The 288358-nt window shown below is 41.0% G+C and overlaps 15 protein-coding genes, 2 long non-coding RNA genes and 1 pseudogene across 36 annotated transcripts in view; 10 read left to right on the forward strand and 8 right to left on the reverse strand.

Annotated features, from left to right (window-relative positions):
- Positions 1–10728: 10728 nt before the first annotated feature.
- LOC135490686 (uncharacterized) lies at positions 10729–19460 on the forward strand. 2 transcript variants are annotated; one of them, XR_010447762.1, is made up of 2 exons: positions 10729–11399; positions 15396–16196. XR_010447762.1 is itself a non-coding variant. In XM_064776071.1 (2 exons), the coding sequence occupies exons 1-2, from the start codon at positions 11148–11150 to the stop codon at positions 16467–16469; spliced, it is 1284 nt and encodes a 427-aa protein (XP_064632141.1). In that variant the 5' UTR covers positions 10729–11147; the 3' UTR covers positions 16470–19460. The 2 variants fall into 2 exon arrangements, 1 of the variants encoding a protein (XP_064632141.1); XM_064776071.1 differs by having other exon boundaries at positions 15438–19460.
- LOC135496629 (uncharacterized) lies at positions 13379–14621 on the forward strand (annotated as a pseudogene).
- A 6050-nt stretch (positions 19461–25510) lies between the features above and the next one.
- LOC135485485 (uncharacterized) lies at positions 25511–36123 on the reverse strand. The gene is made up of 4 exons (XM_064767601.1): positions 36008–36123; positions 35009–35561; positions 28172–28216; positions 25511–25615 (listed from the first exon to the last, which is right to left on the reverse strand). The coding sequence occupies exons 1-4, from the start codon at positions 36121–36123 to the stop codon at positions 25511–25513; spliced, it is 819 nt and encodes a 272-aa protein (XP_064623671.1).
- An 8124-nt stretch (positions 36124–44247) lies between these two features.
- On the reverse strand, positions 44248–84615 carry LOC135488934 (tuberin-like). 6 transcript variants are annotated; one of them, XM_064773910.1, is made up of 34 exons: positions 84533–84615; positions 82790–83033; positions 81177–81287; positions 80683–80827; positions 80019–80151; positions 79181–79355; positions 78905–78978; positions 78540–78666; positions 78163–78309; positions 77572–77904; positions 76937–77236; positions 68471–68700; positions 67698–67730; positions 66302–66566; positions 65960–66094; positions 65268–65457; positions 62893–62986; positions 62525–62627; positions 61575–61696; positions 58056–58226; positions 57404–57610; positions 56871–57012; positions 56493–56619; positions 55491–55826; positions 55200–55235; positions 53346–53447; positions 51636–51682; positions 50461–51207; positions 50051–50110; positions 48147–48233; positions 47615–47801; positions 46050–46189; positions 45320–45490; positions 44248–45042 (listed from the first exon to the last, which is right to left on the reverse strand). In XM_064773910.1, the coding sequence occupies exons 2-34, from the start codon at positions 83015–83017 to the stop codon at positions 44851–44853; spliced, it is 5697 nt and encodes a 1898-aa protein (XP_064629980.1). In that variant the 5' UTR covers positions 83018–83033; positions 84533–84615; the 3' UTR covers positions 44248–44850. The 6 variants fall into 6 exon arrangements, with proteins under 6 accessions (XP_064629980.1, XP_064629989.1, XP_064629998.1 ...); XM_064773919.1 differs by lacking the exon at positions 67698–67730; XM_064773928.1 differs by lacking the exon at positions 55200–55235.
- Positions 84616–85533: 918 nt separating this feature from the next.
- On the reverse strand, positions 85534–118287 carry LOC135488960 (2-oxoglutarate dehydrogenase complex component E1-like). Of its 6 annotated transcripts, XM_064773967.1 has the most exons (20): positions 118224–118287; positions 115993–116416; positions 114607–114816; positions 112138–112231; positions 106280–106321; positions 100988–101088; positions 99841–99995; positions 99444–99590; positions 98882–99152; positions 98209–98517; positions 97122–97274; positions 96132–96351; positions 95701–95979; positions 94587–94765; positions 94262–94333; positions 93740–93757; positions 89316–89441; positions 88489–88725; positions 88106–88269; positions 85534–87815 (listed from the first exon to the last, which is right to left on the reverse strand). In XM_064773967.1, the coding sequence occupies exons 2-20, from the start codon at positions 116212–116214 to the stop codon at positions 87707–87709; spliced, it is 3108 nt and encodes a 1035-aa protein (XP_064630037.1). In that variant the 5' UTR covers positions 116215–116416; positions 118224–118287; the 3' UTR covers positions 85534–87706. The 6 variants fall into 6 exon arrangements, with proteins under 6 accessions (XP_064630037.1, XP_064630066.1, XP_064630047.1 ...); XM_064773996.1 differs by lacking the exon at positions 106280–106321; XM_064773977.1 differs by lacking the exon at positions 93740–93757.
- Positions 118288–121360: 3073 nt separating this feature from the next.
- On the forward strand, positions 121361–160923 carry LOC135488984 (polycystin-1-like). The gene is made up of 37 exons (XM_064774026.1): positions 121361–122184; positions 128912–128983; positions 133317–133391; positions 133654–133823; positions 136283–136954; positions 137283–137460; positions 137602–137828; positions 138448–138576; positions 138847–138981; positions 139236–143857; positions 144359–144505; positions 144963–145597; positions 145997–146288; positions 146626–147536; positions 147793–148042; positions 148426–148621; positions 148937–149245; positions 149402–149736; positions 149981–150082; positions 150555–150710; positions 151074–151273; positions 151530–151682; positions 151861–152061; positions 152362–152534; positions 152766–152992; positions 153254–153361; positions 153603–153847; positions 153977–154101; positions 154399–154552; positions 154770–154895; positions 155532–155623; positions 155887–155972; positions 156100–156384; positions 156586–156720; positions 157667–157993; positions 158154–158360; positions 158541–160923. Exons 1-37 carry the CDS (start codon positions 121934–121936, stop codon positions 159273–159275), a joined length of 13443 nt encoding a protein of 4480 aa, XP_064630096.1. The 5' UTR covers positions 121361–121933; the 3' UTR covers positions 159276–160923.
- A 485-nt stretch (positions 160924–161408) lies between these two features.
- On the reverse strand, positions 161409–163370 carry LOC135485555 (FMRFamide-activated amiloride-sensitive sodium channel-like). Its single transcript, XM_064767730.1, has one exon. The coding sequence runs from the start codon at positions 163368–163370 to the stop codon at positions 161409–161411; it is 1962 nt and encodes a 653-aa protein (XP_064623800.1).
- Positions 163371–168331: 4961 nt separating this feature from the next.
- LOC135490755 (uncharacterized) lies at positions 168332–169974 on the forward strand. The gene is made up of 3 exons (XR_010447764.1): positions 168332–169021; positions 169322–169387; positions 169793–169974. It is a non-coding gene; the product is annotated as an uncharacterized LOC135490755 (long non-coding RNA).
- Positions 169975–182832: 12858 nt separating this feature from the next.
- LOC135490796 (uncharacterized) lies at positions 182833–196381 on the forward strand. Its single transcript, XM_064776343.1, has 21 exons — positions 182833–183041; positions 183653–183898; positions 184377–184595; positions 184833–185072; positions 185959–186195; positions 187085–187205; positions 187602–187687; positions 187878–187969; positions 188516–188666; positions 188909–189154; positions 190566–190781; positions 191212–191448; positions 191697–191918; positions 192200–192436; positions 192656–192880; positions 193415–193660; positions 193886–194104; positions 194404–194505; positions 194720–194968; positions 195404–195577; positions 195977–196381. Exons 1-21 carry the CDS (start codon positions 182912–182914, stop codon positions 196177–196179), a joined length of 4098 nt encoding a protein of 1365 aa, XP_064632413.1. The 5' UTR covers positions 182833–182911; the 3' UTR covers positions 196180–196381.
- Positions 196382–197519: 1138 nt separating this feature from the next.
- LOC135488992 (UPAR/Ly6 domain-containing protein crok-like) lies at positions 197520–203471 on the reverse strand. Its single transcript, XM_064774040.1, has 3 exons — positions 203376–203471; positions 202486–202689; positions 197520–201642 (listed from the first exon to the last, which is right to left on the reverse strand). The coding sequence occupies exons 1-3, from the start codon at positions 203434–203436 to the stop codon at positions 201398–201400; spliced, it is 510 nt and encodes a 169-aa protein (XP_064630110.1). The 5' UTR covers positions 203437–203471; the 3' UTR covers positions 197520–201397.
- A 13533-nt stretch (positions 203472–217004) lies between these two features.
- On the reverse strand, positions 217005–218508 carry LOC135490868 (uncharacterized). Its single transcript, XM_064776470.1, has 2 exons — positions 218218–218508; positions 217005–217416 (listed from the first exon to the last, which is right to left on the reverse strand). The coding sequence occupies exons 1-2, from the start codon at positions 218467–218469 to the stop codon at positions 217312–217314; spliced, it is 357 nt and encodes a 118-aa protein (XP_064632540.1). The 5' UTR covers positions 218470–218508; the 3' UTR covers positions 217005–217311.
- Positions 218509–220426: 1918 nt separating this feature from the next.
- Positions 220427–221456, forward strand: LOC135490956 (uncharacterized). Its single transcript, XM_064776586.1, has 2 exons — positions 220427–220673; positions 220904–221456. Exons 1-2 carry the CDS (start codon positions 220434–220436, stop codon positions 221090–221092), a joined length of 429 nt encoding a protein of 142 aa, XP_064632656.1. The 5' UTR covers positions 220427–220433; the 3' UTR covers positions 221093–221456.
- Positions 221457–227308: 5852 nt separating this feature from the next.
- LOC135491030 (bone morphogenetic protein 1-like) lies at positions 227309–235402 on the forward strand. The gene is made up of 11 exons (XM_064776697.1): positions 227309–227431; positions 229855–229957; positions 230591–230679; positions 231124–231244; positions 231515–231693; positions 232034–232255; positions 232652–232876; positions 233053–233163; positions 233623–233768; positions 234086–234281; positions 234874–235402. The coding sequence occupies exons 1-11, from the start codon at positions 227329–227331 to the stop codon at positions 234879–234881; spliced, it is 1503 nt and encodes a 500-aa protein (XP_064632767.1). The 5' UTR covers positions 227309–227328; the 3' UTR covers positions 234882–235402.
- Positions 235403–235646: 244 nt separating this feature from the next.
- LOC135485609 (uncharacterized) lies at positions 235647–236558 on the reverse strand. Its single transcript, XM_064767866.1, has one exon. It carries the CDS (start codon positions 236556–236558, stop codon positions 235647–235649), a length of 912 nt encoding a protein of 303 aa, XP_064623936.1.
- Positions 236559–239825: 3267 nt separating this feature from the next.
- LOC135488997 (uncharacterized) lies at positions 239826–276969 on the forward strand. Of its 6 annotated transcripts, none has more exons than XM_064774070.1 (14): positions 239826–239892; positions 244742–244955; positions 255498–255638; positions 265024–267192; positions 267424–267516; positions 267675–267788; positions 268109–269120; positions 269550–269683; positions 269842–270015; positions 270254–270327; positions 270570–270776; positions 270915–271071; positions 271207–273124; positions 274275–276969. In XM_064774070.1, exons 4-14 carry the CDS (start codon positions 265053–265055, stop codon positions 274279–274281), a joined length of 6030 nt encoding a protein of 2009 aa, XP_064630140.1. In that variant the 5' UTR covers positions 239826–239892; positions 244742–244955; positions 255498–255638; positions 265024–265052; the 3' UTR covers positions 274282–276969. The 6 variants fall into 6 exon arrangements, with proteins under 6 accessions (XP_064630140.1, XP_064630134.1, XP_064630147.1 ...); XM_064774064.1 differs by lacking the exon at positions 239826–239892 and adding an exon at positions 241440–241495; XM_064774077.1 differs by lacking the exons at positions 239826–239892; positions 244742–244955 and adding exons at positions 253328–253498; positions 260221–260242.
- On the reverse strand, positions 276968–281470 carry LOC135489031 (uncharacterized). 2 transcript variants are annotated; one of them, XM_064774104.1, is made up of 3 exons: positions 281392–281470; positions 279885–280262; positions 276968–278992 (listed from the first exon to the last, which is right to left on the reverse strand). In XM_064774104.1, exon 3 carries the CDS (start codon positions 278282–278284, stop codon positions 277187–277189), a length of 1098 nt encoding a protein of 365 aa, XP_064630174.1. In that variant the 5' UTR covers positions 278285–278992; positions 279885–280262; positions 281392–281470; the 3' UTR covers positions 276968–277186. The 2 variants fall into 2 exon arrangements, with proteins under 2 accessions (XP_064630174.1, XP_064630183.1); XM_064774113.1 differs by lacking the exon at positions 279885–280262 and having other exon boundaries at positions 281392–281459.
- Positions 281442–283070, forward strand: LOC135489039 (uncharacterized). Its single transcript, XR_010447090.1, has 2 exons — positions 281442–281696; positions 282263–283070. It is a non-coding gene; the product is annotated as an uncharacterized LOC135489039 (long non-coding RNA).
- A 1392-nt stretch (positions 283071–284462) lies between these two features.
- LOC135489046 (uncharacterized) overlaps positions 284463–288358 on the forward strand; it is an 8884-nt gene continuing 4988 nt past the window's right edge. The window contains exons 1-2 of one of the 3 annotated variants that reach the window (XM_064774143.1): positions 284463–284809; positions 288163–288358. The exon at positions 288163–288358 is cut by the window's right edge and continues 82 nt beyond it. In XM_064774143.1, the coding sequence (XP_064630213.1) occupies positions 288204–288358 (155 nt within the window). In that variant the 5' untranslated portion in view covers positions 284463–284809; positions 288163–288203. Of the gene's footprint in view, positions 284810–284880; positions 285505–288162 lie in introns of those variants that run through there. The other 2 variants (XM_064774134.1, XM_064774152.1) reach the window with 2 other exon arrangements.

The raw sequence follows: 288358 nt of genomic DNA on the forward strand, positions 1-288358 counted from the left end.
AAGAAAGCGTTGAATGTTGTTTTTTTGGAGGGGGAATGCCTAAGAACTAAGGTTTTCCATATAATATCAGGTGGCCCAAAGAGTCTCTTATTTCAAGATTTAAAAACTTTGCTATATCTAATAATATCATGTTAAAGATCTGCACACATTTGTCGCTCACTTTGACTAAGCTTGCTGAAAATAACAAGGTTTTGTATTTTCAAGTTTTGCCACAGTGAAAACATGAAATGTAGGTTGCGTCATAAAATGGCGTGCCGGATTGAAGGTGTCACAATCTTTATCACGACAAGGATTCTTTATTTCAACAAGACGGCGCACCCTATCTTGAACTGCTGAGCATTTTGAGTCATTTTTGGAGGACGAAATATCAAACTTATATCTTAAACTATTTCTGGTGGTCGTTATTAAGTGTATTCAATCATGTCAAAACTTCGTTTTACCTTGAGGAGTATCTTTCCTGAATTAAGAAACAACTGTCGATGTTTAGGATTGTTAACTATTAACAATCCTAAACATAGACAGTTATTTACAAAACTTACTTAGAATTGGGTCCCACCAGCATGCAGTAGAGCCTGGAAGATATAAAAACATTCCAAGGAGCCAGAGGAAAGTATTTTCCGGAAACTTGGAAAGACGGAATCACCATCCTGCTCCCAAAGCTAAAAAAACCACTCCAACCCCAAGTACTATCGTCCAATAACCTTGCTACTAACGCTTGGCAAAACCCTCGAGAGGATTGTCAATTTAAGACTAGTCCAACACCTAGAGGACAACGGAAAGATCAACCCATAGCAGTCAGGACACCGGAAAAACATAAGCACCGCAGACACCATCTCATTTAAGAAGCGTCTCACTGGATCAACACGGGGCACTGCACCTTTGCTGCTTCTTATGACTTTAAAAAACACGTTGGATAAAGTATGGCACAAAGGACACCTGTACAAACTGAAGACAGAATCCAACCTGTCTGACGCCATCATCAAGCTGATTCAGAGCTTCCTCACAAATCGCAGCACTCGCTTCAGAATCGGAACCACCTTCAGCGACAAACTGATATTCCCAGCGGGTACCCCCAAGGCAGTGTGTTATCTCCCACCCTCTTCACATTATGGGTAAACGACATCCCAGCACCCAGAAACGGCACAGAGGCCGGCCCAGCTCATGGGTCAGCCACCCATGCTACGTCACAGTCAAGGACAGGCCAAAAATAGAGGATTGGAGCAACATTTAGAGAACAACCTACAACTCCACCTAAACCCAATGTCCTCTTCTTCAGGAAGCCCCCCCCCCCCCCTCCAACCCTAACGCAGCTTATCAAATGGTCCGAAAAGAACGCGCAAATGCCTCAAATTCTACCGAAAGTCCTCGGAGTCACCCTGGATCAGAAACTAACATTCAGCCAACACTTTCAAGATGTCCACCAAGGAGTCAAAGGCAGAATCCTACTCCTCAAACTACTAGCCGGGAACTACAACTTTCGAGGAGCCCAAACAAACGTCACACTTGCTGTCTACAAAACAATGTTCCGACCCCTGATGGAATACGCCCCCACTTCCCTCAGAATGTTCACTGATAACCAGTATCAACTCCCAAATCCCAAATCCTTCCACTAACTCTTGGTCGGTTGCATTAAATACTGTCTCCATTAATGTTTCATTTAGAATATCTCCGTCTAACCTTTGATCATCACCAATAATTACATCTTCTACCTTTCTTGTGAAACTGGTTTCCGCAGTGACTGTTTCTCGTGGAGTTTGGTGATCGAAAGGATAGTTTGCTGATGTTGATGCTTCAACCTGTTGGGGCTGCATTTCTACTTCTTCATCTCGGGTACTTAGGAGATCTTTTAGATCAGTCAATGTTGCAGATTTATAATAATTTCCGATAACAGAAGGAGCACCTAATTTTTCATCTCTCTTGGTGAGGACGATAAGTTTTCCATCGTGTATGACAAACATTTGATTTGGAATTTGACTGTATTTTGGTTCCAATTTTAAAAGTTCACGTATACCAGTGTCTGTGTAAACCCATTATGTTCCTTCTAAAGCATCCCTCCGTCATAACTTGCATCATCACTGTGAATTACAACTTCGAATTGACTTACTATTTTTGATTTCTGTTCTGTTGGTTTGCTGATTCGGGTTCGTGTCGGGGATGGCTGTAGTAATTCATGAACATTCTCATGCATCTGAATTTGTTCTGGCGGTTCTCCTTCTTTTCTCTCTTGTTTGGTCCTGTTGCCAGAAATGTAAATACTTGGGTCTATGTAATGACTCATTTCATCTATTATATCCACTACTGACTTCCCAGCGGGGAACTTCTTAATTTCATCTAGCCTAACCTCCCCAGTGAATCCGTTATCTTAACCCAAACTAATCCTCCTTTAATATCCCTCCCAAGCATGCATAGCGTTACATCTTTAAAATCAGGCTTTCCCAAACGATAAGTAAAATATATTTTGAAATCTTTATATTTCCTAATATCTTCAGCGTCTCTTATCATAAAAACGAGGTCAGACAGTTCCTCTAATTTTCCTTTTGTAAACTTAAGGGGGTTGTTATTTATAAAACCAGGGTCATTTAGAATTCCCCTTATTTCCATGTCTTGTACATCTGGTTGATCAGTACGTAATATTGAAACGCATTCGAATTTCAATTCTTTAGCTATACTTCTAATTTCATTTAATCGAATGGGATTCAAACCCAATTTGAACAAGTTGTCATCAGTTAAACTACTCCAAGAACTAGATGATGAGTTGTAAGATACATCCACATCACTTAAGTCACCGTCAGAGTCTGTAGGGGAATCATAATTCACAGGGGAATCAGAATTCACAGGGGCATCATCACTTATATCATCTTCCGGTATGTCTTTACCTCCTGGAGGGTCACCTCCAACATCAGCCATTTAGATTAGTTAAAATACCAAATTAAACTTACAACTCCACCGGCAACAGCAGCTGAAATAAATTTCATGTTTTCATAGGTGGTGTAATCATTTCCCGAAGGCTTTGCATCATCATCTCAAAAACTATCTTTTTTAATTTCACCACTTAATGTTTTTACAGCTGAAGTTTCCGAAGTTTTTTCGGGAGGAACGCCAGCCTCCGGTATCCTTTTATCCACTGCTTTCAATTTGTAAGTCTTTACAGATGGACTTTTCATTAAAGGAGGCGCAATGTAATGACGGGAAGGAGGCACAATGTAATGACGGGAGGTGTTTTCTGTGGAGTTTAATAGCAGCACATTATGAACCTACTAATCACGATTGTAATTCTAGCTCCTACAAGAAGTATGAAGGTGAAATCGAAATAGATAATTTGTAATAATAGATGTGCCAAAAATAGAACGAGAAAATAATTTGTTGATCAATATTTTTGGATTGAAAAACTAGTATGGTAGGTTCCAGCGGAAGCTGTTGCTCCAAAAACATTCTGGATTCCACTTTGGAACCACTCTATCTATTCAAATGTTTTAAAAATGAAAACGTACATCGCCATTCTCTATTACCAAGGGCATTACATGCTACTGAAAAATATATCTGTGTTTTTTTCGGAATAATAGTAGTTATAAAAAAATATTTGTGTAGATGATGGATGAATGCTTTTGATAGGGAAATTACTCTAGTTAATCACAAAAATAAATGTGGGGTTCATGATTAATTTGAAATCAAAATACCGCAGAAGGGAAGCGCAGCAGCTGATCTAAAATGTGAAAACTACGCGTTTGAAAATAGGGTTCCTTTCATAGTGTATGCCGATTTTGAACCAACCAGGACGCACGTAAGTGATGCTGATGGCACAAACGTAAGTGATGCCAATGATGCCGGGATCAGAAAAAACTAAGAGATAAAAAACCCAAATAGCCTCTGTGGTTGGATGTAATACATTCATTCAGATTATCCAGAACTTTTTGAAAGCACTTTTTTTTCATACTGCGAGGAGGACGTGATTGATTGGGTTTGTGAATGGTTAATGTGTAAGGAAGATGAATTTGGGAAATTCTAAATACAGAATTAAAAATGGAATTGACTAGCGAAGATAAAGCAATGTTCGAGTTGGATAAACAAAATGGAAACTGTTATTATTGTGGTAAAACAGCTAATAAGAACATTGAAACAATGGGGCGCCAGCTCCGGGGAAAAAGACAGCGCCCGATGGTTCGGGATCATGATAATCACGGCGGTAAGCTCAGAGGTGCAGCCCACAACTTCTGTAACCTCATGGCAAAATACGCTACCTTTGTCCCGATTTTCTTCCACAATCTTAGTCACTGTGACTCTCATCTTTTCATCAAAACACTGGTTAAAAAAATAACATTGATTAGGAAGAGAAAAGGTAACAGACTTAAACCACTCCCAAAATCAGCAGAGGAATATATTTCTTTTTAGTTTAGTTGTTTGCAGTTTTTAGATTCATTCAGATTTCTACAATCCGGTTTGGACAATATCACAAAATCAATGGTTGATGATGACTTCAAAATCACCAGGAAGTTTTATCCAGACAACGAAGATTTCAAATTACTTAGAAAGAAAGGTTCTGTGCCATATTCTTTTTACACCTCACAAGAAAGTCACAATGAAGAAACACTAAGAGAAGATATGTTTTTTAACGATTTGAAAAATAAAATGGATCCCCTGAGGTGTATCAAAAAGCAAAAGAGATTTGGGATCACTTCAAAGCAAAACAAAACCCTAGTTCCTGGGACCATTGAAAGTTAATCGATCTGTACCTAAAATCTGATGTGTTACTTTTAGCAGACCTTTTTGAAAAAATTCAGAGATGTCAACTTAAACTATTTTCAAATCGATCCTTGTCATTGTTATTCGGCTCCTTGATTCACTTGGCAAGCAGGGTTGAAATATACAGATATCAATCTGGAATTACTGACTGAAGTTGACTCTGCTCTGTTATTCGAAAAAGCAATCATGGGTGGAATTTCTGGGGTGATGGGAACTATGTATTTCAAAGCAGATGATCAACACAAACTTCTGTATGTCGATGTAAATAATCTTTATGGTTGGGCTATGATGCAAATGTTGCCTGAGTCTGATTTCAGAGTTTCTGAAGAAATACCCGAAATAACAGAAGAGAATATATTGAGCATTTCTGAAAATTCTCAGACAGGTTTTTATTTTGAATTCGACCTTGAATACCCAGAAAAAATAAAGTTTAAGTCGGTGAATTTTCCGTATTTCCCGGAATCGTTATTTATACCCTACGAGGAATTGAGTGATTATCAAAAGGAATTGTTGGGGGGATGAGAAGAGACCTACCGTTGAGAAACTCGATCTTGACCCAGAACCACAAGGAAAACTACATCGTACATTACAGGATTCTACAATTTTACCTCAAACAAGGAATGGTGTTGAAAAAAATCACAACATAATTTAAGTTTTAAACAGAGAAAGTGGTTGGGGAAATATATAGATTTCAACACGAAACAGAGGATGGTGGCCAAAACAGACTTTGAGAAAGACTTAATGAACAACGCTTTCCACGGAAACACCTGTGAAAACATAAGGAGCAGGAAGGATGTTGAGTTGGTGACAGATCCTGACATTGCTCTAAGGAAACACCAATCCTAAGTTCAGCCAATCCTAAGTTCGATTTGGAAGTTATATTCGACGAGGATTTGGTTGCAATTCTGATGAGAAAAACAAGTATGGTGTTCTAGAACTATCTAAATTACTAATGTACAAATTCTACTACGAAACTTTACAACCACATTTTGGTGAGAAAAACATAGAGTTGCTCTATCTTGACACTGATAGATTTGTCTTAAAGTTAAAGATGATGATTTGACAAAGGACCTTACAACTCTTAAGGAACATTTCGACTTCAGTAGTTACCCAAAAGATTATCCATTGTATGACAAAAGTAAAGTAAAGATAAGTTGGCTGGGGATGAAATAAAGGAATGTATTGCTTTGAAAAGTAAAATGTATGCCAATAAAACTAAGACCTCTGATTGAGTTAAACAAATTTAAAGGAATAAGTAAACATGTGGTAAAAACTGACAATTCATTTGACGATTACTATACAGTTCGTAGAAAAACATGGCACCATGATATGAGGGTGTTAAGATCTGACCAGCACAATATGTTTGTTGAGGAAGTTAATAAGCGCAGTTTAAATCCATTCGACGATAAGATATATATTTTAGACGATGGAATTTCAACGGTTCTATATGGGGTGCCAACTGCTGTATGTTGTTGAGAAGTGAATAGAACGTCTATTTAACAAAAAAATATTTTAAATGCAGCAACAAACAATAAAACTACCAGCGGAGCTGGCACTACAAACAATAAACCACAAAAATCGAAACAGCAAAAACTGAAATCAAAAATGGGAAAAATAAGAATTATAATTGAGGGAATTATTTCCGCCGGCAAATCAAAGTCATCTGGGGGTGTGGCAGAGGTATCAAACATGATCACAGTACCAGAGCCGATAAACGAAAGGAGAAATTATAATGGGAAAAAATATGTACAAGAATCCGAAAAAAATATTCCGAAGATTTTCAGTTGATGGCGCTAGAAACATCTTTTAGAAATAATGATGCCGAATATTCTGAAAAAACAATAATTTCGGAGAGAAGTATTTTCTCGACATATCATGTCTTTTCACTTTTGAACTGTTGGGAGGGGAATTTAAGACCTAGGCAGTTTAGGTAGTTGGGGAGGATGTATTCAGAGTACTATCATAAAATGTGTGATACATGTAAACCCTCAAAGTTTATAATTTTTATCTTAGAAGAGATCAGAAAGTTTATTATGGAAGACTGCTAGAAAGAAACCATGGGGAGGGAACGAGTTTAGAATCCCCGATCACACCCCAAAAAAAGGTCATCGGTTGACTAACCAAGCACCACTGTCCAATGGATTTATAGTTGAATGCGATCAAACTACGTCATTTCCGATCGGGGATTCTAAAGTTTAGCCCATTAAAAATCAGGAATATTTGGCTATCCCTGATATTGTTATTGTTTTAGATGGGAATGATAGAATAGAAAATGTTTAGCATTGCACTGCATCATCATTTTGCATGACCGAATCGAAAGGAGCCACAGTTTGATCAAATTCATCCTCATCTGACCCATCTTCTTCACTCAAATCATTCTCAATACTTTATTGTCATCTTCCCATGATTCTCCAAAGAAATCATTCACTAATTCAGACAAATTAGTGGAATCATTGGTGTTTAAATTAAGTAAAGTTGCAATTTCTCTGTCCATGTTGAAAAACGGAAGTGGATGAAAATTTCGAGCTGGGCATGCGCGAAGTGATTTTGACCAATTAGAAGCGGCCTTTCAGCCTGATCCTAGCAACAAAGCCTTTTTGTTTACTAAAGTGGAGGTTGTATTACGGCCTCTCATTGGTTTATGTGGGTAATGACGTATATCATAATTAAATACGCACCTCAAGGGAATCTCAAGCTTTCTATTGATATCAAACATGGTGGGGGGGAGGTATCCCTGTCTGCCGTGTGGCAGCAGATGGTTTTATAGGTTGTTTTTTCAACATTTCAAGACCCTTTTCTTGTGGATTTAGCAGCACCCTCTCAATAAAAGCATGTTTTGAAGCATTTTAGGTAGGAATTTCACAAAAAAATTACTGGGAAGTGATCTTTAGAGATTTTTCTTGTGTTTGAATCAAAAATCTAAAAATAGATGATTTTCATATGAAGAATGCATTTGGGCCTATTGCTTAAAATACGGCCGTGCGACTTCCGATCGGTTTTGTGCTGGAGGGTCACAGTTTTGGTCTGTGTTGTTGTTAATAAATACCAGTGTACCAGACCATGAAGACTTTACAGTTTGTAGTAAAGTATGTAAAGTATAAGGATAATGCATGCTAGGTTATTTCGGTTTTGTATTGGAAATATGGCAACTTTAATTGGGAAAAACACTTGTGTTTTTCCCTAATTGATAGATTTTGGCCTTTTTGCTACAATAGTCGTAGATATCGTAGATTGCATTATCCTTATACTGCTATAGGTCTAACTCAAAATTTGCAAAAGTGGAGTTAGACCAGTATTGCCCTGAGGGGCTCAATTACCCTCACTTGCTGGCTAAATCTGAACGCTGAGAACCCTACATGTAAGCTCAAGCTACAAAAAAACCTTTTATCCTTAGTTAATTAAGACTGATTAGCCCCTGATCTCACGGTGTGAAACCGTTTTCCCGATTCGTCTTTGTGTCGATATTTCATTGAAAGGCTCCTACAACACTGTTTTTCCAACTTAATTGAATAACTTTTTCGTTTGCAAGCACAGGCCAGCTCGGCGAACTGCATGGAAGGCCTGTCGGATTCTCAGCAATCCTTGGAATTCATTCGCCAGGGTGATTCAGGGGTTATTCACCGTGACAAGGGACTATCGATAATTTAGCTTTTGACAAATGTTTAAAGACAATACAGTTTTTTATGATGCTCTACACTACACATAGAGTCACAAAGCGCACATAACCCCAAAGCCCATTGACATTATACCTAAAGACAATTAAGACCTCATGCCATATCAGCTCAGCGTCTAGTATATCATATTACATGTACCCCTGAAATAAAATTGCATAAGGTAATTAGATTTTAAATGAAACGGCGAGGGGCCATTGTGCTCAACGTATAGATATTTGGTGGTTAGGAATTCATTCTGGTTAAGAAACATTCTACATGTATAGTATATAGGTCAAGCCAAAGTCGGTATGACATGTGGTGTATCGTTGCTTGGAGTACCTACCGCAAAAATATCATCGAAAACAAGTCACTAATAAGCGAGATATTGCACTTTTTCCCTTTTTTAGTTTTGGCCTCCTCGGGGCCAAGTCGAGAATCAGATCAGATCGAAATTCGGTGTCCGAGGTTATATGACGTAGGGAGTCATGTGTACCAAATTTTAAGTTCATAGCTTTTGCGGTTAAGAAACGTGCCATAGTCACACTCAAGCGACCAATTTACGCAATTTGACCTCTGTGACCTTGAAAAGTAGGTCAAAACGAAAACCCGTAAGCTATGTGATGTTTCCTTCCTGGGAAAACCTACCATAAAACTTTTATCGAAACCGAGTCACTTATAAGAGAGATATCATACTTTTTAGGTTTCCACTTCTGGCCCCCTGAAGGCCAAGTTAAGAATCAGATCGGACCGAAATTCGGTGTCAGAGGTTAAATGAAATAGGCAGTCATGTGTACTAAATTTCAAGTTCATAGCTTTAGCGGTTAAGAAACGTGCCATATGTACAGTCAAACGGCCAATTCACACCGTTCGACCTCTGCGGCCCTGAAAATTGGATCAAATCAAAAACCCGTAGGATGTTTGAACATTGTTTCCCCTCCCTTGTAGTTGTGTTAGGAGTTACAAAATACAATTATTTTCACAATCTGGTGACTTTATTGGTTAAAAACAGTCTTCGACAACTTTCGCGAACATTCAGATTACACAATTACAGGAAATTTGGACAAAACATACAGTGACATTGAAGGATATATAGACTGATTATACATCAACAGAAAGAGCTTGGATAGCTGATTACAATGGTGTAAAGTTTTATTGGATAAGGAGAGCAGAATTTTTTTAAAGATTTGTTGAATGTCAGCACTTTTTCAGAAAATCGCCCGGGAATAACTGACTGCGCAGGAAAAAGGCACCCGGGCCTGAAAGAGTTACAATGGTACAGATGGCACAAAAAACGCCAATCTGTCAACCTTTAACGTGATATGAAAAACTGAAAAATATGTTCGATTAACACAACTGCTTCATGGCATAGTGGGTTAGACGGCAAGGAACAAGTAGCGAAGATTCCGAGTTCGAACCCGCTCGAGAATATTTTTCATTTTTTCTTTACGCGAGAGCGTCTCTGTGACCTGTCACGTCAATGAACTTGTTGTTTGTGCAGTCAAGTGAGACAAGTCGCTGTGTGTTTATCATGTTTCAAGGGCAGTTTTTCGTTTGGTGGTCGGGCGTTTGTGTTTTCTTTTTTGGCCGTTAGGGTTTTTATGCATGCATGTCAGCTTTCATGTTTGCTTCTCTGGCAATGCACACGATACAAGACCAACATTGAATATGCATATGTTGGAGGATCCAGACCTATCAATAGACGCGAGTATGTTTTAACTTTCAAGTACGAAAGGCCCAGATGCCCAGAAGGCTCATCTGAAATTCGAAATCTGGAATCCGAAATCCAAAGTTCCCAATCCAAAATTCGAAATCTGCAATCCAATATCAACCAATCGGAGGAAAGCTTACAAAAGAGGTGTAGCGGACATAGCTCAGTGTTCATATTGGACCAGTGGCACTTCACCAGTGAGCAGCTGTATTGACAATGTTGTATCGAAGCACTGTACTAGCGAATCTACCATGCGCAGCAAAAAATCTCCCTTTTTGTTCTATCCTGTAAATACTTCGTGCCGAATCGATCCATGGTCTTCTTTTATACATTGTACTTATACAATCGATACAGCGTCACTTTTTACACTTTATTGTGGCAATACATGTATGTTTCATCGTTTCTGACGAATCAATATCAATAGCAGGACACAAACGCTGCATCGGGAAAAACGGAATACAAAGAGCTTCGAATGACAAAATACAGAGTAGATGTCTTTATCGAGGTTGGTTTTTCAAAAGTTCTCTGATTGCTTGGTATTTGCTTTTTTTTGGGGGGGGGGGGGGGTTCATGGATGTATCCCAAGGAAAGATGTTCCGGGACTTCACAACACGCTATAAAATGTGATCTATGCTTGCAAGACTGTTTTCTTTTACCAGTGCCGAAGGACTCGCGAAATCATATGATCGAGGCCGTGTACGAATTTCAGCGTTTGCAAACAAATATAATGGACACCTAGTACTAGGATTCTCGGTTTACATTAGCCAGGAATGTCAGTTTCTTGAAAGCCACGCCGTTTCAAAGTAATGAGATTCAGGATTCGCTTCTAGTGTTTCCGTGCCTTTCCTTTTCAACTACTAAGTACTAGCATGTGTTCTGCTCATTTGGAAGTCGCACCTGGGTCTGGTATACTCTTCTTTCAGTTATTGCCAAAACGTTTGTAACGTATTAGATTTCACACGATATGTTCATATAAGAAATCCTTAGACTAATCATAGACTGGAATTTTGCCAGAAATTCGACTCCGAATTTACCAATGAAAGAAAATGGCTGCAACTGCGCTTGTACGAGTAATTATGTTCGTGCTGACATACAGCGGATACGTTGATGAACCTCAATCCGGAATCCGGAGGGCTGATTCTGTCCTCAAGTGTGGGCTAACATGCACGATTGCTCAGGAGTGCAAGGCCTTCTCCATGATAGGTCATGTCTGCCACTTGGTTTTCCCATCAAACAAAGCAACATGGAATTGTCGCCGGAGGAAAACTGGTGTAAAATACCCGTATTGGGTGATACAGGTAATACCGCTTTTTCATTTCAGAAGTTTGTATTTCCAAATTTGCCTACTAGATTTCAGAACCCAAATATAAAACATGACTGTATAGCAATATGTTTTCATTCGGGTTATGATCAATATGATTTCATTCGGGCCATTGTTGGGGTAGTTCCTGAAAGATGACTTGATAAAGAAGACTAAGAATTGGGAACTTCAGGAAGGCCGAAAGCCGAATTTCCAAACTCATGCTGTTATCAAAATATAACAGTGCTGATAGTAGCAGCATGAGTTTAAAGTATCAAATTATGTAATCAAAATCACTGAACTGACTATTAAAAGGAAGTCCTCATTTGGTCCTAAGCACCTTAAAGGACCATTGGTATTATTTTGCTATTTTGCGTAGATATAATTGTGGTTTACACGAGAAACACCAAAAGGAAGATCAGTCACTTCTCCGGGGGCTCCAGTCTGGGTGAGTCATGCATATTGCATAACACTACGTGGACAGGGCTGTCCTTTCATTCGGCCATTTGCTGCTCATTCTATCATTAAGCAACATTTCCAGGTCGTGTTCGACAACTTTTCCCTTAATTTAAACTTCGACATTTCGACTTAACGAAGCTGCCTCGTCACTGAGGAAGAGGACGAGGTCAAGGGTAGCCGAGGCCGCACATCCCAGAAGGCCTAGTCAACAAAAACGCCGTCGTGAAGGGGACTACAGCTCCTGGACTATAGCCAACCTCCGAACGGAGTTATCCAAGGCTGGAGTCAAGGTTCCAGCGTCACTAAAGCTAAAGAAGGCTGACCTGGTTGGCCTTTATTTAGAAAATAGACAAGAGTCGGATTTACCAGACACGGCCAAGGATATTTTCACCAACAGTGACAATCATACTGCAGTGGCTGGATATACACAGTCTGGACTCACTGCAAATTCGGGACCAGGCTTCCCCTCTTCAAGGCTTCGTTCTAGTGCGAACTCGGGCACTGTGCCCTTGTTGAATCAGCATACTGACATGACTGAACGGATCGAAAGTAGTGGCATGACTGAGAGAAATTCGGACGTTTCGATGCTCAAATCGTAGATCGAAATCCTGCAGCAGTCTGTGGCGGCGTTGGCCAATGGACTAGCTTCCCAGCAACAGGGACATAGATCGGTAGCTGCTCCAACTGGAATGAACATTAGTTCGACCTCTACAGCAGCAGATACACTCAGGAGACAGCAACGCCGCGAGGAAACATCATACTTGTAAGGCCAACGACTCAACACCAGCAGCCGACGACATCCTTTAGAGTTGCCACCGATTTACTGCCGCATATCGTCGTCATCTCGCCCAGTCTCCGCCACACCATAGTAACTATTCTTCACTTGTTAGATGATATCCTCACTCTCAACCACCCCACGCGTGTCCCAGAGAGAAGCATGGCACTTCTGTCTCAAATGATATATAAACTCAAGATTCCGGTCGCACATCACAAAACCATTGGGCCCGTGGAGCTCCTCGATTTCCTTGATATAATCTTAGACACAATAAACATGCTGTCAAGATTGCCAAGGGACAAGTTTCTTTGGATATCAGATATGATCTCTAGAACGCTCCATAAGCGGTCATTATACCAGGTCGGTAATTCGTGTCATATCTTATCAAACTTTCCACGAAGGTCAAGAAACTGCGTCATCACGTCACCCTAGATTCAGAGTCCAGAAAGGGTTTGGTAGCAACGGCGGATTGTCTTCAATCATGGAATGGAGTTGCTATCTTCATGGATTCACATTTGACTCAAACAGCCGATTTTGAGTTGTTCACAGATAGCTCTAGTACAATTGGTTTTGGTGGATATTTTCAAGGGTGTTGGTTCTGAGGATCCTGGCCGCATGACTGTCTGCTCCAACTCAATCCTGAGTTATCCATGGCGTATCTTGAACTCTTTCCGATTATTGTCGCTGCCATGTTATTGGGTAGTGAATAGCGAGATCGAAAAATCATGTTCCACTACGACAAAATGGCAACAGTCCACATTCTAAAGAAAGGTCGCTCAAAAAGACTCAAGATCATGGAGATCATGCAAACACTTACAATGACCGCCGCAAAAATGGGCTTCGCTTTTTCTCTCAACACTATCCCAGAGCAAAGAATTAAGTTACTGACGCCCTCTCACGCTTTCAAATTTCAGCGGTTTCGCAGACTAGCACCAAAGGCAGAGTCACACCCATGATTGATCCAACAGGAGATGCTTCAGCCGAGGGCTTGACAAGACACTCCACGAGCTATGGAGTTCTGTTCCTGCTTCTAACACGAAGGCTGTTTATAATAGCGGCTTCAAATCTTATAAACGCTTCATCACGATGTTTGGCTCGGATATTCTGCACTCCAATTCCCATTCGCTGCAAACTCTCGTTCCTACCGAACAGGTTCTCTTTTATTATTTGTCCCATTGCAATTGACAGCTCTAATTGAAACTATATTGCTGGTATCAGGCACGGTTTCATGACACTCGGCTACGATAACCCTCCCACCGATCTGTCGACCGGAAACTTGTTGATACGGCTAGAATCATAGCTACATTTTGAAAGCCGTCAAACGTACTCATGGTAAGGCTAAGGCCCCCTGATTGCCAATTACTATCAATAAACTGGCCAAGCTATTTTCTTTGTTCACAGTAGGCTGTGTTGATATCAGTACACCGATTCTCTCATGAGGGCCGCCTTTGTCTCAGGCTTTCTACGGTTTTTTGCGATGCGGTCAATTCATGGTCATTGGAAAGAAATTTGACTCGTCCATAAATCTTTGCTAGGAAGATGTTCAGTGGTCAAACCCCGAGGATTGCTTTTGCATTAACACCAAAGCTTCATTTCGTCAGGGTGTCACCGTTAGGATCTTTAGGACCAATGGCGAAACTTGTCGAGTCAGGGGCATCCAGCATTTCAGACAGTTTCGGGGTGGTCTCAGGACAGACAGTTGATCTCCATTCTTCCTCATCTCCCCATGAGGACAAGCTTGAAACAGGAATTACTCCTTAAATAAGCTCAGAACGGCAGTGGAACGGATAAGCATAAACTCCATCCAATTAAGCGGACACTCCTTCCGCATTGGTGCAGCGACATCTGCGGCTAACGCGGACACTGATGATCACATGATACGCCTTCGGAAGATGGTCTTCAGATTGTAATATCAGATACATTAGAACACCCCTCGCAAACTTCAGACACGCACAGCAAACGATGGCTAAAGCAAGCACAAAGTAACCTCATAATCCACCTAGTAATTTCATTCTTCAAGCGTTTTATATGTCTGCCTGTACAATTAATACTGCAACAAGCCGTCCCATTCTGTGTGAGCAAGTTATTTTCTCATCAGCTTAAGCGAGTTAACTATACTCGATTTCCCTCCTATGCACTTGCGTCAACAAAATTTAGAACCCCTTTTATGGTTCCAGTTCTTCCAGGCAAATTCCGACTCAAAGGGTGGACCAAGGATTTAATCATGTAACGAACTATGAACATTGTGTGTCTGTGAACTGACAATTATAAAAGACTTAACGCAAGTTTGCAGTTATGTTGATGCCTGAAATTTGAGGCACACCGATTGCATAGTGCAATGCCATCGGTTTGAACCCCATAAATATGGTGTGTACGTGCCCATGATTTCCCGGACGTGGCACCAATCTCCCTAGCTGGCCTCACCTTCCAGCACCACAACGATGGTCACCACGGAACGGCTGGGTGCGCCACGCAGGGTCTGATTCGGCGTCCCGCGGTAGGGAATTACTCCCAAAATATGCATGTTTAGGTAATAAATCATTTCATTCATACATACATGTATATCCGTTGTCGTTGTTGCTGGTGTAAACAGCCATTTTAGGCATTATATTCTGTGACAAAAACCAAGCAACACCCAGCAAATAGGATCGATAGTCATTGGGTCAAAATATCCTTATTTTCAGAATTCGGTACCTGGTGCTAGATAATGGGCAGTTGCTATTGCTTATCATTCATTCATCACTCTTTACTTTATTGCAGATGGACAACGAACTATATATTTACAGTATTTCTTAACTTCAGAAATACCAGCACAGCTACGGTCCAAGTATCAGAGGACAATTTCCAGTCTGGGACTGCAAGTGGCACTACCACTTGAAGCTGAAGTGTATTGTGGGTATAGCTGCTCTCAGACACGTAGTGACGTCAACTTTCAATGTTTATGTATTTTCACAAGAAAATGATAAGTCGACATATACATTAAAGCATAATTTCTTCATAAATGATCTCGTAGCTATTGCTGGCGAATATGAGGACGGGGTTATCGGTATACGCCAGGATGGCGGAGCGTGGTGGCAGGCTCATGACCTACAAGCATTTGCATTTAGTTTAGATGGACGCAACCGCCAACAATTGTTGCTACCGTATAACAACTTCAGGAGTAGCCGTGGCCCCGGTAATTCAACATTTCGATATCTTCGGTTTATAGTTAATAGCAATATAGTCGTCTTTGCACTAACCTATCTCCTTGGTTTCAAGAAATTAGTCACTTCTTTGAAATTGTTCAGAATCAGAAATCTTGGTATTGCCCTGAAACTGAATTTTTTTAAATCTCTCGGAGAAGCTAAGTATTCAACAGGTTTTTTATCAACGTTTCCCGTCTCGCTTAGTAATCCTCAGTTTGACTCGGAAGGAAACATATTCGAGTTTACATTCAAACCTTTCAAAATAACCATAACGGAAAGAAAATACATGTACAATACTATGCGAACGATTCAACTTGAGGAGAATAGATTAAGAACAATTACTTTTGCCTGGATATTTGGAACTAGTATTATTGGCGTTACTTGGCAGCACACTCAGTGCGGCGATTGCTTTCGAGAAGCAGGCGAAAAACACAGAATTCGAAAGTTGTATCTGTTCCAAGAGGACTCGTGCAGGGACAAGTCATCAGCTTTAGCATTTCCCATCATAGCTAAAATTCGGTTCATCCCCACCGTCGTTTACCTAAATGAATTTTCCTGCTTTGTCGACGTAAAGAATCGGCTGATACTTTGGCCGAAGCAATACAAATTCAGGAAAGGTCATACATTGAAAGCGAAAATTTACATCTAACACAAAGAGAAAGTTTTACCGAATCAGTAATAGGCACAGTGGCAGTGGCTGTTACAATTAGTATCCGTGACCATAACTGCAACATGCATCTACCAAATTCGAAAATCTATATATTACCTGTAATACTAGAACTGGTGAAAGTCTCCTTATGTCTACCACCGCCTTAACCGCTGAAAGGAATCTCCTAATTTTTCGCATTTGCATGTAGACTTTACCCGTGAAGCCATTCAGCAACGTCTCTAATTCATATTGTCAGTGCAAAATATGTTTTTGTGTGTTTTATCATATGAACATCCTGAGATCGTGTGTTTATCGGATGAACAGCTGGCTAATAGACGGTGCTCTCATATAAGCTCGGCACCTGGGTCGCCCAGCAGTGCATACTGGCCTAACACCCCAGCGACCCGAGTTCGAAACGGGATCGATAAAAAAATTGCCTTATTTTTTCGTGATTCTTATCATTTTTAAGTGAAAATATACATCATTAGTAAATCGCACTTCTGTAATAAGCAAAAACTTGCAAAATATGGCTGTTCTGATCGCGCATATTTTTACTTATACGTACTGTTACATTAAATTTTAGGATGAAATTCGACCACGTTTAAAATGCATGCATAAGTACCCATAAAACCAGATAAATGTTACTTTTAAAACGACGAAAACGACAAAGCCAGGCCGACATAACACGCGCTCGCCGCCCGTTGTTAATTTAATAAACGAATGTAATATACATGTACATTCCAAGCCTCGACCGACGCCAATGTATACGCCATATATACAACTCCAAATCCCATCGGAATGTCACATCATACTGTACAAAACACGAAGATTGTCGATTACAAATTTGTCGCAGGGATTTGATGGGACAGGCCGAACCCAAAACAATCACCAACACAAGACTTGATCCTCAAAATCAACGACATGCTCATGAGCAAGTTGCACGTCTCCTCCAAAACATATTCGAGTACAGACAGGCCGGTTTCTGATGATGAAATGTAACAGGACAACTATCCCATTTGATTTCTCACATGCATTTTTATGACTCCGACGGCATGGCAGCCGTTCGTCTCATCGTAAAACTGGGTACAGTTGTTATGCTATCCGAACCATGACACCCCAAAAGGACTTTATATGGAACACGCTTTTAAACCTTCGGTTAAATTTTCGGGGAAAAGTTTAAGTTTAAAGTATCTAATCAGCATATTTATAAATAGCCAGTATATATTGTTGTTTTGAAGGGGCAAATAAAGGCCAAATTATAATCAATATTAAATACAAATGTTTCTCTTCGGTTGTCCGATCCTTCCACCAAATCCGGCACGCCCCCCACACATATCAAGCAGCTTTACCAAACACTCCATGTGTCCATACCCCAAACTCCATGCGGAGCACGGGTAGTTGCTAGTAAGTGTTATTTTGCAAAAAAGGGAAACGTTTCTTCACCTGGTAATCTTGTTTTTGGTCAGACCCTTGTAGTGTTTTCAGTGCTTTCATAACAGAAAATTGGCGAGGGAGCGGGTTGGCAAAACAATTAAGAGTCGGCCCTGCGTCGGGGAAGTCCCGGGTTAGATACTCGGCCAGGGCCGCTTTGTAACTCTCAACTGGCCTGAAATGTCCGTGTGTGCGCAAGATTGGCCATTCCCCTTTGTTCTCCAGAAAGGTTTCTGGATAGGCTGGGTAACAATGGTTGCGATTGTAAAGCGCTTTGAGACAGTAGATAACACAGTGAAAAGCGCTATATATATCTTATTATAATCATCATTAAAGGACCATTGGCATTATTAAGGGCAATATCGCTCAGCTGTCGGCTGCCCGGTGGCCTCCTATTATACACATTAAGTAGTTTCCATCAACAGATTGCACCAAAAAAGGATAAATTCATAATCTGACTGAATTATCACGCCTTTCCGTTGTCGACTCCGATTTGACCCGAGTTAGCTCTCCATGCATCGACCCTTTCCACGTGGAACGATACACTAGTAAATGCGTTTCCTGGAGTAAGGATCTACCCTGTGACGTCTTGGTGCTGATATCGATTTTCCTACGTCCTGCTGATGGCGCTTGATTACCCCACAATTGCGACAATAAATTGAACTGACGTTGCGTCTAAATAGCGGGGAACGTGAACTCGGATCGGCGTGCACTCATTTAACGGGAAAGGTATTTCGTGCCAGGACTTGCGCGTACTGAAAATAACGAATAACGCGTTTTTCTACTATCAAAGAGCTGAAACAAAATTGTAAAAGCATCAAACACCTTCCGGAAAATATTTTTTCTAATGAACCAGAAGACGAACAAGCATACTGCAATAGAAAGCCGACCATTCCTTTAATACTTTCAATATGGAGAACCAGAGAAAAACATGTCTGTGCGCGCAAAAGCAACCAATGCCCGTTCAAAACAACCGCTAAGCTGAACTTGGCGGCAACTAAGCGGTGGCATTGAAAGCCAAGCCAAACGGAGCAAACTTGGCGGTTCGCTATATAAATAACCGGTAGTTCAGCGCCCGCCAAACCAGATAGTGGAGCTTTGACAAACCCGGCCCTGGTTTCGTGAAAGCAGAGTTGTAAGGCATGTAAGAAAGTGAGGAGTCTTTTTCTAATACCAGTGAACAACATTGCACAAACGATTTTTGAAGATGCTTTTCGGGGGTTTCGGCTGCAGATCATAGTGATGTTTCTATGTCAATGTAATTATTGAAATTGGTACTATACCTTTACATTGAGATTGGATTCATTACAGTAGTTTTGTTGACATCAGTTGATTGCCTTAGATTCTCTAGAGTTGACAGTATATATATATATATATGTTTATTCGTACTGAGGAAATCTAGTACAATTTGAAACAGTAAGCAAGTTAAGAAAATACAGAAAAGAACATTACACTGAATACAGACAAAGCAATGTACAATATACTTAATTGGACATTCTACTAATGTCCCTGCATCTTTGAGTAATTAACATGACAGACTTTCTCAGTTCACACACAGCATTTCTATCATGTCACTGATTTCATAAAAATTGATTTGGTCATCTCCCGAGTCCCTCATCTCAAGTAAATCCTTAATAAAAGCCCCCCTTTGTTGAACTATAACATCATCATTGATTTCCATATCGTCTACATTTAGAGCGGGTAAATGAAACCTACTAACGTTATATTTGTGACTGCCGCTGAACGAGGATCTACTCCCGTGTACTGCCAGCCCTAAGCACATTCTAACCACAACACTGCTAGACCTTTCCATCATTTGATAAAAGTTCACGACCCTGCGTTCTAACAAACTCTGGATTGTACAGTCACCTATAATATGAGGCAGTAGGCAGAACTAATAAAGCGTGTTTTTCTTTTGTTTAACTTGGACCTGTTTAAGCCTAAACATTTACAAAACACTGGTGTTCATCGGAAATTTGAACCACAGAAGGACGTCTGTCCAGCTAGACTAGTTCAGCTGGTGATGCAATGTGAAGCATAGATCGCATTTCCTTTGTTCAGACGATCATGTAATACTTGGTGAATGGGGTTGATTTTAACTGAACTCCTTTGCACAGCATTCAGCCCATAGGCCGTAAAGTGACGTACATCGCTCGGCAATGTCGGGAAGAAAGAGAAGTGAGAATTTCACTCCGGACCAGCGGAGACCTCTAATTGAGCTGGAAGATATCGTTGAAGACAAGCGAACGGATGTCCAGGCAAACAAGAGAAAACAGGCAGCATGGGAGAAGATAGCAGGGGAAATGAATGCCTTATTTCCCGAACGTCCACCGTGCGCATCGAAGGACCTGAAAGACCTTTGGAGACGAATGAAGATCAAGGCCAAGACCGTAGCCCGTGAGAAAAAGATCGACCTTGGTAAAACTGGAGGGGGGACGGCCACTGTAGGGGAGGTAGAAGACGAAATCCTTGCCATTCTGAATATCATACCTGGGGATCTGCAACAACTACATAATCCTGTGGATGACGATGCCCCTTCCGTTCCTGTAGTTGCTGATGACGTCATTGACGAACCCTTACCATCAACAAGCGCTGACGATCTGGGAAGGTAAATATTGGTCATCTGTTTGAATTAACTTTCATAAAAAACAGGCAAAGGTATATGCAGCAAAAACGAAGTGAGATTTACTTATACTGAAATACTATCCAAATGACATCAACTCATCCCTTGAAAAATAAACTACTTTCCGAAATAGAAAAGAAATAAAATAACAATGCGAAAAGTGATTAGTTATCATGATACTTTATTATATATATATATATATATGTTTATTCGTACTACTTTCCGTTGTACAGATAACAAAAAATAAGGTGCAATAGGACAATACAGAGTTGGGTGCAAATACAAGTTTACGATAAGGCAAACAAAGTAAAAGGTAAGACTGAGAGTCGAACCCGAAAACCTCTCATTCTTGGAGATGATCCTGAATAAGTTACATTAGTATCTTGAACTATCACAATAAAACTAACACCAAAAACAATACTCCATCAAATCAACCTGTACACAAAAAGTTAATTATCATGTCTATTTCCTCTTTTGTGAGAATATGATTCCCTGCCTCCCGCATTTCAAGCAATTCCCTAACTTGGATGGCAACCCTATTATGCCCCAATCCCCAAAATTCCCTATTGATGTCCCTTAGCATTATACATTCATCAGGCAGCTGATCCCTATTCCAGTTGTACTTTTGTAACACCATAGTTAGACTTTTCCCCACTGATGAGACGCTCCCGGCAAATAATAATCCAACTGTAACCTTTACGAGTGTATTTCCTGATTTCCGCAGTCCTTTGATGAATTTTACGAACCTTTTCTCCAATTGAGTTTGAACGCTACAGTCCTTTATAATGGCTGGTAACAGGTCATTATGAGTGCGATATGGCAAACACAAAATCTGACGAATACATTTACGCCATGCAATATACAATTCTTCCATGTATGGTTTTGAACAATCTAGCAACTGGTAACCATACAGCGGCATACAAAAACTTTTGAATAACTTATATCTGATTTCAAAGTTGGCGTACCTAAACTGAGCCATAAGCATGTTGGTCCGTTTGTACAGATCATTAACTAAAACCTGAACCCTACTCCGACGAACATCAGGACCAAGAAGAATGCCCAAATGAATTTCTTCATTAGAAATTTGAACCCTTGTACCCTCAAATACAATCTCCCCTGGCGGGTCATGTGACCCGAAGACTAAATATCTACTCTTAGATGCGTTGAAGGATATTCTGAATTCAATAGAAAATTGACGAGCCGTGTTTAGCATCTTATTTAACCCATAGAACGATGGTGCTAAGAGAATAACATCATCGGCATATGTAAATACACCGCAAAAAATGTTGCCAACATGGCAGCCGAAACCGTCAGTTTTTATACTCGTAATAAGTTCATCCAGATAAATTCCAAAAAGAACGAGGGAGAGCACCCCACCCTGCTTAACTCCATTGGATACAGTAAATTCACCAGACATATGCTTCCCCCACTGAACCTGTACACGTTGTTGTGTGTAGATGTTGGCTAACAGCCTAGCCGCTAATGGACATAGCCCTTTTTTGATCAAAATTCGAAAAAGCTTCACAAAATGAACACAATCAAACGCTTTGCTTGCATCAAGCATTACGCAATACACTGCGGTGTTGCAACCGTTATGATAATTAATTACTTCATTTATAGCCGTGCTACACGTAGCTGTGGAGAGACCTGTCTTGAACCCAAACTGGGCATCAGATGTACTTAGCTCATTCTCGTACTTTTTTAGGAATATATTATCCATTATTTTGCCAATAACGCTACTTAGCGAAATACCTCTATAATTATCGGACGTATTCAAAGGCTTTCTACTGTTTTTTGGAATTGGAACTACTTTAGTTCGAACAAACCCCATCGGGCAATATCCGTGACTCATCATGGAGCTCACTAAAAAAGACACGTAAACATGTAATAAATGATCCCCATTTATAAAGTGATCCGACATAATTTTGGGGTTACTGTCTTTTTTACCTCGCTTCAGACACTGTACTCCCTTCATAACTTCGTGCACACTCAATACATGATCATGATTATTGTCAATACAATGTCTGGTAATACCCGTATCAATATCTCTCTTCACATCATTCATCTCATTTATATCATACGATACAGAATTATACAAACGTTTAAACTTCTCACCAAAAAGTTCACAAGTTGCGTCCGTACCCTTCACATTATCCATACTAGAAGGGAATACAGTGCCTTTTCCTTTCACCTTTTTTATTTCTTTCCAGAAGTCGTCATTCTTGTTATTACCTAGGGACTCAGCTAATTTATTTGCAGCAGTCCTTTCCTGATTTTTCTTATTTCGTCTCACAGCCAGATGGTAGAGGGCTCTGGTGTGGCGGCGTATGTCGGCTATTACCCCAAGCCGCGGCCTACCATTTACTTTCCATAAATCGTGCCATAAAGTGGCCCTTCTTTTGAACTCCCTCACCTCGTCATTCCACCCAGCTCTACCAGGCACTCTACCATTAATTCTAATTATGACATTCTATTGGGTTGTTATTAGGCCCGCCATTCTCCACAGTCGTTATAAAAATAAAAGGTATCCTTCATTATTTTTCAGCTGCACTCCAGCCGCGGAAACATTCCTGAAAGATGTGGATAGGGAAGTTGAATATACTCGAGGTAACTACGATCTTCACAACAGCTCTGCCGCAACCCCCAGGAAACCACGTTCTAGTAAAAGGTAAGCAGTGAATGGAATACAACGATGTATCAGTCAAATCTAATCACTTTACACTATGGACCTCCAACACTTTGGAGTTCCTGACCACACGCGTTGCTAAATGACTTTGCATTCTTCTTTCCAGCCTTGAGAAGAGGGCTACCATGTCCGATGAATCTCCTGTCTTAAAGAAGACCGACCCTGAAAGATGAACATGAACAAAAAATGAGTTTGCTTAATTTGCAGCAGGAGGCAGCAAAATTTAAGAAGCGTGCCTACGAGGCGAAGATGGACTACTACAAGGAAAAAATTCGAAAACTCCGCATTGACCTGTAGCCTATGGATGTATCCTATGACATGATGAATGAAATAAAGGTTATAAAAACTTACTGGAAGTGTTGTCTTATGAATTTTTGGCGAAATAAGTTGCCTCGTAGGTTAGCTTCATGATGATGCGCTTCCTCTGCTGGCTCTCGGCGCATATTGGCATCATCATGATAATCATCTGGAAGTGGATCGTTTCTGCGAATGGCCAAGTTGTGGAGACATGCTGTAGCCATGATTATGGCCATATTGTGCTGCAACTAAAAAAATCATGCCAGTTAGTATAACCGATCGCGAACTGGTATCCAAGCAGATAAAAATTCAGGGTTCACCATTCTGTTGGAAGCCATTACACTGTAAAAAAACGGTATTAGCCCGGCACCGAAAAATTGTATTGACCAGGTCTGAATATCGTAATTGGTACCGGAAATTCTGAATACCATTTATTGGTATTCACTCAAATGTCAATACCAGTTTTTGGTACTGACAGATTCAATACCATTTAATGGTACCAGCTCAGTACCAAATTATGGTGTTGAGGAAGTCAACACCAAAAAACGGTATAGTTCCTTAATGAATACAAAATTTTGGTGTTGAACCCAGCACCATTTTTTAGTATTCAGACGGTACCGTTTTTTCAACAATGTAGGCAACCGGAGTCCTACGGTATGGTTCAGGTTAGGTGAGGCTTGTAAGCATGAGGTCAATGTCAAATATAGGTGAGTGGTGGGGTGAAATTTGTTAAATCTCCTGGATTTACTTACTGAACATCGAAGGGTATTTCCCCTACCAACAGCGTGGAATCGTCTTTTCCAAACCCCAAACGCTCTCTCGATGACCCCTCTTGTCCTCCTTTGGGCTTGATTGTTATTCCGCTCTGCAACGTTTCTTGGTTCACGAACCGGAGTCAACATATATCTGGTGCACGTGTATGCTGGGTCACCCAGCAAAATACCCTGGAGCTCTCCTGCTCTGAATCTTTGGCAAAGTCGTGATTCCTCAAAGATTCTGGAATCGTGCAGAGCCGTACCATCTGGAGACGACATTGGTGAAGCATAACTCATGGTCACAAACAAGTTGGCAGTTCAGGCTATAGTAACCCTTTCGAGTCATGAAACGCTGGGCATTAATTCCTCCTGGGTTTGCGATGGGAACGTGCGAACCATCGAGAGCACCAATTACACCTGGGAATTGCGCAATATCGCGGAATCCTTGCTGCACCCTTAGTCGTTCCGCCTGGGTTTCGGGAAAAGTTATAAAATTTCCCTTTCTATCACATATTTCCCTTGTGACTCGATGGATAGCTTCGCCGCAGGCCCATATAGACCCCTAAAATACTCTTTATTTCGTGTTTAAGCTATCTCTTCAATAAGACTGCATTCGATTTGTATTGCCACCTTTGAAACTCACTCCCTCAAGCCAAGTTCTTTGAAAACCCATTTAAGAGATGCTTTCGACCAGTCGTTTCAAAATTGTCTATGGCTATGACTACAAGGTATCTTGAAACAATATATGATGGATTCGGTGAAACTCTAAGATTCCTTGAATCGTTGGGGAGAAACTGATCTTTCACCACCATGAAATGTATAATTCATTAAAGGACAATCTCATGACATTTTTCTGAGGGCAATATTTATGGGGGGCTATTTCACGGGGGGGGGGGCAATTTGGCTATGTCGAACACATGGCGAAACAATCTACTGGGTATGTTAAAATCTCCCTGATAGCAACTCACAAACAAATGGTTTGAAGAACTGGCATAGGTCTATTAGACCTCCGGGTATTACTTTCATCGGAGCTTTGAGAAAAAGTTATGAGCCGCTAGATGTCGCCAAATTAACCGGTTAATGCATTAGCATTTTATTACAAGTGTGTGCCCTCCAGTGATTGCTTATTATGACATCATTACGTCATTAGTTTAAAAAAAAAATCAAACTGCAGTGCTCGAGCAACCTGGGTTTACCCAGGGGTCATTGCGCGCTCCAATGGTCACTTGCCCTGAGGCCATTTTGAATGCTAATTAAGTAGACCTCGGATGTAGAGGTTGTGGTGCTCGAGCATCTCGACGTTCCCGGAAAGTGTTGAGCGGGTAACTTCGGGAGTGTCAACACGAACTTTTCTCTACAATTATGGATCAATCATAGATGAGAGTTGTCCAAAAGATAGATGACGGCGCAGAGCACAATGCGCACATTTAGCTTGTTCCATCCTTTAGCCTACCACGCTGGCGTTCGCGAATTGATATGATCAATTCCACTCTTGTTCCCGTTTGAATGCTAATGAGGACATCAGCATTGCGTGAGGTTGAAACTGGTTAACCAGAGACCCGGTGAAATAATTTGCTAATAGAGAGATTTCACGACGGGGGCTTAAGGGGGTCATCATTTTCCAGGTTACACATAGTAATTCAGTGCCTAAGGCTAGGTTGTACAAAAAACTGAATTTGAATTCTGATACATGGTTTCAGTCACCAGTATGGATGTGTTGTCCATTATAAATACTTTTTTTTATGAATGAATATCTTCTCTATCAATGATGAAGTTTTAGTCCTGTAGCCTAAATAGCTGTAGCTTTCAATTCAGGGTGATGCTATAAGATAAGTTATATACTTGTGTATGGATTGAGGAATATCCTGCACCCATTTTAAGAACACTTGATGATTGTACTGACCCGTTGAAAAAAGAAGAAATGCTAAAATATATTATATAAATATTAGGTAAAGGAATAAGTTACCTGGATCACAATTAAACAGCAAACACGAGGAGGTTTCAATTCCAAACAACACTTATTTTCTGATCACACCGATTAATTGTTCACTCGGGGCTTTTTTCGAGATAAGAAACTTTGAAGATATTTTTATCGCGAAATAAGCGTCAAGTGACCCTGAATTTCACTGAACGGTTAGGCTTTCTGGCTTTCCGCATCCCATTTCTGACCACCTTTATCCATCTTCTCAGTCCAATCTCAACATTAAACAGCAGTCCACGAGCTTGTGACTCTGTGATGCCAGCAGGGTCTTATGTGTCAAGACGCCTGAATAGTATCCAGGGGGCTTATTCATGAAGCATTCGTAACTTTGCGAGGACGCTAACCTTTTGTTTGACAGACAGTACACAATAGGGCAACCGCAAGTTAACAATGAACTGCGCACTGCGTAAAGTTGCGAGGGCTTTGTGAATACGGTCCCAGGTACTTACAAAAGTAACAACACTAGTCGTGGTAATAGACGGTTCAAGTTTATTCAAATACGAGTTTTACAATTATGGCTACGTCTCATAATTCAATGCACGACAAAATTGATGCCAGAACACTGGCTTATTTATGCCATCTCACACCTGCCCTCGCATTCTGTTTTACTTTCGAAACGGTTTCCATTTCCTTGGCATCCTCCGTATGTAAATTGCTCACACTGGCCCTGTTTACTGTTGAAGCCCCACATACGAAAGCTTGCAAAGCACGGACCAGTCACCAGAGGCAGCTTACATGTATTTGCGGCAGCTGAAAAGTAAGGAAGTATTCCAAAATAATTTGATCGCTTCTTTTAACGGCAAAAGAGAGGTTTCAAGAGGAGAACCTGCTCGAAGCACTTCACCAAGATTGTCAATGATGTCCCCAGATACGAACATGATATTTTGCGTTCAATTCGGCCAGGAGCCATCCTAAACTGCGTGGACTGGAATGTAAACATGTATGGACCCTCTCAACGGCTCCTGACCATTCGCAGTCGTGAAAATACATTGGCCAAATCATTGATTAGCTGATGACGTGCTCAATAGATCCAATATTATTCCAGTAATAAATTGGAATCAAAGAACACACCGATCCGCCAACAACAAAATTAATGCTTTGGGCCGGGAAAAACTTACTGTGGTCGGGGACACACCCACCAATCCAGGTCCCTTGGTCACCACATCTTTCTTTTGGCTGACAGGACCATCTTGCTACATTTCAAAGCCTTGTTCTCTGAATCACATTTACCGGCGGGCTGCAAGTAAGAAAGGATAGCCTTAGGGATGAAGCATCCTTGCATTCGTGGGTCAGTTGCATGCTCCTACCTCGCCTACAATTAAGTACCACGCCCTTCCACGTAAAATGTCGTGAAGCTCGCGGTGGAGTTGAGATGTCGCAGTTAAAACAGCTTCTATTTGACTATCCTGGTAATTGATGTGACCCTGTTCGTCATGATCCAATCATATTGCATTATCAGGAATTAATAACAGGGGGACTGACATTTCTGTCGCACTGGTGTAAGTTTATTTTGGGGCTTTAAATTACTTTTGTACAGCATATCCGTGGAATCGACACTCGCGCATTGATATGGCCCAATCAAAATACAATATCTGAACCTCTTTGAAAAGCATTTGTAATTAAAAGGGTTTTAACTAGCAATAACTTATTTTGGTTACTCTTTCTATACTTTACTTAGCACGACGTTTCTACCAGTGTTCCCTGGTCGTTGTCACGTGTACAAGTGATTGGCACGGGTTTGGTGTTATATAGCAGACCAGTTACTTATAGTATTTAACAGTATTGTGTTTTCATTGTGATGATAACAAGTATAAGTATAATTCTTGCTTATAAAAACAATTCATAAAAGTTCATTCTTGATTAAATGTTTGGTACATAAAATGGGTCTCGTATGTGGTATATGGTTTTAGACGCTGCCGCTATACTTACACAAGCCTCTTCCTCAGTTCTAGCGAATATCACCAAAACACAAGCCTGAAAAGTAAAATTATATTTTTGAGAAAACTTCTAGACCATAATAATCTCAAACCTGCTTTATTCTGGCTGGTATACCCTTTTTGCAACTCTCTCTGAACCCCTAACCCCGAAACACCTGTAATACAACTGGGATTAACATTCTAAATTCTGCATTTTCGTAGTCGTCAGAAAAATGATTATCAATGTTTTATGCGATGCCAAAAGTTTTTAAAAAAAAAGTTTTGGAGGCAAAATTAAAATGGCTCAGATGAACAATATTCGACTCATGGGATCAACTAAATTTAGATGACCACGAACAGTTTCATCACAGACAAAGCCAGTCGTACGTTGCATATCGCTGCGAATCTTGACCGTCAAGTGTTTAACTCAATTCATACACCAAGCTGTGGCACCCCGAAGATGATGATAAAAAGTTTGTAATAATCGCAACACTGACGGATGATTTGCAACTTACCAAGGCCAAGATGAACGCAAAAAGAAATTTCATGGTTCCGTCTGTACAGTCCAATAACGTCGGGATGAATGATGGTCTCTTATCTCCACTCTGTATTTATACATGAACTTCTCTTCTGATCTCAGACGGCTGGTTCGATCACACATGTCGTGGACGTGGTCGGATTACAAAAAACAACAATAGCACTTGTCAGATATATAATATCATGTCCTGTACGTTAGTTGGGTCTCCTAACTGCAGACTAAACAGCGCCCCGCAAACCGGCGATTTAAATTGCTATGGTCTGAGATCATGATAGCATGCGTCAAAAATATTTCGTTTACGATGGTCATTGCAGGTGCATAAGAAAAGAATCTGTCGTAATCACCGCGACCAGCGATCAGTATCCAACCCAGTGATGACCAGTTTCACCCGTTTTGTCGTATTATCATAGGTCGCAGCGATAGAAATTCCAGCTAAGCGCGCGCGGCTCTTTCAGAATCTCCGCTGTCATATATGTTATCTTTAGGGATGATATACATGTGGTATAATGCGTCGGACGTCTGGATTGGTCGCACACCCTTATTCCAGGATATCTGACAAGGTGATAAGCAGGTGGAGCTGGGAGGTAAAGCTGGCCATCTTCGTGTAATACGGACATAGGGCTTTATGATCTCGCGAGGTTATGATGTACAACATCCTAAAAACTCGTTTTACGAAGGAACTCATCAGGATGATGTCTACACTCCAGACGCAGTGGACAGGTCTCGTTCCTCACCACAAAGAAATCAAATTAGGATGACGCAACGGATTGCCCCGGGAGTCTATGCTCTTCTGTTATTTCGGGTATTTCTTCATAAACTCTAAAATCAGACTCAGGCAACATTTGCATCATAGCCCAACCATAAAGATTATTTGCATCGATATACAGAAGTTTGTGTTGATCATCTGCTTTAAAATGCACAGTTCCCATCACCCCAGAAATTCCACCTCTGCTTTTTCGAATAACAGAACAGAGTCAACTTCAGTCAGTAATTCCACATTGATATCTATATATTTTAACCCTGCTTGCCAAGTGAGTCCAGGAGCGGAATATAAACAATGACAAGGATCGGTTTGAAAATAGTTTAAATTGACATCTCTGAAATTTTCAAAAAGGTCTGCTAAAAGTAACACATCAGATTTTAGGTACAGATCGATAAACTTTCCATGGTCCCAGGAACTTAGTATACGTGAACTTTTAAAATTGGAACCAAAATACAGTCAAATTCCAAATCAAATGTTTGTCGTACACGATGGAAAACTTATCGTCCTCACCAAGAGAGATGAAAAATTAGGTGCTCCTTCTGTTCTCGGAAATTATTATAAATCGGCAACATTGACTGATCTAAAAGATCTCCTAAGTACCCCAGATGAAGAAGTAGAAATGCAGCCCCAACAGGTTGAAGCATCAACATCAGCAAACTATCCTTTGGATCACCAAACTCCACGAGAAACAGTCACTGCGGAAACCAGTTTCACAAGAAAGGTAGAAGATGTAATTAATGGTGATGATCAAAGGTTAGACGGAGATATTCTAAATGAAACATTAATGGAGACGGTATTTAATGCAACCGACCAAGAGTTAGTGGAAGGATTTTGGATTTGGGAGTTGATACTGGTTATCAGTGAACATTGTGAGGGAAGTGGGGGCGTATTCCATCAGGGGTCGGATCATTGTTTTGTAGACAGCAAGTGTGACGTTTGTTTGGGCTCGTCGAAAGTTGTAGTTCCCGGCTAGTAGTTTGAGGAGTGGGATTCTGCCTTTGACTCCTTGGTGGACATCTTGAAAATGTTGGCTGAAGGTTAGTTTCTTATCCAGGGTGACTCCGGGGACTTTCGGTGGAATTTGAGGCATTTGCGCGTTCTTTTCGGACCATTTGATAAGCTGCGTTAGGGTTGGAGGGGGGGGACCATCCTGAAGAAGAGGACATTGGGTTTAGGTGGAGTTGTAGGTTGTTCTCCAAATATTGCTCCAATCTTCTTTTTTTGGCCTGTCCTTGACTGTGACGTAGCATGGGTGGCTGACCCAAGAGCTTGGCCTGCCTCTGTGCCGTTTCTGGGTGCTGGGATGTCGTTTACCCATAATGTGAAGAGGGTGGGAGATAACACACTGCCTTGGGGGTACCCGCTGGGAATATCAGTTTGTCGCTGAAGGTGGTTCCGATTCTGAAGCGAGTGGTGCGATTTGTGAGGAAGCTCTGAATCAGCTTGATGATGGCGTTAGACAGGTTGGATTCTGTCTTCAGTTTGTACGGGTGTCCTTTGTGCCATACTTTATCCAACGTGTTTTTTAAAGTCATAAGAAGCAGCAAAGGTGCAGTGCCCCGTGTTGATCCAGTGAGACGCTTCTTAGATGAGATGGTGTCTGCGGTGCTTATGTTTTTCCTTAGTCCTGACTGCTATGGGTTGATCTTTCCGTTGTCCTCTAGGTGTTGGACTAGTCTTAAATTGACAATCCTCTCGAGGGTTTTGCCAAGCGTTAGTAGCAAGGTTATTGGACGATAGTACTTGGGGTTGGAGTGGTCTTTTTTAGCTTTGGGAACAGGATGGCGATTCCGTCTTTCCAAGTTTCCGGAAAATACTTTCCTCTGGCTCCTTGGAATGTTTTTATATCTTCCAGGCTCTACTGCATGCTGGTGGGACCCAATTCTAAGTAAGTTTTGTAAATAACTGTCTATGTTTAGGATTGTTAATAGTTGACAATCCTAAACATCGACAGTTGTTTATTAATTCAGGAAAGATACTCCTCAAGGTAAAACGAAGTTTTGACATGATTGAAAACACTTAATAACGACCACCAGAAATAGTTTAAGATATAAGTTTGATATTTCGTCCTCCAAAAATGACTCAAAATGCTCAGCAGTTCAAGATAGGGTGCGCCGTCTTGTTGAAATAAAGAATCCTTGTCGTGATAAAGATTGTGACACCTTCAATCCGGCACGCCATTTTATGACGCAACATACATTTCATTTTTTCACTGTGGCAAAGCTTGAAAATTCAAAACCTTGTTATTTTCAGCAAGCTTAGTCAAAATGAGCGACAAATGTGTGTAGATCTTTAATATGATATTATTTGATATAGCAAAGTTTTTAAATCTTGAAATAAGAGACTCTTTGGGTCACCTGATATTATATGGAAAATCTTCATTCTTAGGCATTCCCCCTCCAAAAAACAACATTCAACGCTTTCTTTTTTCACAAGTTCCTGCGCCGCGTGAAACTTCATTAGTTATAAGTGGTCGAGGTCCTTTTGCACATGGCGTGCCTAATGATTGTTTCGCTTTTTGGAAATGTTTGGAAATACCCGAAGACGATGCAAAATGCCACCAATTGACCGGAGTCATTGCAGCGCGAGCAGGAACATTATAAAGGTGATAAGGCAAGCATGCACTGAACGGTTGCGTGCAGATTTTCGCTAGGCATATGGGACAAAATCCGGTCCACTCTTTTAAAGAGTGTAAATTACACCTGTTGTGGTATTAAGATAGAACATGTACGTAGAAGGGCGTATATTGAAGTATTATTGACCAACATCTCTTAACGGGCCAATTACTCTTCTAAAACTGAGATCAAGACCTCTCTCTATCCCGCCCAAAATAACCGCTGATGGGAGCACTTTGGCCAGAATAATTTGTTTAGCTTGTCTACAAATTAGGTCTACACATCAACCAGAGTCATTACATGTAGCTGCTTATTTTGTAATGAAATCGTTTTTATTTCGAAAAGATCGAGTGACCCATTTACGCGCAGGAGTACCACGATAGTTGCGCATCATTTAACTATACTCCATTCCGTAAAATCATGTTTTAGACTGTACCAGCAGCTTTCATCATTGATTATCCGATGAAAATGGAAAAAAATCAGATTTGTAGCAACTCTTCCGAAGTCGTTACAATACGGTCGGTGGAGAGTGATGACCCTTGGCTTCACCGTGAACCCAAGACTCACACAGATTTCTTTCGTTCGGATTGGAAGAAAACAAAACTTTCTGGCTGACAAGCAATCAAACCTCGACACTTGGGAGGCATATAAACTACCACAGTGTTGTACAGAAATATCAGACAAGAATGACAACGACTTTTTCTTCTTCTTCTTATAAACTACTCTATTTCTTTACAAGATTCATATTCTTAAAAATCGATACAATGTCAAATGATAAATTATTCGTAAAGTATACATACTTTCCTTCAAATGATGTGCTATTGGAGCCATTAGTTGTAGAATAAATATTTCCCGGGACCTTAAAGTTGAGAAGTCTGGTTCTGGCCTATCACTCTCATGACTCCCTTTCTGTGGTATCAAATTATTACGAACGGTGTATCCCTGACCCTCTTGGTAAATCTCTGCAATCTGCTCAGCGATGTATTGAGGAGACTGACGATATGATGTTGAACTCTGACTGGACTAAAGCGCATGGTCATCATCATAACGGGAGCTTGCCAAAAGCCAACAGGAGTTCTCATTAGAATATGGAGGCATTTCATGAGTCATCAGCGCGGAAATATACCGAAATAAAGACAAATTGCAAGACAAAATCAGTGTAAATTGTTGAGGTACCTGCTAATGCTATTTATTCTCCCACTTTCTTTTCAATTTCAGCTGCTTTATTCACTTTTAACTGAGAGAAACAACCCCTTTGATCTGTTGATGGCTTTGTATGTGATCATGTGATCCACCGCCTTCACCACATGCAAATATTTCTAAACACCCACCAATACTCAACTCCATACTAGCCTCTTTGTACACAACAAGATAAGGGATCTATATGTTTCGTGGCTTTGGCGCTTTAAGCATACATGTATAGCCTATAGACTAATCTATTTGTGCGCGATAAGTACAGCAGGTATCCCGGGGGCGACGCATCCCGGGGGCTTGATGTGGTGCAAGGAGGATACCGCGGTGACGTCACATCACGTGATCCCGACCCATATTAGTGATCGCTATGGCCAATCAGATTCAGTCTACTGACAGCACCAGCACTGAACACATCTCCACTTCTCACTGTCTGGTGCGCTCCTGTACACAAAAACACCAATAGACATGAAATATTGCAATACCTAGTATGGATTCTTCCTGTGTAAAATAAAATTTACAGAGCAGATTAACTTCCACGAATAAAAAAGACGTTTGGCGTGGCCAAAGTGCGGAAATAATGTCTCCGCTAAAATACACTACGAAATGCACTAGGCAATGCACTACGCAATATGCAGTAGAGATGCAGTTGAGTTTGTTATTGTTTTGACTTAGAAGCCCGCCCATATCATAATATATTCATGTATTCATGAAGTATGAACTCATTTCTGTCCCATACAACTCTAAGAACAGTCAATTTCTCCTTAAATCATCACCGAAACCGCGATATCCGCAGGAAGATTTCGTTCTAGTGTCCGAAAATGCATGATCTTACAGGGGCGCTAACTCGACAAATAGAGGGGATCTATGGGGATCTATGCGAGTTTTAGGTATTACAGGTCTCGAACTTGTAAAATCTGTAAACATGCCTCCAAATCCTATTATGATAATGAAGAGATTGCCCCATATCTGGGAGACTGTTTTGAAACCATCGCTAATTTGGAAGATCGGTGCCCGGCTATTTGGTTTAAAAAACCCTATTTTTCCCCATCAAAACAGCACTTTTCATTATTCAAATGATAGCTTATTGTCTGAAGACTTATTTCATAGCAGAAAAGTACTAATAACTCTGATTTGATGCGAAAAATCTAACTTTTTTGATGACTTGATTTTCCCTTGGCCGTGGATCGAGTTTGTTTACAATATGCAGCGCCATCTTGGAAAAGCCGTGACGTCACCGCGGTATCCTCCTTGGATGTGGTGCAAACTTTCTGGTTGAGGGGATTTTCCGAGTTGTGTCTTGGTCTTCCTTTGTTGGCCCCGAAGTTGACTTATGTCACCTTCGCCCCACGCAATACACAACTCCATACTAACCTCTTTGCACACAACAAGATAAGGGATCTATTTGTCTCTTCGATATGGGCCCTTTGATATTGCAGTAGATTTTCATTGCAATTTAATCTTTCCGCCCATGCAATTCAAGATATACATGTTGCCCATTTCAACATGCCTGCGCCACGGGTATAGGCTAACGCTAGTAAGCTTAATAATTAGATGAGAAAATCGGACTGGACCAGCAAGTGCAATCGAAACAGAGTATAGAGTCCGACTGGACTATTTCTTTGCACGAGGACAACATCTCATCAAAACTTCCTTGGCATCTCGACGAAATTTCGACCCACCTCCCAAAAAGTATAAATAAAAATTAATCCCAAAGTTGACAGTCCATAACTCGGTACAAACAAAATACTGCAACCAGTACCGGGCCTTCCAGTAGGGGATGCTCAAGTCGTATTCAACCGACGATTCGTAAATTCTCTTCGGGCATGAGCAGAGAAGATATGCAAATGACGTCATCAATAACATGGCGGTCAGATTCGAATCCCGGATTCTCCCTTTTTCTGCCGTGTCAGATTTCATTTTCCTGCGACGGACGCTGGCGCGATTAATTGCGACGAGGATGGTGATATTGCAGATTGCGATCGTAGAGAATGGGAGGATAGTGCCAAGGATGAGGAGATAGGTGTTGTAGAACGTCTCGAACCATCTCGCTTCAGGAAAGTTCCGGATGAGGGCACCATTCGGTGGGTCAGGTACATCGAGTACGAAGAACGTTTGAAGGTGGAGACCCACCTCTATGAGGCAGGTCGACACGGTGATCTTAACGGCTCGCGACGCGGTGCAGATGGTCACGGCCTTCATCGGGTAGAGTATGGCGATGGTTCGGTCTATACTCATTTCAGCAAGGAATAGACCCGAGGAGACCGCCATGCTCTCGGCTCCGTACCATAGTGAACTGAATACGACAAGATCAGATTTGGAGGAACCTGCATGAAATATCATTGCAACATCGTGTCGAGTTACTAGCGCTAGGTTTTACCGGCTTTCTACTCATTGATCCGTTGATTGCTCTGGGCCTGATCGAGTCCTGACCGTTGGACGCATAATGAGTCTGGCCGTCTCCAAAATTAAAATGTCTTATGACATCATTGAGGCAAGAGAAAATCAAAAAACATAACCTAAGCGTTATCAGTAAACCTCTTTGGCAATTTCCAGGCACGAATTCGATATTACTACAATACTGACATGCTGAAAATCTTACCAAAAAGGCTAGAATTCGCAATGGCATCCATCAGAATCGCAAAGTATGACCATGGGTTACCAAATGGATTGTGCCTATAAAAAGGTAAATCATCGATTAATTTCACAACTTGTGTGTATGCTCCATGTACATGTGCTTACCTCAATAAAGCAAAGCTTCCTTCCATTCCCGGGACTAGACGATGGGCGACAATCAGCTTCCATAGGATCTCGGAGAAGATCAATACACCCGTGTCAACAATAGCTAGCCCAGCCATATAGATACAGGTGCTGATTTGTCTGTTGTCCTTCCTTAAGGTGATCATCAGGGACATCATGTTTCCCGGAATGCCGAAAACGAATGCAAAAATGGTCCACCATTTGTATAGCATCTCGGTGACCAATTCTATGAAAGCCACGAAAGGTGAGAGCGTTGTTTCTTCTGTCATTGTGTCGAGGAGATCCGCGATCGTGGCATTCTCCATTTTCCATCAACAAAGCTGGTGCTGGTGTATTGATGCTAATCTCAGGCTAAGGCGTCGAAATTAACTGAAAGAATCTGACTTAATCAAGCGCCTGAAAACGGGCGACGTGTAATCTCCCGTTTGCTTTGGTCAGTACAGGTGCCCGCAACAGGAATCGATGATCGCAGACTGTTTGCGATTATCGATATCAAGCCCTGGGCTTACCGGTTTCACCTGCAAGCGAGAGATCATTTTGTCGCACATACCTACCTTATCACAGGTCGCAGCGTCAAAAATCTCTCGTTTGCGTCAGCTAGTGTTCCTATGCGCTTCAGACTTGCTCCCAAATAAAGAAGAGAGACGGGAAATTAGGCCCAAAGGAAGAACCCTCACAACCAGGAATACTCCAGGACAGCCGACTTCGTTACCGAAAACGCATTACAAGTAGCGTACATGTCAAATAGGACGATGGAAGAAGAAATTTCTCACGAAAGCCGTCCTCCGTGCAGCAGTAGTAGTGTGATGAGGCGGTAGAAAACGATTGTATATTATATCTGTTTTGGAGAATGTGGCTTGATTATTTGATATGCAAACGGATAAGTCACCATGCCTGTTATAAAAAAAATCAGCGCTGTCATAATATACTGACGGGGACTAGTCTCTGAAACTCAATCCTTCTGCTTCAAAAAGTCAGACAGAACAATTATGTACCGGTAATCATTGATGGTTGGATCTGACGATGACTTCAGGGCATCAATATGTACTGCGTTGCAGAGGCATGGCGATTTAGCGGAAACTGCAGAATCGTGGCAACACAGCTTATAAACAGTATGAGAATATTGATATTCATGATTATATACAAGTATATATCAAATATTTGTAATATTTCATGTCAAATTGTTTAAATTGTAAAAGTTCACTCGCAACTTTGACTCGATTGGTCGATTTCTTCAAGGTTCCCCATGCAGCCAACAAGCTTGGGAAGGCAACTGTAAAAAATGGTGGGAAGACCACTGTAAAAAATGTCATCATCTTCATCTTCTAATTCATCTACTTGTTATCGCTATAGAGCCCAAATGGTTAGGACATTTTCAATTGTGAAATTTGGCAAAAATACAAGTTGAGGATATGAACGAAAATGGCTGTGTCCTTTTTATCATTGTCTTTTTATCATTTGCATCAAATCTTTTGTTATATGGCTGATTTTGGCAAAAGGCGTTTCCAATCAACTCTTCCGTGCTAGGTGATATGTTGAAGTTGTGCATGTTATGAAACTAATTTGCATAGTTTTTTTCTTCTTTCGCTCACTTTTTATTGATGCTATCGTCATGCAATTTTCAGGAAAGGTGAATGAGATGATTTGCAACAATTTGTTCAAGGCAAAATATTGGTACTCCTCCGTAAACGCTTGGCGGAGAGCAGTTGTGCATGTGGGTTAATTTTTTCAGTCACGCAACTAATTTGCATAAAAATGAGCTCCATTATTTTTTTTAATGAGCTCCCTGTCCTTGTCTTTTACCTCGTTTATAGCTCACAGCTGACCTAGTATCAGAGCTATCGCCATGCAATTTTCAGGAAAGGTGGATGAGATGATTTGCAACAATTTGTTCAAGGAAAAATTTTGGTACTCCTCCGTAAACGCTTGGCGGAGAGCAGTTCTGCATGTGGGTTTATTTTTTCAGTTACGCAACTAATTTGCATAAAAATGAGCTCCATTATCTTTTTTAATGAGCTCCCGGCCCTTGTCTTTTACCTCGTTTATAGCTCGCAGCGGACTTAGTATCAGAGCTATCGCCATGCAATTTTCAGGGAAGGTGGATGAGATGATTTGCAACAATTTGTTCAAGGCAAAATATTGGTACTCCTCCGTAAACGCTTGGCGGAGAGCAGTTGTGCATGTGGGTTTATTTTTCAGTTACGCAACTAATTTGCATAAAAATGAGCTCCATTATTTTTTTTAATGAGCTCCCGGCCATTGTCTTTTACCTCGTTTATAGCTCGCAGCGGACTTAGTATCAGAGCTATCGCCATGCAATTTTCAGGAAAGGTGGATCAGATGATTTGCAACAACTTTTATTCATGGTAGAATTTCATATTTTGCCTTGTTCATGAGACATATGAACTCTTCTGTTTTAGGTAATTATCAAATGACAAAAACATCGTGTCCGCGGACAGTTCCTCCGAAGCACTTGGCGGAGAGCACTGCCTCTTTCATACTGAACTTCCACCAGTCTACCAACACACCAACTACATTAACCGGCCATTAAGAAATCCACCTTCAGAAAGACAATGGTATCATACATCGATAGTGGCAAGCTGACTTGGTTGACATGCAAACATATGAGAGTAAGAATAAAGGATTCAGATTCATTTTTACGGTCATAGATCTATTTAGTCGTTACTCTTGGGCTGTGGCAGTGAAGAGTAAGAGGGGAGAAGAAATCAGAGATGCATTTAAAGTGATTTTTAAAGAATTGAAACCAGTTGCGGCGATACCGAATAAGATCCAGTATGATGATAGTACAGAATTCTACTGCGGAGTGTATGATTGGTATTTAGAGACATAATTCATTAACCGTGCTATTGGTAATAAACACTTAACTGATGAGAATTTTAATGATCTAAGGTTAGATTTCTTTGCTTTCCTGAGATACCTACATTACTGTGGGATTAAGGTCTCAATTACAAGCTGTTCTTACATCAAGCCTTTGAAAAGATGGATATTGATTATGTTGTACTTAACCCTTATTTAACATTCAAGGAAAGAATGAATGATTTGAATGATTTATGGTATGATTTCATTAAAAGTATTTTCTTCCAGAATTACAGGTCAGATATTAAGGAAGATAACGATAACTTAACTCTATCTAGTGAATCCATACTTGCTGCAATGGCAGACAAAAAGTTACCAATCATGGATAGAACTAATACTATTCCACGTAAAATAGAATGCCAGAAACGTCTTAGAACTTTACTGTTAACATAATACTAAAAAGTGTTGTTGTTTTTTTTAAAGTTAAAAGAATAAGTAACATTTTTTTTCTCTACAAATAAATGGAGTCAACTGTTATCGAGCAACAGATGAAACAGATCGGTCTTCTTAGTCAACCCCCTAGTTACCAACTAGGACAAACCAGTGCTCAACTAGGGCAACAAAAAACAACTAACTTTCAACTAAATTCTAACAAGAATTTAACTACTCAAGGTCTAGTTAACACTGGTAGTAACGTAGCTAACACTGGTAGTCAAGGTGTAGTTAATTCTAGTCAAGGTCTAGTTAATTCCAGTCGCCAACTAGGTTCAACTAGCCATCAACTAGGTTCAACTGGAGCTACGCTCTCAGGACAAACTCTGACTAACTCTCAACTAAATTCCAACTATTTGACTGATAATGGCCTTAAAGCCAAACAAGACCTTAAGGTTTTAGTTGCAACAGGTAAAAGTAAGGATTTCCTCAACAAACAACTAACATTTAATGACTTAGATGTTATGCCAGAGAAGGAAATCATTAAATATCATAGACTCTACCAGACAAAGATGGCTGCTAGACTTAACGATTCTTTAGGTAAGACAGTACTTAAGGCTAACACTAAATTAACAAAGTTATTCTTACCTGTTGATGGTGAGAAAGAACTTTACAATGATCTCAGAAACGATTACTTGGTAACTAATGAGTTGGACAAATGGTTAGGATGGGTAAGTCTGAAGATGGGAGCACTAACTGCCCTTGCTTCAACTTCCCTCATTACATTAAGTCACTGTCATGGGGAATCATCAATAAAGATTGATGATGATGACATTGACACAAATAGTGACTCTAAAAGTGACATAATTAATTCCAGTAACATAAATGGAGAGTGATAACATAACTCAAGTTACAAGTAATACAGATGATACTAAACCAATATTTACTAAGAAGGTTAGAACTGATAGACAATTAGCATGGTCTAGAGAGTTGGGTAAAAGGTCTCAGGAATTTAAGAGAAATAAAAAAGAAAAGACAACATTCAAAGAACCTAAAACTAAACCAGAACCTGAACCTGAAGAAGAGGTAAGTACTATTACTAGTAATGAAGAAAAATATACTAGAAGTTCAATATCTAGTGCAACCTACCTCTATGTAGGTGTAGGTGTAGTTATTTTGGTCAGTTTAATTTACTTCAGTCCTTTTGTTAAGAAAACTAATAAGAAACCTGTAGTTAAGGAACCTACTATGAATGAAACAAATAAACAATATACTACTACTTCCAATAAACAAGCTAAAAGTTCTAGTAACAGTACTTTTATTAAACCTTCTGTCTTAAAAAGTAACACTTCTATTCCTTTAATGGAGTGATTTCCTCATCAGTTATGACCTCATTATCACTTACGTTAATACAAGGGTTTAATTCAAGAATTGTGTTCCTCTGAAATTAGTGATTTGACCATCACCAGTAGTTATTTCAAATTTGATATGATTAGTACATTTGTTAACTTCTTTAGTACAGTTAAGTTCATATCTCTGATTCTTTATCTGATCGGTATCATCTACAGGCATGATACAAAAAATATCTGAAGGTCTATTATTTAAGACTGTTTTACTAGTATCAACCAGATTTGATCTTAAAACAAGTTTTGTCAGATAAAATTGAAGTGGTCTTGTAGAGTAGTATTTACCTTTCTTTTTAAATTTCTCTTGTCTAAAACCAAACCACTTATTAACCACTTTTATTATGGTTTTTCAAACCTCGATTTTAGTCTTTTCTTCAACTTCAATTTTACCAACCATTTCTTTTACAATCTTGGGTTTTGGTTTTTTTTCAGGTTCTTCTTTATCAAATATTTCTTCTAGTGAGAAATCTTTATCTTCTGTAAGTTCAATTATTATGTAATTGTTGTTATCACAGTTAATTTTAACATGGTCAATTCCAGCCTCTTCTATTTTATCTTGCCATTCCGCACAAAACTCACTTAAACTAAAATGACGTGTGTATGGAAATCTAGATTCACTAATATTTTCTTTTGAGGTTGAGGTCGAGGTTGAGATTGTGGGTGTGTAATGTTTAATCAATTCACTAATAATCCCACATCGTCTTGGGAGAGCCGGAAAAACAATGGAATCAACTTCTTCAGTGTATACAACATCTTAACTTTTGGTTTCAGTTTTTATCTTTTTAAATAAATCGGTTAGGAATGTGAAAATTGTGACACTAGATGGTAGAAAATCCATTGTCCACCAAGTGTTGTATAAAATGTTATCGATTTCAAAGTAATAGATTTTATGTTTAATTCCCTTGGTAATTAGTACTCAAAAGATGCTTCCTCACATTCCTTCTCACTAATAATGTAATCCATTGTATTTAATTAACAAGTGTATTCATAGGTACATTACATACCAAAAGGTAACGCCGTTATCCCGTCCTCTAGTATGAATCTCTTGTCATCAAAAGGACTAAGAATTTTCTTATTTACTTCTTCTAAATAAATCTGGTGGTTATCTAAAATCAAATGTCTCATCTTATGATTAAATGACTTACTATTCTCTTGACAGTCAACATAATCATTGAATGAAATATCTCTTATTACTACATTCTTTCCAATACCCTTTAATTTCTTAGTATCCGATTCTAGCTTTGCTCTGGAAGATTCTGTTTCTTTGATCGAGTCTTCTAGCTTTGCTCCCGACACTTTTTAATGTTCTCTGGACAAAGTCATAGTCTTGGTTCTGTAAGCATACATCTTACTTCTAAGTGCAATAAATTCAGTCATCTCTTCTCCTCCTAGCTCATCCTTGAAATAACCTGGCACCTTCTTCTTGTTAGTGCCATAGAGAGGATGATCATTAGGATAGTTACTGAAGTCAAAGTGGTCCTTTAACCCTTTGAGGTCTTCAGTTAAGTCATCAGGATTTATCTTAAGTACAAAGGAATCTGTATCAAGATACAGTAGTTCCAGGTTCTTCTCACCAAAGTAAGGTTGAAGCACCTCATAGTAAAATTCATACATCAATAACTTAGACAATGCAAGTATTGTAGCTCCTGTGTAAATTGGTTTGTTAAATTTCATTGATGTTTTCCTCATACTAATAGCAGCATTATGTTCGTCAAATATGCATATTGATGAAAACCTGGGATTGACCATTACACTCCTGGCTCTTTCACCTTCTGTTACCAACTCAATCTCCATCCTGTTCCCTATGTTCTCACAGGTCTTACCGTAGAAAGCATTATTCATCAGTTTAAAATAATCTTTCTCAAAATCAGTCTTAGAGTCCATCCTCCTTTTAGTGTTAAAGTCAATATATGTCGCCAACCACTTAAGACTGTTTAAAGCTGATCACAGAATGAACTTTCTTAAGTACCATTCCGTGCTTGAGGTAAAACTATAGCATCCTGTAATGCACTATGTAGTTGGTCTTATCCTTTTGTGTAAGTATCAGTTTCTCTACATTTGATCTTTTATCATCACCAAGTAACTCTTTCTGGTAAGGGCTGAGTTCATCATCTTAGATGATGAGAGACTTGGGGCAGAATGGGAAGTTCTTAGACTCCATGTTCCTGTGACATTACATTGATTACAGCATAAGTGTTAAAAGGTAATCTAATGTAATGACCACCTTTGCACCTCTTGTAAGAACATATTGTTATGTCACAGGACCCTATCATGTTAAGAGACAAGCCAGACCCTTGAAAGTACCTCTTCTCAATCTGTGTATTAATGTAGTTAAGCTGGTTGGTTACTGCATAGATTGTCTGATTCCTTGAAATTATGCTGTCCATTGGAGATTGAATTGGATGGGTAACTGTATCACCTTGCCGATCCAAGCTATGATTTGCGATCTTAGGTCTATTCAAGTTCTGCTCTGTGACAAAAGGTCGATTGAACTGGACGAAAAACTGATATGCTTATTTTATGGTGGTAATCATTCAGCTTAAAAAGTATTTCCTCTAATTTTTCCCTGTATTCAAAAACCTGTTTCGATTCTCTATGAAATATTCACTCTAATGGTAAACAACAGGCTTGCCAAACTCCGCTGCTACTTCAATTCCTTCAACTTTATTTATGTCAACAAGCTCCTCAGTCTCAAAGGAAAGCTTCTTATTTACACCTTTAGGGATCAGTGTTGGAATAGAAGGTACTCGTACCATTAATTTATTTAAATGCCCCTTCGTCTTCCTGTGAGCTGCCATATTGCTGTATGCAATGGATTTATTACACGTTGGGCAGTTAACTTTTTGGTTCCTAATTTACCAAAATGTATCCTTTTTTTTTTAAATTGACGTGGCGGCCAAAAGGTTAATGCTGTAATGAGCAAAGTTGGTGGAAAACGAGGCGGATGGTCAATGTAGCGGGAATTCCCCCATGTGCAAGATCGGATGGGCAGTCGCCAATGGGTAACCAGAAAAACGCCGAACGATCGACGGGCTGACCACCTGACCAATGGACGGCGAGGTTAGGGGATGAACGTAGTCCCTCGAATGCCATTCGACGTCGCCATAATGAAAAATCAATAATCCTAGTCTTCACCCAACCTTGTTTACCCAGGGGTCATTGCTCGCTCCTATGGCCGCTCGCAATACCCCTGGTATCATGTTGAGCTGAAACATATTTGATTGGTCAAAGAATAAATAAATAAGATGTAAATAATGCTTACACACAATGCAAATTCATGGCATATTGAATCGGGGCTACCTTTCGTCCAAACAGCATTGAGAAATATGACCAAGTATGCCATTTCATAAAAGAGTAAAGTTGTTTCAAAAGATCGTGACTAGCCGGAAATACAAACATGTCGTTTAAGATTCCTTTCCTGCCTGGAGATAAATTAGAAACACTTTCTCTCCAACGTTCAATGATGTCTTGAATTGAATCTGGTAAAGAAAAATCCTGAGGAAAAACAATACTGACCTCGCTACTGTTAAGTGGTGGCGTGGTCATAATAAATACTTACGCAAATGATTACACACTTATGATTTTTAATCGTGAAATGTTCAAACAATGAATAGATTTATACAATAATCCCTAGGTTGACAATAGTGTGAACTGATGAATACAAATTGCATTTTATGCAACATCTCCTTTACATTTACACATACAAATTTCATTTCATGATAAGAAATAATTACCTCCTTCAAGGTTCTTGTCCAGCTTCTCTGCATGGGCATAAAGGACACAAACAGTGACAGATAGCACCCTTAACCCCTTCCAAGCGGCTTTGGGCTCTGTCTGACTGTCTACCTCCATGACGAACCAGTGTGATAAAGGTTACTTAATTCATAACACAAAATATCTCTGTGAAAGCACCTTTACAGTCCTCACAATCCCGTGAATCACAGTCTGAATTTTCAAGGCCTAGTCTTCGTGAAATTGTTTGTTACACTGCTGACTGGAAGAAAATGTAAAGGTATACACCTCTCCACAAATGTGTGCTGCCAGTTTTGCCCAGTATATGAATATATCACTGTGGCCACATGTTAAAAGAAGTTTATACTAGCATTTCAACATGCCACTATGTCACAAAATTCACCAACCGAAGTGGCCTTTTTGGGTACAAAGTCTCATTCAAACAAAGTCCGTGAAATCCTCTGGGTAGTTATGGTGACTTTTCTGATTAGAATCCTCGTCTCTCAAATGACTAGTTTCCTCCTGAACTTTTTGACGGATCCGTTTTATCTGGCGGAGTCTTTCTAGCCAGTTGGATGCATATGGGTCCTTCTGCTCCGTCTTCTGACGCTGGAGAATCATGGACGCAAGCTGGAAGAGAAATCACAGGTTAAGTGGCATTACCTTTTTACGGTTAGGTCTAACTACATGTATACATCAACTTCAAGGCTGAAGGTCCAATCCTAGGCCATAATGCTGCTCTGATGATGATGATGGACTCAATCAAATCGCTCACTTAACTGTGGCGCCCCGGCCTGCCTCGCAACCTGTCCCAAGACTGTGCCTGTTAAATGCTTCTCCTTAGCAACCTGCCCCTGGAACCAGGAAATAGCCAAAAATGGCAAGAATGATCCACGACACGACTCACATTTGAATGCAGAGCCATTTGCCTGGTAAGGATAGGGAGCCTTGCATCAGAAATGATCTTTGTCTCTGACTGGCCGATGAGCTCGAGGATGTCCTCCCTGGCTGAGACCGACACTGCATTACTACCGTAGTCCAGAGGTGTGATAATGATGTTCACATAGTTGAATTGACCCTGGAATTATGAACAGATCCTTTTTTCATTATCACGACAAGTGCCTTCATTATCTTATATATCTCCTCGCTCGGTGTGACGAAACATTCTAATGGAAGATATTCAGTCGCAAAACAGACATTTTGTTTGAGAGGCATTTTGAGTTGTAGCCCCTTTTAACATGTTTACACAGTGAAAAGGTGCCTTAAATCTGTATGTTAAGCAATATTATTCACATACACGTAGTTGAATTGTCCATGGGATACATGGAAACATCCTCACTTGGCACAACCTGAACAAAAAAGGAACATTGTAAAGAACCAAATGAGGATGAATTCATTCTTCGTCACTCATTCATTACGAGACGTGCTAGTATGAGTGCTACTATAAACCGAGTGGTGATGGTTGGCAGCAAGGACGCAAGTGGTTTTCAGTCAGATCAGATTTCACAATCTGACATCTCTATTATACTGGCCATGTTCATTTTGTGACAATCTGAACTTTTGGGATCATTTTTGTGCCCACACTTGGCAATGCAATTTCCATCACTTAATCAAGTGTTGATATTAAAAATCTGTACCTTAATTGTGCCAATTTTGTAATCCTCATTGCTGTTGTTGTATACAATGGTCACATAATCATTACCGATATGGAGTTTCTTTGCATTGCAGTTGGGGTCTGACTCCTTGGCAGGCATGAGGGTAGCCACATGGAAGATCACTAAAAAGGGGAGGACAACATCACTGTCATGCATGCAACTCTTTAGAAGTGAGGCAGATAATTGGTCCATATTTATAAGCAAATAACTTCTTAAGCTTATTTTGTTATTTCCTCCAAAGACCAGGAATACACATTACTTTTATATCATATTTTGGTAGAGAATAGGGTGACAGTGACAATTTCTAGTTGATATGAAGTGGGTGTCAACAACTACTTTTTCTATGCATGTAAGTGACAGATGTATGACACCTACATGTAACGTTAGAGAAGCTCTCGGATACAAATATGGTAGAAGAAAAGGTTAATAGGGTGGTTTCGTAGGCGCACGGATAGCGCGACGTGAACGTTTAGCTAGACGTAACCGTTTTATTTACTGCTGCGTCATTTCTGCGGTTTCGCTGAGCACGAGAAAACGGTTACATTTAAGTCTAGGTGGCAACCCGACTTCATTATCCGTTTTTGCCTGCATGGATAGGCGATATCGACTACAAAAGCCAGTTATTTACAGCACAATATTCCTAATAACTATTACAGGTGCTGCTCGGGATGTACGACTTCTGTGTCAGTGAAAACTCGTCAAATTTGCTGTCCGTTTGCGTTTACGTGTATCGAGCCCGCTATCCGTCTTTTCCCTCCGTTTACGCGTAGGGACGTTGCGTACGACGTCACGACACCGCAAGTAGTGATGACGTCACCGCTGCTAAGTGTTCACGTTACTCTATCCGTGCGCCTGCGAAACCAACCTATTATCAAATGCCTTTCACAACAATTTTGAGAGTCATATTCTTATTTTCATCTTTGTGATCCCTGTCATGGCATGTGGTAGCATAACACGCCATAGGAAATATTGGTGGATCAGTTGCATGTACACCACCACATTGCTGCGACAAATTTGTTCGGCAATCCATTGCCGGTACAAATTGCCGGGTGAATTTGTCCCATCAAGCTTGATGGTCCAAATTCGCCCGGCTTGTTAAAAGCTCGGCTTTTTCGTGGTGTACGCGCCAATGGATCGGCAATTAGCTAGTTAGATGGTTCGGCTCAATGCGGCGCTTTCGGAATGGCGCTTTCTGCTTACTGTTTGCGCGCCATCTGTTGCCGGATTTTATAACTAGCTGCAGCGGCGGTGCACGCGCTTGGTGGATTTTCGATTGTGCGGCATTGATTCGCGAACCAAGATTGGTGGTCCATTTTCAGGTGGTGTACGCGCGGCTATTGAGATGTTTTGCCTTTAGTCCTGAGTGCTGATTTAGTCCGGAGCACTATATAGCTGCAGCTTGGACCTGCGATACTCCAAGAGAGTAGAGCTTGAATCACGAATGTACAGGCCAATAGCTAGGGGTAATAATGTGAAGCCCTTTGAGCGACTGAAACTAGTTGGAGTTAGCGCTATATAAGTCTCATGATTATTATCATTATCATTACCTTGCATGACATCATCTTGCCAACAATACGTGAACTTGCCATCATCACCGTCAAGATCGAGTCCACCTACATACGTCTGTTCGACACTACAATCCTTCAATCTCAACAGCTCTCCAAGACCGTTCAAAAACTCAGCGTATCGCGACGAACCATACGCATTCGATAGAATGGCTGTCTCATCACTGGCCTGCAAAAAACGAATTTAGTAAATGGTGACAGCCCACTGTAGATTTTTGTTCTACTGACCACTGGGTGCACTCTTTTAATGCTTCAGAAATGGGTTGTGAGGTCCAGTCCCACATTTGACACCCAAGTCCTGATTACTGCCGACTTGACAACCAATATTCTCCGAAAACGCTGTCAAGGCTGTATTTCTTTGTTTGCATACCTCAAAATGGTTCCAGGTGAACAATCTTGGACATGATAGTATGACCTTGCAACAAAAAGATAGTGTACAATTTGTTGTTATTTTGCAAGGTCAAGCCCTTTCATCGGCAGGATCTCTATCTCAAGATGAATAATTTGAGCGTACCTGGCCTGTACCAACATAAAGGACCCCGATCTTGTGAGTTTCATATGGAGGAATATGGTCAAGGACTTTCACAGCACGATCAATCACCTGCAATAAACAAAAGATTTCAAGAATGAGTTCAAAAACAAAATTGCAGCTTCAGCATTTTGAAGGGGTACACCGTTGGTGATTAATTGTGGTCCAGTTTAAATAGAAATCCACTAATACACAATGCTGTAGTGCAGTTATTATGAATACAAATTTGTTTAAACCTGGTATTCATAGTATTTGTATATCAGTCCACACAACAGCAATGTTGAAATTTATAGTTAGTATGTATTTCCGCAATTGAACATTTCTAATTTTGATTACAAATTCAAAAAAAAATTTTATGAACAGCGTAGGCCTTTAAGCTTTAAAATCTGGTAGTCTGAAAGGTCTCTGATTGGCTCAACATTGTGGCCTCTAGCAATATACATGTATTGTGCCGTCACGACAGCTGCCGAATCATGCCCATTGCTCTAAAGTGTGTCAAACATCTCATGAAATCATTTTTTCCATGACTGCCAAAGTTCAAAGAGAATACTCCCAGTTTTTCGTTCTTGGATGGGAGTCTGAACAAAAAGATCTTTGCAAATGCCTTGAAAGGGAGCAGCCACCCACATCTACTCCTCTACTGGGAAAGGTAAAAGGTATAAAAAGATACTAGGGACTACATCAACACCACTGTTTATCAAAAATGAAATTATTAAACATGTCATTCACTCAAAGGACAGAGGAAAAGGCTACATAACAGAAGTGTGTGAGGGGGGGGGCGCCTTAGATTCTAGAATTAGAAATAAACATGATCAGAGAAAACATCACTAAATGTATGAAGATATAGTCTCAGCACAGCACAGCCCACCACATGCATTGGGATCATCAAAAAATTTATGAAATGTAACAAATCAAATTTTGATTGGAAGTTCTTTGTGTTCGAGATGGACCAGTCACCATATTATAAAACCTGGACCTTTAAGCCAGCCATTATAATGCAAACACCCTATCTGTACAAGATAAAAGCCCTGCTATGCTCTTTTAATTACATTGAGGTCAATATAAGACAAACTGCCAAAAAGCCATCTTTGATTTTTTTTTAAAGAAAACACAACACCCAAGTGAAGACATTTTGAAAATGTTGTCATCAGGATGGGTTTGTCATGACTTATATCAATCCACTTTTTAGGAATTGTGGAGATCTTTGGAAAAGTAGTATGGCAGATGTTCTTGTCATACATGTACATTGGAGTAAATTAATTGTTACAATGTAGAATTTAAGAAATCCAACCCCCTTTTTTATTTCTTTTAAAGACACAGTTAGTAAATTATCAAGAAATCACCAAGAAAACACCTTCGATACTAGTATCAGAACTAAACATAATCAGTGAAAACATCACATCATGTATGAAGATATAGTCTCACTAAGATACTAAACCCAGCTTGCAAGAAAGAAATCAAAGTATCTACAAAGTGGCAACCTGAAATTTTGTCCAAAAAAGCCAATTACATTTATGTGCTGGTAATACAGCCCACCACATGCATTGGGATCATTAAAAAATTTATGAAAATGTAACAAATCAAATTTTGATTGGAAGTTCTTTGTGTTCGAGATGGACCAGTCACCATATTATAAAACCCGGACCTTTAAGCCAGCCATTATAATGCAAACACCCTATCTGTACAAGATAAAAGCCCTGCTATGCTCTTTTAATTACATTGAGGTCAATATAAGACAAAGTGTCAAAAAAGCCATCTTTGATTTTTTTCTAAGAAAACACAACACACCACCAATGAAGAAGACAGGTTGTATAAGTTTCAGGTCTACAGTCAGTGCCAAAAGTGCAAAGATCAAAGAATGAAAGTGCTCAAAGCGCTTGTGAACTTACCGGCGACCCCGGCAAAAGGAGAGGTCGCATGAAGTCATGATCTTCCCCATCCCAACACGACTGGAGCAGAAAGTTAGTAACTTGGGTACTTTGCAAGCAGATTATTGAAAAGCAGAGGGACACAAGAAACATCCACTGCCTAAAAAAGCATGAATCTACGGACAGTGTTGCTTTAATACTGGCCATGCACTAAAAGTTGCAAATCAATCATAAACAAACGTGGTGAGATTCACTTTCAGGAAAACAGCCACTTCCCAAACAGGAAAAAGGGTTATCATTGTACGAGATACATCCGATTTTCAAATGACCGGACAAGGGTTTTAAAACTGTGTGTGGAGATCAAGTTGGCTTGGAGAGTCCTGAAGGCTTTTAAAGTTGAGAACAATGAAGCAATGCTATCAAGTACTTACAGGAGTTTGAGGCAGGACCAGAGGGCGCTCCTCTCCCAAGCCACATCCCGGGCTATGATACAACATCAGGAAGACGAAACTTGGAGTCAGGCCCGTTCGATACATCTCCTTCATGTGCATAGACATGCGTTTATTCTCTTCCGAGTCGGACCGCGTCCTCTCCATGGCGGAGGGCACGACTGCGATTGTATGTCCACGGGGTTTATTCCTCCGCATGACGACTGATTGAAGATCAGTCACCTCATCGGCGAGCTCTCGAGTATGCACATCACTCAGCTCCGTGCCAGAATCAGAATCCTTCTTCTCTGGCACTTCCTCTGCTGTGACTTCCTGTTTGGTTTCCACGTCGACAAATGGACTATGTCGGACTCTACGCTCCTCATTCGGATGCAACACAGCAATATCCTCGTCATTCTCGTCTTCTGGACCAAGTGGTCGAGACCCGAGTCGACTTCCTTCAGACTTATGACGAGATTTCTTTCTTTCGAACAACTTCTCTTCAGATTTCTCAAACGCTTCCAAGGTTTGTGCGACGACTGCCCCCTCCGATTTGGCCACTTCCGTTTTTGGACCGTCAGCATCATCAGCTTTCCCCCTGTTACCATGGTCACCCGATAGTGACAATTCGTCAGCTTTGAGTTCATCCTTCATGAACTGTGCATAGTCGTTTCCGATATCTGGTGAGGAGTGAGTCTTACGCAATGATGGGAAGCTACCTCTTTTTCCTACAGAACTTGCCTTCATGTCCTGTATAATATAAGTCAATTAAAAACGAGCTGAAAAACTAAAACTGCTCTATCATTCGACCCAAAGTACATCCGATATCTCTATATGATGATGTCACTATGGTGACTCTGATTACCTAATGTACTACATTGGTTGACAATTTTACTTGTAATTTGACCAGATAGTACTTAATGTTGTCATGGATCAGAGAATGAGCATCTCATTATTATTATACCTTGGATCCAGATTCAAAAGACAAATTCAATCATGTAATACACATAGATTGTGTGCTAGACTAAAAACGCACCTGCTCTTATTGTCCATTATGTGGCAGAGTTTTTACATTTGTCTGGTGCCAATTTCATGTTTCTTTATTTATTCAGAAGCTGCATACACTCAAATGCTGCATGTACCAATTTTTAAAATTTGATAAAAAATTCACAGCTTACCTGCTGCACATCTTCCCTCTGTGATCGCTGGTGATCTTCAGATTCCACTAAAGATAGAGAGCATTTTAATAATCAAATTCTTGTCAACATGATAACCAAATGAAGCGTTTGGTTCCAAAACCAGAAAAACACAATTTCTGAAATATCTCAGTTAGCTACATGTATGTTGTTCTCAGAATGAATGATAGGCCAAATTTGATGGTACTGCTCAAATTATCTCAATTGATGAGCCAAATGCTCTAAACTTCAATATTCTTTAAATTTGGAATAGGCTAAAATGTACCTCTCTTGTCTTGGAACCAAACTGTTCAAATTCTTACATATATACACTTACACTTTATTTCATGCGAATCAAGGTACATGTACAGATTCTCCAAAAATAACATCATCCAGCATGCATTATCACAGTACACACTGGTCAGTCAGGTTTTGCAAGTTCTGGTGGGTTTTATTTAAAACACAAAGCAAAATACACAATGCATGCACAATCATATGTGCTTTGGACATGTTGGACACACACAAATGGCCAACAGTCGGTATGGAGTGAAAACTACATGGTTTATCTGGTGAGACTGATGGATTTAAGTCCTTCTTACTGAGCAGATGCCTGCCCTTTACTAGAGAACGAATCTTGAAAAATGACATGAAGATGATGGGTGAAATATTGCAAAGCTTTATACCAGACAAGCAGCAAAATGTCGAGAGAACAGAATCTACCTACATTAGCTGCTCGAGTTCCAGGCCCAGTTGTTGAATTATGTGGAGATATATGCTCAGTTAAGCATAACTACCTTCAGTAAATTTCATTTGTAGTAGTGGGACATGCATACCCCAAAGTTTATACCACTATCGCCAATTGAGTAACATTAGTTTCATTTTTAACTTCAGAAGGTTCGGACAAAAAAGTCCACTACAACATAGATGTCAGGCAGTTTAATTCATAATCCTAGTCTTTCTTCAGTATACTTTTGTTTCAGCTTAATGCTACACTCCTCCCAGCGTTTATTTCATAACAATATCTCCCAATAATGCAGGCAAATCCTCATATTCTAGTACAGTGGAACCTCCCTTTGCGGACACCTCTCTATTTAAAGGACAACCACTCTATAATTAAGGACACTAGTTTTGGTCCCAAATTGGTTGTTTCCATTCAATTTGACCTCTCTAATTAGGACACCTCTCTATTAAGGACAGCATTTGTCAGTCCCGAGGGTGTCCTTAACTCTTTCAGTGCCAAAGATCGTACATGTACGACCTAAATTTTAAAGGTATTCTATATCCTCTGGATGACACCAGATATCCCCAGCTCCTAAAACGTGTTTTATATGGTTTCTCTGGGCTGGGGCCATTGAATAATTTTTTCGACTGAGAGGGTGGGATTGGGTCTGCCACCCCTCATTTTTAAAATGTGAAAAATGCTGAAAATCGTCCAAAAATACCACTCCCTTAAAAAATTTACAAAAAAATAATCCCAATATGCCCTAATTTATTACTGCTGTTTTATTGAAACTAGGGGTAAAGACGAAGGTTTTGAAGAATTTTGATGACTGTATCTCAATTATTTTTGTGAAATTTTGGTTGGTGAAAATGCCCAAAAATGCCCAAATCCTGGGCACTGAAAGAGTTAATAGAGAGGTTCTATTCTAACATGAAAATCAAGGGGTCTACAGGTATTTTGTTATCTTTCTAAGTCCAAGTGGCGACACCTACCAGTGGTGGACAACGCGTCCATACAGAAAGAAGACTTCGGACCATACGTGTAGACATCGTCATGCAGGTCCATATCCAGCTGGCCAGGATCAAAAGGATCATCTACATAGTCACAAGCAAACAAACTATGGTGAACAAAACACTACAAGCTTCAAATGAAAGAGACTCTGGTATTTTCAACAAAACTGTGCACTGTGACATCATATATGTGACCCACCATGGCAAAATGAGTCGCATGTCGCACAGAAGATGACCTAAAATGACACCAGGACATAATAGAAGAAATTGATATACTCAGATTTCACAAAAGGCAGACAATAGTGAAATGAACAACATTTCAAGCTCGGAGCGACATGCGACTCATTTTGCCATGGCGGGTCACATATGCGACCGTCACAGCAAAACCAGGCGCATGTCGCTCTGAGCTTGGCAGGTTGAAACGGACTGTTTTGTTCATTTCTCTGTTGTCTGCCTTTTGTGAAATATGAGCACATCAATTTCTTCCATTATCTCCTGGTGTCGTTTAGGCTCATCTTCTGTACGACATACGCCTGGTTTTACTGTGACGGGTCACATATACCAAATTACACTGCAAAATTTATATATGCTTTTAATAGGCGCAGGACTAAAGTGCATAGTACTACATTTTGTTTACTGACCAGAGTTTCTTTTTAATGCAAACACAATCAGGTCAAAGCAATGAGTGATAGCAAGAATTCATAAAGACTAAGACTACAGCATCTCAACTAGCACTAGGTTCCAAATTTTGACAATAGGGGGCTTTCGCAAGATAATTCGTCTTCTATTCAATGGCTATCACTACTATTGGCTGGGTGTTGCTTGATTTTTGTCACAAAATACATGCCTCAAATAGTGTAAGTCGATTAGTAGCATTGATTAGGCTAATAAGGAAATGGTATTTTTAACGAGGTTCTATTAAAAACCCCTCTAAGACAAAGAATGCCCACCATCACGGTATTGCATAGGAAATTAAATAATCCATTTTGTCTCTTGTCTCTGTATCTTCCTTATTGTTAAGAGTTGAGAGCTGAATAAGGTATCATTTTGTTCATCTTGGTAATATATTTACAATGAATCAACAACATTTAGTATCCGAGTTCAGGAAACTTTTATCCACAATGTTGAAGAAAAAAATTTAGTTTTTTTAATTTCTGAAGTTCCAAATTCTTAGTCTTCATGAATTCTTGGTGATAGTAATTACAATAATCCTACACCCAAACAAATGCACTCAATGCAGGTTCCTAATAGATATGACATCCATGGAGAAAAAAAAACAAAAACACACATTTGCCACTTTCCTCCAGCAAGAATTTGGAATTTCCAATCAGGTAAGGTAGTGACCAATCAAATGACTACTCTCATGCTTATTCAGCTCATACAGCATGGACCATTGCGCTTACAAGGCCTCTGATTGGCCAATATCTGAGCCTTGCATGACGAAAGTGGCGCATGATCTACAAATGTTAGCAATTATATTAAATGATACAATGAAATGCTTTTTACTTCACAGTACCACTATATCTAAAGAACTGAAATTTGGGGGATGAATTTTATGCACCGACAGCCATTTTACTTTCATGAGCATATTGTGCATTAAATAGTTGTAGACTATAAAAATAGTTGTAGACTATGAAAGTTAATGAATAAGACTTCTATTATCAGACTCGGTCAACATATATATTGCAAATGTTTAAACATGAAATTTGTTTATTTCTAACAGAAGGTCAATCAAACCACCATTCAAATTCCGAAAACAATGCACAGTGCAACCGGCCTCAACCATGAAAGATGAATTTCAACCAAAACCTATGAAAATGCTGCCAGATGCATTACCTTTTTTCAAAACAGACCTCTTAAAAGCTAGCGATTCTGGAGATGAAATTTAGCAATTTTTACTGACGACATAAAACAGATGATGCATTTTTGTCATTCCAAAAGGAAACTATAGGTTAAGTGACAAGGGTGGTTAGGCAAGCACACTTGTTATTTATAAAAAGAAATCTAAAATGTAAAAAACTCGCAAAAATAAAACAATGCAAAAATTAGGAAGATTATAATATACAGTATACCTCTCAGTCCATGATACAAATATACAAAAATTGTAAAAGTGGTCTCAAAACTTACTTGCAGTGAACTGACGTCTGAGTGCCCTTTGACTCTTGGTCTCAATGACTTGGAAGTGCTCATCAAACAACGACTCATATTCATTCTCCCCTAAACTCTCGCTGTCTATCCTCTTGTGCCCATCAACAAACTCATCGGAGTTCCCACCACGGAACAGCGTCGAGATATCATCGAGTGGAAAATCCTGCATCATCATCGGTATGAACTGATCATTCTGAATCCTCATCATCCAGGAGATGTTACCCGTCGGGCGCCGGATGTACACCTCAGCCCATCCCTGGCACCAGCAGTTGCAGTGGTGAGTGTTGATGCGTTCACTCTCTTTCTTTTTCCAACCTTGAAGGCGGAGACAAAAAACACATCAAAGTGAATACGTTACTCCTTTTGAAAACCGATTCTGATATTGAAGGGAACTGGAACCGCCGAGCGATTTATTCAACTTTTCGACTTTCACCGCCCGAGAAAGTCAAACTTCCAACTTCCTATTCGAGTTCAGATTTGTAGCTCCGCCCCCAGTGCCCGAGCATGCGCAGTTCAATTTGTTATTATTGAGAATCATGTGAGAATCACGTGAGTCATGCGATCTTTCATTCATGAGTTTTCGTAGTAAATTCCATAGTAGTGACGTCACTCAATGATTGACAGCTAGGCGCCTTTTTTCATTCATGCCTCGTTCTGATCACCCGATACGCGGGAAATGAAAACGAGGTCATACGAACTGGCTTGGCGGTTCCAGTTCCCTTTAAGTGAAGGAAAGATTCACTCCAGGGACTAGAGTGATGATTGATGATGATGATGATGATGACAATGATGATGATGATGATGATGATGATGATGTAAATGAATGCATCAGCCCTAGGAAAACTGTTAAATGGGGATCAGTCACAAAACGATGCTAGGATGTCATACAATTCAGTTGTAGGTTTGACTCTCGGAGGGCCACCAATGGCCTAACCTACATGTATGTGTCCTCGAGCAAGGCACCATCATGGACCAACTTACCCAAAAGCATATCATTGACATCTTCCTCCTTGTCAACACTCAGTGCGACTGTTGACTGGTACGGACTCCTACTTTTGACACTGGAAGGTGAACTCGTGGCAGAAACGGCCTCAGCTTCATCTGGCAACTGGAAATCAAAGATGTTGTGAAATTTATTCAATGAAAGGCAGGGCTTGCAATAACGATCGTGTTACTACTTTAGAGAGGATAGGTGTGAGATTTATTGCATGATTTTTCAATAAAAGTCACTTGTGACCGCACTAAAAACCACTCTAGAGACTGCAGTGAAACCGCCGCATCGCTGCTGTATAAATGTATTCCCTTGTTTTCATCATATCGACTCCAGCTGAATTCCAAGTTGACCAATATTCTGCTTACCCCACGGCAAAGTTGAATGTCGTCTTTGCTGGTTTGTTTTTGAAGTCCGATATCTGAGACCGTCACACTCTTCACTGCTGCTGACTTGTGCCTCCTTCTCTTGGATGCTAGACATTGCTTCTGGCTATCTTCACAGCTGACACTGGAACCAGAAAAGGAATCGACGTAAAACAAACTGCAACCACCAAGAATTTTCAACGGCATTTTGATTTTACGGATTTTGTGAATAATCTCAATTTGTGAAATAGAATGCTTTTTGATTGGATTGAATTGAAATCCTAAAGAAATTATGTTATTCTCCAAAATAAAACTCATGAACTTTTTGAATCATTGGATCTCCATCTCTTTATAACATACAGTAGAACCTCTCTTAGCGGACACCTCTCTATTAAGGACACTAGTTTTTGGTTCCAACCAAGGTGTTTCCATCCAATCTGACCTCTCTAATCAGGACACCTCTCTATTAAGGACGACATCACTTGTCAGTCCCAAGGGTGTCCTTAATAGAGAGGGTCTACTGTACATGTACATACCCCACTTTATGAGCATCCTCCCTCTCCTTCTCTTTACTCTCCTTCTCGTCTTGAGATGATCCTTTATAAAGCGAGACGCACTTCTCGCACAGGCCTCCCTTACCCACACGGCTACCACCCCCACTGGTGGTGACAGTCACCACCTTATTGCCGACCAACCAACTCTGACTTTGGCCTCCTTTCAACAAGAACTCTGTCACTGGGCTCCTGAAATGAACCAGCAACCAAAAGTAAGCTCAAACATTTAACATTTCATCATCGAATCTCCTCACAATTACAAAAGCTTAGTTGTTAATTACTGGTTATTTATATTTTTCTGAGTTGGCTCATGTTGTCACATGATAGGACACAGCAACGTGATGTTAAAGGGAAAATATAGGCAGCAGCTATTCAGGCAAGATAAAGTTACACAAAGTCGCCAATAGGGGTCTCTCACATCTCACAGTACGTCGAAATGATTCATGCTTGTAAGAGGAATGTATTTAGTGCGGAGTCTGACATGATCTAGGGCCCTTACTGTGTATATTAGTCACTTGAAGATGGCCAGATTAGCCCCTCTGCTCCTGCCTACAGTCCCCCTTTAAAGAGCAAAAGTCACCATCCTCTATATTTTCAGGGGGAGATTGAGGATTAAAAAACGGTCATTACTCACCGCTTAGGCATAGATGAACAAGACGAGAATGTGTATCGTGCCATCATATCTAAACAAGTCTCAGTAAGCTCTTTATGGAAAGTTGACATCTCCTCGTTAGGAAACTGAGGCTCGGAATCTTGACGCTGTCCAGCCATGTGCCCGGCGACACTCACAGGACGCATAGGTTTTCTTAAAGGTAAATTAAACAAATGAAACAGGGCCTTAGCAGAAGGCTGATTAAAGCTATGCTGACAGAAGAGGCACAGTGGAAAAACCGATATTCAAAATTATCAACAGCACCTGTCAATTAGTGCCCAGGAACAGATCAGTCAATATAGCTTAAAATCTAACAGTTGACACGGCCACTTGACAGACAATGTTATGGCCCAATAGAAAAAACTTGATTTTCTTTAAATTTTTGGATAAATACAGAAGTTTAAATGATGAGTTACAACAGTCGGACAATTTCAATGTTGAGAAGAAAACAAATCTTTATTAGAAACAAAATACTGCAACAATGAAATTAACTTGTTAACCACCCCAAACCCCAAGATAGATGCCGTCTTTTTACATCTCAGCACACTCAGTTGAAACTTTTTTCAGAGAAAGGGCTAGATATTTGTACATGTAAAATGTCCAAGAACGTAATTTGACAGCAAGCTCTACCAGCAATTCACTTTATATACATGAAGGCATCTATCTTTGTAAAATGCAAATTGATTCAACAGGTTAATGCTAAAGTTCATTACAACACTCTACTTACCCGCCACTGGTTGGAAAGATTGAAAAGAACGAAACATTAATCAGGTTTAAAAGACAAATCCGTTGTCATCAATTGGTCAGAGTCTCACTGACGTAATAGCAAACTCCTTATGGCCATATCTATTGAACCAGTATCTTCGATTACTCTTAAAGTGATACTATGATGTGATTTACAACTTTGCAGAAATACGTCCGTTTTTAATTGTTGATCACAAATGTAAAGCTCAAATTTTCCATTTTTGAATAGATTTATTATAAAATCGCTGAATGTAAACCACCGCGACCGTGAAAATGTTCATGCTGTGACGTCATCAACGAAAACGGCATCGAAGTGAGCCGTCCGGGTGGGATTAAACCATCAATTTCTAGAAAATGTGCATTTCGATTCGAAAAACCTTACCGATTTATGAGAAAGTGACGAAGTCATTTGTCAAAAACAGCTAAAACATTATATGGTGAAATTTGACACGAGTTACCCTTTTAACAGTAAACTTTTACTTTACAATGGGATTTTTAAGCAGCAGTCCCCGGCACGCGACATTAATGTTGCACTCCTAGCCGATTTTGTAGCCTGGCGCGATTGTACTGTCGGCACCCTTTTATACTCTGTGTCCCGTCTTGTGTCAACTATTATGCTTGCTTTTTCTGCCCGGCCCCGCTCACTTTGCCAGGGGGGTGGCGTCTCTTTCGGTGAGAATGGCGAGGCCTCTCCTCCTCGACGACAGAACCGGCAACCCCGGCTCGGCTGAGAAGGGTCTGGTCAGATTACCGGTGCGCGCTTTTTAAGCTATGTATTTGTTTGTATTTTCATGTTGTTCTTGTACCTGTACTTTTTGTATGTTCGGAGGTTTTAAAGTGATACTATGATGTGATTTACAACTTTGCGGAAATACGTCCGTTTTTAATTGTTGATCACAAATGTAAAGCTCAAATTTTCCATTTTTGATTAGATTTATTATAAAATCGTTGAATGTAAACCACCGCGACCACGAAAATGTTCATGTTGTGACGTCATCAACTAAAACGGCGTCGAAGTGAGCCGTCCGGGTGGGATTAAACCATAAATTTCTAGAAAATGTGCATTTCGATTCGAAAACCTCACCGATTTATGAGAAAGTGACAAAGTCATTTGTCAATGAAATGGCCAGGGCCATTGTGCTCACCTCATGTGGAGGAAAGATGGATAAAGAGCATGGTATTGTGTCATGTAGTGTTAGGTTTGATGTAGGTCCAAGCAATTACAATTTCCCCAAAATGGCCAATTTACAGTACCTTCGACCTCTGTGACCTTGAAAAGTAGGTCAAATCAAAGAAGACCCGGGTGACACATTGAATGGTTGTTAGAATTAGATGTACCTATGATATAAAATTGGTGCCAATCGGGCAAGTCATTACTAGGAATAATGGCATTTTGAAGAATTTAGGATTTGGCCCCCTCCCTGGAGGCCAAACGGCAAATCAGATCGCACCAAACTTCGGTACCTGAGATCACCTGACCAAGGGGTACATGTGTACTTAATTTGTGATCAATAGTCATTGCAGTTAAGAAACGTGCCATAGTTACGGCCTGACAGCGAATTTACGCCATTTGACCTCTGTGACCTTGACAAGAAGGTCAAATTAAAAACCTGTGTGACATATACTGTATGGTGGTTAGATGTACCCATGATATCAAATTGGTGGCAATCGGGCAAGAAGTTAAGGAATAATCACATTTTTAAGGTTTTTAGATTTTGCCCCCTGGTGGTCAAGTGGTGAATCATAATGGACCAAACTTCAGTCCCTGAGATCACCTGACTAAGGGGTAAATGTGTACCAAATTTGGTATCAATAGTCATTGCAGTTTAGAAACGTGCCATCGTTACATCCTAACGGCCAATTTACACCATTTGACCTCTGTGACCTTGAAAAGGAGGTCAAATCAAAAACCCGGAGGATATATGATGCACCTATGCTAGAAGTACCTACCATATTTTTTTCAAAAATTCCCGACTACTATTAAGGGAGATATTACATATTTTCACTTTTAACGTTTGGCCCCCTGGTGGCCAAACCATGAAACGAATCGGACCGAAACTTGGTCTCCAAGGTGTCATTACATCAAGGTTACATGTGTACCAAGTTTCAACTCAATAGCTCTAACAGTTACGAAACGTGCCCTGCTAACGGACGACGGACGACGGCGACGACGACGGACGACGGACGCCACGGTATGGGATAAGCTCACCTCTGCTAAGAGGTGAGCTAAAAACAGCTAAAACATTATATGGTGAAATTTGACACGAGTTACCCTTTAATAATAATAATAGATATTGAAGCAGGATAGTACAAGGGTGAAAGAACAATTTGGTTGGTGTGTACTACTCATCACTTCCGGTATTGATAATAATAATAATAATAATAATAATAATGTTTTAATTCTCTGACATAAGACGGGAACACTTTACAACAAACAAGTTCAAAGAGTTTCATAAGTTTTCTTATCCATTGTTTGAGTATGTTTGCTTGCACATTAAGTAAGGTGGTTGACCAAGCTCTTCATCTTGCCAGAAGCCCCTGTCATTCCTCAACGTAAACCAAGCAGTATGGCTGCATCATATATTATTCTTTTATCAAGAAAAAGAAAACAAGTCCAATCTTATATAGTGTAAGTAAGGAGGATCGTTGAAAGCTGCCTTGTACTATTGTATTGATCAACTGGGGCCGAGTGCACTGCAGTATTCAGCTCTCCTCGACCAGCTTGAACCTGGAGATGAGTTAAACATAATGTCGTACCTTTTATATGATGACTCGCCAACACTTCTAAGCCTCCTCCTATCACTGGAGTCTTGGTTCATCATGGCAAGGTTCAGCTTAGCGGTCTCCTCGAACTGGTTCAGGACATTGGCACGAAGATTCTGAAAATTGAAATGATTCCAGGATGTGACAAGAGTACCTAAGTTTCAGTTGGAATCTGCAGCAGGCTTTCTGGCCAACTGCAAGACCTTTTTAGGGCAAAATTTAGGGCATTTTAGTTCACATTTTATAGGGAGTTGTAGGGGAGGTAGTTGTATACCCTAAATCACCTTACAATTGGCTACAAATATTGTAGCCAATTTGAAGGTGATTTAGGGTAAATGATTGATTATCTAATGGACTACCTCATAATTTCCAGGATTTCATGCACACACTCACAAAATACTTGTCAAGATGGGTCAAGCATACCTTCTCTGCCAATGTGTTGGAGACCGGCAATCAAATCTGGCATCATCGTCACTTACATAATTATAAGCAGGATCCTATGATTCCAAAAGGAACCAGATTCGATGACTGTCGGATAACCAACACCAGGATATGAGAAGATATTCCAGTCACATCAGACATTGAGCAGCGCGTGATCACAGGAAAAAGAGAAAATCTGGGATTTTTTGGGAAAATGAACTCAATTTGATTGAAATTAGGGTTTTTTAGTCAAAGTGAAAAAAATAAGGGATTTTTAGGATTTTTAGGGCTGCCAGAAAGCCTGCTACAGTCTGATCAGGAATGCTGATGTTGATTTCCTCTTCTCCTTTGAGGTTTTCTCCTCGAGACAGCACACATCAGTCATCAGTCAAGTACTGCACACCATGAAATGTTCGCAAAGCTGGAAATTGGCAAATTCGTTCATTTTCAATTTAATAGTGGTATTACAAATACATGTACATGAAATAGTGCATTCGCTGCTATAGAAACATGAGGTCACATACCCTATTGATGTAAGTCACAAATGTTTTTCTGAAGGGCAGACGGCACTTGAGAAACCACATTGCAATGAGGTGATGTGCCAGTGACACGGTGTAGTGGCCAAACCTAAAAGATAATGTAGCATTTATTACAGGAAAGGAGACTAAAATTCGTCATGTCTTGGTCGTGAGAACATCGCACCATATCACATAACTATCTTTAGATAAAGCTAAGAAAAAACTGGTCATGCAATCGAAAGCAGCAAGGCTGATAGCATAATATATAAAAATGTTCTGTCCGCTTCAGTTGAACTGGTGATCTCAACGTGTCAGCCACACTATGATCAAACTTATGGCCCAGCAAGAAAATGTTCTTAAAAATGCATACTTACTTGAAAGGATTCGTGTACGGCAAAGCTATTGCAAATATACTCATGTATTGCTCCTCAACAAAGTTGGTGTAAAGCTTGGGCAACCTAATAAGACCTGAAGAAAAAAAAGATAGATGTGTCTACCAAAGATAATCTTTGTTATTCTAAAAGCCTTTTGTTTGGGTAGTTGATAAAGCTTGGAATCAGTGAAACCATGTAACCAGTGATAAACCTTGGAATAGTCAGTACTAAACCGTGGAATCACTGTGCAAGTTCCGCGTGAAATCGGGCGCGTTCCTTCCTGGGTTGTTCTAAAATATAGATTATTGAATCGGAAATGCGACTGATTCCTAAACTACTGTCAAATTCCGATCTGATCATGTAAAAATAAGCTTCAAATATTGATTAGGTTCCAATGGCATTATTTCATGTTTTTATGCATTTTTAGGACTGATTCCATGGTTTAGCACAGGTTACATGGTTTCACTGATTCCAAGTTTTATCAACTACCTTTTGTTTGTTGCAGGTGCTTGAAAGGAGATATTAGGACATTTCAATCAACAACTATAGTCCATTCCTAAATATTATGTCCGCATCGTTTGGTGCTCTGAAGGACAAACTACTGGTCGGATTACTTTGAAGGTTGTTTTTTATTGATCCTTGCCTCAAAACCAAACAGGATTTATGGGTTCAGCAATCCCGATGCAGAAATAAAAAAATTTGTTCAGCTATAAAGTTCTTTTGGAGTCCCCTAGATAGACCATATTTTGTTTCGGAATATTTCTCATTCATTCATTCTTGGCACATGAATAGATTGACACAAAAAAATAATAACCTGAACATTTCATCCAGATTGGTCAAGAAATAAACCGTACAGAGCAGAAAATGTCCGAATTCAATGCACTACGTCAATGTACAGTAATGCACACAAAATAATTTTTTCAGTACCATGGTTACTATAATGAAATGGCCAGGGCCATTGTGCTCACCTCAAGTGGAGGAAAGATGGATAAAGAGCATGGTCTTGTGTCATGTAGTGTTAGGTTTGATGTAGGTCCAAGCAATTACAATTTCCCCAAAATGGCCAATTTACAGTACATTCGACCTCTGTGACCTTGAAAAGGAGGTCAAATCAAAGAAGACCCGGGTGACACATTGAATGGTTGTTAGAATTAGATGTACCTATGATATAAAATTGGTGCCAATCGGGCAAGTCATTACTAGGAATAATGGCATTTTGAAGAATTTAGGATTTGGCCCTCTCCCTGGAGGCCAAACGGCAAATCAGATTGCAACAAACTTCGGTACCTGAGATCACCTGACCAAGGGGTACATGTGTACTTAATTTGTGATCAATAGTCATTGCAGTTAAGAAACGTGCCATAGTTACGGCCTGACGGCGAATTTAGGCCATTTGACCTCTGTGACCTTGACAAGAAGGTCAAATTAAAAACCTGTGTGACATATACTGTATGGTGGTTAGATGTACCCATGGTATCAAATTGGTGGCAATCGGGCAAGAAGTTAAGGAATAATCACATTTTTAAGGTTTTTGGATTTTGCCCCCTGGTGGTCAAGTGGTGAATCATATTGGACCAAACTTCGTTCCCTGAGATCACCTGACTAAGGGGTAAATGTGTACCAAATTTGGTATCAATAGTCATTGCAGTTTAGAAACGTGCCATCGTTACATCCTAACGGCCAATTTACACCATTTGACCTCTGTGACCTTGAAAAGGAGGTCAAATCAAAAACCCGGAGGATATATGATGCACCTTTGCTAGAAGTACCTACCATATTTTTTTCAAAATTTCCCGACTACTATTAAGGGAGATATTGCATATTTTCACTTTTAACGTTTGGCCCCCTGGTGGCCAAACCATGAAACGAATCGGACCGAAACTTGGTCTCCCAGGTGTCATTACATAAGGGTACATGTGTACCAAGTTTCAACTCAATAGCTCTAACAGTTACGAAACGTGCCCTGCTAACGGACGACGGACGACGACGACGACGACGACGACGACGACGACGACGACGACGACGACGACGACGACGACGGACGACGGACGCCACGGTATGGGATAAGCTCACCTCTGCTAAGAGGTGAGCTAAAAATGAGAAAATCTTGTTTGGTTTTGAGGTGAAGACCAATAAAAACCAAACTTCAAAGAATTCCAACCAATAGTTCGCCCTCCAGAGCCCAAAACGATGTGGACATAACATTTACGAATGGACTATAGAAGACCTAGAGTTATTATAAAATGACAAGGGCAGAGCATGACTCGAAGCAAGCATAACAGGATGTGGCATCACCTATATTCCACAAGTACCGTTGTGCCAAAAACCAACTTCATCAATCGAAAAGATACACGCAGCCATGGAAAACTACCTACTTGACAAAAATTCTAATTTAGGACTCGCAACAGACACGGTCGATGACGTCTTGGAGAGTTTGAGCAATACAGATGGAATCTGCCGCATCATCGTGTCCTGCATCTCCAGCATGCATACAGTCATGGCCGAGATGGAGACCTTCGCGCATCGGGATATCAGACCAAACTCCAGGCAACGGATCAACTGCATCTAAAAAACAAATGCAGCCATGTCTTACATGTAACATTTTCTGTCAATGAGGAACCTGCAGAAATAAAAATCCAGATGGCAGCACCAGAACTAAAAGGTACACTTCCAGTGCATTTTCCATTAAAATTAAGTTTTGTTGATTTTCTCCCTAAAACTAGTCAAAATAGAATTAAGGACCAATAAAACAACATTTTTGGTGCTATTTCCCCCTGTAGAGTAATTAAGGGAGGAAATATTCAATAATCATTGACCCGGGAAATGGCTTCCTCATGGGCCACTTGCCTGCAGGGCCCCCTATTGGCAGGTTTTGTTGTACAGGTTCCTCATTGTGATGAAACCTGAAATGGGAGTCTGTTTGTGCGAGTCTGAATTTTGCATTTATCTTCTCGGTTTCTTGAACATAGTAAGAATAACTGCTCCAAAGAGACTCATACTCTCGAGCTTTTGGTTAAAAGTTTTTCTCACTCTAATGACTCTGCCATTATGCCGCATTTAATCTTACCTTATGCTTTTTATCGAGAGCCATGTGATACAAGGAGAGGCCTGTGAGTGGTGGAAAGAAGTAGGTGTGGAAATCGAGCATGATGAAACCAGTTGGAGTGTTCTGAAGTCGCCGCAGCATGCCTTTATCACTGACCTTAGTGAGAAAACAAATTAACAATTAGAAAGAATGATTGATAGTTTTAGGGCAACTTCGGATTCTGAAAAGGCAGGGGCAATTTTCAGCCAAAAAGAGGGCATTTTTCATCACGGCATTAAAGAAAACGACAATTGTTATAGTTTACTGGCTTTGTTAGTCAAATGAAGTTTAAGGGAAATAGTGGTGTTAAAAAAGTTATCCTACCATATCACAGAGCCTTGTGCATAATCTCTGTATACTTGACTGGGAGGAGAGAATCAGACTCTTGTTCCGCAGCACCAGGGGTAACTGTTCTAGCACCAGCATGAGCACTGGCCAGTCCAACTCCTGCTCCAATGAAGTCAGGATGACTAGAAATGCCTCCGAGTAGGGAATCACGGCCTGCTTGAGTTGGGAGACGGGACTAGGTGTCGGTGTGACCTGCTGGGGAGGACTTGTCACACTGATTCTTTTCTCAACGTGGTCATTTCTGAAAAAATTTGTGGGGGTTATTTTTCTTTAGAAACATCAGTAATATACATGCAGAATCAGTTGTCTTAAAGGCCGTAGCCAGCAGGCTCCAAAAGAGGACATTTTAGCCTTAAGGACTACTTCTTTGGTGGGAAAAGGCCTGCAGGGCACCAGGCATAACATTGGACTGATTTTCAAAAGAGGTCATTTCTAGGGACAGCAGAAAAGGATGACCATTGCCCCTTTTTAAGCCTTATGCATTTTGAAAGATGTTACTTACAAACAAATAGCCGGCCCACAACCACAGAAGCAGAAAATTCTCAAAGCAAAGCCACTGGTGCTGACCAACACCATGCAGTATTGCCATTGCCAAACAAACACACAAGCTACAACTTGGTTCAATATACATGTACTGCTTTTTTTTTCCTCAGTTGAAGAATATCCGACATCCAATTTAATGTAGCAAGTATCAAAAAATGCAATTTCTTTGGCCAACAGCTGTAAGACTAAACCAAAAGGAGCCAAGGTGACTAAAACAGATTCTAGGCAATCAGATGTGAAAAAGACATGAACTGACTGCGAGTCAGAATACTGAACGGGACAAGATGCAGTCCTCTGTAGGATGTTAGAACAAACTATAAGCACGCTAGAGATATCTATCACATGATACATTCATTAAGCTCACACTGACAACAGAATTGTGTTATTCTTCATTCCACAATGAATATTGGTGAGTATTCAAATTATACATTGTCAGTGGAATGAATAATAAATCTGTTCTGTCAACAGAAGTAGACTGTTAGATATTAATAGTGCAAGGCAAGCAGAAAAGTGATCAACCCATTTACTCAGCACTCTACTCACTCAAAATCAGTGGGTATATTTTAAACTGACAGCATTATTCTCTAAGGACAAAGTGCTGTCCTAGGCAAATATACCTTGATAAATTTTGCCCGCAGTGACTATTTTTTGAGGCCATGGGTAGATCACTTACATGTTTTAAGGCGAAGACATGTCATTTTATTTTGGCACTGAAATGCCTCCTGAGAGAACATATTAAGCACAATGATCATTATGACCAAACAACTGCATACACTCAGTGTTACTTCACAAAAGCTGAGGGGGGGGGGTGTGGGGGAAAAGCACCTACCTTATTGGTTCAGTGAGCAGAGCCATGAACAGACTATATCAAATGTAAGGGGTATGCTAATGAGTGTTCAATTTTGAAGTTTTTCTCCACAACTGGCAATACAAAAATTTCAAACCTGTCACCTGGTGGTATTTTGAATATTAACGTCTAAATTTCGAACTATGAAGCCTTGACAAGTGCTATGAAGACACCCAGTCAAAGCATCCTAGAATTGCAAAACCATCAATTTCAATTTCGCTGCAGTGAAAGCATTCTATATCCAGTCCTAGGAAAACCGCGACCTTCAAGCAGTCCATTGCAACCAAACTTGACCTAGAAACATGTGCATAGCTTCATCTTGATAGTGCTGATTCCGGGCTACTGGAATTCAGTAGGTTGATCTAGTTTCCGTTGACTAGACCACCTGTGCGTGCTCCACTGCCTTATGCTCACAGTGGTGTGATCAAGTTAGCATGCAACATGGACAGACTGCTGTCTAACTTCCTATGACTGTATCTCCGAGAGACAAACTTTGGGTCCTAAACTGCGAGCTATTTATGATATCTGCAGACTTTACTCTCATTATTCCCCCTGATGGGATACATGTGCAGTAGAACCTCTCTATCAAGGACACCCCCGGGACTGATTAGTGCTGTCCTTAATTGAGAGGTGTCCTGATCAGAGAGGTCAAATTGAATGGAAACAACAAAGTTGGTACCAAAACTAGCGTCCGTATTAGAGAGGTTGTCCTTAATAGAGAGGTGTCTGCTTAGGGAGGTTCCACTGTAGCTTACCTTGAGTCACACAAGATGTACGAGCTGTAGCAGTACTCCCCATCCTTGCGTCGAATGCCGAGGCGGTGCATGGTGTCGGCCCGGAGCTCGAGCAAGCACCTGAATACCGCCTCACGGATGCTACATGCGGTCTTTGACATGTATTTCTCCCTGTAATGTGTCCTCAAAATATTGAGTAACAACTCGTAGATTTTGCTAGCGTGCGTCGAAGGCAACTGGAAGAGTTTTGTCTGTAATGTAAATTTCAGAATATCATTTTAAAAACTTTCCCTAATGAATACCAACAATTTGGAAGAGTTTTGCCTGTAATGTAAAGGGGATGTTCGGCTAAGGGACCTGATTACCAAAATTTTTTTAGGGTATTTATAGTAGGAATTAAAAGATGAAATTTGCATGGATGGTACAAAAGACCGAACTCTAGATGATGAAAAAAGAAAATCTCGGCATATCTGTAATTAAGGATGGAAAACAATGAGGTTTCTAAAAAGTGGCAAAAAAGGTAGAAAACAGTAAGAAATTAAAAATATTAATATGAATATCTTTAGAATTCATTATAATCTGTACCCTGACAAAAAATTATTTTGATCCGAGATTGCCTTCATGCAGAAAATCGAGAAAAATCAAGAAAAAACGTCATATTGCTGGGTGTGTGTATTGCATGGAATAGCCATTTAAAATGACCAGCACAAAAGAATAAATGAACCAGTAATAACTTTGATAACACAGTCCTGTGGCCCTGTGTCTGTTTCATTAATTGACTAGTTTGGTTGAAGATTGATTTGGCTCTGTATGCATGCATTCCATAACCTCTTGATGACCAGGCGGTTAACCCTTTTTGCTCATGTGTGTCTCCAGCGCTGGTCAGAATTTATTCACCCCAATTTGAGTATATACTGTATGTTCAGCGAAGAAAAACTACATGCATATAGCGTTTGTGCAAGAATTGGATTGGCAAGGGTGTTTCCCATTCATATCGACTTTATGTGCAGGCAATTGGTACTTATATTATTAACTTGTGTTTTTTTTAAACATGTCAAAATGTACATCAGTTATCAGTACTCAATATTTGGTTCTTTTTTATGTTGGTGTTCTTGCTTTTTTAGTGGTATTGTCTTATTATTGAGTATAGAATAGGCCATCTACAATGTGATTTTTATGTGTGTGACAAGATCAAAGTAATTACATCATCAAGCCATACTCTGAACATGATGCCCAGTGGCAAAACCAAATTATATAAATCCCTCAACTTGATCATGATGTCATCACAATACCTCCCCCCACCCACCCCTTTTGTGTTGGTCATGGTTCATAAGCAATTTCTATAGTTGTTTTCCACTCTAATGACATTGGCTGTCCATGACTAAATGCAGTTTTTAGGCAGTGGGTTCATTTCTTGTTATGTAATAGTCCTTGTAATAGTGTTGGGGAATTTTACCTGTGTATTTCAGTAGTGCACAGTTGTTCTTCAAAGATGCCTGAAAACCAATGTGAACACTGTACCCATGTATTCACCCGATGGAGTCATTTGTTGACACATTCGTGTCCATTTAGAGTGAGTGCAGTGGATGCAGCTACCTTTCAAACTCTTGAAAGACCAAGCAACGTAAATAGTGTTAAGGATGCTTTGGGAGCCAATTCAATTTGTGAGCGACTTATTATTTGTCAGGCCGGCAAACTTGCCGTACCAGGAGTGTGGCCATTTGTGTTTATACCCGGCAGAATAAATGCAACAGCTTATCTGAAGCTAAAGGAGCTAGCAGCTATCAATCCCCATCAGGAGTTGCACACAATTCTCAAAAACAATGGCACCATAACTTATAATGCATACCTGAAAATTCATGACATTTCCTCTAATACTGATTATACTATATGTCCGCCATGGACTCTACCACCAGGAGGATGTCAATATTCGTCTAGTATTAGTGGAAATATGGTAACAATTGTGCAAAGCTCGGTGAGTATGCAGGTTTTGCGAAAACTAGGTTACTTTGCCACAGCAGTTTTACTGCATGATCTATTACAAATACTCATCCTAGTCTTCACTCCGACATTGTGTGATGTTTACTGGGTAGATACTTAAACCCATAGCTTATAGGACCAGGTTCGCGTCATCATGGTTCTCACCACCTGGGATGATGTTGCATTGTGCCTTTTGGCGGTTTCAGTCATTTTTGACATGCTCAGCCGGATAGGTGGCGCTTTGTGAAAAATGTACTTTTGGCTTTTGGATATAGACGAAGTGATTTGCAATTTGAATGAGAAATACCATTTCTATTTCATTTGACCTACTTTACAAGGTCACAGAGGTCAAATAGCGTTAATTGGCCATTTTTACTAAAAATCTGCCCTGTGACATTTGAACCTTTCACTGCGTTTGGAAATAAGGTCGATTTCTTGGCCAATTTCTTGTATTGAAGGAGGGTAAACATCTGATTTTGGCGGGAATGCAAGGGAAAGAGCAAATGTCCCAGGGCAGATTTTTAGTAAATTCAGCACTGTCTACCATGAACAGAAAGAGAAATCACTAATCCTTCACACGTCCCCCCAATAATGATTGGAAATATTTACCCCTAGAGTTGTTGAATATGACAACCCTGTCTATAGCATTTCCATTACTATGAGACCAAGGGTTGTCATATTTGACAGCGCTGTTGAATATTCACTTTTGCCGAACTGATATTGTTTGAAGACAATAACTCATTATACAATTATTTAGCCAAAAATAATTATCCTGGATGTATTAACCTTTTATTTACCCACCCTGTAGTATGCTTCTTTCTATTTTAAACAAGATACAGCCACACTCACAACCCGGACATCTTGGAGCATCACAGCATAGCCAGGATATTTCAGCTGAGGATAGTACAAGTTCACATGGAGACTCAAGCGATGAGGAATATGGTTATCTGGATTTTTCAGATGAAGAAGATGATATTCAGGGGTGTTCTGAATCGAATGTTCAGAGCAGTGCAGGACAAAATGGACAGAGTGGATATACATATAAACAAACTGATAGTCATTATGATGAAGTGTATGAGAGGCATCAGTGGCCAAAAGAAAGACGGGAAAGTAAAAACTGTTTCCGTCATCCATGGATGTTGCAGGAAGGCCAACTTCAGAACTGTTCAGGACTAAGGGTCAGAGATTTCTGGAATCTTGTATGGCTACAGAGAGATACCGTTCACAGAGACTCGGGATTAGATATTTCTGCACGTGTGTTGCTGTATAGGTATAGAATGAGGTCAAACGTTGACTTCATTGACATTTCGGCCACCTTCCAAGTCGCTGCATCAACTGCGCACGACATCTTCTGGTCACAATTGACCTATCATCTTTTCCAAAATAGTCATATACCAAATCTCTTCTGGTCTCCATCAACCACAACAACCGAAAAAGATAAGTTTTTTCAAAGTGTTCAACAAGCAGAGTCGCCATACCACAGGGAGTTGCTATCGTATATGGATGACCCAACAGGACGACACCGTAGCCCAGTAGGAATTTCCCTTGATTCCAAGAAGGTGCGGGTGCCAAATTCCATGGATTACGATAATCAGAAAGCTTCTTATTACCCAAAGAAGGGTGGTCATTGTGTCACATTTACCTCATTAGTCAGCACAACAGGGCATGTTTTGTTGACAACGCCAATAGCTGCAGCAGCAACTCCAAGATGTGGTGACAGCCAATTGGCAGGCCTCGAAATTGCCCGTGAGTCACACCAGAATACAGGGGATCATGGGATGACGTCCCTCTTGAAAGGCACAGATCGTTACTTTGTTGTCCTTGCTGTAGATAAAGGGTACATCTTCGTTCCTCATAATGTCAACCTGAACAACATTCAGAACTTCCAAGAGTGGTGTAAGACAAATGGATGCTTTGTAATATGGCCCAGTGATGGAGATGAACAAATCCTGCAAGTACGAAATAATAACATTCAATTCGTGGACTGTCCTGGGGATCCCATTCTGACAAAGAATAGTTGAGCCATTGTTGGAAAGCTGCGTGCAGGTGTTGAGCAATTTCATGGGGCCATGAGGCAGGAGAAGATCTTTACCACAGTGCCATATCAGTTTCTGCTACCCCTTGGAGAATCATTTTGCCAGAAGTATCACATTCCCTTGGCTTATGCGAACAGCCCTCGCTTGTCTTTAATATGGCTAGCCAGTGTGAACGTGTACAACCAATTCCATAGGAAATTCAGCTTGAAATTCGTCAGCAACCAGGAACAGATACGACTAGCGCAATTGGTGAAACTTCGGCTGAATCAAACAAGTTTCTTGCACGATCTTGACATTCAGTGGCCAGTAAATATCACTGACATTCCGAGGTCAAATGCTGCTTCCAGCGGCTGGAGTACGATAACAATGAGTGGAACTGGGACTCTCAGAAATCAGCTGAATCTCCCCACAGTCGATGCGCAGGAACGGGATAGCTTTTATGAATTGCCATTGGGTCCATTCCTGTTCAAAAGAGCTCTGTCCTATATCACACACCTGCGGCAGCTGGAGCTAGACATCCCTCCGATTCTTGACAGTTTTGAAGACATCAGTGACCTCTGGGATGCAATGCGCGAGCCTCCTTCTACAACTGTTGTTTACTACAGAACACTGGCAAATGAACCCCAGGGATGGGATGAACAGCGCTATTTCCAATGGCCAGTCTCTGGTGGAATTAAAATCATTACAGCAAAGATGCCATCAGCAAATCGATCAAACCGTAACACTACAAATCTCAAACGCCCACTGTTGGTCTTCGCTGATGTTCCAAACAATTACCTGGGTTTCACAGGACCTCTAATGAAACTTGTGGGCTGGAATTGCAGCTCGGCAGCTGGAAGCGATCTAGGATCACGCATCCTTGTATCTGACGCCCATGTACTAGCCTTACTGATCATAATATGTGGAAATCTACCACACAGGCCAGTGATCAGACTATGTCACATGAGTGATCCGAAGTTGCCTCTCTCACTACAGCCAAGTTATGCTGGGCCACAGATTTGTAGACAAGTGAGCGTAAATTCTGCAAATAGTCAACATCAGTCCACAGTGCAACTTGGGGCGAGCACTTCAGTAGCAGACAGTCGATCTTGCAGTGCACAGACCCAATCACCACCAATCACAACCAGGATACCAACAGTGTCACCTGGTACTTCCTCAGCTGCATCTACTTCTGGATTTCTTGGCCTAACAAATGACGGTAACATATGCTACAGCATTGCTGTTAGTCAATGTTTAAAGCATGTGGGCTTACATGACAACATTCGAGGAACAAGTGCACTTGATAATATTTTTATGAACACCTGCCAGAGAATTGGGGGTGAGGAGTTCTCGCTCATTCCTCTAATCCGTGCAGTCAATGCAACAATGCAAGGAGCAGGATTCAGAATCCCACTGTATAATGACGCCGGAGAATTTCTAATGGAACTTCTGCAGAAACTGCACATAAACGAGGGTTTCCTCACCTCTTGGCCTGCAGAACTGGTGTGTCCTTCCGGGCATGTGTCACAGAAAATGGTCGGTGCAGATAATTTCAGCATCCGACTTAATGTTCCACAAGGAAATCGTGCTTCGCTGCAACATATGTATGAACATTATTTTGAAGAGGCAGCACCAGTTCCACTGATATGTGAGACACCAGTTAGAAATAGATTATGCGCTCAAAGTGGCATCGGATTACAAGTATGCAGGCAAGGACAGGTGTCAATTATAGAACTAAACAGACGCCTCGATCTGTTATCCAACACAAAGTGTACTACTAGTATCTCTGCTCCAACTTCAGAAGTTTTCACTAACCAAACAGCAATGGCAGTGCTATGCCATTCAGGAAAGTCCTGTGACATCGGTCACTGGTTATGTTTCCTAAAAGACACGAGACAGGATTGGTGGAAGCTAGATGATAGCCAGCGGCCAGTTAAAGTTTCACCCTGGGAGACCCAGGGCAATCTACTTACAATAAATGCGATATTCTTTCGCTAGAATAGGCAGCATTAGAACCAAGCTTAAATTTGTACATACTTTGAAATGTTTCAAACAATTTAGCCTAGAACAACTCTGGTCTCAGGACAATAGGCTAACATTTTGTAAATACGTAAATGCTCAGAGATGAAGTGACTTCCCCGTGAAGAGAAACAGTTAAAGCATGGATGTCATGAAATGGCAAACGCCGGTATCAACCAGTTGACGAGATTACCCGAGAAGGGAAAGAGTTGAAGGACAATCGTAATATGTATTGTTCACCTGTGTCATGAACGAGTTAGTCGTGAAATGGCGATTGCTGGTATCAACAAGTTGACGAGATTACCGGAGAAGAAAAAGAGTTGAAGGACAATCGTAATATGTATTGTTCACTTGAGTCATCGAGCGGCCAGCGGGAAAGAGTTTGTCGTGAAATGGCAATTGCTGGTATCATCCAGTTGACGAGATTACCCGAGAAGAGAAAGAGTTGAAGAGAGACATTTGAAGGACAGTACTAATATTGTTCACTTGGTCATTGAGCTTATCAAATGGGGGAGCAGATGACGAGGTGAAGTGACTTGGCTAAGGATAGAAACAGCTGTGTTGTGTTGCCAACACAGTTAGAACATGCTACTAGATAATATGTGTTACCCTCCCAACAACTAGTTGGAATATCAAATGGATAATGCTCTGTTACCTTTACAACGACTAGTTGGAATATTGAATGGATAATCCTCTGTTACCTTGACAACAGCTAGTTGGAATATAGAATGGATAATCCTAACAGAATAAGATATGATCCACCATGTGCATGTCGCACAGAAGATGAGCGTCAAGGACACTTGGAGATGGAAGAAATTGATGTATGGTAGGCCTACTCAGATTTCACAGAAGTCTGCCTCAACCTGGGTCGTTTACTTCTTTTTGGAGGGGGGGTCGGGTAACCGGAAACAGCATTTATTCTGTTAGGTCTTAGAACAGTTGAGGACAGACCTCATCCTTAAACACAGTCTTCTACCTAAAAAATCATGCCTAATGCCTGCCACACACGGTACATTTTCATCGTATAGGAATTGGATAGGAAAAACTGGCAACGTGTCTGTCAGGAAACATTGTTCAATTTTTATCGTAAAGGAAAAAAAACTCCACAAATAGGTTCTGTCCTATTCATTTCGTTCAAAAAATGCTATGCGAAATAATTAATTTGACCGTTTAAGCTGGGGCTACATTTTTATGTCAAATTGACCTTTCGGGCCGGCGATCATCGACTACAATGCTTTATAGGTACCCAGTATCTGGTTTGTAAAGGGTTAACAATACTAAAAAAAATTATGACCCCACCATACACGATACATTACTTGATTGTTCAAAATATTTCCTAAAAAAATATTGATATATATTTTACATCCAACCGATTCTCATGGAAAATCATAGGAAATATTTTAAAGGAAAATAGTATATCGTGTATGGCGGTCACAGGGTTAAATACGATTTCAACTTCTTTATAAGCTTTAAGAAATATTTCCACAGCGGCCAAGGCCATCATATTTATGACCCCTTGTATATGGGACAAAAAAAGGCATTCTTTTAACACAAAAACATACTCATGGTTAGAATGGGTTTAAAATGCCCAATTATTCATTGTTGGGGCAAAGAAAGGTGAGATTAACATGTTATATTATAGTATGTTATTTCATTACAAAGAAGATAAATATTGGGAGCAGGATCAAAATATCACCATTTATTAAGGAATTTCTCTGTACTTCAATTACAAATTACATGTAGATCGTAAAAATCAAATGATTTTAACAAATGTCTAATATTATTATCTTGCTGGGACAGAATGGGTTAACTTCTTCCAGTTGGTAAAGTTGACAGTCACTTAACAATTGAACTACTCAATTACAGCATTTATAAAGCTTATTGAAATAGATTCATGTCTGGCAAATAATGCCTCACGGTGTTGTGGTTTTCTATTGTTAGTTAAGTTCAATATGGCTATTCCATGCAATACACACACCCAGCAATATGACGTTTTTTCTTGATTTTTCTCGATTTTCTGCATGAAGGCAATCTCGGATCAAAATAATTTTTTGTCAGGGTACAGATTATAATGAATTCTAAAGATATTCATATTAATATTTTTAATTTCTTACTGTTTTCTACCTTTTTTGCCACTTTTTAGAAACCTCATTGTTTTCCATCCTTAATTACAGATATGCCGAGATTTTCTTTTTTCATCATCTAGAGTTCGGTCTTTTGTACCATCCATGCAAATTTCATCTTTTAATTCCTACTATAAATACCCTAAAAAAATTTTGGTAATCAGGTCCCTTAGCCGAACATCCCCTTTCAAAATATCATTTGGAAAATTTCTCTTATATATAGTTATAAATACCAACATTTGTTGAGAGCTTCCTGATTGTTCAATGTTTTGCATAGGCAATGGGTGACTTTAAAGTTTCGAGTTGGTGTTAGTGTTAGGTGTTGGTGTTGGTGTCAGTGTTAATCTTACCTTAAACATGTCGACGAGTCCCAAAGCTGCAGTCTTGATATCACAAAAGTCCTCATCCACAGCAATATGAGTGTAGTCCTGGTTCTGCTCCTGGGGGCCAGTGTGAGGGATCGACACCGTGTCAGACAGTGATCGGTTGACGACCCTCTCCAGGATATCCAGGATGTCTGCGCAACGCTGCGATTGGCAACCTTGGGCAAGATCGAGAAGGAGCTGGACTGCATTGTTCCTGATGTCGACGTCCGGATCGTTGTCGATGAAAGCCAAGTGTGGAAGCACGACAATGTGGATCAATTCGTCCTGGGGGAAAAAAACAGAAGAAGTCAACGTCAAGGAACAACTGCCTCAGTAATGCAGGGGCAAGATCGGTACGTGACACCCATGAGAAGTTTGTTCAAAACCTGTCTGGATCTGAAGCAAAGAGCTATAAAGGCAGAACAAGGTTTCTTTCCAAGCATTTTGGGTTTTCTTTCATACCAACATTTAAAATATTCCCCAAAAAACCACACTCTGCATTTGTAATTAAATACCTGCATTGTTAATTGAAAAGTTTAATAAGGACACACACATATATTCTTTGGCCTGAAGCCATCAGGCTTTATGCAGATATTGCACGCTCCAGCTGTAATACTTACCTCATAGAGATGTCTATTGGCACTCAACACACAAGAAAGCACAGCTAAAGCTTTGGCTCTAATCTTCGTACGCATCTCATCTTTGAAGTATTTTTCCACCAAATGATTCAAGTTCTGAATCCAGTTAGCCTTGGCCGGGTGGATGGCCTGAGCCTTGTAGCTAATCAAGACAAGCACGCTACTCTCTGGTCTTCTGTTGGCACACTTTTCTACGACTGTGAACAAGCGCTCATGGTCTCCATTGAATACACCATTTTCATAAAGTTGTTCTAACGTTGTGAGAATCTCGTGGAAAATCTGCTGTACTGTTGCTGTTTGCTCCGTGGGGCATGCCTGAAATTGTTTAAAGACCTCACAATCCTTATACATTGTGTGGAGGGGTGTAACCGGTGTGTTAGGATTTTCTTTCAGATTAAGCATTGAACAATTATCAAAACAGCAAGAACAGGGGAGGAGGTCAGAATCAAACCTAAAATTTTTTTAAATTGTAAAACACATTTGTGTTTATGGATGATTGAGGGATGCTCACTGGCAGTGCAACCATTACGAGAGACACTACATATTACATGTAGATATCAGCTCGATCCTTACCTCAAAATGAGAAAGTAGAGTCTCGATAATATCCAAAATAATCTGCCATTGTATAAACTGGATATCTGTCCCATACTTTTTGACCAAACGCTGAATGGATAGTACCACTTCATAGACAACGGTAACATGGGTACAGTTATGCAGTGCCTGAAAGGGGACAATTCGGAGTTATTGAATACACGGAAACCAGTCGGAAAGTCTTTAGAAAATGTCCATCAGAATATTTGACGATAAAACTATTCCGCAAAGCTTTTCGTGCAAGCACAGATGTGGAGTATGCAAATTTACTGAAAATTATCTACATGTAAATAGTCATCAGAACATGAAATTTAAAACAGTCAGCTGAAGTTTATTTGACAGTCCACACTGTGTCTTACCTGTAAAAAGCATGGAAGCACAGTTGAATGAGGATGTTTGAGTGTGGACACCCTTTTGGAACCCCACATTGCCATACCAATGAAGAAGACAGCACCTCGAAGGAGCCTGTAGTCAGAGGCATTTTCCCTGGAAAAGAATCGGTACATTAAAGGTTTCAATTCTAATGACGTTTTTGGATTACGTAAAATCTTTCTTGATTGATGCTACCGATGGCGATGAGCTTGTCCTTTCTTTTTCTCTTGTCTGCGCATTTTTGTGAGAGTGCGGTCTACAATACATGTTATTTGACCATAAAAGCAAAGTGTCTTGCCCAAGGTCAGGAGCCAAGGCGTAATTTGCAGCCCAAAACGGTTAAAGATCTTACCTATTTTGCAGTATCCTACACATTGTGTATATCCCACTATGCCCGAGGTGGGTCCCAAGGAGATTTTTCATCAGCTACAAAAAAGTAATAACGACCCATCATGGAGTGTCATCAAAGTCTAGTGAGATTTTAAGCATGATTGCCTGGTAACTGATTTATATCTTAGAAATACTGAAGGCAAGGTTGGGGGGCTCTACATCCAAACAATTGGATCCCTACACATTTCATGTCAATGAACTTCTACAGATATCGTTTCTCAATTCATGATCTACTCACCTTCCAGCTTGCTTGACAGAACCTATCCAAGTTGACAAGTCGACACAACGAAGTAATAAAGTTATGCAATGCCTCTGACGGCAGGTAGCTATAGCAGACGACAGCATTAAACACTTGGATGCACATCTGGAGGTCTTCCTCAACTTTAGTTCTGTTTGAGACTGTACAGGTATATCTGAAAATGGATATGGAAGTGAAATTCTTTTGCTGGGACGTGAAGTCCTGGTTTTTCGGATCAGATTGATTGCCAGTTCATCCTGATATACATGTACAATTCTAGGTTCTCACCGGAGTCAAACCTAGGCCCTATTGTGTTAACCACTAGGCTATGAGGCTCCTCAATACTGTCACATAGTAGATGCAGACATTTGGCATAGGCACCAAATACAAGGAATTTATAGTTGCGCGTACACCACGAAATATTGGTGGACCAATTGCACGTACACCACCACATTGCTGCGACAAATTTGTTCGGCAATCCATTGCCGGTACAAATTGCCGGGCGAATTGATGGGACAAATTCGCCCGGCTTGTTAAAAGCTCGGCTTTGTCATGGTGTATGCGCTAATGGATCGGCAATTAGCTAGTTAGATGGTTCGGCGACAGGCGGCGCTTTCGAAATGGCGCTTTCTGCGCATGCAAGTTATTGTTTGCGCGCCATCTGTTGCCGGATTTCATAACTAGCTGCAGCGGTGGATTTTCGATGGTGCGGCATTGGTCCATTTTCAGGTGGTGTACGCGCGGCTACAGTCTCACTACTGACTACCGCCAGTAGAAGGCAGATAACGCCATCAGCTAATATCAAAGTTATGCAATATTTAAAGCTATATTTACTTACTGAACTAGCCCAGCCACAGTCTCTGGCTCCAAATATGCAGCATTGTACTTGATGACATTGACAAGAAGGCCCAAAAAGTCTGCCACCTTCCCAGAGTTGATCACATCACTCATCCAATGAAGAAGAAACTGACCTAAATTCAAAAACCAAAAGTCATTGGAATAGAAAAGAGATGTGTACGTTCACAACAGAATCTGTCGTAAATATGTTTATAGAACGATACATGCTGAGATCTATCAAAGCATTGCAAGTCCTGGTTGAATGGTCACATATCTATCTCTTAAAGGGACAATATAGGCAGCAGCTAGGCAGGCAAGATAAAGTTACACAAAATCGCCAATAGGGGTCTCTCATATCTCACAGTACGTCGAAATGATTCATGCTTGTACGAGGAATATATTTAGTGCTGAATCTGACATGACCCAGGGCCCTTACTGCGTTTATTAGTCTCTTGAAGATGGCCAAATTAGCCCCACTGCTCCTGCCTATAGTCCCCCGTTAAATGGGTCGACATGAGATTTATCTGATGCTGTGATGGCTACGTCTTCCAGAAAACAAAAGCGATAATATGGTGAAGACTAAAAGAATGATTCTTGGCAAAACATGCCACTTCAATTCAAAGGACAGGTGTCCATCAAGCCAGGTACCACCACCATACATGTACCTGTCTCTTCCTCAATGTAGGTGAGGTCTTTTCCATTCTCTGTCAAAGTGATAAACACTTCCAGCCTCAGGGGAAGATCTTCATATAAATTGTGTTGACGAATTACTCGAAAGAAATGTGCCCGAATAGTTCCAAGTTTGACATACTGCAAAGAGAAGATTGAGAGGAATGTTAAAGTTGGCCATTCAAAAATACAAAATATTACACAGTGGAACCTCCCTTAGCGGACACCTCACTATTAAGGACAACCTCTCTAATAAGGACACTACATTTGGTCCCAAATTGGTTGTTTCCATTCAATTTGACCTCTCTTATCCAGACACCTCTCTATTAAGGACAACACTTGTCAGCCCCAGGATGTCCTTAATAGAGAGGTTCCACTGTAATTTATAATTGTACGCGGAATCGCCACTTTACATTTCATCAGTGTTAAGTTACTTGCCCACGCTTGCAAACAAAGTTATGTATCGAACCAGTAAATGTTGCAAACTTACCTGTCCCTTGATCAAGCACTGAAGAAACCTCAGAGCCACATGGCGACTTTCTACTGGCACTTGTGGATGAAGTAAATCACACACCGACTGCCATAGCGTTTCTGTAGCATTCTGAAAAGGAATCAGGGACAGGGATGGTATTGAAGTGTTAGATGTCCAAGTGAGGTCAAGTTCACAACTAGATGGACAATAATAAATTTCTTATTATGATTTTGGTCCAAAATGAAACTGGTCACTTCTCTTCTATTTCACCGCTGTAATTGGCATCCCTTTCACATAAAACTGACCACTACTCTTCTATTTCATCTCTGTAATTGGCACACCTCCCACATAAAACTGACCACTACTCTTCTATTTCATCTCTGTAATTGGCACACCTCTCACGTAAAACTGACCACTACTCTTCTATTTCATCTCTGTAATTGGCACACCTCTCACATAAAACTGACCACTACTCTTCTATTTCATCTTTGTAATTGGCACACCTCCCACATAAAACTGGTCACTACTCTTCTATTTCATCTCTGTAATTGGCACACCTCTCACATAAAACTGGTCACTTCTCTTCTATTTCACCTCTGTAATTGACACACCTCAAATAAAACTGGTCACAACTCTTCTATTTCACCGCTGTAATTGGCACACCTCTCACATAAAACTGGTCACTTCTCTTCTATTTCATCTTTGTAATTGGCACACCTCACATAAAACTGGTCACTTCTCTTCTATTTCACCTCTGTAATTGACACACCTCACATAAAACTGGTCACAATTCTTCTATTTCACCGCTGTAATTGGCACACCTCCCACATAAAACTGGTCACTTCTCTTCTATTTCATCTCTGTAATTGGCACACCTCTCACATCATTTCGCAGCTGTCTCATGGGTGTTCATAGTAGAGAGGTTCTACTGTATTTTTGATAGGACTTCCAATCGAAATTGCTTTCATCATGATCAGCATTAACTATGTTGTTTCCAGGACTATCTGCCCACTGTAGGCCTTTATAAAAAGAAGCTCTGGAAAGTGATGGTGAATACCTTTGCCAAGAATTAATTTTACATCATCTTGGTCATGCCGGTCGTTTAGAGATGGGAAATTTCTTTCAAAGGGTAGAGAGATTAAGAAGAGATTAATTGAGGTCGTGGACAGCAAATACAAAATCCGCGAAGGATCCAAGCAAGATCCAAAGATGAAATGGTTGGCCCGGGATTTACTGATTTGCAATGGGGCGGGAAATTGCCAGCGGCGGTGTGGAGGCATCAATTCATGCATTGCTGGTGAGTATTCTGTCAAATTTTATCATTAGATTCAAATCATGGAAATCACCAAAGAGTTTTCACGGTGAAGCATCTCCTTTTGGGCCTGGTCTAGCTACAGTCACTTCTTAATTAGCAAAACGCTAAAGTACCGTTTTCAAGAACCTCGTCGGCAGGTTTCAAAAGTGCGCGAATTTCAAACTGGGTAACTTTTAGTGTCCTAAAAGGTACCCAGGATCGTCCTGGGTAACTTTTGGGGGTACCCAGGTTGGTTCTGGGTACCTTTTAGGGGTACCCAGGACGACATCTACCGATTCGGCATAAATAGGCCTACATGTAATAACTGAAGAATTACCTCTTCTAGCCTCCTCGTCGCTACAATGTCACAAAGTTCCCTTATCGTCTTCAGCCTGTGATTTGCCGGGCTTTCTGGCCGTATTTCTCTCAAAAGTTCTGAAGTGAATATGATTTCCTTGGTCTGTGGCCTGACAGAAACATTATGGACAGTACTCTGCTTGAAACCAAGGATGCTTTTGATTTTGTTTTTGAAAGTTTCCTCTGATTTTCCAGGAGGTTTCGCCATGATACCAATCAGAACCCTGAAAAATATTGCACACATATATTAAATAATTGTATAGTCACATTTGACTTTGAGACACAGCTCAAGACGGTATCAGGCTGTTTCGCTACATTGCCAGTTCGCTACAAGTCGTTTCGCTACATGTGGCGGTCGTTTCGCTACATGGTAGGTCGTTTCGCTACATGGGTGGAGTCGTTTCGCTACATGATGGGTATGGTCGTTTCGCTACATGGAGGACGTTTCGCTACATGGGTGGAGACGTTTCGCTACATGGATGTAGTCATTATTTTTACTCTATTTTACCCTACTATAATTCCCGGTGGTGACTACAAATTTATTATAGCACAGTTTGCCGGTAAAAAAACTTATACGGTTTGATGGCGCGCAAGGGGTTCTTGCCGTCCTGGCCTGGGTTAGGCCACATAAAAAAAAGAGTTGGTGATCGTCCCCGCCCGCCCCTACGAAAAACGCCCGGCCCCATTTTTTGTTAAAATCCTAAAAAAGTTGGTGTAATGTTCTCTGCTATAGGGTCAGAATTGCATGATTGGAATCTCTATGAAATTTCCTTTCCTGTATCCGTGTATACGTACTTATTATTGATTGACAGGGGTCATTCAAACGCACTTCAACGCAGATTTGGAGGCCTTTGCAAGGCCTTCGCGTTGGCTCGCTCAACCGTCTGTATCCGTGTATACGTACTTATAATTGATTGACAGGGGTCATTCAAACGCACTCCAACGCAGATTTGGAGGCCTTTGCAAGGCCTTCGCGTTGGCTCGCTCGTCTCCACCCATGTAGCGAAACGTCCTCCATGTAGCGAAACGACCATACCTACCCATCATGTAGCGAACGACTCCACCCATGTAGCGAAACGACCTACCAATACCATGTAGCGAAACGACCCCCACATGTAGCGAAACGACTTGTAGCGAACTGGCAATGTAGCGAAACGACAGTAATTCGCTCAAGACAACCACATCACATCATCATGGCAGATCACAGGGATTTGAGCCATGCCGCATGGCGAGTTATGTAAGTCAAGCTATAAAGTGAAGTGGAGATCACCCGCATCGGCGCATCACAACTGATCTTCAGCTCATATTGAAATCAGTCATCAGTGAGTGTCAGACTCAGAGTGTGATGAGCCTCAGCTCAGGCTGAGGTTGTGAGGACCTCAGTTCAGGCTCAGCACACTCTCTAGCCTAATGTCTAATGACACGACTCTCACTCTCTCTCACTGTAACTGCAGACAGTACGTCAGTCGTCAGTAGGCCTACTACTATAGACAATCAGTGACAGTGAATTGCATGATGACGAGACTTCCGAGTGCCTTGGCTTTCGCCCTTTTGCATTGGCTTTTAGTTTTGGAGTGGAGTGAATAGTCATTTATAAGTAATCAGTGACTGAAGGCGCACTGAAAGATAGCTGTTATTTGTTTCTCTCACAGCAATACATAAGACACAGGTCAGGATATTCTGTTTACAAAACTTGTAACATGTAAGTGACGAAAAATCTTACCTGGACTAGCAGACAGAACATGGGAAATTACGACTTTTGTGACCTAGTTTCAGAATTTCATTTCCCGTCCTATGCACCGCTTATACCAATGACAAAAAGATCGGCGAAACGATAAAATTAAAATTTTATTGATATAAGCGGCATTCCTTTTATACTCTTTTTCAAATATATTTGCTCAAATTTTTAGGCTGAGTGGCCTAATGACGATACAGTAGATTTTATAACCTCTATATTAAGGACTCCGTACACTCGGGACTGACAAATGCTGTGCTTACTAGACAGGTGTCCTGATTAGAGAGGTCAAATTGAATGGAAACAACCAATTTGGGACCAAAACTAGTGTCCTTAATGGAGAGGTTGTCCTTAATGGAGATGTGTCCGCTAAGGGAGGTTCCACTGTATTATTGTCATTCTCGAAACACTGTGATTACAACAGGTTGTCACAACATGGCCCAAGTCGTGCCTCTTACAGGAAAGCAAAGACACACTCCAGCAGGCAGACAGAAGCAGCCAAGAGAGAAAAGGGGACAGGATGTGGACAGAATTAGCGAGGCAACAACCATTCATTTTGGGACAGGCCACTCCAGATTATCAAGAGGAAGAACATGACGGAGACTACAGGGTGGCCCAGAATAATTTTCCCTATGTCACATGATTTGGTAACAGAGTATTGTAGATTTTACTTGTCAGTTGTACAATAACCTGCTTCCAAATCATGGAACACATAAAATAATTCTGGGCCACCCTGTAGAGGGTACCAGTGCAACGCATCCGGCCCTAAACTTGAGCAGAACTCCAGAACTGCCCTGTCTGGGACACCAAGACTGGCCACATCGCCCAACGCAGTGGTCAATGGTGACCAAGATCTGGAGATGAAGGGAGGAACAGTAGACGACAACCAGGATTTCCAGGCCAGTACATGTAACAAAACTGTGACAGTCCTCTATGTAGACATGGCTAACAAAACACACAACCAGAAAGAAAAGAACAAGATCACCATGTTGTCAGTAAATGTCTCTTTTATCTTTTATTGTCATTAAAACTAGTAAAGACTTTCTACTTCACAATCCAGGGCTCAATCATTGCAGGTCATTTTTATATACATCCCGATACAACCACAAAAGTTCCATCCTAAAATATGAGCTGCAATCATAAACTACCATCACACCCGAATGAATAAAACTAAGATATGGCGGTGGAAAAGCATGACTAATTCTGTTACCAGTAACTACTGATTCAATGTTACGGAATATTACACACTTTCCATAAGGCATAACAACACATTTCCTTTTATTAAAATATATATGTTCCAATTCATCCACTGAAGTTCACCAGGAAAAAACTGTAGGCTACTTGGCTGCTGAGTTTTCTTTCTCAACTAGGGGTGAAACAGAATTTTACGCAGCCCGAAAAAACACCTTTTTCTTCAGGACAAGACACCAATTTGATACATTTTTACAAGAAGCAGACATTCTCAATCATCAGTTTATTTGACATGTAGTTGAAGGGCTTTTCACACTTGGGCCATTTTTGCTCTCAATTTCTGTTTTTCTGATTAACACCAAAGGGCCAGCATTGGAATTAGGCCACTGTTCAGTCAGACATCAAATGAGGATCATAATTGGTATCGCACACAAATGATGTGTGTGGAATTCATGCAACAAACCAAATAAAACCAGTCAAAGTGTGCGAAGCCCTCAAGAATCACTAAAAAATTATCACGAAAAGTCTGATTAATTAACAGTGACCCACATTTTCACACAAACAGCAGTTGCACAAAAGCATTTCACTGGCGACACAATATCACAAAGTTGATCCTACACAATAATCAGAGGTAATTTTAAATTGAGAGGTTAACACTAAGAAGTTAATGAATTCTAACAGGAAGAAATTGAGATTTTATATTCTAATGCCTCAATGATAATGTCACTTGCCTCTGAGCAAAATCTTAACAATAAAAGTCAAAGACGATACACACCACTGAGATTTAACAGAAAACAGAATTTGAAACACAAGTAGTTTATGTAATCTTCAAGCAGAAAAGGACAAAAATTGCTTTGAATAATACTAGTCAGGCCTGCTGCACTGCAGCCAAAACAACAGATGTCATTGGAATGGGTGATGATATCAAACTGCAGAACTGGATATTAGTTAATCAAAGGCACTACACGTATGTTGTGATATTAACATGATGCACACCATGGATTCATTATGCAGTGTAGCTACAATGGATCATAAATTAACACGAACATTTGTATTTACAGGAAAAAAGTTAGAAGAAAGCACACTCAACATGCACAGTTTGCTGATGGAGATCACTGGTAGAATCTAATAGTTAAAATGGACCGACTGGTCGAAAGTCACACCGAAAATCAATAATCATCAAAGGAAAACATCTACATGTATAGCCATATACTATCTAATCAAATAATTTATTGGCTATAATGATATTAAATGTACTATACTAACATGCTATTTAATACAACAGGAGCTGAGCAAGGTTTGAATTGTTTAAGGACCTATATGACTTAGTGGCACAGTTGAAATACAAACGTCAAGTTCCAGGAATGAGCGAGTGAGGACTTAGTTAAGCTCAGAAAGTGGGTACTGTTCTTGACAGATTATCTGTCTATGGTACCACATGTACGACAGTATTCACAACTCAGTTCCATCAACAAACTGGATTTAAAAACTTCAATACCACCATAAACTATATGTAGACCTCAAATTCTTTGCCAAAAATGCTTTCCAACAGAGTGGCTATACCTTTGTTTCAAAACAACTATCTCAATGACATCAGTTTTTATACCATTAAACTTAGCAAACTGCATTTAAAGCTCATGGTACCTTATTAGGTAACAACTTTATACATATGCGACCCGTCATAGCATAACCAGGCGAATGTCACTCTCAGCTTGGCAGGTTGAGACGGACTGTTTGTTCAATTCTCTATTGTCTGCCTTTTGTGAAATATGAGCACATCAATTTCTTCCATTATCTTCTGGTGTCATTTAGGCTCATCTTCTGTGCGACATGCGCCTGGTTTTGCTGTGACGGGTCACATATTTGGTTTTAAGTCCAGAATAATCAACAGTAGTTTTGACACAACAAATGTGAAATCTGGCACGCTTAATCGCCAAAGTCTGTGTGTAATAAAGTAGTGGTGCTCGTTGATTAACCAGTAATCAGAGACAAGGCTTGCTTCAGGAACTGTCCATGCTCCATTGTGTGCATCTGCTTGTTGCCGGTGGCAGTTGCTGCAGAGGTGTGACGGCCAGCGTACCTGAAAAAATATGTACACACGTATCAGAATATCAGTACAAATTCTAAGCTTAACATTGGAATACATGTATCAATTAACTAACTATAATCTTTTTTCAGTAAACAAACAGATTTTTTTTAAACTCATCCAATAAACTGCTCTACAAACGCTTGCTCAATAGTTTTGTTGAACCCCAATTTTTTCAAGAACAGTCTGGATCTTTGGCTTAGAAATAGCATAGGAGTTACCACCTAGGATCTTGTTGTGTCTGCTGAAATTGAGAAGTCAAATTGATCTATAATGACACTCACTCAATAGTCTTGTTGAGCCCCAACTTTCTGAGGACAGTGTGGATCCTTGGCTGGGCATAGGAGTAGCCACCCATGTTCTTGTGTTCCTCCTGACACCATGCGATTTGAGCACGGGGATACTTCTTAATTTCTTCCATCACAGAATCAAATGGAAAGGGTGTTAGCTGAAGAAAAAATACCATCAAATAAAGGAATTAGTATTGACCAACACTTTGTTTCCCATTATACTTTGTTTACTCCTTGTAAATTGACAGGACTTCGGTGTCACTGTCCTACTTTTCTTTTTGGCTACTTGGCAATAAAAGCAGGCTTCAAATAACTTCGTATTAAATTCATTTCCTGTGTCGTTGCTTATGAGTGTCGAAGTTAGCTCTCCAACTCACCTGTTCAATTCTGGCGATGGCCACCTTATCAGTAAGATGCTTCTTTTCCCTTTCCTTGACAATCTCGTAATAAACTTTTCCAGAGCAGAAGATCAACTTCTGAACCTTGATGGGCATCTCAGCTGCAACGCCCTCTTCTTGAATCATGCGTCGAAAGCGCGTTCCTTCCAACATATCGTCGAAACTTGATCGAGCCTCCGGCAGACGTAACAAGCTCTTTGGCGTCATGATAATAAGCTGTAGTAAGAAGAGTGATAATGATATCACATGGTATACCTGAGGATCTAATAAAATATGTAGATTTGTTGTCTAAATGCACACATCGTATTCTTCAAAAGAATCCACTGTTTGTTTTTTCTCATGTCATCAGACTAATTCTTTCTGATCCCCAAAATATTTGGATTTGAACTGCTCCCACATTTTGACAAAGTGAGCTTGCGGGGGTTACTTGCGCTGGCTCATCGTAACCAAACTTATTAGGTAATGTGAGGTTTCTTCTGTTCTTCTGCCTCTGACAGACAACATGCATTGCAAACTTCCCTTTCCAAACTGGTCCCACGCTATTACATGGAGATCCGAGACTGGCACAAGTTGTGTTTTAACCAATTGTAGCATATGTGACCCGTCACAGCAAAACCAGGTGCATGTCGCACAGAAGATGAGCCAAAGTGACACCAGGAGATAATGGAAGAAATTGATGTGCTCATATTTCACAAAAGGCAGACAATAGAGAATTGAACAAACAGTCCGTCTCAAGCTGCCAAGCTCAGAGCGACATGCGCCTAGTTTTGCTGTGACGGGTCACATATGATGACTGACACACTCACAGGCTTCCTGACTGGTAGAGCAATCTGTCTCCTGAGAACATGGAAATAGTTCGCTGGTGTTGTGATGTTACAGACGAACCAATTCGTCTCGTGAATCTGCTGCATCACAAAATCTTCATCAACAGGCTGAAATCAAGCAAGATTTGAAATTTCAAAATTCAATAGGTACATAGATTGAAAAAAGTAATGTATGCGGCAGAGGCACTCCGACAAGTATCTGGCATCGCAGTGCAAACACCTCCTGCAGTTGCACCAACGGATTCTATTCTTCAACATAGAGGCTATCACTTGGCCAATTTTCAACACTATTGCTACTCAAATATGAAAGAAAATTCCATGGAGAACACTACTGCACCATTTTTGTGTCGCTACAAGTAACACTCTATAAATATTGCCCGCCACGGAGGGTAACATGCCGAATGTCGCCCCGCCGGGATGTCTTCCGAAGGGGCAATATTCGGCATGTTATCTGACGTATAGGGCAATACTAATTATCTCGTACCAAAAGTCATTGGTAAAAAAGACTTGGCTATTTACATAGAGATCCAGACGTCGGAGAAAACACTGGTCGCGGCACAAGTAAACTACAGTACAACCTCGCTATTGCGGACACCCATGGGACTGGGCCAAGGTGTCCGCAATAGAGAGGTGTCCGCCCTAGAGAGGTTATGCAAAATCGTACGAGAGGTGGATTTGAAGTTCCCGCCTTGCAGGTCTTGGTTTTCTCTGTGTCGACATCTAGCGTAGAAACTTTAAACCTGTTGGCTGATCGGTATTTGCTTGTGATGTTGCGTTGAATGACGTGAGCTACTTTGGAACTCAGAGCCTGAATAATCTCTCCAGTAAAAGGTGCCCCTTGTATTGCAAAATCTCCTCGAAATGTCATAATGTGTGAAAAAACACCATAATTTCTGTCCATCAGCACCTTTGATTAATAATTAATTTTTTCTTATTTCTCTACTAACGCATATTCGCCGCAACACTGACAAAACCGCGTGGATTTATGAGTGTCCGTTGACACAATACATGCAATAAGCCTATGTGATTAGTTGAAAAGATGAGTAAACAAATGCCGCGGCTTAATTAGGATACAAAAACACCATGTCATGGGGTAATTACGTTGATAAATTACGCAAATATCACACCTGTCGGGCCTACTTGACTCTCCAAGCGCACGCGGGAAACCATTGTTTTTGCCTACTGTCCGTAATTGGGAGGGAATTGGACCAAAAATTGGCTATCGCCCTGTCCGCAATTCGGAATAGAGAGGTGTCCGCCGTACAGAGGTTTTTGTTATTGGAAATGACTTAGAAAAAATCGGGACTGGCCGGACGTGTCCGTAATGTAGAGGTGTCCGCCTGGCAGAGGTGTCCGCTGAGGGAGGTTCTACTGTATATCAACTCATATGCGATCAAAACTAGACAGAAAAGCTTGTGATGTCAGTGTATATTTGGCAGTAACGTATGATTGTCAATTTTGCCACAAGTAACGACACACTCTTGGCATATTATATAAATATTGCCCGCCAGAGAGGGTAACATGCTGATGTCATCACGCCGGGAGACATGGCAAAATGTCGACCGGCTGGAGCGGGCAACATTGCGAATACCACACGGTCACGTGACATGTATCAGCCAATCATATTCAAGGAATCTCACTTGAGGTATGAGATTATCTATTATTGTAAGATGTAGTGCGACCATGTAGAAACGGATTAGGTACCAGCAGAACATGGAAGATCCTCCTTCTTTAGCATCTGGAGCACCACTCCTTAAATTGTCACATTAGTTTCAACTTTCAACAATAAAAATTATTGTGTTGACATGATAGCGCACAGAACTAAATCAAAGATTGCTGAACATAAATGAACACATTACAAAAACACATAAAGTGTGGATTACTTTTTTAGTGCCATGCAATCTCAGTGAGTCAAATGAAACTGGTCGGGGGGGGGGGGGGGATCCGAGGATTGGATCACAACAGTCCTGTAGCCAGATGCAAACTCTTTCGTCGAAGGATGTTCTCAAATGTTATGATGAATGTCTGAATGACTCAATTAACTAAATTGACAGGCATCACCTGTCATAACAATCATTAAAGGTGACCTGAAACACTTTTATCAACATTTTACCTTGGGGTATAAATTATAGGGCATAACATAAGAAACACAAGTGTGAAAACCGCTTTAAAATCAAACTGCCATGACTTGAAGATGGGTAGTTCGATATTTATGCGGTTTTCACCACTGTGTTTTTTATCTTATGCCCTATTGTTTTTTCCCTAAGTTAAAAAGTGTTGCAGGTGACCTTTAACTGAATTGACAGACAGCAACCTGTCATAACAATCATTAAGCTTTTATATACATGTACTTCCTATGAAAGGCTTTAGGTATGATGAGCATGAGATAAGAAGCTTGAGCTATTAATCGAACCCAAGAAATAATGAACAAGTAAATAGTTGAACGCAGTTATAAAACTAATTAATAAGCAATTTGCAACATAGGAAGCATTTATGTACCGTATTTTTGCGTATTTAGGTGGACTGCGCTTATATTCAGGGTGCGCCTCCCGAATATTAGTGCATGCGCTTAACAATGAGAAAAAATAAAGCAAAGATAACTAAGAAAACCTGTGTTGTTAATTGTTCCAAGTACACGAATGCTGGTTATATTTAATCTATTACTGTTTATAATCCAAATTGAACATATGTATAATCCAATAATAATCCCACAATCTGGTGGGAACCGCACAGTGTGCGAGGTAAAGTACTGTTGCATCGGCCATACAAGAATCCCATAGTTCCGAGTCACTGCACAGTCACATGCGCACCACACAGTATAAGAAACAGTATAGAATTGACCCCACCAAATTTATAGCCGCATGCGCTAAGAATGGCATATTTCTCCAGGTATAAACATGGGTGAAAGCAGCTTTCGTTTACCAATACGCATAAATACGATAGCTCTGGCAATTTGAACGGCTTTAACTCAAAAGAAAAGGTTTTGCTCCAGACAGGCTTACCAATTCACTTGACTAATAAAACAATGTAATAGAAGAAAAAAATAACTGACGATTGTAAATATTGACATAGAATATAGTAGTGTTTCAGCTAGAAATCTGAAGAGGCAGAACAGAGAGGTCACAGCCAGAACAAGGCAAGGTGCAGTGCCCTGTTTTAAATGAAAATGCATTGGTCACTTGTGAAAAAAGGAGGGCAAAAAGAGAAAAAGCAGGGTGCTGCGCCCTGCATTAAATGAAAATGCGTTGGTCACTTGTAAAAGGAGGGAGGGCAAAAAGAGAAAAAGCAGGGTGCTGCGCCCTGCTATTACAATGTATTAACTGTTCTGCTGAAACACTAAGGAGGAAAGTACCTCATGTTTCCAATTTTTTAACTTTACTTTAAAGGGGATTTCACACACTAACGATTCAGCCGAGTTTTTACTTTTTTCTCGGGCGGTGAAAATAAACCATCTCATTTCCTATTTATAAGTCTGGTGCGGATCTAGCTAGATTAAGCCTGCTGAACATGTGGATAATAGGGTCTGCAATAGTTCTATTCAGTAACTTGCATATGTCTTGATGATGCTTTGATATCTACTGAGGCGAGGGAAGGGCGTTGTACTTGTCATAGGAAATATGCTTTAAAACATTCAAACAATCTTGATCAAACAAGACAACTGCCACAAACATGCAATGTGGCGCTGTAACTGTAAACACTAAATGTAATACTCTGCTAAAAGTACAGGCTGCAGGAATTGTGATCAGAGTGCAATTTTAATTCACACGATAAATGTTACTCTGCTCAAAGTGCAGGCTGCAGGGATTGTGATCAGAGTGCAATTTTAATTCACACGATAACTTGATTTAAAAAGATTTCTAATAGCGAGTTTGCTACCAACGCACTGCTCGTTACTGTACTACATGTTCCAGAAAACATTTGCTACTTTTGATTACTCATATTCCTTTAGTTCAAAGTGTTTCGGGTCCGAATTAATCATCTGCGAAACATTCCATTTCTAAAATTGGTGCAAAATCATAGTTTATTTACCCCGGTAGTTCAACAACGTTTTATCTGAGTTTTTTCGGTCATTCTCACAGAGAGTGAGATATCAGAAATCAAAACCTTTACCGATTTTTTTGTAGCACTTAGTTCAAAATGATATAGACAGTGTACTTTCAGAGGGTCACATTGTGCGTCCTACTCACTATACCCTACCTCTTCACTTTCCCAAATCTGCATAAAATACATTGATCAACCAAATCAAATGAGGCTTTTAATAGCGAAATTTATTTTCACACTACGACTGTCAAAAACATTCTAAAACACCCAATAAAATACATGTACATGTACATGTATGCAGTGCGTTGTCAGGAGTGTCTAGTCATTCTCGTCACATTGAGTGTGCGCAACTCACTACTACCTACCTCTTCACTGTCCAGGATCTGAATAAAATACATTCATCAGTCAAATCAAAGGAGGGGCTTGTCATGCTACATGTAGTGAAATTTAGACTCAAACTTGAACTTCTCTTGAAGGAACCAAATTTTGAGGAGTGTTTTTAAACCAAAACAAAGACCTTTGTACATGTAGGCAAGGAGAGACAAAGCATAGATTGATAGAAAGCGAAAAATATTCAGTCAGTCTGCTTCTCCATTGACAAGGCATAAAGGCAACCTTTCTACTGAAACATGAAGAATTTTACAATTCGATCATACATGTAACACTGACAGCAAGAATGACCAAATATTTCTCTTTATAAGACAAGACATGCAAAAGCCACAAACTTTCACTTTCAGACTAAATAATATCTTGAGGATACTTTTTTCCCAAATGAGAAAGAGAGATAACACAAGCACAAATAATAATTTTGGACACTTTGACTTTTAGAATTGGGTTCGAGTCAAGCATCTTGTCAACTCACCCAAATCCAACTGTTAAATACTTACAGGGAAATAATCCTGGTCATCATTGCTCATCTGCAGGAATCGCTCTAGCCTGGCACTTGAATGTTCAGGGCCCTGTAACGATGAAGTGATATCGGTCACATCCTGATCAACTCAAGAGACATATTAAAGGGTCAGATACGGTCGCACGATATAATTTGTGGTTTCAGAATCCAAGTTCAATGCCAGACGCAGCCAAATACAGGCGCGAGTAGTTTCGATGTACTGTGGGATTGAAGGGCCGAATATTTCCGACTTCATGTACATGTAACTCAATCTGACATACACGGCACCTGGCTAAAGTCACTTTGATAAGTGACCCCCTTACCATTCCTTCCATCCCATGAGGCAATTTGAGGACGATGCCACTCTGTCTGACCCACTTTGACTGGCCACTGCTGATGAACTGATCGATGATAGATTGTGCTGTGTTGGAGAAGTCGCCAAACTGTGCCTCCCAGCAAACTAGTGCATTCGGGTTGGTCAGCGAATATCCAACTTCAAAACCTGTAGACAACGACAAAAAATTTACATCTCAATTCTGGATGTCTTTTTTACCCACTAAAAATGGATGACGATGGAATCAAAGTTTTGAAAGTGGCTAATCAACCATAAGACCCACAAAAATCACTGAAAACGAAATTTTTTTTGTTGCCACAGAGGTCGACTTTTATACAAGACAGCTGGGAATTGTGAGATCTGTCTTCTTCCTCTTCTCGTTCGTTCGACAATCAACTTCAATCTGATGATAAACTCAGCGGTTCTCTGGAGCTGTTCTTTGTCTCCATAAAGCTGGTTTTGCAGGCAAGTTTCTTCAGGCCAGATGTCGTTCCTAAAGCCCGCAGCACACCAGCCACCAACTTCGGCGTTTTATGCCGCAAGAGTCCTGAACGCCTGAAAAATCCCTAGTCTGCTACGAACGGCGTCGGCGAACGCGACTTGACGCCACTTGCCGCAACTAAACGCCAAATATCTAACATGTTGGATTTTTGACGCGTGTCGCCGCGTTTGAACGCAAGAATAAGCCAGGTGTGCTACGGATGGCCGCCTGATTTGGCGTCGGCGGCGAGGTTATGGCCAATCAGCTTGTGTCTTGATGTCACATGATTTCAAAATGGCAGCCTAAAGTGGCGGAAAAGATGCTACTGGATGCCAATTCTGGGCAGGTGTGCTCTGACCGGGATCCACTGGATGCCAAGCCGAACGCTTCTTGTCGCCAAAGTTGGCGGCTAGTGTGCTGCAGGCTGAGGGTTGCCGAGATTGTGAGATCTGTCATATTGATTCTATGACTCCATACCCAGTCAAAATGATTGCTAAATCTTTTTTTACGAAACATACATGCATATTACATTTACTCAGTTAAATACTAAGCACCAATGTCTAGCAATAATCAAGATTGTAACACCACTGGAGGTTTTAAGCTACCGGTACATGTAATTTACCTAGAACTCCATACTCCGACAAAGAGCTGTTGCAGACCGAATAAGGTGCCTGGTCTGGGTAAAGATTGTTCAGGGGGATGTACACCTTCTTATCAATGTCCTGGTGATGCAAGACATGATGACGATGACTGAATGTTCCTCGCTCGACATCCTGGCCACTGAGCCTAACATGGGTACTGTCCTTGAGTAGGGACCCAAAGGCCAGCGCTTCACCCATGGCCCAGTCAGCCATACGTTTTTCAGCCATCTGGGCACGTCCTTTCAGAGTACGCTTTAGACCTGAAAAGAAAACAAAAAGGGGAACAGCATGAAAACTGGCATTTGTATTTCATACAAGCATGCAACCATGCTTTGCTTCATACATGCACAACTGATGACTTTTGAAGTGACACTATCTGAAAATGCCCAATTATGCTGTGTCCTTTACTTACCATTGTGAATGGCGAAATCATCCGGGCATGACGAGAACATATGGCTAATGTGTTGGAGGGTCTCCTCAGGTATGCCTGTGTTGGGCTTCTTCATGGCCTCTTGTGTTTCAAAGAACCCATGCCAGGGCGAGTCCAGCCAGTCTGTGTTCCTAACTGTAGTCATTGTCTTGGCAGCATCGAATGCTGCCTCACAGACATTGTCATAACGTTCTCGTTCCTCCTATTGTTAATACAAAAGAGGGTAAACGCCATTAGACTGGAGTAAAGGCCGATGTCAATATCATCTGTGTGGCGGTCCAACATAACCATTCACATGGCCAAAATTTTACAATTGCTTTTTATGGTTTTATGTGAAACTACAATCTCTTCAAAGCTCAGAACTCTTGAAATCTTTCAATTATCTTGATTATTACCGGAGTTCCAGCTTTTTTATTAAAGATTGGTGATTACAATGGCTGCGAAAAAGTAGAAAATGTGACCCGTCACAGCAAAATCAGGGCTCTGAGCTTGGCAGGTTGAGACGGACTGTTTGTTCATTTCTCTATTGTCTGCCTTTAGTGAAATATGAGCACATCAATTTCTTCCATTATCTCCTGGTGCCATTATTTTAGGCTCATCTTCTGTGCGACATGCGCCTGGTTTTGCTGTGACGGGTCACAAATGAGAAAAACGCATTCAAAGTTTGAAGATTATAACTCACCAAGTACTATCTCATAATTTCATAATTCACAGCAAGCTTGAGCTTGTACCAACATCTAGACATTGCATCATAATAACAAGTCATATTCTTCTCACAACATCACATCATGATTTGGATTTTGCCAGAATTTGCGAGTCCATACACATAGCACTTTTTATAGCCAACGCATGATTTTTTACTTGCACTGGCACAGACCTCAGCTTTTAGTCTCTTCTGACAGACTCGTTTAATATTCATACATAAAAACTCTAGTGAAGAAGAAATTTAGATGAAGAAAAAAAGATCATTACCTCGTATTCCTCTTTACTGACGGTGCTATCGGAAATCAATTTTTCAGCGTACTGGGTCAAGGTTGTAGGGTGTTTGGCAATAGTCTTGTACATCAATGGCTGTGTGAACATCGGCTCATCAATTTCGTTGTGTCCATTTTTTCTATAACAGACCTGAAATGCAGGTAGAATACATGAGTCTTGGGCAGCTTGGCTTGTGTATGTGTTCACTACTTTGTGTTCTTAATTACATTCTTTATTGTCGTTGTTAATAAGCTAGGGCTATTAATGCATTGCTTCAGCCCTAGTGTAACTCTTCATTGTATAATTCTATTTTTGAACAAATCACATTACATTACTACGAAGAGCGATACAGAGTGACATGGCAACTATCTCGCACAATCTGATTTATGTCGGTACTTTGATGTCTTTTTAATGGTGGAAATGGAAATTTTAAATGATAGAGCCAAACCTTGAACTTGAGTTGAAATAGAACTTGTTTACACATGTCAGCTTGGAATGCCATACCCAGGGTGGACACAGGGCTCAGGATTTAAAAGACAGCAAACATCTCTCATTTTTCTGTTATAATTTTCAAACAATTTTCTACGGTTGTACTCATATGTGACCAGCCACGCAAAAAGGCCGGTAGGGACCAAATTCATGAAATTGAGTTATTAGAGGATTGTAGTACCTTATAACATGTAATTTCAAAATAACTTGGAATATTTTGAAATTCTTCATTGATTAGCATGCTATGACATCATATCCAAGATATCTCCGCTCGCTATTGTTCAACTTCAAAAACTCGGTCAAATTTCACACTTTTTTCATGAAATAAAATATAATTTTGTGGACAATTCATATGTTTAAAACCACTCGAGTCAATAGGGGATTCCCCATGACGTCAGCACGCGAATTGGCTGGTGTTAAAAACCCACTGAACCAGGAAGTAAACATGCTACACGTGGGTTTTACGCGCGAGATTTAAATGCGGATGGCCTATTTCTCGACAACAGCGTCACCGCGCGGAGGTACCTTTTGGCGTGGCTGGTCACATATTTTCTCCTTGAGGGGGTTATTTCCAATTCGTACTCAAAAAGCTTACCAAATCAATGACAACATCCTTCTGCCACTCTGACCTCCATTCAGCAGCCACCTTACTGATGTAGTGTACAGCTTCGGGATCGTCAGCATTCACGTGGAATATGGGAGCGTTGACCACACGCGCCACGTCAGTGCAGTATGGCGACGATCGCGATGACCGCGGATCAGTCGTGAAACCAATCTGATTATTGACGACAATATGTATGGTGCCGTGAGTGGTGTATGCTGGGAGATCGCTAAGATGAAAAGTCTCGTACACAACGCCTTGTCCGGCAAATGCAGCGTCTCCATGGAGAAGGATACTCATTGACTGCAAACAGCGAAAAAATATGATAAGACTCACTTTGTTTGCCTGCGGCACATATGACTGTGTTAAATTAGGATCAAAATTTTCCACATGACTGTGTTAATTTGGATCAAAATTTTTCACATGACTTTGTTAAATTTGGATCAAAATTTTCCACATACGACTGTGTTAAATTAGGATCAAAATTTTCCACATATGACTGTGTAAAATTTGGATCAAAATTTTCAAACACCCCTTGTCACTATCAGTCGTTACAAATCAAAGTTCAAATTCATTTCAGACAAATTAAGATGATTTTATGGACTACAGGTAAAGATTGATACGTCTGCGGATTGCTAAACAAAAGTCTCTTATCAAGTGTTCTCACCTTCTTTCCTTCAGTGTCGCCACTGTAGAACTGCTCAGCCTTAGTCTTTCCCTGAACGACAGGATCAACCGCCTCGAGATGAGAAGGATTGGCAACGACGGCAACTTTGATGTTCTTGTTTGTGACGCGGTTCAACCGCTCGTGCGACATGCCAAGATGGTATTTCACATCACCAGAACCTTCGTCAGCAGCTTCGAGTTTCGAATCGAACTGACAAAAAATCTGCTCCAGCGGCTTGCGGCAGACGTTGGCAAGGACATTCAAGCGCCCTCTGGAGACAAGAAATGATAACGATACAGTTCATCGTACACAATATGTAATAATTTCTAAATTTGCATCTGGCGTTGCAAGATGTCATTATGACAGACACCAGTGACTGATCAGAGCTAGGGTCTCGAGCGATTCATTCCACAGTCAAATGAATTTTCACCTTTTAGTTCAAAGAGACAAGAAGTTACATAAAACTTTGTCTAGTAGGCCATTGGCAGATCTGGTTCTCTTATAATGACACTATCTGTGGTCTACGCAGCCACACTGCCCTTCGATTGGAACGGATGCATACCTATGTGGCATTCCGATGACAAAGCTGTCGACACCTAGCTCACTGGACTTGTCAATCACAGCCTTCATGGATGGGATCAACACCTCACAGCCTTCTAAACCAAACCGCTTCTCTGAGGACCACTTCTTTGCTAAATACTCCTCAAACCTGCAAGAGAGATTGAAATAAAAGTATGAGTCAACCATATCTTTTTTCATACCTTGATTCGATGGGAGGATATTTCGTTGTATTTATCTGTTCCTTCACTGCAACTGCAGATTTGATCTCTTCTTCTTCCCTTTGTTCTTCTTTCTTCAACATGTTCCACAACGGTTGGGTACCAATTTCATTTACCCCAAGACTTCCTTAGGAGGAATCCACAATATTAACATAACTGTCTCACAATTTGACCACTCACCTTTGAGATCTAATCAACCTGGCCATAGTGAGCCTCTTCTCTTCCTGACTGCACTGCATGATGCCTGGCGGTTCAAACTTGCGTCTGATCCAGTCGCACTGGTCCAGATTGTTGATAAACATGTACTCAATGCCAATATGGTTGCAGTAGACATTCTGGAACAAGAGCGCAAACGGTGCTTTGAATTTGAACAATCCAATACCATCCCTTTGGCAATGGAATAGACTAAAACTTATGAAAAATTTGAAGAAGAGAAATGATCAACGAAGAACAAGAGTGTGAACTTGAAACCAACAACTATTCATGACATCTTTAGACACAACTGATATGAACTGATTGAGAATGGAGATAGAGCGGTTTAAGAAATCGACTTGGCCCCTATCGATATCTTCCTCAAAATCAGATAGAAACTGAATGAAAATAAAACTGAAGGTGCTCTGACATCAATGGTACATTGTCGGCAAGCCACGTAGCTCATCATGATCATTTTAAGTAATCTGGAGAACTGTACTGCTTTGAAAGGATAATTTCAAAACATTAAGCTGAGAGAGAGAGAGCAAGCCACAAGTATAATTTCTAGCTGAGTGTGACAGACAGCCTTTACCTGCATCCTGAAGAAAACCAGCATATAAAATAGCTACAGCAGCCTGGAAATGCATAGAAGGTAAAACATGCAAGCTTGACCATTATGCTTGCCCAAAATTGTGGCCGGCAGTTTGAAGTCACTCTTGACAAAGGGCCAATTTCAGATTGTAGGAGACAGGGAGACTCTACTTGGCAGTAAAAGTTGACAAAGGCATGCATATTTATGCACAAATGTTTGCCATAGCAGCTGCACACTTCAGATCAGGTGCCAAGGTGCTCTTCACCATCCCCGAGGTTATCCCTGCTCACATACTTGTACACATACCATATGAATGGTGAAAGTCCACTTCTCCACCAAACATCTCAACCTAATTTACGATCTACGTGTATGTCCCAGGATTTTATTCCATATACATAATTCATCAACAATCGCATTGATTTCAAAAAATGTAAGCAATGTGTATGATAATAAGGGGCAACAGACAAGAAATCCTATCCAAGTCATGGTGCAGTGAAAAAGTTTCATTTATTCAAGGCGCCCTATTTAATACTGCAACGTTACCTCTAAACGCGTCAGGATCTCTCGCAGTGGTAGAGTGCTTTGGTCTCCTCCGATGTACGTTGTTTTTGGCAGACGGAATTCACGGTCCAAATCAATATCCCCTGAAATACAAAAGTGGAGAAATAAGTTCGTTTTCGGAGTATATTTCTGGATAGATGCCTACATGCGGCCTAAACCAGAGCAGAGTAGGCCAAGTGTTCACACTAGCTTTTAAAGGGGGACTATAGGCAGAAGCAGCGGGGTCAAATTGGCCATCTGCGGGCGACTTAATATGCCTAGTATTAGTAAGGGCACTGAGTCATGTTAGATCCAGCACTACATGTACATATATTCATTGTACAAGTCTGAATGGTTTTGACGCACTGTGAAATGTGAGAGACCCCTATTGGCGACATTGTGTAACTTTATCTTGCTTAAAATACCTAGCTGCTGCCTATAGTGTCCCCTTAATCATGTTAATACAACTTTCTGGCCATCAGGGCCCAGATGTTCAAAAGTACAAAAGTCACGTTATCCCTAACGGTTATGTAAGTATCCTCAAGGACGTTATCTCTTTCAGTTAAACCCATTAAAATTTTCACGTTAAGATTTATCGTCTCCATTAAAGCTTACGTTGCCCTGGTCAATATCATTGAGTGCATCGTTGAAGAGATTCATGGAGGTTAGTTCTCCAACACTCCAATACTTCGTCAATGATTGAAGAATCTCTATTCTGACTTCATTGGGTGCATGTATTGTATAAGCCAGCGCTCACAAGGCTTAAGAATTGCACAGGCTGATGTCAGTACTTTGCCTCCTCTGCTTCATAGCCAAATTCATCACCATGTTATCTTACCTTGCCTTTCCATAAAAACAATACCCAGTAACTAGCACCACGCAAGAGTTATATTCTGCTACAATGCAGAACCCACTTGGTTAGTTGCTTTCGTATAGAAATCTGGATACAACCCATCTCCTATTCAGTTCATGATACTGTGCTCTACTCACGTGACGTTTTTGAGAAGTGTTTACACACTCCCTTTTTTAAACACCCTGTATAGTAAAAGTCATAGTCATATGATCTTATGATTTATTACTTTATACTTTTAATAGCGTACTTGGAGATGTTTCTTCCTCCATGAATCGATAGCAAGCAAGATAATTAGGGTCCAACGGAATCAATATCACATTATGGTACCAATCAACTCGTTCATCAAAATTAATTTCCGCACAGGGATTGATTCATTACAACATTTAATGCATCATAGCTTCTTATGCATGACCCCCCCCTGAACACAAAGCGGCGCTGCGTTCCAAAAATAACCCAAACTATCGATACCCGGGCGATTGCTATTCAAATTGACAGCCCACAATGTTTGACATTGAAGTGTCATTGACAGTCCCCAATGTCAAACCTAAGACATTTCAACAGCTACTGTGTGTTCCAATTCACTATGCATGGAACATATACCCTCAGTCTATATACATGGACTACTTTGCCAAAATGGAAAAGTGTGCTTTTATTTAAACAGGGTGGTCCAAAAAAACGCTACCGGATACTTCCTAGGGTTAAACCATTCATATCCGTAGATGGGGAATCTTTCTAGAAAAAGAATGATACCAAGATCCACCGATTTGGTTCAGTAATTTTTTTGAAGCACAGACATGCTTTATTCGCGCATTTAGGAAAAATCGAACTCTGCCAGTAAATTTACTTAGTAAGTAGGTGGATTAAATGTTAGGTAATGATACTGATATGTGAAAATGTCCACAAGGTTCCTAATGACCATTTGCAACTGCGTAAAAGTCGTGCAAGCATGGCCAGGCCTCATCCAACATTGCTTTACAAAAAGATCTCTACAACAAAAACAACTAAACAGAATCGGTCGATCTTGGTATCATTCTTCTTCTAGAAGGATTCCCCATTCACTGGTATCAATGATTTTAATCCCCTGGTACTGGAAGTATCCGGTTACATTTTTTCTGGACCAACCTGTATAGCAGCATTTACTTTCATGGTTGATTATTTTTGAAAGGTTAACCTTCCGTTATTGCAATGACAAGATTTTTTTTGAGTTAAAGAATGTTGACACGAATCAAATACGTCAGACACAGATTTTGGTATTTTGAATGAGGGCAAGGTTCAACCAGGAAATAACTTGCCCCAACAAATACAAAACAGGCTTAAATACAGGTTAATGCAAGTAGAAGTACATACGTCTAAAAATAGGTCTGATAAATATTCAAAATCGGTTATTATCATGGGAAAGGAACAACTGGAATTCAAATCCTGATAATGCTGAGTGAATAGTTAAAAGCCAACAACATACATGATTATTATAAAACCACTGACTGGTCGATCGTTCATGTCAGGTATCAAATTTTCAGCTTCTCAACCTCAACAAACAAACACCAGCATCCAAAAAGAGAGTACCGGGCCGTTCCACACCGGGGCCTTTTTGGTATCATTGTGCAGCCGAGTGCATCTGGCAAAACCTCAATCTTTGCTGCCACCGCGGCGCCATCTATATGCCTTTGTTCAAGTAGCAGATGACATGTCTGTGTCACTATACACCCGCAGAGCCGAGCCAGGTCGTACCAAACAATACACACAAAGGGCTATCATTCGGCGGTGGACACGTGTATTTGATTGCGACCACTTAGCGGTACGTTGTAGTCAAGAGGTTAAGGCTTAATCCTGCCTGGGCTGACTGGAGAAAAACTTCAAAACCCCTCAAGTCAGATCTCTCCACACATTGACATCAATGATGAACTGACTTCAAGATCTAAAGCTGCTTCACATAATCTTAGATGGGAAGGCAAACAATAACTACATTAGAACTGAGAATTCACAGGCTGTGAATTAATGACTCCAGGCAGACTGGTGTCGGCAGACTGGTATGGTGATGATAGTGGTAACTGAAAGCTAAAGATGTCAACTACGCCACGGCCGGGGAATTGGAGGTGGCACATGATAGAGTGAGGAATTTGAGCTGCTGGTCACAATGGAAACTCTATAAAATATTCATCAAATTTTACTGTTGTGATTTCGGTTTTCTTCTGTTCTAGATTATTCTCTAGGTCTAGCCTCGCTATATTAAGTTGTCTGCAGAGTCACATACAGTCAATCAGGTTGTTATTTATATACAAATTACAACCAATGGAAATTTTTTTATGAAGTCTCATAAAATGTCTTGTACTGCAAGAAACCATTGTACCTCGTGATTTAAATGCTTGCAATCGGATATAGGGAAGATTAGAATGCATTCATTACTTATTCAGCCCATTTGATAAGATAGTTTGTTAATTCAGAGTCATTCAAAAGCTCGAGAGAGAGCTAGAGTCAAAATAATCAGGACACATGCCGACTTATCGACGGTGAATATCAGTCCTAAAGTCTCCTCCTTCCATCGTCGACATCAAGGGCCAGGAAATCCGTCAGACGCACCATCATAAACGGGTGGACAATCAAATTGCTCGACACAAAGCAATTGAATGACGGCCTGAATTGATAGTGCCAACCTCAGGATTCGGTTACCCTTCTTCTATACAACATGCACTGTGCATTTGGGTCAGGTCAGCATCCATGGAACCGTTACTCATTGAACACCTGGTCTTCCAATATGATGGCTTTCAGTGCATGTCTCATGCGACAACCACGAGTGAGTGTAATGTGAGTGTTGTCGCGACATGGATGCATGGGAAAGGAAGGGAATGCAGAGAGACTACCAATAAAGTAACAGCCCTTCTGACGGCCGATCAGGGGGGAAGCTATTGGCGGTGAGGGATGGATATTACGCACAACGACAGTGGATCAGCATGATCAGGACAAGGACGGTGACAACACTTTAGACAAAAGAATGTATAGCCATAATCTTGCCAATACTCTTATCATTTCATCTGAAAAGGCTTCTAACAATGCTACAATTTGAAATATGCAACAGCTTCGAAATGACTGCGCAATAAGGATCCCATATATCAACAAATCCATCCTGTTGCCAAGTAAGAAACATCGTTTTCATCAGATTGCCTCCAACAATAACACCATCTGGAATATGCGATGAATTGTTGAATCATTTGGAGCTCAACTGCAAGATGAATGCTTTTAATAGTGACGCCAACCATGGACTGGCCTAGAACTGAGTCTTCAGTGCAGAAAAACAACAAACGAGAGGTGAAAGGACCACGGCAAAACCAATCATGTGGGGTGTCTTTGGAGATCCAGTGATCCCTGCAATGTAATATGTGACCCACCACGACAAAATGAGTCCCATGTCGCACAGAAGATGAGCCCAAAATGACACAACATAATAGAAGAAATTGATTTACTCAGATGTCACAAAAGGCAGACAACAGTGAAATGAAAAACCAGTCCGTCTCAACCTGTCAAGCTTGGAGCGACATGCGACTTGTTTCGTCATGGCGGGTCACATATGCTTGCTGTGTATAAAACTGGCAACATAGCTCTTTCAGGTGACGTCAACAGCATTAATTTTGGCAATGTATATACAACTTGTACATGTATACTGTTCGCAGAAGCCGAAAAAAGATACATGCCTTGCTGTGCGCCATGTATCTACAAGGGATTTATCAACAGTCCACCACCCCACCCAAGGTTGAGAAAAGCAAGCATACCACTTTGTTTCGCATTTGCCTTGCTCAACTTGAGCCATTTAGGTCAGACTGATAGCTCATCTGTTGCCCTAAAAATGTTTATAATGGGATCTCGGGAAAGCTTGGCTGTGCAACACCATAGCCAGGAATGTGACGAAGACAAACAATTTAATTAGCTGGTGATAAAACGAGCCCTTGATCAGCTACTGAACTCAGCCCAGGTGAGGACAACTGTCAGGTTGGTGAAAAACGGCATCAATCACTTTCTCTGTCACTGCGAATCCAAGTGGTCTGCATTGGCACAAGCGTACATGTCACAGCCAGTGGGCATTTCTGCTGTAACCATATACACCACCTGATTAGAAGCAAGTGCATGCCATGCTTTTTTTAAAAGCTTTCAACCCCATCTGAAAATACCCAAACCATCAAAAGTCAGCCTGGGTAAAAAGAGGAAGGTTCCTATATGTATAAGTTATACAATCTTGGTGTCATCTGCAGATCAAGTTTACATGGAAGTCAAGCTGCAACGTGTCATGATTCATGGATCACAATCCACGGGTGAACTTCAGAATGAACGCCTAAGTTTTTACACATGTATCCACATTCGGTGTCATTTCTATGTTAATTCAGCCTTTGGAGTAAAGCATTTCCTTACAGCCAGGGATCAAACAGATCTCAAGTATCAAACAAGATATTTACTTGCAAATTTCATAATCATATTTATATCTTCATCAGTTGCGGCTAGAATGAGAGAAAGAAGGAAAGCATGCCACATGGGGAGGGAATTCACATCAAGTAAATGCTAGTTAAGAAATCTTATTTACAATTTTACTGTTCAGTTTTTAAAATGCAGTCCTACTTTCAAATTATTAAAATTATACAAATGTATTCCAAATTATTGGTTCTCTGGTTGGAAAGCATTGACACACCGCTAATGCTAGACATAACGAAAGAAGCTTCTAAGACAACTGATGGAAATTGGCTTAAATTTCTTTTACATTGTAATCTAAACAGATCAACAAAGAATCATCACATGTAAAATTCAGAATTTAGTGAAGGTTTTTAAGTTTGAAGTGGTTATGATAAGGTAAAAGGGGGTATTTGTAGCCCCGGTTTAATTGTAGCCCCTGCCTATGATATTGATTGATATCCCCATGCATCAAACAACGCAGGGGCTACATATAAACCGGGGCTACAAATACCCCATTCTACCTTACAAGTACATGTATTTGCAAAGATCAATATGAACTGGACCATGAAGGACAGGATAAAGCTTACTTCAAAACAGCTGTTGATATGGAAGGAAAACAAAGAATTGTTGCTGAGCAACGCATTTGCATATAAGCAATATGGGCAAGAGAGCAACTGAACGGAAGAAGGTGAGCTTATTTACATGCAAAATGATCATGTATCAAAGAACGGTCAAATTTCGCTGTCGTTTGGGTGAAGTGTCATCATGAGTTGACACAAACTCCAGTTCTTTGCATTTTATACTTCTTTGTAACACAAAACCAAATCCTAATTTAGTGCCTGTGGATATATTTGGTAAGCAATTGCAGAAATGTTCAAGTGCTTTCCATTTCTGGCAAAAACAACATCTGTTGTGATGACATTTAGAAATATATCCATGTTGTATAGCAGATAGATTCTGTTGCTGAATTCTACATATAGCATGAGTTAAATGGTAATCTGCTTATTTCCTGTTTTTAAACTGGAGACCGGCAATAAGTTCCATTCATGTTCTGGTACATGCCTGTCATCATCCATGATTATTCATACTAAATTCTGCACATAAATAACAAATTACTGCATAGGCCTCTATCAGTAAAATCTTCCAAAAAATTAATTTATTGATGATTATTTACCACTAGTGCATCAATGAATAATTCATGAAACAGAAGCGTGGAAATTTCCAACCCTACTATAGACATGTCATCTAGAGCTTCATGAGCAACTCAATGCAATGGTAATGAGAGCCATTATCAGCAGCCAACTTCATCAAGGAATCAATCTGGGATGGAAAGCACTCCAGGGCAAGTCGATCCATTTCATTAGGGGACTTGTTCTGCCATGTAGACATGGTAGTGGTAGACGTGGAGAGATGTACAGCGAGCCTACATGTACCATGATACACATTCAAAGATACAAAACATGTCTTGGCTTTCTGACTGTCTGACTGCCTGAAAGCAAACATCATCACTGTTTGATCGAAGAGAAAATGTTGCTGATTGGCAGCTGGTTGCCCATGGAGGCTGAGAAGCCAGGATTTTTAAGGCAATACTGCAACCAGATTCTCGGTTTTTTTCTTCAGCCTGTAAAATGCATTCCATCTCATTGTTTCCAAGCTTTTCCTGCATGTATGACTGAACTGCTTATGAAATCTAAGGACTGAATACCAGCATTGCAGCAATCGTTTTTAACATGTGTGCAAATACACAATGTATTCTGCAACATACAAATTTCGCTGCTTGAAGATTGTACATTTGGTAACATACATGTATACCGTTGGTACTTTGCCAAAAACGGATTCAGGTGTGCAGTACTTTACTTTAACAGTAGGTAGGAAGGTCAACAAGCTCATATTTTATCAGGTTATCAACCATCAAACATAAGTGGTAATAAAAGAAAAGCAAATAATTTAAAACGACAAATTACAGACATCATGTTAGAGGTCTGAGCTATCACACCAACTACTGCAAGGGTTCTCTAGAGTTCAATGATCTCTTGAGAAAACATCATGTCATCAGAAGGATAGAAGGTCGTGGAAAGTACAGCACTACATGTAATTGGCTGGCCTACATTTTAAATGGAGCGTGGATTAGGGATACATCACAAAACTACTTCAAAATGTAGGCCTACATGTACAGTAAACTATTTTTTGGGTCATTATCTGTGAGTGTGATGGGCTGTTTGTTGGCAAATCAAGCTATTCCACTGACTGTATTTTGACCAAATCCAAGGTACATTGGCCTGAATCATTTCGGTCCACGGTACTCCACCTGCTGCTGCATGATCCATGCAAAACTCCTTGATCAACCTGCGCTGCATTTAAAAGTAGTTTTGCCCCGAGAAGCACACATTTTACAAGGGCAGGGATTCCCAATTCGGTCGACGCGCTGGTGCAAAACAGCAACGCTTTTACGCTTGGATCAAGCTGCGGTGGACCTTCAAGGAGGCTTGACCCGGCCATGTAGAATTAGCGGAATGAGCAGATTCTGGGCTTCAATCACCTGGAAAAGCCAGTATTTGTCGCGATGATCGTCACCATGCCTGAACTCTGAAGACAAAAGGAGCTATGGTAATACAGCGCTGCACACAGCTACCGACTGAACTCAACTGTCCCTACAGACCAGTTTTCATACCTTCATTGTTGTTTTTAATCTCATGCCCTGGCTTAACCACTGTAAAAAGCGATTCTCAAATAATCTTTGTGGCGTATCGAACAAATTAAACCTTAATGAATTCATTAAGTTCCATTTTGTATGAAATTATATCATATTTTGTACAGAATCCGCTCATCCGCTAAATCTACACGGCCGCTTGACCTGCCTCCAATCAGACCATCGAGGTCAGAGGATCCATGCCTGTTGGTTATGCCTGCAGCAGTAAGCTAAAAGGGATAGTAGCCAAAGCATAAACACTGTGAAACGAAAAGCACAAAGAAGTGTCAGGGCGAGAAGCAAGATTTTAGTGATGGAAGGTTACATGATCAAGCAAAGACAGAGAAGATAAAATCGAAGTGAATGCAGTGTTTTGGGGTAGTAGGTTAATGTTGAAACGAGCCAAATCAAACAAGCCAAATAAATGATTGAAACCTTAACTGAAAGATCAAGTTTACATGTAATATATTCATTGCAGGATTCAGTCAAGTATGTTTATGGCATAAAATATAATATCATTCACATAGTCCCATTGGATTTGGTTCATTTTAAGTTTTGCATGGTGAACCATGGAACGTTTCATTCACTCCTTTATTTCGGCTTGTTTAAAACTTAAACAAGCCAAATAAAGCGAGCCTGAGTGAATAAAGGGCTTTTTCATTTCATTTTCATGCAAATATAAACCTAATGCTTATTGTATCTAAACGTGACCTTAAATTTCAAGTTTGGAATGTTTATTTGGTTCGTTTAGTTTGGCTTGTTTCATTTGGCTCGTTTCGACATTTACACACTACCGTGTTTTGGACTTGTTTTGCCTGAACTAACCATGCTAACAACAAAATCAGACAACTAGCGAACATGTGATCAGGGAAATGTCTCAATATGGCAGTACAAGTCAACTTCAGGCAGAGATAGACTTGGTGACTATCATTATGATCAAAAAGAATCAGGGATAAATGTTTTTGTGCAGGATCCTACTTGTGTTTAGTTTATCTCTCAGTCATACCTGTCATCATAGGGCAGAAAAGGTTATCTGATACACAACCCTACATGTAGATACACACTGAAGTTCACGCTGGGTGGTAGTAATAAATCAGGTTGACAATGACAACATATTTCGATGACGACAAACAGGAATAAAATACATTTATTAGTTTATGATGAGACTGATATAAATATGATTATGAAAGAGGAACTGTTGAGGGAATGATTGTGCATGGCTCCTGTTAACTTTAAAACATTGATGTCTGTTACGATGATTTACGATGATCTACACGTACTACGCATTGATGTCACTTAACGAATTGTGCACTGCACTTGCCATCCTGACAGCGTGACTGAAATGTCAGGCTCTTGCAGCGTCCCCTGCAATAGCAATAAGCAAGCAGTTCGCACTAACAGTTCTTTACAGCTACATGGTCCCTTGCCCACACCCCACGTACAGTGCAACCCACCTAACTAGCGGGAACTAAAGCAGGAATTGTGTTCAGCAGAAAGCACATGACAGTTGACTCAATCACAATAATACCGTCCACCTTCTCTCGAGTGAAAATCTTGAAACCTCAACCCAAAACAAACCACCACAGACAAACAAGGAAAGGGCTGACACTAGTATAAAACAACAGCAGTGCCCACCACGAAACCATGTGATATTGAAAACACACTGGACCTAGAGCTGACGTGACCCGACAGACAGCAAAACAGACAGAAATCACGGTCATTAGAAACTTTTCAAACAGCCAATTAATCCAGTCAAATTCTCCAGCAAACTGTAATTTATTTGCCACAGCCATACATTTGTACACAATGTAGGTCATCATATCCACAGTACATGTCTACATGTATTATGTACCATCCAAAAGATTTTGTCATCAACACACAGTAACCTGCAACAGATACTGTCAAATTACTGCCTTTCATTTTAAAGATATTATAATTGGGATTAATACTTTTTGGGGATGTCAAAATGTTAATTTCAAAGAAGGAAAAAGTTGTACTCCCACAAAACTGCAAATGAAATGGCCGTGAATATATATCCAGGTTTAAAGAATGTTTGTAAGAGCACATGTAACATATTACTACTATACTAGACGGCACACAAAAACTTCTTCGCCATTTTCACGCTGAAGATAACCTTACGATAGAATCTCCAGTTGACATAATGGTAAGACTAAGAAGCAGAAACATACAATGCTATTTCTAGGACTTTTTTTAGGTGTTGTCCAAAAGTTGCTTGTTTGTATTTTTGCATAATGTGGGCTAAATTCAAATGTAAACCGACGGTATTGTATTTTTGTGAAGGACATGTTGTCATTGACCAGACGCTGCAGAATGATGGCAGACATTTTATCACACGCAAGTTATGATGTAACTTAAACACGTTCGCTGCCGAGCCACGAATATTCTCGAAAGCTGGTTCCTGCTCCAAGGCACGAGTATATTCGGAGCAGTCTATGAACTATTCCATGTATTTCAAATGACTGGCAAGGTGGAATACGTTTCCGTTCTGTAAAGCATTATCGGATATACGTTTATTTTAGTGAGTTTATTATGCACTAGGTGTGCTCTAGGCTCACGGCCTACACTCATGGTGTGGCAATGGAGCAAAACGCAAAACCTGGCGAAGGGCGGTGCGCTCAAAAACATGGGGCGGCGGTGAACGTGTTTAGAGGCAATGTAACTTCATCCCTAGAATGCAAACGAGATTACAATCAAACTTCAAAGGCTGGCATGATTTGATGACAACGATGTGGGAAGAGCTATTATATTATGGATAGTCTATTCCAGCTCATGATGACAATTGGTGATAATGAACTGATGTGATTCGTTTGCGACATCACAGACATTGTCCTGATGACGCCATTGGCATTGAGACCATCGCAAACATCTTTCTCAAGAGTTTTCATGAGACACTGTCATTGACATTGACATAAATTCTTCGAAAGATGATTTCAGCGAGGGATATTTTTAAAATCAAAACACCAGCTTGGTGTCACTGCTGCTAATCATCAAATGGATGCATCACATCTTTGGATAAATTTGCGACAAAAGACAGCTACCGCCCATTGAGACATTAACCTGAATTGAAATACTGAAATATATAATTAGCTATAATTTCATAGTGCACAGCAAGTCGTAAATAAGCACTGCATGTTTCAGCGTTGAAATATTTCTTACCCAAGCGGTAATTTTGTAACGTCAGCTGAGCCGGACTATCAGATCGTTCCTTTATTCCTAGCGGATCAAGATCTGCTATTGTGTGACCGACAATCTACAAACAAAATGGCGAAAGAGAACAAGGTCACAACTCTACGATAAGCAGCAAGTTCTCCAGGGAGAAGAAAAACACAACAAGACTCTGCACGCGCGAATACCCAACAGCAATACAGCAGCAATCGACTGGTCAACAGATAGTAATTTGAAAATGCCAATCGTCTTTGAAATGGACTATATCTGAAATATTTGGCGACTTGATATAATAATCATTTCTGTGCTGGTCAACTTCATGAGCGCTTTCACAAGCAGTCATGGCAGTCGCACGGAGGTATAGCTGTTGTGTAACAAACCTACATGTTTTACCCTGCAATCAAATAGACCAATCCAATGAAGAGAAAGATTCATATTGGAATGGAATATCTTACTCTGCCAGCAGGGGTAAAACAAGCGAGTGCGGCGTGCAAAATCTTGGCATCCTTGCTCACGCCTGGTCTGAGTCCAACAGGAACACCTACCTAATCCATAATTTTGTAAACTTAACTCTGGCGGTGTACAAGTTTCTAAATCTGCCGAATTAATTCCAAGCGGGTCTAAAGAACCAATGTTGTGGCCTCTCACCTGGTATTGGTTGAAACAAAAAACAACAATTAACACTATCACTGAAAGTGAAACAAAACGACAGTCATCTACACTGGTGATGTTGGTGAGAAAGCTAAAAAAGAGCTATGGTTCCCTTTTAAAAACAGAAATTCCTATTTTCTGGTGCCAAGAACAGTCCCAACTTCTTCATCTTGGCCTGGGAGCACTTTTTTTATCACCAAAACTGAAAAATGTACATTGTTTCACCACGGTAGATGTATGTAGCTAATTTTTCGCCATGAACAGTAGAATGAAAACTTGTTTGAATGAATCTGCCTGGAGATAATGCCAATGTAATACATGTACCGTAATGTCCAGGATGAAGAATGAGATTACTGTCGACAGATGATTGTGGTATGGCAGCAAGTCATAAAACTTTTCATGACTTCACTGCAGACGTCACTTCATGTACATCGTTTTGGAAAAATGTCGTCTGCACGAATGGACAGGAAAGGAAAAGAAGCTGTACATTGTTTTAAATTTTATGATAAGAGACACATGGCTGGTGATCATTTTGAACTAGTATGCCAACTCATGGTCCATTTTGTCTCTGAAACAGCCTGTCCAAGTCACCTGGATGACATTTTAAGGTTTTAGGAATGTTATTTCAAAATGAATGTTCACTTCAGGTGAGTAAAATAAAATAGTGGTACTACCCATGTTTTCTTCCTTTTTTATTTCAATACTGGGGAACCATAATTTTTGGCTCTGGCAGTCAAAGATTTGGAAAACAACTGTTCTGTTCAAGACACCAGTAAAAGGAGGGATTGAAGGTAAAATAAATATGAGAATGACATACTAATAACTAAAAAATGAAGTGAAAAAAATTTGTAGGAGGATTTCCTTTAAAAATACTCCGGAAGTCGTACATTAAGCAATGTTAAGTGATGAACAGAAAATGAAGGTTCTTTTATTAAAGTATGTTCATTGTTTATTTTTTATTGACAATCAAACCTGCATTGCCATGGTGATCAAAAGAATTGATGACACGATGACTCACAACATCATATCAAGTAGACAGATGCCAATATCATATAACGTCTTTGGTGACATGACTTTCAAAGTGCTCGACAACTCACTCGTGAGACGGTTTAGAAATTTATTTTAGAAAAAACTGAAATTCAGGTGAGTGATTTGCTAAGCACTGAAAAAGAAATCCAGGGCGAGGAATAGAGATGGAGATGTCTAGCAGTTTAGGGAGTCTACATTCTATATAGTAGATTCAAGAAAAGCTGGGAAAAAATGGATCTGAAAATCAAGACACCTTTAAAAATTACCGCTCCCGGGAACATGAAAAATTAACTTTTAAAACTTTTCATAAGGAAGCAATTTCATCCACTCTTTTTTAAAGGGGTACACTGTTCGTAATTACTTGTGGTCCAATTAAATAGAAATCCTCTAATACACAATGCGGTAGTGCAGTTATTGTGAATACAAATTTGTTTAAACTTTGTATTTATAGTATTTGTATATCTGTCTACAAAACGGCAATGTTGAAATTTATGTTTAGTACGTATTTTCGCAAATGGACATTTTTAAATTCAATTACAAATTCCAAATATTCATCGAACGGCGTAGGCCTTTAATAAACTCACCGACATACCAGGACACTATTTACTATGTAGAGTAATACTAAAACTGTGCCTGAACATGATGTGAATAGGTGGCGAGATTGAATGATATTGTTAGCCGACAGCTTCCACTTCACAAAGATGATGACCTGTGTGGCTGATAGCACTTCATGTTGAGCGTTTCGCCATCAGACACCACAAGGACACCATTATGACGTACCTGATATGACCTTATTATCGCCTGCACAGACAAATGATCAGAAATAGATTTGACGCTGCCCATGTCGGGCGTAACAGACACAGGCATTTGGGCTGGAACTGGCATTGTCATCGGCAATGGTGATGCCCCCATGGCATAAACAGGCGGACTCTGGTACGCTTGTCCGGGGGCCATTCCATTCGCAGCATTTTTGAAGAAGGTGTCCCAGGACTGAAAATTAAGATAAAATACTTTTCAAATCAAATTTCTGATGTATCTGGAATTCAGTAAATCAGCTGGATCGTGCAAAAGTTCATGTAAATACACATGATGTAGAAGAAGAAGGCACAGTCTCGAGTCTGCTCCGCTGACCGTATTATTCTTTAATTGCCACTTGAGACTATGATTGATTGAGGCACGCTGTGGGACCGAGATCATGATCTTTTAAAAATCTTTATGTTTTTTACTGCACTGGTGAGTCGTCTGTTGCATGAAGGAACAAATACAGTAGAACCGCTCTATTGAGGACACCCTCGGGACTGACAAGTGCTGTCCTTAATAGAGAGGTGTCCTGATTAGAGAGGTTAAATTGAATGAAAACAGCCAATTTGGGACCAGAACTAGTGTCCTTAATAGAGAGGTTGTCCTTAGTAGAGGTGTCCGCTAAGGGAGGTTCCATAATGTAATGTCAACATAATCTTTTTTGTAGAAAGGACTAAGTTGAAAAATGCCAACCCCCACAGCCACGGCAATTTCACCTATACAGGACGTTTCCAACGATCAAACTGATCAGCCGTAATAGAACGCAGCAAAATGTTGCGAATCATCATGATGCATGACAATCTAGTCCAATATCCCCATGGATCAATAACATACACGCTAAGATTAGAAACGATAGCAAACATCATCTATTGTGAAATGGACAAGGCATCAGAATGCTATAATAATATCGATGAATACCAATCAACCGCAGGATATCAGCCGATTGTGATCAATCAAATTTTCATGCTCATAAATTGGGACTGAGGTTCTTTCAGTGGCTGTCAATTGTAGCATACACAGGGGAACTTCACTCGCTTGAAAATGACTTTTTGGCTTCACATCAAGTGGAAGCAGAAAAGACTGAAGACTGGAGGCGTTTTTTCCAATATTTTTCCATCATCTCTGTCACGTCTGTCTGACAATGACAATATTCAGCATGTTTATCCTCCTTGAGAACGATTTACCTAAAAGGACAATTTGTTCTTCCACATGAAATTTGAACCACCTTAGGATGATTAGTCCCAAAAACAATTCGTGCTGAGGGACACTTTGTTATCAAGGACTATCCATCTCAGAGGACAATTCTAATTCAGGATTACATTCGGTCTCCAATTTCATGGATTACCTTAGTTATACCATACCCACCTTGTGCACACTCTTTGGATCCTCCAACCATGAATTGTACATTTCTTCCATGTATGTTGATGAACTGCCATTAAGGAAAGGCTCAGCTGTGACAGGGGATCCATAGTTCCTTTGTGGTTTATATCCCCCACTTGCACTTGCAACAACTGACCGATCCAGTAAAGTTCGTAATGTACAGGCAAGAGGCCCTGAAGTCCTAAAAAACGTCTTTACTCGAAACATTATCTAAACGTCCGTAAATTGAATAAATGTCTTATTAAATATCTTAGAGACGGATTAGGCCTGGGAGCCACACTTGCAGCTTTTCAGGCCACTTTCTAGAACAGCTGTTCTGCAACAATCGAACTCTTCCAAAACAAATGCATTAAAGTGTCACCGCACTTTAACTTTGGTCTGGTACTACAGAAGGTAGCAGCAACTTGATCTGGAATGACAAAAAGAAAGAAATCCCTTACATTTTTTAAATATCATTTCACAGCCAAGGCCATATATTAATATTGTTCTTTTGATATCAATAAATACGTGCAAAATAGTCCAACGATGTGGTTCTCAATTTTGAGATTTTTCATTTGAGGTAAGGTAGGTTAATAAAATTCACGGACAGAGAAACTCTTGAAATTATAGTTTTGTGACAGTCCAAGATGTTGAGAAATCTTGAAAATCGCTCTCAAATTCATAATTTCTGATACTTTTAAATGAAACCTACCTCAAATGAATCTTTCTAGCTTAGTCCCAGCGTTCTATTCTATTCCAAAGTTTGTATTAACCACAACCACTCCAAAATAAGGTCAAATGTTACAGCATAGCCATAGGACATTTTTGCTACACAAAATTTGTACAGGCTTTGAGAGCCAGAGCCAAATGATGTATTAGTGAGATTTGCATTGTTGATGACGTTGCATCATTCATGACACAACTTGTCTGCCAGTGCATTTCATTGCATTGAATATCACAGGAAACGTATCTTGCTGCAAAGTCAACATTTCTTGTGGTTGTAGTCAGAGCAAAGTTTTGAATGGATTAAAACGGTGGGACAAGCTCGGAAGATTTATTTGAGGTAGGTTTTATTGATATAAATACGCAATTGTTACTTTATAGATTCATTCACTTGATTGGGAACAACGTAGTGTCGGCCGTCGTTACGCCACGATGCATTGCAGCTCTGACGGTTTTACATCACTGTGAAGTGACGTGACGCAATGTCTTCATAAACGTTATTCCCAATCAAGTGCATGAATCTATAGAGAGCTATTTTCAAGATTTCTCAACATCTTGGACAACACTACAGAGAAATATGAAAAAATTCTCGCCATCAAGAAGCACACCATCGGCAAATCCCAAGGCGAAGCATAAATAAGACGGAATGTTTGGTCCAAAATATTCCAGGACGTCCTGTGGACGTCTAACCTTGACAGCATTGTCATTGACCTTGACTCTGCTGACAATGATGATGAAAAGTGCCACAAGTGGACAAGCCGACAGTTCGACAACGTTTGATTCGGCACGGACAACCTCTGGAACGAAGGGTCAGGGTAGCTTATGGCATTGTCTGAAATAAATCTGTCTCTGCTTTGGTCTTCCGACCTGTTCTTACTCGGAGTCTGAGTGTGCGCAGCCCCCATTTTTTTGTGTTGTTTTTTGATTGCGCTCTTGTTTGTTGGTCTTCGAACTCGAATCTGTCAATATTGACAAGTCACCATCCAATCCATGACTTTGACATAATGATAACATCTGCACAGCCTGTTTTCAAAGATGAACAAACTTGATGACCTAGCAAAACACTGAAGACAAGAAAATTAATATGAATATGATATTTCAAAACAGAGTGTAAATTTCACCTTCCAGGTCTCAACCTCGGCCCATTGCAGAATTGTCGCAACAGAGCAACAGCGAGTCTTCAACGACAGCCAAACCATTCAAAATGTTGACCTGTAATTATGACCTTTGACAACAAAAGGTATATCTTAAACATTGGAAAACATTCGTGACTGTTGACACTTTAATCAGCCGAAGAACAACTTTTACGAACTGGAACGAACATCACTGTTGACGAGAATGTTGGGAGAAATGGCCGTCGAGAATTTCTGAAGCGTCAACCACCTCCTACAGTATCGAATAACACTGCATCTGCAGCAGTGAGCAACAACATATGTTTATCGTTAGATTGAAAATACTATTCGTCTTCAAACACATCAATCCCAATCTCATGTAACGCCGAATAAGTCACTTACAAAGATAATAATTCCAGTGTTCGAAGTTCACCAGCTTGGAAGTTCGTTGATGTCCACCTCTGACGTCATCCTTTTCCCTTCCACGGAAGAAAGGGGATTCCCGATTCGTGAACTGCGGAAAATCTCGACTCGATCAACCAATCGGAGCCGATTTTAGAAACACGCACTTGCCCACCTTTTCTGTTACACTCTGTTCACACTCTGTTTTGACCCAATAATCATTAGAGAGGTTGAGCACTCCGACTTGAACGTTGATAATGACGGCTGGCTTATCTTGGCTCATCCGGGTTTTTACCAATTCTTAATCATAATGATCCATGAGTCAGGATGCGACAGGTTCTGACGAAAACAAATTTAAGTAAAATGTCCCCCGATGAAAGGTCATGACCACCAGCTCAGAGAATTTTAAGCGCATCTATAGGGGCCTATCTACTTTGTTCCCCGGACATTCCATCCTGGGACATTTCAAACTTCTACACTCGGATGGTTGAGGCATTGATTGTTGAGTTGAGGCATTAATCAGCAATCATCTTCTCCAGGTTAATTTCTATTTTTGTCCATCCCGCTTCCAAGTGAAGTTGACACTTTCAGATCTATCTTGACCCTTAGAGCAGGTCCACTCCGTCGATCCGGACTCCGTTACACCAACTGTAGGCCTATGAGGGGAGGTCCGTTGCCAGAGGAAGGACTGACGACCAGGATGACAAAATGGACTGCATCAGAGTCTATCTTAGGCCTATACTGGCGTGGAGTAGGCCTACCTATATAGAATGGGATTACACTTTTCGACACCTTTCCTTAGCCACGACATTACACGACTAGATATCAAAGAGCAAAAGATGATCTGGATCTGGATTGTTGATCTGCAATGTCCCTTGTGGGATATGACTGCAATGTGATGTCTGCCGGCCATTTGGTTATAAAAAGGAACCTTCAAATGATGATTTCCCTAGGCGCGGGAAGTATGAATGGCGTCTTCCGCGCCCAAGCAAGTTTCTAACCACTGAACACCTTTTGAGACCCCCAGAAAAAAATCAGAGAGAAAAAAATTAGAGATAGCTCAATAAAGTGTTTTGCTCTTGATGGAATCAGCAGAGAAAATGTTCCTATATGCCCCCTAGCTGTATTTTATTTTTCCGGTTGAAAAGTGACCAAAATGACTACCTTTTCAGCACCCCGACGAAGTCGGAATCACTTTACAACATTCCCTGATTCTTACACCAGCCTGAAGTTGGCTTCTTATTCCTTATTCCTTATTCCCCATTCTCAAGTAATTACTTATTCCTTGTTCCTATAGTGAGCGCTAAGTCAGTAATTCATTAGTGAGGGCTAAATACAGTTATTATTGGCAATAAAGGCCCATGCTAACCCCAACCATAACCGTCCGAGGATCGGGAATAAATAGAATAAGAAATAAGGAACCAACTTCAGCCAGGTGATTCTTACGCGTTGAATGAGTCAGTTCCTTCATCACCCTGAAGATGGCGTTCGTGTTGTTTTAACATTGAAGCATTTATGCAGCGGTCAACGTAAACCCTGCAACCCCTGGTCAGGCATTCAACTTTTTATCAAAACTTCAGAGATTTTAATGTGCTCAGGGATCGACATTTTTCCATGCAAGGTGGTGCATTCGTTCACCAGGATTTCACCACTCTATAGGTCGGTTGCACTGGTCAGACTTCGATTGTTTTTCACCATATGAAAAAAGTGGAAAAATTAAACAGGCTGAGGATCACAACAGTCACCTGACCTGGTCCCAACTATAAATTTGTGGTAAAATCACTCTTGGAATATTTGGCAAGGGCAAAAAATGGAAAACTCATGCAAAAGATATAAAATTGTTTCCATCTAAAACTTTTGGCAATGTTTACAAGCACATTTATTTCTGTCTTTGTTCAAACTATTTCTTGCCTTTTTGTTTACTGAATAACCCCAATTTTTTACGACACTTTTGGGACAAGTCGTTCCAATCAAACATTATCTCCATCCCAGGAGAACCTAACAAGTTTGGCAACGTGGCCAAAACGATCCGGATTCCATACAGTCCCATCATATCAGACGTCGATTCAAAAAAATACGTTGCTCAGTCATCGTCGCTCAATCGACGTCGATATAGCGTCGATCCCTGACCATGGGGGTGCAGGGTTTACATTGACCGCTGCTTTAGAGAACCAATAAGCTACGACATGACGTAGATCTACGTCGGATGGAGTTGAAAGTGGCCCTGTACCACTTTGCTTCCAAGGGTGGTGGGTTTCTTCTCTGCGTCATAAAACGGCATCTATCTAAAAGATACTGGCCGGGAAGGTGACACTGATGAGCTATGGAGAAGGTATTAGCAACGGGCCTAGCCCAAAAAGGAGCTCAGTCTTTGAATTCGGCACAGCATTTCGGAGTCAAAGTAAAAATGCGCCTATCGAGATAAGTAAATAAGGGGGCATGTTTTCTTCACACAAAACTCCCCGAAAAAAAGGAGTTGCTCCTTAACAATGAGGTATATACTGTTGACGTAACATATGATGATAACCAGAAATCCTATCAACAAACAAGCGTATCAACAACATTGTTGACATTTATATCAAGAGGATACACAGTCAGAAATGTTCAAATTCGAGTTCAATCATCAAATTTTTGATCAAACGGAGGAGGCGCCTTTAAGATGCCCTTTGGTGTTGTCACAGATTATTACTATAATACTTCTAAATGTACTAAAAGGTGCCCTGTGCCACTAATGATTTCATCCACTCATGCGGTATTCACTCAGCTTGATTGCGTTCAATATGATATCATGAGATAAGCTCGAGATTTTTTAAATTCATGCAGCACTAGTCCGCCAGCAGATGGCGTCACAAGGTTACCATAGAGACCCTGCACGCTTTCGATACGCTATTCATTCCCCAGAAGCCATGAAAGAAACCTTCGCATGGATATTCAATCTCGATATATCATGCACATGAAATATATGTATTCAAACGTATAGTTTTATAACTATAAATTTTTCTATTCGATATCTAGTGATTGAAAAGAGTCATTCAAGCGCTGCGACAACGCGCGGTGAATTTGGGACGCGACGTTCAGAGAAAGTTGACATGTTCGGATCATGTGACTTCGTGATCGGCAATCGCTCGGAATGTCCGAATAAATACATCGGAATACCTTGAAGCGAATCCAAACGACGATACGATATACCAATGAGGCGTGATAAGCGAACGATTCACATTTTCAATCATCGCCGTAGTGTTCATGAGTGTTCAATTCCGTGTTAAGGACATATCGTTTTAGTTCCAGTTTTATTGAGAGAGACGGATCGATTTCTCAGACTAGGATTGTTTTTGAATGTGCCTTCTTCCTGGGGACATTGGCCTTACTGTCAAGTTGTATAAACGTGTAATATGCTTTTGTGTGGTTATATCATGATTTGATGTAGCGATGGGTAATTGCAACACTCGCCTTATACATTTTTGGTAATCGTTAAATTGGATATAGTATGATATTCCCGCCTAATTGATGCTCTACTGTATGATGACATCTTTATACTTTCGGTTGAACATCGCTACACAGTTCTTCCGGCGACACTGAAAACCAGAACGAACACTGTCCGTATTTTTAGTCAATTTTCTTTAAATATCGTAAGCGACGAATGTGACTTGACTTTATGATCATGATCACAACCCCAGCGGTATGTCCTGGGGTTAGTTAGAGTCTTTGGAATGTACCATACTCGCGAAGAGACACGACGAAATGGCATCCAGCTCTGGTCTTCGTGGATTTGTTCGACATGGATAATCTTCTGCGCCATCCTTGTGACATTGGACGTGTCGTGGGCTTGTACCCCTTGTCACAGTAGCTGCTCCTGCACGAGGAGGACAGACCAGACATGCACTGTGGACTGCTCCTCTCGGGACCTATCAATCCCGCCCGCAAGCAACCAACTCCCGAATTCAAGCACAATTTCGGAGCTGTAAGTCTTATTTTCTAGTCAGATGTTGTCACATTTTAGCTCTACGATTTCAGCCAAACTTAAATTTGCCAATCCGTAGTCTGCGATATGGGGTATCACAGATGCACTTCCTGCATGCATAAGTTCAGTGTCTTGACATCGATTTTGTTCAACTCGGTGGCTGCATGGAGGGGGATGATGATTCGTGCTCTTGGTTATCATTCTAAGACCCTCGCCACGTGCCATCCATGCAAATGATGGCAAAAATTGTTACTTCCTGTTTGACGTCCAAATCATGGATGATAACAGCCGAAAGAAAATGGCGGGCGAGGACTGCAATACGAACAACGTGCACGCTGTCACACTTCAATGGAAAATGTTCTGTCCAGTCTCGAATTCGGCGACATCCCTGTAGGCTTACATGTAATCATCATAGTTAGTTTATGTATTTATCGACGACGAAAATTTTTCAAACTGACAAATCGTGTACATGTATTCTATAAGGTTTGTCGAGGAAGCATATAGGAATCATGCATTCGCTTGAAAATTGCTTCCTGCATTTATACATAGATGCATGGGTAAGTGTGATATAGCCTATGCACGACACAGACAGAAAAGATGCAATCATGTAAAAGGCGACGAACAAGATAAATACATGTAGCAACGGAAATGTCCAAAATAAATTTTTCACGGGTACGTATAATTACGTACTTTATACGGTTTTTAGCTAGTTCCGACGAATATATACCTTCTATTTTTTCAAAAAACCAACTTGGTATTATAATTATGTATCCTAATATTACATGCACCAAGCATTGATTTATCTATGCTTGCATGCACATGTACTCGCCTTTCCCCATCAAAATAAAAAATCTTGAGTGATTTTCTACTTGAATACCTTCTTCGGCCATATTTCTTTGTCCAACATGTCCACGCCAGATGAAAAATTTGCCATAATTGAGAGGGCCATCAGCTCACTTTGACCTAGACCTGATGGATATCAGCAGAATATTTTTCATGATCAGACTCCATGCGCACGTATCACGTTGATTTTTAAGCAAAACATCACAATTCCGTCATTTTTTAGAAGTGGCTGTATCCGTTTTCGTGGCCAGCCCACTCACTTTTCGCGACACTAAGAATTGGAAGTGTCTAACGTTAGACATTATCCAATAGTTATCTTACCAGCGAAATGTATTCTGATATATCACGAAGACTAGTCGTATAAACTAATGAACATTAAATGTTTTGCCGTTCCCAGGCCTTTATATAGGAATCCAACCCACAACCTTCCGGCCCAGCAGATACTTTAATCAAAAGGCAAATATCAGCTGCGAAGTTCAGCCAGATGTTCGTTAAAAAAATGCAATTTGTAATTAAATTGGAAATTTCGAATCGAGTAGTTTGATATAATACAGGTTCATGTTATGAACCAGAAGCTTATTCAAATGAAATCTTCAAAGGCATTGCCAAAAGTGTTGACTTAACTAAGGCACTATAACTATGGCATATGAAAAATTGGGTAGATGCATAAAGCAGACATAAACCAGTATGTGTTTTCTTTTATTGAGCTCTATCCGTCCTATACAATTCTTTCTAATGATATCTTAACCTAAATAAGGTGACTTGGCTTCGCATGGCCAACTTACTTATATAAGTTTTGTTCAATGATAAAGTGTATGCCACCGTATGGTTATCTCATTCTTATAGCTCAGTCAAGCAATATTGGAGGTAGCGTTCCCACTGACATGAACGCAAACTAATCAATCATCTTTTTATCACATAAATAATTTTAGAATGTTTTGCACGGATTAATAATAACTCCAATGACTTTTTAAGATTTCTCCGTTTCACAGCAGAACGTTTACTTTGTTTAGCTGGGCATTGTGGGCTCTATCGCATGAGACTCATATCAGAAAAACTAAAAGTTTACACAAACAAGTAATTTAACCATAACCGCTGGAACACCCTTCCCCAAGAACAATTGCAAACATAGAGAATATCATCCTCTCGCATGGACAATCAGTTTAACTTGGGATGTCTGGGTTTCCATCAAAATCAAAATAGTCATTTTGATAAAATCTCTTTTAGTCAGAGTTTGGAAAAGACGACGCAGTCTTTTTATTACTTATATACCGTTTTCGTCCACGAAAAAAAAACACGAAAACCAATGATGTGCTTTTTTTACGTTTGGCTATATCATAATAATCAAATAAAATAAGTTACCCGCTCGCATCACACCACAAACCTCTCTTGTCAAGGAGGATGTTGTGCATCAGTCGGCATTGAGTCCATTGTCTGTTGATAACACGATCATTGGTGAATAGGAATCCTTGGAAAAAACCTGTTTGAAGACAGGTTGCTGGTCAATTGGCAACATCACCGGTGTGAGTATACATTGATCTCTATACAAAAGGATGAGTTGCCATCTGACTTTGGGAATCATGCTTCAGATAGTTTTGTTGTCAAACTTCTTTTTAAAGCATTGGTTTTCAAGATTCGTTCTATGGAGTTAAACAGTCTGATTTAAGAGGCGTCTGCATGCATTGGTCGCTTCGCATCATAATGACCCTGCATGCCGGCGCTTTTTATCGCAAATCTCGAGATTTTAAATATTGGTGAGAAAACAACCTAACGGTCTCTATACTAGTTACCATGGTCCTTAAACGGACAATAATTGCGTTTCCTTCATAGATAATGTTATGAATCACTGAAGGAAAAAAATCAGAGAAAGTCTTTAGTTCATCACCCTCCTCCCACCCTCCGAAATCGGATCTCGCATTTGGAGATTTTCAAAGGATGAGATTGGTCGGAATGGAGCGATATACATTGCTGTCGGTTGCTGAGTGGGTGCTTTAGAAAGAAATTGATACCTCGCTGTTGGTTTTGGCTATCTCACCAAACGCCGCTCGGGTGAAACTGGCATTTTGCTCGAAATCGCGGCGAGGCTTTTTGCCTACATGTACATTTTAACTCCACCTTCCTGGTGTTAGGTGAGAACACAATACCTCTGCAGTTCGATATCAGTTCTTTAATGTTTAGTAAAGATGATGTGATACTAACTCCAATACTCCTTTAAAATTGTCCCTCATGGAATGTAATTAGGTGAATTTTGAAATCAAGCCTGTTACCAGCCATACATTCTTTCTAGAGCGACTGCATGAAAGATGAGAGAACCAATGGGGCGGATGCTTTGTCCCGTTATGATAATCAGACGGTTAACGTTTACAATTCCATCATCCATCATTTGAATAATATGGCATCATGGCACGAGATAGGTCTATCCTTTTCCAGCTTTGTGAAGCAGCGTTGCTATCATGACACGATAACAAGCGACTACTTTTATAGCTGGGACGATAGACGGACGCGGGCCACTTGATACGGCGGAATCAATGCAAGTTCTTTCAACCGTGTCAGTATACCATCTCGTGACAGTGCAGATTCAGGGCACCTGAAGCAGGATAAAGTCTTTTTGTCTGATTCCTGACATGATTAGGATCAGTTTAATGCATCTTCTTTGCAAGATGAGTGTCATAAGTCAAGATGTCACCATCTCACAGGTATCTGGTGACTTTCCCATAAAAAATAAAAAACGTTACCATTTAAACCGTTTATACTGACAGATTAATTTTACTGCATACAAACAGTGATTATGAAACGTGCGCTGCTCAATACCGTGATATTTTCCCATTTTCAAAAATGTGGTTATACAAAAGCCAAATATTCAAGCGGATGTTGTTTCGCCATGCTTGCTCTGTAAAACATTGTCGACCATCTTGTTACATCATTTAATTCTAAGATTGACAACGTTGCGAAATGTACACTTCTGCGCTGGCTCTTATTCTTCTGATACGTTCCCTGCTATATCTCTGTCGATAATCACGTCAAATTTAGGACGGGCGGGCGAGACTGCGTGCATCTTCAGACGATGAAAGCATTATATACTGCCCACTGATTCAGCCATGCGCATCACGAGGCGGAGCGTGAGACTGTTGTCACGTGCACTGATTCAATCTGCTGCGTTCTTCCACGCTTTCACCCCACATATGTCAAGCCACTGGCCATACCACTGCCATGACGAATGATGTCCGCTACATTTTTGACTTCTATTGAGGAATTGGGTTTGATATATCATAAAGTTTCCACTGTAACTATACTCGCGCGAACATAAAATCTCACGGTTTCGTTACTATCCAATCAACATCAACGGTTATATGTTTGCCTTACCATTACCACTGCAACGAAAACGAGGCACAGCTAGTGATTTATGCACTGTTGACAGTTCCGTTTGTAGAATTCATGTTTATTTGACCATACGCGTATAGAGCAAAATAATATTTACTGGGAAACCGCATGTTAAAGAACACAAAATAAACTTTGCGAAATAATTTTGCGTAAATCCGGAGCATGGCACTTTCAGTTTATAGGCCTACAATGTCATACGTTTACTTATGGCATTAAGTGCAAGAATGTGTGAGATAGAGAGGACTGTTGTGCCATATTTACTCTGCCCGCGGCAAACGCCTGAGCATCGCTTTATAAAATCATGTCACTGGACACACTTTTCGATATACTTGCTGGAGTGATATCCAATTCTGTCAGACACTAAAAAATCAATTGTCATTTTGGGTTATCAATAAAAGACGTAATTTGCTATAGAATTGTTTCGTGATCCGAATCTCAATGTTCTTTTTGTGCACATGGTCATGTCATTTTGTCACATCATTAAGCATGTGTAAGTACATGTATTTGCCAAAATCACGCTTTGAGGAAAATTGATTTTTTTTTTCATGATTCATCAAACCATGTGGATGCTCACCAACTCTCCTAAAGTTGTTTACCTAATTATTTTTTTATGAGATCGGGCTGTTTCTACCCATGCAGTCAAATACAAGTACATGTACATGTACATGTAAGCCATTTACATCATATATTGTATTGGGTTCAGTTATCCGTTATTTAAAAAAACATTACTTAGCGGACCTAAGGGCTGAAATTCGTTATCATGTATTTTTAAAAATCTGAATACCTGTGTCGGCAACTTATTCCAATGTCTATAGTACTAGCATGTTACTGTCGTCAAATTGACGCCTTGGGCATTCACGATTAAAGATTCCAAACCATTAGTAAATTGAGACTGATAGATCCATAAAAGTCATTTGAGTTTGTATCAATCAGTTATCCAATATCGTTCCATTAGGAAAAATGTTAACGGTTAAAAAAGTAGATAAAAAGCAAATAGTGAAGTTTAGATTATACTCCGTAGTACATTGCACCTTCCGGATTCGGCCATGTTCATCCTCTTGACGCAAGCCTCATCATGCTTTAATACGTCTGCACTTGGACCCTATCTCCTGAATATGGAGAAACTATGGCAATGCATTTCATGTTTTGACTGCTCTGAATTATTTTAGGGGATAATGTGTTACTTTGTTGCAGCCATGGCTATAACAGTCATAACAGTATTTTAAAGCCTACCCGATGCTTAATCCCGGGGCTTGATTTTTCTGGTCAAAACCCTCGGTAGGAAAAACAAAGCCCCGAGAGGTTTGCCCTAACATATCAACTGCATTGCATGGGAGATTAACACATGTATTCTGCTGTGCTGATGGTATAAGGAATTGATGCAGAACTGGGGATATCGGTCGTCTCACCGAACACCGCGACGGGGTAGTGGTAAATTGTGCTGCCCAAAAACTGAGAAGCGCCTCGCCGAGATTTTGGTCAATGACAGCTCCACATAGGCAGTGTTTCGTGAGATATTCGATACCGACCGTGAGGTATCAATCTCAAGAACGTATTTGTTTACATTGCAACAAATCGTTTACTACATGTACATGTATAATACATGTACCAACAAGCGTATGGAAGCAATCCAAGCGAATCTTTCCGCATCATTTTCTTGAGGAAAGACGCATCGATTGCGCTCTCTCTTCCGAACGAAAGCGGGAGCTTTTCGAGCAGTTCAAATATTCATGGTGGGAAGACACCCAATAAAAAAATGAGACACATTTATCAGCTCAAATTGTTATATTTGCTAAGTGAGCACAACAATTCAGAAACTTTTGTCATGTGGGAGTAGAATAGAAATTGAAAATCGATAAAGGAAATGCAAATGGGATAAAAATACCATTATTGTTTGAAACGGTACAATTGACATGTTTGATTTTACAGCAGACTCTTCCAAATCGCATTTGACTATCACCTACCCGTGGATGGTTATTAACCTTAAATACATGTATTACAACTCCTGCACAGATTACCGGTAATTAAAACACCGATACTGTAATCACGCTGAAGGGACAACGAATTAACATGAGCCAAGATGAAAACATTTCGTGCTTGTCGCACCTGATACCCCATGGACCTGAGATGAAGTTAAGGAACCAGACTGAAAGATACTCTAATATTAGCCCAGGCAACATCGACCTATATTCGCCGCGCAGCGGAGGGTCGAGGAAGCCTCGTTGATTTACCCGAGGCGAGCAATACATTTTCAGTGCATGCAGTGGATGCACTGTCATACCGAGCGCTATGGTATTGCAGATTATTCACTTGGATACTGGTTACCCATCCTACAGAAAAACACGTGGCTTACGCCCCCAAATTAAGTTAATGACGAGTGAATTGCCGTCAAGTACCAGTCTCTGTAATGAGTGAATGAAGGAGACTGGTGAAAGAGTCTAGATAGTTATCCACCCGTGCCAATTTTCAATTGACTATATAGCATCTAATTTGGCTTTTTCAGACTCCTCCAGCAGAACCGTATATCCACTTTGGCCTCGGATGCATTCGACGCCTTTACCAATCTCGAAAAACTGTAAGTAAAAATGAAAACATAAGTTTCAATAGTTATGCCAGAATTTGGTACCTTTTGATTGCAGTTGTGTACATGTATTCTTACAACATCTTTTTTTCCCACCGCGTCTGTAACAATTTTTAATCTAAAGTTGTTGATAACTATGATCCCCATATTGATGAATCAACACCACGACAACAACGTGTTCCCTTGCGCAAGTCTTGCAGTTACCATGCCAACAGACATATGCCTAGTGGTCTTATTGATATAGCGATATTTTCAAATTGAAAAGAGTTGGCATTTCGAGTCGTATCGATTTGTCATCAGTTTGGAGCCAAGTTGCCTTGTCTCTAGGCGAATGTTATACCTTAGGGAGGCGTGAAATCTATCGGGGGCCCATAGCATATATGTGTACTTTTTCTAAAACTGAAAAAGTCCTATTAGTTTCCATTGATTTTATTCTCGTTGTCAATTAGCGTCCTTGATTATTTGTTAGGCACAACTTATTTTCACATTGCGGACGCCTACAATTTAGGATTATTGGAACCGACATTGATAAAATTAGAACCGCGACAAATTTCAATCAGCGACTCGTGCTCGCAGGTGTCCATGTAATGGAAAAAATCTGGGACTGGAAAGTGCTCCCTGTTACTGGTTCTTGCCGTATTACGCGCATTGACATAGAAAATCAATGCAGGAACAAAAGAGAATCTTTTAAAAGCAGGGTCAAGATATAAGCATGACTTTTTTTCTTCAAAATTTGCCATCTAGTCCATATCTTTTATATCAAACCAGTCCAACTATAAATAATTGTCCAATACGTCCATGCAATATGTCCCCATAAGGACACAACTGACAATGTCCTGATCTGGTGTGCAAAATCCCGCTGATGTATTTGCGGTTGTTTTGAAACATTATTCTTACTATTCCTTTAATGAAATCAGTAGGCCTGCGCCTTCCCTATATATTTGAAATTATTAGTCTAGAACGCTTATAGTGACCCGCGACGACCTACTTTCCTATTCAGTTTCTGCCCTCATCAAACTTGATATGAATTCGAATTTGAGAGTTTCACAAAGAAATGAAGAGGGGGGCATTTGCAGACTTAAGTTTATGCAGCTAGAACTCAAGCAGTGGTTAAGGCATGTTAAAAAGACTGATTAAAAAAGGCCTATATTTTCGAGATAAACAAAATGCTGCTACCGCTATTTCTTTTTATGTAAAATCTGATGAACTATATCGACGACTTAAAAAAAATGATAATGATGGCAAATTGCTCTTCAGTTTTCTTAGCCCAAATTGAAACGTATCCCGTTATGATTAAGTTTTGGCACGATGCGTTATTTCATTTCAATCATTGCGACACATTTCAAGGTGACAATGTGACAAAGTGCGAGTTGATGTCGACACAGTTTACTGAGAAATTAAGAATTCTTCTATCGTCCGCGTGGGCGCCTTCGCTTTCAAAAAATATCCTTACCATTGATTAATGAATATTATGATCAATCAATTGGTGACACTATAGGCCCTGGTGTTAAATTGAATAGGCCTATTCATTTTACATATAGAGACTATTCGTGATTCATTCATCGTCCTGATTTATAGGCCCACATCATTTCATTCAAATTTGATGAATGCGGATCTCACATGTATATAATGAAGTACATGTATATTCAATTATAGACCAAATCTTACCATGAGGTCACCAGTAAGAAAGATGGTCTGTTTGAAGTCTGAGCCGAAGAAGTAAACGGGAATTAGATAAAAAGAAAAATACTAGTATAAATAAAGCAAAGGCAATATGATAAAGATGATATATTGGTGATTCTTAAAGGGGGACTATAGGCAGGAGGAGAGGGGCTGATTTGGCCATCTTCAAGTGACTAGTATACACAGTAAGGGCCCTTGGTCATGTCAGACTCAGCACTAAATAATATATACCTCGTACAAGCGTGAATGATTTCGACGTACTGTGAGATGTGACAGACCGCTATTGGCGGCTTTGTGAAACTTTATCTTGCCTGCCTAGCTGCTGCCCATATTGTCCCTTTAAGAAGGTGCATGTATAGGCAGCACAGTGAGTTTGTGATTGTTCGCCGGAGTGTGTCTTGCATATAATTCGAAATGTCCTACCGACATGTATAATATTCTCACTTTAAGACTGCATTTTCTTTACAAGTTGAACTATCCTCGCAGTACTCTTGCTGCATACATATACATACATTGTGAAGGCTTACAATATAATCATTACGTTATACATGTACGTAGCGGGTATCGGCTTTAAACAACTTACTCCCTCAGCAGAGAGAAACGCATTCCATGATTCTCTCATCAGAAAGTCAAGAAAGGTCTTATTAACCTAACCGTAAAAGAAGCATTTCCACTCCCCTCACATTTTATTTCAATGCATTTCCATTGATAAACATTTGAAATAGGTCATGATTGATTCTAATTTTCTAGGCACTCCTTGTATAATGCATGAGACCTATGCTTCGCTTGCATTCCTGAAAGTCGCTTTTAAGAGTGATGACAATCACATTTATCTCAAATTCTACAACCAATACCAAACTGTCCCAGTGCTAACTGTGTTTTGTTAAATTTTCTGCACCTAGATAAGTGTGAAATTGATAATAAGGCAGGATGTAGACTCAATGAGATGAGTATCAATGAAATCACGTGAAATCTGCCACCACATCCTGAGTAAGCCCACATAACAATTAAATGCATTTCTTACTTTGAACACGACAATATCGAGCTAGGCCCTATATTTAGCCTTGATACTATTCACTTAGAAATCTCACTAAGATCATGGAGTTTTGATCTTGTACCCATTTTAGTCATTTAAGTAAACTGCTAATCAATCTGATATCTGAAAATGCTAAACTTAGTATTTGGTGCCGAAATCCTGGTATTACATAATCGTTTATCCTACATCTGTACCATTTGTGTATACCGATCTCGTAATTTCAAAAAATCCTGTTCTCATATTTTTTTTTCAAAGATCATGATGTCCATCACGGGTCGGTTCAAAACCTGTCACTGGCACTGGCACTTGCCCCAAGGTGATTTCTGGTCTGCAGACTAGTTTTGCTATCAACACAGTAGAGCTAGAGATCCATGCACACTCCTTTGTAAAATGTCAGGCTACATGCACATGGCATAAGTGATTGTCTACAGCCAGCAGCCACTTTTGCACAGGGGGGCTTGAGAAAGGAATTTGGTTATGTTTTAAAAATCAATGCCTTTTACGGACACAATATCTACAATCCTCATCAGTTTTCACCAATTGCATTTTATGGTACGTAAAACCTATATTTTGTTGTACTTTCTTGCAAAAACGCTGCCAGTGCCAGTGCCAGTGCCAGAATGCCAGTGCCAGGTTATGAACCGACCAGTCCATCACCGAGACGCTTCTACACCACGGATTGGTTCCACATATGGTACTGGCACGCTGGCATTGGTACTGGCACTAGCTCTAACATGTTTTTTGCTATAAAATGCAAATACATTGTTTCAGGGACTCAAATAAATGTTTCAAAAGTAAGTCTGATGGACAGCATGAAGTTGAATCAAAACATAAAAATGATACATAATACAGCCACACCACAGCCGGTGGGCTGCAGCCTACACCTATGCTGATCAGACCTAGTGTGTGACACTAAGTTATATTCTATCATGTCAATTACATTGCCATATATAGGAAACAGTATGCAGTAGGTAGGTCAAGGTATAGGCAAGACTACAAGCCTACAAACAGTCTGAATAGCATTCCGCGAAGTTACTATTTGTAGCTCACAAGGTCATTTGCATAAGATATTGATGACGTTTTAGTCACGTGACAGTCGGGCATCGACACTTATTTCTGCGCATGATTTCAAAGTCAATTATCTTTGACCCTGCATTGTTTTTAGCATGAATGATACCATAGAGTCAGAGAGAGAAATATTCAGAACAATTATGTAGTATTTCCAACACTCGGACATGTGCCAGATTGAATCTAACTGCCCTAGTTAGAAAGCCTTAAGAAACCGCATGTTTGTCCGACATTGCCTGTAATTCAGCGATGGGGAAATAGAGGGCAGCAGCTGCAGTGACGTCATCTTCGCGGAATGCTATTCATGTGAATTTCAGAGTACTGCAGACCATTTTGGGCCAGTTCCAGTGCCAGTGCCAGTGCCCGTGCCAGTGCCAGCGTGCCAGAGCCAGCTATTGAAACAACCCCTACACCACTGCACTATATATCATGGCGTTCTTCATTTGAGTTTTTCTGAGTGTGAAATAAAAAAGGAACAAGATGCTCCATAAAGTGCTTTTTAACATGTTCAACATCGAGTGTTCATTAAAATTTTTTCAGAGACCTCAGCAACAATTCTCTCACTACACTTTCTGATGGTATTTTCAACTCTCTGACGACACCACCAATGTACTTGTAAGTATTGTCACAATGCACGCTCTCATCGAGTAGAGGAGTGCACAAACTATTCAGACGAGTGCAAATGTATTTTCTCCCTGCAGATATCGTTTGCAGACGTACATATCAAGTGTACGTATACATTCAAAGCAGTGTACGTATACATTCATAGGGGAGCAGACTAAATCATCACGATCTTTCAGGTTGCACGATATTGACATTATGTTAATACACGTCAGTCCAGAAAATTCCATCTGTTCATTATGTTTTAACCTTTCAGGGATATCTCCAATAACAACTGGACGTGTGACTCTGACATCCTTTGGCTTCACACATGGATCACAACCAAGATCATCCACTTCGATAGCTTGGAAGAAACGATTTGCAGCAAACCCACCAAACTTCATGGTAGGAAAATTAGTAGTCTGGCAGAATGGGAGTTGTTTTCTGGTAAGTAGTCTTACCAATATCCAGTCTTTGAGAATGTGATCATCATCAAACAGTGCTTCATGATATAACATTTATAAGATGTAGCCCTTAATAGTAGAGGCAATATGGATTTTTCTTGCTGCCCAAAGAATATGATATCGCCCGAGGCCAATTGTTTGCCCGGTGACATCACGTCCGCGGGCAACATCATTATTTACGGCCTCTCATTGGTTGAAGGGGCGTGTTGCACTTGCACTCGTAACTCGTATCTGTAGTGGCGTTACGGATATTCGTAGTCATGTGATGAAGAAAGCTCATTTTTCGGGCAAATGATTTTTTCTGTTCCTTAGCCGTAAGATGTGAAATAACGGCCGGGGTATAATGATGAAATTTTGTGCGTTTTCAAATTCATATTTTTCAAGTTTGGGTTTTTTCTTTTCACTTCGTTTTGCTCGTGCTTGTTTTAGATATACCTCCATCGCACCTACCCCCTCGATCAGAATTATTGTTTTCACCAAAAGCAGATATTCATGTATAGATACAGAGGACGCTCTCTTAGTGGTGGATTCCACCTTTATTCATAAAGGTTTTTTTAATGTAATTAGCGCTTCATTACAGTCTCCAAGCGCTTTCAATTATCCCTCAACCCGATTCAGAACATTACACACTCATTAATGAGGTTTTGCACACCGCAAATTTGGAATAATAGCAGCAGAAAATTTGAAATAATAGCAGCACCGACTGCTCAGGATTGGTCAGTGCCATTTGCTAGAAAAATATATTTTGGTACCAACTACTTACTTAGTCCTCTTCGTCCCTGGTGCTGGGGCATAAGGCCTTCACCATTTCTCGCCATCTTCCCTTGTCTTTGGCCACTCTTATTGCTGTGTCCCAAGACAGGCCTAAGGTTTCCAGCTCTTTCACCATCGTGCGGCGCCAGGTGTTGTTTGGCCGTCCACGTTATCGTCTTCCTTGGTACCACTAATAGAAAGTTAATGTATCTTGTCTGCTTTTTATCTTTTTATTCAACTGAGTTCAGTTTCGTTCTTTTGTATTCGATTCGTAGCTTCTTCACGCCATCAAGTATTGCTTCGTAACAAACTGAAACGGCAAATACGATTGTTGAATCATCAGTTGTATTTGCCCGCGCCTAACATCGGAAGAGATGATGATAGATATCGTAGAAACCCTAACGATGGTGACAGGCGGGTTAATAAACAATCATCTGCTTATAAGGCTAACTTCATGCGGCGTAGATTGCTTGGTATCATGGCCCCGAAAAGAGGACCAGGAGGTAAAGCACCAAAAAAAGAAAGTGAGAGTGCCACTGGAACACGTAAGAGTAGGCCTACCACTGTGGCAGCTCATGATTTTTCCGAAGAAGAGTACCATGGCCAGACGGCAAGAGACATGCTATCGGGATATACGGACAGGGATAGAGAGCCATCATGGCAAACAAGGCCAGCCCCGATACGCCCAAGTCCATCATTACCAAACCCAGGCTTACCCGATACTACAAGTACAACAAGTGTTAACGGGAAAGGATACCGTATAGACATCAGCAGTCCCGTGACACCACGCACCGGAATAGGACGTATCCGATCAACATTCCCACCACCAACCACTTCTAGTTCGAGCTCGCCAGATACTACTACTATTGGAAAGAAACATGAAAAGGGCCGTAGGTGTAGATTTATTGGTCGGGGTAAAAAACTACAGGATTGTTGTGAGTATTTCCGTTAGTGACTAGTGACAGTTAGAGAAATTTACTTTTATTAATTGGTGTTAAACTGCACTCTGTGTGTTGCGTAGCTTTTTAACACATTTTTGTAGTTAAGTAGAAATCTAAATTATAACTTTGATATTTTGCCACATAAATTGTGGCATAAAAAGACGATTATCAGTCATAAACAATCATTTGATTTAAAGTTGGTAGCTGCAACTGACATTAAGTGACACAAGAGTTGACACCGTCAACGAACCTGAATTAGGTATTGATATGGGAAATCAATCATTTTCCGGCGAGTGGAAGTCAGCCTCACAAATTAAAAAGACAGTAATGATATAATCTCCACTCTCCAAAGATCGGAGACAAAATGCATCATACCTCCATCACAAAAGGGATGAGTTGCCGTCATGTATCTCCATCCCCGTATTTTTGTCATTTATTTCACTTTATTTGGAGCATCATTAGTTGTATCAGGAATGCCCAATTGTTTGATTTTTACCACTGCCTTTTATCGAAAATGCCCAGTCTAAGGCTGAGGGGTGTCTTGGCATCACCAGAAAGGCTAGCACGTGTACGCTTTTTATCCCGGAGATTTGTCAATGAGTCTGCCAGAAGCTTTGTTATTTCACGCTACACTTGCCCATGACCAGAGTTCAACGTATACGAGGACAAAACAGATACTATCACGTGCATAACGCAACTACGTGTATTCCCAGTGATATATCTTTAAGATTTATTTCATTGCCTGCAGATCTCGTCTCCTGTTATCTCGAAAAAGATACTGCGACAACAACAACAGTGCTCTTTGTGGACAATGACGCACCCACGAACACAACAAAAAAGATATGCAACGACTTCTGCTTCCGAGAGAACAACTCATACGGCATTATCTACAACAACAGCTGCGCTTGTGGCGTCAATGCCAAGACAGTTCTACCATCATGCTCCTGTCCTGATCTATTAACTTCCACGGAGCCAAATACTGGCACTGACTTCTGCAACAAGACATATTCAAAAGGCGCTTTTGAAGTCGCTGCAGAAATTCGGTTTGGCACCATACCCGTGATTTCCACACCGTCTTCATTTACTTTTACTGTAACGAGTTCCCTAACAGATCGGTTAAGTTATACCTGGGCTGTAGAGGGAACGTACCTGTCATCCACACTCTACACGACCTCAAACCCTAGTTTCACTTATAATTTCCTGCATACTGGTGCTCACATCCTCCGCGTGAGCGTTGCTGCTGGTGCTAGAAAGGAAACTGCCTCCCTGCCGATATCGGTAGCTTCTCCTGAAAGGAGTTTCCTCCGATGCCCGAAATATTGGAACATTGACAACAGTATTAACGCAACACTGGGAAGTTTCTCTGCCTCCACGTCCCGAGCTGTTTGGGAGCGACTGCACGATGGAGCAAAGATTAATCGTAAGTATAAGAAATAATCAATTTTGCCATTGGTTATATCTGGTGGCCTGTCACCCACAAATTCCAAAGCAGCATTGAAACCATTCGGAGAGTACGTGGCACATATATCTGTGAGATTCGAGTTCAATAGAACCCCGAAATTCAAAGTCCCATTAAGGTTATTGTAAGATCGTGTAAGCATCTGGCTCAGAGTCTTGTTGAACCAAACTGTGCAAGTCTCCTCTAAGAAATGTTTACATAATCAAGTTGACATATGAAAGTCGTAAAAGTGGAAATTCTCCCTGGTTGTAATCTTACCACATTGTAACGCTAAACACCATTCTTGCAGACCCTTCCTGCCCGACTGGTTCACTTCATCAAGATGGCTACTGCATCACCCTCAACACCTCGCGCCTGTCATGGCAAGCTGCCGAGGACAGTTGCATCGCAAAAGGAGGACACCTTGTCGCTTTGAAGTCTTCAGATCTCCACTCGAGTCTTAAAGCAAAAGTACTCGATACGGCGAGGTAAGGTTACATGAGAATACAGTTGACTGGTTTTGAAATTGAAATCAAGAAATCAGGAATTTCAAAATCTTATGTGCAGTGATTCTGATATCAAGACAAAAGAACAAATACTTAACTGGACTTTTTTATCTCCTGTTTTAGCGGCTCCGAGTATTGGACAGGTCTCAACGACAGAAGCTACAATGGGGTCTTCATGTGGAGCGACGGCTGGTCCCTCGGTTCGTATAAGAATTGGGGGACTGATCAACCAGATGAGGGAAATCCTCCTGAGGACTGTGTGGTGCTAAAGAAGAGTGACGGGGGTTGGCAATGGCACGATAGGAGCTGTGATGCAACCTTACCATTTATGTGCCAAGTTAGATTAGGAAGTAAGTCAATTGATTTCGAGACTTTTTAAGCAAAAGCCGGACATGCTTATTCTAATTTTGGTGCCGCAGGGTATCACTACTCCATACCTGTCCCTTGAATTGACCATTATCGTAAAAGTCCGCTTTTACATTTCGAAGAACTTGCTTTTAGAAGACCATAAAGCGAGATACTTGAATACGATGGAGGTCTCTGAAGTGAGAACATCTGCTTCGCTGATGGCATTCGAAGAACTGTCCATGCGTTATCGGTACGAACGTTGGGATTTACAGTCCGATATCAACTACGGTGGTGGTTGTCTGCCCACTACACATTTCATAACCGGTTTATTCTGGAATTCAGATGGGTTATTCAGCACTTCCACCTAAGTATTTCTTTTCGGTACTCATCTTACACTTTGGTGGAGTCGGGCAAGTTAGACTAAGAGACCTGCTTAAAGCCTCACGCCGACTGTCGAGTTTATACCTAGGACTACTTGCTGCTATAGCTGAGAGTCCAAGCCACTAGTCCACAGCGCTGTTCTCGCCTTTAAAAAGGCTTTTGAGCAAAAAAGAAGTGCTTTCATGAAAAGTTTAAAAACCACTAGTTCTACATCTCTTTGATATATTTTATTGTTTTCAGCAAAAACGAGAAGTGCAAGTGTTCGTATCGTAGGTGCTGGTAATTTTGGATGGAACGAAATGTTCACTGAAGTTACCGAAGTGGCAAAATCTGCTGATAGTAACAACAAGACTGTGATAATTTTCCCAGGTACGTTTTCCGGCTATAATGGGGAAAGAGTTACGTATCCCAATATTTGGAGCTCCATTTATGTCTATACTTTGATTGAAATTACAGCCAGCCAGGCTACTAGAGATTTTATAATTGTTGTAATGAAAATCTGTCCAAAACAAGTACCAAGGCAACTAATGAAAAAAAAACGTGGGTAGTGAGTAGTATGATAATACCAAATGCCTGGGACGTATTGATTCAGACGTTGGATAGAGAACCTCGAAATAATACATTTTTTTCCTTTTTCAGGCCTATGGTTTACCAGAACTACGGAAATTCGTGCTTGGGAGTTCATGACGACGGTGCTTGAAGAGACGACTGTGATTCGCCTCCAAGTCTATTCTCCTTCATGCGATTCCCAAGACGAAAGATTGGTGCCTCCTGGTAGCTATTTCCTTTAACATTATATCAGCATCACCCCTGTAAATAATATTCACTCGCAAGTGCAGCCAACGTTCGACTGGTGATCAGAAAAAGGACATTTGCTAAGCCTATCACAACCTCGTTGCTGGACAAATTGCAATATGATGGATTACAGCATAATGCCTATTTGTTATTGCATTGTTGCTAAGACCTTCTAAGTTTTGATAATTAGGAAAGATAGATTCTCAAACAGTTGTTTTGCTCGTTTGTTCCAGGTTGCAAACATATTGCATCACCCTACAGTATCTGTGATAGTGCCTCTCCCAACTGTCCTGCAAGACCAAATTGCCTGAGCTACCAGCAAATTTGCTTGCTTGACAACACCTGCAAGAACCTGACACAGCCTTGCAACTGCCAAGAAGCAAAGGGCTATCAAGGATGCTCCACCAACCCAAAGAGACACGTTGGAAGCGTGCCAACCTACCAACTATGGCGTGAATTCACTATTGCTCTTGCCAAAGGAAATTCGACCTTGATAAGATTGCCGAGTAGCAGTTTTATATACAGAAACTATGTTATTGGAATATCATACAACTCGACTGCTAACCCTATCAAATGTGTTACGGATAAAACGTCATCTTTGAGACAGAACTACCTGTCAAACAAACAGTCAGAGTGGGTGAACCTGAAAGACAACCCTGATGCATTTAGTAAGGCAACGTGGACGGACGACCAAGTCTGTTCCCTGCGCGTTATCGGAAACACCTACACAACCAGTGACTTTCCCATTGAGATCGCAGCAAAGGATACATTTGCTGGAGCGCCTGGGGTATACACATTTAAGGCGTCGGTTGGTAATGCACTTGGGTCCACTCCCGATGCGTGCAACACAACTGTTATGGAACCCGTTGACGGCATCGAACTTCTTTCGCCAGTTCGAGTGGCCGCGGGCACGGACACATCAAAGCTTGCACCACAGATTCTTCAGTTGGGCATACCACAGCATTTCCTCATCAAAATCAGCCGTGGGACTCATATCTCTGCCTCACTGAAAGATGCCGGAACGACGCCGATGACCTTCTCGGCGACTTGTCCGGATACCTTCGCGCCAGCTCTATGCATGAAGAGTAGCACAGATATCGAGAAGCCATTCTCTGCTGTTGAGCGCACCTACAACAATCTTTTGACGGCGCCAACTTCAATTAGGTTTACAGTTCAAAACCAAGTCAGTTCAAAGCAATTAGTGTTAAATGTGAAGCTGTGTGAGATGATAAGTGAATTAGCTATCATAAACAATAATAGTGTTGTACAAACAAACAAACAAGCAACATTCTATGGCAGAATTAGCAAAGGGTCTTGTGTGTCCTATCTATGGGAACTGGATGGGGTTGTCATACAAGGATCAAGTAGCTCAAATCAGCTGAATAAAATATTTGGGAATGCTGGAAACTTCACACTCAAGCTAACAGCTTCAAATGATATTAATACGGCAACAAAAACATTGACCTTCAGTGTTGTGACGTACGCTGATCCAAAAGATGCTAAGTTTGTCTCGCCTCCAACGGAAGGATTTGTTGGAAAACCTGTGACATTCAAAGTTTCTGTTGGGGTCAATATCAACAAACACTTTTCAATTCTGATGGATTATGGTGCTACGACGGTTTTAAATACTTTTCAAGCTAGTCAGTCTCCTTACGAAACCACTCATCAGCACACTTTTGACACAGCGGGATCATACACTGTGAAAGCGAATGCATCCGATGCAGGAAGCTGGGTGGTTGTAGAACTAACCTTACTTGTGCGCTACCCTGATCTAACTGTGAAAATCACTACGGAAAATCCGAACGTAGCGACTGGGAAGCCTATTGCGTTTGTTGCAGATGCAGAAGTTGAGACTTTAGGTTATAACCTAGAGTATACATGGCACGTCGGTACAGGAATAGTATCTGTGAAGTCTACATCTAAAGAGTACTCCCAAACATTCAATACTACTGGGACCTACAATGTGTCTGTAACGGTTTCAACTGGATTTAATGACGCATCGGATTCCCTTTCTATCGTAGTCATTGGAACTATTACAGGCCTTTCACTCCAGGTACCTCATAGCATATTCGAGAAAACGGCAGCAAAGTTTACTGCTTCTGTTGCTACGGGGACGGATATAAGATATTATTTCAACACTAGCGTTGATGCACTTCCTGTGTCGACTTCGCCCGAACTAAAGTACACGTATCCAAATCAGGGGACGTACACCATGATTGTTACAGCAAACAATAGCGTCAGTCACAAGGTTTTTTCGAAGTCCGTTACCGTATTTAATATAACATATCTGGAATTGACGGAGGTGACAGGTCCCGCAACTTGTAGCCGAGTCAATTTCGATCTTAGCTTTATTGCCAATTTTGTACATGTGTCACCTAAAGATCTTGAGTTTACGTGGGAATTCGGCGACGGGAGACGAAATGTCACTAAAAAAGGTGATCCCAACGTTAAGCATGCATACAGATCAGCCTCGAACTTTACCCTTAAGGTGACTATCAAGAGCGCACAGAAGTCAGTGCAAGGCACGAAGATAGTTTGTGTTCAGGAGCGAATCACCAAAGTAACTCTAGCGCCGAATGTCACTGTAGTTGGTGTTGGTAGTGACCAGCCAGGAACCATAGCAGTTGGAGTCGTCGTAAAGCCAGCTTCAAACACTCAAACGTTTACATGGATCTTCAAAGGTGTTTCAGAGACAGGGTCGCCGGTTAAAGAAAAAGTTTTCAGCTTGACTACTGCTGGAAAGTACACCCTGTCTTTAACGGTTGAAAATAATTTAAATTCGCAAACCCAGACATTGGTTTTGGAAGCACGAACAATTATCACGGGTTTCAAACTTCAGAATGATCTCGTTGACAATAAGTATGTGGAAACATTCAAGAATGTTGCATTTAGTGTTACTGCTGTTAGCGGATCAGATATTGTGTATTCTTGGATATTTGGGGATGGAAATACCCTAGATAAAGTTAAGGAGGCTTCTGTGACACATGCATATAAAACACGTGGGGGTTACAAAGCAACTGTGAAAGCATCTAATCTAGTCAGCCAGGGAGAAGTATCATTGGATATAAGTGTACAGGACGCAGTGTCAGGGGCTAAGCTAGCTGTTGATATGTCGGCTGTGGACGTTAATCAACAGGTCCGATTCACGGCTTCAGCTACTGCTGGTACTGATCTCTCGTACGAGTGGAAACTGTGCGCAACCTGCTCAACTGTTACCAGTCAAGCTTCAACCATTGACCATAAATATGCGAGCACAGGGAAGCACACAGCAAGCGTGGAAATCTTGAACAAGGTTAGCCAAGAGACTGCAACCGTTGACATCATGGTTTTGCAAAGGATTTCGGAACTGAAAATTGTCATGAATGTTGGTACTCATGTTGCGAAAGGCTCCACAGTTGATATGGAAGCAGTGTGCAGTCGCGGATCCGATCTGACATATGAATGGAGTATCCAGCATACTGGCTCGAGGAACACTGTCGAGTACACAACTAAGACGGTTAAGTTCACATACAATGAAATTGGCAACTATAACGTCAAGGTTACCGTCACAAATGCGCTCGGCAAAGATGATGCTACCACGTCTGTCATTGTGCAGGAAAAGGTCACTGGTCTTGAAATACAGACAACGAAGGCGTATGCTGAGCGCGCCGAATTGATAACATTCACTGCTCTAACATCATCAGGGTCGGACTTGACTTACGAATGGGATTTTGGCGATAGCGAAAAGACGACAGTTGCTAAAAATAAGATTGACCACAAATATACTAGTCTTGGAACCTTTACGGTTGCTCTCACTGCCAAAAACTTAGTTAGTACTTTGACGAAGATCGTGACTGTAGGAATAGAAGAAAAAATAAACAGTATAAGGATAACAGGCTGCTGTAACATGGTGCTAGCTTCGGGTGCTCCGGTTACCATGTCGGCAACAGCAGCTGCAGGAAGTAACCTCGTGTACACTTGGACCATCACGGGTGACACTGGTAAACCAATGACATTCAATGGTAATACGTCTAGTCCAACTTTCCAAACAAATGGAAGCTATAAGATAAATCTTGAAGTGCATAATCACATTAGTACATTAGCTGTAGATAAGACTGTCAGTGTTCAGACAAAAGTCGACAAAGTACAACTTGTACTGCAACAGGACAAAGACAAACTATTTGTAGACCAAATGGTAAATCTATACGTGACGACGGGCCAAGGCTCCGATATGAAATACAAATGGACTTTAAATGGTGTTGAAGATAGTCGTACAGACAGCTCACTGAATCGGAAGTTCACTTACCAAGGTGTACACCGGATCAAGGTCGATGTGCATAACGATGTCAGTAGCGGCGCTGCGCAGATAGAACTCACAATAAACAAACTCCTTTGCAATGTACCAAAATTATCACCCATTCCGACATCGAAAATCAAAGTGTCAAGATCACAAGAATTTGATTTGGAAGTGGAAGTGGATACCATGGGTTGTACCGTTTATACTGTGAAATTTCTTTGGACAGTCTATGACTCGGATTCGTGTAGCAATCTCAATAGCAAGCCAACTGTCAAGCTGCCCACAGGGGATACTACATCGGACAGCGCCTTGCACATCTCGAGCGGAACTCTCAGTGTTGGTCTGTACTGCATGTCGGTAAACGTGGGGTACTCTGACACACCCGTTGGCCTGACCGACACATTCGAAGTCGAGGTGACAGCGAGTCCATTGCGAGCTGTGATAGAGGGAGGGTCAGAACGATCGCATGGAAATACTGCAACCCTTTTGCTTGAAAGCGGATCGTATGACCCTGATGTCTTGCCACCTCAAACCACTGAGTTAAAGTATAAGTGGACCTGTAAAGCCGTTCATCCTGCTGTAAGTGTTGTTACACCTAATTTCCTTATGTAGCCAAAATTACTGCTTCTTTTTTCAAAATAAATCATGTTCTGGTATCTTTAAAATACACCAGCAAATAAAGTGATGGTGCGCCAATCTGGTGATCTCATTAATTGACTCTGTAGTGTAACATGTACTTATTGGAACTGCCTCGCATTTCATTCCTGTAGTCGCAGTGAGTATTCATTACGACCCAGAAACCTCTGAGCGGTTTTAGGTCGCATGTGCACCTGATTTCTTTGTGAAGTCAATCAAAATTGACGATAAGAATCATAACGTTGTGTCGTCATCCTTGGACTATACGAACAGTCAGAAAGCACAGGTATAATGAATAGAATAAAAAGAAGAGAACATGTATGGAAAAGCTGCTGTGACACTGAAAACTAGGACAGATAACCTCACGAGCTGTCTGTTCCTTCGACGTAATCGTTTTTTTTCTAAGACGTGGCTGATCGTTTATCTTTCTTACACACTTTTCAGCCAAGTCCGGCAGATGCTTGCTTCAAACAACCAACAGATGGTGCCAAATTAAGCATTCCGACTGGTTCTTTAGTCAACGGTGGCAAATACGAGTTCACTCTAACTGTCTCTGATGGAGGATCACGCATGAAAGTTACCACTCAGAAGGTAAGGTTTCCGGAAATCGATCCGTACGCTTCAATAGCAAGAAACAATAGGATTTTGTCAGCTTGAACGCTTTGTGACGCGCCTGATGACAGAAGATAATGCTATGGCCATTACTGGTTCTGATCTGCGTCATCCCATACAAGGTCATTTAGACGACTTACTGATCAGTACCAGTACCATTAGAGTTTGTGGACGTGAGGAACTCTTCCTTGTGGCTTTGTGGTGCCTTGGCTTACGAAGGTTCAACTTTTGTCGTTTTAAGTTTTCTGAAAATAGCAGGTCGCCCGTCCAATTGCTTTAGGTACATTCTTTGTACTCTAAGAGGTGTTGTTTGGTTATGTCTGTTATCTATATATGCTATAATGCTGGTCTTCTATTGCAATTCCCTGCAATGACATTTTCACCTGTTCCATTTTTTTCCTTTGAAATATCCGATGAAAGTTTTCTTATGTTCCAGGTGATGGTAAACCTGAAACCAATTCCGGATGTGTACGTTTCATGCCTATCTTGTCGTCAATCTGGAAGTTACGATGTCCTGCCAAACCGTCCTCTTGCGATAAAAGGCACATGTAAAAATTGCAATGACAAAACAATAACTTACTTCTGGACAATCCTGAGATCAGATGGTCAGAGACCTGAAATTACTGATGCCAGCTCTGCCACAGGAAATGGGAAATCTTCTTTAGTCATCAACCCCGGAGTTCTTTCAAATGCTTTCAGCTATACTGTCAAGTTAACAATTGAAGACACTCGAGCAAATCTGGAGGGGTCTGCTCTGGTACAACTTACAGCAGCCCCAATTACAGATGTAGGGATTAAATGCCAGATAACGCCAGTCGTGACCGTGGTGCTACAATATCCAGTCAGTATCACTTGTACGGGTGCTGAGGCATCGGTCGAGCCGAATAAGTATCGGGTAAGCATGAAATGGACGGACGCAACCAATACAAAGAGGGAAATTGTGATGTATTATGGTCTGAACCCCAATACGAAAGTCTACTTGACACACGTGGGGAGCAAAGCCACGTCAAGTGTAACCGTTGAGGTTGCCATGGAGAACAAGTACGGTCATGTCAAGCTCATTAAGTCAAGGTAAGCCACCTAAAGGTTGGAAAAACCTTTGTTTCAGCTGTTATCAACGTTCTCTCTCTGATGCCACCAGGGGTGAACGAGAATATTAGCCTGGGATTTCTATTATTCACTAGTTTCAGACCCCACATTTTATTCTGCAAAACATACGTTCCGATATCGTCTCTTGTGGTACATGTCTGAAACATAGAACCTTCCTTTTAAGTTTGCCTCACGTCAATGGAAACAGATGTTATGTACTATAATCTAAAAGAAACCAAGATCACAAGCAGTTTTTTCCAGTTGTCTTTAATGATGACCTGTGTTCTCTACCCGTATGATGGTGATGCCTACCTTGTTCCACATGGTTATGGAACTAAAGTTCGTGACAGGAGAAGTGTAAAGATTCATCATTCATTTCAGTTTGATCTACGTGACGGAGCTGGTCATACCAAGCGGTGTCACCAGATCAGGGTATCTCAGAGGGAAGGTCGAGACCGTATTCACGGAGCTTAAACGCAAAGGCGATACAGTGAAGTTGCTACAGTACTCAGTCGCTTTAGTGGTTGAACTGAACAGGGATATGGGTACGACTAAAAAGGAAAAGAAGGACAAGATGTTTATAAGGGAGTGCCTGCTGGAGGGGTTGTATATTGCCACTGTGACATCTCTGGAGCGGATAGGTGTAATGGGTCCGATCTTGGAAAGACTGACGGTGAGTGGTTGGGAAGGAATGTACATGTATGTGCTTTTGAGCAATTTTACATACAACTTTGTATTCATGTTGAGAAGAAATGGCTGACACCTCTAAATATTGTTGATTAAAATCCTCTTTTGATATGTCTGTCATAAGATTCTTAGTCGAAACTTGCCTGGGTGTTTGTGGGTCTCGGTGTGTAGGAGCTATCTTTCTATAAAGTGAAAAAATGCAAGGTTGGCGATGATGGATTGAAATTTGGTAATCTTACCCTTTATAAATCATTGGTTATTTTTCCGTCTTCAACTTATACCATCTATAAATTGCTGACTTTACCTTCTTCTTATCTTTCTAGAGCGTGCAAGATGAATTTGAATCCAAACAAAACAAAGTCGGACACATTCTCTCAAGCATCTACGGTTACTTGGAGAAGCACCTGACGTATGGCTCAGAGACCAGAGTTACTAATCCAAACTCACTGGCCAATGCGATAAGCAATCTCCTTGGCATCCATTTAAGCAATGGCACTAAAGAGCAGCAGCTCAAGGATATAATGAAAGACTCTCAAAATATTTTCCTTTCCTACGTTCTGGCGAAAGTCCCTGAGGAAAGTCCTGTCGAATTCAACACAGAGGAGTTCACCTATTCTGGTTCTAAGACTGTTGTCGGATCATTGTCGAGATCAGTGCAATTTAAAAGTGGTGCTATTGGACTGCAACCTGGGATGATCCCTGGCGACAAAAGTAGAGAGGTGGCACAGGCGGCGATGGCGAATCATAAGAATCCGTTCAGATGGGGTTATAAATCCGGCTACCCTGTCACATCAGGTGTCCTTTATTTCACCTTGTATGGGTCTGACGGTACTGAGATTCCAATAAAGAATCTTTCGAAAGAGAAAGCAGTGACACTAGAGTTTGTTAAGGAGGGGAACAATGCTAATGTAGCTCAAGGAAAGCATGAAACGTATTTGCCAACGAAGAACGTCAAATACACTAATTTGACACTTGTGCCTAAGGATTCAATAAACATCCTGGTGAATTCAAGTAAACTTGGCCTTACAACTTCTGGTGCTGCGCTCTCCATACAGGTTCGGTTTACCATGGCAAATGGTGAGAGCTTCCCGACTGCGGGAATCGAGGCTCATTCCTTTCTTGGTCTAGGAACTAAACCGTCCCTCACTAATTACACGAGATACATGACAATCAAGTCAAGTATGATGGTGAAAACGGAGGATTACAGGAACTATACGTTCTTCGTGAACCAGAGGTAATTGATACGTTTTGGTATATAAACAAAGAAACAAGTCATTAGAGTTATTTAAATGTGACTGTGACGTGCCGGATCGTCCACGAAACACGGCTATGCTTCGGTAGGTTGGGGTGAAGTCGCGGTAAGTGACAGCATAGAAGGGTTTCAGTGCAGGAACTATTTTCCATGATTCTGACATCAGTAAACACGTTTGAGCATAAACACGTGTCGACGATGATCTTCATTGCAACTTCTCACTGTATCTTTTTTCCAGTTCCTTTGATCTTACAAAAGACTGCTATATCCTTGTCCAGAACAACAACACGGTGTCCATCAACCTTAGCGTCGGAGTCTACATCAGTAGCTGTCAGTTCTACACTGAACAGGAGACTTGGAGCAGTGAAGGCTGCGAGCCGCTGGATACAAGTACGGCGACTGTCACGGTCTGCAGTTGTAACCATCTCACAGCTTTTGGTGCAAGTGTTCTTGTCCCATTGAATGCAATTGACTTTACTGACTTGATTGTAAGTATGTTACTTTTTTATACTTTAAATTTAAAAATCATCATTGGAACATGATTTTATTACTTTATTCCTCCAAGTACTAGTCTTCTTGTTAAATTGATATTATCTACAAAAACACTCTTCAATTCGCTCTGGGGTAAATTCGGTCACGAGGAGATGCTTTTTGCACACTTTCACTCTGAGATAATTGTTCTATTGTGTCATTCTACTTAATCTGTTATGACAGGTCTATGAGGTACCAGTAGCTTAATTGCTTCTACCAAAAGTGTCACTGGACCTCTCAGAATTGTTTTAGAAACTCAGCACGAACATGTCGAACATAGCGCGAACATGTTGGTCATTGGTACTTTGTCAATCGGGTTAATTATATCCTTCTTTTCCAGCGCTTGGACCTAGCAACTAACCCGGTAGCAATCGCTCTATGTTCAGCTATCCTTTTCGTCTACATTCTCGTGTTGATTTGGGCCCGTCGGAGCGATATCCGAGATGAGAAAAAAGCCGTGGTTGTACCTCTATGTGGCAGGGATGGACCGTACAGATACGAGGTGTCTGTTTATACCGGCATGATGCCGGGTGCAGGTAAACTTCTACACTATTCTTCTTATATTGCGTGATACATTTTGCACTTTCAAGAAACGGAAACAATAAAGAATAGAAGGCTGAACGTGAATTTAAAAGCTCACCTTTACAATAGGCTTTTGTTAAGGATTGAAACCATTTCGGATCTGCCGGGAGTTTAGAAACGATTACAAATAACATATTATATAGGTATGCATGATTTTGCCAATGTTGACAAACATCATATAACTTATGAAATACGTTAGGGCTATCGGACTATCATCCGATCTCCATTATTAGCACATGTACATCTTTGTCTCTTACATCGATCATCAGGTACAACTGCCCAGGTTGGTCTCAAGCTTTACGGAGAATACGACAAGAGCGATGCCAAACATCTTTGCCGGCCGAACGCCTTCCGTAGGAACGGCCATGATGTCCTTGTGGTGGCCTCGCCAATGAACCTGGGAGATATCTGGCAGATTAGGGTGTGGCACGACAACACTGGGCACCATCCCACTTGGTTCCTCTCCCATATCATCATCCGGGACCTCCAAACGAATAGCCATTGGCACTTCCCGGTCAGTTCCTGGCTCACCATCAATGCTCCGTATGGGGTCGTTGAAAAGAAGGTTAAGGCTGCAAGTGAGTAGCAATTGCATGTAATATTCCTTTCCGTAAACGTAGTTTAATGATTCGGCAATTTTCACTTGATTTAAAAATCACACACACACAAACACACACCGTCTCCCTTGTCATGGCTAAACTTTATCACTGATTGCGAATATTTTTCACATTCAGGTTCGCACGAGCTTGCAGATTTTTCCCTCAGGTTCAGGAATGAAGCCGCAAGTGGATTCTCCGAAAAACATGTTTGGACTAGTGTCTTCGAACATCGAGACCGGAGTCGCTTCACGCGGGTCCAGCGGGTGACCTGTTGCGTGACGCTGTTCTACACCTTCATGTGCGTGAATGCCATGTGGTACGGCCTGGTCAAGGATACAGATGACCGCTGGAAGGATATCTGGGTGGATGCCTTCTCTTGGGAGGAGCTGGTCGTTGGAATACTCTCAAGCCTAATGGTGTTTCCTATCAACATACTCATTATGCAAATATTCAGGAAAAGCCGAGTGAAGGTAGGGGTCGTGCCTTTGTAGTTAGTTATTCGTGTCGAGATTAATATGTTCCATTGGCGAATATTGTGCTTTGGCATTTGAAAATAGTTGAGTGACAATTTTACTTTATCTCAATTGGTGTTTAGAAAGTGTTTTAATCAACGTTTTTCGTTTGGATTCGATGAGAATGTATATCAAGTTTCTAAGAGCGGACACGTGCATTAAACCATGCGTAACATGTACGTTTTATGATGTTTCTTTGCAGCTTGACGCCCTGAAGCGACAACCCAAGAATGAGACAATTGAGATGGATGATCTGTGTCATGCGCCAAGACAGGGGAGTCTCATCTATGACAACAATGGAAATGTACATATGATTTTATATTAACTTTACTAACTTTACATGTATTTGGCCTGGATACTTTCTCTTCCCTTAAAAAATGGGTGGAAATGAGTTACCTTGCGCCAGATCGCATCATATGACAATTAGTGACAATTCAGTAAATACAAATATGCTTAAAACTTGTGTGGGTTCAACTACATGTAGATAGTTCAGCAATAGTTCTGCAGTATACAGTACTTATGACTTTCGAACTAAGCATTTAAATTCACTTTATTAATCGCGTTTTTACGTCGAAACTCCTTTTTCTGAAAGTTTTGTTTGCTCAATGTAGGGCCAGAAATTAATTAGTTTCCATCTTGTCTACGCAAAAGATGGTGGTTAGTATACATGTAGTAGATGTTGATGAAGTTGTCAATGAATACATTTTACAACAAGAGCGCTAGTCAATGAATTGTCCCTATACAACTATATCACCATCTCATTTTCATTCCTTCAGCCCTGTCGGTTGAAGCGGACAGAAGCTTTGATGAAAATTATCCATGAAGGCTCCAGTTCGGACAGCATGCGGACCAAGGACACTTCAGACATCGGGACGTGGAGTTCAGGATCCAGGAGCAGTTCTGCCAAGCACAGAGAAGAGTTTGCAAGAAAGGTGAATAAAAAAACGGAAACTTCTGATTTTGTCTAAAAAATGATACTTTGAGATCTACTTCTGCATCCTCTCTTGCCGATATGGGTAAATGGGGTCTAAAAGCATCAGCTTTGGCCAGGGAAGGGGAATACTCAGAACTGATACTGACTCGCTTTTTTAATTTGATGGGGTCTTTTGTTGCGATGCTCTCATCAAAAGTGTGCAACCTTACCGGGGAACCACAGTAAAGTATAATAAGTGAAACTAAAGTATAATAAGTGAAATACATGTACGTTATTTTAGTGATGTCAATATGTTAATTCCTTTATATGGCAATACCTCCGTGATGCCTCTCATGATAAATATTGGTTATATCCATTGCAGCTCCAATTGAATGGCGATGACCCGAAGTTATGGTCGTACGATAGCATCCTTCAGTGGCCAGAGGCTCTGCCCTCATGGATGGAACACGGGAATGATAGTCCACCACTCAGGAATGTCAGGCGCAAACAGTCCACCCAGGACACTGCTAATGATTCGCCCGAAAAGGACAGGCGCTCGCTGAGGAGATCTTCAATGGCAAGGTTTGTGATGATTGATATTGGAATGGAATGTTAAAGGGTTGAAAACGTCTTGCAATTGTAATTCACTCTATGTGTTGTCCTGAATAACTTCATATGATATATATATATCATATGATACAATCATGACCTCATCCATCTACTTTCTTAAGGAATACTTTTTTCAGGCTGAATCTATCTTTCAAAGATGACTCGACCTCTTTATCTAGTTAGTTCTTTATATATGATTATCGTTTCTTTACTGTCTTATTTCATGCAGGGCAACCCGGAAGATGAGCATTGACACACTGCTGAGGTCCTGCGAAGAAGACCTGCAAGAGGAGGAGAAGGAAGTGAAGACTGGCAAGAGAGTCTCCGTGATCGACGCGAAATCATCCAGTACAGAAAGTAGCAGGAAATTCTCACTGCCGATGTAAGTCATTTAAATTACTTTCGACATCCAGCTCTCTAATATATCTATCACACTTCCTGCAGATCTAATTGATAGACATGGCACTTTCCGTAGCTTGGTGACAATTTCTGTTGCCCGTTGATTTGTACCAACTTACTTTTGTCGGCAACCAAATTTCAGTTTCTGTTTACTCGTATAGGCGTCGATCTCGCCGGGTCAGCACGAACACTACCCTTACAGCTTGCGGCACAGAGACGATCCCCTCGACTTTTGCGGAGGATGATGCATGGAGTAGTCTACCAACGGAAATGTCAGAAGTCAGCGAGTTTGGATCATCATACGGCCTCGGCTCGAGAAGGACGACACTGATATCAAATGGGGTGTCGGATACATTTGACAGGTAGGCACATCCATCTTAGTCTGCAAATCGGAACTTTAAATTTCACAATTTCCCCAAAGCAGAGGATCATTGGTAGCAGTTTTCAGCGGCAAATGCAGTTTTGCCCGAAACACTTTCTTAAGGCTGTTGATTTGCATTCCCGGGGTGATTTCTCCCCTCTGTATGACAAGTATGTTTCCTTCCAAAATTAGATCACAAATTATCAACGGTATTAAACGGGTCGGTTTTGCAGAGTCAAGTCGATAGAAGGAGCCAACCTTACATGTGGTTTTGAATTAAATGGTACTTTTATCAATACAGGCGTTCGACCTTTTGCCGTAACTTCTCCGAGGGTGAATTCAGCATTGGTCGCGAGGAGACATTTGACCTTGATAGTGCCAGCATGGCAAGGAGTGCAAGCATTATCGCCTCATACGGCAGCCGGTCATTTACGAGCTCGTCATCTGGTCCATCGAAGCTGAATAGAACTACCAGTGAGTTGATAGTATACACCTGATTTTCATTCAGTCATTGGTTTTTTATTGGCCGTCCGTGGAGACCTCCATTATTGCCTTTAGACAGATCCGTATGACTTTGTAGATATTAGCATCCATGGTGTATAGAGCGAACATTGAGAATATTAAAATCGGATTCTTAGACAGCCAAAAAGAGTAACGGAGATAGAAAGCATTTGAAATAAGAGAGAACTGTTAACTTTTTTTCAGGCCAGAGCCTTATACGTATTCCCGAGGTAAACCACAAGAAGAAGCAATGCCTGCTGCCCCACTGCTGTGTCTACCTGGCCTACTCATTGTGTGCAGCTCTCTCAATTCTCTCCATCATCATGGTCGTATTGTACGGACATAAATTTGGAAGAGATTTGGCCTTAAAGTGGCTCCTTGCCTTATTCATATCATTCGTACAGTCTGCATTTATAACCGAGCCACTAAAGGTATGTATATATATAGACGTTAGAACATTTCACCTAACTGTTCTTAAAAAGAATGCATTATCTTCTGTACCTACTTGCAGCAGTTAGAGTGCAAGACTTTTCTTCGAGAGGTCGAAGATCATAGTCGTTTCCATCGAAACAACTTTGGACTGAGTACAACTTTGACCACTTCTTGTCTTGCTGATGTTACAATGCTTTGGGTGAATGGCACCTCTAATCAAAGTACAGCAAATGGAAGATACTCTCCTCATCTTTCTGCAGGTTGTGTTCATTGCAATATTCCTAGCAACAGTCACAAAGCGAGCTGACCAAAGGGTTGAAGACAACGTTGAAGTCTCTCCCATACTGGAGTCCAATGAGAAAATCAAGGTAAATAAGGAGACTGAGAGGCTATCTAAAGCAAGGTTGAGCGACATGACCAGCGCAAAGCCCTGGCTTCATGACGCTCAATTTTGGCATGTTGGGTAAATCAGATTTTTGATTATTTGATTTAATCCATTAAATCACAACTCAGAAGAGAACTGCAAAATACAGACCTTTTATTGCCATGTTGACACTGACAAGTACGCCATGCCAGAACTCGCTAACGATAGAACTTGTCTTCTTTCAGGAGGACAAAATGAAGCCAATCAAAGGTTTTGCCCTTCTTCAAGCTCTCAAGGAGGGGCGAAAGGTTCACAGGATGCAGCTGATCATTCGCCAATCCATTGCCTACTTCCTGTTCATCTGGCTCATATTTGTCATCAACTACGCCAACAATGATGACAAGGCCTACTACCTGACCGAGAATGTCAATAATACTCTGGCCAAGTCCTCACTTCCCATGTCTGGACGAACCTTAAAGTCATTGCAGAGGTAGGACTTAAATTTTCTAGTCCCTCCATAAAACAACATGCTTTCCAGGGTAGAAAATCGGTTTTTTTTGCAAATCAGCATCAGTACTTCTGGTGTCTTAAATTCTATTGACGATAACTTTCTTTGCAGCACAAACGATATATGGTCCTGGTTGGAAGCCATAGCTACTCCTTATGTCCATTCAGAGAACACCACTGATAGCTACCTCTACCTGCTTGGAGTCATGCGTCTGAGACAAATCCGAGGCACCAAAGGTAAGAAACTGTTAGAGTAGAATTACAGCTCAACTTGTCGGGGAATTTTGCAAAAGAGAGACACTGAATCATTGATAAAACAATGACCATATTGATGTAAAGTTTTGATCAGCAAAGCTGAATCTTTGATTATCAATGACCATGTTGCTGTAAATCTTTAATTATTTCAAATTGATAACGCATGATTAATTTACTGTAATTCCATGTTAACCATGTTTCTGTAGAGCATTGATAACCAACGACTTGCTGTGTATTTCCATTCTGATCCATTGCATACGATCTATTCTTTGCTTACAGATAACTGTACGGTTGATCTTGATCATATTTACAATGCAAGATTCCGATCCGATGGCTGTTACGGGAAAAGGCTATTTGACGAGGACACTGCCACCTATGATGAGATGTGGTCTCCGGCTCCTGATGGAAAATGGAAGCATGAAACAACTGATGAGTAAGTCGGGTGGAGTTCTTGTTTCGCCCAGGCGACAAAAAAGGACTTATAAATGCTGTCATTAATATAAAAAGAAGTGTTCTGATTACGGAGGTCAATTTTCATTTGATAAATCCAATTCTATACCAAAACCAGTGGCCGCAGTAGAACAGGGGTGGGTCCACTATATCTGTTCCACTGAAGTAATTGAGATTGATAACTGTATGTTTTCCTCCAGCTGGCTGCATGAGGGAATATACCATTCATATAAAGGAGGTGGTTACACCATGACACTCGGCTCCAGCCTGCCTGCCTCACTAAGGGTGATTTCTGCCCTAAAACAAGCCAACTGGATCAATGACAGGTACGTCCCCCTTATAAAGAATTTCCGATCGCTTGAAACTTCAATATACTGTAATGATTTAGGAAGTGACTACTTGGCAAGCCCGGCTTACCAAACAGCGACTTTTTCTTGTCCTGAATGGAGAGCCGAACTCATTAATATTAAAGTAAAGTCTCCAGCTCGCCAAACAGGGTAGATTTTTTACCTGTCTGGCAAGCCCGGCTGGCCGAACAGGGTGGTTTTAGTGCTGTTTGGCAAGCGGCTCTCCAAACAGGACAAAAAAAGATGCCTGTTCGGCGAGCGGCTTGCCAAATAGACATTGCCAATGATTTAACGTATCATTAATGAAGTTTCCACACTTGTACAAGGCACCAAAACTAAATATATTTCTATCAGAGTTTCATAAGCGAGGCTGACACTATTTGATTTACCAAGCTGTGACTTTCAATCTATTGACAATAATTTGCAAGTCGTTTCCGCTTGTTTTCTACCCAGCTATTAAATAGATATCCTCCGATCTGCATTCTAGGTTGAAATCCGGAAACTGACGTGACCATGTACTTGTTTCATGTACTTCATCGCTTAACCGAATTGTCTTTGGTAGCTCTGAGATATCAAGGTTTCTAAAATTATGATGCAATTCATTTCTTGTTCCAGAACAAAGGCAGTATTTGTGGACTTCACTATCTACAATGCCAACGTTAAACTCTATTCGGTTGTGAAGGTTCTCTTTGAAATTGGCGGGCATGGTAAGTAGATGAAATTTCAAATAAAGAAAAAAACCCAGTTAACTCGGATACTAACTATATAAGCGAGTATTGTATTCTTTGATTAAAATTGTCGTGGGATTAGTTTGGATGCAACTTATTGATTCGGCAAAAGTAACGAAGCAAAAAGTCTGTGGAAGCAGCATGGGCATGACGGTTAACTGCTGCAGTGTTATCCGTCCTTTGAAATGTGTAATTATGCAGAATGAGATTTGTTAAGTTGCTATTGTTATTCTCTTTCACAGCTGGTATGACGTCATCAATTGAGATCCACACGACCCGATTTTTCAACTTCAGTTTCGTCGTCTTCAACTACTACGATATATTCATGGTAAGTGGTGTTTCTTTACGAAGTGTTCTTTTTCCTCTTGTACTGTTGTCTAGTTGACACTCAGCTCTTAGCTCAGTACTACGTATTTCTACCGCTGATGATACTCAATACACTTAACCGTTTTCAGATTCTGCTGATACCATTCTTCGGGTACCTATTGGTTCACGTCGCCCTGACAATCAGGGAAGAGAGAAAGAGCTACGCCAAGAACGTCTGGAACTGGATCGAGCTTGCCCTGGCGCTGGTCATGGGTGCTTCCCTTGCCATGTATATGTACCTCTTGCACCATTCAGCCGATTTCCTCGCAATGCAGAGGCAAAGATCTGGGTTTTTCAACTTTGGACCTTTGGCGTATCACCATGCTGTTTTTAAGCGACTTAACGCTGTAATGTTGTTCATACTTCTTTGCAAGGTAAGTCCTCGTAGTGTCAGAAGAGTGGAGAGATTTTCGATCTAATTTATAGCTATCTGTCGAAATGATTAAGAACAATATCATCAAAAACCTGCACAGACATGACTCTATGCACTGCAAGTTGTTGATAAGAAAATCTTATCAGAATTTTACCTTTCATCTCGCTCTCGCCTTTCATCAAATCGATATCTCTCCTTTCAGATCACTCATCAATTCCGTTTCATCAAAATATGGAGCATCTATGGTAATGCGCTGGGCCGGAGTCTGGTGCGGCTACTCTGGGTCTTCTTCCTGTTCATCATTCTGTGGTTGGTGTACGGCATGCTTGGATATCTGGTAAGTCATCATCATCAGTGCCTATTAGGAAGCCACTTGTTTGTAAGACTTCACATTCTAATAACTCTTCGGTGGTACCTTACCAATTAGGACGTGACTACTTGGCAAGCCCGGCTTACCAAACAGCGACTTTTTCTTGTCCTGAATGGAGAGCCGAACTCATTAATATTGAAGTAAAGTCTCCAGCTCGCCAAACAGGGTAGATTTTTTACCTGTTTGGCAAGCCCGGCTGGCCGAACAGGGTGGCTTTTTAGTGCTGTTTGGCAAGCGGCTCTCCAAACAGGACAAAAAAAGATGCCTGTTCGGCGAGCGGCTTGCCAAATAGACACGGCCTACAAATTAATGTCATCCTGAATGTTTTCTTCTTCAGATCTTTTAGGAATTCTTGCACTTATTAACTTTCAGAAATTTAATATCATAATCTTTGTTGCAAACTTGCAGTAATTGCAGTCATAGTATTGTTGTTTAAAATTTTCTTAATTTTGTATCTACTTCAATCAACAGGACCACTGAAGACTAGGTAACGCCCAAATAAGTTCTTAGCATGAACAATTTCCTTTCACCTTGAAATTTTGCCTGCTTTTCCCGTGATTTTGCATGGTCTGAGATGGTCAATTTCACCCATGCATGATTATCGTTCGGCAGCATATGACACAGTTAAAGCATGTCTGATGTGAAAACGATATTGCCCTCACCTCGTCAAAAACAACAACTACATTTTTCAGTGATAATACTAGGTTACTACGAATTGAAACGTACATTTACCGGCATTAGATACTGGTACAGGAGTCTGGAACTGACGAGTGCCTCATTAGCCAAATCTGACTGGCCCTTTCTTTAGGGGTTGCACAAGAAACAAACTTTACGTTCCCTAAAGACATTTTCGCCATTCTCTTTAAATCGCGCAATAATGTGGAGACGGTAACGAACTTCCATCATATTTCAGATGCTCGGACCAGGCGTGTACGCCTTCCGCTCCTATGGGGCTTCAATTCTCTCCCTCATCTTGAGTATTCGTGGTAGCATGGACTTCTTCAAACCCTTCGACTACAACCCATGGTTCACTGGCTTCTTCTTCTTCACCTACATCTTCTTGGTTTTTGGGTTCATCTTTGCCTTGATCATAACCGTGCTCCAGAAGGCGTACCATCTGTCAAAGTCCCGGACCAAGTACCCGTGTAATCTGGACACCAAGGACTACGAAATGATCGATTTCATGCTAGAGAGGTTCAAAGTGTGGGCTGGTATCAAGAAGACGCAGAAGGTCAGCCGGGTAAGAGAAAGCTACGTACGAAGCAGAAATGGTACAGTTGACAAAGGAATTGTTATTCAAAACCTTACGTCTTCATTTGCAGATTTGTTAAAACATTCTGCATCTTGTTGTGTCAGAATTAGAGGTATATAGTAAATATATCTTCTTCTTCTTCTTGCAGTCCTTCCGCAAAGTTAAGTTCAAGGGCATGCCGTCCGTTTCGACCAGGAGTACGTACTCCAGTAATGACGCGAGCACAAGCGGACAAAGCGCCTCCACGACCAGCTTTGAGGCATTGGAGAAGATATGTAAAGAGTCGCAATACACTGAGCAGATGGTGAACAGGTTGGCGCCATCTTGGGAAGAGGTCGTCGCAAAGATTGAGAAGGTGAGAGCTTTTTCCGGCAAACATTCCAATTTTGATAAATAGTATAGGATTATTCGCTGCTTGATTACCTTCAAAGGCGTAATTGTGTGGCTAACGAGAACGGGGTCCTTGATGATAATACTGCTTTGTCACCATTTAGCGATGTCAGTTCTGAATCATCTTTCTGGTATTATTTTGCAGTTGCTAGATTATGACCACCAGGAAGCCAAGTTGTGTTCAGATATTGCGCGAAGGATGATAGAATCAATTCCAACGTACGGCACCGACCGTGCCGCCGTGAAGGCGACTGCAAAGCCTACATTCTTAGCCACGGCTTGGCGATCTAAACCTTCCATCAAGAGCTTCATCTACAGTGCCGGGTCCAACAGGACTCCACGCCCTCCATCGCCACCGGCTCAGCCACAGGGAATAATGAAGAAGCCGTCTACTTTACCAAAAGTAACGAACCAGAATGTCAAGATTACCGCAAGACCCATAGTCCGGCCGATGACATCGAGACCCCGAGGCAGCATCAGTACCATATCCTCTGCAGGCAGGAGCAGCATTAGTACCATCTCTAACGGCCATCGTGAAAGTATTAGCACAACTATATCCGAGGTCTCAACTGGCAAACAATCCAGCTCGAGTCGCTCCGTTATATCGTCTGCTTCGAACGCATCTGGGAACTCAAACAAATCAGACTCGCATATGTCCGTGGTCTCTGTGAGGTCTAACGCCTCATCGGATGAGGGTCGACTGTCCAAGAGTGTGCAGTACACGGCTGACACGAAACCACCTGTTGCGCCGAAAGCGCCCACGACTCAATATGTGCGTGCGTCGATGCCAGCAAGGCAGAACACAACCGCAAGGCCCTGGGCTGCTCGGCCAACACGACCACCGCATGTCCTGAAATCGGTTAGCAAAAATGCTTGGTAGCCGAAAGGAACTTGGATTCTTACCACACATTCATATTCCATGGCTTCTTTCTTTCTCTTGAAGTAGGTGAAGTGTTCACCATAAAAACATGTAGAATTCGTCTTCGCATACCTCAAAGCTTAATATCATCTGCAAAATACTTTGTCCACCAAGAACACCGAACACAGTCATGGTTTCAAATTGTGCATAGTTCGTTCCCACCTGTAAGAGAATGAACTAGGTTAGAGCTAATAATGAATGACCTTGTTAGTGAGGACTGGGAATTAACGCTGAGAACTAACAAGGCCTGCTTTAGCACGTCTTGCGAGAAAGCGGTTAAAAAGTAGCCTTCCAACATGCAAAGGTATATTTCTGATGAAATGGAGGCTGCTATTTTGGTGCTGCAATAACTGTCATGTCTGTAACATTGTCGGACCATTTTCTTGTTTTGTAGGCTGTTGATATATTGCAAAGGTTTGTTTAGAATACGCTCTTTCTATTAAACAAGTTATGATGTTTTCATATAGGAGCATACAGTAATGCTTTTTTGATGACGTTATCTTTTATCAGGCATAATAGTTTGTATGTACACAGTCGTCATTTCTGTCATTGTCTGCATACGATATTTATAAGGTTGATTTACAAAACCGTACACGTCCACACGTCGGTAATGCCGCATCTGTGAGGTTGGTGTGAAGAATGTAGACTATAAACCATGATCGATGGAGGCCGGTGTCGGTGTACAGGAGGCCCATGTAGACATGTAAAAAGTGGCATATTTGTGATTTTGAGTCTGTATACGATAATGGCTTATGAGGTTTTTCAGGGTTTCTAGTAGATGTGTGAGATTTTTAAAACGCTCAAAAACCTTTGTTTTTAAAGAGTATATGCGATAAACCGTTGGAATATTGGGGAGGGGCGGACGGGCATGAGGAGACCGAACTGGAGGAACCAAACGGGGCCGAAGTAAGGGATAAACTTTGTGAGCAAAATGGGCCAACAGGGGTTAAGCGAGGGATTAACTTGATAAGCCAAACTGGGCAATAACCTAGGGATAGAGAAAAAGTGATGGATTATGTCCAATGACACTGTCTTGTACTTGTTTTTGAAAAGCTTAAAGGTGACCTGAAACGCTTTTATTAAAATTTAAACTTGGGGTTTAAAGTAAAGGGCATAACATAAGAAAAACAAGTGTGAAAACTTTTGACCACTGTGTTTTTTATCTTATGCCCTATTATTTTTCCCTAAATTGCAAAGGGTTGTAGGTGACCTTTAATACTTTGATACCGGTTGAATACGTGATACCAAAAAGGGAATAAACAATATTCTCAGTGATACATAGATAACATGTTCATGGTCGTTTTAGGCTATTTGTATAATTTTGAATTGTCATGTTGTAAGGTTTTGTGGTGCTACAGTTTTATGTACAGTTTATAGACAGTTCGTTATAACATAATAAACGCAAAAATCCCGAAGGGCCCTTCCACGCCGGGTCTTTTGGACTGTTTGTTGTCTGACGAAGCGCACTGCGCGTTGATGTTCACTCTTTAAGGCGCAGTAAAATGGTGTGAATGATGCACTGATTATGTACATGTATATTATAGTATATCATCTATACTAGAAACAAGCATAGTGAAATTGGAAAAAAAGATAAATGTATATATTTTAAGGCCTGTCGTTCTTTTTATCAATTTTTATATTCATATAGCTTCCACATTGTACGTGCAGTTAAGTTACATGTAACCTAGAGCGGGTATATGGCCGATATGTTAGACTGAAGGAATAATTATGTCTCCTGTTTCAAAATTTATAAGGAGAAGCTTCTAATATCACCGCACACATTACATTTAAGCTGTAAACAATTGAACTCGAGTAAAGACACATTGCTATCCCATCTCTGTATGAGAATAAAGAACGGAACGTGTATGGAAAAGGAAATGGCTCCAAACATTGTACAGGATAATGATAACCTATTTCACGTTTATACAGCACTTTTCCGTTTGCTCGGAAATTGCGTGCATAACAAAATGACAGCAAAAATATGCGCTCAGTGGTAAATTTAGTGCAAATACTTTGCTGAAACGGGCGATAGGACATCATAATGCATTACATTTCAATGTAAATCAACCAACGGGCAACGCACAATGAATCAATTCAAGAACTTCTAACTGGTTTGGAATCACTTTCATCCTTTTCTAACAAATCTTGGTCTTTGCTATCATCTGTCTTAACAACTTCACCTTTATCATCATTTTTTGTCTTTTTTCGTGCAATCCTCCTACACAAAAGCAATATGGAGTCGTATATCACCTCGACGAACTCCATGACAGTAATGAAAGTGATTCCTAACCAGAAATTCATTATTCCACCAACTCTACTCATCAGAGTCGAAACATCAATTGCTGGCCTCTCAGTGACGTAATGGATTTCAAAGGTTGGTCGGGTGACCTTGACCGAGGCGAAGTTTCGTTGGAACACATGGGTCTTTATCAGTTTATCTACCACGATGCTGTCTGTATCCGACTCCGCCTCATACGCGATCGGCTCGAGACCGTAAACGAAAGTGTGCAATGACTTCAGCAGTTTGTCTATCGTAGGGAAGCTAATATTTCTAGTCTCTTGTGTCGATTGGTAAAAAGGAATGTGAAATGACTCGTGCGGCCATTTTGCCATGTCGACGCTGGTGCTTGTGTACTCGTAGCGCTTACATGGCAGCGGGCAGGGGCATTTCCCCGGCGGATTGAAGCGAAAGTCATACATACAGGCAAGGCGGGAAGAGATGATTTGTCTACTGAATGATATGTTAGCGCAAAATGGCAGCCGCTTGTCCGGCTGTTTCGGATCCATGGAAGTGACAGCGTCGGTGATTAAACCCGGGTCAATGCAATGGCACTGTTCGTTTATCTTTCTCTGGATGCACATTTCCTCACAGGTATGCTGTACATACCTGTACGTACGCCCATGACTGTCTTTCAGAACTAATTTTTCATCTGTGCAGTTTCCATACGGAGGTGGGAGATGTACCCACAGTTTAGTATGCAAGTTGAAATTGGCTGCCATCCCCGGCGGAATGTCATACCCATTTATGTGTAAATCAGGATACGTGTCGGGATCGTGTATTACTACGCGGATGCCATGTTTCTGAGCGTCAGTGTCGTGTATGTAGTGCTTTGGATAAAGCAGATGCACATCGTCATCCAAATACAACTTAATGTCCAACCCCACAACCATACCCCTTCGTACCTTTCTCTGAATCGTGTAGCAATTAAAATACTGTGGATACTGAAACAGTTTGACCTTGCAAGCGACAGTTTCTAGGTGTTTTCCATTCTGAATCGTATAACTACAATCGTCTATCAAATCGCTTTGATGACTCAATTTTTTTCTCAAATGGCTATCGATGTTTTGAAAAAGACCTGTCGTAGACATCAGTAAGTTTCTAATAGTTTCATTGTCAACGTAATCCCGTGCAGAACTGGACATGTGGTGAACCGGAGACCGTCGTTTAGGCCTGCGTCCACCCGCCGCATGCTTGATTTCGTCGTCGTTATCACTTTCCCAAAGGTTCGATTCAAGGTCAAGGTCAAGGTCAAGGTCACCATCATCATCGTCATAATAATCCCCACCATTCCTTTCCCAAGTAAATGGCGTAACTTCCTCTCCTTTGTAATACTTCAACTCGGATTGATAATATTCCTCGTAAGAATAATTTGATATCTTTTTACTAACATTATAAAAGTATTCATTCACTATCAATTCCGCCTTCTTAACCCTTTCCCGCTTTAGCGATTTGAAACTCCTGAATGGCTGCAAACTACAGATTGTTACATCCGGGAACCTGGTTGACTGCGATAACTTTATCGTCTGCTCCTGGTACGTGCTAAAGCGCAGGTACCCGGATATTATATAAATCGCCTGGTAGAGTGAAATAGACAGAAATGTCACAACAACTACTCCCCATAATATCGACAAGAACGGATTCCTCGCCTTAAAGATCCTCGGGATGCCACGAACCGTGCTGAGTAATCCAAACTTAATGAAGACTTCCCTGACTGTGCGTGGGGCCGCGTGCACGTCGACCTTCGGCCACGGGGGCGTCGCATGCTTAGCCTCCATATCGAATTCTATCTACGGATACTCCTTTTGTACAAAATTGTTTTGGGTGAAATTATACTGGGTGCCACCTTTTTGAAAGTATCAAAAATTGGTGTCAAAAAACGACGCGAAGTGATGTCCGTAACACAATAACCAAGATAAATCCAAAGCAGGGATCACGATCATAGCACTTTTTGCAAGAATTTCAGTTCGTGTTTTTCGATAAAAAAGGCCAGACGTCTATCAGCTAGACACATTCCCGTTATGAAAGCCTGATGTTAGTCGTTACTCGCAAAAACACTGATATATCGAACGACCGAACTTTAATCCTCATAGGGTTGACCATAATACTGGATAACGCACATTTCTCATTTCGGCCGCGATTCCACTAGGACCGTTGATTTACGTACAAATGGCCCCGGGGAGATTTCATAGCCTATGAAAGACATAAGACAAGAGACTGGTAGCCAAGCAACATATTCTACCTCTAATGGACTCGGGATTCTTAATGGCCCGACCCGGGTTTTAACTCGAAGTGCTGCTGGATTGTAGTCAGTTGCAGTCTTTGCAGGATGATGAGGGAGAGTTTGTTGATTGTTCGGTCGCCAATAATTCGTCAATCTCAATGAAGATTGGTGGCCCAAATCTCCTGTAATCACAAATTAAGGATGAAATCGCCGTCCAACGATATTCCAAATCGGATTATCCACTACGCATTTGATGTATGGTATTCCTGAAGTCTCATTCTCTATATTTGACCTCGAAGATTTGGTTCTGTGAGATGCAAGCTGCAAGTCAACTGAAAATCGATCACATTTGTTAAGTCATCATCTTATAGCATTGCTACTTTTTCCATGAAAACCTGTCAACAATATAAAATTGGTATCCTTTTTCGGTGTATCTGTCAGGTGTTGCGAAGATAACGGACACCGTTGCAACGCGCACATATACCAAGTGCAGTGAGAGGAAAGCAATATACTTAGAGTTTACCTGTGAATCTTGAAGAAAATCGCCATTCTTCGTCAGGAATCCTAGCAGTCGGAGAAGACGCACCCCACATGACTGTAGATGACCATCCTTATACGTCGCTGGCGCAGCGTTGGTCCAGACAAGGCGCCCAGGCGTTCATGATATAAAGCAAACCTAGCATTCCATTTTCCAAAGGCGTAGCTATTGAATCGTCGTTATAAAAGAAGAAGACACTGAGAGTTCACGTCATAATGGCTAGTCCTATCCCGGTATAGTTTCTGAAACTGTTCCAAATGGGATATTCCTGACGGCCATGTTAGTTCATTCATCAAGAGTTACGCCAAAGACGGGAAAACTGGCACACCCAATTGTAAACCAGCCCAGTCGGCGGAAAAAAGAAACACAATATACCCATCAATCTTAAGAGCAATCACCATTCGTTGTCAGAAATGCTATCCTCGGTAATAGACACTCCCCACAACTGTGATTACCATCCTTCCGCGACGCTGGCCCAGCGTTGTCTGAGACAAGGCGCCCAGGCGTTCATACAGCAAATACGACGCGAGCAACAACGAGGACATTTATCATCGTTGGTAAACTTTGTATGAATGAAATATGTTTGATGATAAGTCTGAAGAGCAATGCTTCAAAGCACTCATGATGAAAGAATACGAATTGTGAGTTTAAAGAGATTAAGACGGAATCTCTTCAAAAATAAATGAGGATCGTCAAATTGATGGATATTAATTATCAGCTATTGGAATTAGTGGATACTACACACCACTGCCGTCTGAAGTAAGCAAAATCTAATCAAGATCCACTTCATTAGCCGACTGCGGGTCTGGTAACCATGGTACCCCTGGCGAAATTGCAATTTATGGTTTTTTTCGTATTGGTTGATCAATATACGGTACATTCAATCATCCAATGTCAATTCCTTGTCGGATCCTGTTCCATTTACATTGTCTTTGGACGCAGTATCGGTCCCAACACCCAGCGTTATTCTAGTGGTCTTGAGCCTGGTATGATGGTACACGTCTCAAAATCAACATTTTCTTAACACTGGTTTGTGCATATTGCCCGTAACAGTGATACTCCAAGCATCAAAATGAAAAGAAAGTTCTTCTAAATTGTACGGTGATTATCGCCGATCAAATGACTTATATCATGATGACTTATTGGCTATTGGCTAAGAAGTTGTAATAGATTGTCCTAATTTTTATGTTGTTAATAAATCTCCCCAGGTCAATAGGTATGACAGACTTTGCTCCATATTGTTAATTTCAGTTGGCACAGGGCAGGCAGTCCCTCCCGCTTTGCCCCAACTGATAGATGACTGAGGTAGTAGTTAAAGCCGTACCGGAACTCAAGAGCGACAGGTATTCCGATTGTCATACAGAATGGCGACGGACCTGCTATTCGCATGTAAGCCATACATATAGATGTACAACCGCCAAGCCCCAGCGTGCGCAAGTAAGAAATTTCGTTTGTTATTAATGACGCATCTGCATGTAGTCAAATCTCAAAACTACGACCCAATATTGCTAGACAGGTTCAGGTGATGCATCCGGGATGATGCATTCCGTTGATCGAATTGAATTGGTAATGATCTATGGGACCCTCAGTGCTGCAGTATCGTACATTACGTCATTCATATACAGGGTGTTTCAATAGAAAGGAAACCGAGATTAATTTCTTAATTTCTTGGACATAGCTTAATATTTTGGAAATTTGCAACCACCATTTATTACCTCATGATGTCCTCTTTCTTATGACACCAAGAAATCCAATTTACTGACACAGATGGCTGAGCACGAAACAGTTCAATCAACCATGTCAGAACTGGTCTTGCACCAGATAGATGTTTTGGTAGTGATTGAACCTTGTGTGCCCAGTGAAGGGCTTTTGTTGGGCATCTCTGCATGTTTTTTTTTTGATTGCGCACTCCTTAAAAGTTGGAAAGGTTGCTCATTTTCTCAGACCAGCAAAATACAGCTTACAACTGAGCAACGTGTGCTTGTGGTAACAGTGTGGTTGAGGACTGGAAGCCTCCAGCAAGTAGCAGATGCATTAGGTGCAATCAACCATGAGATTGAGTGGCCACCAAGGTCCCCTGATCCGACCTTACCCCTGTGGGTTTTTTTTGTGGGGACATCTTGAGAACCAAGTTAACAGGGCGCCTCTACAAGATATCAATGACCGATGTGCCAGAATCGTCGCTGCAGTTGAGACCTTAAGAGGATAGAGAGACGTAATCAGGGATGCATTGAGAGCAATGAGAACCAGAGCTGAAGTTTGTGTTGAAAGGAATGAGGGGCATGTCGAAGGACACTGGGGTTAGGTTACGGCAGGAATAAGCACCCAGATGTTAAATCATTGAACACAAATATTGCTGAGGACTAATGGTAATTTTTCTTTGTCGGAGTTAGGCTGCGGTAAATCTGGTGCAAGACCAGTTCTGACATGGTTGATTGAACTGCTTTGTGCATAAAAAGAGGACTATCATTAGGTAATAAATGGTGTTTGCCAATTTCCAAAATATTTAGCCAAGTCCAAGAAATGAACAAATTAATTTCGGTTCCCTTTTTTTAAACACCCTGTACAATACCAAATTTCCGACTCGCGGCTTTTTCTCAAAATCTTGTCCGATCGATAATGCATCTCTCAAATGGCTCAAGTGGCTTAAAAATCCTATCTTTAAATCACGATGCATCATTTGAGATTTTGCAGCTAGTTTGTGAGCATTTGTTAAAAACATCCTCAAGGGATGCTTTCACAAGATTTGGCCGCCAGTCATTTATATGTGCACTCGGGATGGCAGTGAAGTTTCATTTGACCCAACGATGCTTAATTACAACTTCAATTCCTAAATAACAAAAAGCAGCCATGCGATACATTTGGTTATCCATCTTGTTCACGCCCACCTTTCGCGAAGCAATCGTAAACAAACGAGATTATTGTGTTTAATTTGCGCTCACTGAGCTGGAAATATTGCATTGCGACACTTTATCATTTTCCTAATCACTTTCGTCTTCACTGACTCTGTGCTAGTTTAAGCATTTGCCTCCATCTACATCCATTACACGACCTCCTAACCGGCGCAGAAACTAGTGAGATCATTGAGCTCATGTGCGTGCATTGAAAAACCCCAATATCTGAATGATATTATTGGCGCTCTCAGTGTAATAGTATTGGTGTACCAAATCACTAAGTTGTATATACATGTATGTTTCACCTCGACGCAAGGGCCCAACGCGCCGCGTAGCGGCAAAAAAGCGAAGCTGGCGAAACATTTATAACGGGTCACCGTCACTTATTATTGGACTTATAGCGCATTTACGGGGTTGCAACTATTTTGCTTTATATTGTCACCAGGAAAGAAAAGCATGCGACCTAACGCCGATCTATTTGTATAAAGTGATAATTGGAAGGTATATAGTAGGAAATATCAATAAAATAATCATTCCATGTCGTCTTTTGAGGGCATTTTTGATTGTAAAAAATATATGTGTACGTCACCGTAGTCTCTGCAATGATAATTTTATCAGAGCAGTCTCGCGCAAGTAGAAGTTCTTTACCTATCAGTTCTTCACTTATTAGTCTCAACGTCTGGCGCAAAGCCAGACGTTTTCCATTACGATTTCACTACGATGTTTGACAAGAAGGAGCAGTGCGCGAGATATGTTAATGAGCAGACTTCCCTCGCTTGAGTTTCTGAAGAATGTTCCATATCGCGCTAAGCTCATCACTACTGATTATGACAGGCGTGCAACGGTAGGTATCTGCTCCCCAACTTCCACCCTAATACGGTACAATAAGTTACCATTTGATGGGAATGGGACAATGCCCTCACTGTGTATGGAGTCATAGGGATAAGAAGACATTATTCATTAGTGTTGGTACAAGTGATTTTCCCCAAAAAGCATGTGCATTCAAAAAACAAAATATGCAAGGTTACGGTATCACGTACATGACCATGACGACGTGCAGAAAGTGCACTGGCCAGTGCATACCCTATGGCTATGTACTAGTAAACATGGTAAACATGAACAACATCATTATTCATCGGCAGTTCATTTTACTCCGAGCTTTTCCTGAAACATATAGCCATGATGATTAGGCCTACCATGTACCATGACCAATAACAGCACTAGATCATGTAGATGTCAACAAGTTCACATGAACCGTATAATCCCGCATGGCGCATGTGGGGCATGCGTCTAAACCAAAGCCCCAAAATCACTTGTTTTGGTCTATTTCACTTGTGTTTCCCCCGTCTCCCAGTCCATAATACATTTACAGTTTACAATCCCCGATCATGGCCCAACAAAAGGTCATCGGTTGACTAAAGGAACACAACTGTTCAATGGATTTATAGTTGAATGCGATCAAACTACGTCTTTTCAATCGTGGATTGTAAATTTAACCCCATGGGCCTAGGGAAGGCCCTATAACAATACTTTCGACACAGTTATTATCTCCGCTGCCTCCACCATGTTACACACAGTGCTCACTGCTGATTCTAAAATGCGCCACCTAGTCAAAATAGGACATATGTTCTTCTAGGAATAGATCTCTTTCCAATATTTCGTCATTCCACTATCGTCATCACCTCATCATACTTTCATTGACATTACAGGCACACATCCACAGAGCACTCTTCAAATCATCTACACAGTGGTTATCCAACTAGGATTATAAAGGTAATTTCTTAGCCCCACACAGTGGGTTTCAGTCTTGATAAAGGGGCACTATTGCTAGCAGCTAGGTAGGCAAGATAAAGTTAGACGAAGTAGCCGATAGGGGTCTCTCACCCCTCAAAGTCCGTCACAACTATTCAAGCTTGTACAAGGAATACATGCAGCGCTGACTCTAACAAGACCCAATGGGAATGTCGCACAGTCATCTGTCAAAAACAAGACCTATGTTGCAGTATGATCTCTTGCCAATATTTAATAATTGCACTATCGTCATCACCTCATCATACTTCATTGACATTACAGGTACACATTGACATAGACCACTGTTGCAGTCAATGACACAGTCGCTATCCAAGTAGCATTATAGAGGTAATTATCATTATCATACCTCATTAGCATGTGAACCAATCACGTCGCGTCCTTTGCGATCACGGCAAAGCCTCATGGAATAATGTCTTTCACCGTTGAATAATTTTTCATATTCCATGCCTACAACTTCAATTTCTTCATATTCCATGGCTAGAAGTTCAATACTAATATAATATCCAAGATAAAGTTACAAGAAGTAGTCAATAGGGGTCTCTCACCTCTCACTGTATGTCCACACTATTCACGCTTGTACGAGGAATACATTCAATGCTGAATCTAACAACACCCAGGGCCCTTACTCTGTATATTAGTCACTGGAAGATGGCCCATTTCACTCCTTGCTTCTACTTCACCTATAGTCTCATTGCAAACGCCTCAGTTCTATGATATCACATTCACTTTCAGCTGTCATGCAACGCAACAACTGTGCTATCTGCCATCGCACATCAACGAAGAAGTGCAGCCGCCCACATTCCACCTCACGTCTGTCCGACCAGCTGCAATCCTCGAGGACGCCCCACTGTACCACGATTTCACTACGATGTTTGACAAGAAGGAGCAGTGCGCGAGATAGGCAAATGAGCAGACTTCCCTCTCTTGAGTTTCGGAAGAATGTTCCATATCGCGCTAAGCTGACCACTGCTGACCATGACAGGCGTGCATTGGACTGGTACAGGTTGGAACTGAACATTGAATATGCTGGTGGTGACGCTTTCTGATGAGAAGTTGGTCGTGACTGATGCAGTATCCTTGGACTTGTCCACAGCATCGTTCAATCATTGCTCTCTGAGCTGCCTTGATTCTGTACTTACCCAAATACTAAGACCAAATGCCTGTTGACTGTGCTTTAAGAGAGACTGGCGCCATGCCTAGAGATATGACTGACCCCTATTGGCAAATTTGTATGACTTTATCTTGCCTACCTAGCTGCTGCCTATAGTCTCCCTTTAACTGCGGAGCACTTCAAAGTCGATAAAATGCCATGTTCCACCTTTTAATGTGTTCAGACCGCCATTTTCAAAATAATCAAGTCAGGACACTGCCTTCTAGTCTCATAATAAATTTTGCTTTCCTCAATAATAACATTTCTTCTTCTTCAATGCTTTCATCATTCCAAACTTCTCCTCCTCTGACTTTTACAGGGGTACAGTCATGGCAATCAAAACCCAAATACTGAGACCAAATGCCTGTTGACTGTGCTTTAAGAGAGACTGGCGCCATGCCTAGTCTCTCTTAAAGCACAGTCAACAGACACCAACCCCCTCAGACTCAGAAACCACAAACGCCCAACCCTTCCTGCTACCTTAATACTTCTGGATGTCACATGTTAAGCACACTGCACGCTAGCACTTTCACACATACACTAGTGTAAATGTTCTTCTATTCATTAACGAAATAACTACGCATACACGCATCCAGTCCTTATGAGAGGAGAACATCTTTCCATGTTGCTTTCTTGAGTAACGATATACGAAGTACAAAAATTGTATTTTTCTTCTGCCAATGAACCTCATAATTATCAAGGCTGTGTGAAGCGCTTCCGAGTCCCGTTGGATCAAATGAAACTCTACTGCCATCACGAACATAAAATGACTGGCGTACAAATCTAGTAAAGGCATCCCTTGAGAATGGCAGACGATGTCTTATCTGAACATGAGATGAAATAATTACGGAGTACAAGAATTCCGTCTGGAAATACGAGTCCATTTGATTTGGCCGCGGTAAGTGCGTCGACATGCTAGTGACCCAAATTTTGTCATCAGTCTTCATGTACGTTAAGGGATCATGCGCATTATTTAATTTTTTGATTAGAAAATGTCTGCAATCTTCCACCACACCCTTCGTACATTGTTGACCACAAAAAGGGACACATGTTTGTGTCTGTTGAAGATTTAACAAGATTATATAAAATCGAATAATCCCAGTCGCGATTAAATCTATTAGAGGTGACATTTAAAATTAAGCAAGTTTTATGAGAAGTACTAGAAATTACATGACTGTGTTGAGAAGAACGAGTTCAGATACATGTAACAATGGGTGATATGAATAAAGACTGGTAAATGCTTTTATCTAAAACTCCATGTACATTTACACTAGGCCTTTCTGTACAAAATTGAAGTAAAAGCATTTGCTAGTCTTTATTCATATCACCCAATGTCCGTAAAGCCTACATCGAAGTGTATGGAACTCACTCTTATCCACCAAGAATGTGCAAGAATACCATATTCGTAAAAACATTCCCAAATTGTTGTGCATCCTTGCCGTGTCATACATGAGGGCTACCTGTACACTGTAATCCGGCAAGGCTCCCGTGGGTTGGTCTCACAAAAATACCCCAAAACGTTTTTTTTTCTCCAAATGAAGCGCAAATGCCTAAATGTCACCATTCATCACTTATAGTATTCCCTCTTGTAACCTTATCTATATTGTACAGATAATGTATTACATTACCACTTTGCAATTACCACTATTCTAAATTGACATCATACATTACAAGTCCCTATTCACACTTTCGTTATTACTGCTTTTATCACGCACATCCATGGAGGTTTAATGATGTAATATACACCTTCATCAGTCTCCTTCCCTGCATAGAACATGACAAATTGTCACTTTCATCGTGAATAAGGATATGTCAATCGTGTTACTCGCAATAACAACACAGAAGTGGAGACGGATATGAGGACAACTGTTTACCAGATACAGACAGCGACAGAATTGTTTCATGCATGATGCTTTGGAGTGTGCCATTTTATGGCCCGGCGAAGCTTTCTTTCAAGGGAGGACACGGACTGAATGTTGGTCTCCCTAAGACATTTCTATTAAATCATGTCTTAATTCAGAGTTGAGAAAACAATATATAATATACATATCGACTGTTTATGTGACTGCTGTTCGAAGCAGCCGATCAGAACGTCCTCAGACCATGATGCTGATAAAAGCTTTTTAAGATTTAGAAAACCAGGCCAATCCCGGAAATGACGTGTACGGTTCCTTCTACCAAAGGTACCTACTTTGTAAAAGTATGTAATATTTTACGTCAGCTTGAAATAAATTTGGCCTCGGCCACCTTTTCCCTGAAGCCGGCGGGATGGACAAAATAATATTGATAATTAGTGAGCTTCGCGTATTTTAACCGACCTTGCTTTATCAGTCCGGACAATTTCCCAAACGGGAAACGCTTTTATTGTGTTAGCAAATTCGGCAACCGATTTCCTAAAGCAACGCTGCATTTCCTAAATTGGCAATATATTGTTTCACAACATGGCAAAATGCTCATACAGTATTTTTGGCATAAGATACTAGTATCTTTCATTGAAATTCACCACAGTTACTTGTTTTTGACTGAGAAGGTGTTTGGTACCTATTTCCTTTAAAACTAATTCGATGTCGGTGTTTTTTGCCTTTTATAATGGGTTCTGTGAATCAGGCCCTGATACGTGTAGACACTAGATGCAAAATGTTACACGATAAACTATTGGAAACAATATAAAATTCATCGTCAAGCTGAGAGGGAATGATGACAACACCAAAAGCGGATTTCAAAACGTTAAAATCCGGCCATGGCTAAAAAATGATGTCGAAACAAACACAGCACGTGCAGCTCGAACGCACCCATATCTCGAAAACGAGCTGCTGCCGGTGTAGAAGTTTAAAATGTCCTAGGATAGAATGCCCGGGAAACAAAGGATACTATTATGCGCTTCAATCTCTGAGCTATTGACGGTCAGGGTCTCTATAGAACCATATTGCAGAATACAATTGGGCCGGACATTTTTTCCAGGGGGGCATTTGTTACATATTTACAGATTTCAGTGTCACCGTGGTTGTATGACATAAGGAAAACTTGTGTTCCTTATTAAGAGCCCGGAAAGGTGTGAAGTAATCTAGGATCGGAAAAAAATCAATTCTCTCCTGATTATACAAAGATCATTCCAGCAGCAGATGCTTTTCATCTTCTACATTGTTACACTCGCAGTTCAAACAAAGTCTCTTCTAAACTGTTTTTTAGGTTTGCTGTGACGGCCCACCTCGATTTGTAAGTTGCGAGCACTAATTCTTTAGTAAATTCCTTTCTCTGTATAAAGGAAGGGGTGGAAATTAAGTAGTTTTCTAGGGATAAATCAGACTTGGCCATTCGCCCTACAAAACAATTTGATTGAATCAACGAGTTCCCTATCATCTCGCATGTGTCAGACTGACTCGTCTGTGCATCCTGGGATTATAGCCTGAGACAGCTTATTATAAACCGCGAGATGGAGAATACGAAATCGCGAGATGCCAACCTCGGTGGGAGTACCATGCGCCACAGAATGTACTGCAATTTAGAAGCTGAAAAGGCCAACATTCATGAGACCGAGGCTGCAGCAGGGAGATATCCTTATTCTTATTCCCCTTCGATAAGGATGCTTTCTTGTCGATTCAGGTAAACTGTCACAAACCATTTCCGTTGTGGCCGATTTTTCCCTGTTGAATTTTCAGATTCCTTAGCTGCCGTGAAACTGAAGCTACTCTACTCTCCTATCGAAGGAACGAAAGCCGACACCTCTTGTTCTGCAATAACGTACTCAAATTCGCATAAAATATTCCAAATGTGGAAGCGTATATAACAAGGCCTGCCGCAAACCGCACAGGTGCCTTTGTACTGTCTTCGGCCCCAATAAAGATGTTCACGGCAGCGCAGAAATGGTGCTTGTCATACACCAGCGAGACAGAAAATCTTGGGGCAATAAATAATGATAACTCATCTGCCGCCAGAGACAGCAGCTAGGGGTAAAATTGGTGCCTGATTCGACTTATTTGTTCAAAATGTCACAAAGAGGGGCGGAACCGAGAAAATAAATTGAGTTTGGCTCAGCTAAGTTCCCATCAAATAGGTTCCCTTTAACATGAGAGTATGTGAATGTTAAAACGAGCCAATTGAAACAAGCTAAACTAAACCAACCAAGTGAAATTGAAGATCACGTTTGGATGTAATATGATTGCAAAGCATTAATAGGTTGATATTTCCATAAAATGAAAAAGCACTTTGATAAAATTTATTCACCACTCAGGCCCACTTAATTTGACACGTTTTAGTTTTTAAAACAAGTCAAAATAAACGTCTGAATGAAACGTTCTATGTAGCACTTTGCAACACTTAAAATGAACCAAATTGAATGGGACTATGGCATGAATAATATTACATTTTATGCCATAAACATACTTGACCGAATCCTGCAATCTGCTCGAACAGAGTGCTCGGAGAACTGAACGGATGCATTATCCTATCGAAATCACTTTGCAACTACATGATTTGTGTCCATTTGTTTTCAAGGCGGTAATTGCTCGAATGAGAGTCAGTCTGAATAGGTTGTTGAGCACTCTAGAAAATATTAGAAAGGCACTGTGACCAAGAAATCGATATTTTGCTTTTAAACTGTCAATGCGTTCAGACTGGGTGACAGAAAAATAATGGGGCGATTTTCTTTACAAAATGCATAGGAGTGCAAAACTGATGTGATGGCTTGCGAGGAGGACCAGGTCGGGTACCCCTACCCATGAAGGTATAATTCAAACACCAATGCGACAAAATATGGCAATGGGTGACGTCCTGTTTTTAGTGACATCGTTTGTATATGTTCTGTTTCGCTCTGGAACATTTGTACATGCAGATGCCTACGGTAAGTGTATAGTATGATCAAGAATTCATAGTCTACGAATTCTTGGTATGATATATAGTTATTATTAATGGACCAAAGGAGTATACATGTATATATATAATTAGGGGCATTGGTACCAAGCTGGCGGCTGCCCAGTCACCGTAGTGTATTTTACATCATCAGTATCAACCAAAAATGTTGTAGCTCGGAAAATGGAAAGATATAAAAAAGTGAGAGATTTATGACAGTCATCATGTATCTCCGATTACTGTTCCGTGTGAGCAAAAATTTGCTCTGTGCAGTGATGGAATGATCTAAACTGTGTCAAACTGTGCTGTGTCATTGAAGATAACACAGATTATATTTGCTGATCCTTTTGAAATAAACAGTACGTAGCAAGCATCCCAAGTAATGGCTAGACTCGAGGTGCAGTCCAGTTGTCAGTCTTGCCAGTCCACTGCGTCCGGAGTGTAGGTCGTGGCATGCATTCCCACGTGTGTTTTTTTACTTTCCAGTTTACTTCTCCCCTGCGCCAGTAGGACACTGGCAGTTCACAAGCGAAACAAACGGCACAGATCTTTCAGGCAGGGGCAACCACGCAACGTATTCCGGCTTGACCAGTGGTATCGGACCGACTGGTGAACCAGACACCGCCGTCTTGTTCACACGTACTAATTCGTATGCCTCTGTTAGCCTCACCAGCACCACTGATGTAGGAAAACATTCTGGTTGGTCGTTCACAGGATTTATAAAACTTTCAGTTGCCCATCAAGATGGGATGATACTAATAGAATGGGCGACTACGGCCAGCACTGGTACCCGTGGCTTGCATGTAGCTCTCTACCCGGCCCAGAACCTTTTGATGAGCTTGCAATCGACATGCAGCGAGAGCGGAACCGGACCAAGTACTGGGTTCGACAGTCTCAAAATCAAGTTAGGCGTTTGGCGGTTCGTCGGCGTATCTTATGAAAAGGCTTCAGGCAGAGTAACAGGTTTTATGGATGGAAAAGTTGTGGACAAAACCATATCGAAAAATTGTAATGCTACAACTTCGGCGGCTAGCAAGGTTTACATTGGCCGTGAAGAAGATTCACATGGCATTCCGACCAATTTCGAGGGGGCCATGAGCTGCATTATGTTATTCAATACGGCTCTGAAAGGAAACGACTTCAAAAGAGTCAGGAAGGTCTGCCTAAAACGAATGAGACAAGGACGTGAGTAAACAAAAACCCTAAGTATCAAACAGTCAACTTCTTTTCATCTCTTTCTGACTGTGCAAAATAACCTTCTTCTTTTTATCTATTTCTGACTGTGCAAAAAACCTTCGAATACAACACAGCTATTAAGATATTTGTGCGGTTACCCAGTTGATAGAACCAACTAACATTTGAAGATAAGAATGAGGTTTAGTTTGCGAGGGTGAACCACACTCTTATCCTCAGGTTCATCCAAAATTCCGACTAATGGCGAAAGGTTAACAAAAGCTTAACTCAGTCGACCAGGGACTCCTGTTCCGCTCGTGTCTTTAACATTGTATTTTTGTTTTTAGGCGTGGACGATCCAAGAAACTGGTATCAACTTGTCAAGTCCGATTACAAGATTCCAAACGCGCAAAACCTTTCCGAGTCTGTTGCGTCATCCACATTTGAATGTTTGAGCATATGCAATGAAAACGACAACTGTTGGTCATTTTCGTACACGCCCTCTAACGGCAAATGCTTAACATCCGATCTGGATTTCTTCAGAGACAAAATGGCGGCAGAGGCTGACAGCGGAAGTAGCATATATTCTCTATACATCAATCTGTAGCTTCTACAACAGCGTTCTTATTATTGTTCAACTCGAATGTGTATTCTTGTATATACATTTTACGCCGGGTATCCGGTTTGTGCGAGTTCAATGTTTACTGTATTTCAGTATTGCCATCCATTTGGTGTCAACATCTGAAAAAAAACAATCCAGGGGCCATTGTGCTCACATCTTGAATGTTAGTGTAAGACAAATCAATTTTTTCATGCATCATCGCTGAAATGCTGCCTCGTCCGAATGTTAGTATATTGAGTAGGGAGATACCGTACAGCTTTTTGATGATTTTTTGTCATAAATGACACATAAATTAGTATCTTTTTGTTAAACATGAAATACATTTTTCTTTACATGTACATGTACGTGGCAGTTGATTCCGTCAGTTTCCTCCGATGAATTTGATCATGGATTTTTTTTCTTCATTAATCGTGTTACATGTAGCAGTGAACTTGATATGAACGTGTTATATGAACTTATCAGAAGTTTACAATTAAAATATTCGTAAAAGTTATTTTAGTTTTGTTTAGTTTTTCATACAGTCAAACGAAAAATTGCGCAGTTACAATTTTAGTAATTGTGCTGACATATACCAGATATCATCTGCGCAGTTTCCGTTTACAGATGACAGCCAATCTGTGGCTGTTGTTTCTTTTGAATGAGCTGAATGCAATATAGCTGAGGTATTCCGATTGCTTAATTCACGGCCTTAAATACAAATTTGACTGGCTTGAGAGTTTGAGGTTTGCTGACGACAAAACACAAACAGGTATTTAAACCGTGGAAGTGATCATGCCAAGTACATTTCCATTGTTTATATCAAATAGACGTTTAAAAGACTATTATTTCAAGACAGACGTTCAGCGTGATGTGATCATGATGATGGTAAGATCGCGATCGCGCATACTTTAAGAGAGTATAATGGTCCGAGTGCGAGGACAGGACCAAGCCCAGAAAGGGATGATTGAAGTTGGCTGAACATGCATTGATATACTTGCCATAACATGTAATATGGATCGAATTTAACCTGACTTTTAGTTCAGTTCTATTTATTCAGAAGGAGGGTGTGCCCGTTTAACAATAAAGTAAAAGGACTTGAGATAAAGAGGTCTGGAATCTAAGACAGATGTATTGATCATCCAAATGAATTCAGAAAGTACATGTACAGGTCAGCATTTTTGGGCCATACATTGTCGCCTAGCTCTAAGCATGGACGTCTCAATAACTCAAGTTTCTCTGCTCCGACGTGTCCATCTAATCAGTAAGAATGAGGGAAGAGAAGATGCTGTTTTGTCACGGCGTAACAAAAAGCATTAAGAGGAGAAATCATTAGTCAAGAATTCTTCCCACAAACATGTAAGATGTCTGTCGGGAACGAATCGACCACCAACGAATCGCGTACTAAAACGCCTTCCCTGTCATCGTACTATTGGATGATACTGGCGACTGATATTATCACGCTCTGGTGGCCCATATGCACAGTTCTACTTGGAATCCTCGGCAACATAATCTCACTTCTCGTCACCACGAAAAAGGACAACCGCCACATCAGCACATGTGTCTACATGGCTGGGTTAGCTTGTATTGATACATGTGTCCTTATTGCGGTCGCTCTTTACAAGATGATGATTTCGCACGGTCTCGGGAATGGTTTTGACGCGAGTCTCCTATTTTTAAGGTTTGTATGTAGAAAGTTATCATAAATCTAATTCTACATTCGAATTCAGTTTGACACACATAGGTGCAATAGACAGTACTGCTGCGCTGCACGGACCATCCACATCCAATGAGGCTTTTATGGTATTACGAACGCTGTTGTGTGGAGGTGTTCATCATGATCGGCCTCTGAGCTAGATGAGACATGAAATTGAGGATGTGTTATGCAAACGCACAAGGAAACCATAAGGGGCACACAGAGTAATGTCCAGAAAATCAAATGTTTGAATTAGTTTTGTGGTACTGTGGCACTATCAAGTTATTGCTGTTATATAATTTACACTTAATCATTATAAATTCAAGCTTCATGAAGTACTCCGCAAATGCTTTTGGGATCAACTCCGGACTCTTTCTGGCCGAAATGAGCGTGGATCGCGCTATAGCCGTCACATACCCAATGCGGGCCGGGACCCTCTGCACGGCATCTCGGGCAACCAAGGTCACCGTGGTCACCTTCGTCGTTACTATGATCACCAATGTCCACGCCTTTTTCATATACAGCGTCCCCGATCCGCCGAATGGACTTCTGATACTAAACATTCCAGGAAAACCATGGCTTGAGACGCTGATCAACATGCATCTGCTTGTACTTGGGACCGTCATCCCTTTTTCAATCGTAATTGTGAGTAACACGGTCATAATTATCAACATTCGCCGCGCCGCCTCAGAGAGAAACAAAATGAAGTCGAACCAAGGGAGAAAAACAAAGGAAGCAAATCTGACAGCGGTTCTTCTGCTGACGTCACTTACCTACCTCGTCTGCTCATTGCCTCTCCGGTTCTACGAAACATTTGTTCATTATGACCTCAGCGACTCCTACTGGGCCGCGCGATACTCGTTTCAGTGGTGGATTTGCGCTGAATTATGGCACCTGAACTTCGCCGTTAACTTTTATCTATATTTTCTTGGTGGCGGGCGAAAGTTCCGGCAGGATGCAAGGGAAGTTTTGATCAGATGTTGCTTAAGAAAGCCTGTCGACGATTCTTCCATATCTGGTGGGTGGACTTTTTCAAAACACCACTGATCTTGGTGTCACAATGAGTTTAATTTCAAATCTGTTGCTTTTAATGTTTATCTAGATTAAAAGTGTTAGATATCGTGTAAAAAAAGAGTGAACTTTAAAAAAAATCTGACATACAGAAGTTGTTTTACCACCAATCGGGTGATTTCTCTCTTTCAAAGCATCCGTTCATTGCCAACCTTGTGAAATCACGCGACGAGATTGAGATGGATGCGCAAACTTGTCCGGCGCTAAACGCATCCTGTATTCATGACGATAAAACTCATGATACTTTTCGACCGGAAACTGAGAAACTGGCGAATACTTTCAGGATAACTGATAGGAAGACCACACACCTTGCATAACTCGAAACAACCCGTAAAGAACGCACACCTTCTAAATTTGCACATGTGTATCAAAAGCAACAGAAAGATAAGCGTAAATACTCCCTTGTTATTGGCTCTATTCTGAAGACTAGTATCATTGAGGGCTTTGAATTGGCCAACATGACAGGAAGTCTTAAAACTGCTTCTTCTTCTAAAAAGTGTTTGATTTATCAACGAAAAATCATTTTGTGATCATTTGCCGCCTTTGAAAGTTTTCTTAGAGAGCTAAACTTCTCCGGAACTCATCTCACATCTACCATGGTCATACCGGTGGGTGTCTGTTGAGATTCTAAAAACCATAGCGTCACCTTCGAACATGAACCAAATAACCGTTATTGAAATAGTGAAGTGTACAACTTTCGTGTAGGCTTTTCTCAGGGCTTATGTTAAGGCTACAAGTGGAATGTGGAGCGGTGAATTAAAGATTTATAAAACATGTTGATTACACGGATGTCTGACTGAGTATCACGATTTTTTGTGTTTTTTTGCAGAGATAAAAACTCAGATTTTTGTTATGTTGGCATGACGCTTACTACAGTAACACTAACACCAAGAATTCTACCAATCACAGAAATTTAATGAATTTGATTTCATTTGCTGTTTTGTTGGAATGATCATTAAACAGTTTTTATTTAATATTTTGTGATAATTGAATTAATTATTGGCTTTATTTTTCTGTTTCGTTTTGATTGAATTCATCTGGGTATTGTGGCTGTGTTTCGTGTGAATTACATAAGGCTCTTCAAACGGGGAATTGCCCAGCAAATCCCACGACTACAATATCAGTGGCATTTACTCCCATGATAACTTTTGCGCCTGGATTTAAATCTGCACGCTTGTCCACTGTCAGTATAACCAGTGAAAATATGAAATATTGCATAGCATTTCGTTATTCAATCCAATGAATAGACAGATCAAAGATTCAAATTGCCCTACTTGTGCACCTTGTTTAAAATCGTCATGGAGAAACTGGTATTAACAAAATCATCGCACTGCAGACAAAAGTGCGATCGGATAAGATAAGGCCATGTGGCGCATTTCGCTGCAGGTCATACCAAAGGCGCAGATTTGGAGATATTTGAGAAATCCAATCAAGGTTTGAATACAATTATCTCCCAAAGAGCATTGAAAACGATTTAGAGATATTTAATAAGCCTGCCGTATGCATACATGTGAAGAAATTGAATTGATAACCAGAAATCCGGTTTCGGGCTTGGCCCTGCTTAGAACTTCTGATAGACGAATATTCCCAAACGTGATGCGCAGTTAATGAAATCGATACATGAGTAATATCGTAGGAGCCGGTAAGTAAAACTGATACTTTTATACATAAACGTCAGTATTTCGGAAAACGACCTTCCTGTATCTAATAGACGCTTCCTGCGATTCAGTTTTTTTTCACTCCTTCGTCGTTACAAATATTGAGAGGCGGAGTGTATTGAAAATTGATGGCGTACCAGTTAGGAAAATTTTTTTTAAAGATTTAAAACACCTCTGCAAGACTTTATACGATCTCGCAGACATTTACCTCTGTGTCCTTCTACATTTAGTTTATATCATACATGTATGTTTCAGTGTAAATTTCATATCACTTTCTACACTACGATGGCGGGGGTGATCTTCCGACTGGTTACAATCATACTGTGTACCATGATGTTGATTTCACTGTCGTCAGCACAAACAAGGAGGCCAGGCAAGTCGTTAATCTATAGTGACGATGCGTTCAAGATCAAATCAAATATTTTCTAAAATTAAGTATTCCCGCTCCTAAAAACATCTACTTAGAAGCATTACTGATTGCAATCCGATAACCCTGTAATACATGTATTTGGAAAGGTCATGATGTTTTCTGTTATGAAAACATCGTAATTTATTGCTGGCATAGGCTCTCCATCAAAGTGGCAACCACGCAAAAATTCTCAAAGATCTGAACACAAGGTTCAGATCGCCATAGCCTATCTCATATAAGACGCGACGAAAATCTCCACCCTAACATGAAAGCATCGGTGGTTCAACGGTCACAGTGCTGAATTTTCGATCTGGCGGTCACGGGTTCGACTGTATTTTCTCTTTTCTCTCTTCATTCAGTTTGTATTTAATCATTCGTACTTATATTGTTATTGTTATTTTTATTGTTATCAATATCATTATCTTTATCATTATCATTAATATCTTGAAGAAAACCCCTGAACCAGAACTTTACAAATTCTGGCAGTTTCAAATTCTTCACTTTCTCCTGGTTCAACGCTATCTGAAGAGGCCACGAGAGACAGTGACGAAAGGTAGCGTGAAATTTTTCTGGCCATCACCAAAATAGATGCTGATGGACAGTTGAAACCTATACCGTCGAAAAACTCGTCTCGGCCAATAAATGTCGCATTACCGTGCAATATTTACCCGGAAATGATACAACGATCGCTTGGCCAAGTTCAGAAAGGGCCCTAAAAATGTGTCTCATGATATTTCAATAAAGGCGCAACAGGTATGGTTTCTTCACATTGTGGTCAAAATGATTTGTGCAGTAAATGTTTTAATTACTGGATGGAGAGCGAACAACTTTAGCGTTTGCATTTTCTTGAACTGTGTCAACATTTGCCATAAGCCAGTGCGCTATTTTCCTTACAAAAAGTGTTCAGAGAATGCCCTTTCATAATTACCAGATGGAACTTACTTTCATTTTGACACCACCATTGCAAAAAGCTCATTTTACAACTTTCGGATGATTTCACATAGGAATATGATGCGGAGAGAAGACTTGCCATCCTGGGCATGATGTTTGTCGCGGAATAGGGAAAAAACCTTGGTGATTCGCCGGGGTTAAACTAGAAGATCATACGCGTCAAAGAGTGAAAGTGTTTCATTCTGGAAATCTTTTAGCTCTTTTATTTAACTAGGAAATTACGCACTGCACAGACCATCGAAACAGTACAACACCTACAGTTATTTCTACTCCTATCTTTGTACGGATGGTTCAAGAATGCCTAAGATGAACTATCTCCTCAGCTGCTGCCATTCCAATACCAACACCTATGGTGCCTTATGGTGGTATGTGGACCTCCTCAGAATTCGGGATGTCAAATACATCGTCATGACAAACAGGGAGAGTAGTAAGTGTGGAGTGGCTTTCGAGAACTAGGCTTTTTTGTACGGACAATTTGATTACATTGTTTATTATAATTTTGTGTGCTGGCATTATGCATTTAAATGCCAATCATAAGAATGAATCGTACCGTTCCAACAATTTTAACCCTACTACATAAAACTAGCGTGCATAATGGACGATTCAGCAAACGGGAACTATTAACAAAGATCAAATTAACCATCTTGCATGGAAATCAAAACCGTATACATGAACATGTGGATAGATATCCTTTGTTATGCCAACACTAACTGCAGAATAGACAAATTCTCACCGAGTTTTTTCTAGAGACCATGGTTACCCACACACTTAGAAACAAAGACTTTTGGGCTTTTGAAAAAACCTTTAAATGTCTTTCAGCCAACAAAAAGTACGCAAAACCTTTATGGAGGTTTTCAGCAGCGTGAAACCGTAAACATTGTTTTTTTGCCATTTACACATAGACAGGCGTGCAATTCTAAAACATCTCAAACTAATCAAAGCCATTTCAAATTTGGCCTCGCTGTAAGCCCTAATTGTTTTTGAAGCTAAAGGAAAACATCTCTGAGTTCTCCGAACAGTTTGATTGTTGTTTTAAAGGTTCAACTCGTACAAGATTTCTAAAGTGGTTCGTCTCGAAGACCATACAAAAGGTCGAGGAAATTGAGAGGTATAATAACGTGACGCTATGCGGTGAGGTGGGCCAAACGGCGTCGGCATCCAAAGAGGTCGTGACCTTCACGTGTGACGAGGTTGTTCAAGGTCGTTACGTGACCTTGATCAAATCCTATGGGCGTGAACATATCAACATCTGTGAGGTCGAGGTTTATGGACCAAATACGTTCTGTAAGTCATGATAGTGTTGTCCACGATGGAAATGATAACATAACAAATGCGATGCACTGCTCCGGCAGATATAGCGACATTCACTTCTCGCTGGGTTATCAAACAAGGACATTAAGGGTTGGTGTTTTGGAAAATGTAAAGAGGCATGTTTGCCAACAGGCTGTGCTCTGTAACACCATTATTTTGGAACATCGAAAAATATATGAGGTCAGGACAGAGTTACAGTGAGCATAGTATATTATAGGCCTACCCGAGGAAAAATGTTTTTGACACTGGTTCTAACATGTCGAAAATGGTTGGGCCCCAAAACAATAATTTCAACTTTTTAAACAAATTTGATAGGTCGCCCAGAATTCACACAATTCTTTAGCGGTGTGCTCATGAATGCTACTTGACCATTGTCGGAGAAAAATACATGTATCTGAAAACGTGTTTAGTGAACCAATAACCTGGAGTGCGTTAAATGTTTTTCCTTCAGTGAACCATGCCCTCAAGAAACCAACCAAAATGAGCTCGTACCTAAGTAACATGGAAAGAGGCTACAAAATCAACGATGGGATAGCCTATGGCAGGTGGGACTGGTATGCATTTGCCACAATAGAAATATTTAAACCAAACGTAACACACTGGTGGATGGTCGACCTCGGAAAACCAATGACGTTGCGGTATATCGTACTTACGCCAGCTACAACCTACGGTAAGCTGATGCCTTCTTTAAATTAATTATATAGAGCTTTACATGTTTGGACCATCCAAACCGATTCTTGATCTGTAGTTGTACATTGTAAGTTCAGAGGTGGAGGGGAGGGGGGGTCTGATGAATTTGAGTTTTCTAACATTTTACAATGTAAATTTTCATGACATCTTTTTGTTATACATATATATACATGTATATACTTGTATATACTTGTACACCTACAATTATTTCTCACAGGAAACATAGCCAAACTTTACAAAGTTCAAGTAAGTTTTGACTTCGACGCCAGTGACTGGTCAAGGAACAACTTCAAGCTATGCGTGGCCAGGACTTCAGCGTTTCTAAAGAGTGGTACACCTGACGCACATTACGCTAACTGCAAGTATGGGACCAAAGGTCGTTATGTCGTTCTTGAGAAAAACCACGGCTCGTATCTCCTGCTAACCGAACTTGAGGTCTTCGCCAGCGAGATGGAGGGTGAGTTAAAAATGAATGACAATCACAATGCCTCACTTCACCCACTAAGAAGCCTACGCCGTTGGGACACGTAGATTTGCCATTTAATGAAATATGAGCAGCAACTGGGGGACATTTAAAACGCATCGCTCATAACATGTAAATAAATTTAAGAAACCGCACCTCGGTATCAATTTCTATTCCAAAACACCTCAACTTTGATATAATTTTAGGCATACTCCACCGAGAATCTGCTTTCGACGCACTTAATACCAACTCTATAAGTTAAGGACTAACAGCTACATGATTTATTAATGGCTGGTCTATTTAGCAAGCCGCTCGCCGAACAGGCATCTTTTTTGTCCTGTTTGGAGAGCCGCTTGCCAAACAGCACTAAAAAGCCACCCTGTTCGGCAAGCCGGGCTTGCCAAACAGGCCAAAAATACTACCTTCTTTGGCGAGCCGGAGAGGTTACAACATGTTGGCCAATCAGAGAGCAGTGACGTCATATTCGAATTTATATGCGCATATTTAACAATGGCCGACTTCCCGCTCTCGATTCAATTTCTGTTACTAAACTCGGGTTTTGGTCAATAATCCATGAAGAAGCATGTACATGTACATGAGGGATTTACAAAAAAAGTCATAAACGTGATTTAACTGATAAGCATGTTAAATGCATTAGTGTGCATTTCTAAAGGCGTTTCACTGTAACTCCAGTGTTGCTGACCGTGTCGCCACGAATGATAATGAGCTCCTGGATGGTTGAATATGCATGAGTTCGGCTCTCCATCTCGGGCAGAAAAAAGGCGCTGTTTGGTGAGCCGGGCTTGCCAAATAGTCACTTCCTTTATTAATTCATGGTGTTTATATACTTGCACATGAACATTTAAACATCATATTGCAGATAACCTTGCGATTGGTAGAGCTACCGTCCAAGTCGACGAAGCTGCCGCGGGTCATAGCTTCTTGTTCGCTTCCGCTAAGACATCGCCCAAAGCGGTGGATGGCGACAACACCGAGGTTTTCTCCGGGGGGTCGTGCATAGTCACCCCTGGGACGTCGAAGAAGGAATGGTTGGCAGTCGAACTGGACGCCTTGTACAAAATTCGCTACATTGTGATGACAAACAGAGCCGACTCTGGTGAGTGTTTTCGTGTAAACCGATAAAATATTCATAACAAGCCTGGCGGCGACTGGGATCACGTAGGGTGTGGCTTTGGTTGTGGGTGTGGAGGGAGGGGTCTGTAGGCATGTTTACGCAAGTTGTAACACTACGCACTCATCGCATTTGTAGTCGAAACGGTCAGCGCCGTGTAGCGGAAAAGACGGGAACCAGTCTAATCACATGCCTGGGGAAACCGATAAAGGCTGAAAATAGAATGGGTCAGAAATGACGTATTTCCCCCTTAAAATGGCCTTAGCATTCGCCAAAAACAGCCCAACAACTATACAGCCATTCGCTACAATTATTTAGCTGAATTCGTTACCAAAAAATACATATAATTCGCATATAATTCTATCTGACAAGCATTTTTTCGTTCATTATACCGTCCTGGAATTTGGGGTTTTCCCGACAAGCCACGAATTGATTTGCGAGAAGAACAACAGATTTCCCCTCTTAAAACCACATTTACATTCATCAGATACACCCCACAAACTATACAGTAACGCATAAACATAAGATATAACCATTCATCAATTAAAACAATTATGTGATTCTATTTTTAAAAAACGAAAGGAACTAGGTCACAGATTTTCTGACCGATTATAATGGACACTTACGTGATCCAACAAGTACGGCATCATCAAATACCTATATCTACTTGCGCTGATTGTGAGTTGTCCCAACAATAACAATTTAGTTTTTAACTTGGTGTATCGTAAATCCCCTCCAATAAACAACTGAAGCCCGTATTTGACAGTGGTCTAAATCTCTAAAATCAAACATGTAAATGTAAATGTGATATTTTGTCGTATTTTTGGGTGTGTGTAGATATCATTGATGACTTCATGCAGTTGATTATCTTCAGGACATTGCACCGGACCACTGGGTGTCGCTAATGACAGAAAGACGATCCCAGACAGTTCTCTCTCCGGCGAAGCAAACAGATATAGATATCTGCCTGCTTGGGGACGAATGTGGTTTGAAAGGTTGGTCTGCAGATGAGTCTCGGCGGTTTACGGTGTAACAACCTCAGTGTCCATTCGTAAATAGTGTCATCCTCTTATGGTTCGATGATAAATCATGTCGCAGAAACCAATGACCTTAAAAAACACATCAGACTATTTTGCTTCACGGGCACAGTCTCTATGGGCTGGACAGTCTTCCATGTTACATCCGGTCGCAGTTCCTGTGGCCCAGTAGAGCAAATGTAAAAAGGGTTTTCTAGGTGCAGCGACAATTATTTTCGGTCGTTACTATCATAATGATACACAATGTCATGTGCTCGTAGTCCGGGAAAATGTGGACGCATAACCGGCTTCGACTTGCGTGATATCTGATAATGGTTTCAGCCAAACATCGGTGTACTGTGTTGATTTCTTCAGGGACGGATGGTGTGGCTCATCTTCGTACAAGTGGTTCCAGGTAAACTTTGGGAAGAACGTCCTTATGACTGGAGTCACCATTCAAGGTATTTTGCACTGATAAAGACAACCTATTAAACAGATAAACGTAAAACCTCAAAAATACCCTACGTTTGCATGCCCTTGCCGGTTTTGGCAAAATGAATTTAACGGAATGACTTATTTATGGCGTAGCCTACATGCACTGTATTATGGTTTTCTATCCCGTTAATAAAATTCTGTTCTTTTTTCCAACAGCGGCAACCTACTATTATGTACGATCATACTATGTGTCAATTTACTTTGCATCAGGATGGCAGTACATCAAAACAGAGACCGGACAAACAATAGTAAGAAAAATTGCGGTTGGAAGGTGTTAGACTCTCAGTCTCATCAAATTGACTAAGAGCTTTGTACCGGTGGATAGATCAAGCAACTGTTCCACTCCCATCTCGTTATACGTACGATGGTACCACCGACTCTCGTCTTCCCCTACCGAGATAAATACGGAGAGCAGGAGCTGACCCTGACAAAATCGCAATCTCTGCTACGGAGTGCTGCTTTCAATGATGTTAGCCATCCTACTCTCAATTCAGGAGCAGTCACAAAGGCTTCTCTAGCCATCCCCCCCCCAACTTGGTCTTCAGTCCTGCTTTCTCTCTGGCCACATCTTACGTCTTTGGGCTGGGGAAATCGGGGAAAACGACTTCAAATACTTAGAGATGGTTGGCACTCACACACTGGTACAGTGTTGTTCAGGGCAAATCACCTCTAAACAGAGAGAAACTTTAACCAACACGTTAAAGATGTTTCCTAGAAGTGGCTGCATTTTAGTGTGGTAACTGTTCCGGCAGTGCTGTCATTTCATTTGCCCGCTCTGCTCAAATCCTTTTCAGACCTTTGTCGGCGTCGGTTATAGAGGCAGTCTATATTATAAGACAGCTTGGTTCCCGAAGGCAGTAGTTGGCTCATATCTTCGAATTTATCCGAGATGGGTTTACTACTATGCCTGCCTAAAGCTTGAGGTTCATGGATGCTGGGACTTTGGTAAGGGCCGTTTCAGAAATACACTTGTACCTATGACGTGAATGTTTTTTTCACTGTTGCCTTGAAACTAGCTGTTGAACAGCTGCTGTGTCTAGCACATTATTGAATATCGTTTGAAGCAGTCCTTCTTAGGTTTCTAGGCCGGTTCGATCATGTCAGTACTTTTCGGCGGCGCCAATAAGAACTTCAAGACTACAGCCCGTAAGTCTTTACCCTTACTAAAATTCACATCATTCTTGCAGACTCCAAAAATTATATGGATAACTTCAAGATCCAGGTCTCGAAAACTTTCCAGCCGCAAAAGTACGCGTCGGTTCCAAAGTCGCTTTGTTATGAGCACAAAGATGGCCCCATAGATTACGGTTATCTGCAGCCCATTTACTGCTTGACGCAGCCTGTCGGCAAGTACGTGATAATCGAGAAGGACACGTCGAAAGCGGGCAAGCTGTCATTTTGCGAACTGGAGGTATATGGGACGCCTGATGACGGTAGGTCCATTCCATCTTTATGATGACGTATATGGTGGTAATATGTATCCATTACTACAAGGATATTTGTTGTCGATTCAGACTTTTCGATAGACCATTATGGGCGGTTATTTCCGCATAAATAGAGGTTGTATCAAATAGACATTTTATGTCGTGTCATGACTCGAATAGACGTTTGGTGGCGCTCGTTTTAACGGAGACGTACCTGAAATAAACATATTGTGTCGTATCTCAAATAGACATACACTCAAATAGACGTTTGGTGGCGCTCGTATCTCAAATAAACATATATTGTCGTGTTTTCAGATTTTTGTGTATAACTCAAGTAGACGTTTGGTGTCGCTTTTCAAATAGACATACACTCAAATAGACGTTTGGTGGCGCTCGTATATCAAATAAACATATATTGTCGTGTTTTCAGCTTTTTGTTAATAACTCAAATAGACGTTTGGTGTCGCTTTTCCGCAAAATGGAAGTTCCCCAAATAGACGTTGTTTGGCGCTGGCGTGCGGCAATTCTGGAGCAAGTTTGGAATTGGTTTATCTGCCACGACGATATTATTGTTATTGCTCTAAGCAGTGCACATGGCTATTTGCGCGCGTATCTAAGGAAAATCGAGACTTAATACCATTTCATTTTAATTGTAATTGGATTGTCAGTGTATTTAGCTATGGCAGAAGAAGAGAGAAACAAGTACATCAAGTGTACATGCAATACATGCAATAGCCCCGCCGCTTACCGCAATGATAATGTAATATCGCTGTCGCCGTCATTAAAATTTATTCCAGCGCCACACAACGTCTATTTGGGGAATTTCCATTTTTGCGGAAAAGCGCCACCAAACGTCTATTTGAGTTATACACAAAAATCAGAAAACACGACAATATATGTTTATTTGAGATACGAGCGCCACCAAACGTGAATTTGAGTGTATGTCTATTTGAAAAGCGCCACCAAACGTATATTTGAGTTATATACAAAAATCAGAAAACACGACAATATATGTTTATTTGAGATACGAGCGCCACCAAACGTCTATTTGAGTGTATGTCTATTTGAAAAGCGCCACCAAACGTCTATTCGAGTCATAACACAACATAAAATGTCTATTTGAGACAACCTCTATTTATGCGGAAATAACCGCCCATAGACCATGGACGTAATACTGGATTGACATCCACTGAGCTAAATTTAATTACTTAAGGATAGGCAAAGGAGGTAATGTGAACTGGTCACAATGTTGGCAGAACATTCAGGTAATGTGTTCACTACAGACTACTCCAAACAAGGAGTTTGTAATCATTGCTTTATCAGATATTTTTTAGCCACATATTCTTTAAAAAGCCTTTTTTTCCTTAATCTGCCGATGGACCGAACTTTAAGTTAACGCCGTTTCATTGCATTTTGAAAGGTAACCTTGCATACCACCAGCCAGCCTGGCAGAAGTCGACATACTGGGACATGACCGCGGAACTCGCCGTCGACGGGAAGACAAACCCTCGGCCCTTGAGTAAGAAGTGCTCACAAACGATGCCTGCTGCGTATGATATACTTTGGTGGGGTGTAGATCTGGGTAAGAGTGAAGATATTGGACGAGTGCTCATACATGGGGAAGAGAATTGCTGTGGTGAGTATATGTTTCGCAGAGGTTTGGCAACCCAGTAGGATGGAATCATGGACTGTAAGTCGTATTCATCATCCAAATATATCCGAAAACGGCTCGACATCGCTTGCTTTTTACCTCGATCGGAATTAATGAATTGGACGCTCTATGAGCCAGATTCCTCAAAGGAGCAGAGGCAGAAGAAGAAGAAGAAGAAGAACTATTACGTAATAACTGTTAAATACAAAAATGTTGCCGTCACATGGAAGCTACAATTATCAACTGGTCGAAAACTACATGTACGTCAACCATCAGAATGGCATTAAATACGATGAAGACTAAGTTCGAAAGATCGTTAATTCTATGTTCAACAACAGCACTTTTATCCGCTGTGTTATCCTGAGTTGATTTCAAATTTCAAAAGATGCAATAGTAATTTTTGGTTCTTTTTCAGATAAATGCCTAAACACTTTCGACATCTTAGTAACCGACAATTTCGACAGGACAAACTCAGGCTGGAGCAAAAATAAGTTCAAAGTTTGCCACAAAAATAGCATTCCTTTCAAGAGTGCTGAGGTCAAAATCTTCCACTGTCCAGTTGGCCTTCGGGGACGTTTCGTTGTCATCAAAGCACCAGGGATATATCCGCTAACGTTATGTGAGGTCAAGATCTATCCAAGGCTCGAAACAGGTGCGATTATTTTGCAGGCATGTTTTTAAAAGAAGTAGACCTACGTACACGCATATGCTAAATATTGGTAATAAGCGTCAGGTTATGAATGTCGCCTATACATGTATCTCCTCCTCTTGCTTCCACAAGAGGCAGGAATTATTGCAGCCGGCTGTCAGTTTACCTCCGTTTGACTTCAAACTTAAGATTTTGAATTTGTTTACATACTGCCGTATCGTCTATGACCACATTACTTAATTACTCCACAGGTATAAACCTCGCACTTGGCAAATTGGCCCGACAGAGCAGTGACAACTCCACCACCACGGGCCTGGCCAAGGCAGCAGTGGACGGCGATCGCACTGCGGACTTTTCGAAGGGTTCATGTTCCTTGACTTGCTCCAGCCTCGCTAGGACCTGGTGGACTGTGGACCTGGAGAAAATCTACCAAGTGAGGAAGATCATGATCTTTAACAGAGGGGATTGTTGTGGTAGGTTGAGTGTAGAGGAATGGCCGTAGCTAAAGGAGGCTGCAGGGCACAGACACCCTATCCAAGTTTCACTGAAAAAGTAATTTTCCAGCCGATTTTTGCCTCAGGAATGCGAAAGTGAGTGTGTGGCCATCAGGGTCTTACCTCTCATCTTGCTTTGCGCTTGCAAGACTTCCTTGACATCACAACAGCCAATCGCCAATCGCTTATTTTTTACTCTATATGATTCAAATGTTATATAAATTTCGATCGATGCTTTTTCTTTTCCAAAATTACCTTAGGTACTAACTTCCGCTACTTCAGTGTGATGGTGAGCAACGCATTCGTGCCGAATCAAATGGACGCAGTCCATCATGTGCTCTGCCACTACCAGACTAAGGCGCTTACTAACGCCGAGGTGAAGACTGTTTATTGCACCAAGCGTACCAATGGTCGCCACGTTACCATCCAGAAGGACAAGTCGATTGACCTTGCTTTAAGCATATGCGAAGTGGAAGTTTATGGGAATGATGTAAGAGGTAAGATAAAGGCGAATCCTTCGCACTTATTCCAAAAGATGGTCAGATATATATTATTGCAAAGAAACAACGAAGTGTGTCAGCCAGAAAAATGTTCAAGGCGAAATGGCTTTAGAACATCCCAATTTGAAAAAGTTGCGTACGTAGTTAAAACCTTATCCTACAAAACCATGTCAGTGAGCATGCTAAGATTTTACCTATCAGCTTTATTTGCGACAGAAAATCTTGCCTTGAAGAAGCCGGCAACTCAAAATAAAGGGCTACTTGACCGTTATGGAATAGACGCGGCCGGGAGAGCAACTGATGGTAACGCGTCACCGATGTTCAGCGACCACTCGTGCACCCAGACCGTGGTGGAGAACTCCAAGTCTTGGTGGTCGGTCGACCTCCGAAAATCATACAAGATTGACTTGGTCATCATTACAAATAGAGTGGACGCAAATCGTAAGTAGATTGTATTGACCTTTTGAGGATCAGGGCTGGCTGCTTCCTCGCCCTTTTCCTATATGTCCTGCACGTTTTGCAAGAGACGAGGTATAAGATAGTACAAGGGACAGCGGACTCTGTGATGTATGTTGACCAGATAATCTTTTCGATTCGTCTAATGTTTATGTAAAATATCACTCCTCGGATGTCGTCATCAAACAGTTTCATCAACAATTTTTAGCTTTTGCTTAGGGCTGTTCCTTCTCTCCGAAGAATGAAAAATCAATGTGGAGGTAGAGACATTGTGTAGGTTTCTGCAAAGCATCGAAGAGACAATGGCTGATATGAATAAAGTCTAGCAAATGCTTTTACTTCAATTTTGTACAGAAAGGTCTAGTGTAAATGTACATGGAGTTTTAGATAAAAGCATTTGCTAGCCTTTATTCATATCACCAAATATCTTACTTGGTACAGTAGAAGTCTTTAGATTGTTCGTATTATTTCTGCGTCTCGTGTACACTCGACTTGTAATCATTATGTCAATCTCTAAAGAGCATTACCTAAGGTCGTACGCGGTTCAAGTTTCGACCGAATTCCACGGAAAAGAGTTTGACGAACTTGCCTACCACTTCTGCCGTGATATGCACAGTGCCAAGGAACTTCTCCAGGACATTGTTGAAGTCCGTTGCTTGATGCCGGTCGTTGGGCGTCATGTCACCATCAAGAAAGACGGGTCCAAGTTCGAGCAACTGCAGCTGTGTGAAGTTGAGGTCTTTGGAATGATGCCGGACAGTTTAGGTAAGAAATGGCTCTTCAGTAATTTCCCCAAAGCCTGCCAAATTTCACATCTTGCGCCTTCCATGAATTTCAAATCCTTACAAATTGTCTTAGCTGGTCGTTATTAGACAAAACTTGCCGAAGAGGTAACTTTGGATCAATGGAAAGTTCGATGAACTGAACATCTATGAATAAATTGGTGCTTTCCGAAATGCCTATCAGCATCGTAGCCGTCTTTATCTGCAGCTAATGTTGCCTTAAAGAAGCCGACTGGCCAGTGCTCAGAAGATACCAAATATTCCCGAACATCAGAACGAGCCAACGACGGAAACAAAAATGCAAAGATGTCCGATGGATCTTGTTCGGAAACCTCCGGGCTCCAGGAAGCCGAGTGGTGGACAGTTGACCTCGAAGATGATTTTGACATCAAGCAGCTGACAATAAGTACCAGGGCTGATTCAGTTGGTAAGAAACACATCAATATCACGGGCCATGGCCATTTGATTTAAAGGCCTGGGGCCACAAGGGATTACATATATGTCTACTGCGGTCGCTGCTACATGAAGATACGTTCGGCCCCTATCATTTACTGCTTCATGCACAGACCATTGGATCATTGACGTATTTTAGAAGAGTCAGTCCACATCAGGTTACACATACACGTTCCTCCTGTTTGACATCTTTAGACTGCCCTGCCATAGTCACTCAGAAACAGAGTTTTGCACGTTTTACTACTTGACATATATGGCGATTTCATTTGACAGGGGGCAAAGCCGTCAACCTGACATTTGTGGTGTCCAGCAACTTCAGTGCGAATGACCTCAATCGTGTTTTCCCTGGAGCCTTCATTACCACAACAACAACAGGTATGTTAAGAATTCAATTGCACAGAATTGGAGGTACGAAATGACGCTTTCATCTCGTACTGCGTACTGCCCTCTTTGTCACAATTGGCAGCTTTCGAAAACCGTAAAAAGGTTCAAGTACGAAGGTCGTAAAACATCATTCAGATGCCATCCAAAGCAACAGCTTCTTTCAATATTTTAAAAATATGAAAACTATATCTTTTATTATGTCTAGATTCGACTACCACTACGACGACAACCGCCGCCACCACCACCACCACAGCGGCAGGCGCAACGACCACTGCCGGCCCGACGACCACACCATTGACGACAACCACCATTGCTCCTATAAAGTTTACTATTTGCAGCAACTATGTTGGTTCTCCAGCAGCGGGGCAGAAACTTGATATCAACTGTACTGCAAGAGCAAGGCATGTGACGATCGTCAAAACGAAAGTCGTCAGTTCGACACCAGATAGCATGCGTGCGTATAATTGACATGTCGTAAACTAAAAGATAATCTGCCGAGGAAGACCAGTCCGAGTAATGCCGAGAACGACTTGAGTCATTGGCTTATATAGCCATCAACCTTGATGTGCCCACGGAACTGACATAAGAAGAACCAAGCAATTCTATGGTGATGCTAATTTCTCTGACACCAGTCATTAGAAATGATAGTGACTGTTTGGGAAATGTTCTGATTTGAATCCGGTACATTGAATATATTTTGAAAAGGCACTTGACTCGTAAACGTCTTCATTCCTAATCGAACAGCTCCATTTGAGATGGTAGATTCACGAACTGCCAGAAGACACAGAACATCACATCTTGGATAAACCGTCACTAACTAACGTTTTCTAAACTTAACGGTAACTAAAATCAGCAGTATTGAGCATCTCCTTTATCTGTCTTTGTCTAGGTTTGACCCTTTGCGAGGTTGAGGTGTTTGCCGAGTCAGGTAACTCGACATCAGGATTGACGACCACTATGCATCCTGGTACTGGTAGGACCACGGCCGGAGGCGGCGTAACTGGAGGTGTGACAGGTGGCAGTTGGACGACCACGACCATAAAGGCGACAACACAAGGACAAGGTATGCCACAACAATGCTGACTTTTTGCAGAAACTCAGTTTCCTATGCCTCTGTAGTTTATCAAAGACATCCTTAAAATTACGCATTGTTCTGAGAAAGCTCATTCCATTATTACGTTTTTAGTAAGATTGTCCCATTTGTCATTCAGCACTCCTGTGGCCTCTCTAGTACACTGGCATAAGCTAAGCATATAAAGTTTTGCGAACGAACTTCCAAATCAACGTCTAAAGAGAAGACGAAGAAGAAGACGCCATCCTTTGATGTCTGCATATAGCACCCATTTTCGGGACGTCAGCCTAGTGGTGGCGCAAGAACATGTGGGAGGACTTCTATTTGGTGTTTACTACGGAAACATCCCACGATGTAACAAATAGTTAAACCAATTTCTCCTTTTTCTAGGTCCTGGGCCGTCTGTCGAGCCAGAGGTGCCACCATCGGGGATAAAAACGGGTGTGTATGCTGCTACCGCCACTCTAATGACGGCTGGGACGGCAGTCACTGTCGGACTCATGTTCTGGAAGTACAAGTCGATATTTTCATCACCACAGGTCAGCCCGGCACCTCAGATTGCTGCACCTCCCGACAGTACACCAGTGCAATAAAGACTGATATTTTAATGTGTGGAATATAATGTAAAACATAGCATATTTTATCGAATGAATGGGAAATATTTGAGAATCGCACATACACTGTCGAATTATTTTGTTATTCTTGTATCTTGATAGAGCCTGGGAGGTGTTCAACACCAATGAGATGTCCACAGATCAAGATTCACTTCACTTGAAATGAAATAAAAATCGAGTCCTGTTCACAATTTGAATGTTTTGTTCCTATTACTTTAGTTTGTGAGCCAACCATCTTACCCTATAATGCATGCCGATCTACCGTGTTAGTGCGTATATCCATCCTTCACAAAGGAGGTGACTTTAGGATTGACATTCACTGCCGGTAAATCGGCATGCCTATAATGCGGATAATACAAAGATATGACGCTATCAAGACGTCCCAGTTTGCTCTACAGCCCCATCTGAGACGACAATATTTTTTCTCGTCTCGACCCGCTTGTCACGTCAGGGACATATGTTCGTATCGTATTCTTGTCACAACCAGATACGACTGGGACATAGGTCAAGTATGTTTTATATCGGCTCGACCCATCCTGACAATATCAGGCCATTTCACTCGATACATGCGTAAGGAGAAGTCGTGTTGTAGGCCCTGTTTGCAAGAGGCATGGTCTCGATCAGAGTGAGACAACATGGACATACCTTTAGTATGTTCCAATATTCTCCTAACCAGATTTCAGACGGCAAGGCATTAAATAACCTTGTCAAACTATATTGAGACAATTATTATTGTTATTATTATTAAAACATATTGGGGAAATACATTGTGCGATGTGGTCTATCTTACATGTACCTGGAGCAGACCGAGACGCCAGGGGACATTTGTTTTGTATGGTTCATCCTGTTTCAATCCAGACTGAGGTGGTACCGAAAGCGTTTTGTAACTATGTTTTATCATGTCCCAACCAAAACTTCGTCTCTGATGTCTTAGTCTGCAAGTTTGTTCATCAAGACGGAAATGTGAAAACTCCCAATTACAAAAAGGTTAGGCCTCCAGATAACCGGCACCACATCACCCGAGGAGCAAGGAGACGCTCAACTTTCGAGGGGGCAGCACCTCCTTTGTAGAAGATCACATCCAACCCAAACAATCCCAACAGCTCTTGACTGGTTTGACAGTATGGTGGAGGTCACACGTGGCTGCGAAAACACCAGCAGCACACCTATACAATTACAAGGAACCCATCAGTCCAATTGGAATACCTGAAGTACCGACACCAGCTTCCAAGGATGACCGAAGTTTGTCACGAAACACCGGTACCAGCTTTCAAGGATGACCAACGTTTGTCACAAACATTTGAAACACAAAAATAATCTCTACACATGGTTATTTATTTCCTATAAAACACAGGACATGTACAATCACTGAGAATTCTCATCATTCAAGTCTAATGAACAGATGTGACAGTAATAATCAAACAGCGAGAGATTTCTTCGGTGGAATTAACACTACAGCCAATAATTCTGAAGGATTTGTTAGTATCAATGATTAATGAGAGGTAAATTTCGCAACACTTTGATTTAAAGTTCAAGAAGAGAAAAAACATCGGAATGTTTGAGTTATAGAATCATTATGGTCCACATTGTTATTGAAATATTCCTGACGTAGGCATATGATAATTGGACATTATGCATTTGATGAGAAAAACCGAAAATTGGTCAATTTCTGCATAGTTTCTTGTGTTTCGAATAGTACTGAATTACAATGGATTTTAAAATACATGTAGGCGTATTAAGCAGGAATGAGCAATTCAAATGATGTGGAATGCAGTTCATGTAACATGTTTACATTTTTGTTCAAAAATTTCATTCACCATTTAAAAAAAGTTCCTTTAAGTACTAATGATCGTGCATGTAGCAGAAAAAAGACCATCGTTGTGGTCCTTTGATGCTGCATGTTTTAAAAACTGTTAAGGTCGTAGTTATTTTCATCAATTGATCTTGTCATTTGGTCAGACTTTAAAAAACATCTGTGCCCAGGTTGTTGTTCTTGGATCGTAAATGAGTAGTGTAAACCAGACTATTTTTTTATGTTGGCGCATTTCAATGTGAGTAATTCCATTGAGGCAAATATTTTCAGACTTTTTGTGATGGACAGAGGATATGGCCAACTCAGCGAACTTTATGATCAGCCAGTGAAAGTTCCAGTTTACAGAATATCATGTTTCTGGTGGCAAAGCAGTAGCTCTGTGAGAATTGTGATAATAAAGAATATTCTACCACCGAAACATGCATGTGCATAAAGCACTGGACTGACAACATAAAAAAGTTCAAATGAAATTTCACAGGCAGGAATAGGACCATATTCAAAAGATGAAGAAGCTTGAGAGAGAACAAGGGGACCCTTAAGATGTGTCAATATGAGTTTATATACATACAGTTCACACACATACATTTGGAACGGTGATTACATGTAAAATGTTGTCAATCTCTATTTCTATCTCTATATACAGATACAGAATGTGATCGTATGGATGGCTTAATATAACAATGATCCGTGCATTGACCATAATTGGTCAGAGCATTGACCATGGTTGAACCTAATCACGCCAGAAAGGCAGGTAATGAGACCATAGTACTAGAACTGAAACGTTATTAATAATGTATCATGTTCAAGCAATCATGAGAAAACGACAAATTACACTTAGCCGTCTTTGATTTTAAAAATTGCCACTTGGCAATAATTGTACTTGGCCATTGGAGAATTTGACATGTATTGAACGTTTTTCTGCAAAAACATGATGCTCTGGTGCCAGTAGTACTGGAGGGCAAATTGACATTCCAACACTGTCGAGTGTTCGCCAAAGGGCACAAAATTCACACTTCTAAATCATGTCACCATCACGCTGTTATACTATTGTGTTTCACCTAGAATGGAGCAAAAGTAGAACTTACACCCACAATCTGCTTTTTCACACACGGTAACGGTCAGTGGTCTCATTAGGGCCGGTCTAGCATGAAAGGGTTAATTACATGTACTATCTACATACAATTGCTACTATTACAATCAATCAATCAATCAATCAATCAATAATGTACACATTAGGCGGCCCACACTAGGAAATCCACAGCAATATAAGTGTTGATTTTATTAAGTGTGATCGTATGAAATTTTACCTCAAATATTTCAAATCTAGGGACTAGGCTTGCCCAAGGAACATATCAAATCTTTTAAAAACATTTGGGAAAAGAGATCTTGAGACGCTGGCATACATAAATCTCTCTAAGCCAAAAACACTGACTTGTCATGGTATATTAATATGATTGTGTTGAGCATTGTTCTTGGAATGTTGGAGAAGTTCGGCCGGGAAATTAAACTTCAAATTCATGCATCGAGGTGTCAATGACAACTTTTACTCCCAAATTATAACCAGTCAATTAATTTTCGGCAAAAAAGTCTCTTTACAGAATTGATCTGTTTGCGAATACTATTGGTATGTAGCAGTAGCAGAACAATAAAAAGCAGTCATAAAAATTTACAATTTGTAGTAGCAATTAATAATTCATACAGTTACATTGGTAGCCATTGCAGTTCACTAATCCAGCTACAATGACAATGGTTCTAGTTTACATGCATACCTGGGCTTTTTTCCACACTTTATTCAGTAATAACTTATACAAACAATAGTATATATGCATAGGCTAGGCAGAAAATGGGTTACCAGTGAGAAGGTAAAGATTTACTGTTGGTCAGGAACATGGTGACGATTCAAATCAATATACCGGTTATGAGCCACAATTGATTCCAAGATTTTTAAAGGCGTCAAAGGCTCTGTTTTCAGTTCCGTTTCCCCTTGATTTCACCTGCCACTAAAGATTCTGGAGTCTATCACGACCAGCGACTTGTATACTAAAATCACAGGCTTTTGGTGAACTGAATCACCAACATGACTAAAATAAAATTTCACTGGGCGCTCTATGTGTAGTGATTTTTAGGTCAAACAGACAAGAGCAGGACATGTTTGTGCCAAATAGATAATAAAATAGGACTCGCAAAATATCGAGGTCAATGATTGTAGGCCATGTGAGCCGATTCTTGGCAAGAAGTCTGAATGTCGACAATAAGAACGCCCGCGCGACAATGTGCATCTTCTTTCAAACACACCAAGGATTTGGCAGAACCCGAAACAGACCAGTGAATTTATTTCAACCCATCCTAATGCCTAGACCAAGGAAAACTGCTCTATTGTGCATCATTTGAAAGACAAATGTTTTTAACTATTTTACAAAAGGCAAAAAGCAGACACAGATAACACAACGTAGGCTTTGTACATTGCCTTACACGTATAAATCTCAACCTTCGAATTTACATATTGTTGTATGTTGGTGTAAAAATTCTGCAATTATGTATAATCTAAGCTGGGGTGTTAGTTATTCTAGTATTAGACATTTTACAAATAATATGTAGTGGCTAATGCTTTGTTAAGATACGAATGTATTCAAGTACCAACCAAACTAAGATAAAGAAATGGCATGATCTATACTTTTCCTCGAACCAAGCATTTTGCATTTGTTCTGCCCTTTTTTTAACATGCCCAACTTGTTGCACTTATCGAGAAATGGCATTTTTTGAATGGTCTAGCTATTAATAAATAATGCAACAAACCGGCCTAAAATTTGATGTTTTTCCTAACCATACACACAAAATACACTTTTAAACAAACAAACAATATACACTGGAAATCCAGCAATTAGTGCATTTCTAAGCCAACGTCAGCCCAGACATTTTGAAATGGACTGGGTTTTATAAGACATGTGTGTCTGCCATTCAAAGAGGGCTGACATATCCAAATTTAACTGAGAAGTCCTTTTCATGGATTCAGAGTTAACAGTGGTTATATGCGATGTTCCTCCCCCATTTTCTTGGAATTTAAAGGCACCAGAATAAACTACTTCGCCTTTGAAGATGTACCCACATAACAAAAAGCCCAGTCCTTCAAAATGCATTCCTTCGAGTAATCATGGAATGTGATCATGTCAAAAGGTTAAAGAAAAACCTGCCTGCCTTCGATTCTTCAGAGTGATCAACTGAATGAACAAATGAATGTGCGCAGAGTAGTAAAATCAGCCGACACATTCTGTACGCGCGTGTGTATAGACAGTAGCAACAACTACACTTACATGTAGCAAGCTGAACTAAGAGTGGATTCGATTCCTGGAGAACCGAAGGCAAGCCAACAGATGTCGAATTGTCCTATAAGAGCCTGCTGAAGTATTTACATATCAACAACCCAAGGGACAGGGGCAGGATCATTGCGAGGCTCATCTTCACCGATGATGCGCTGTTGCAGCCATCTTTGTTATCACAATGGCAATACCTCATCTTGACACGGTACATTCCGGCCCTTTCAATACAACGACGGCCCTCGTCAGCTCCAACCTCACCATGTTCGGCGCACTGGCGGATGTAGCGCACGTTCCACGCACCATCAAAGTAGGCTGAAAAAAATGTTGATAAAGCTTTAACTGGACTGTAAGAAAATGTACCAAATTTTCCTGTTTTTAAAACTACACATGCTGTTTTGGTTGTGATTGAGGTTAATACAAACTCTTCCACTAACGCTGTGTTGACACTGGCGTTTTAACAGTTTAATACGTATTGAGGTGCCCCACTCAATTCGGTTCGTACCGTTTTCAATCCGCTTCAACAAACCCGGATCTCAAACCGAACTGAATACGAATCAGTTAAGGCACATCAACGAAACCGTATTGAAATTTCAGTGTGGCGCACTTAATACGTATTATAACATCCCCTTCCGTCTTATCGCATGCGTAATATTTTTATCAATTACAATCACTGTCACATTAAAATATCTGTCAAATTCATCGTTATTTCATTATTATTCGTATCGATCTAATTTGGAAAACAAGGCGAGCAATATGACGTTTGACCGCGGAAACTAGTTAATTGATACATTTATAGATGGCGCAGCATTAGTGCGTATTGAGTGTAGCATACAGTGGAACCTCCCTTAGCGAACACCTCTCTATTAAGGACAACCTCTCAATTAAGGACACTAGGTTTGGTCCCAAATTGGTTGTTTCCATTCAATTTGACCTCTCTAATCAGGACACCTCTCTATTAAGGACAGCACTTGTCAGTCCCGAGGTTGTCCTTAATAGAGAGGTTCTACTGTATTTTAAACAGATTTCAATGCGCATCTGTTCCAGCGCGCGTCGCGCGACCGTTTTTTTTGAAACCGGTTTAAACAACTCGTATCCTGGAGAGCGCTCCACGGAAAAAATTTCAATTCGGAGTTTCAGAAATCTTTATCAGCTCACCTTCCTGGATCATTTTCCTACACATGGTTACATTTTGGCCACATGGTTCAAGATTCCATGTTTGGTTGTTAAACCAATCAGCGCATGAAGGGCTGTAGAAGGAGTTGCAGTCAAAGCATCTGATGCCGCCAATGACTGTTTTAGGAACGCCAACATTCACATTGGTAGGATTACTCGAGTCGACCGTCTGTGCCAGAATTATGTCTGTAAATTGGAAACAGAAAATAAATATAATTTTGGTACACATGATATACTTTTGGCAAAATTTCTAAATGACACACATTGTTCGGCTGAATCAAAACTATAGACGAGGAAGGCAGCCTAACCTGGTCAGATGAAGAAATCGAGAATATTAATTGATTTCCAATTACCAATCACACAGAACAACAGGGCTCTCTATGCTCGGCAAGGCATACATACAGTGTGTATATACATATAAGTTCATGTGTACAGTAATGTACATCATGACATTGATTATTAGAGGAGCCTCCTACATAACATACGTACATGATAGTACATGTAATGTATGTACTACACAGCTACACCCCTAACATATAGTACAGCCTTGTTTGTAAGAAATTAAAGCCTTCCACTGCACTATATGTAAAGGGTTATAGATCTAGATGTCAGCTTCAACATGAAATAACTTGAATATATATACAGGGTCACAATCAGTCAACGGGCCTGGGAATTTTCCGACCCAATTTCAAGGGCGATTTAATATACGCATTCAGATACACTACAGTTCAATACATGAATACATTGTTGCATTCTAAAATGGCCGCGACAACCAAAAGTAAACTTTGGTGAAGGAATCTCGCTCAGCTGGAACAAAAACCTAACAAAACTATACATATTTCAATAGAAGAAGTATTCATTCTCTCCCTTACCCAAATGAAGGATCAAAACAAATCCCAGAACGGAGCCTAAAGTGAGAAGAATTTGCTTCATTTTTGCGGCGTGGCTGAGAGTTCGTTCTATCGCGTAGAGACCGTGAGAAGGCGAGAAAGTAATTATGATAATCATATGCATAATGAAACGTCATAGTGACGTTGAAAGCGGGAAAATTGAAGATTCGGATAGCCTGATACCATTTGGCCCCGCGCGTATATGGCAAGCGGAGTGTCCAGTAATTAAAAAACCTAGATTTATTAAAACAAAACCTGTTTTTTTACCTAATAAACTAAGTTTATTTGGAAAAAATATAGGTTTTTTTAAAAACAACCTTGTTTATTAGCTTATAAACCGAGTTTCTTTAATAAAACCAAGTTTTTTTACTTTCTTTCCTAATAAAGTAGGTTTTTTAACAGAAACTAACATTTTATGCTAAAAAACCTGGTTTATTACCTTAAAAAACATGGTTTTTTACCACATAATCGTATAAAATATAAGTTTCTGTACAGAAATGTCCATTTATTCAATAAAACAAGGTTTATTACCAAAACAACCTAGTTTATTAAAAAAACTAAGTTTATTACTAATAAACCTAGTTTTTTAAAATAAACCTGGTTTATAGAAAACTTACATTTTTAAACCTCGATCCTACCTACATTGAGTTATCTGGGGTGAGGTTAGGGTCTCACTAACTAGTTTACAGAGTGCAGTGCAGTGCAGCATTAGTACCACGTGGTGCCGAGGTTGCCCATCCTCGTCCCGATAACATCGCGGATTTGAGTACATGGGGCGAGGTAGAAAATACAAGTTTCTCGATAGAAAGTAGGTTTTTGCACGCCGTTTGTCCAGTTATTCAAAACAACCTACATTTTTACAATAAAACCAGGTTTTATTGCAAAAAACTAAGTTGTTTTGTATAAAACCAATTTTTTTACGTAAAAAGGTAGGTTTATTAGCCATTTTGTCCAGTTATTGTTAATAAACCAAGATTCTTTGCTATAAAACTAAGTTTATTACCACTGGATGAAAAACTTATATTTTAGGGAATAAAACCAAGTTTATTTGTTAAACTTGACATTTATGGATAGAAACAAGGTTTATTAGGTAAAAAACTTGGTTTTATTAAAGAAACTCGGTTTATTAGCTAATAAACAAGGTTGTTTTAAAAAAACCTATATTTTTTCCAAATAAACTTAGTTTATTAGGTAAAAAACCAGGTTTTTTGAATAAAACTAGGTTTTTTTAATTACTGGACACTCCGCTTGCCATATACGCGTATAGCTGGCGCGAGTGGACAAAATTCAGAATTATGTCACGGCATAAATAGGAATTGTGGACTAATATGGCTGACACGAGTGGACAAAATTCAGAATTATGCCACGGCATAAATAGAAATTGTGGTGCCATAAATCAACCAATCAAAACATCGGATGTCGTGAATTGTGCGGCGGCAGAATTCAGAATTATGCAACGGCTAAAATAGGAATTGTGGTGTGGCATAATTAGACCAATCAGAAAGTGGCAATCATTTTATTTATGGTGCGGCATAAATCGCACTTACGTCCACAACTCCTATTTATGCCGCGGCAAAATTCACGAGATCCGATCTTTTGATTGGTTGATTTATGGTGCAGCACAATTCCGATTTACTTCCGCCCACCATAAATTACACTTCTGTCCACAATTCCTATTTATGCCGCGGCATAATTCACGAGATCCGATGTTTTGATTGGTCGATTAATGGTGCACCACAATTCCGATTTATGCCGTGGTATAATTCTGAATTTTGTCAACTCGCGCCAGCCATATCCGTCCTCAATTCCTATTTATGCCGCGGCATAATTTATGAGATCCGAGGTTTTGATTTAAGGAATTAATACCGAGCTGGCGGTCATTGGTTGTATAATCAAGACCGCTCGGGTAGACCGAAAATGCAGTCCAAAACCCGAGGCGCTTCGCCGAGGGTTTTGGACGTAATTTGAGGTCTACCCGAGCGGTCTTGATTATACAACCAATGACCGACAGCGAGGTATTAATTTCTATTCTAAAAGGTTTCAAAATTAAACAAATTAAATACGATTTGAAAGGTATATATGTTCCGTTTTCGTCAAAGAATGATCCAGCCTGGTGTCCGGAACTCCGCCATATTGTTGCTTGTGAAGATGACGTCACGCACCCAGGCGGTCATTGGTTACGATACCAAGACCGCTCCGATCAAAACGAGGCGTAATGTATTTTGTATTAGAAACAATGATATACTGTGACTAAGGCCTTTTAGAATGGTCGATTAATGGTGGACCACAATTCCGATTTATGCCGTGGCATAATTTTGAATTCTGTCTACTCGCGCCAGCCATACGCGTGATGGCGCTGAGGCGGCCGGCGCAATCAAGAGTACCCCGACCCCATTGGGGGTGAATTGTTAGATTCGACTGCATGGCGTGATAGTCTAGGGTGTAGACTCTCGAGGCAGTCCATTGCGTCATCCTATGGATATCCATATGCCTATGGGAAACTAAAATCTATACATTGTAAGAAACACCAGAACTCATTCAAATTCCACAAAATGGTAAAAATATTGGGCTACTCGGAGGAAATGATCACTTTGGTCTGCATCGCCTCCCACCAATATCTTGTCCGTCTTTTGGTGTTTGAATGAGATTCGGTGTACCTCAGATCGGCAAAATGGAGTCAATATTATAGTTTCGTGAATAATACAGTTTACCTTGGAATTTGGAACCAATCTCTATCGGAATCACAAGTCAGAATAAAAAGTTACTTGGCGACTGGTTGGCGCTGAAATTCCCAATGAAGTACTCGACACACTTATACCTTGCCAAATACTGGTAACACCAGGTTGTGAGATTTAGACGGTGACCTATAAAGCAATCATTCGAAATAAACAATAATAATAGTTCAATTTGTGAAAATAATGCATGGGTATTTGACAACATATGTCGACATGAATTGCAAGTCTACTTTTTTACATCAACATGTGGACTATTGATTGCAATGAGAACAGCAATAAACTTGCAGTAATCTAATTGGGTATAGCCTCGGTTAGACAAAAGGGTTCCAGAGTTCCACTGATAGGCGCTGAATGACGATGACGATACTTTTCGTTCAACTTGATAACAGTATTGGAGAACAATTATCTTTTGTTTTCGCGAGCTTCTTTTTTAGTAACAGTCATATTCTGCAGCTGTTTTAAGTACAATGCGTAGTACGATACTGATGTCGCCCGTCTGCGATTATAGGCGGGTTTCTATACGAACGTGTCCCCTCCGCTCGATCGCATGAGAAGCGGTGGGGTGCATCGTGAGTTCGAGTTAAGTATGTCTTCCGGCATCACAGTTGATCCTTTGGTCTGCTGTAATCGTCTAATATGTATCCAAAATAAGCCTGAAGTCATAAACGAACCATTAACTGTAACTGTACCATGTATTTACCACTGGTCGGAGGCTCTTTCCGGCTGTGAAATGACGGTGACTCGAAACTAAGTTCCGGAGGAATACGCAAAATATGTATTTTTCTATGTTGGGGGTATTTTTGATTCTGAGAGAATGATTTCAAAGGAATCTCCTGAAAATACTATTTTGAGTTTAAAAGTCCAAAGGAACCAGGAGGTCTCGGATAAATGTTGCAAATAACGCAGTTCAGGTGGTCCGCAAGAGAACGGAATCACCACGCCATGAACATACGGGTAGTAGAAGCATGTAATCAACGGCCTAGGGGGTTTCTGATGGAGAGGGGTGTGGGCGGTGATCGTACACGCGTAAGGTGATAAGAACAATTTAAAACAGTCATGAAATATTTTTATTTGCCTTGAAGGTAACAGGCGCAATACTATCTGATGTCAGTCACCCATGCAGTGGTTCAGATTGCTGCTTTGTCCATCGAACACAAAAAAGATGGGTGGATCACTTGTCATAATGGGTGTTGCTTTCTGCACCTCCTGCTATTACTTTGATACAAGATTCGGTTTGTTTTATCGCGAGATTTGTTTTCTTGATATGTTCAACCCCCTCCCGCTTGCCTTCAGTGTCCTATTGTATATTATATTTACATGTAACTTGACTTGACGCGGTCTTATTTCTCACTCGAGGCACCTGACGGCGACTGAGAGTGACGCAGAAGGCAAGTGGCAGTCATAAGGTAAGGCAATTGCGATTATCTTCTGCTTTTTGATTATGTGGAAATAAACTGAATTCGTATCAATTTCACAATCAGATGAAATTGTTAAAGGGGTACGACGTTCGTAATTACTTAGTGGTCCAGTTAAATAGAAATCCTCTAATAAATACACTATGCTGTAGTGCAGTATATTATGAGTACAAATTTGTTTAAACTTAATTGGCATTTACAGTAATGTATATCAGTCTACACAACGGCAATGTTGAAAGTTATATTTAGTATGTATTTCCGCAATTGGACATTTTTTTAAATTTAATTACAAATTCAAAATTTTTAACGAACGGCGTAGACCTTTAAACGGAAAAAAAACTGGATTCAGCATGATTATTCGTGCAGTTTTAAAGAGCTTGTGAACTAACAACCACGTTTATTTAGAATTATGTTCAACCAAGGTTCCGAGCAATTTAGAATGAACGTTTACTTATCAAAAAACATTTCATTATTTTTTTGGATATATTATAGGTCGTCCTGTTTGGTCGTGAAGCACTGATCAATAAAAACCACACTTCAATGAAATCCTGCCAGTAGTTCGCGGCCGGAGCCCAAAAAGATGTAGACTAACATTTACGAGTGGATAAATAGTAATATAACATTAAGAGGATACATGGCAGTCGTAATGGCCGCTGTTGCTTTGAGCGGCGGCTGAAGTTGATGTTGGAAGACGTTCAAGTAAAATATGTTACGCTCAATATTAGGGTTATTCGGCATTACTGAGACAGATCCATCGGAGTATTACATTGTATATGTGACCGGAGTCTCTGATGAGTGACTGACATGTGCAGCTTCAATGTTTCCTTTCTGCGGCTTGAAAGTCGTGTTTAGAGTGGTACGTCATGAGGGTAATGGCCGTCCGTATTTTGTATATAAGTTTTGGGATTGCTATACGGAATGAGGTCATAGTAAATATTCATTTGTATCATGCGATGGTCATAGTTATATTGATGACAAATTAAAGACCCATTTTGTATCCATATAGGCGCGACTATCGGCTACCAGTATCAGGTGATGGTAAGGTGTAATAAGTAACAAAACCAAGAAAGCTACAGACAGTGTTAGGACGGATTCAAGCAAACTGACTAGCGGCTGAACACATTTTGCATTTTGACGTTATGTACGACAACGTGATGGCAATGTCGGGTACAGTTGAACAAGAATTCAGTTCTGAGCGATTTCAGTCTCAGTACGGATTTGATTTATTTCATGAAATCGTCCAGGGTTTCGGGACCTACGTCACGATGGTCGTGTTTGCTTCGGGACTCTTCGGGAATGTTCTCTCAATAATCGTATTCATTCGGCTCCGTAAGAAAGACGCTGTCACTACCGCTTATCTTACCCCGATTGCTGTGTATGATCTCACCAATATCTGTATTGGCACTACAACTTGGTTGGTACAAGCCGCGCCAGTTTTTTCTGGGGGCTCCGTTTTTATCCCTGAAGCGATTTCGGATGCTCATTGCAAGATTCGAGTTTATCTTTCTCTTGCGTCTGGACTAATGTCCACATGGACGTTGGTCGCGTTCTGCATCGAGAGATGTATTGCAATCTGGTTACCCTTGAAATTGGCTGTCCTTGTTACGTTGACTCGACGGCGCGTGGTGATTTTTGTTATTTCTTTAATATCACTGGTGCTCGCATATGCTGCCGTACCTCCATTTAAACTACATGAAAATACCATTTGCATTCCAATGCCGGAAACCTTATTGGAGACTGCCTTCTTCGGGGTGATTAATTTTGGTATCTATTTGTCGCTCCCAATCATGAGCCTGTGTATCCTGAACGCGCTTTTGGTATGTGGCTTATCCAAACAGGACAAAAGTTTGCAAACGATACAAAACAATACGGATAAATCTAAATCCAATGAACGTAAAATCGTGCGTAATCTCTGTTTGATCTCCTGCGTTTATGTCGTTACAATGACGCCATTTTGTGTCCTGGGGACAATCCAAATAACCCGGATGATATCCGGTTGGGGCGAGGCGAGCAGGGCGTATATCGACACATTTAACACGATGGTCGAGTTGGCTTATCTCTGGCATTTCACTAATTTTAGCGCTAATTATATAATATACGCGGCTTCTTTGGACTTCTATAGGGCTGAATGCAGGCGTTTATTCAGTTGTCATTTTAAATGCAGACGTAGCCCTGAATTGGCCAATGAAGTATGAAGCAATGGGACACGCGAAAACACACTTAACACCCATCTTGACCCTCAAGGCTTGGATTCACTCCGCCGACCCGGACTCCGTTACACCAACAGGTAACGGACCGATTAACTCTGATGGTTCAGAATGACTAGCACCATGGTGTAGTCGAATGCTTACCCTATCATTCAATTTGTTTTAAAGTTAATAATTCATAGACCTATGATTTAGTTAATAAAAACAGAACAATCTTGAATTGAACCCAAACACCCGGCACCTCACCCGCACACCCGCACATAATAACGTTTAGTTAGTGATGACATTGTTCTTTTTTACTTGCATTGATCCTTGGCCTACCATTAAAAGTGACGAAAACTTCAATTTTTATCATGGAATGCAAAAACCAGACCAGATGCGATCAGTCAGCCTGACTCCTCAATTAACACTGCAGTCACGTATAACGTAGGTATATTAATATACCGGACTAATTCCACAGGAAATATAACATTTAAATGCACCCTCGGTACTGGTATTGGCCGTGATACTAACTATGGTAAGTTTCCGATAAAAACACCTTTTTTTATTTAAGCAGTTCGCCAATGTTTTCAGAAAGCCATTCGCTGGGAACAGTTGTTTCAATTTACATAACATATTGTATAAGGTTCAACAGAACGCTCGTCTTATATAATATAGGCCATTTTCGAAAATGTCCTGAATGCAGTAGCTGAAGCTCGAAAAATCCGCCGAGGCTTCTGATACTTTGGAAAAGAACATGAGAACAACCAAGTGAACAACGAATGTCTTGATCTCTTTGTTCACCTCGGCATACAAATCACTTGTAGAATTTAGCGTAACTCGATTTGAAGTTGCTGGTCCCAAACTCTTACTAATTTGGTAGTTGTTATGGCACTTCGAAATTACATGTAGTAAAAAAAACTAACCATTGATTAGTTTGTTCCAACTATAAAAGTAGTGAAAATTATCATTAAAATGGTTAAGAATTACAATTTTGATCGTTAAAACAACTAATTTCACAGTCGGTGCAACAGCAACTACCAGAGTAGTTAAAGATAACTGCTAAATAGTTATTTTCACTATTTAATTTTGTGCAGAGATTTCGACTTATGCGAGGTTGACTGATTTTATTATTTGGCAAATCTCTCATTCCACACGAAAAAAGACGGAATGCAAGTACCCATGCGACAAATTAGGCCCTTGTAATACCCCCAACAACTCATCAGCTGTGTCTGCATGATTCGAAATCACTAGCTATCGAAGCGTCAAGCAGAAGTCCGTGGTATCAAATATCCACTTATTCCAGTCGCACTTGGAGCCGAGTGGCTGTGACGAAGGCAAGACCGAATGGACGAGGATTGGCGATGCTGTCAGAGGAATTGAGATGTGTATGGAAAAGTATATACGCAATAATTTTCTTCATCGCTTTAATAAGACGGCCAATTGTCAAACAGTTGAAATAGATTTAATTTATCTTCAATACAGGTTCTTTGGCCCAGGTATATTTACTTGGGATAAAGCAGCATTGTTTCTTTATTGCCTGATACCAACAATTGATTGAGATATGTCTATTAAAAAGGTATCCTTGGAACCCCAGGGAGCCGCCTACGAAAGCGAACATGCCTGACCGCGCGTGAATTATCTACACACACACAATGTATACGGAAGTTCTGTTTCTGTTCATAAGTGGCCTTCCTATTATTTTGAAGAGGGCACACTTCATACGACTTGCCCTCTAAGCAATGAAAAAAAAGCGATTTTCTGTCAGGTTATTTTCAACGAGCCGGGGAGAAGTTGAACACCTTGGCTGATCACAAACTTGCATGATTAAATGTCAGTTTGTGCAGACGAAGGTGTGCCAACGGATGAAAACAACATAGCCGCCATTTTGTCCGCGTGAGTTTGTCACCTAAATATCCTCAGTCCGCAGCCGGTGAGAGATGTTGCAAAGAATCCTAATACAATGGTTGCTAGCAGCACTGCAGTTAGAATCATCATCGCTTATGATCTGAAGAAAATGAACAAAATAAAAGAATTTATGTTGCGATCAGCGATTTAAAGTGATCTTTTCCTGCAAATATCCACAACGGTAATTTTTGTAATGAGGGATGTAAAAATGAAAGCCTCGGTCTACTCCCTGTTTCTTCAATGGCCCATGCCAGCACATGATGCGCCCGTGAACATCAGTCGATCATGACATGAGGAGGTATGTTGTGGAAGAACGTTTATCCTAAACGAAGGTACATGTACATCAAATATATACGGCCGATGTTTCACTCACCACTATAGTTCACATCATTCAGGAAACAGCATGCAACTCCTCCCAAAGATGTGTTCTAATAAAACTACTGGATACATGTACTGCCAAATAGAAGCGCGCGCGCACATAAGCCTACACGTTCGTGTAAATAATACCTACCCCTCAGCTGGACAAACAGTATTGTAATATGATGAAGTATTCTTATCCGGGTATTCAATGTTGCGCCATGTATTGACATTGTCCAGCTCCTGACAACGGAGCTGTAACGGAGGCAATACCGCTGGAAGTTCAGTATATATGATGTTGGGCCTGTCCTCTACAAAAACGTGCATGAAGATCTTGTCTTATTGCCAAAAACTGACATTTGAAAACGTTTAAAGCCTTTATTAGCAGTACATTGATATACACACCCAGGCTATTCTGACCTCCAAACTGACAAGCTGCCGATGCCAGATTTTATATGCACCAGTGAAGATTTTTCAATATAGCACCAGAAAATCCCTTTCAATGTCAAGATATCGCAGAGAAAGAGGTCATAACACGTGAATGCTCTGAAATGGGAGTAAAAATGAGCGGCGGGGATGGATACCACGTCAGAATCCGTATGTAATAATTACATGTACAGCTGACAGATTTCGGTGAGTTAATATTGTCAACGACTCATCTCCGTGAAGAAGAGATAGGAATGCGTCGTATAACAATCTTAACAACTGTCTCTGATGCGTGTAAACCTGACTCGACATGTCATCTGGTTTTCTGATCAAGAGCTGAGGAAACGACACAAATAATACCATGAGACCCATGCGACAGAAAACAGTTTATCCCAGCCTGACACCAGATGGTGAAGACGATTTTATAGGTGAGCTTCCGCAGAAATCCGCATTTTGCACATACTGTCTTCTCCCACTTAACCGAGCGCCACGAAAATGGCTCGAAAATGACTAAGTCCAGAAACATGGCAGTCTGTAGTATTTTACGGGTGGGCTGCAAACATTCAATATGACAGCCAATTATAGTGATCAATAGATATAAGAAGACAACCTTGTAAATGTTGTCAATTCAATAACGCCTTGTCGCGGCCAGGGCCAGTAATCCCTGTAGTCAGGGTGATGATTATTGAAGTTACGTAAGTCTATTACAAGTCCATGTAAATGGTTGACCGATCCAGAGTCTTTTAAATGAATTTATTTTATCTAATCGATTATGGAATCGTTTTCTTGAGGGGAAAATCCAATAAAGGGAACTTTCGTGTCAAATGTCACAATTGTTTTCTTCCATCTTGCTTTGCACATACCCAAAGTGTCTCCAGGCTTGTGTATGATCTTCACATTTAAGTGTTGGGGTGTGAAAATGTAATGGCGCGAAGATACATACACGGCTCTAAAGCAATCCGGATACTAGGGCGGGGAGGGAGGGGAAAGCCAATCCACTGCAGTGGCTCCAGAGCCTGCCATCGTACACAGGGTTTACATTAACCTGTACACGCCAAACTGTCTTCCTTCTGGGTGTCCATGCGAGACGAAATACAGTTCGCTCAATCACCGCCAGGATACACTTTGGATCTGCACATACCCAAAGTGTCTCCAGGCTTGTGTATGATCTTCACATTTAAGTGTTGGGGTGTGAAAATGTACAGGCGCGCACGCCCGGGCTCTCAACCATCCCGGAGGAACATGCCCCACTTCATAACTCCTTTCCCAATACTTAAACAAAATTAACTAATTAATCCGCCATAATTAATTATTAATTAGGGACTAATTAGTCCGGAATTCGAAAATAAGGTAACGAGAAATTGTAACTTAAATTCTAACATTGCTTTATTATAAGAACTCAACACTGTATTTTAAATTCCACAGAAGATTACACGGTATGGTTTTAGTATGATGAGGCATGTAGCGAAAAGGCGAGGCCACACTCTAACCAACACAATCATGCAATAATTACAATACGAAAATGCATAAAAATATACATCGAAATCTGCTCAAGGGAACGCTGCTGGGAAATTATCAACATCGCCAAACTTACTGTAAAGTGTTTTAACCGCTTCTGGCCGACGAGAACTGTCAGCCAGGGCTTCGGACACATTAGCCGCTTTTACCAAAATATCTGACCGACTGTAGTACTCTGCTGATGCCTCTGTGAACCAACCAACATGAGACATTACTTCCGCCGGGCTTGAAGCTGCCCCCGACAGAAGCAAAGTAATGGAGCAGCCGGCTCTTAAGCCGTGAGGGGTCTCACCCTGGTTGATCCCCAATGTATTTAGATAAATCTTTAATCTATCGTAAATTGCACTGTACGAAATAGGCGCATCCAACACTACACCGGCTTCTGAGACTGGACGGAATAAATATCCGACCGTAAGATCCACCCCCCAGGTTTGTGCCTTGGAGATATACTGCTGAAACAATGAACGTATTCACTTTGTTTACCGAAAACGATTTCCCATGGGAATGAGAGATTACAAGACCTGATCCATCGGGTAAGCGTTTAACTTCCTGTGTTTTTAAAATTCCCAAATCACTCGCCCTATCCCCGGCAAAGAACTGCATCTTGAGAAAAGCTTGGTCTCTGGACAAAACGAATTGCTCCCTAAGGGATAGATATGGTCTTTTAATCTGGTTATCGATATATTTTGAAATAGCTTGAAGCTTATCCATGAACAAGGGTTTTGCCTGCTTGGCAACTACGTGCGAGAAACCTTGCTCTCGTTTGACACACTTCAAATACGATTTCACAGGAGGTGAATCAGCCGGATTCCCAACCCCGGAGAAAATATCCCACGTGCTGCCCCTGTCGGTTTCTTCAGAAATAATGGATTTCAGGGACCGGACTAATCCTTCTAACGTACCGAAGGCAAGACGGGTAGGACACCCACAGTGGAATTTTACCATGATGCCCGAGGAATATACAGGAAGCATTATGGATCTGTGTCCTACCGGCTTTGTCTTTCCATACTAAAAATCGTGTTAGATCTTTTGGAGAAACCCGTTCTTGGGTTGGCCTCTTAGGCAGTTGTGCCAAAAATTGCAACAGCTCGTTTTTTAGGGATTGCCTTTTCTTCATAAGGGGGGTTGCGGAAGCCGCCTTATCCAACTCCTGGAGCCGCTTGTCAATTGCCCCCATGTCAACGCTGATTTTCTGAAATAATCAAGATTAAAGCGTCATCCACAGAGTATATTCGAAGGATATCGCACATTATGATGTGCAGCTAATTCGAAAAGCCATTAATGGCCATCTCAAACCGACGTTATCTCTGATGAACCCCTGCTTGGAGGGATAATATACTACGCCCTTTTCTCCTTTAACCCCAAGGCAAACCTGTGAAATTATCCTGGGCTTTAATAGTGGCCCCCATATTGGCGCGGGTGACGTCATGGGTAGCACAAGCGTGCAAACTGGGATTTCCTGCTGGATCAAAAACTGAATAAGGGGTAGAATGACAGCGATAGGTGGGAAAACGTAAGGATTTAGCTCCTTAGCTATTTCCTGGGCGAAAACATTTTGACCCGCTGACAGAGGTGAAGGGTGCAGGGTAAAATGTCTCAAAACATCGCCCTGTATTGAACGCATTGCATTTGAGTCACATGCCATGAGGTCTACTCCGTGCGGGCCATAGAGTAACTCCAATTGGAACCATTTTTCACTTGCCAACATAGTGTCCTGAGCTGAAATCGCCCTAGAAGGAGCATCTGCTGGGTTTTCTGCCGAAGAAATGTACTGCAAACGTAAATCAATATTAAATTGCTGAGTAAGATGAAACAATTTTATGAGCATTTCATTTAAGGCGTTGTCCTTGCAACCCTTGTTATTCCACGACGAAACTAGGCTTGTGTTATCGCCTTTAACGTCTACCCGGTGGTCTTTTATATTTGTACTCAATGCTAAGAGGGAAGAATAGAGGGCGTCGGCCTCTTTGACATGAATCGGCCTTATATCATCTGCAGCCCAATAATCACCTAAAGTATGACCAACCTGTGGCCCTGATAGAGTGACCGCGCCATAGCGATATCCCGAAGCATCAGTAGCCAGAGCGTAATGTAAATGTTTTTCTGGTCTCCAAGAAAAATGCCCATGCCAATCATCCAAAAATGCCCAGAATTGTATCTCGTCCCGTAGGGGGCCAGAGATTGGGATGGTTTTACTGTTTTTCGAAGCTTTGGCTATTGCGCTAAACAACTCTCTCGTAAATAGTTTTGCGGCCGGAAAAACCAACATCATAGAAATGCATTTACCCGCGAATCTTTGTAGCGTTTTAAGGCTGACGAAGGGCTGACGAAGAATTTCCTCGCGCAAAACCTTAAACTTCTGTTTCTTATCAGATGGCAGAAGAAACGCCTGCCTGCTAGAATCTACTAGAAACCCTAAGGACTTGAGCGCCATCATAAGTTGCAAAACACATTTTGGCAAGGAGAACGTGTAACCTAGTTCTGTAAGGATATATAATACCAAAAAGACCCAAAGCAAAGGAATGCTTGACGCGTCAATATTCTTAGGGACCACGTAGAATCTGTCGTCAATATACTGGATGGTTGGGATCCCCAAATGTCTTAAGAAGGTTGTAGCTGCATAGCCTACAGTTTGATAAACATAAGCCGATGATTTCCATCCGAACGGAAGCGTCGTACAAACTAGGTACCAACCTGCCCATTCCATGCCAAAATACGTTTGCGAAGTTTGCGATAATTTAATATGGTCATACCCCGATTTCTCATCAGTGGCAAACATGAGAGCATCTTTGTGTACCAATCGCGGTACTTCTTTCAATGTATCTAATGTGAAGGGAGAATCCTTAATCAGCAGGTTAAGGAATCTCTGGTCATTGCATAATCTCGGCTTTGAAGGTTCAACTACCAAGGGCATGACTACTTTAGGGGGCGGACACTCCCCAACTTTACCCCAAACTCTGACTGAACCTGCTTTGATTCTATCATTCAAGGTTTCGGAAATAAAAGCAGCTTGTTTCTGACAATGGACAGAGTTAGGAAAAAAAAAAAAACTAACTGGGGGTTCGTTTGAATTGTATTTCTGACCCTTGAATTCACCCTTAAATGGCCTAAAGAAAGAATGCACATCAACCCCTTTTTCCAACCAAGTGTGAACCATCTCGCTCTCTGGGAAATCGTTCATTATGGAACTCCAAAGTTCAATATTTTGATGCAATTGTCCAGCGACAAAGTGTTCAGGGTCCCTTAAAGGCAAAGTGTCCAAAGGCACCGGAGTTTTTTGTAGAAGTAATGCATCATTTACAACCTGATTGAGTTTGAATTGTTGAGCTGTGAAGTCAGGAGAAGTTTCCCCAATGGTAGTCCAAGACGCCTGTTACCTCTTGACCTTTTCGGCAGCAATTGGATTAAATTTCACCGCATATTCCCATTCTGGAATCTCTGGCTTAAAGTGCCCCAGTGAGATAGTAGGGGGGGATTCCTGCAAGAACCAAAATAAAATGTAGAAACATCTCATTACAGGCGTATCAGACTATCAAATGGAGAACTTCTCCTAACTCACAGCTCGCGCGAACTAGGTCCGCAAGGGGTAAGATCCCTTGAGCCGAGAGAGAGGAAGATGTTCAAAATCAAAATTGCTTTACTTATTAACGGTTTTCTAAACAATACACTTATACCACTTAGCGTACCGGACTATTTTACCTTAGACCTATTTCTTGTTGTCAAATTGGGCCTTTGCCAACTTCATCTTTTCACATTCTTTGTACCAATGCCCAACCTCACCGCAAAAATTACATGGGCCCGGGTTATTTCTAGCATAACCATAACCGCCATAAGCCCTGCCGCGACCTCTACCTCTGCCGTACCCATAACCCCCGCCATATCCCTGACCGTAAGCGGCACCATAGCCACCAAAGCCAAACTGATGCTGGGGAGGTGGGGGAGGCTGCGCGTAAACATGCTGAAGGGGGGAAGAGGATACGGCAGAAGAGGTAACCGGTGAAGACTGTGACCTGGAACGAAGCGGCTTTTTTACCAACTTTTTGGCCTTTTTGCACTTGGCTAAAGCTTTCATTATTACGTCAGACTGGCCTCCACCCAATGCGGAAAGACAAAAAGTGGGGATATCAACAGTATCTTTGAAACGTTCAGCTTGTTTGCCGAGCTCGTAAAAGAGGTGCAAATCTTTGTGATCTTGGTCCTTGGCGCACGCCACTAGTTCGTCTAAAGTGGCTAGGATGAGGGTAACGTTGGGCTTTACTTGTAAGGATAAATTCCTCACCTTCCTCAGGACTGCCTCCACCGGTTCTGCCTTTCGGTTCTTTTCTCTCTTTTCTAGTTCTAGAATTCGTTCCCGTAAACGCGGCGCGGTTTCCTCATCCTGTTCTTGACGGTCGAGGCGAGGGGCTTTGGCTACTGGTGCTTCGTCTTCATGCAATTGTTGTCCAACGGGCTGTCCATACTCGTTCGCAACCACAATGGCCGAATGTAGCAGCAGGCGGAAGTTGCCTACCGAATCTTCTCGACCTGACATTCTGAAAAAATCTACCGCATCTTCACCCGTGAGTTCCTGAAAGGCTACTGCTATGTCGGGGACGTCAAATTGTTCGGTAGGGCGGTTGAGGCGTATACGAGCAAGTGGGTCCGGGAGGTCGTCGTCCTAGAAACGGGCGAGAAGCTTCAAAATGGGCAGCAAATCTCTGCCCACTAATGAGTGCCTTTTCCGCAATAATATGTTATTGGAAGCCATGACAGAAAACTTCTAGGAGCGAAGCAATCTAGCCACGGCCTAGAAGGGAGTGAAACAAGATTGCCACCAGACCTGAATTTAAACTCACGCCCAGAGATTATGAATGGGATTATAAAACCAGTTGAAAGGTGTAAAAGCCAGTTAACAAAGGATCTCCGGCGTGCACAAAAGGGCGTGTCACGTAACACGAATCACGCGGCGAGCTTGACGGGAAAGCGCATGTGCGCACCCAACCCTCGATATGTTACATAATGTAAAACCTAATGTTTTGCTGCCCTAGCAGACCTATTTCCATAATGCATTTACCTATGCATTTCCTATACCTCTGTATACATGACCAAACCGAAATGGCCGCCATACCAAATAACCAAACTGCCAAGTAACCTAAAACTTGGAACCTTCACTATAGCTTTATAATAGCCCTTACCGAACTCTAAATTTGGCAAAAGGACGAGCACAAACTTAGAAACGGGATAGCTGTATAGAAAATCTAAAATAGCGAGAAATAGGCAAAAACGGAGATAATTACCTGAGAGCGCACAAAAAAGCCGACCGTAAGGTGAACATGCGAGACGAAATACAGTTCGCTCAATCACCGCCAGGATACACTTTGGATCTGACCACGTTCTTCTGGTAAGATGCACGCAATCCGATGGAGTTTGTGGGTAGGCCTAGCAGGCACCATGATGATCTTAACGTATGGAATGGAGTATGGAGATGATGTTGACAGCCCTGACCCTGATACCACTACTGATGATGATGATGTAGATGATGCTAACCAAGCTGTACCGGGTGCACGTAGGCACCAGAAAAGCTACAGTCTCAATCAGAAGATTGACCTTATCGAGACATACCAATTGGAGCATGCTATAGGATTACGTCATGCTGAAACTGCGACATCCTGTGCTAGACACCACCGCATAGCACCGCAGACATTTAGACGTTCGATAATCACACATGATGACTTGTTTGCCCTCAGAGATAAATCAACTCAAGACCATAGAAGACGGAGGAGACAACGGCAACACGGAACTGATCCACAAGGTAGTTTTTCTTCAAGCATTCTATTCCTCGCTAAATGAATTTCCTTCTTTGTTGGCCTATACTGACTGGAATAAGTCCGCTTCTGTGTCATGGACGGAAGAATAAGTCGCATGATACATCAAAGCGACTGACCCTGACCATGCCTTTAACAATCAGTATTATTGTTCCAGGGACCTTTATTCTTAGGACTAACATTTCGTTCATACCAGTGGTCATCACCAATCAATATTTCCAAAGATGTTAAACGTGTTAGCTTTTTTATTTCAGCACAGTGGCCCGAAATGGAAAACAATTTGAACACCTGGTTCCTTGAGCGCCGAAGACTTGGTTTCCCTGTTTCCGGTGAGGATATTAAAGGGCAAACTGGAAGAGAATTTCGGCAATGGTGGGCAGAGCTTCCGAACGAAACGAAGGCCGAAAGACAAGAACAGAGACCCCTGCTATCCCTTTTCCATGCATCTGCACATTGGCTTAGCAACTTTATGGAAAGGTGAGCTTTATTCCGCTGTTGCATGGATCGGCCTTAACGTATGGATTGTATTCGGTGAATTTTAACAATATGCAAATTCCATTTCAGGAAACAAATCAGCTATCGAAGGAAGACCAACGATTCAAGGGGGTTACCTGACAACGCCCAGGCTTTAGTTGCCGACTACCGGGGAGATTTTGCAGACCTCATCAGTGACGCTGATTTTGATGTCATCATGAACATGAATGAGACGTTCGTGTTGTTTGATATGGTGCCAAGATCAACAATGGAAGCGACTGGATCCCAGAATGTTGACATTAGATCATCCCAAGGCAACCCGAAACTTGGATGCACGGTGACTCTAGTAGTTACGACAGACGGACGAAAAGGACGAGCCGAGCTCAACTTCAGAGGCTTGACACCAGATGGTGACGTCATTCGGCAGCTTCAGGCGGATGCTCCAGACAATGTGCGAGTGAGTATTGGCATAGAATACAAGTCCGTGCTTGTAGTACAGGACATGTACCTGACGTCATCAGTGTTGTCATTGACGGTCATTCTAGTTAATGGTAGTATTTTAGGAAAATCAGAACTTCTATGACTAAAATTATTATAGGTTTGTCATGGATGGAACCAAAACATTGTGCGTGTCTGACTGTTCAGAAAAGTAATGTAAATGTTCATACTTGTTGTTTATTTTTCCAGGTAACTGGTAGTCCACAGGGTTGGGCCCGACACCAATCGCTAATCGAGTGGTTGCAGGCCCTGGTTGTGCCATTTGTAGCAGGGGCCACGTTCCTGTTACTTTTAGACAGGTATCCGGCGCATCGAAATCAGCAATTTCGTGATGCAATCACCGCAGAGAATGGGACAGACACTTTCATTCCAGGATGATGTACTTCGCTGCTGCAGCCCTTGGACTTGACCGTAAACAGGAGCTTCAAGTGTCACCTGAGGACCATTTTGAAAGTGTGGAAAATCGGCCACACTGATGATCAAGGACATTGTGAGCGGATCACCAGGCGGGATGTGGTCAGGATGATCAGCCTCGGCTGGGAAAGGGTCACACAACAGACGATTATGAACGGTTGGAGAGCCAGTAGCCTAGTTCCTGAGGACGATGACGAAGTCGGGGAGGGGGTAGAGATGGTAAATGATGAGCTTGAGCAGTTTGTTGAGGGGATTGAGTTTTCGGAAGGAGAAGAGGATGATGATGTTTTTGATGATGACGTGTAAATCCCGTTTGGATAATAAAATTGATTGGTAAATTGATAAGTAAATCTTTTCTTTAATTTATTCGTTAACAGCAAGACTTCTTTATTGGGACATTCTGCAGACCCATATAGGCCCTAGATTAGAAATTTCTGGTCAACGAACACATAGGCATAAAATGAGGACGCCAGGTGTATTGTATTCATTCATTCAGTACAGGACTACCCCATGTCAATGTTCATGTCTTTTATCCACTTACGTGGAAGGCATTGACATTGCCCACGAAAAGGGAGTCAATTATCAGCTGTGGCTGTTCTTTCTAATGTTCGCCGGCCACCAGTAAAATCGGCCTATTCATTTGGACTTATTTTTACGATTCAGCCGCGCTCGGTTAAGTGGGAGAAGACAGTATGTTACATGTATGTCACATGAATGATCACCAGATTCTTGAAGAACTAACTGTACGTAGGCTGTTCTTGGGTGAAACCTAAATCATTCTGAAAAATGAGAACGAACCATAGCTAGGCAAAAACCAGCCGAAAAGAACGATCACAGTTAGAGCAAGGATAGTCAAAAATGTCCCCTGGAAAAAGTGTCCGGTCCTTTCGTATTCTGACCGATTATGGCATATGATTGCATGTCTTTAGAGACCATTACCGTCATTGCACACCATGAGAATTGCTTGCGCTGTTCGACGAAGCCTCCAATCGGGCCAGACGTGACTGGACCCCCTGAGAGGATTATGTCACGACTGTAGAGAACCATTCAGAAAAATAAGTCTCTCGCAGACAAAAGCTCCCCTTACAATGACCGCGTAACCACAACAAAGAACAAACCCTTAATGTATACCCTACATGTACATACCATGCTTGCGTGTGTAGAGTGCATACAATTTTATGACTTCTGGTTGAAAAGAGGGTAGTCTTAAGAAAATACAACTGTGTGCATAATTGTTACGAAGGCAAACATCGCCGTTAGGGCTTGAATTGCCAGAGACTCCATTCCCAAAGGCTAACGGTCGATATGCGTACGAACAGCGAGGATCGACATCATGACTTCTATTTCTGACGGCAGCCGGAACATCATGAGCACTGATTGAAAGGACCGGACTTGAGTTGGAGTAAACATCGATGAAGTAAGCTTATTGATTGGTCGCTTGTGATGCCTCTCCATACGAGAGGGTGTGATAAATAGCAGAACACCCAGAGGGGGCAACCGGGGACACTCACACACACTCCGCGGCCGGATAGGATCCACACGCTGATTGAATCATTCTGCTCCTTCACGTATGTGCCACATCATCAGGAACCGTGCCAACCAGACACCATGCCAACAATGCCACTGCTAGCTGTGTCCTCGGATGATGAAAAGATGGATGACCACGCCAGACTTACAACCATATTGGACATTCCAGGTAAGTTGTCAGCTGAATTTTGAATACTTGTTGTCGGAACCTTCATTGGGGAGAGAGCTGAACGGTTTCGATAAAGACAAACCAGAGCCAAAACAAAACAAAAGCACACACTCGGAACACGTCAGAAGGATTGAAGATAAATTTTCATTGCCATAAGCCACTTTAACCCTTTCATCGGGCTTTTGTTCAATGTGAAACGCATGACTGGTCCATGCCAAAACAAATTTTGACAGAATATGGTTTATTGAAATAGATCCATGGTAGCCCCCCGATTTCGTAATACAGGTGTTGATCATGAGTTATCGACCGGTAATAGAAGTGGACAGTGTCCCTGTGAAAAAAGTGTCCGGCCCTATTAGCCTACGGATTATGGTATGGAGGACGTGATCGTCAACAGCTGATTTATGATTTTTGGTTTATGATTTTTTTATTATTGCGCCTGACATGTGATGTTACTTTTGAACAGAACTGGGTTTTCCTTCTCCACTGCACCATATTTGCCCATCAGACAGTCACCTAGACAATCATCAATCAGGAATAACTAACAACTTAAAGTTGCGTGACAGAGGCTTGGTTACGTCAGCCTCTGCTTTGTTGGTCTGGGCTGCAAATAGACACAACTTGTTGTCTTTCAAGTTCGCACGCCAGGGCAAAAATGATAACTAATAAGAAATTACCAAAACATATCACGAATATATTGGTATTGTTGAATAAAATATGCGAAGCAAATATTGTCATGCGTGCGACCATGGAGGTATTATTAAGATAATACCTCCATGGTGCGACTGTGTGCGGATAAATAAATGCTTGCTTTCACGACAAGCACTCTCGCCATCAATGCAAATGGTAGTTTGATCAAATACATGTATGTAATTAAGAAAACAAGCGACTGTGACTATCCACCTCAGGCGCATTAATATAACTGAATGTACTGATTGAAACAGTTCTTTTCACTCTGTACTACATGTATCATGTAGGAGCCAGTTTTCGCGGGTCTTATCACGAAGTGCAGATTTACTAGCTTCCAGCGATTCCATACACGCAAAAGCTTATTTATTACGAAATTTGAGATCAATAACGAAATATCTGGGGTGCTGCGTGGATGTTTTAAGCGTGAATTAATCTTGAAATCGCTCACTGAAAGATCGATGCAGACCAAAACAAATCCGAAGCGGCTCCCCCATTTTCGCGGGTATTGCGCATGCGCGACTGATTGTTGTGTTTCTGTGTCGTGTGCATGATCCTAGGTATTGACCCAGTGTTTTGAACGTAATAAGAGAATTGCTTGCCTGTTTAGGACGCATTTTGGGCGCTTTCTTTGCGGAACGAAATGAAAATCAAAAATCAGAAAATTTCTTCTCTGGAAACGAAGTGACGCGCGAGAAAACGGGAAAAAACGGGTTTTCGCGAAATTGGGGATGACTCGAAATTGGGGAGCAGCACCATACATGTACCTGTATTAACTGTAATATAAAATCAACTGTTTCATGAAGCACGGGGGAAGTAAGAAAAAATGTACATGTATTGATATGACCGGTGACGTTGATGGGATAGACCCTCTTTGACTGCATGGATACAATACATTTGATGATTTGTTGAGTGATCCTACCCTACATGCTTGTAGGCGGCCGTATGCCATCGATTGTCACAGCTTTAGAAAGGCCTGACAGTGACTGAGTGCGCCAAACAAATAGTTACAATGTACATTGTAACACGGACCTATACACACTCAAATCCCGAGGCGGTTCATTCGTCTATGAAGAGGAGGGATAAGGCCGGTCCACTGCAACCGGGGTGCATGGACATGGAGGTACAAGAGGTGTGAAATGTGTGTTGCTTGCACATGTAAGGTCTAAAGATACGTGATAGGCCTAATTGCGTCAGACCTTCTTTTACTGCTAATAAAAGTTTTTAACATTTTTCTCAATCAAGTACTTAAAATTATTTCTTATCTTCCAGGTAACAGTCCATCCATTCAACACCACACAATTCCACTAACTAAATCCCTTCGCAAGAAAGCCGCGAACGAAGACAATGACTTCGGTGGGTGCCGATTCCCCCGACCAAACAAGAAGTTCTTTATGCAAATGTTCATTTTCATCAGCTTGTTAAACCTTTTCGTCTTCATGTATGTGCAGCGGATATTGGTACAAGTCCATTTCACGATACCTTTGACGAGGAAAATAAACATTTTCGTAAATCGAGTTGTAAACAGAGTCGAACACAGTATCCCAGTTGTGTACACGGAAAGCGACACCTGGACTGCATCATTTCTAGTCCGGCACAAACCAAACATCCCGCATATCCTGCATCAAACATGGCGCGATCAGAGAATTCCTGTGAAGTTTGTCCCGTTTTTGTTAAGCTGGACGGAGACGCACCCAGATTGGGAATACTGGATGTGGAGCGATGAAGACAATGATAACTTCGTCAAGAAATGTTACCCTGATTTATATAAGCAGTACCTAGACTATGGACAAAAAATACATCGTGTTGATGTTGCGAGGTATCTAATGTTGCATCAGTTTGGTGGCGTTTACGCCGATATTGATACGAAGTCTTTACGAAATATGGACAACCTTACTCATATTCATAACTTTATCCTGCCGAAGGAGCCTCCAGAACATGCGGTTCTCATGTGGGAGAAGCCCAGCCTTGCTGGCAACGCTGTGCTTGCCTCACGCCCGGGCCATCCCTTTCTTGAATTTATCATAACAAAGCTCTCCGAGAATGCAAAACTTGGGACTGACTATGAAGTTACTGCGAAAACAGGTTCAGATATGCTCGATCGAATGATCCGGCTTTATTCGAAACAGAACTTTACTCGGACTGATCATTGGAACGCGACGGTCTACTTTGCAGACTCCACGTTTTTCCTACCCACTTTCGCAGATTACAGCGAACCAATCATTCGTGAGGTTTGCAACCAGCGCGTGACCATGAAAGAAATTCGCCATTATAGGGTATGTCAGCATTTGAAGAAGACACTTTTTGAGAATCGGGTCCCACCCGAGGCATACACGAATCATAGGTGGTTGCGATACTATTCCGTGATTAAGCAATCAGATGATTATATAACGAACTACAGCGATTTGAAGGAACGCGCAGCCATGAGTAGAAACGTCTCGAAAATCATTGATGAATTAAAGTTCGATGAAAAGACAAGACGTTGTCTGAGGAGCACTTTCTAGCCATTTTAAAATTTAATTTAAGCTTTAATTCTTTTATAGTTATTGTGGTGGTTACAAAGTTGATGTTTTCTCTGACGTTGTGATAGTGTACTTAGTCGGTGCTGCTGTTAGCAAAGAGTGACAATAAGTGTTCGTGAAATCTGCACTGTCCTAGTCCGTTTCAGGACAGAAATACTATCTTTGAGTTCAATATGTTTTAAGACTACATTAAAGTTTACTCTGTCCATATACTGTCTCATCGTCTTTCGCTGAAGCAACATCATATAATCCATTCGTAAATGTTTTGTCCGAATCATTTTGAGCCTTGGAGCCCGGAATACCGGTTGAATTTCTTCGAAGTTACTTTTTTTGATCTCATCTTCGTGACCGAATAGAGTTTTTTTTGGTCCAGTATTTCGCGCTCCACAGCCCAAAACGACGCCGACCAAATATTTACGAATGGAAAATGATCCACCCTGCGTGATCAGCATACAGCACTGCTTGGGGCACCCCTTCTGTCCCTCGGTTCCATGATATGTTATGATATCTTATCATCGTCATCGTCTTATCATGTGGTCTAGGATGCTGATACTACAAAATAGCAACCTGTGCATCCGGATCTACATGTATGTAGACGACTTCGATTACAAAACCTGTGAATCTGCCCAGTTGTTCGTCTGCTGAAGTACCACAAAAATCTCGATATGCTCGGATCAGTTGTTAGACAGTTGACTAGGGTACAGCACGCTCAGCGTTACCTTTTGCTGGGGCCCGTCTGTGTCAGAGCCACTATTTTTTGTCCCTGACGTAAGGATGGTGTACAAGTGATGATTTTAAGTTATAAATGCCAAAATCTGTCCGACAGGTTGTGATTGGTACATGTATCTGTCAAACCAAAGGGTTGGTGTCTGTCAATGGCAGACACCACCTCTTGTTATAGAGTATCCTCTTCAATTTCGGATGTCAACATGCGGCTAGGTTCGGAAGCTACTGAAAAGCCAAGAAAGTCACAATCAGCCCTCATATTGCTGCTATTACATTCATATTACCAATGGAAAAAACGTGAATGTTCGTTAATAAATGATGTTCAGTTAACATGTCGGTCGTGAATCCGTAACTGGAACCGACTGGAGTGGGATTTTATGGCTACTATTACCAATTTTCACCCATCGTCAAGGAAATATGCGGTAGAGTTTGGTATTAAGGAGTAAATGATATTATTGATATCCGTATAATCGTCGGACGAATCAGGTGACCTAGAAATGGACAAATAATTAGCTGTTTGAGAGTATTTAAGCCTATGTTTATTGCGCGACGACAGTCAATGCGGGACGATGAGACGTCGATTAGTGATTTGTTGTGTTTTGGTTGTGGTTGTGGTGAAGGCAAATCAATTCGATACTATATTACCATCTTATCTGAATCCGTGCCACTCAGGTAAGTCGTGCATTATTTTTATTGTTGGGCGTTGATTCACTAACGCCCTTCGGACGGAGTCAATGTGACAGATAACAAAGTTATCCAGAAGGACAAAACCCCTTACGATAGATTGCTGAGTAACGAAAAAATGGCTGTTGCAACCCTGATGATGACCAAACCTTAACAATACAGAGCCTTGCATTTGGGACTTACAATTCAAGGAATGTCTGTTATATTTAGAAAGCAGAGCAATACATGTATGCACCGCTTACGAGCTCGGCTGTCAACAGCATTTTGCCTTCATATCGACTAATGCATTGTTTGGTTCTGCAAAGCAGCATACTAGCACCTGTTGGCCAAGTGGTCGATGTAACAGAAGTGTCATCCCTCCGAGTCTCTCTATAAAGCCTCTATAAAGCCTGCTTGACAGAAGCAATATCTGTATACACTCTTATATGAAATAGTTAAAATAACTATTTAATAGCAATTATTATTACTCTGGTAGTTGCTATTGCACCGACTATGAAATAAGTTGCTTTTAACAATCAAAATAATTTTTAACCATTTTAGTGGTAGTTTTTCTACTTTTTTTAGTTGAATTAGTTTTTACTAATTTCACAGTGGTGCAATAGCAACTACCAAATTAGTTGTTTTTACCAATAAATTTTAAGAGTGTAAGAGCTTGGAATCCTATGGGCTTGTTGCTCAACTGGACGTTCGTGTTTTGTCTTTGTCTATAGCCCCGAGGCGTAGTTGAGTCCCTGTATTCGCCTGGCATGCCTGGGATGCTACCACCGGTGAGCCCTATATACCCTCAGTTTGACCCAAAGTTACAAGGATTATGATGATTGCTATTTACTGTTTACTCCTTCATTCTGCAAATATAGACACTAAAGCCAGTTATTGACAGTATTGGCCATGGTCAACTCGCTAATATCACGCATCATGTTCAGATGGTTGTCAAGTGTGTCTGCATTTCGGTCAGTCATCAGTGCCCCATTAAACAGAGAAACACCACCTAGGATGACAACATTATCAAATCGTCTTGTTATAAATGCAGATGCATATCTACTATAGAGTATGCATTATCCGGCTGTCTAAAGAACAGCGAACCCGTATTGATTAATTGAATATCCATGTTCAGGACTAGACTACAAGCTTGTCCATCGTTGCGCAACACAACTTCTGTTGTTGCAGTTTCCTCATATAAACGTGGTAATTTTCTGAGGTTCAGACAGCAAAATGAAAAGTTGTCAACTTTTGCTTTACCGTCATTCTTAACGGAGTTCTTCCCATGAACTATGGTGATGCTGATACTGCTGATCAGGCACGCCCAGTCCCTGAACATGGCTATTCAATGAATCAATGCGGGTTCGCTGTTCTTTAGAGAGCCGGATAATGCATACTCTACAGTATCTATCATCAGTGTTTATATATTGATACATCAACATGAAATTCATAACAGATGACATTTTCATGTGTCAACTGATTTATCATGTTATGTACTCCTGATCTCTTAATAATGGTTGCGATAAAAGGTCATTGACATGAGTTTCGGGAAATTGCAGGCAAATTGTGTTTATTTTGTTCTACTTTGTGTATCTTTTTTTCTAAACAAATACATAATCGTAAAGACACTATTGGTCAATTGTATTTATAGTACATGGAATGTTGGAAATAGAACACAGAGGTACATTTGTATAGGCCTACACATCATTAAAGTACGCCTGCAGACTAGCAATGAGTTTTTGATGGCACGACTGTTCAGAAGATGAGCACTTAAATTGGATAGTTATCATTGGAAAATTGGATCATATATCTTTTTAAATCGCAAAATCATGACTACGGCCAAAGGTCCAAGACCCACGCAAAATACTGGCGCAATTCTCAATGCGCCTTGTACAAGTACTGACAATTAAGGTTTTCGCCTGAACAAAATGGCCAAAAACGCACCAACACCTACGTATACACGTCGGCCCTGATACACTATTTAGTTCCTTTGATTTGATTTTAATCAACATATTTATATGTAAGTAGTCTTACCTTATCGTTAGAGATACATGTACCATTAGCCTGAACTAAGAATGCCGCTGAGGGTTCGTTTACTTTTGGCCGGCTAATATATAACTGAGATTTCATGGCCGGTGCGGCGGTAATCAATACTCCACGAGAAGGGTATGCCAGTGGTACTCAACTATACAACGTCGTTATGGCTGAAGAGACAAAGAACCTTTTTAAACTTAAGTAGAACATGCCCGTCATATGAATATCACTGTCAAACCGAAGTGAAAGCATTGGAATAGGAATAGATGTACCGTGCATTGCATCTCCTGTTACGTGTGTGTCTTTTATAACGACCACAAAACTCGGCCGCGAAAACATACACATGTATTATTTTGGAAAACTTGCGCTGATTGTGAGCGTTTTGCTCAATGTTTCAGCGGGCTACTCAGATGATGCTGCGTTACTACCTGACGAAGCACTGGATTTAAATCACGACCAGGAGGAGAAGGAGAAGAAAAAAGCGGGCAATGATGAGTCGAAGTAAGTCGTTGTTCTCAGCCCTGATTCATTGCCTTCAATAAACATATGCAAAAAGGGTATTTGAATAAAGAATAGGCCGGGTCTATTTGGCAAGCCGCTCGCCGAACCGGCATCTTTTTTTGTCCTGTTTGGAGAGCCGCTTGCCAAACAGCACTAAAAAGCCACCCTGTTCGGCCAGCCGGGCTTGCCAAACAGGTAAAAAATCTACCCTGTTTGGCGAGCTGGAGACTTTACTTTAATATAAATGAGTCCAGCTCTCCATTCAGGACAAGAAAACGTCGCTGTTTGGTAAGCCGGGCTTGCCAAGTAGTCACTTCCTAATATTAATGAGTTCGGCTCTCCATTCAGGACAAGAAAAAGTCGCTGTTTGGTAAGCCGGGCTTGCCAAATAGTCACTTCCTAAAGAATATTCAGGGCATTTTTAACTCCAATTAACTTACTACAGCTCCACGCCTGTGACATGCTTCTTTCTATTCCCTTACTACCAGTCTTTAGATATATGCGATATACCGTAAAATCATTGCTGAAAGGTCAGTGATCGGACCTGTGGTATGCATGCAATGACATCTTAGAAGTGAGTTCAAGGTACATTGTGCATTACTCAATAGATATTTGCGTGCGCCATCTTTTCAGGGCCAGGGAAAGGAGAGGAGCCGTGGCCGGTGTGTGGCGCCTTTGGGACCATGCCGTCATACCCTACGAGATTGACGCATCTTTTACTGGTACGCACAGGGTAGATTTTAAGCTACATTATGTAATAAGCAACTAAGGCGCAACAAAGTTTGATTGTAGTTCGTATAAGGTCATTGTAGAAAAAGGGAGTAGATTGCAGAAACCAACAGGCTACAGTGCTATGACCGAGTCTAAGAGTCATAATATATAAACAATATGTATTTTGTTTTTAGTTCTTCTGGTCTTGCCGCGGATTTGAAATGTTGAATAAAGGCTCACCGGAGGACTGATGATGAGGGTTGCAAAACCGTCTAATGAATATATATCGAAAGGCATTGCTTAGATCATGTGGATAGTTGTGGCCTTTGCCCCATCACCTGGACCCAACCGTGTCTCCTCTCATCGAAAAAACGGGTAGGCGCTCTACTAAACAGATATAATCCTAATTCAAATAATTCTGTCAGTAGTAAGTTGTGACTTTGTCATTGCTTCAGGTTATCAGCGGGCATTGTTCATGAATGCATTCCGCCAGTGGGAAGAGCGTACGTGCTTGTCCTTCGTCCCGAAAGAACCTGTTCATGATAACTGGATTATCATTACGAAAGGAGACTGTGGGTAATTATATCAGTTTATCGGTTACTCAGCTTGTTGTTGTGGAAAGAAACGATTTGGTACTAATCTCTTTCCTCACACCGTGGTCCTCGTGTGAAGCAGAAGATATGATGTTGTTTAAGAGTCAGATGCCACCTGTACAACGCGTATTAAACACACGTACAACTTTGAAATGTTTTCATCGCCGGCCCTTCCACTTTATGAAATCTATGAAAGTGTTTCATTTGCAAATGTAAACATCACTTCGGTTCATTGACAACTGCTTTTTTCCAGTTGCTCTTCTTTCGTCGGTAACAAGCGCCTCGGTGGTCAAGGTCTCTCAATTGGTCGCGGTTGCGACAAGTTTGGAATCATCCTGCACGAGCTGGGCCACACGATCGGGTACTGGCACGAGCAGAGCAGACCCGACAGGGACGAGTATGTGCTGGTCAAGTTGGACAATGTTGCAGCAGGTAGGGAGGCCAGGGATGGGTTTCCCGGGAGGTTCAAACAATACAGACTGTCTGATTGAAATTGAAAATGACGAAGTTTCTCTTTTAAAGTCTGTCCTAATTCCCCTCCACTTGCCACATAACAGTAGCTTCATTCACTTTTAGACACGTTTTAGGCAGTTTTTTCATTAAGGGAAAATTTAAACCTTGTTTTAGAATCAACAATCAAATATTTAGATGTTCCAAAAACGAAGTCATGATCCCAATTCTTACGCGAAGAAAGCTTAAATGTGACATCTGTTCACCTAACATGATAGGCCTGCAGATGCCAAAAGTTGTGGATAACATCTTTTTTTCATAGGTCGTGGATACAACTTCAACAGGCAACCTGAATATGAAATCGACTCCCGCGGAGAGCCGTATGACTTCAATAGCATCATGCACTACTCTTCCCATCAGTTCAGCAAAAACAGGGGAGCTCAAACCATCATTCCTCGACCCAGTGCCAAGATGTTTATCGGACAGAGGGTCGCTCTGAGTGACGGGGATGTCAGACAGACTAAAAAGATGTACAGGTGTCCAAGTAAGTGCCTTCCTCTAGCATACAATGAATTTGTTATCAGTGAGCAAATCTATGTCATATCATAAACTTAAAGGTAACGCTTTATAGCACGAACTGAAATTGGATGAGTATTTGATGAATCGCCCTTTCGTGGCTCTCATGACTCTTTTGTGTGTAGCACATCATCGTCGTCGTTCGCATCTTGGGCGCTTAAGCTCGGTGTTCAGTTGGTCTATGCTATTGGCTATCGTAAACCGCTGACGTTTGACTCCACAGTGGTTCATCTTGTCCCTGGTGAACATCTACTTACTAATCTGATTGCAATCTTATTTTTTTCCTGTAAACTTATGTCATCGAAAGACCACTAAATTCCACTGCACTTACATGTATGTTTTGACATCTTCCTATGTTTTACAGAATGTGGGGAAACTCTGCAAAATTCGAAAGGCAGGTTTACAACACCTATGAAGAAATACGCCGGTATGGTGTGCCAGTGGCGAATCCACGTTTCGCCCGGTGAGAAAGTGACCTTCAACATCACGTCTATGTTTATACCTAAATCCAGCAGCGCTAAATCTTCTGTCTGTGCCAAAGGCTACGTCGAAGTCAGAGATGGGTACTGGAAAAAGTCTCCTCTGATTGGTAAGTTATCCTTCTCACTTAGTTACTCAGCTTATTAGGGTTAGCCCAACTCATCCTGTGAACATCATCCTGTCGTTTCTTGGACCGTCTTCTTCACTGTCGTCTTGTGACAGGATGGTCATTAGTCTATGAAAAGAATCATTCATATATCTGAACGCGTGTCTCTCTTCATGTAGGTCGTTACTGTGGTTTCAAGATCCCGCCACCATTCACATCGACGGGGAATAGAGTGTGGATTGAATTCAAAATACTCACGGACATAGGTGCTGTTGACATGCAATATGACGGTAAGATGACAGATTTATCCTACATACTGGAGAAACCGTGAATTAAAAGCAGTTGTTGTATTTAAAAATCCTGCTTGCAAGGTGGTTCCTCGGCCAATACTCAGTAGCTCGCGTATCCCTCCCTCGTAGTCGGTGAAATTACGGTTACGAATTCGCTTCCGTTCATGAACAATGCGTTTTTCATATTGTTTCGTACTGCTTTGCAGGTAGTAAAGATGCTTAGTCGTAGAAAATGTAATGCTACAGTTGTAGAGTGTAGTAGCCTAATTTACAGTTATATTTTGTAAATCAGCATAATCAAATACCTATCTACATTTAGACAAACGAATCACTCAGCGACATTATTTCATCAATACTTTTAGTCAGATTTCGAAGCTTTGTCTCCATATTAAGCAACTTTTGTGGATTGGTTTGACATACATGATTCGCGTCTTTGAGTGTCGGTTGTTTTTTTCCCAGTTGTATGTGGCGGTGAACTCACAGCGGAAGAAGGTATGCTGACAAGTCCAAACTACCCAGGTTTTTACAAGTCGAACAAAGAGTGCTACTGGAGTATTACCCTTGACAAGGAGTGGAGAATACTCATTCGATTTGAAGTATTTGAGGTAAGACAATAGTGCTGCATACTGGTACTCCTGTCATGCAAGTTTTTGATAACATTTGAAACATAAAGGACAAAAACTGGAGGCTTGAGTAAAAACCAGATGTCATTGACGAGTCATACATTGAAGGACTGTCAGAAAAACCTGTCAGATCATGGCTGCATTTACATCGCGAGAGCAATAACGATACAGGAAAACCACGAATACGAGAAACAAACTGAGTGGAAAACCTGTGGATAACAAAAGGTGTTTGACGATGATGTACAGGCAATTTATTCAGTATTGGTATCGTGGTATCTCTTTTAATTAATATATTTCAGATCGAGTTGTCCGATAATTGCGAGTTTGACTATCTACTAATCAAAGATGGCTGTCGCCTCGACTCCCCAATCCTTGGTCGGTTCTGTGGAGGAACCATCCCCGATGATATCGTCTCGTCGAGCAACGAGATTTGTTTGTCATTTGCCTCCGATGATAGCGTCCACAAGCAGGGGTTCGTCTTTCATTACAACAAAGGTAGGAAGCTCTCCGAAGAGCTCTCTGAAGAGTTTGAACATTTTACCATTTCAAGCTGTCTCTTCAAAGGTTCCTAAAGAAAGACTGCCGATTCAGCCAGGGAAAAAGTATTTAAAAGCTCGTAAACTTCAAGAAGAATTTTAATGAATTTCTATGACTCGCCGCCAACAGTTTCATCATGAAATTTTGTGATTACCACGGATGTAGAGCATATGTTTGCTCTATATCCGTGTGATTACGTTACAAAAGTTTCAATTCAAATTTCTGTCATTGACCTCAGCATCCTTTTTCTCATGCAAACAATTGGAATGTTTCGCAGCAGTTACGTAAAGCTACGAACGACGAACTACCAAGTATGTGTAATGTTCTTCATCGACAATCTCTTTGGATAATTTCTCCGATCCCTAATACGCTTGTGGCCTAAATAAATCAGCAGGAGGCTTGATGTCACGACTGATAGTCCTTCGTAGTTTGTGTTTCGTCGTTCGTTGGGGTTGCAAAACCTGCCTAATACTATGTTTACATGTAGGTCTTCATTTAATTGCACTAACACTTAGATGGCATAATTCTGCTAAACTTCATTTTCTTCCAGTTGTGTGACGGGGTGAGCAGTATGACTTATACGGGGTGAGCAGTGTGACGTGGTGAGCAGTAGGACTTGTTATGATTCAGCAAACGGAACCAACCAGTCGATTGGATGACACTTACTGGAGCACCGGTGGCAGTTTTTTCCTCACGGATCCATACTTGAAATGACGAATGAGATTATAATTGTGTTTCCGGAATGGTGTCATATGAACATTATAAGCGTATCAGTTTGATTTTCAAAACAAAAACGAAAACATGTCAGCACCGTCACAAAGAGATGGGATGTTGCAAAGGATGGTGGTTGATCACTGCGATTGGTGCATGGCTAAGAGTACAAAAATGTATCTTGCCAATTTATAATTTGTCATTAACATATAGCTGTCAAAGGATATTTATATGAAGATCATTTTGTAATTTATATCAGAGTCATAATAGATTGTTGATGGTAGTTGTAGTGCTGTAAAATGTATGTGCACTGTATATTGAATAAAGTAGGGTATTCGGTCAAAATACCGGACACCTAGCCTGAAATGTATCCACAACTATTATTGATTTGTTCAACTTTTTCAGCTACATGTACATTAGGAGACTGATAAAACAACCACAATTTCGCATTGGCCTTTGAATTTGTCAACAAGAACAATTCGAGAAAACACTGCATTATTTCCTTCATGAACCCTGAGGACCTGTATTGTAGAAGGGATGGAGGAAGAAAATAGTTTCCGACAAATTGAATTCAATCGGTACACCAAGAAGAGTTTGCTTTTGCTTTTTTTGCTATTCATTACAGTTGACCCACGTAGACTCATTTGAACAAGAGTGATACACAGTGAGCCTCGGCAAGGCCCACAGCTTATGGCCCATCGACTGGGCCATCCTAGCGAAACCCTCAGTCTCAATCTGGTTCTTGTAAACAAAGGCTGGAAAGTTCAACCCATGCCTATGGAGAAGGGAATTCACTAGTAAAACGCATCCACCAACCCCATCTACTTCGACAATGTCGCCCTCATTTCTCAAACTATCCAGATGAAGTCTATCGGGTCGGGGCTGACCATATCCTTCGAGCAACAGAAAGTCTGATCTTGCCCGCACGGATTGCCATCGTCGTGATTCCTCACTCTCCCTCCAGGTGTTCAGATCATAGAGCGACTCCCACGTTTTACCATGAATAGCACACCGAGGAACGAGGATATCTTTTTTCGCCCACAGCATGTGCTCTATAAGATCATTCGGCACCCATTCGATGTCACTGTCCAACCAGAGTACCCAGTCTTCATCCTTGAGACCATGTGACAGCAAAACATTCCTAGCTAGCGCTATATGACGCCGTCTCTCATATTGCATCTCCATTGAATGCTTATAATTCGCATGATGACTCTCGGCAGTATTTGTTGTGAATCCGGAATTAACTTGCAGAGAATGAATGCCAACTCGTCTATAATCCCTCACCATCTCATTCAACATTGCATAGGTTATATTCACGGTGTTATCAATACTCTTCTCCTCCCCAAAAACAACCGATATTAAACTCTTCGGATAAGTTAATCCGTTCAACAAATGATTAAATGTGGGCAGATGCTTTTCTGAATTGTGCAGCAGCGATAGTATAAGGATCGTCGGACGGCCTTTCGTAGCCATGGCAACCTGTTCTTCATTCGCATGACCAGGACTGTTAAAATTAACCACCATTTTTCCTGATGAAGGAAATTTCGTCACAGTGGTATTTACGTTGTTTATTCTGACTCCCTGCCTTTTAAACTGTGACAAGCAATCGTCTCTTACCAGTGTCATCTCTATCCTTCCATTATTGTGTCGGTACCCTCTATCGGAGAGGCTAATCTTAGTTTTGTCTCCATTCAGCGTAGCTTGTTGTAACACCAATATGAATATCAAGACAAGGAAAGTCAACGAAAATATCAGAAATGAGCGTCTACGGATCAATCGCCGTAATTGGGAACACCTGTAAAATGGAGAGAAACGCATTACGGGTTTTGGTTTTTCATGATGGAAGAATCCGGGTAAGGAATCCAACATTCGACAAGAGAAAACATGATAAAAATCCATTAATGAGCTGACAGATTTACCTACTTCATCGTATTCACCAGATCCTCATTTGAATGTCAGCCGCCTTCACAAAACAAAAAAATCAGATTTAATTGTGTACTGAGCCCTATTAGGCCCACTGTTAAGTGTGCAAATACAAATACACTTATACCAGAAGGCCTATGCCTCACCCGGCTAAATTGCGTCAGAACCTTATATGGTGAGATTAGGTCGTGTCGAACTTACCAACTGTGCGCTAAAGAATTCACGATTCCTTCTGTGTACATCATTTTCTGAAGCAGTGTGGCTATTGCATTGGGAAGAGCTATCAGGCGACGTCGCTATTGCCGGTGTGGCGGGGATAGTAGTCCTAGGGCTGATAGTCCGTGTAACAATAGCCTGCATTGCTAAATGTTTTGGTTATGGTTAGCGGTACAATAGATCATGCTGCTTAATTGATCAAATACAATGCTACCGGACTATGACTCCAGGGGGACTATATCCGCTGTCACACCGGTCGAATGCAATAACTGGAAGGACGCAGATGGCCGACCAGGCGCCGCTTTTGGTGTCAGTTGTTCTTTCACTAAATTTCCTTTAAAAGTGAAAATGTTTTCATTCAGGCTTGCAGAGACTACCCGGGGACGTTTTCTCTAAATCTATACTTTGTGCTGATGATTTATAGGAAGAGGATATTTCCACAGCCTGCTGTGTATGCAACAGAACAATTATTGTTGCATACACTGCATGCTGTGTAAACAAGCAACTATAAAGCCCCGCCTCCGAGTTTATGATACCTGCTGTGAATCCTAGCAACATTGATTTTGTCTTGAATAGACAACATGCTGTATATACAATGCACAGGCACGCGCATTGTCTAGAGTACACAGTTGACTTCGCTGGCTGGAGAAAGGTTTCAAGAATCAAGGACAAAGTCAGCAAACAACAATTTAGCAGGTCTTTAAGCTCCAAATGTTGAATAGAGTAGCACAGGGTTTTTACTTCCTGACCAGTCTGAGAATGACACAAAGTCAAGACAAGAACAACAAAGTTTCAAATATAAATGTTCAAAATTCTATATATTTTCGTTTTCGTTTTCGTTTTCGTTTTTGAACTCACAAACTCACAGAGTATGGCAAGCTTACATGTACACAAACTGGAAGAGGAAACTCGCCTAAGATACAAACATAAAAGAATTATAAAACATGGCAAGAATAAATGCATTTGAATATTTTCATTAACCCTTCAACCGCACAGTCCTCAGTCTTCCGCCATTTTTTCTCCAGTTAAACGTCATTGATGACGCAGTTATGTTAATTCGCCTCTGCCGTGCATGCAACCAACTTGTTCCTGCATACACAGCAGTCTGCTGTGCACATAGCCACTTCAAATTTATTATTAAGCCCCCCTTTAGGAGGGGCTCTTAAGATACACGTGTGTGCGGGAGTATATAATGAATGATGAGAAATAAAGAGAGTAACTATTGTATATCCTACAAACAATTTTTTTTGGTTTTTTTCTGAATTAACTCCGTTTAGTTTACGATTTCTCCGCGATCTTCCGGTGGTGGTTGCTATCCCATTGGTTGAAATTAATGTAAATTAAATTTAAATTAATTTAAATCTTCATGGGAATTCGCTACATATGCCTAAGAAATTGGCCAATTATATTAATATTTTTATTAGAGAAATATCCGTCCTAAATAATGACAGAAAAGGGTGGTTTATTTCAATTTTGTGTCGACATGGTCGAGGTCACGTGACATAAACAAAACAATCGCACACACCCGTCCAAAAAAGGCACTTTAAGAAAAACAAATACGTTTTTCCAGCTTAAAACCACACTGACAACTAAGTTATATTGGTCTACTGCCCAAATCTGAAGTATCAAAATGAATCACAAACTAGAACTAGCTCTATTTAGCAAAAGTTGAGTGAAAAATTCGGGTGAGCGACATACTGCACCCTAGCGGCCAATAATTAAACTACTTTCAGCCGTCTGCTCCGGTCTCGTTAGGGAGTTTTTCCCAAATGTACGCGATGATGACGTGCCCCATCAACAGGACGTAACATCTATTTTAAAATGCGTTTCCAAAGTGAATGCATGAGGACAACCCATTTGTGTCGTATATCACTGGAAACGCCCGATTCCCGTGAATAAGGACAATCACAATGTATTACATTACCAAAACAAAAATGTGTCGGAAGGAACTATGGATGGTCCCAACATGGGGGTCTGGGGGGGGGGGGGGTTCCCTTCCATTGTACTGGGTAAAAACGTTACGCTATCGTAGGGGGTTCGGGGGTGCTCCTCCGACCTAAAGGCTCACCAAGTCCTTGACTTTACATATTAGTATGGATTAACTAAAAATCTGATTCGAGTGTAGCGCCCTGTCCTTCACGGCAAAACTGAGAACTACCTCACGCTTGCAGTCGTTGTGGTCGTCGGCCGCCGATACGGTTGAAACTACCACTGCTCAGCCAACTGTGCATGGGTGGGGGGGGGGGGGGCTGAATAAAGGTTTGCGAAGTGGACCACATGCTACGGTCACTTGTAAGTCTGTATGTTTTCGTAATTGCTACATTCTCTGTTTTTGAGAGGCCACTCAACGTTGATCTTCCAATCCACCTGCACATAAAGCAAGTTAACTGGTAACGTATGAGTGGCAGTTAAAGAAAAGATTAAATTAAGTGCAAAAGATCAGGTACGCCACCCAAGACTTAAAAACTAAGGTTTAGGAGGCCAGAGTCTTTATGACCAGGATGCGGTAGACTGCTTATTTAAACAGAGCAGTGTTTCTCAACAAATGAGTTATTATATCGGCAAAGTGATTAATGAATTTTAGGTATTTATACAGATAAGTCTTGACTAACATTATCTTTACCATACGTTAGTGTTGCGGGAATCGCATAGTCATTCGCCTCTCGCTTACTGGAGTTCTGATTCTCTTTCTGGCTAAAAGGCTTTGGATTGACATCAGGTAAGTTGTGACATGGATTCTACTTTTATCACCTTTGTTTTGACGGAGTCGAGATATAACTCATGGCGTGTATAAAGGCCTATCTCCACAAACCCTTTATGACGCGTTTTGAAGTTTTAGACATCATGTGGTTTCCGGAGGGCTTTCTTCAACAGTATCGTACAATGAATTAATGTTATGAATGAAAACAAAAGGAGCGTAATCGCAGAGTAAAACGTTTAAGGCGAGATACACCTTATAAATCCGGAAAGAGAACTTCGCACGAAGGGAATGTATCATGAATCTGTGACGGGTGATGTAGCCGATTTTGTCTTACTTGTATAACGCTTTTATTGTTTACTAGATCTTAGTGTTCACAATGCGAGCAATAGCGAAACAGTAAGCGTATCTCCTTCTGCAATCTTCATTGCGATAGTAGCGTTTTAATACTCAACGCCAACGTCACTGCCAACACTTGTCGAGCAACTGGGTCCTACCGGCTCTGACATGAAGAGTACAAGAAATGCATTTAGACCAGCCATTTTATAGCTTGGATCACTTGTTATGTTCATCGACTAGAGTGCGACATGATGCAATCTTACCCTGATACTAGCACACCATGACACGATCAACTACTTGCATGAGATGTTCTTGAAACGCCAAGGGTTTGTTAATGAAAGCGCAAATCCTTCCTCAGAATTTTTACCGGAGAGTTCAAAAACCGCCGGCCGTATTTCTATCGTGCACTTCTGGATATGCTTCTTTTAGACTTATCGCATACTAGGTAAATTTCCCACGTGAAGAAGAAAGAGTTTTTTACGAGGAAAACGAGTTGTCTAATGCTGACAGGAATCATTCTTACTTGAGTCATGCTGCATGATAAAATATTGTTGGATCTTATTTTTCTTTTTTTCTTTCACGGTTACCTGGCGTCTTGTTCTCATGCTTCAGATCAGAACAAGTTGCTTCCAATTCCCCGCTGATACTAACATACATGTAGTTGGTTAACCGGTGTACGAGAGTCTCTTTATATTGCATTCGCACATGTACATATGACATCGCGCCATGCCGATGATGTGTCGATCTCACCGACCACATTGACTCGTCATCGGTCACGTCGCCATCATGGGAGCAATGCGTCACGGGTTTTGGCCAACTTTATAATACGTATCAAAATTGGTCATTTCAGAGGCTGCTACGGCTATTAAAGTGCTATGAGCGCAACACAGAAAAATCACAACAATTTTAATCTAAAAACCTTCTCCTTCCCAATGGTATGCCTTGAATGATTGATTGATGCGACCATGGAAAAAGAGGAAAATGGGAAAGAAGAGTGGTAAATTTACCGTAACATTTTGTCAATAATTAAAAAGTATGGATCTCAGGTATAAAGGAAGGTGTTTCTCAACATGCCGTTCTTCTCTTCTGATGACTGAACCGTGACTTGCCTATCTTTAGGAAGGTTTCAGATAAACAGCAAGTTTGTTCAACTCTTATCGTCTCTGGGGAACTCCGTTACACCTCGAGATGCTCAGGTGTACATTCGCTAACCCTACATGATACTTTAGTTCAATGGTAGCGGGCGGGGTGCCTGTCTCTGTGCATTCTACCATGCGGCTATGAGGTAAGGAAATACAAAGTATCGCATGTGCCAAATATTCGACGGACCAATTCCAAGTAGGTTGGAGCACTTCTGTGGTGACCTGATGCCGATTTCCCGAAATTCAGAGTTTCTTATTCTACCATATGCAGCTTTCAACCCATCGTGTCGCATGTTTCGAATACATTTGATTTTGACTTACACCAGCCCACTTTCGCATGCTCAAGCTTCGCTTTTCCACTGCACCAGCTAATAGTGCACTGTAGTGCAACGTCACAGCCAAACGTATTTTTCATCGGCTGTGAAATTTCAAACTTTCCAACAACTGATCCCCGACAGATACGTCGTCTCTGCTCAGAGACTTAAAATTACTGGCAATATGATATGATGAATCAAACTAAACGCTACAGCTGGATTGATTCTAACACTGCTCTGCACCCAGAAATACGGAAGTCATCAGCAAGCTATACTTAGATTATAAGCGTGTTTTTTTCTGTTAGGAAAATAGCCGATTCACCATGCCGCAGACGGATGAATTGCTGTATATCTGACTGCATGCTAGAAAAATAATTCATTACTTATCATTTTCACCCCCGGATGAACGAAACTTCACATAATTATATATGGGCTTAGTACAAGCGGTTGTGATATGTTCTACTTTGATCTCCTTAGAAATGTGAAGCGAAACAAAACAACCCAAACAACATGGGCCGAAAAAACTAATAATCATGAAGAAGTCGCGAGTATTGAGAAAGGTGACGAGGAAAATTAGGACTGATGTTCGCTCCCTGGGCATGCGCTTCATGGCTAAAAAATGAGAGAAAAATATCATACCTTGTCTCGTTCTGATAAAAATGGAAAGTGTGTACTGAAATTATCTCTGAAGTTTCTCTCCGGCACATTCCATTTGCATTTTTATCTCAGTTGCTATTTCTTTGAGCCAGTGTTAGTGATTTGCACCCGAATGTACACTACATGGTCTTCTTCTCCGTATACATTGCCTATCTAGGCTTGGAGCTTCTGTTATCTCACTCAACATAGTTCTTTTGAGAAAGAGTATCTCATAGTGGGAATGGAAACCAGGTCGTACGAAAGCGCATTCAGCCTACGTACGCCCCCCCCCCCCTCGATGCGGGCTGCGGTGTTTGCCGCTGATACTAAAGCATTTACATGTATATAATTTTCATTCTTATTGTTGAATCTTCAATAGTGGTTTAACCTTTCATCTAGACTCCGTCATTTAAGAAATTTTTCCGGAATGCTTTACATCACTGCCCACATCAAACACGCAGATAATGAAGCCCAGTTGTATTCCTGGCCTTCCATTATAGGTAAATTACAATAAAGAAGACACTGACGGAAGAAACTGCATTCTCCTTAGAATAGCATCCACATGTACTTTGATAAGATCACTGACATGACTGAAATTGGTACAAATTTCTCCTATCAAAAGATCACCTACATCTTCGTCTACCTACATGCGTTTTGCGTGTAACTCGATGAAAGCTTTTCTAGGGATCGTTTTAATCTTATCACACAAGAATACTAAATATGCTTTCATGGCGGCCATCTTGCATTTCAAAATGGCTGGCAAAAATTAAAAAATCAACTGTATCTTTTAAAAGGAGGCAGACTGGTTATAGCAGATCGGATTGTATAGTACCCCCAAGTATATGGCACGGCTTAACCCGCCGGCCATGAGGGAATTTATGGCCCAGTGGTTGGCGCGTTGGCCCGAGAGTGGAACTTAAGCAACGTTGAGCGCGGTCAACCTTTGGATCGGTGACCGGCGCGTACAATACACGGATCAATCGGTCTTCACAGTGGAGTCGTCGCGTAGCCTATAAGAACGACATGAAGGAAAGCCCGGAAGGAAAGCTGCTATCACTAGTAACCGAATTTGAACTTCCACAGCCACTTCAAATAGCGTGAAGAGTGCATGTCTATGGAACTTGATTCCGCCAAACCTTGAAATTCATCTCAACCTTTAACAGTTACAACCCAAAGGTTTACCGCCGTAATTGACCATCGATAAGGAGGAGCTATTGAAGTGAAACCACCTGCTTCACTGTGTACCTGCTATGTTACTATGGCTTGCTTGCTAACCGGCCAATAAATTCCTCCTATAGGATCACGGAGAAAGAAAAATAAAGGTTCAGCTAAAATTATCATCGGTTATTTGCATGAGGAAATCTTCATTTTATTTTGTATCAGGCAATTGTTTTCAATTGGATAGTTGTAGATATTGTTGACGTAATTCATTATACAGTCAACACATCAAGAAATTATTGAAATCACGAATGAAGCTGAAATGAATGCCATTGCAAGTGCATTTCTTTCCCAACCTGAGTGGGGATCCCCCCCCCCCCCCACTGGTCATAGCACTGACCTTAGCCTACATCATTTATCAAGGTAATTTCCCTCCAAGCTTATGCGGAGATTCTCCCCACAGCACTACTAATCGTTCATGTAGTTTATCGCATTGTCTTGTATTTCCATTCTCCTGCAGTGCTACATGAAGATAGCCACCTAAAACCTGTGCCAATTGGAAATTAAAGAGAAGAACAATATGGAACGTACTCTAACATTTTTCCCACTGTTATCTAAACAATATCGAAGATGCTTAACCTTTCAAAGCCAGTCTCATGCGCGCTATGGCATCGGATAAGCGTTTAACGAGCACGAGTAGCATGTGGAAGTTGCAGAAAGGGTTTTTGCACAGATTTGTGTCTTATTTCCTGGATTGTATGAAAGTCACTTAAGGGTTATCCAGACGTTTTGGATAGAGTTGTGAAGTACCTTACTCTTGTCTCTTCGTCACTTACTTTCCCTCGCAAGAGGTATGTAGTACTAGTGTCATGACGAAAAGGGATTACCATATAACTACCGTTATTTTGTACTCAGATCTGGTCCTGTCCAGTACAGAGCCTCTGTTCTGCAATGTGCTCAACCTCAAATTGTATTCCGAATCCTATTTAGGTAGCAAAGACATAGGAATCCACCGTATTCGAGTGTTACTATATCTAATTATGCATCCTAGTCTTACTTCAGATCAAATTTTATTGGATTTCAGGAAGATTTGAAGATTTTTGTTAACTGAGTCACAGGTGGCAGCATAGAAGTCCACCCGGGAGGAAAAGGAGTTGGAATAGGCTGCCTTTAAAGCCTCAATAAATCACAGCTTAGTTACAAGACATCTCGAATGAGAAACATTCCCCATATCTTCTTAAGTACGTGAGAGCCAATCATCTACTGCCCCTCTACTTCCAGGTTCCTTCCATGATCGCAGCCAATTTCGGATGTCATTCTCGCTTCGGAGACTTAATGACTTTCGCTAACATTTCCATCCGTGAATGTTTCGTCTTTCGTCAAGTGCAATCCGTGGAAGGAATTCTGCCTGTAGGGAAAAGTTAGCAAAAGCTTTAGGTAGTGTACATACAAGATTCAACATATCAGGCTCAAGTGTTCCTACACACTTAGCAAGGTAGGTCTCTACTTTTAACTTCTTTTGATTTTCTTTATCGAGCTGCGCAAGATTCTTTTGAAAGGAACACGTATATTACCAGACAGTACATCGTTCTTGTACAACGTTATGAAAAAAGCCTGTCAGCCTCACAATTTATCTCTTTTGACTGAAAAAGTGAAAGCATGCATTTTGTATCTAACATTTCAGTAAGCCAGTGTCTGCAGCAGTTGGAGTGATTTTGTTATGATACCCATTCTGAGATCAGGCTTTTGATACTCCTACCTCGTATCCCAAAATATCGAGAGGCGGAGTACATTTAAAACCACTGGTTTTGTCAGGATGTATAATACCATTAAAACCTTTCTAAGAGGTCGATGATCAGGTATAGGTCTTGCATGCAAGAACGTGAGATATCTTTGAAAAGATTATTGATGTAATGTAGAATAAGCTACCCACTATTACAATAATTGTAATAGTGGGTAGCTTGTGTATTTAATTAAATGTATTTAATTATTAAATACATTTCTTCACATGGTTTTATGGACTTCATGTGTCCGATCGGTAGTGCGGCGAGGGTGTTTCAAGTTCAAGCACGTACCCGTTCAACTATACTCAAGTCCCGGAGAAAAGTAACGAGAATTGTTCCAGCTGATGATAATCTGGCTGCGTGATCTTTCAAACCATGTATCAGATAACCTGGTAGACGATATTTCATTTGTTTTTCTCAAAGTCAATCTTTTCTGCAATAACCTTTTCTAATATTTTACATTCGGGTGAATTTATGCACTTGTGTTCGTCATGGCAGACTGGTGTGAGTTATTGAAGTCAGGTGAAGCAGGGGAACAGCAGGTAGACTGTGATTTCTAATCTCAACCGTATCTCGAACCTAGAAGTAGTTCGAAAATCAATGCAAGTGGAGGCCCTAACCACATACTACATGTAGCTGCATGATAGTCCTCCTCCCTTCCTCAAAACGAAAAGTTGTTTTCATACAGTTGGTCAAAGTTCTGATGCATATGGCTGCAACCAGCATACACAAGCTGTGACTGCTTACAAACTGTGTCCCAAGTACATGTACTTGTGAGAGGTGCTCACCTTATTTAAAAATCGTTCGGTTACGTTAGTACTCTGGATGGAAAGAAAAAATGCAATCTGGTTCCGGAACCAGATCCAAATAACTTCTATTGTTTGTAAACAGTAGTAATTCATCTTTTATTTTGGGGGTGATTGTTGGATAAACATACACGCCACTTGCTTAGTGACCAATCCACCTTGAAAGATAAAAGATAAGCACTGTATCGCTTTGTTGTTGTTGAGAAAATAGCAAGAAAGTGGAGATGCTTATACCTGGGGTTGCTCGCTCACTGGATTTTTTCTTGAACTGCCGATATCATGATCAGTTCGGGGTATTTGTCTGGATTTTTTCACGACTTCGCACGGTCATAAAAAACGTGTTTTTCATGCAGATGTTGGTCCATGCGTACACTGATGCAGCAGGCTAAAGACTTGAATACCTTATTATCAAGAAAGTACAGGTTCATTTAGTTCTATTTACGCAGCTGACATCTTACTTGAATCAACAGTAGAAACTCATAAGGGGGTTAAAAACGTATTATTACGGCGAGCGTTGTTTCCCCTTAAACTTTGCGAACGAACCATATCACTCTTGTGTAGCGAGGGAATAGTACATCTTTCTCGCAACCTCCGTCTTTCACTATATCACTACCAATTCCCAAGGTAAGTGTTGTGCCAAAGGCAAATACTTCTGTGGCATTCCTTGTTTTTATCAGGTTTTGTGCGTTTTGTTGCATTTCTGGCTGCTGAAAGAATGTTCAGGTTGCTAGAAATACTGACCCTATGAGGATCCTACGCATACTGCTCTATTCTTCTCTAAGTCATTCAAACCCTTTGGAAACCCTCTTCTTTCAGACGCACAGTGGCTGCATTAAAACTTATATATGGGCAGAGACATGTATTCATCCACAGGCGGAAGTGGCACATAGTCCGTACTAAACTATGAAGCTGTGATAAATACATGACTGTGATGGGCGAAAGTGGATTTATTCTTCAATCTTTGGTGGATTCTTAATCTACAGAGCCAGGCCATAACAATGATATCCTTTTTGATAATTAATTTATGGAAATATTGTGTCACTGGCCAGTTTAGAACTTGTATTCTAATAGGCCCATATCAGTCCGCGAGTGGCGATTTGATGGCAATCCTGTACACAAATCAATTTTTCTCAGGCAATCGGTATTGGAATGTTTTGAATTTTTACTGTTATTTTGATAAAAGCCTCTTCATAACACATATAAAATTTGTGGGAATTAAAGCACCTTTGGTGTACTCTTTTCACCAACCTATGTTCATTAAAATGTACACAGAATGTACACGCTGGCTAATAGAGGTCTCTGGCCATATGAACATTATCTGTCATGATGTCGACTTGGCAACGTGGTTTTCTGATAAATTATATAAATGCTTCCTGTTAACTGAGTGTCATGTGCGATCGCCGATCAAAATTTAAGAGTTATGTCTTGACGAATGGCATGACTAGAAATCTCGATGAATTCATTCTTTTCTTCAGATGGTATAGCCTACATCGGAGCCGACAAGGCATAACTTTTTGAACAGGTGAATCGTTGTACCAATAAGCTTGCCAACACAAAAAAAACGGCAGTCATAACCACTGTACTTCTAAGGCTGTAGGTACAGTGCAGTACAGTCTCATATCTAAGGTTGTTACTCTGTCATCTTTCTATATAGTTTGCAATGCTCAGTGATATGTTTGGATTGCTTCAAGCAGCTTCTAAGCTCGCATACTCGTTGTGAGAACCGTTCTGTCGGTAGAGTGTCAATGGCTACTGGGGATGGTAAGGCGTTTGATTTCTGGTAAGTTCGATGATACTTTCGTGCCGATTGGTAGGCCACTCTTTCGTCATCAGAATTGTTCAGGACAGTTCGTTTTGGGTCTTGGATACGTTTGGAGTGGCACTAGCGCCCTCTGCTCCCGCTAAAACGGCCCTGTCGGTTGTTATTGTGAATCCTCAAGAATTGCGTTTGTCCACACTGTTCAATCAACATTTTTCACAGGTCGACAGAAAGCAGCTTCACTTTGGCACATTTGGGTCAAAGACCCGTCTGCTGCTCCTCATAACCTGATGCTGAAAAAACTGGGTATATATAATATTATGAATTACATTAAGGCACAGTATAAAGTTGTGTGTGGTCTCATTAATTTCACTCTTGAGGTGGTAAGGGTAAAAGGTGAACAGTTATGTATGTTTGCTTTGGGCATTTAAGAATGTTGATTACTGCTTAATCATTCTTAAATTGATTTGCTATAAAACTCACAGCCTACGATGGAGAGCATTATTTGTCCTTCAGGAATCACCGGATTTTTTTGATAGCATTGGCCGGTAGGTGTCTTGTTCTTGCCAAATTTCCCTTTCGATTTTCCATATTTTTGCATTCGGCTCCTGTCTACAATGTACGTTCTGTGGTTTATCCTAGTGTATCCAAATCCTTCTTCTAGCGGGTTATGCTGAATTAGAAAGGAGCAAGAACACCGGTATGCATAGTCTCTGGTTAATCATATGATTTATTGGAACATGTCAAAGTCTTCTCTGGCTCGGTGGCTGGTCGCTTTTTAAACGACATATAATTGAAAGTTCAGCGGGCAACGGGTCCTCGGTCATTAGCATGCGTGGTAGGTCTTCCTTGGCTACATGGCCATGCAGGTTCCGGTTAATTGGTAGAGCTGCGAGTGCAAAATTTTATTATCCCAACTTTTTTTTCACCTTTCTCTCATAGCCATCCAGAGCCATCTCACAACAAAACTAGGAACTATGCAATTGGAAAGGCACCCGTATCATCGTTTACCCCTAGTGCCTCGATCGAAGTTAGTTTTGAGTTTTCTTCCTAGATGTCAGTCTTCTGTCTGATTCGATAGAGTAAAAAGAACTGAAAGACACCAGGTAGCCAAAGCAACAAAGTAACTTGATATTCATCGGCAAATCAGTAGGCAGCAGCACGAGAAGATTAACCCTTAGTTTTACAGTATAGTCCGTTATCAGAAGAAACTCACTCACTCGCGGAGGTGTCTATACCTCCGTCCTCAAAAAGTGCGATAGGAGGAGCAATGAGGCATCTTCCAATCGACAGTATCCCCGAGGTATCTTTAAGAATCTGGGGTTGTTCCCAATATTTCATTGTTCACTTCCATACAATAGACAACTGGAGAGATCGTGAGTTTTCACTAAGGAGAAACACCGCAAAAAAGTGTCAAACTATCTTTGAGCGTTCCAATACAATGAGGGGAAACCCACAAGGTTCACTGAAGAAAGCCTGCAGATTTCGTGATTTCGCCCATAGATTCAAAGCAGAGGCCCACAATCTGATAAAGTGGCAATTACAGAAAGAATGTGCCTCTAAGTGCCTAGACTCCGGCATGTTTACCTGATGATCGAACCGATCATTAATGTCTTTCATCTCACTGCATGGTTGCATCAAAACAAACCATGATGAATGCGTACAACGTTTACCTTGCAGCATCATTTGGTTAATTTCCAACTCTGCGGATGATAATTTCAACACTATCTGTCGATTGCAGATGCATGGCATGGATAGAAACTAAGAAACGAATATATCATGAGACTATGCCTCTCCCTGGTCGTTTTCATCAACTCTGATATCAAACATATTTTAGTCACCTCGATCCGGGAGCCAAGAGGATAAAAATGAGCATAGATTACATTTTATGCCTGCCTAGGGATGAGCTATGTTAATGGGCGGCTAGAGAAAAACCTGCAATGTGTTCGCTGGACTGGTTAGCTAGCTGCAATTTCAGACGTTACCTTCTACAGCCTACAGCCTGACCACCTGTTCAAAACCAAATGCTCTAAAGTTTTATCCGAAACTGATATGCAAGTGATTGCTTACCCTTTGAGTAGATGTGTTGGGTGCAACATTAGTTTTATCATTGCCCTTTCCAAGCAGGACCAGCATTGAGTTGAAAGGTGTATTGAAATTTGTGGTTTTAAAAGTCATAGAAAGCTACATGACTTATGAAATATTTCTAAGTGTTTCCGGGTATGGGAGGACTGAGTTCTTTTCTTATCCTCACCTGTCCTTGACCATGATCTTGACCTCGTTATAATTGAAAAGGGCCCATCGCATGCATCAGGCTTTAGAGCAATTTCACTGGGCTCATTATAAACTGCGAGGTGCGAAATCGCGAGATCGCGTGATGAGTTATCATTATTTATTGCCCCAAGATTTTCTGTCTCGCTGGTGAATGACAAGCACCATTTCCGACGCTGCCGTGAACATCTTTATTGGGGCCGAAGACAGTACAAAGGCATCTGTGCGGTTTGCGGCAGGCCTTGTACACTTCCACATTTGGAATATTTTATGCGAATTTGAGTCATACATGGTTGCTTCGATAGTAGAGTAGAGTAGCTTCAGTTTCACGGCAGCTATGGAATCTAAAAATTCAACAGGGAAAAATCGTCCACAACGGAAATGGTTTGTGACAGTTTACCTGAATCGACAAGAAAGCATCCTTATCGGAGGGGAATAAGAATAAGGATATCTCTCTACTGCAGCCTCGGTCTCATGAATGTTCGCCTTTTCAGCTTCCATATTTGCAGTACATTCTGTGGCGCATGGTACTCTCACCGAGGTTGGCATCTCGCGATTTCGCATTCAGCATCTCGCGGTTTATGATAAGCCATTTCACAGCTCTGACTTGCACCTTACCTAAGGGAAGATTCATTGGGTGGTATATTGTCTCTGTTTTTGTTACACCCACCTGCACCTTCTGGATGATATGGCCAGGTTTAAAAATTCGTGAGTCATGAAACAATTGTTATCAACAAAAACAAGAAAAGAGGTTTGAATTTACTTCTAGGTTGCCAGCAATGTAATCCATATCATCCTGCCCATGGCAAGCGTGGCTTTATCTTCTCTCGTTAGAGATCCCTAGCCTCCCACCGATTTCTGCCAGTGAATTGCTGTCCTTTTTGCCAGTGATTCTGTCCTACATTTCGGAATGATGAGTGTTTCCCTAAATCAAATAAATCGCTCACCTTTACAGCTTTTGAAAGATATTGAGTGACAACATGGTGATCACCTGATCCTAATTCGACCAATTAGTTCATTTGTTCAAGATAGAAAAAACGTTTTACAATGCGGTCATGCAACGCATGGCACCGGGAAGGTCAACATTCATACTCTTAAGTTTAGTCTTCTTCACGTCCGTGCTATAATCAAGTATGGATTAAAGAATGATTTACAGACGTACGTTTGCATTTTTTACTCAACATTTGCCATACGTCTCCATTTTTGACATATTTCACTGGAACCGTTCAAAGCACATTCTTTGACCTGCACGAGCAATCAAATTTTAAATAGCATCCTCTTTCACTGCTGTAGGTTGGTGTATAATAGTAACCCATCAAACTAGGCTATGGCTTATCTCGCTTTCTTCGCCTGTAAACATTCTTTCTTATGCGCGCCAGTACAATCCGGATCTAGGAATAGTATACTTTAGGTAAGCTAGGGGAAAGCTGGTTCATTACACTTCCAGACCACCTGTTAGCTAACAAGACCATTTATACCATCGCTACTGTGAGAAAAAGTCATAACCCCACAATTCCTTTTGCAAAATCTACGATTAAGATGTATGAGTACTAAAAATGAGGAAAAATTGAATTCAAAAGCCGAGAGTATATATCCATACGAAGACTTTCAAGTGTGGTTGGTCTGCCAAAGTTTTACCTACCATCTCTTACGAGGTAAACAGTTTAGAACCACAGAATAGAAAAAACGGTGTGAAGCACAACAAAACCGTTGACCTTGATCTCTGTTCATTTAGTTTTGGCGAATAAGAGAAATTAGAAGTAAACTGGAGTAGAAGGAAGTTTACCTATTAAAAGCAATGGGGCCGGCTGATTTATAGGCGCCAGATTGTTAACCTTCAGTAGATATCCTTAATTTCCTTTTGCAGTTGCTTCTAACATCAACTTAATGTGAGGAATTCTGATCGATGAGGAAATGCTGTACCTTTCGCTCTCTCCGATGTGTGTGTACTCTGTCCAAGCCAGCATTATCTTCTTCAAACGTCATCAAAGGTCAATGCCGTTAGCGTGCACACTTTTGTACTTTTACACATACACATGCTGGGTAAAATAATTTCTATTCTATATATATCGAAGAGAGTCCGATAAGTGGACCAAATTCCTCGACATCATCTTTGGGCTTAATGCCAGCGAAATATCACTCTGACTGACCCTCGTAATTTGAAGTCAATGCTATGTCAGATTGTATCAGATTTATTTATCAGTGCACTATTTCTGCACTGTAGTGCTATAGGGCCTATTTTGTATTAAACTGTGTTGCAAGTTTAGAACAATTTTCCAATATAAATGATACATCCCATTGTTCGAATGTATCCATTCATATATAAAGTAGCGTGCATCTTTAAGTTATGATTTTGTGTTTTCCAGACCCGTTTTTATGTGGAAATACTGAAAGGAAGTCTCCCTATTATACATGTAGGACAACAATGATATTGTCATCAATGTCTATTCACGCCAGAAAAACGACCAAGATGACATTTGGCTCGAAAATGATATTTTGTGCAGTTTAAGCCCTCGGGCAGTGATGAATTCTGACCAGACGTAATCTACAAAATATATCCATTGCTAGTTTCCTTTTCGGATGAGAGCGGTTCTAGTTAGTGGCAAAACACTTAATCTGCGCGGACGATGCAACCGTGGGAGTGAGTAGATGGTTGTATTCTTTCCAACATGCCACAGGGACAATATCGACACTCATTCTAGCAGGCTTAATAAATCGCGGATACAAAAAATGATTGGATGGTAAAGAAATAAGACTAAGAGAGAAGGTTTTACCACAATTGCTCCTTGATTAATTGCAAAAATGTGGTATCCAAAAAGAAACAGAGGTAAACAGCCCCACATACTGTTAACTTGGTAAATATTTTCTATAATATCTGCACACTGTAGCTGCATCTTAATTGTGTTTATGTATAATGCCCTGGTTCTTGTTTTTCAGATCTACACGTATCTTGTTGGCAATATTTAAAAGATACAGTATCTTCTGCAACGTCTATATCAGTGCATGGTTATCAACATTATCTCCGGTTTTGCATCAGGATCCGTATTTCTCATTGCTTACACGGCAGCATCGTGCTTTATCTGCAGTTTGGATTGGTTTCATTGAGAGTATATTGGTATCTTGGCTGTCAGGGTAAGATTAGCGCAGTGGAGCCACAGCGGATGTAATAGCTATTCCCTCAACCTTAGCTCAAACAGCTTGTCCTATCACCTATACTTGCGCAAATCAGCTACCTAAATATAGCTGCCCGTCGGAGCTCTCAGAGATCAGTGCAGGCCAAGTATAAGACCAGAACAGAGCAACGCTTTCGCTCAGGTTTCACATGTTTGCTATATCAAAGGAACTTTGATAAATTTGTTCTGGGAAGTGACAATTGGGGACCAGTGTCTAGGCAAGGCATAAGGATAAAGAGAAACACGTGAGTAGTGTTATTGTTGGCAATTTTCGTGTGAGTGATTACTGCGCGTTGTGGGTCATTGATGTTCCGTCAGTTATCTTCGAAACATGGCTAGGAGGAAAGTGGCAGCTTTGGATAAGTGGTAGTTGTGACAGGTAGTCATGATAAATACCCACTATTTCTCCTCGTGGTTTATAGAAACATATGGCATGATAGCTTTGGGTGATTTCTCTTTCATTTCATAGCATGATAATAATCATTAAGGCTTACTGTCAGGTATATGGGCCATGGCTCCAACAAGATTTTTACTTCGTTGGTACCATTTTATACCAATCCCCTCTTAAACGATTCAACATGTAGCTATTTTATACTATTTCGAGAACGTTTTCGCTGTGAACAGTGACATGTTTATAAGTATGAATGAGTTATCATTCAGGTAGATTATTTTAACTTACAAGAGTTCCTACGGAATAGGGTTTTCGTACACATCCCGCTGTATAATGAATGGACGGGTACAGCTTACGGAGGTTGAATGTAAAACAAACATGTACTTTGGAATATATACGAGTATCAATTTATACCATCGTATTTATTAGCCGTTTTTTTAAAACATATGTAGAAGGTTTGTATAGTTGGTTTTTGTATTTATGTACCAGGCGCGGTAACCCTGCAAAGGTCGAATCTAGTCTTCAAGTGTTTGAATTAAATGTCAGCAGTTTTGCGAGTGATTACATTAGAACCTCCCTTAGCGGACACCTCTCTATTAAGAACACTAGTTTTGGTCCCAAATTGGGTGTTTCCATTCAATTTGACCTCTCGTTTCGGGACATCTCTCTATAAAGGGCAGCACTTGTCAGTCCCGAGGGTGTCCTTAATAGAGAGGTTATACTGTACATTGTAAGCTCCAAATGTTTAAATTGATTGTCGGCGGTTTTGCTAGCCTTTAACCCCCAAAAAACTGTTCAACAGATTAAATGTCGGCAGTTATGCTAGCATACGAATAATTCGCCGCGATGTTCCTATATTCTCGCGAAAAAGCTTATTTCATACTCTTTCGCTTATCACAAGCGCCTTTGAAGTCAGTTGTCCTTCCTCGGAAAATCGCCTTTTTCTTCCGGGCGAAGTTTACATTCCTCTTGCTGTCGAAACATCATTGGCTTGAAGACAGATCTCTCCCTTCCGTTTGAAACTGCCAACAACTGTTCAACACTATTTGTTCTTCTGACATGCAAAGTGTAACTAACTCTTCTCTGAAGGTTACGGATGGCTAAGACAGGTGATGAAAAATATCTAAAGCAGTTTTCTAAAAGTACATTTTTTGCTGTTTTGATGTCACTGCGAGGTTTCGGCGATGGTGTCGATATGACTAAAACACAGCCAGCGACAGTATCATAACCTATAAGTCAGATCTTGTTGGTAAAGCGAATGAACCAAATAGCACACTACATGAACCAAAGGTGTCCACACGTAGAGAATGGCCCGCACATGATGATGTACAAAACTCTATATATTTTGGTAAAAGTCTTGTTAGTTTAAATGACCTCAACATGGGGTTATTAAACTTATCATTTTTGATGTCTCAAGAGGTAAAGTCGATTATGTTTTCAATAATGAGCAGACTGGTATTGAACGATCGAAGTAGACCTCTTCACTAATGGGAAAAGAGAAATACCGTATCGAATAAACTTAACTGCTTAACTGTCAATTTGGTATGGAAGAGGTCGAGCAGGTGGTTGAACAACTCAGCAAGTTTCTTCCCAGAAAGTTCTATGCAAAGGAATGGCTCTCAAGGTTTTGCTTGTGTGGGTTTTGTTGTAATTAGTGCAACAATGCTCTCTCAGTCTGCACCTAGTTCAACTTTACTACTCGGGAATGCCCCTTGCTACAGTTCTTCCCAATAACGCTGCAAGTTTCTGCCCTGATAATAAACCTTCTCTCCACTTCCCACTCCACTTCATAGTCTAATTACGAATTCTGTCTCCTCTTTGACAACGATACCTTTTCTTTTCTTTATCTTCAGTTTATCATAACAAGTTAGAAAAAGAAGGAAACGAAGAACCAGCAGGCCTGCAATTCGATCATGTCTCGACACTGGAGGGCATTTTGATGATGCACATTAGAAACAAACCAGCTGAGTGCTCCTCAACAACAACCAGAAAAGGTAATGATCGTGAAAATTTTAATCGAAGTACAAGAAATCAGTTCTTTAAAATGATAACCAGCTGTCAGAGGTTGTCAAATCCATATTGTCCTTTATCGTGTTCGTTGTCACTGCTGAAGACATGTTCCACCGCTGAAACGAAGTCTGTTAAAGGATCAGGATGGGTATTTCTAAGGTTGCGTGTAAGTTTCGAATTATTGGGTTACGATCGACAGTCGGACGACACTCGCAAAAAAAATGATGAAGTATGAAAAGGGGAAACAAAAAAGACAAGAACTGTTAACCACAACCCTTTTGTGCCTTTTTAATTTTGCGATTCACAAAGCCATAAAAAAAACTTCTTTCTATTTTTCGAATGACAAAAATATTTTCGCGCTTTCTTGGGGTTTAGATCATGGACAATATATGTATGGGTAGTGCTGCTAGTGGCAAAGGAGACAGCAGCTGCTGGCAAAGGGCAGAACAAGTACATTAGCGATTACGCGTGGGCAGTGGGCTTTGATTTCCTGAGCAGTCTGTCTGATGTCTGCATTACAACGGTGACGTCTGCGAATGCTTGGCTTGCTTCAAAAGCTCCGTTCAGAAGAATTCTGTATTTGTTCTATATTCGCAATTCCGTTCACATGGAAACCTAACTAGGATAATGAGCTGGTCTCTTGAACGTGGGTGTAACCGATCTTCCCTTAGCCATTAGGTACAGCGTTCTTTAAGCAATAGTCCTATACAGTCCTATATACATGTACTGCGTGAAAAGAAAAACGTACCTTACTTTTGATTATCAATAGCTCCTTTGCTTCTAACTAAGACAACCAGATTCCTCGGTCATGGAAACAAGACATGAACGATTTTGTGAAGCAAGTTGCAATAATTCTCCTTGCATTGTAAACAGGCAGCTATTAAGAATCAAAAGTAAAGCATGTTTTCGTGACGCGTAGTATAGTTCGAAACTTAGTTAAGGTAACGCCATAAACCTGAGCAGGCTAACTTAATCTGTAAATAGCTCAATGCCTCGTAAAAACAAACTGCCAGCTTTAGCATCCATCAATACTGGGATACCATGAGGAGAAGTAGAATACTGAGAAAAGGTAGAACCCCTGTAGAACATCCGCATCTCGTCAAAGAACGTCAACGTATTTGCTGTTAAAGGTGTAATAAAATTTCTTTACACCAAGTGTGAAAGAAATGTTCGTCCTTCGAGTAAGTGCGTCATCAATATCAAGCTTCTTTGGTCAAGGTCAGCAACACAGTGTGCAATAAATTGGGAATTTAATTTTCGTGACACTGGGACTCCCTCCCTTCAGGTGACATTCCAGAAGATCGTCATTTCAATGAAGTTTTTAACTGTCGACCAATTACTTGGTGTTGTCCACTCGACTATCATATAGATAAGGCTTCTTGTACATTCTTTCATCATTGAGGGGGGGGGGGGCGAATTTGCCCGCTGATTTTTACAACAGCAGAAAGGGACTTGTCATTTATCATATTATTTGTTGATTTCACCATTGTCTGTCCGTAAAGATGGGAGTTCCTTCTATCTCAGACGCTAGCCCGTACTTTCTACCCCGTACACTTCAGAATCATTTTTTCCTTAGCAAGTGTGTTTGATGTACATGTACATTACATTACACTTCACTTGTTCAAAAGTTTCTACAACGGAGGTTTCCAATAAGATCTATAAAACACCTTGTTTACAGTTGAACTGACTACTTTGAAAGATGCACAGGCACCAGCTTTCCTGAGTTGCTATCTTGTACATCACCACATCTTGCACCGTGTCTGTGTAGGCTACGTCAGTTGTTCACGGTAGCTGCCGAGGAGGTTTTCTGGTCTTTCAGAGCGCGTAGGTAAATCGCACTGGGGAATCACTCCCTCTGACGAGCTGCGCGTTAAATCTGTTTTCATCAGTGTATTTGAGTAAAAAATTCGGGGACCGTAAAAACTTCCCTGACACTGTTGCTGTCCTTGGGGTAGTCAGTTTCCTCAACTACTGTATATCGCACGAAAATATCGTTCACAAAAAATATAAAGGATACTTAACATTTGATATCAATATTTGATGTACAAAATGTAGTTCTAATAGCTCCAGTCTACGGGTTTTATGAATATTGCTAGCTGCCAATTTCAGCAGTTTGTCTTGATGATAAACATTGTGTAATCTTTCTCGGACCGTTGTTGAACCAACAGAATCATATTCCTGAGATTCCAAAGTATGATTCATTCTGAAAGATCTCGAATATATTGGACAGTTATTAGTCAACTCACTGGTTTACAAGCAGGATTGAGATTTTACTGGTAGTTAATGGAATGAATGTGCTTGCAAGATGATCAACATGAACTAAGCAAGTAATGGAAAGATCTACATGAGCAATAATTCCTGGATGGAAAAATGGATGAATCATTTCAGAAAAATGGTAGACTAATAAAATATTGATCGTTTCCTTCTTGTGGTAGATTTTCGAAAGTGTTGAAACTCCTGGATCCTTTTCTCCACATTTCAAATGGCTTATCTTTAATTTGTCATTGCCTTGTGATCTGGTGACTTTGAATAAGTTTCGTTACATTTACAAACTGGACAGTTAGTGCATGGGAGTAAATAATGCGTAGGAAGTATAGCTGTGGAAAGACTACGGGCAACCCAGTACCGATATGTTTTCTTTCTATATACTTGCGAGTATCTGTAGGTACAGATTCATATCAAGTATCAAATAAATAAGAACCACCGCAAGAATGTTAGCAATGTCAGATGTCTGGAGGTGGTCTTGCATTTATCTCAACTGCATGTTTTAATTTATACCTCACTAGTAAACTAACTACTGAAGTGATATATACCTACATAAAAAAGCGATATACATCCAGAGGTCTAAAGGAGCTTGGATTATGCTGAAGTTCTCTGAAAAGAAAACACGACCCTGTAGGACACTCCGGGGCATATCAAGGAGTCAGAGAAAGAGAGGGTACCGAAGATATAGGAGGTTTCTTAACATTAAATTGTTCATTAAATGTATGGTCGGTTTTAAAGAAATATTCAGTCTGATAGCGGTAATTAGAGTGACCGGAGGCAGTGGGCCTAGGCGTCACCTTGATCCGCCCCTGGTAGCAGTTCAGGCTTGGTATTGGGTCGGTCTACATGTTCATGTAATGCCACAACTGGCATCACACAATATGCTTTACATACTGTGAAGTGATGTGACATTGCTGCACTGGGAGTTGATGAACTTACATAAACTCAGTTTATAGTAATGTCAATATAGCTATGAAAAAAGACACAAGAAATCTGCTCGACATCGATGGTTTAGGTCACAGCAATTGGAACATCATCAAATAGGCCTTCCTACTAGGGTTTCGAAGGCTGATTAGACCAGAAGAATGTCCTCATACTCTTAATGGTCGAACATATTCAGTTTTGGATGAATTTATGTCATTTTGTAGAGAAAAGCACCAGATAATGAGGGGTTCCTTGAGCAAATTGCACAAAATTTGTGGTTCTGCTAACAGTTAATGGGGCACTTGAGGATGTAATAATACAATGCCTGGGCATTCATTATGTCCAGTGTTATTCTATCCTCTGTAATCAACCTATTTTAGATAGTTTGTGTTGTCTATATTTATATGATGAATATCATCACACCACGGAGTTAACCCTTGAGCAGGGTCAATATGCGAAAAAACGTCGGTGATACGTTTGTGATACGGACGAGAAATGCTCACAGAACAACATCCATGGATAAATAAGTGTTGTGCATTCAAAAAATAAGTTATACGAGTGTACAGTGAGTAAAAGCATGGTTTGTTGGCGCAATGTACGCGTATCCTTCGGTAGATGTCGATCACGCCGACTGGGAACCGAATTGTAAGTTTCTCAAGTTTGCAGCATTTACTAGGACAATTCACCTTAAAACCAAAGCTGCATCTACGTCAGCAAACAAGCCATAGAAAGTCCCATAATTCCACTTTTGTGAAACTAATATCAAAAGCATACCCTTTCTTTTACACGTCTTAACGGTACCGCAACCCAGTGTTGTGACCCAAAATGGGCACTTCGATCAATGTCTCCATATCATAATTTTTCATAGCCTTTTCAAATTTGTGACAATGACCTCAGCAAATACACTTCTCTATTATGTAACCGGTGATAACTGGAACTTAAGGTTCAATTGTAGGTCAGAGAATAGATAGATCGTAGGTTATTATATCCTTAAAAGTGGTTGTAGTGTATGATATGGGAATGATGAACTATATAGAAGGAAAAATTTCGATAGCATTTCATTTAAATATCTGCTGTGGTAATAGCAGCCTTTAGGGGTTCAATGGATACTCTTTTTGCAAATTGAACTTCATTCAAGACAGGTTAGTAATTAATTTTATGCAGTGCGGAATTTGGTTGGTTCAATTTGTAACAAATACGTGCATGCCGGAATACGTTTCAATTTAATTGTTTTCTCATTTTCAGTTTCTTTTTCTTTCGTATCATTTTTTATCAAAAATCCCTTAATTCACGCGATGTGATGGAGGTGTCCCTCCGGATCACGATATCTTCTGGGAAAATAATTATTCATGGAGTATTTTGATTTTCATCTAACAGTTGAAACTGCCAAGATGGTAAGGTAAGGAATCACTTGGTCATATTTTTGGATGCCATGCATTGCGTGCATTAGTTCGATACTGAATCATATTTTCACCCATCGCCGATCACTGGATCTCCTGATGCCAGTGTAACGTTTTTGAGTGTTTCCCCTAATTCTTTGGGAACGTTAAAAGATAGACAGACATGTTTTTCTGTGTTTTCCTCCCGACTGAAAAGTCATCAGATTTCTCCTCGACTGTCCAAGAGTCCTGTGTGTAGTTTTCTTGAGCTTCTATCAATAAGTCTGCATGGAGCAACAGAGCAATGAGTGCGGCATGATTGTCCAAACGAATCCCTGTCACTGGCCGATTCCCTTGTCAAGTGTTCCTCTTACATTTCTACTTCTCGTGTCGTTTCCAAAGGTTTCTCGCCATGCCAAGAAACCTCCTGGTATGACATGTTCGAAAGTACTTCACTATTGCTTATATCAAAAATCGAAATTAATACAAGCCGTGCCTAGATAAACCACAGCCAGCCCACCGCGATTGCAGGATAAATATTTACTGCCATCAGGCAATCATGTATAATTAAGTATTGTTAACTTCATCAACAGAAATTGATGACTTCCGTATAAAATCACAAAATGTGTCTCTGAGGTTCTATGGTAAACATGTCAAAGGGGAAATTGTCTCAGAATATAACAGGGCATTTATGTCATTTACTGACGAACAACGACGGTATTGCCACGTGCGTTAGTTGACAGTATTGGCATGAAGTAGTGCTTCACTTGACTTGAAATGCTAAACCTGGCTTTATCATGGGGTTACGTTGTACTTTCTGTTAGCGTACCACACGGCCATCAAGCGCAGGAAAGGAAGATTCGGGCAGAACCTGCGCTTGGAGAGTACGTACTTAGTTTACTATATGTATGTTTGTTTGCCCAGGAATGACTTCCTCTTGAAAATCTAATGAATGCCTCAAGTGCTATTCTCAATTATAAAATGAAACGCGTAGGCTGAATCACTATGAGAGCATGTTGAATCCAAAAGGCCTAGTCAAATGGTATAAATAGGCTTGTCAATTTCTATTGATTTGATCAGTAAAGGCCTATGAGTAGATACAAGCTTTGCATGGACTTTATGCTCGAACTGCGTGTCTGTTTGATGACTGCTTTCCTGTCCTGTCCATGCTTCTGATTTTCTCTTTCTGTCGTTAAATTTAAGTATGCGTACATGTGCATGTACAAAGTACATGTAAGTATTATTAAATAATTTTGTATATATTTTTTTCATGAGCGCTTCACTGCTTTATAGGAAACCATTGTGCATTCTATGCCAGTTCGACGTACTTTCTACATGCTGTGCCACCAAATCAGGGGCATGAGTACAGTGCCAACATGTATACACCTTTCAACAGCTTCAGTATGATCCCGTTTACTATCATTGTGTTGTCTCGATAAGGCAGGCTTTCTTTATTCTGCTTGTGCTGTACATTCCAGAAAGAAACTACTTCACGAAAGAAATGTCACTTCTGTACCAATCAGCCTAATAACAGCTGATTGTACTGGCCCCATGCCATGGGTCAGGTCACCCAATTAAATGATGAGGTCGAAGCAGCTATGCAGCAGTTAGATAAGTACGACAATATGCATTGGAGAGCTGTGCTTGCGACGGATAACATCCACAACCGTTTCGCTGAAACATCACAGCCGAGCTAATTGTGGATATTTTGCCAACACGTCCATGTAGGCTTCATCGCCATTTCGCATCTGCTTAAGTTCGGACCCTGCCTTTTCGCCTCCTTCTTCTTTTATTTTGATGGAGTTCAACATGGCCCGAGAAAAGTCCCGGTAGGTGCCCAACCTCTTTATGTTTTTTGTAGCTAGTTGTATGTTTTGGGCGGGGATACTGTTCCCCTTCTGCCTCTGCGTGGAGATAGGTGTCGATGGGATGCAAACCTCAAACGTTCCCCGAAGTAAACTTGAAACTACATGTACATGTACGTAAGCCCTGGGGATATTTACGCACGTTACCTTGTTACACAATTTGGTGGTTTCTTAGGAAAGCCTGAGCGTGCTTATCGTAAGTGCATCTGCCACAAACATATAACTACATGAATGCGCAGTAACAACACAGATTCATCAGCTTTCGTAGGAGTGCAGCATCCTATAAAAAAATTATTGTGCTCTATTTTGAATTCAAAATTCAAGCTATGCTGGATTACTGCAATATGTCCAATAATTTGTAAACAATCGACAGAATCCCCCTATTGAAGCTCGAACATGTAAGTAGCTATACATGTCGGTACTGTATCCCTTGTTTCATCGATACAGTTTCAACAATTTGAAGTGTCAATTGAAGATGTGAGTGCAAGAACTGAGTGATAACAATACGGAACTTTTTAGAAAACGCTGTCAGTTTTCCCTTCTGGACTTAGTTGACTTCGCATAAGTTTTCGTGCTGACAAAAAATTATCACTCTTCTGCGATATAATACTGGGAATCATGTAATTTACCATGACAACTATTTCTTTCTTTGGGGGTGGTCGGTTTCTTTTCGAAAATGCTGCTATTTGCATCAAACGCGCACAATAGTACAGTTTGCTAATTAAGTTCGTCATCCTCTACGACCTTTTATAACCCTTCGTGTGGTGAAGTAATGACTTCCACTGTTTGGTGCCTCCAAGATACTAATGAACGAGTTGCTAATTAGATTGCCGAGTGTATTCTATCTGCGCGGATAATTCTTTTCCATTTTTGTTTTTGTGTCATATGGCTTGATAATTCACAGGGTGATCTTTGCAACTCTCCTTAAAGAGAAACAATAGGGAGGGTGGTGGGTGGGCCAGCTGTTTTGATAATATATGCCTGGAAAGCGAGATACAAGGTCAATTTTTGTGTCAGTGTCACTGGTGCTGTTAAGAATGACTTCCCTCCCTTCACTGGTAATTCGGGAAGTGGTTTCCATTAATGAAATAATGCTGGCTAAATCTCATGGCATACACTTACAAATAGACTTGCTCGAAAGAAGTTCTGCTCGAAAACTGGTAGTTGCTAGTTGGAGTGTTATTTGCAGAACGATCAGCAGAGAAGTCTCTGGTACCTGTTTGCAGGTATGCATTCCTTGACTCCCACATACAACATGCACAACTAGCTTAGAGAAATATCCAAGGCTCTATACACAAAAGTGTAGGCCATTTTTGATGGACTGCCTTCCTCTTTTTGTGGATTTCTTAACTGTGCAATAAAATTGTCTTCATGCTAATGATCGACAATAAATATTAAGGTGTTAAAACAGGCTAGGGTATCGCAGTTGGACTGGATTGTATTTTAAATGAGTGGAAAAACGTTGAAACTTTGTCACCAACAGAAAATACAAACCCGCCGGTCTACACTTAGTACGACAGTAGAGATGCCAAATTGTTTGTCACCGAAATTCTCACTACGACCCTTTTATGTTTTCATCATATCTTAGACATTCCGTGGGAAGGATTGGAGCGGAACTTTCCAATCGTGGCTAATAATACACGCTGATGTAGTGAAGCGTTTGGGTTTCTTCTCTTGCCTACAAAACACGGGCCACCCCACTGCGGCATGTCAAGAAAACTACCTGCAAAACCTCAGAAATGTTGGTTTCAGTTTCTGGCAATTTTTCCAACCACTTTGCTAATAACGTTGAACACGACTTTGTTCAGGATACGTCTTGCTTTTGTTGAAAGCTATTGGGATTTGAATTGCTTTGAAACAGATTCGGAGAGCTTAGTTGCAGCTCTCAATTGCTTATAACGTGTAGAACAAAAGTACACATGTAGAATGTTATGTAAAGTAAGTTGGATAATTAGAATTTTCAGCTTATTTTCTTTTGCTTTACCTCGTTGAGACGTTCTTCGTCTATCTCGTGTACTTCTGGCAGCTGCTGCTGGCGTACCTGCGTAAGGGTAATTGACTGTGATGCTCAGTGACTGTGCAACACCACCGAATATCCAATCATTAAGTGAATAAGCCAGAAGTTGATTTAAGTGGCACAGTGAAAACCACACCGACCCAGCCATGGTTGTCTGCATAATTTCCTTGAGCTGGGATTCATCATATCATCCAGGTTATATCAATATTTATTAACCACACTTTCAGAGTTTTTCTGTCCTATCTGAACCCAATGTAGGAGAGAGTGGAGGAAGAGTTCATTTGTCAGTCTCCGCCCTGCACAGACATTGTTTCAAGTTTAAAATAGCTTTCTTCCTGGTTCCTCGCCGAAAAGATATCAAGACTGTCTGTTCTTGAACAGGAAGTTGGTTGCAATTGAGTGCAAGTTAATGTTAATCATAACTTTGTTCATTGAAGCATTTTTGTACTTGATTATTTCGAATAATGATAATAATATAATGCATTGAATGATATCGTAGAATGACCAAATTATATAAAAGCTCATGGAAAAACACTCGCATATTGAGCTTATGGACCATTTCTACCAATCATCATCAAGTGTTAATTAATTGAGTGAAAATCACCTAATTACTGATTACCCAATCACTTTCTCTCTGGCACACCAGAGTCTTTTTTATTTCAGGAATGTTAAACAGCTTGACTTCTTTTTCTGAATGCAGGTCATGTAAGGTGTTTCGCTCTCAATTTAATTCTTGTATTTTTAGGACCAACAAGTTGCTGACCTGGTCTGGCCTGCACTTCGAAGAGGTTTTGTTCAGCAAAGGAAGGCCTATTCAACAATTTTGCTATTTGACAACTTCCTGATAGTCTGAACTTTTCCAGAATTAATTTCATGTGTAGCCATGAGGCTAAAAGTTATTCCTTGTTGTATTTTTCAGACCAACCAGCTGGATAGGGCTTCCCCAACATGTCACAGAATGGCTTCGATGACCATGATGCCATTCTATCGTTCGAAGAAGACTACAGCAATAAAATTCATTTCTATATCTCCGAAGAAGACTTGGATGACGACCTTGGGCGATCACACGGGTCGTCTGTAACTAAGATTCGTAACGACAGCAACATCTCAGAAACGATTCACGAAACGGCAATAAAGGAAGAAACGCAGTTGACAGTATCAGAGGCGCCAGATTTAGCCCTTGGTGTAGTGGAAGGTAGCAATGGTGGTTTGGATGGTGGTAGGGGCGCTGTGCACAGAATGCCTAGTCCTGCCCAGGAGAGGAGGTTGGTCCCAAAGACATCAAGTCCGCTGGCAGGTGGGAAATCTCCCATTGAGCTGGGGACGCCTGCCAGTCCGTCAAATGTCCAAGCCACGTCGGAAAGGAAATGGCCGGAAAGGTGCGTCAGCGCGGGATCAAGGGATCACAAACCTCAGGCCTCCCCAACAAGTCCAAGTGTGCCACTGTACTCCCCTAAGGCTCACAGCACTCCCCACGATGACCTCACAAGAAAGAGGTCGGTAAGTCCCGCAGTCACTCCCCGAATACGCTTGTCATCTCCACCAGAACCCTTCAGAGGGAGTGCCTCAGTCAGTGAGACCTCATCTCATACAATCCTTGATGAATTTCTGTTAGAATCCCAGTCCAAATCAGCTACGATTCCAAGGGAACAATCAAAGGCTTTATCAACGATCACAAAACCCAAGCCCAAGCCTCACAGTATGTCAAGCTCCATGGCCAAGACATATAACTATAGCGTCGGTCTAGATCACCTAGACAATCTGTGTCGTCTAATTGAACAGTTGGCGAGCTTGAAGGAGGAGAATTCCAAGTTTAAAAAGAAATGTGCTTACCTTGAAGACACCAAAGATATTTTGAAAATTCAGAATATTATGCTTCAACGGCAAGTTGAAGAGCAAAACAGAGAGCTGGAGAGGTCCTCAAGCGACACCACCTTACAGAAGAACAAAAGTGAAAGTGCTCTAGCCGACGTCAGAAAGGACTATGACAATCTTTACGATGATGATGTGTTCTCTAAAAGCGGCTCCGTAACACCGAAACTTCGGCACAGAGGCTTAAAGCCCCGCAGCCAGTCAGTTGGGTCGGTGGACTTTGCAGAGCAGATAATCAACAAGAGTGTTGATTCTCATGGGGCCATTCTGGCATCAGTCGTTGCACCATCTAAAAACTCTCACGATAAATTCAAAAAGTCATTCAAATTCACGAGATGGGAAACTGTTAAAAGGGTGTTTGGGAAGGGTAAGAAGGAAGATGGTGTCACAACAGAGAATTTTGGTTCCGTGATACGAAGTAAAGTCCCAACCTTTCATCTACTGGATCTCCGACCCAAAGGACATCAAGGACCTGATCGCCCTTTAAGACGTTCGGTGTCATCTATTGAGCCATCTTCCCCTAGTCCGTCATCGTCTCACAGCGAGCCACCACATGCGTCCCATGACGATGATCTCACTTCTGAGGTATGGATGGGTCCTGCGGACAAACGAGGTGATACTAGCCCTGGTTACATGAGTGACGGGAACTTAGAGCTTCTTGTGATAGACTTAGACGCCTCGAAACGGGGGCACATCGTGGGACCACACGGACAGCGGTTGGAGCGTCGAAAGTCTAGTCCTACATTATCTGTGAATAAATCGAGTGACGATGAAGGTGAGGAAATAAAAAGACCGACTACTCCTGTTTTAGGGAGAAGTGGCAGCTTTCGTCGTCATGAGTATAAAAGCCAATCACAGGAACTGCAAGACAGAAATGAGCGCAGAGGGGAACCAGATTCAAAAATCAAAAGTCGAACTGCCTGGGGTAAAGTTAAAGAGTATATTCATACGCGGAAGGACAGTCTGAAGAAGAGACCCTCGAGGGGACGGAAACACCAGGATGTTGAGAATCGTAAAAGTATGACGGATGCAATATTCAGGTCTGGGGAGAATCTTACTGGTAATGGGGAGAATTTGAGCCGATCGCTGGAAGCAAGTATGGACTCTACGGGCCAGTACCCGTCGCCGTCTCAAACTCGGCCTAAGCCAGCACTGGAACCTGCACTCAGCTCTGGGATGACCGCGAGCCGCACCGTGGACCTAACCGCACTACTGGGTAAGTTCAAAATAGGACTGTAGTTGATTCTCCAAATCTAACAGAAAAACAATCATGGCAACTCATCCTGATCAGATACGTATTGTAGTGGAGTGAGAGAGAAGTCCACGAAAAGTACGTTGGCCAAACCTGGCCCTTTCATTGGGGTGACACTATAACACATGTACTAGTTATCAGACTGTTTTATAAATGCGACCGTGTGATGTTTGGTCATTGTGCTCTCTATTTCAGGTGGTATGAGTGAGGAATACACCAAAAAGATGCGAGAATGGGAGGAGAAGAAGACCTCAACGAGGACAACTCTATTGTCTCACAGATCAGACAGTAAGTTAAACGTCGAATTAATTAACAAAATCATATACTCTCTGGGTCATCCGACTGGTGAGGTTATCCAACACGGACGTCAGCCATAACGGCGTATACCATAAAGCCTACAATGTATATCTTAAATTGAAATTCCAACTGTTGCGTTTATTTTGTAGGTGGAAGCATTCCAGACAATCTGGGTACCGTTGCATCTTCATCCGAACCTAACCTATCAGAGGAGTTTGTCCATAGCGAAGAATGGGAGGGACTCAAGTCATCGCATACAGCGAGTAAGGAAATTCGGTCATATAAGGAGACACCATTGATAGAAAACAGAAAAAAATGCTTTGGTGTCATCGTCGTTCATTTAGCTTATTCCGTCCGAATTATTGTCTTCACGCATTTTATCTCAAAATTTGTTTTGAAATTGTTTGTCTCATTTGCATAAACAAACAGACACTTTGCCAAATCTAGATTTACAAGTACCTTACCTACATGTAGATAAAAGGAAGGCTTTGTCTTGATATTTCTTAGGCATCGTTTGTGCATGACATCCCCCTTTGTTCTTATATATATCTTATTTCATCTTTTGTTTTGATTTTACTTTCAGTTGAGCTAACCTCAAAGTCGAAGTCTGAAGCCACGTCAACCGATAGCACGCCAAGGGAGAGTACGGTAGCTCCGCCATCGTCTTTGGACGAACTAACCAGGAGTATGTCAGATAGCTTCAACCGTAAGATGCAGGAGTGGGAGCGGAAGCGTCATGGTGGTGGTGGCAGTGGTGGCAGTGGAGGTGGTGGTACAGGTGGTGGTGGTGGTGGTGGTGGTGGTAGTAGCGGGAGTAGTCTTGCGACCAGCATGGAATTGGCTGGCCCTCCGGATAAGAAATCCGCGTGGAACTGGCAGAAATCGGAGAAAAAGAAAGACAAACATGACAAGGAGAAGTTACGGTTAGACCGCATGAGGGAAAAGGAGTTACAGAAGGTCGAACGAGAACAGCAGAAGTTAGAGAAGGAGAAGCATAGGTTAGAGAGGGAGAGACAACGGACTTTTAAGCGTGAAGTAGAGTTGGAAAGAAAGAAAGAACAGTTAGAAGACTTTGGATGGGACTTGCACCACCTCCACCGGGACCACCCCCTACACTTGTTCTCCGAAGAGGGCAAGTACAAATACGTGAACGTTGGTGAATATGCCGTCGAGGGAATATCTGAAGAGTTTGCCAAGCGGTTACAGGAATGGGAGATACGCAAGGGACAGAAGAAGGAGCATCAGCCTCTGTCTTCGAATGATGCGCAGCATCTCTTGACTGAGGACCTGCAGGCCATGACAAGAGCCGATGCTGTTAACATTCCACCGCATATCTCTCGCCAGTCTGAAGGCAACATCATCCTGCCACCTCAGTTCAAAGAGGGGCATGTTCCGTTGCCCATTGTAATCAGAACCCACCATGGCATCCCGGAGCAGATAGGCAGCATCCAACCACTTCCCCAGACGGTCCGGGTCGATCCTACGTACCAGAAGGCACACCAGACTGTCCATGAGACGCAGACCACACCAAGAAAAACCATGGATCAGGGCACGAGTCCTGAGAGTACGGTCTTTACCTACCCGACGGTCATAGAGTAAGTAAAGGCGGGGAGGAGAAATGTTTCTCCAGGCTGCATTTAGATGGCGATTAAGTTTACCCGTTTTTGGAAAAATCATCGATTGTCCCGGGTGAATCCTGATATCTTTAATGATATAAGACACGTAAAAGTGACCAAGCTGCTTTGCTATCTCTGTATATATGACAAGTCGAAGGCTCCGCCTCCAGGCAAAGATATCTTCATGCGGGAGATCCATCTGCTTCCCGGTGCGTTCGCGACACGCTTTCGATACCTGTCAGGAACCTTTCTGAAAATTATCTGGAGCTTGTCGGAAACTTTACATGTAGATGATCAGTTGGCGCCATTTTTGTAGAGAACGTCTCGGGTATCCGGCGGATCACCCGTACGATTCTGTCTATAATGTTCTGTAGGTTAGACTTAAATCAGACATCGATCATGTTTCAGAATGCAAGAATCGAATGTCCATTTACGTCAGCAGCTACGACAGAAGGAGAGTGACTACCGTAACCTTCAGGATGACCTTGAAGGGTTGAACAGGGCCCTGAGGAGAATGAATGAGAGTTATACAAAGGAAATTGGTGAGCCTCAAAACTGTGATGGCCTGTTGACGGAAACATATTCTCGGCTTTATAGTGACATGGCGGATTCATGAAGCGTAGATATCTCGTAAATAAAATTTATCTCTGTTTACCCCTTACAATAGTTTAATAGGTATTACTTTCTGTTCTTCTTCCAGCGAGCTACAAGCGCCAACTGTGGGCAAGCAGCAATTGGGGACAGGTGACCAATCAAAGCAAGTTCATTGCGGACGCAGTGACTGAATTGAGGAAGCGTGTGGACCAACTGGAAGAAGTGTATCAACATCGAGACATTCCGACATCCCAAACAGGACAGACTGGGAAATTTAAAGGTGTGTTCCGGGCAAGGGTAACATAAACAAGAGGGCTAAGAATAGTCTACGAAAAACTTATTAATACCTTAATACACTTGATAATCGATAGTTGGACTATCACCAAGGACGCGACTAAGGTTACTACTAAGTTGAAAGGATACATGAAACGAGTGCAATAACTGAATAAAAAACGTAATGGCTGTATATAGTCTGGCGTAAACTAAATTATAACAGATACGTGCTCCTTTATTTTCAGACGTCGGTCCTGACCCTTCCCTTTCTGGAGTAAATCCTGCCCTTATTGAGTACCTTACCAAACTTTTTGCCCAGGTAAGTTAGCTATATTCGCCTAAAATGAAATAAAGAAAGTTTGCAAAAGCAAGTAATAGGTACATATTTATACTGTGGCCAGTAATATATATTCCGAATATAGCTTCCTGTCAACTTGACATGTTACCATACCTCGATCACTTTGGTGTTTCAGGCTGTCAGTGTAGATCTTGGTACATGCACATCCACTGTATGTGTGATTTTTAAAAACTTGGATATCTAGCGCCGTTCTTTTCCTCCAGATCCAAGACTTACGTCAGGGCATCATCGAGCGCAACCAGCTGATAGAAGACGTGAAGAAGCACCTGGCCATGCAAGAGGTGACCAATCTCCTCCTCAACGCTGACATCCAAAGGAGGGACATTGAGCTGCAGCTTTACAGGAAGAGGCACCGTCATGGTACTCGGCGCCACTGCACCTTCGGTGGCAGGGACTTCTGCATGCGAGAGGTAAACATTGAGCAAAATATAGAAATCGAACTTCTATTAACCACTTATTAGGTGTCCAAGAGAGAAATCTTAGTAGTTCAATCAATTTCTGTCGAATATCTAGACGACTGCTAAGAACTATTTATTTTGTCCTTACAGGGCTGCCAAGACCAACATTCCAGCCCCACACTACAACAAAGTCCCAGGTGTTCAAATGCTGCCCACATCCGCGAGAGACTCAGGAACATCCAGCATGGCCATTTTGATCCCGCAGCTGTTATGGAACCGGACATACCAGATATCCTCCGAAACTGTGGTAAGTTTCCCCCGAACCAACTACACTCGCAATTTCTGTCCAAACGTTCAAACATTGCCAATAGAGCATTCATTGCATGTTTGTTGAAGAAAAGTCGTATCAGCGTCAATACTAACCATTCATTTACATTTCCAGGTATCTGTTCTGAGCCTGCTACCTCAGTTAAGAGGGACGATGTCCACCTAACACCTGTAGGATCTCCAATGAGTTCAAGATCTCCCTCTGTCTCCAGACCAGAGTCACCTCGGCCCCCAACAGGGAGACGGGGTATCAGAATTCCCGTGAAAGGAGGAGAAAATAAGGAAATTCAAATCAGCGTCAAGTGCACAAGTAGCCCTCGTCGTAAATTAGCTCGGCAACATGAACGAGCATCATTTGATTCTAGTCTTATTAGTTCAGGGAACGGATATCCAAATCTAGTCACCTCGAAAAATGTCCCAAGTCCTGATCTTAGCTCCTCACGAAAGGCAGCCAGTTCTGATGCCAGGTTGAAATATCTGACGTCAGTGTCCGTGCAAGCAGTGCCTTTGCCTCCAGAATACTCTAAACTTTCTAATCAGACTGTGGTGGATTTAGGTGCTGGTTCAAGAGCCAGGCCGCTGAGTGACCAAGTCCCAAAGAGAAGTGGTGACGCAAAAGACTCTTTCCAGAAAACTAGTACTCCTAAAGGTGTGCCGCACAAATATGAAAGAAGTGCAACATCCCCTCTCTACCCAGTAGAGGGTGATGATGATTCCGAGACTAGGACCAGGTGCAGCAGCATTTCTAGCGGGAGTGATATTTCCAGCGATCGGTCTTTCAAAATACGTTCCGCAACCTACTTTTCACCAAAGCCCTACGGCAGGTGCAATACAGTTGAGGGGGATAGTGATAGAAGTCCACAGCAGCGGCAAATACAGAGAATGACTTTCCAATATCCTGCCACCTCACCGATATCGGGTCCAAATACTCGACAGGTGGGCCCACTGCGAAAGCTACGATCAGCTTCTGATGTCTTACATGATCGCCCTGGACAAGACTACATCGGTCATGATCAGCGCGAGAAGATGTATAAAGAACGAGAAGATGTATCAGAAGAGGTCGAAAAGGTTGCGAGATCATTCCGGTTGGAGTCGTCTCAGGATGGGAAAGAATCCCCTTCACATGGCCAGGTGCGAAAAATAATTGAGAAACTTTCCTCTTTTGATGAGGCTGATTCCAGTATGGAAGCAGCTGGCACCGAATCTAAACCTCCAATGATCGACATGACAAATGGGGAACAGTATAGTCTGAGTAGAGGAAAGGTGAAGCGACTTTCAGAGGTTTTCCTGTCTGAAAGTCCGCACACTTCTTCTCCTGACAGAACGTTTCCCTCGCCGGAGTCCCCGGCAGCCACTAGAAAAAGGTCTCAAGAAGAAATCCCAAAACCAGGAACGGTTCAGAAACGGTTACAAGAGTTTTCACCCGGGGGTGTAGGTGGTGAAAACCAAGGAACCTGGTTAGATAACTGGAAAATGTCCCGTTCTGTACCTAAGGAAGGGACCGTCCAAAAAAGACTTGAAGAATTCAAAACTGTGCGTTCGCACAGCGGTGATTCCCACAACTCGTCGCGAAAGTGTTCGTTGACACGAGAAGGTGAAGCTGACGACAATATCAGAAGCACTTCAAGAGAACGAAGTAAAATTGAACAAAGTAATTCAAGCCCAAAATTAAGCAAAGATGTGAAACCTGAGCAGATATTGTCCGAAGATAGCTTAACTGTGCAGCCCTCCAGTTCCAAGGAAGTCCAAACTCCCTCAGAAGCGCAATCGTTTCCCATCAAGGTCGCCTCGACTGCTCCTAAAGCACCAACACAGAGTTCTATATTCCTCCGTACGCCAAAGACGCGGAAGGCTTCAACAGAGAAGCATTTAAGTCCACTGAATCTCCTCGTACGTGATACTCTAACCTTGAACTTATTGGATACAGAGGGTGAGGAAGCTACGTCACAGAAACCTAAAGAGGGGACGGAGGGCACAGAAAGACGTAGAGAAAAACGAAGCTGGTTTTCAAAAGGTTTCTTTAAGTCATCCAAGTAAGTGACATTGACATGAGGAACGATATGAAGGCTGTGTAGATAGTGCCCGTCATGCTCGTGTGCTTTTCAGCTTCCTGAACTCCTGATCGTGGATTTCGCTCTACCTCCTACCGTATTATACATGTAGTATTTCGATTTCGTTTTTGGATGTCGTTGGTGTTTGGGTTTGCTTACGATTTCATATTACCCTGTCTGCTTAGTGTATCTGGGGCTTGCTATACATGCCTTTCTCCTTCGCTTTCAGTCGTCCAATCATGCGAATCTCTTCATTTAGTCAACCCTTTTTGGACTGATGTAAGGCGATTTCAAGAAAACTACAGACATCACGTTTTCTATCACTGAAAATGATGGCATTTTCTCTCAAGTTCCTTGAAACAAATTTAGTGATCCGAATGTAGTTATTTGTGATTCACGATCAATTGCAACTTTTTCAAATGAATACGTGATAGCCTATCATTGATGGACGTTGTTCGCCGTAGCGTCAATTTCCTCTGTCCTAAAAGGGTGACCAACATGTCGATGTTTTCAGTAGATACTGTAGATAGTGCCAGTCATGTGCTTTTCGCTCTCACGCTACTGAGTAGGCTATATTTGTCAACTGTCCCTTAGACCACTTTAGCTTATAGAACATGCACATTTTCTCCCAAGGAGTGAAGCTACATGTAGTTCCTATTATCGATACGCCACCTTCATAGTTTTAGAATAAAATCACCTTCTGTCTTCTTCTGTGTTCCAAAATTAAATACTGGGTATCAATCGGGTAAAATAGTAAATCTAAAACCATTTGCCTTACCTGCATGCAGCTACTGAGAGACTGAAGCTTACAAGAAGGAGTTTTGCTCAGTGCTGTTGAACACGGCGAGATAACAAAACTCCGTCGCGATGTCATATTTTTCATATTCTGAATCGAGGTTTTCCCAAGAAAATGATCGTTTCACCACATCAGCAAAACTGGAGCATTGGTGAAAACAAAACATAACTAGCGGGACATGTATCAATATATCATTGAAACTAATTCATTTGTTTTATTTTAATAATTCATGTACTTACTACTTGTGCAAATACCTGTGCCATCTAACTGGTCATGGACAGGGTCCTTTCATAATTGGACCTTATCCTAATATACTTTTCCTAATTGTACTTTCAGAAGCTGACACTAGAGGACGTCTAATTCAACATTGTCAACCGTCTGGTTCCCAGTGGACAGCCTCCCAAGTCATAGAAGATGAAATCATGATATAGGCTTATTCATGGTTGATACATAACGAAATATGTTTAGATTTGTAACGTGTGGCAAGACCTGTCTCTGGTAGGATCTATCAATGAGGCAGGTGTGGTCGCCACAGACATCTCCTATTCGTTTAATTCTATTGCCTATCGCATCCTTTTACAAGCCGTTCATATATCCCTCGCCTGCTGAGCCAAAGCTCTTCTTTAAGTTAGTTCACCCAGCTGAGAATGTCAGGCTCGTTGCTTGCCGTTTAGCACTTGCTTTACAGTCCAACGGATCGTACATTGTGGAAGTCATTTGTCAATTTGGCTATATTTGAATGTACGCTCCGTGTGACCGTCTGATGATCACATTTTCGTTTCCAGTCCTCAGCCTATAGAGTTCCCATGCACGAATTTATGTTAACATTTCAAAAGAAGGGCATGCTAGCCATAAGGAGGGAACAATTTCACTTGGCTTACATGTAACATTCTCACATTGTGCACAAAATATCCTTAATATCATTTTGCTTATAATGAGACCTGACAAATCGGGCAATTAGAATTGAAGGCGCCCTCTGCTGCCAACTCCTGGATGACTGAAACTCGAATACTTGCCTCTGTAAACTGTACATTGTAAAGTGTGTGTTTGTGTGCCATGGGCCCCGTGGATCACAGTCGATAAATGTTGCCTCCCCCTTTCCCGCAAAATTCTGACTGTTAGGTGAAAACAAAGTTCCCAGGCAATGTTGCAATCACATGCGTTCCTGTACACTATTTTCTGCTGTCTAGCTTTCGATGCCAACCTATCCTTTCAGTCGAGAAAATAGTTATGAAATCAATGTAAGAACTGTCAGGAGAGGTTTGAACTATGTGCAAGACACCAGGGGGAAATAATCGTACATGTCCGAAGGTGACCATTTCATTATCAATGACTGACCGGCTTCAGGCTGGCACAGTATCTTGACTGTGTTGTGCAGCTATCCTTGAAATCAGTAGATCTTTTGGCGAATTATGTGAAAATATCACGGTAAGCTGGTTCAATTTTGTCTACAAGTATTAGGTTTGACTGCAGTAACAATTTCAGCCAAAACCTATCTTCAAATTAGATGCAGTGGCATTGCAAAGTTAGCAACAAATTTCCTGGTTCTTGACCATTACTGGATGACCAGTGAATGAGCTCTTCCCTGGTGCATCCTACACATCGACTGTCATCCATAGATACCTGGGCCGTGGACCTTTTCATGGTGATGACACTTAACCCATGTTCACCAGCTACGATTTCTTAGATAGATTATGTATAGAGCTGGCGGAAACGATGTGTAGATTTGTATGTAAACTAACTCGTGTATATGGTAATAATGCTATGTATAGTAGAGTAGTATATGGATGGGGATTTCCATGTTTGTTTGGTTGTCTGTTTCAGTGCAGATTGGCTGGGTGGTTTCTGTCGCCGATTGACATGTGTGCTGTTGGTCAAAGGATGAGTCTTCGACCAACATTGTTTTAATATGTGGATTCTACACTCCATTAGTCGGTAGTTACGGCATCCTGTTGTTCAGTAGTCACCTAGACATCAACGTGTCGATGACCCAACGTTGTCTTCAAGAGCAAGCGGTTAGTAATAGCATTGCGGAAACCTTACGTTGTAGCATTATTTGAATATTAAGCGAAGATTTCTCCTCTGTAGGCCGATTGTTTGTCGCAGTAATAACTCTTTGATTAGTGTATGACGGGATGACCAGTGCAGACACTGCTTCACAGGTTTGCTGTAATTCTGTGATACCGAGCCTCATTAATACCTTCTAAGTTAATACAAGACGTCGTATACCTATTTCAAGTGTATGCATAACTGGCTAAAACCACCCAACAGCCCGAGACAGTCTGAGAGTAGAGAACTGTTCTACTAAGTCATACTTGGTGCTAATCGTAATTCTGGAGACGAAGAATATTCTCTTGTGCATTTTAGAGCAATGGTGCTATTTTAGATTCTGCCAACCAACAGAGTTTGGTCGCTAAACTTGCAATAACGTTTGCACCGATAAATAATGTTAATAGATATCTGAATTCACGATGGTGCTTGGATATGAACAACTCAGTACCGGTAACGTATTTTCTTTAATGCATTATCTATGAAGTAGAGGTACTAAACACCTGAGAATACCAAGAACATGTCTTAGAATAGTATATTTTGGACATGACAGACCCACTGCCATATTACGTCTCAACTTTATGTCGCTGTGCTGATGACAATGAACAGAATACTCTACTGGTAAATAAAGCTATTATGTAAAAAAGTCACTGACTGATTTCGTTACTCACTGTAGAGGATCATCGTACCAGATTTTCGTTGAGCTCGTACTTGGTTGTGCGAAGCATTGATAATCATGATGCTACTTTGCGGCTTTGAGGTAAACCTAGCCCGAGAGTTCAGGGGTTCCGATGGGTTGTGATCATCATGCAGGTTCGTACCGGCACGAGCGAACTATATCCCATAATACAAGCATTTCGCATAATTAACTACATGTGTCGTGTTGCTCACGCAAGGTGGGTTTATTTGAAAGTAAATTGTACATGTAATGATTTGAAAATACGTGTTGCACAAGTTCACAATGATAATTTAATTAACTGAACATCGACGCTCACTTACTTTACTTACAACATCTTTTGGCACAATTAATAAACAAGCATTCAATGACTCTTTGTGCCCCAGAGCCGAAGAAGACATGAATAAGCACAGCTGGTTCTGGATCTAAACTCAAATCAATTGGTCCAGGCATACGTCATTTATAATTGACACGATAGTCACTTTATTTGGTGTCATTGTTCAACAAACCAGGTGTATCCTCGTCATTGAAACACCATCCCACGTTCTCTCATAAAGTCCTGTAGCTTCCGATTCATCTTTGGCCGACCCTGCATCTCCCTAACCCGCCTGGCTGGAGTATGCAAAGTGTCTATCTTCTTTATCACTCCATCCACCTCTTCAGCCGGGATTTCCATGCAAGGCGTATAGTTATCACAGAGTGATTTCGTCAGAAGGTAATATCGTGGATCCGTTGTCGGACCGACAGACTTATATTTGGCGTTATTTGGATAGGACAAAGACCTTGATGACGAGCTATGACGCTGGTAATCCCCACTTTTGGAACTGCGTAACGACGTAAAGGTATTTGCCCTTTTAAACTGGCGGCGGTTTGACAAACCCGAACCGACATCCTCGTCCTCGGAGGCGTTTGACAGGAGACTATCTCGTCGATCAGACATGGGTGTTCCACGGCTGTCTTTCCTGTTCCAAGTTAGATCAGGCAATGCCTCGACCTTAGAGCTGAAGTTAACGCGAGAGTTACTCCGCCTGTTTACAGATGCATTCGCCGTCTTTGGAAGAACTTTGCCGCCGTTTCGGAATGACGCGTGTTTTTCTTTGATACTGGGCATCGTTGTATGAGGCCGAATGTGTTGCTGCTCCTCCTTTCCATTATCATCACTACTGGCTTTAGGCTTCTGAGTCGGATCTAGTCTATCCAAGAGCCCCAGCCTACCACCAAGCTTCTTTGGTTTCCGTGGAGCGAGGCTTTGGTCCATATCACTACACAACACCCCAGCACGGCGAATATATTTATCAACATCGATGCCTTTCAGCAAGTCCTTCATGACGTTCGTCTTCCTCTGCTGTCTGTCTAAAAATACTTTCCTCTCATACGCATTTTGGGACATAAACTTGTAACGTTCTTTTGAAAGTTCCATGATTTTCGACTGGAGCATCCGTTGCTCTGTGACATTGTCCGACAACTGTCCAGACTGCCTTGCAAAATCTATGCGTCTGTCAGTCTTCGACTTTGCCCAGGACTCTATCTCCTTCGAGGCGATCGACTTGGGTTTTAAAACTTTTGATTTACCTCGAGGCGAGTCTGAGTCGGCAAGGTCCGGATATTCTTCTGAAGACATTTTGTATGAGAGTAGTTTGGGGAGGTATATGTGTTCTAACTTAAGTAGATTGAGCCTATAGTTATGCGGATTATTCGATATTCGTGGTCCTCGAAGGTTGTTCACTCTTAGCTATTTATCCTTGATAGTACTCCGATGGTCAATACTACATAGCCCCTAAACGTAATACAGCCGCAACGGGACAAATGCTTAACGTCAAAAATTGCACTTCGAGAAATAGGGCATTGACTCATCTTCATATACAAGTACCCAAATTCAGAAGGGGGGGGGGCAACACTCCTTCAGGTCAATAAACATTAAACGTGAAAACTGTCGGTTAAGGGGTGAACTGTCATGTATTTCCTCCGCGGTTTTCTATAACACGTTAATTGGAGGTCAACTCAGCGTGAATCCAATTATTCTTGATTCCTTGCCTATTTGAAGATTTCTAAGATCATTAGGCAAATGGACGACAGTGTCTTATCTCAGTTGTGATGCTCCAGCGAAGCACGGTCCAAGCGTGTTCTTCCGTCAAAGAAGTCGTTTATGCATTCCCTTAGCTTGTCAACGTGTCTTGGGCCGAAACCAAGTATTTGGTTGAGTGATATCCCACTGTGCGTCCTTGACGTCTCAAAGCCGATCTGACCACCAAGTACTCCTCGGCTTTCCTGTTTTGCAATACGGGATTTTGCGTTATATGACCGTACGAAGACGTCCTGATACCCCAACCTGAAAGAACACGAACATTTATGAGAAGCTGTCCCGCTTACATCGCCACGACATGCACAGAGAATATGTTGATGTTTTTGATTTTCGTTAAGTGAACGAAGCCAGGGAATTTAGATCGGAAAGTATCGAACACCTAATTTATTGAAGGTCTAGTCATTGTTTTAAGCCAAATGGGTTACATAAAAAATATAGGTAACTTTTGGTCTAGATTTAAGTTTAGTTCTATTCGGTTGATTATTTATGAGTGAAGCCACCTTGATGTTACGAAGCCTGCTGACAAGGATAAACAAATGTACAAGGCATGCAGAATTTTTAAAGTGATATTTTCCCTTTTCCAAGTGTGTCTTAGTCTCATACGAATTAAAGAAGAAAAGCTTATAGAACACCCATTAATCCCAGCTGTAACAGTCCTATCCATAGCAGGGCTTGAGCCTATGCAAGTCAAGTCAACATGATTTTTTTAAAATATACTTTATATACAAGTGTATTGAGAGTTTAAGATTAGTAGCTTGGTTCGGATTCCCCAAAGATTAAAAACGTAATTTTGCCAGCTTAACATGACTAAGCATGTTTAAGAACAAATTAATGAGCAAAATCAGCATGAATCCGATGCAATTTCGTAAGTAAGGTTCTTATGGTCACCTAGAATATATCATCTTGAATGATACATTTACTTGATAACTTTTCAGCCAGCGCAAATCTAGAGGTCTTTTAGAGAATATAAAAAACCCTTTCCGATTTCGCCACGCAACAGGGGCTGGACCCTGCACTCTTTGGTGACTTTTAAGTGCATTTGCTGCATGATTTTATATCCGAGTTTTCCTTATCTTCGACTATTCCTCTGCCAACGCTTAGGAGGCCAGTCTGCCACACAGATTCCGTCATAACTTACCGTTTAAAGTTACTTGCCCTCGATTTCCCACACGATTGCTTTCGAATTTACACGTCGTCTACGCCACGATATAATAGGCCCAATGGTGAAACTCCCCAGTTTTACTTTAATAATTTAACTACAATATGTTATATCCACGAATTTTTAGTTTATGGTTACTGCCATCCAGGATGTCGATGGTTTAGTGATCATTCGACGTGTGACGATCAATACACAGCAGGTATTATCAATAAACAGGGAGTTCGTCACGCACTGCCATTTTATCCAATCTGGTTTTAAGCAACACTGCTGCTTCGAGCAATAGTTCACACACGGAATATTCCCGGGAGTCCACTTTTAAAACATTTTTTCAATATCTGACGTTAATTGATTGTCCTTCTATCCATTGAATTAAACAAATAGAGCACGTTAGAATATCCGCTACATTCCATAAGCAATCAAACCATTAGATATCCATTTAAGCCAAAGTTTACTTAAAAGGGCAATAAAGCATTCCAATTAACGTGCCTTCATGTTCGGGTTCCTCCTCGTTGGTCCTCACGCTACCTATAAACAAACTTCTTTCGATTGCCTGAAAACTATACTTTTGCAAACAACAAATCCTTTCGCGTAAGCGCTGAAACTATCCTTGTGTCAACTGTCCTTTTTTGAGAAGTAACACGTTTTTTCACTTAGCATTTTTTAAACTTTAGTACACATCTAATCAGCCTGTGGCCCCAATGGGACAGGTCCTAAAAGGATTTGCCGTCAGCTATTTCGCTGGCATCTCATGTCGTCCAAACCTACCAAACCATTTGCGCAGACGAATCCAACATGAATATAAGGTTGACAAATGACCGTGGCGGGCAACCATTCTTAGCGAGAAACAAAACCTGTCTTTTGGCCAAAATTATGATCCCTACTGTGCTAAGGCTTGGTCTATCCCTTTGGGGATAAGGTCTGTAACTACCTTAATCATAGCTAAGCCAAACAAATTTCGTGACACTTACCATGCCTTACAATATGCTTATTCTGCATTAAGCTAACTTTTCTTACAGTGGCTTCATGTGAAAAAATAATACCCTATTTTGCCTGGTTAAAGTATATAAAGCTGGACTTATTGGACTTATTCCGGCGCAATTTTACACATGAATGGCAAATCTGTTGTGCTGGTGTGACCACGCTATGATAAAGCACAGGATTTCAGGTGATTTGCAAACTTTGATATATTAGAATGCAATTATCAACAACCGAATGATTCTGAATAGTTCAAAGAATGTCTACATCACAAATTATTGATGCGAATCCCTGTCTTTATCAAGTAAGAATTCTATTTACCTAAAGAAGATTCTCACTGCCGTGTCACATCAGCGGAATTGATGCATGGAAGCTATTCGTCAAACTATCCTCTATCACTTCAACCCCCGCTGCGCATTGACGGACCATCGACGTTGACCATTGATTTCTGACACATGGCCCACGAAGCATTTCTAGCACTAGTTAGATAAAGAATTTGAAAATAACTCACATGTGTCAAATATCAACGTGGCACGACTCAAATCATGACGCGTGAAAATCATACCTGTTTGCCGACATCTCATCTATCACCAACTGCTGCTCCGTATTGACTGACCATTGAGACTCCTGATGCTGAGCATAGTTGAGGAATCGACGAAAATAATGGCCAATGTTTGCGTTCATTGTCAAAGACACCTGCCTATGTTTGTTTCCACTGAGGAACATATGTACACCATTGATTCAATTCACAGTTGCAGTGATTTCGAATGAGACATCACGGCGAAAAGATCATTTCTCTCTAAATTCTAGGCTTTGGTAAGTTACCTTTTTTTAAATAATGGGCATGTCATGAATATAACGTCACCCTCATATAATATTATACCAGTAATATGACTGTACATTTTGTTTTAACATTATTTGTTCATTAAAGTTCTTCATCGTGAATGACATCTGTAGTAAAGGTGCCTAACTTAACTGACTCTATTGAGAACACCTCTTGAATACTTCATCACAAACTCTTGAGAGCGGTTTCCCGCTGCGGTCACAATATCGGCAAAACTCGATGTACCTTCAGCTTCCGTGGGCATTTGCTATTGCCCCTGCTAGCGCGGTCGGTTGGAAGCTGCAGCATCGTCGAAAGACGCCCGACCAATCACACCAGCGGGAACTATATGTCTTTAGAACCAACCAAATCTTTAAAAGTACACGTCGTATGGTGTGCTGTCGTTCTGGCCAAACATAGCAAACACCATTGGCTATTACCGTAACATCGAAAAGTAACATTAGAAAGGAATAGCTCAGTACTTTCTAATAGTAATTGAAAACCGCTTGGGCGACTGGACGCATACACCAGTAAGATATGTTTTGAGTGTCATTTTCAGATTTCAAGATGAGAGCACACCAGATGATACAAATTCTTCTGCTAACTTTCCTGTTCCTGGGAGTCCTGCCTATCCCAGTCGTCAAGGACAAGACGAAAATTGACAAAAAGATCGACCCAATCGAAGCGGAAATCGCTGAAAGAGAGAAAGCTGCGGAGATGGTCACTAAGTGTCCAGTGACATCCACTCCAGGGACTGGCGGCTGTTGCTTCTGCGTCATTGGGTGTTCCTGTGTGGTTGACGGGCGAAAACAGCCCGCGTGGTGTTCCGGAAACGAATCCATTAAAACGACTGACGTCGATTATAAGAACTTCGTCTGCTACGGACGAAAATCCGATATGAAAGCCATTATTCAATTTTAAAATCAAAATCCATCTTTCATAATGCCGATTGCTAAAAGTAAGAAGTTTTTGATGAGGCACTACATGTACGACTGGATAAAAAATTAGAAACTTGCAAAGTTATACGATTTCAATAATCCATCATCGTGTGCATGAAGTTTGGCTGCTATTCACGACCTGTTAATATTTTTCGACATTGTTTTGAGTAATCTGTATGATCCTATACATGTATCACAGTAACACTATTTATTCTTCACGGGCAGATGGGATTTCCGAAAAGAACAAAGGACTGTTTCGTTGAACTGATTCGACAACTGAGGACTCGGTTGGGTTTTGTAACTCATTGAAAATATGATTAGATCAGTACATGTAATTGTGATATGATTTCAAAAGAGTTATGCTTACTTCTGTTATCTTTCTATGACGTTGGTTTTGAATCGTCGGAATAAATTTGACATGCATCTTTATATTTTTGTATGTCTGCCGTATTCTTGTGGTGTAATGTAAGCTAAAGTTCTACATGTATATACTGCAGACACTTCAAACCGCTCTCAAAAGGGTGACGCAGTAGTTTCCCAAAAGAGCTACCCTGAACTGAGTTACCCATCCTCCAGAAGGAATGCCAAAAACTATTTATGTTTTCTTAATGGAATATGATACAGATTTCCAGAGTACGCCGGTTAACCGACCGGCCGCAACGGACAGAGGTACCAACGGGGCTTGAACCTTCGACCTTCCGTTCACGAGGTGGACGCCTTAATCCACCAGGTCACCAGGTTGATATAATCATTGGAATGTAATGTCTGGGTTTCACTACATATTGCTTTGAAAGAATACTTCCTTTGATAAACATTGCAATGGAAGGGAGTCAAAGGAAATTATCTACAGCTATGTTGCTTTGACTCTTAGTTATGCTGAACCTTTTACCATTATACATAGTCACTAAGTCATGAACTCCTTGCCCTCATTGGAATTCTGTATTGATTTTACCCGTACCTGACCATTGCATTCGAATGAGAGCTCCATCGGTAAACATTGCAAGCCGAAGTTCAAGGAAATTCTAAGGTATGCTCAGCAGTTCGGTATGATGCGTAATCTGTTAAAATATGGGTTATATACGAATCACTTGCAAGGATCGAAGTATAGTGCAAGAACCCTTTGGTCATAACATGGTTAGGTATAAAACTAAAAACGTAATAAATATTGCACTATATGCGAGAAGAGAATGAGTGGAAAGCGTTATTTCTTGTTGGGATCAACGGAAGCAGTTGCAAGACCACAATAAAAGTTACACGTATCGTCATAGAGGTGAGTCTTGTCATCTATTGTTCTTATTTGAAATAGTTGCATCTCAATCCCTCTCAATATTAAAGTCAGTTATGTGTTTTAACAAAAAGAGTTACCGGCGGGGTGCGAGAAACGTTACGGTAAGGTACACATCTTTGAGGACTTCGAATCAACACCTGTTACAACTTATATTGGGTAGAGGCGTTTCATACCTAAAGCAACATAACGATGGACTCATTGCATGAAAGGTGGCCTTCTAACTAATATTTAAAGATGGCGCCTCAAATAGTCTTGAGCTCTACGATCAAAACATCCCTAAATAGAACAAATCTCATTGTTTGTGGTCTTCACGGACCGTATACTTTCCATAGACATTTATAAGCCTTCCAAAACATGTCTTATTCACATAGGCCTACACGTATAATTCTGTTTACATCAAATTATTGGTGTTTATCAAAAGCCTTATGGATCGATGTGCAAAATGCATAAACTCAACAATGGTTTAACCTCTATATCATTTGGGTATTCATGTACCTGTACATCAAAATTATCGAGAGGAAATATATTTTTTCCTTTTTCATTTATAGTCATTGCCCGATAGTGCATGTGATGCACGTCTTGCAAGCAACACGTTGACATCTGTATATTCTATAATGTGCACATGATTGCGTGCACATTGCCAATGCGTTTTCGTTGACATCAGAGAATTTCCCCATGGGGGCACTGTGACCACCGGTTATACGACGTCTGGACGACAGTGTATGTATGTCGTCCTTTAAAACTCATGACAAATTTCACACTGACTGGCATCATTTCGTTCCATTCAGGCACATGCGTCCTTCCTTGGCGTAGAGAACTTGGAGAGGTTCGTCGGACACTGAGAAGAGACCATCTCGGAGGAGGAAGATAAATACAGTTAGTGAGTACAGCAACATTGTGGCGTGCTATTTTCGGGGGGGGGGGGGTGTTTACCAAACGTACATTTCTTTTTAATCAATGCCAAAACTTTCGTTCTCTGACTTAAAACAGTCTTGATCATTAGTTAATGATTAATATATATTTTAGTTCAGGTTACTAACATTTACAATAACTATATAAACGGCTTAAACGGGTCAATGAGCTAAGGTCAGCACGGCCGATGTACATGAACATATCCCATTCGTCGATATTATGACGTAAAATCCGGAATTCCCTCTTGGGCTTTTGGCTTCTGCGAAATTATATAACAATTATCGATTGCTTTTGCATTGTCGATAGAAAACTTCAACATATACACCTCGCCACAATGTAGCAAAGCTTCATATAAACCTAGTCTACGGGGTAAGTGGAGCCGTAAGTACCTTTTTATACGTCATATATAAATCATCATTCGAACCCGGAAACTCCAGATTTAAAGCGTGCTACTGACTCATTCAGATACTTGTATATTGTTATCCTTGTTATGGAATTCCTAGGAACTCCAGTCTACTCGTCTCTTCATTGGCTGTAGATTATTTCATTTTTTTCTTCGAAAGTATGTTTGTGATTGGACTATCCTGTAGGCCAAGTTAACAGGACGAGATAGACTGTTGGTAATTTCCCTTCGTCAGTCAAACTTACAAACTACTGCTCCAGGTAAGCGATGCTGCTATTATCTTACTAGCAGTTGACTGTTTATCGCTACTTGCGATTTGATTTTTTATTCGTCGTACTTCCTCAATGCTTATATACATGTATGTTTTGCTGGGCCATTCTGTCTGGTTGGCATACAGTGTATGCCGACCAGACAGACTGGCTTGGCATCATTTTTCGAGTTTGAAGTCGAACCTCATTCTCATCAACCTCTTTTCCAGCAGCTTAACAACAGCCATCCTCACGGTTTATGCCTGGAACAGGAATACACCATCCTTACACCCCATCCTGGGCATCCTATTCCGCGCATCAACTTTCCAAACAAATGTTGAGAGATAACCATAGGATTTTTTTAATTTATCGATACAATGGATCGATTCGACAGAATGATGGTCGATTTTCCCTCGCTCACACTATGAAGCAGTGTTCTAACTCTGTAGGAAAACCTTTTCACCTTTCAATGACCTCGGTCTGCGGCCCCATGCAATTAAGCGTGCCAGATTACGACTGATGTCAAGAAATACATAGGTAAAAAATCGCCAGTTAATTTGACAACATGTAAAGTCTATGGCATATAAATACATGTAGTCTCATTTAATTGCACGATGCCTGATTAAGCGTTATGTAGATACGATTTTTACATAATTTTTGTCATTACCTCATTATATCTATGGAAACGGATTTACCAACAATGATATTACGATATCTGGCCATGTCATCAGACATACTGTAATTATCATTGCTCATAATTTTATGCAGTCTGCTACTTGTCCTGTCATAACGTATAAATACGTCAGAGGGTCAGTGAGCATGAAACATCCACAGTATTTGAATTTGAAATAATGTTTGAGTTCAAGTGGTCGATCGTTCATCTGGGGCAGTCATCTGTCTGATATAACTAACATGATATGTATGTTATCTGTCTCATTATTTGTGCATGCAGTACCCAGGCCTACGCGTACTCTCTCACCCTGACATTTCAAATGTAGTGAAACAAAGCGGCACCAGAGTGTATTATAAAAAAACTAACAAACCTTCTAACCTCCAATGAGATCATTCGATTATACATACTAGTATACAATTATGACTGAATCGGTCAACTACTCTGATTCATGTGATTCCCCATCATTAGACGAAATCAAAACAATGGTGTTATCACTGACATCAATGAATACATATTATTAAACTTCCGTCAGTCGCCTATGTCATCATCATCATGCCTATCATCAACAGCTTGCTTCTGAATCATCTTCCCGGAGGACGTCATGCTTGTACGTACGTTCGTCCGGACAAGAACATTTAAGGGCATCCGCAACTTTAATTCAAGATGACGTACCCCTATGAAATCATAAACTTAAATCGTTCGGGTTTGTTTAATAGATTCCCTGACCATTAACGTCAAGAGATGGACCCGACCAAAAAACATACTTCAATGAAGATTACTTTGCGCAGGGCATCGATGAGACAGATGTGTATGTAGTTGACCAATTGCTGGTTTGCGGAATGTGAACCACCCAACTGTATCTGTGACACCATATACATCACATCAAGTTTAGATTAAATATATACTAATCTGTACTTGATCATTATTGACTTGTCATATCTGATAAGTGATTGCAGACAGAAGCAAACAGTGACCAATATTAACAATCTGGGTTATCCAGTAGATTGTTCGGTCTTAATTCTAAAAATCGGTCAATATTTTACAATCGACCAATCACGGTAAAGTAACTCGTCTTTGTTGATCTCATCATCGAGGTCATGGGATCATCCGTGTAAAAAGAAAAAAAAACCCGTTTCATCAAACATGCATGATGCAAATGTTATTAGGAAATTAAATAAGAGGAAGTGCGAAGCTTTTATAGCTTATTTCCTGACTGGTTGAACTTCGGTCGAACATCCCTTAACGAATTCATTAATACATGATCCCAGGAGATGACATAATTCACTGAATACAGAGAAATACTGACACACGTAACATCTTGAATACATAAATACATAAACCATGAACATATTAACTTTATTCCTAAGCTGTTTGGGCCATGAACATGAAACGAAGTGCACCCCCTTTAATGCATACTATTCGTCACTGCACCTGTTCAGGATCTTTTCGAAGCAAAGGAAACGTGTTGCAAAATCCGCTTAATTTTTTTAAATATTTTATTTTCTACGGATATATCGCTTAGTTTGTCCATGACTTGTCTTCCACTCAACCGATCACCTGCGGTCTACTGCCGGGGTGCAATCGTAACGCATTTCAAAATAAATCAGCGAATAAACAAGAATTCCGTGTGGTCTAACAAGACGCCAAAAAGACGAAACCCCCCGAGAGTACAAATTTACCCATACAACAAGGCATGTACTTAGTTTGTATGAAGTAAACTTGGCATAGGCAGTTCGTAAATACGTATTATGTCATCATCATTCCATACGACGTTTCACAAGGTCCTTGGCTAAATGTTATTGCTGATATAGCACTAATAGACACAAATGCCAGACATCAATTTGCCAAAGAACCGTTGGCCGGAACATAAGTATATCATACATGTATGTACGTACATCCCATTTTAAGTCTTGGTTTCTTCACTGCAAGGACTATAGTATAGCTGAATCGAGAAAGGATTTTGTTACTAGCTACCTAACTAAATTGTCGATTTTCAGAGACAAGTATAGTCATCTACATCGGCATTTAGTTGACAGAGATGGGGAGCACGAGCAGTAAACCCCCGCCGAATTATCACCCGAAGAAGTCCGGTTCCTTCTGCTTGACCGATAAAGCCCTAGAAAGGCGGCGGCTGAAGCGGCTCCATAGCATCTCAGATCTCCCTGCCCCTAAGAACGCCAAATACGTCACACA

The sequence above is a fragment of the Lineus longissimus genome, chromosome 1 (assembly GCF_910592395.1).
Source record: "Lineus longissimus chromosome 1, tnLinLong1.2, whole genome shotgun sequence".
Taxonomy (NCBI): Eukaryota; Metazoa; Nemertea; class Pilidiophora; order Heteronemertea; family Lineidae; genus Lineus; species Lineus longissimus.

What these genes read in the sequence shown, in the direction of transcription:
- LOC135490956 (XM_064776586.1), top strand. Translation starts at nt 220,434, where the DNA reads ATGAACATGAATGAGACGTTCGTGTTGTTTGATATGGTGCCAAGATCA. An exon ending in ATGCTCCAGACAATGTGCGA is followed by an intron (nt 220,674 to 220,903) that starts GTGAGTATTGGC and finishes TTATTTTTCCAG; the next exon opens with GTAACTGGTAGTCCACAGGG.
- LOC135488984 (XM_064774026.1), top strand. Translation starts at nt 121,934, where the DNA reads ATGTACCATACTCGCGAAGAGACACGACGAAATGGCATCCAGCTCTGG. An exon ending in GTAAAGCCGTTCATCCTGCT is followed by an intron (nt 143,858 to 144,358) that starts GTAAGTGTTGTT and finishes CACACTTTTCAG; the next exon opens with CCAAGTCCGGCAGATGCTTG. An exon ending in GTGTCGGATACATTTGACAG is followed by an intron (nt 152,062 to 152,361) that starts GTAGGCACATCC and finishes TTATCAATACAG; the next exon opens with GCGTTCGACCTTTTGCCGTA.
- LOC135488960 (XM_064773967.1), bottom strand. Translation starts at nt 116,214, where the DNA reads ATGTTTCGAGTAAAGACGTTTTTTAGGACTTCAGGGCCTCTTGCCTGT. An exon ending in TATGATTATGAAATTTGCAA is followed by an intron (nt 101,089 to 106,279) that starts GTAAATATCTTG and finishes TTTGTATTTCAG; the next exon opens with GGGATATTGATTTGGACCGT. An exon ending in GCGACACTGAAGGAAAGAAG is followed by an intron (nt 98,518 to 98,881) that starts GTGAGAACACTT and finishes CGCTGTTTGCAG; the next exon opens with TCAATGAGTATCCTTCTCCA.
- LOC135485555 (XM_064767730.1), bottom strand. Translation starts at nt 163,370, where the DNA reads ATGGAGGCTAAGCATGCGACGCCCCCGTGGCCGAAGGTCGACGTGCAC.
- LOC135490868 (XM_064776470.1), bottom strand. Translation starts at nt 218,469, where the DNA reads ATGTCAGGTCGAGAAGATTCGGTAGGCAACTTCCGCCTGCTGCTACAT. An exon ending in TGGAGGCAGTCCTGAGGAAG is followed by an intron (nt 217,417 to 218,217) that starts GTGAGGAATTTA and finishes TGGTTCTTGCAG; the next exon opens with GAATCCCCCCCTACTATCTC.
- LOC135489031 (XM_064774104.1), bottom strand. Translation starts at nt 278,284, where the DNA reads ATGTCTTCAGAAGAATATCCGGACCTTGCCGACTCAGACTCGCCTCGA.
- LOC135488997 (XM_064774070.1), top strand. Translation starts at nt 265,053, where the DNA reads ATGTCACAGAATGGCTTCGATGACCATGATGCCATTCTATCGTTCGAA. An exon ending in GAGTTATACAAAGGAAATTG is followed by an intron (nt 269,684 to 269,841) that starts GTGAGCCTCAAA and finishes TTCTTCTTCCAG; the next exon opens with CGAGCTACAAGCGCCAACTG. An exon ending in GGGACTTCTGCATGCGAGAG is followed by an intron (nt 270,777 to 270,914) that starts GTAAACATTGAG and finishes TTGTCCTTACAG; the next exon opens with GGCTGCCAAGACCAACATTC.
- LOC135488934 (XM_064773910.1), bottom strand. Translation starts at nt 83,017, where the DNA reads ATGGCGAAACCTCCTGGAAAATCAGAGGAAACTTTCAAAAACAAAATC. An exon ending in GCACAAGGCTCTGTGATATG is followed by an intron (nt 66,095 to 66,301) that starts GTAGGATAACTT and finishes TTTCTCACTAAG; the next exon opens with GTCAGTGATAAAGGCATGCT. An exon ending in TGGTCCTGCCTCAAACTCCT is followed by an intron (nt 50,111 to 50,460) that starts GTAAGTACTTGA and finishes TTTCTGCTCCAG; the next exon opens with TCGTGTTGGGATGGGGAAGA.
- LOC135490686 (XM_064776071.1), top strand. Translation starts at nt 11,148, where the DNA reads ATGGCTGCAACTGCGCTTGTACGAGTAATTATGTTCGTGCTGACATAC. An exon ending in ACCCGTATTGGGTGATACAG is followed by an intron (nt 11,400 to 15,437) that starts GTAATACCGCTT and finishes TCTTAACTTCAG; the next exon opens with AAATACCAGCACAGCTACGG.
- LOC135488992 (XM_064774040.1), bottom strand. Translation starts at nt 203,436, where the DNA reads ATGAAGCAAATTCTTCTCACTTTAGGCTCCGTTCTGGGATTTGTTTTG. An exon ending in TGTTTTGATCCTTCATTTGG is followed by an intron (nt 202,690 to 203,375) that starts GTAAGGGAGAGA and finishes TCCAATTTACAG; the next exon opens with ACATAATTCTGGCACAGACG. An exon ending in TAGGAAAATGATCCAGGAAG is followed by an intron (nt 201,643 to 202,485) that starts GTGAGCTGATAA and finishes CATTTTTTTCAG; the next exon opens with CCTACTTTGATGGTGCGTGG.
- LOC135485609 (XM_064767866.1), bottom strand. Translation starts at nt 236,558, where the DNA reads ATGGTGGTTAATTTTAACAGTCCTGGTCATGCGAATGAAGAACAGGTT.
- LOC135485485 (XM_064767601.1), bottom strand. Translation starts at nt 36,123, where the DNA reads ATGGCTGGGCTAGCTATTGTTGACACGGGTGTATTGATCTTCTCCGAG. An exon ending in GGAAGCTTTGCTTTATTGAG is followed by an intron (nt 35,562 to 36,007) that starts GTAAGCACATGT and finishes TGTCGTATTCAG; the next exon opens with TTCACTATGGTACGGAGCCG. An exon ending in GAACTGAGGAAGAGGCTTGT is followed by an intron (nt 25,616 to 28,171) that starts GTAAGTATAGCG and finishes CCATAATTGTAG; the next exon opens with AGAAAAGTTCGTGTTGACAC.
- LOC135490796 (XM_064776343.1), top strand. Translation starts at nt 182,912, where the DNA reads ATGCCTAAGATGAACTATCTCCTCAGCTGCTGCCATTCCAATACCAAC. An exon ending in CATGACAAACAGGGAGAGTA is followed by an intron (nt 183,042 to 183,652) that starts GTAAGTGTGGAG and finishes GTTGTTTTAAAG; the next exon opens with GTTCAACTCGTACAAGATTT. An exon ending in GGCGACAACACAAGGACAAG is followed by an intron (nt 195,578 to 195,976) that starts GTATGCCACAAC and finishes TCCTTTTTCTAG; the next exon opens with GTCCTGGGCCGTCTGTCGAG.
- LOC135491030 (XM_064776697.1), top strand. Translation starts at nt 227,329, where the DNA reads ATGAGACGTCGATTAGTGATTTGTTGTGTTTTGGTTGTGGTTGTGGTG. An exon ending in ATTACGAAAGGAGACTGTGG is followed by an intron (nt 231,245 to 231,514) that starts GTAATTATATCA and finishes GCTTTTTTCCAG; the next exon opens with TTGCTCTTCTTTCGTCGGTA. An exon ending in GTTGGACAATGTTGCAGCAG is followed by an intron (nt 231,694 to 232,033) that starts GTAGGGAGGCCA and finishes TTTTTTTCATAG; the next exon opens with GTCGTGGATACAACTTCAAC.